This window comes from Ranitomeya variabilis, chromosome 5 (genome assembly GCF_051348905.1).
Source record: "Ranitomeya variabilis isolate aRanVar5 chromosome 5, aRanVar5.hap1, whole genome shotgun sequence".
In the NCBI taxonomy this organism is placed as follows: domain Eukaryota; kingdom Metazoa; phylum Chordata; class Amphibia; order Anura; family Dendrobatidae; genus Ranitomeya; species Ranitomeya variabilis.
The window spans coordinates 87,221,551-87,509,908 of record NC_135236.1 but is presented as its reverse complement, the minus strand read 5'-3'; the positions used below and the strand labels follow the sequence as shown (position 1 = coordinate 87,509,908).

Below are 288,358 nucleotides of genomic sequence, written 5' to 3'. Positions count from 1 at the left end.
AAACCACCCTCGGGGCTTAAGGGGTTAAAGATAGCATAAAGTGGTATAAGCGTCACGGAGATGACAGTTTTTATGACAACATGTGTGAATCAGGTAAGCATTAAAATAATAACGATAATATAGTTTTTTCCACCCCATACAGCAACAACATTTATGACATAAGGAAAATTGTTGTGAACTGTATACACATTTTATTGTAAGAGTTGTCCCCAAATGAAGATAAAATTTAAAAAACATGCTTTCCCCTAGTTTAGCACAATGTAAAAATTAAAATAAAATATGGTGGTTTCAGAGGGGTTTCTTTAAATGTGGTGGTACCAAGTGCAATATGTGCAATTGGAGGAAAAAAAACAAACATTTACGATTCACCCCTTTATTAGTTGTAACAGCCATAACATTGTCTATATGGTTCAGTACACACACTGTGGTTTACACTACATTGGTTGCTTTAATCGTAAGTTGAAAACTCGCATATGGGAGCATATTAATAATAGTAAAAGTACATAAAGCATCAGTGGTTTCTAAACAGTTTGTCACAATACACAATGGGGATTTCAATTTTTTTGGGCATTGAGAAGGTTAAGAGACCTCTTAGACCACATTCACACTTTCAGTATCTGGTCAGTATTTTCTATCAGTATTTGTAAGCCAAAACCAGAAGAGGGTGAGAAATAAAGAAGTGGTGCATATGTTTCTTTGACCCTTTCCACTGATTGTTCCACTCCTGGTTTTGGCTTACACATACTGATCAAGTACTGAACATGTGAAAGTGGCTGTCAAGGGGTTACTGCAACAGAGAGGAGTCAGAAGACCGCAGCGTCTGATTGCTCCTACTCCTGCGCTGAAAAGAAGTGCTTCACCTTCTTTTCAAATGGTGTTTGATTCTTTTGGCAGATTAATCAGCCATGTTGGAAACTCTGGGAGTATGAGCTCTCAGCTGAGCTCGATTAGCCACTCCTATCCCCTATATAATCTTTGAAACCCATGTCAGAGCTAGCTTTTGCTGCATGTCTTGGAGGAGAGGTGTTTTATATGACAAGGAGTTTTGGAGGCATTATCTGTGACTGTTGTGTGGTTTGTAAGTGTGATAATTCCCTTCCCTCCTCTTACTTTGGTTATTCCCCCTTCCTCCACTCCCCGTTGCATTCCTCTGTTATATGTGAGTAAATATTTGTATACCCGCTATTCTCAGTTTATCATTGTTTGTGTTGCCTTGTTCGTTGGGTTGGTGTACTGCAATGCACAGTAGCGCCCCTCTTCCCTGGGCGGAGGATGGGAACAGATGGAGGGTTAATTCAGGAGATAAGACAAGGGTGGCATCTTCATCTTAAGAAGTATCCAGGGGAATAGGGTGAGCAAGGGTGCCTCCTTAGTGGTATGGACAGGGAAGGAGCCCCTGGTCCCGGGTCATCCGACAGCTGGGTCGTGATAGTGGCCTTATAATTCTTAATAAGTGGAATCCCAGTCTTCAAAAGTAATATCCAATAGGTTTTCTTTGTGAGAACACAGCTAATCCAATTACCCACTCACTACTGAAAATGTGAACATGGCCTAAAAATGATTTACTTTTTACTTGTTAGTCAGAAAGAATTCTGGTACTCATGTAGATACTGAAGATGTGTTTTTTTATCTTTTTTCTTTGTCCATGCTGATTAATGAGCTATATTTCATGCAGCTCATATATGGTTACCAGCTAACATTGTTTTAAGGGTCTTATAAAAGTTGGTAGCATATACCTACAAACTTATGCTGCTAAGAACTAAATTGGTCGAAACACATAGGTTTCAACATTGCGGAATATGTCACTATAGTTCGTTATTTGATATGTTTGTGTGTTTTGGAAGTTTACCTTGGATCTTGGATGCTTCTTCTCTCCTTCTATCTGGGATTACATGAAGAGACAAAAGGATTTGTGCAAGCGACATCCACAGAAGATCTATGGTTCATTCTCCAAGATGATAGGAACAACCTCCCTGCCAAGGCAGCAGGTGATCACATAAATTATTGATTTGATTAATATTTCTCTTTTTTTAATTCACTTTACATTGACTTAATTGATAAAAATAAAGTATTCACACTTCTAGTTTTGTTTTAAAGCATTTTTTACTTTGCAGCATTTTTACCATACCTGCCTCAAGCTTTTGCACAGTGCTGTATTTATTCATACTCATTAATGTAAGGTGGTACTCTAGCAGAAAGTCTTCAAATATCCTGCAGTGCCCCCACAGGGGGAATCAAGCATTACACTATTCTCATTAAATGGAGTCTGTCAGCACAAATTAACTGTTCATACCTCGTACCGGAATTTGGTGCACCCTTGGCGTGTCCAAATAGTTCCGTGCACCACCCCACCTACTTGTTTTGAAGCTCTTGTGGCCACCCTCCATTCCTTCTTTCCTTGATTGACATCTCTGACTTTACAGGAGCAAAACAAGGGTGAGAACAGAACGGAAAACAAGTATGAGGGAAGGTGCACTAAATTGCTTGGCCACATCAATGATGCATTGTATGCCTGTGCTTGGTTTGAACAGTCATTCTGTGTTGATGGACTCAGGGGTTTTCCAGTTAATAAAATGAATTTAGAAAAGGGCTCAGAGTTGTTAAATATATTAAAAGAAAGATACTCATCATCGCCACCTCCTGTCGCCACCGGCTCAAAAATATTTCCTGAATCCGTCCTTTCCTCAACCCTCACACTACCAAAATGCTTGTACATGCCCTAATCATCTCCCACCTCGACTACTGCAACATCCTCCTCTGTGGCCTCCCTGCTATCACTCACGCACTCCTCCAGTCCGTCCTTAACTCTGCTGCCCGAGTAATTAATCTCTTCGCTACACTCCTGCTTCCCCTCTGCAAATCTCTTCACTGGCTCCCAATTTCCCAGCGTATACAGTTTAAACTACTAACACTGACCTACAAAGCCATCCATAACCTTTCTCCTCCATATATTTCCACACTAATCTCTCAATATCTTCCCTCTCGTAATCTCCGGTCCTCCCAAGACCTCCTTCTCTCCTCCACACTTATTCGCTCCTCATCCAATCACCTCCAATGCTTCTCCCCCATCCTCTGGAATTCTGTGCCCCAACACATCCGGTTATCCACCACATTTGGATCCTTCAAAAGAAACCTGAAAGCTCACCTCTTCAAAAGAAGCTTACAGCCTGTAATGACCACACGGCCACCTCGACACCATCGGAGCTACTGCAACCCTCGACCTACTGTCTCCTTCCCCACAATCCTGTAGAATGTAAGCCCGCAAGGGCAGGGTCCTCTTCCCTCTGTATCAGTCTGTCATTGTTAGTTTGCTTACTGTAAGTGATATCTGTAATTTGTATGTAACCCCTTCTCATGTACAGCACCATGGAATCAATGGTGCTATATAAATAAATAATAATAATAATCACTGATCCTCGCAGGTGGATTGGTGAGGACAGGTATCATTTTTTTTAACCCCTATGAATACATTTTAATGATTGCATAACCCCTTTAACGTGAATGGGTTGTACAAGTAATGCACAGTAATGTATAGATGAGCGGGGTCCATAGAGAGATGCTCTTTGTAGCCTATTTTCGTTCAGAGCAGGGTTCATCTATACATTTTGTACGAGGAGAGCATTGGTACCTTCACTACATATGTCCCTGTGTGAACAAGGCTTTATAGTAAAACAATCCTTCCATGCTGTGGCCATAATAGGGGACTATTACACAAATTAGGAAGGTCTGGTCCAACTGTATCCAGCTCTTATGACATCAGATGACTCCCTATAGCACAGAACAGAGCAGTCTGCAGGCAGGTGGCGAAGTCTCCGAGCCTCCAGCTCTGGTGTAGATCCAATGGTTAGTGACCATGACAGGTGGTGCTAAAAGTAGAAACATAACTGAGGGCTGCGGTGTGGACTATGACACCACCATGATAAGCAACTGTTATGTGAACCGAACCACACATATTAGAGAATTGCCTAGATAGCAATTCCCTAATATACTTCTATAGCGGACTGTATAAGAAGGTGTGATCTGGTTATGAGGCAGCTTTGGGAAAGGTTTAAAGTCTTAAAGAGATCTTCTCTATCATGAGTTTGTGACAAGGTCAGTGACACTACAGTATAGCGGTGCCGCCTTTACCTACTCTACACCATATTTCTAAGAGCTGGGGCAGACGGCCATATATTCTCTCATCCAAGAGAATCGGGACAATTATCTAAATGACACTCTGATTGGATCAAGAGATTGACCAGAGTGTGAGCATAATGGGATCAGATTCTCTGGGATGAGGAGGGCTGCAAGCAGGGCCGGCCTTTGCCCTGTGCGACCTGTGCGGCCGCACAGGGCGCCAAGGCTCGTTAGCATACAAGGGGCGCATTTATTGAGCTCAGCAGATTAATGTCACATTACATCAAAATCAGGGGTGGGATTCAGCCGGTACGACCCGGTACGGGGCAGCCGTTTTCTAAAATTTCCATCTGCCAGCGTTCCGGTTACCACGCCCCCGGTCATCGGGCCCCCCCTGGCAGTGGCGTAGGAAGGGGGCGGCACAATGCGGGGGGCGGGTCGCCGGCGGCGCAGAATTTACCTGGCTGTTCGCTTCTCGGCTTCAGAAAAATGGCCGCCGCGATCTCCATCTGCGCATGCGCGGCATCCCGTGGCCATTTTCCTGAAGCCCCGGGCAGCAGAGCACTCCACCTGCGCACGCGCGGCCTCAGGAAGATGGCCGCCCCCACCGATAAGCAGATAGAGCAGGATCGCGGTCAGGTAAGAAGAACTTGTTTTTTTTTTTTAATTATTATTGAGAGCGGCGATCGGGAGGGGGGGGGGCAGGGCAGAAAGCTGGACACAGGGAGGCAGAACGCTGGACACTGGGGCAGAAAGCTGGACACTGGGGCAGAAAGCTGGACACTGGGGCAGAAAGCTGGACACTGGGGCAGAAAGCTGGAGACTGGGCAGAAAGCTGGACACAGGGGGGGCAGAGCGCTGGACACTGGGGCAGAACGCTGGACACTGGGGCAGAACGCTGGACACTGGGGCAGAGCGCTGGACACTGGGGCAGAACGCTGGACACTGGGGCAGAACGCTGGACACTGGAGCAGAACGCTGGACACTGGGGCAGAACGCTGGACACTGGGGCAGAACGCTGGACACTGGGGCAGAACGCTGGACACGGGGGCAGAACGCTGGACACGGGGGCAGAACGCTGGACACTGGGGCAGAAAGCTGGGCACAGGGGCAGAAAGCTGGACACTGGGGCAGAAAGCTGGACACTGGGGCAGAAAGCTGGACACTGGGGCAGAACGCTGGACACGGGGGCAGAACGCTGGACACTGGGGCAGAACGCTGGACACTGGGGCAGAACGCTGGACACTGGGGCAGAACGCTGGACACTGGGGCAGAACGCTGGACACTGGGGCAGAACGCTGGACACGGGGGCAGAACGCTGGACACGGGGGCAGAACGCTGGACACTGGGGCAGAACGCTGGACACTGGGGCAGAACGCTGGACACGGGGGCAGAACGCTGGACACGGGGGCAGAACGCTGGACACTGGGGCAGAAAGCTGGACACTGGGGCAGAAAGCTGGACACTGGGGCAGAAAGCTGGACACTGGGGCAGAAAGCTGGACACTGGGGCAGAAAGCTGGACACTGGGGCAGAAAGCTGGACACTGGGGCAGAAAGCTGGACACTGGGGCAGAAAGCTGGACACTGGGGCAGAACGCTGGACACTGATGCAGAACGCTGGACACTGGGGCAGAACGCTGGACACGGGGGCAGAACGCTGGACACAGGGGCAGAACGCTGGACACTGGGGCAGAACGCTGGACACTGGGGCAGAACGCTGGACACTGGGGCAGAACGCTGGACACGGGGGCAGAACGCTGGACACGGGGGCAGAACGCTGGACACGGGGGCAGAACGCTGGACACTGGGGCAGAACGCTGGACACTGGGGCAGAACGCTGGACACGGGGGCAGAACGCTGGACACGGGGGCAGAACGCTGGACACTGGGGCAGAAAGCTGGACACTGGGGCAGAAAGCTGGACACTGGGGCAGAAAGCTGGACACTGGGGCAGAAAGCTGGACACGGGGGCAGAACGCTGGACATTGGGGCAGAACGCTGGACACTGATGCAGAACGCTGGACACTGGGGCAGAAAGCTGGACACGGGGGCAGAAAGCTGGACACGGGGGCAGAACGCTGGACACGGGGGCAGAAAGCTGGACACTGGGGCAGAAAGCTGGACACGGGGGCAGAAAGCTGGACACTGGGGCAGAAAGCTGGACACTGGGGCAGAAAGCTGGACACTGGGGCAGAAAGCTGGACACTGGGGCAGAAAGCTGGACACAGGGGCAGAACGCTGGACACAGGGGCAGAACGCTGGACATTGGGGCAGAACGCTGGACACTGATGCAGAACGCTGGACACTGGGGCAGAAAGCTGGACACTGGGGCAGAACGCTGGACACTGGGGCAGAACGCTGGACACTGGGGCAGAAAGCTGGACACTGGGGCAGAAAGCTGGACACAGGGGGCAGAAAGCTGGACACAGGGGCAGAAAGCTGGACACTGGTGCAGAATGCTGGACACTGGTGCAGAATGCTGGACACTGGTGCAGAATGCTGGACACGGGCAGAATGCTTGACACAGGGGCAGAATGGAGACACGGGGCAGGATGACAGACATGGCGTCATGACTGGAGACACTGGAGGCAGGATTGGAGACAGATGGGGCAGGATGGATACGATGGAGACAGATGGGGCAGGATGGGAAGATCATATGGGGCAGGATAGATACTCATTAGGGCAGGATGGGAGAATATATGGCTGACGCCAGGAATGAGACACACGGGGGCCAGGATGGCGAATATTATTACCATAGGGGCTAATTAAGGGATATTATTACTGCAGTGATGTATTTATTTTATTTTTTGAGTATACTGTTTTAAATAGAGGGGCGGTCCTATTACTGTGTAGAGTGACACTATGTCGCCTTCTTCATGTGGTGTAATGTAGAAGTTGGGAAAATTAAGTAATGTGTTCTGCAAGTGGAACTCGAGATAACTGTGTTATTTCCTGCAGAGACGAGTCCTGGCTGGATGAAGTGATGGCGGTCTGTGCGGGATGAAAGATGAAGGACTTCACCTAGAGATGTCACTGGTGAGTCAGTGTGTTACCTATACACTGACACTATACACTGTATACTATATACTGAGGTCCTGTGTATGTCACCGGTGATCACTGTATTACCTATACACAGACGCTGCATACTAAGTACAGATCTCCTGTGTATAATGGCACTTATGGTGATAGTATTGTGTTTTTTTTTATTATTGATCAGTATTGTAGTATTCAGTCACTATGTGGTGGTAATATGTGGTCTGGTCATGATGTTGTGGTATTCGTTCCTTGTATTTGATATTATTCGATCACTGTGGTGGTAATATGTCATCTGGTCATGGTGTGGCGGTGTTTGGCCTTGCAGGCCGCCGCTCTGCACTCTGATTGGCTGTCAGCCCATATGGCTTTGGACCAAGCGTCATTTTTTCCTTTTGGTCCGCTTTAAAGCACTTTATAATTCCCGTTATTGCAATATTAGTGTTTCTTCAAGTGTTTTGCAGGGAAACACAAGTTTTCTAAGTAAACGTGTTGTTGTGAATATTAAAGAGTTATTGTTTTCTTTCAAAGTTTGGAGGGGGGGGGCGCCGTCCTGCAGTCTCGCACAGGGCGCCTTTTGGGCTAAGTCCGGCCCTGGTTAACAGTAGCTCAGATTAGAGACCAGGTTAATGCCACACAGAGTTCTAGCAGCAGACACATCTCTACAACAACTGTTAAGAGGAGACTTTGTGCAGCAGGCCTTCATGGTAAAATAGCTGCTAGGAAACCAATGCTAAGGACAGGCAACAAGCAGAAGAGACTTGTTTGGGCTAAAGAACACAAGGAATGGACATTAGACCAGTGGAAATCTGTGCTTTGGTCTGATGAGTCCAAATTTGAGATCTTTGGTTCCAACCACCGTGTCTTTGTGCGACGCAGAAAAAGGTGAACGGATGGACTCTACATGCCTGGTTCCCACCGTGAAGCATGGAGGAGGAGGTGTGATGGTGTGGGGGTGCTTTGCTGGTGACACTGTTGGGGATTTATTCCTAATTGAAGGCATACTGAACCAGCATGGCTACCACAGCATCTTGCAGCGGCATGCTATTCCATCCGGTTTGCGTTTAATTGGACCATCATTTACTTTTCAACAGGACAATCACCCCAAACACACCTCCATGCTGTGTAAGGGCTATTTGACCAAGAAGGAGAGTGATGGGGTGCTACCCCAGATGACCTGGCCTCCACAGTCACCAGACCTGAACCCAATCGAGATGGTTTGGGGTGAGCTGGACCGCAGAGTGAAGGCAAAAGGGCCAACAAGTGCTAAGCATCTCTGGGAACTCCTTCAAGATTGTTGGAAGACCATCTCCGGTGACTACCTCTTGAAGCTCATCAAGAGAATGCCAAGAGTGTGCAAAGCAGTCATCAAAGCAAAAGGTGGCTACTTTGAAGAACCTAGAATATAAGACATATTTTCAGTTGTTTCTCACTTTTTTGTTAAGTATATAATTCCACATGTGTTAATTCATAGTTTTGATGCCTTAAATGTGAATTTACCATTTTCATAGTCATGAAAATACAGAAAAATCTTTAAATGAGAAGGTGTGTCCAAACTTTTGCTCTGTACTGTATATATCCCCCATCCTGGTATATATGAGCTTTATTCTGGGCCCCATCATGGTGTATATGTCCCCCATCCTGGTATATATGCCCCTTATCCTTGGCCCCATCCTGGTGTATATATACCTCTCCCGCTCTCGGACCACAACTTTCTTTCCTTCTCTGTCAAGAATTGTCTCCTCACCTGGGACACCCCCACTTACCACACTTATCGGAATACACGTACCATTAATACCCAGCAGCTTGTGGACAATCTCCACACATCTCTAGCCCTCATCTCCTCCCTCTCCTGTCCAGACTTAGCATTGTCACACTTCAATAATACACTGAAGAATGCCCTAGATGAAGCAGCAACTTCTACACGCAGAAAGACACGACACAGACAACGGCAGCCCTGGCACACTATACAAACACGCTTTCTTCAGCGTTGCTCAAGGTGTTCAGAGCGGCAGTGGAGAAAATCTCTCTTAGCAGAAGACTTCATCCACTATAAGTTCATGCTCAAAACCTATAACTCTGCCCTTTATCTGGCCAAACAATCCTACTTCACCCTCATCACCTCACTATCCAACAACCCAAAATGACTTTTTGAAACCTTAAACTCCCTCATGAAACCTAAAGTACAGGCCCCCATCACCAACCTCAGCGGTGAGGATCTGGCCACTTATTTCTTAGAAAAAATCAACCACATCCATCAGGATATCTCAGCCCAATCTCCTCAGTGCCTGGACCCCCTTCCCTGCCGCACCTCAAGCTCACTAGACATCTTTGAGCCTGTTTCAGAAGAAGAAGTCTCCAAGCTCCTCGCTTCTGCTCGGCCTACAACCTGCAACAGTGACCCCATTCCTTCACATATCCTGCAGTCTCTCTCACCAGTGGTCACCACTCACCTGACTAAAATATTTAACCTCTCTCTTTCTTCAGGTATCTTTCCCTCCTCATTTAAACATGCCATCATAACCCCTTTACTTAAAAAGCCATCCCTGGACCAGAACTGCACAGCTAACTACAGTCCTGTCTCTAACCTTTCCTTCATCTCTAAACTCCTGGAACGCTTGGTCCACTCCCGTCTAATCCGTTATCTCTCGGATAACTCTCTTCTTGACCCCTTACAATCTGGTTTCCGCTCTTTACACTCCACTGAAACTGCCCTCACTAAAGTCTCTATTGATCTAATAACAGCCAAATCCAAAGGTCATTGCTCTCTGCTGATTCTCCTGGATCTATCTGCCGCATTCGACACTGTGGATCACCAGTTCCTTCTCACTATGCTCCGCTCCATAGGCCTCAAGGACACAGCCCTCTCCTGGTTCTCCTCCTACCTCTCTGACCGCTCCTTCACTGTATCCTTTGCCGGCTGCTCTTCCTCTCCTCGTCCCCTTACTATCGGGGTTCCGCAAGGCTCAGTCCTAGGCCCCCTCCTCTTCTCTCTTTACACGGCCCCTATTGGACAAACAATCAGCAGATTTGGGTTCCAGTATCATCTCTATGCTGATGACACCCAATTATACACTTTTCCCCCGACATCACCCCTACCCTAATTCAAAATACGAAGGATTGTCTGTCTGCTGTCTCTAACATCATGTCCTCCCTCTACCTGAAACTAAATCTCTCCAAAACGGAACTTCTTGTGTTTCTCCCTTCTACTAATCTCACTCTACCCAACATCAAAATTACACTGGAGGGTTCAACCATAACTCCCAAGCAGAATGCCCGCTGTCTTGGGGTCATATTCGACTCCGAACTTTCCTTTACTCCCTATATCCGATCACTCACTCGCTCTTGTCACCTGCATCTTAAAAACATCTCCAGAATCCGACCTTTTCTCACCTTTGAAACTGCTAAGACTCTAACTGTCGCTCTTATTCATTCTCGTCTGGACTACTGCAACTCTCTTCTAATCGGTCTCCCTCTTACCAAACTTTCTCCTCTCCAGTCCATCTTGAATGCTGCAGCCAGAGTCATATTTCTGTCCAGCCGCTTCACCGATGCCTCCATCTTGTGCCAGTCATTACACTGGCTACCCATTCGCTACAGGGTCCAGTATAAACTCATCTCTCTCACCCACAAAGCTCTCCACAGTTCTGTACCGCCTTATATCTCCTCTCTCATCTCTGTATATCGCCCTACACGTGCCCTCCGTTCTACAAACGACCTAAGACTAACATCCCCTGTATTCCGAACCTCACACCTCCGTCTCCAAGACTTCTCTCGTGCTGCGCCAGCTCTCTGGAATGCACTTCCCCAGACGATCAGACTGATACCTAGCCCCGACCTATTCAAGCAAGCTTTAAAAACCCATCTCTTCAAACAAGCCTACCACACCAACTACTCAGTAAACTAACTTTGCCCTGTTCCCTCCCTCCAAATATTACTCTGAATCTGCACCCTACTATTCATCTGTCTCCACACCCTCCATGCACACGATTAACTGCACTTGATACTTGACTATTGCACTTAAACACACGGGCTGATGACCGGATCATGCAGCTTTGTATGAAAATCCCTATGTATTATAATTGCCAGACCTGAAATAACAAGCACTTTTCACCTATTGTGTCCCCCCATTTCCTTGTAGATTGTAAGCTTGCGAGCAGGGACCTCACTCCTAATGTCACTGTTTAAATTGTCTTAACTCGTACTGAATTTATTGTTTGTACAAGTCCCCTGTTGTGAATTCCGTTCTGGAGCTCCCTCCTGTGGTTGCTAATGGTATTTTTGTGAGTTCTGCCCTTGGGCTCCCTCTGGTGGTTTCGAGTGGAACTGCTGCTTCTTTGGGTAGCTGTGGCAGCTGCCTTCACTAATCGCCTTGCCTGGGTTTGTTATTTAAACCTGCTCTGGGCTTTAGTTCATGCCAGCTGTCAATGTCCTTGGCTTGGATTTGGTTCTCTCCTTGGATTTCTCATATGGCCTGTCCTTGTCAGCAAAAGATAAGTTTTTGCTAGTTCTTGTTTGTCCATTTGCTTGGATTTTATTGCTTTGCAAATATGTCTCTTTTTGTCCAGCTTGTCACTATGTCATATTCAGGCTAGCTGGAAGCTCTGGGAAAGCAGATTTGCCCCTCCACACCGTGAGTCGGTGTGGAGTTCATTTTTGTAAACTCTGCGTGGATTTTGTAGTTTTTAATACTGACCGCACAGTATCCTTTTCTCTCTGTCTATCAAGTTTAGTATTGGCCTCCTTTGCTGATATCATATTTCATTTCTGTGTACGTCATTTCCCTCTTCACTCACAGCCAATATTTGTGGGGGGCTATCTTTCCTTTTGGGGTTTTCTCTGAGGCAAGATAGCTTTCTATTTCCTTCTTTAGGGGTAGTTAGTTCTTAGGCTGTGAAGAGGTGTCTAGGGAGAGTTAGGAACATCCCACGGCTATTACTAGTGTTGTTGTTAGGATTAGGGACTGCGGTCAGTAGAGATATCACCTTCTCAGAGCTCGTCCCATGTTGCGTTTTAGCCACCAGGTCATATCACTGTGGCCTCTTAACCACCAGGTCATAACAGTACAGCTGGCCCACAATGTGTTAAATGCATCTCAAAAGAGGGAAAAGAAAGTTCTGAGCCATTTTTTTTTCCTGTGCAGCTTGTTTTCTCTTTTTTTCCCCTTAATCTCTGGGTGGTTCAGGATTTTGGTGCTGATATGGAGGTTCACGGTCTGTCCTTGCGCGTGGATCAACTCGCTGCAAGGGTACAGAGTATCCAAGATTATGTTGTCCAGACTCTGGTATTAGAGCCTAGAATTCCTATTCCTGATTTGTTTTCTGGGGATAGATCTAAATTTTTGAATTTTAAAAATAATTGCAGATTGTTTTTTGCTCTGAGACCCCGTTCCTCTGGTGACCCCATTCAGCAGGTGAAGATTGTTATTTCTTTGCTGCGTGGCGACCCGCAGGACTGGGCATTCTCCCTTGAGCCAGGAAATCCTGCATTGCTTAATATTGACGCATTTTTTCAAGCGCTCGGATTGCTGTATGACGAGCCTAATTCTGTGGATCAGGCAGAAAAAACTTTGTTGGCTCTGTGTCAGGGTCAGGAAGCAGCAGAAGTATACTGCCAGAAATTTAGAAAGTGGTCTGTGCTCACAAAATGGAATGAGTATGCCCTGGCAGCGATTATTAGAAAGGGTCTTTCTGAAGCCCTTAAAGATGTTATGGTGGGGTTTCCTACGCCTGCTGGTCTGAATGAGTCAATGTCTTTGGCCATTCAGATTGATCGGCGCTTGCGTGAGCGCAAGGTGGTGCACCATATGGCAGTGTCCTCTGTGCAGAGTCCTGAGCCTATGCAATGTGATAGGATTTTGACTAGAGCAGAAAGGCAGAAATTCAGACATCAGAATGGCCTGTGTTTTTACTGTGGTGATTCTGCTCATGCTATTTCTGATTGCCCTAAGCGTACTAAGAGGGTCCCTAGGTCTGTTATGATTAGTACTGTACAGCCTAAATTTCTCTTGTCTGTTACCCTGATTTGCTCATTGTCGTCCTTTTCTGTTATGGCATTTGTGGACTCTGGCGCTGCCCTGAACTTAATGGACTTAGAATTTGCCAAGCGCTGTGGTTTTTCCTTGGAGCCTTTGCAGAGTCCTATTCCCTTAAGGGGGATTGATGCTACGCCATTGGCCAAGAATAAACCTCAGTACTGGACACAGTTAACCATGTACATGGCTCCAGCACATCAGGAAAATATTCGCTTTTTGGTGTTTCATAATTTGCATGATGTTGTTGTGCTGGGTTTTCCATGGTTACAAGTACATAATCCAGTGCTGGATTGGAGATATATGTCTGTAACTGGTTGGGGTTGTCAGGGGATACATAGTGATATTCCTTTGATGTCCATTTCCTCGTCCCCTTCTTCTGAAGTTCCTGAGTTTTTGTCGGATTTCCAGGATATATTTGATGAGCCCAAGTCCAGTTCCCTGCCTCCTCATAGGGACTGCGATTGTGCCATTAATTTGATTCCTGGCTGTAAGTTCCCTAAGGGCCGACTTTTCAATCTGTCTGTGCCAGAGCATGCCGCTATGCGGAGTTATGTAAAGGAGTCCTTGGAGAAGGGGCTTATTCGCCCGTCTTCGTCACCATTGGGAGCGGGATTTTTTTTTGTTGCCAAGAAGGATGGCTCCTTGAGACCCTGTATAGATTATCGCCTTCTCAATAAGATCACTGTCAAGTTCCAGTACCCTTTACCTTTACTTTCTGATTTGTTTGCTCGGATTAAGGGTGCCAGTTGGTTTACTAAAATCGACCTTCGAGGGGCGTATAATCTCGTGCGTATTAAACAAGGTGATGAATGGAAAACAGCATTTAATACGCCCGAAGGCCATTTTGAATATGTTGTGATGCCATTCGGGCTCTCTAATGCTCCATCGGTATTTCAGTCCTTTATGCATGATATCTTCCGGAATTATCTGGATAAATTCATGATTGTGTATTTGGATGATATTTTGGTTTTCTCCGATGATTGGGAGTCTCATGTGAGGCAGGTTAGGATGGTATTTCAGGTCCTTCGTGCTAATGCGTTGTTTGTGAAGGGGTCTAAGTGCCTCTTTGGAGTTCAGAAGGTTTCTTTTTTGGGTTTCATTTTTTCTCCCTCGGCTATTGAAATGGACCCTGTTAAAGTCCAGGCCATTCATGATTGGACTCAACCTACATCTGTAAAGAGCCTTCAGAAATTTTTGGGCTTTGCCAATTTTTATCGCCGCTTTATTGCTAATTTTTCTAGTGTGGTGAAGCCTCTGACCGATTTGACGAGGAAGGGCGCTGATGTGATGAATTGGTCCTCTGCGGCTGTTGAGGCCTTTCAGGAGCTTAAACGTCGTTTTACTTCTGCCCCTGTGTTGCGTCAGCCAGATGTTTCTCTCCCTTTTCAGGTTGAGGTTGATGCTTCTGAGATTGGGGCAGGGGCCGTTTTGTCTCAGAGAAATTCTGATGGCTCTTTGATGAAACCGTGTGCTTTCTTCTCCAGAAAGTTTTCGCCTGCTGAGCGTAATTATGATGTCGGCAATCGGGAGTTGTTGGCTATGAAGTGGGCATTTGAGGAGTGGCGACATTGGCTTGAGGGAGCCAAGCATCGCGTGGTGGTCTTGACTGATCATAAGAATCTGATTTACCTCGAGTCTGCTAAGCGGTTGAATCCTAGACAGGCTCGGTGGTCTCTGTTTTTCTCATGTTTTGATTTTGTGGTCTCGTATATTCCGGGATCTAAGAATGTGAAGGCTGATGCCCTTTCTAGGAGTTTTTTGCCTGATTCTCCGGGAGTTCTTGAGCCGGCTGGGATCCTCAAGGAGGGGGTGATTCTTTCTGCCATCTCCCCTGATTTGCGGCGGGTACTTCAGGAGTTTCAGGCTGATAAACCTGACCGCTGTCCTGTGGGGAAACTGTTTGTTCCTGATAGATGGACTAGCAGGGTAATTTCTGAGGTTCATTGTTCGGTGTTGGCTGGTCACCCTGGGATTTTCAGTACCAGAGATTTGGTGGCTAGGTCCTTTTGGTGGCCTTCCTTGTCGCGGGATGTGCGTTCGTTTGTGCAGTCCTGTGGGACCTGTGCTCGGGCTAAGCCTTGCTGTTCCCGTGCCAGTGGGTTGCTTTTGCCTTTGCCTATTCCTGAGAGGCCCTGGACGCATATTTCCATGGATTTTATTTCTGATCTTCCTGTTTCTCAGAAGATGTCTGTCATCTGGGTGGTTTGTGACCGGTTTTCTAAGATGGTCCATTTGATACCGTTGCCTAAGTTGCCTTCCTCCTCTGATTTAGTTCTATTATTTTTTCAGCATGTGGTTCGTTTGCATGGTATTCCGGAGAATATTGTGTCTGACAGAGGTTCCCAGTTCGTTTCCAGGTTTTGGCGGTCCTTTTGTGCTAGAATGGGCATTGATTTGTCTTTTTCTTCAGCATTCCATCCTCAGACAAATGGCCAAACGGAGCGAACCAATCAGACCTTGGAAACCTATTTGAGATGCTTCGTGTCTGCTGATCAGGATGATTGGGTGACCTTTTTGCCGTTGGCCGAGTTTGCCCTTAATAATCGGGCTAGTTCGGCTACCTTGGTTTCGCCTTTCTTTTGTAATTTTGGTTTTCATCCTCGTTTTTCTTCAGGGCAGCTTGAGCCTTCTGACTGTCCTGGTGTGGATTCTGTGGTGGACAGGTTGCAGCAAATTTGGACTGATGTGGTGGACAATTTGACGTTATCTCAGGAAAAGGCTCAACGTTTTGCTAACCGTCGTCGGTGTGTTGCTCCCCGGCTTCGTGTTGGGGATTTGGTCTGGTTGTCTTCTCGTCATGTTCCTATGGAGGTTTCTTCCCCTAAGTTCAAGCCTCGCTTTATTGGGCCTTGTAAGATTTCTGAAATTATTAATCCGGTGTCTTTTCATTTGGCCCTTCCAGCTTCCTTTTCCATTCATAATGTGTTCCATAGATCCTTGTTGCGGAGATATGTGGTACCTATGGTTCCCTCCGTTGATCCTCCTGCTCCGGTGTTGGTTGAGGGGGAATTGGAATATGTGGTGGAGAAGATTTTGGATTCTCGTTTTTCGAGGCGGAAGCTTCAGTATCTGGTCAAGTGGAAGGGTTATGGCCAGGAGGATAATTCTTGGGTTGTGGCCTCTGATGTTCATGCTGCCGATTAGGTTTGTGCTTTTCATTTGGCTCATCCTGATCGGCCTGGGAGCTCTGGTGAGGGTTCGGTGACCCCTCCTCAAGGGGGGGGGTACTGTTCTGAATTCCGTTCTGGAGCTCCCTCCTGTGGTTGCTAATGGTATTTTTGTGAGTTCTGCCCTTGGGCTCCCTCTGGTGGTTTCGAGTGGAACTGCTGCTTCTTTGGGTAGCTGTGGCAGCTGCCTTCACTAATCGCCTTGCCTGGGTTTGTTATTTAAACCTGCTCTGGGCTTTAGTTCATGCCAGCTGTCAATGTCCTTGGCTTGGATTTGGTTCTCTCCTTGGATTTCTCATATGGCCTGTCCTTGTCAGCAAAAGATAAGTTTTTGCTTGTTCTTGTTTGTCCATTTGCTTGGATTCTATTGCTTTGCAAATATGTCTCTTTTTGTCCAGCTTGTCACTATGTCATATTCAGGCTAGCTGGAAGCTCTGGGAAAGCAGATTTGCCCCTCCACACCGTGAGTCGGTGTGGAGTTCATTTTTGTAAACTCTGCGTGGATTTTGTAGTTTTTAATACTGACCGCACAGTATCCTTTTCTCTCTGTCTATCAAGTTTAGTATTGGCCTCCTTTGCTGATACCTGATTTCATTTCTGTGTACGTCATTTCCCTCTTCACTCACAGCCAATATTTGTGGGGGGCTATCTTTCCTTTTGGGGTTTTCTCTGAGGCAAGATAGCTTTCTATTTCCTTCTTTAGGGGTAGTTAGTTCTTAGGCTGTGAAGAGGTGTCTAGGGAGAGTTAGGAACATCCCACGGCTATTACTAGTGTTGTTGTTAGGATTAGGGACTGTGGTCAGTAGAGATACCACCTTCTCAGAGCTCGTCCCATGTTGCGTTTTAGCCACCAGGTCATATCAGTGTGGCCTCTTAACCACCAGGTCATAACAGTCCCCGCTTAATTGTAAAGTGCTGCGGAATATGTTGGCGCTATATAAATAAAAATTATTATATATATATATATATATATATATATATATATATATATATATATATATGTATATATATACCCCACCCTGGCATATATAGCCATGGACGAAAGTGTTGAAATCCTTTAAATAGTTTCAGAAAATTAAGTATTTCTCCCAGAAAATTATTGAAATTACACATGCTTTGTTAAACACATGATTATTACCTTTGTGTGACATCAATTCACACAAAACCCAAAAATGAGCCCGACAAAATAGTTGAAACCTTTCCAAAATTGTGGGTAAACAACTTTGTTTCAAGTATGCGATACTCATTCAAACTCACCTGTGGCAAGTAACAGGTGTGGGCAATATGAACATCACACCTCAAACCAGATAAAAAGGGGAGAAGTTTACGTAATCTTTGCTGTTGTGAATTCTGTTCTTGGGTTCCCTCCGGTGGTTGTTGGTGGTATTGCAGCTGTCCCTGGCTTGCAGTTCTGGTCAGGTGTTTCTGCTGATTGCAGACCTGACTGGGGTATTTAGGGCTGCTGGATTCATTAGTCAGTGCCAGTTGTCCATTGTTCTTGGAGCGATTGCTTCTCTCTCTGGTTCCTCATGCCCTGCTGCCAATTCAGCTAAGATAAGTGTCTGTTTTTTGTCTCTGTGCACACATGCAGTGTGCTTGTAATTCAGTGCAATCCATTTGTGTTTTTGTCCAGCTTTGACTTTGTTTGGATTTTTCAGTCATGCTGGATTCTCAGGAGTTGCAGATATACTTGCTATGTTTTTAGTTAGATGTAGTATATTTGTATTTTCTGCTGTGGATATTTTTAGGATTTTAATGCTGACCGCTTAGAATTCTGTCCTATCTTTTTCTATTTAGCTAGAAGTGCCTCTTTTGCTAAATTCTGTTTTTCTGCTTGTGTGTGTCTTTCCTCTTAACTCACAGTCAATATTTGTGGGGGGCTGCCTATCCTTTGGGGCTCTGCTCTGAGGCAAGATAGAATTCCCATTTCCACCTATAGGAGTATTTAGTCCTCCGGCTGTGTCGAGGTGTCTAGGACGGGTTAGGCACACCCCACGGATACTTCTAGTTGTGGTGTTAGTTTAGGGTTTGCGGTCAGTACAGATACCACTTACTCCTGAGAAAGTCTCCTAGGTCACCGGATCATAACACTTTGCATAGTGTATGTGTGCCACACTATGCACGAAGAACAGAAAGAGGAGAAGAGAACTGTCTGAGGACTTGAGAACCAAAATTGTTGAAAAATATCAACAATTTCAAGGTTACAAGTTCATGTTTGATTATGCAACATAATCAAGAAATTTACAACCTATGGCACTGAAGCTAATCTGTTATGAGTGTGTCACCCCAACCTGGGAGATCTGGGGGTAGAAGATCACTGCGTATTGTGAATTGCAGATCTTCCACTTAGCCAGTGTGTTTGAATCCCATATTAAATAAATTTAATTTCCTTTGGTGCTGAAGAGGTTAATGACCCTTTCTATGCTGATCAGAAACATGCAGCTCCATTTCAGCTGCTCTTAACTCTTCCTAAAAACCCTGGCCAGACCCTCTCTGTCTTGCCAGTGAAAGCTCTGCTTCCTTGTTCTTAGGAGATGCTATGCTGAATAGAAGTTCATTGTTGCAATTGGAGATTTGTTTTCCTGTGCTGTGTGCTTAAAGGGAATCTGTCACCCCACAAATCGTATATGAGCTAAGGCCACTGGCATCAGGGACTTATCAACAGCATTCTGTAATGCTGACCTTTCCCGACACCTGCGCACTGCAGTACTTTGCTCTGTCCTCAACTGGGCAGACAAAGTACGCCAGCGCAGGAGTCGCGGCAAGAAGACAAGAAGAGGACGTGATCGTATGAAGATGGGAGGTTCCGGACCCAGGCCGCGACGCCCATCAGACCAGACCGCAGCGGGACCGCCCCTGGGTGAGTATAATATAATCTGTTTTTCTTACCTTTCGGGATACATCGGGGGCTTATCTACAGCATTACAGAATGCTGTAGATAAGCCCCTGATGCCAGTGGCCTTAGCTCATATACGATTTTTTGGGGGACAGATTCCCTTTAAGCTAAGTGTTTTGGAGAGAAGTTGTTGTAGAGATGTTCTGTTGTACGAGTGTGTTTATCTCCTGATCCCTGTTCCCATGTAGTTTATTCCTCCCTGTGCCTATCCTCCTTCCTATTGTTGGTTGATGCTTTTGTATGATAGAAGGTTTCTGTTATCCCTGTTTTGTCTTGTGTGTCAGATCAGGGATTAACAGGAGCATATTGAGGTCGAATACTAGGGCCTCTCTACCTTCAAGAGTACCACTGGAACAGGGATAGTTAGGGTCCCAGTTTCAGGTACAGTTTAAGGCCTACCTCCCCTACCTAAAACTGTCACAGGATGACATAATCGCCCTGGATGTAGACGGCAGAGAAAAATTGATGAAAGGTTGCAACGCAGGATAGTCCGAATGGTGGATAAGCAGCTCCAATCAAGTTCCAAAGAAATTCAATGTCAGCGTGAACTATCTATCGACATTTGAATGAAATGAAACGCTATGGCAGGACACATAAAAAAGCTACACTGCAGTTTGCCAAAATGTACGTGAGTAAGCCTGTATGTTCCCCATCCTGGTATATGTCCCTCATTCTGCAGCTGTTATTTAATAGAAAAAAAACAAACAATTATACTCACCTTCCCTCCGCGCGGCATCCTCTTCTGAAGCCGGCAGATGACTTCAGCGTGCAAGTGAAGGGAGCACATGACATCATTGCCTTGCGCCCCCAGCCACGTGCACGCTGATGTCAGCTGCTGGCCTCCGATTGTCCAGCAGCGTGTATTGCCGCGCACAGACATGATGGGTGTCTGCACTGCAATACACGTCAGCTAGGATGCACATCCAGTTGAAGATAATGTGGGCGTCAGCAGGCACCTCGCCTTCATGGACATGGTCGCTACCTTTGTGACCGTGGTTGCTACACCCCTGCTCTTTCCAATTCCCTATGCCTTATGACAATGCCACACATGGCCTGGACATATTTTGAAACCCAAATGTTGAGCAATCTTCTGGTCCTTTCAATGCCCGCTGGACTCCTGACGTCCCGCCAATTCGTCTTAGGCAATATCTCTGACCAAACTATGCTGACCTTTGTAAAAAAATTCATTAAACTTTGAAAGGTCTTGTTTCATTAAGGCCAACAAATTTCCCAGCATTATTTTATATAGGTCGTTACCTCCCGCGTTTATCATAAGTACCATGTTACCTGCAAATTGCCGCCCTGCGGTGCAGTGGTATGAGTAAAGCCCTGTTTAATCAGGTCGATGTAAATGATCATTACCAATTATTCAGTTCTCAGTTCCCACACAGTTTGCATATTTTCGCTGCATAAAAGATGCAACTTTCTTGTTAATAAGCAGATTGCTGCCATATTTACAGTGGGTACGGAAAGTATTCAGACCATTTTTCACTCTTTGTTTCATTGCAGACATTTGGTAAATTCAAAAAAGTTATTTTTTTTCTCATCAATGTACACTCTGCACCCCATCTTAAGCACACAACTAAAATAACAAAGGAGTGGCTTCAGAACAACTCTGTGACCATTCTTGACTGGCCCAGCCAGAGCCCTGACCTAAACCCAATTGAGCATCTCTGGAGAGACCTGAAAATGGCTGTCCACCAACATTCACCATCCAACCTGACGGAACTGGAGAGGATCTGCAAGGAAGAATGGCAGAGGATCCCCAAATCCAAGTGTGAAAAACTTGTTGCATCATTCCCAAGAAGACTCATGGCTGTACTAGCACAAAAGGTGCTTCTACTCAATACTGAGCAAAGGGTCTGAATACTTATGACCATGGGATACTTCAGTTTTTCTTTTTTAATAAATTTGCAAAAATTTCTACATTTCTGTTTTTTTTTTTCAGTCAAGATGGGGTGTACACTAACGAGAAAAAAATGAACTTCGTTGAATTTACCAAATGGCTGCAATGAAATAAAGAGTGAAACATTTAAAGGGGTCTGAATACTTTCAGTACCCACTGTACATGGACAAATGACCAGGTTTGGCCAATTACTGGGCCATGTAGAAGGATCTCTCATAGCACAGCATCACGGCTCATGCTCCCTTTAGAATAGCTTGTGGTACTATGGTATTAACCTGCAGAGTACCACTATTCTTGCAGTTTCATTTAATTTTTTTTTCTGACTGGTTCCTTTTAAAGAGGACCTGCCATTTGCTAAAAAAAAATCTAGACAAATACCTCGGAAACATCTCTGAGCTCCCCTGATTCTGAAGTTTCTTTCCATTTTGCTCTGCGTTGCTCCAGTGCAGAGAATTACATTTGTTGCTTTTGAAGAGCAATATGTGAAATCTTTACTTGCAGTGCAACTGAGCGTTTCTTCAGAGTTTTCTCTGGGGGCATGCACTTTCATGCCTCCCTCCCAGCCACTCTCAAACACAGGTCGAAACCCAATCTAGCAGTCTCAGACAATAACGAGGTATGATTTTCAGCTTCTGAGAGGGAGGGGTGAAATGTACACCCCAAGAGAAAACTCGTAAGAAATGCCCAGTTGCACTACAAGCAGAGATTTCACATACTTTACTCCAGAATAAACAAGCGTGAATATCTCTTCAATGGAGTGACACAGTGCAAAAAGGTAAAACATAATCATTTTTATTTCTATAGCGCCAACATATTCAGCAGCACTACAATTCAGAAGGAACATGTACAGACAATAAAAACGTTACAGAGTAACACAATTCAACAAATACCAAGAGAAGTGAGGGCCCTGCTCATAAGTTTACAATCTGAGGAAATAGGAGAGACCTGAAAGTTGAAAGGTAAAAAGTGCCTGTATTGTCCGGTCCAGCCATCAATATAATAAATAGGGTAGTCCAGGGCCGGACTGGCCATCGGGCTGTTCTGGCAAATGCCAGAAGGGCCGGTGGCAGTCGTGGGCTGCTCGCCAGCGCCGACTCCTCCCCCGCCGCCGCAGACTCACCCCCCACGCCGCCGACTCACCCCGCCAGCGCCACCGCATTCATCTATACCGGCGTCTATGACGCCGGTACAGTTGAATGCAATGATGGAGGAGAGAGCGTCTGCTGTCGCTCCCTCTCCCATCGTTCCCCGCTCTGCCTCTGACACTGCGGGTGTGCGATGACGTCATATCATCACGCACCTGCTGTGTGTCGGGCAGACTGCAGATGCTGAGACCGGAGCCAGGAGCAGCGCAGGGCACGAGGAGAGGTGAGGAGAGTGTTTTTTTGTTTGTTTTTTTAAATATATCAGAGTGATAACTGGATTGTGAGGCTATTGGGGGGGCTGTATTACATTCTATGGGGCTGTGCTGTATTACATTCTATGGGGGCTGTGCTGTATTACATTCTATGGGGGGATTTATTACACTCTATGGGGGCAGGCTGCATTACATTCTAAGGGGGCTGGCTGCATTACATTCTATGAGGGCTGTGCTGCATTACATTCTATGGGGGCTGGCTGCATTACATTCTATGGGTGGCTGGCTGCATTACATTCTATGGGGGGCTGGCTGCATTACATTCTATGGGGGCTGTGCTGCATTACATTCTATGGGGGCTGGCTGCATTACATTCTATGGGTGGCTGGCTGCATTACATTCTATGGGGGGCTGGCTGCATTACATTCTATGGGGGGCTGGCTGCATTACATTTTATGGGGGCTGGCTGCATTACATTCTATGGGGGGCTGTATTACATTCTATGGGGGAGGGCTGTATTACATTCTATGGGGTGCTGTATTATATTCTATGGAGGGGCTACATTATATTCTATTGGGGGCTGCATTATGCTCTATGAGGGGGCTACCATATATTATATATGCAGGGGCTGCATTATACTATGAGGGGGCTGCATTATATTCTCTGGGGGGTTACATTATACTCGGGGCTACAATATATTCTGTGGGGTGGCTGCATTATACTCTGGGGTGGCATCATTATACTATATGTGGGCTGCATTATACTGTATCGAGGACTATGGGGAATACATTATACTGTATCGAGGACTATGGGGAATACATTATACTATATGAAGAACTATGGGGTGCATTATACTATGGGAAGTGAATTGTACTACATGGATGACAATGGCTGGGCATTATACTATATGGAGCACTATGAGGAATGTATTATACTATTTGGAGGACTGAGGAATATATTATACTATTTGGAGGACTGAGGAGCGTATTATACTATATGGAGGACTGTGGCAGTACATTATACTATATGGAGGACTGAGGAGTGTATTATACTATATGGAGAAATTGCAGTGTATTTTAATATATGGAGGACTATGAGGAGTGTATTATAATATATGGAGGACTATGAGGAGTGTATTATACTATATGGAGGACTGAGGAGTGTATTCTACTATATGGAGGACTGAGGAGTGTATTATACTATATGGAGGACTGAGGAGTGTATTATACTATATGGAGGACTGAGGCTGAGGTGCTCATTATAATATATAATATATATAATATAATATATAATATATGCTGCCTATTCATCGAGTGATTGGATTGTTTATGTGGGAACAGAAATCCTTGTTCTCAGCAGCACATCGCCAGTGTAAACTGTAGATGTGCTGCTGATAACATGATACTGTATGGGGACAGATTGATCTAATTGTGATTCTTCTGTTCCCTTCATTCTTTCTCAGTTGGTATAAAGAGGCCAGGAAATAAGCGAACGACTTCAGTATTGTCGATCACACTCGTTTAGTGGCCTGAGATCAGCACATGTAACTACAGCAGAAATGCTTCGCAGGGAGATGAGGCAAGGATGATGACAGTTGCAGTTAGCACCCAGAGCCTGGGAATAGCGCTAACTCTACTGCTTTTCCCAGCCGCCAAAGCATTTAATTCTGGTATGTGTAATGATTTTTAGGGTTGATGTCAGCTGCGTAATGTCAGCTGCTATCAATCCCTAGTGTAAGTAATAGAGAGGTGTCTATCAGACACCCCCACTACTAGCCCAGACCTGGCGAGACCCAGCGACTCTGAAGAGTGGTGACGGTAGTAACAGTACCGCTCTTCACAGTTGCCGAGCTCAGCGCAAGACCCGGAATATCTGAAGAGCGGTGACGTTATTGATGTCACCGCTCTTCAGAGTCACCGGGTCTCATGCTGTGCAGCGGGACCAAAAGTGGCTGTAGGCAAAGTTTATGGAGCATCAGAATGAGGTTCCATAGCCTTTGGTCGTCTTAATCCATTCATTATCTACGAGATCCAGTTATGTAGGGAAAGTAGTGGCTTTTCTTGGTACTGCAACTAAAAGCAATAAATAGGACTGAGCTGTAATACTGGATACAGCTGTGATTATACACTCACTGGCCACTTTATTAGGTACACCATGCTAGTAACGGGTTGGACCCCTTTTGCCTTCAGAACTGCCTCAATTCTTCGTGGCATAGATTCAACAAGGTGCTGGAAGCATTCCTCAGAGATTTTGGTCCATATTGACATGATGGCATCACACAGTTGCCGCAGATTTGTTGACTGCACATCCCTGATGCGAATCTCCCGTTCCACCACATCCCAAAGATTTCATGTTGTTTACGCCAAATTCTGACCCTACCATCCGAATGTCGCAGCAGAAATCGAGACTCATCAGACCAAGCAACGTTTTTCCAATCTTCTACTGTCCAATTTCGATGAGCTTGTGCAAATTGTAGCCTCAGTTTCCTGTTCTTAGCTGAAAGGAGTGGTACCCGGTGTGGTCTTCTGCTGCTGTAGCCCATCTGCCTCAAAGTTCGACGCACTGTGCGTTCAGAGATGCTCTTAGGCCTACCTTGGTTGTAACGGGTGGCAATTTGAGTCACTGTTGCCTTTCTATCAGCTCGAACCAGTCTGCCCATTCTCCTCTGACCTCTGGCATCAACAAGGCATTTCCGCCCACAGAACTGCCACTCACTGGATTTTTTTTCTTTTTCGGACCATTCTCTGTAAACCCTAGAGATGGTTGTGCCTGAAAATCCCAGTAGATCAGCAGTTTCTGAAATACTCAGACCAGCCCTTCTGGCACCAACAACCATGCCACGTTCAAAGGCACTCAAATCACCTTTCTTCCCCATACTGATGCTCGGTTTGAACTGCAGGAGATTGTCTTGACCATGTCTACATGCCTAAATGCACTGAGTTGCCGCCATGTGATTGGCTGATTAGAAATTAAGTGTTAACAAGAAGTTGGACAGGTGTACCTAATAAAGTGGCCAGTGAGTGTATGTTATATAGTCATGTTACACTCCCTTCACTTCTTGTAACCTACAAGTGTACAAAGATATTATACAGTCACCATGCGACAAGTGGGCCTGTGTAACTTCAAATGCCAGGGCTGAATTTTAGTCCCAGTCCGGCCCTGGAGTAGTCACATAATGTTGCATGAACCGGTCGCCAGCCAGTATCTGTACAGATACAGAGGACTATTAAGTGCATGGCGGGTGGGTAAACATGCTACGAGGGACTGGATTAAGAGGAAAATTTTGGAAGGCCAAAACGGTGATAGTCAGATAAGTGAGGCAATAGCCAGTCTAAAGAAGTACATTTTTAGGGCACGCTAAAAACTGTGGGTGTTTGGAATTAATCAAATTGTCCAGGGTAGTGCATTCCAGAAATTTGGTGCAGCACTCGAGAAGTCTTGAAAACCAGAGTGGGAGGTTCGGATTGTTGAGGATGTTAGTCTTGGGTCATTAACGTAATGGAGAGCACAGGTATGGTGACAGACAGAGATGAGGGAGGAGATGTAGGGTGATGCAGAACTGGAGAGCTTTATAAGTCAGAGTGATAAGTTTATATTGGACTTTGCAGCGGATGGGTAACCAGTGCAATCGCTGGCACAGGGTAGGGACATCTGTGTAGCAGTTGGGAAGGAATATGAGCCTTGCTGCTGCATTCAGGACTGAGAGGGGAGAGTTTAATCAGTAGAGCTGCAATAGTCCAGATGAGAATGAATAAGAACAACAGTAAAAGCTTTTAAAGTGTCAAAAGTAAGACAAGGTCCAATTTTAGAGATGTTTTTAAGGTCCAGGTGACATGAGCGAGCTAGTAATCGGATGTTAGGAATGAAGGAACGATCTGAGTCTAACATAAGCCTAAGGCTACTTTCGCATATCTGTTTTTTTGTATCAGGCACAATCTGGCGAATGTTGGAAAAACTGGATCCGGCGCAGATTGTGAAAAACTGATGCGACGGATCCGTTTTTTTGACGGATCTGGCTAGCATATCTAGATTATTGGATAAAAAAAAAAATTTGGAGCATGCTCAAAATGGAATGCGGCTCCGGAATCTGTCATTTTCCGGATTCGGCACCTTCCGGCTCCCATAGGCTTAAGACAAAAAACGTTGCTATGGATGTTTTTTCAAGAAACCGGAAACGGCAGATTTGCGAAAACCGGACGAAACACAATGTCATCCGGCGCAATCTGGCACTAATACAAGTCTATGGGGAAAAAAACGGATCCGACGACAACATTCGCCGGTTCCGTTTTTTTTTTAAATTAAGCCAGATTGAGCCTGACAGCGAAAACCTGATGTGTGAAAGTAGCCTAAGACAGCGGGTGTGTTTCTCGGGAGAAATGGTAGAACCACACATGGAAATGACAATATTAGGTTTAGGAAGGTTAGTAGGGAGAGGAAACACAAGGAGTTCAGTTATTGAAAAAAGAGGCAGAATCAGGGGATCTAAGGGATTTTTAAGAGGTATTTCACTCAAATGTTTTGAACAAGTGACAGGTCCTCTTTAATCTTCATAGGCTTAGTTAGTTGTAAAACATCAAATTGAGATTTACTTGCCATCCCCGGGTCCAGCACTGTGTCTTCACTGCTGCCCTGGTCTGTGTTGATTGGTTGCAGCAGTGATGTCACATCAGCAGCGCTGCAGCCAGTCACTTAGCTCAGCTGCTCTATGCAGCAATTCCCTAATAAACTCTTAATAAAATGTATGAACAATAACTTTTTGATAACTATTAGGGAATTGTCATGCATGCGATTTCCCATTTTGGTTCATGCTTTATGATAACCTCATGTTGCGGGTTGTTGGGGTGATTGATAGTGGCAGTAATGACATTATGCTGTGTGGAGAAATATGGGTGCGGAGAGCTCAGATAATGAGGGGGTTTTTTCATGCCTGCTCTTTGGTGACACTATTTCCAGCAACTCCTCCTCTCCATGGGTGGATAGCTGGGAACTGAGGGGGAGGAAAAGAGGACAGGAAGGCAGGCAGTTACTCTGACAGCGCACAACACAGTGTCAGCTGCACTCACACTCAGGACTACCATGTAACACCCCTCCAGACACCACTCATACTGGCTACCGGCAGGATCACCACAAGTCATGGTAAGTGGCAGCTGCATGCCGGTCTTCCTGGCACTGTCACCCTGTTTCCCCTAATCTCCCCTTCAGTCTATTCTTGTCTTCTTGTTCCTGAGCTTTTTCCTTCAACTTTCACTTTCGAGCAGTAAATAACAATTATGGATAATTTCTGGAAGGAGGGAAGTATATTGGCACAAGAAGCCAAACTGGCATTCTGCTCGCCCTCCGTACCTTCAGTATCAGCAGATTGTTCTAGCATTTCATTGACCTAGACGTTTTATGCCGCCTGTGTAGCAGCTCTTGTTTTATGTGCGTTTCCTGTACATGGGAGTTTTTGCTTTTGAGTGCAAACATAAAGTGTTCAGGCTGAAACTAGAGGAGAACTCGTATCCTGCAGTCCCAGGTGTGAGTCGCATTGCGTGACATTTGATTTGCACAACTTTTTTGTTTTTTCTCTCCATATAAGTCAATAGAAAGGTCGTGCTCTAGTTGTACAGCAGTCGCTCTCACGAGGGTAAATTTCCACTGACTTTTATGGGATGTGACGGCCACCTTATCATTTTGGATTGCACTAAATTTGGGATTAGCTAAGTGGGTGCAGGCAGCAATTACGTGTCACGTTGTATGCACAAATGAGAAGGCTGTAATCTGTCTCCATACTAGCGGCCACATTGCATCTATACTTGGGTAATTTTGGTTACGGTAAGTCTGAGTTTTGGTTCTGCAGATACACCGGGGTCACCCATGACAAATCAGTCAGTTAACAACCACCGACAGGTACAGTAAATATAATTTGTGCCAACTGACAAGGGGATATGTTAGACTACAAGTGAGCAGTCAGTTCTTTAACTTAAGGAAAAATTAGAAAGCTGTAGGGATTCACGCTTTCTGGCAACAGACTGGACACACACAGGAACTTGTTTGTGGTGCAAAAACAGTGTTATGTTTATTTTCTGTCAAACATTAACAAAGTCCACATGAAACAAAAAGAAAGCCTCTCTCCGGCTTAAACAATAAAAAAACAGTCCTTTCTCTGGGTAGGCAAGCTTATTAGCATGGTCTCTTACCCGTATGGCAATTCAGGCAGTGCCCCTTACTCAGTTTGGGTCAGCAAACAAACTAATCATTTACACACATCATACACCCACCTGAGATAATTTGGCAGCCATTATTAGGATCTGCAACAGTTGGATGGGAGTATGGGAGCGGCTATTCCCACCCAAGCTCTTTGGCCGCTCCTAAATCCTGGACCCAATATCCGGTCCAACAAAAAAAAGCCTCTCAGCAGCCTGTCGTTACTGGATCCTTCATTCCGGGAACTACAACACCAAGTCAGCCACCTCGGTGACATACACCTCCCATCTAACACCTGCCTTTCTACAAAGTGTAAAAATCTGGGCGACATTGGCAAGGGCAAAATTTGGGTAGACAAGTGGGTCTGGTTTTATGAAGTGTTGTCCAAGGAAGAACAAGCAACTTCATTGATGCACATTTGAAGCACTGCAAATGATACAACTCAAGCCATCTGTTGCAAATGTCTTGATGCAAGATACCACAGGACACCTTCAGAGATCTTGGGGAGTCTAAGCTTCTCTGGTTCAGAGCTGCTTTGGTGGCACATAGATCTGTACAATACTATGCAGGTTATGGTGTAGCTGAATGGTGTATGTAATAAAAAGAAACAATGCTAGTGACATTGACCCTCCACGTTACCCTGCATACTTTGCTCAGACTGTGGCTGGTTAAACTAGTTTGTTAGAGGTTTGCAGAAATTAGTGGTGCAGTTCGATGGTATCTTTTGCCCACAAGGTCATATCAGTGGAGGTTCGGGTTCAGGTCCAGGTGCTCACTTTCTTTGTAGACATAATATATACTGTACTTGGCTACCTTTCTAATGGAAAAAGTTGAAGTTATGGAAAAAAGGCATCCTCATAGTTTCAAGGTCTTTGCCATTATCACCTTCTAACATCTTAGATGGCCCGAGTCATGAATGTCTTGGGATTCTGTAATTTTAAAGATAAAAATATCTATCAATTGAAGGAAACTGTCAATGGAGATTCAGAACAGGCCCTCTGATGGCATTTTGAGCAAAGCCTCGGGGCTCATGCACACATCAGTGATTTTCTTTTTCGAGAAAAAATTGGCTCGAGTTTCATCAGATTTTGATCAGAGTTTTATCACAGTTTGGTCAAAGTTTCGGATGAGAAAAAAATGTTTCTCCATCTTCTCCTGTCAGTCCATGAAAAACTGACAGCACCTGGATGGCACCCGAGTGCTGTCTGATATTTTTCTCTGACCCATCAAATTTTATTGTTGATTTTGATCCAACACACAGATCAACATCGAACATGTTTCCACGATTCTGCACGGGCCACTTCATAAACAAAAAAATCACGGATATGTGGACATACCCGTAGACTATCATAGATATGAGTGCTATCCGAGAAAAATCTGGTTGACACTCATATGTGATTAACTGACATGTGAATGAGCCCTTATCTGAAACTCATCAATTCAATGAGGATAAGGAAAAACCTTTAGATACCACCATCCAGAATTATATTGAATAGAATGGTTGATGTTGTAAAGAGCGTTAACTACCACTACATACTAGTAGCTAATGCTAATCTCTACTAATCAATCTCCCTCTAATAAACTCTTCCCTCTCCAATCCATGATGAATGCAGTAACCAGGATCATATTCCTCTCCAACCACTACACTGATGCCTCTACCCTGTGCCAGTAGTTGTACTGGTTGCCCATCCGCTACAGTGTCCAATATAATATATCACTCTCACCCACAAAGCTCTCCACAGTTCTGAACCACCCTACATCTCCTCCCTCTCTGTTTATTACCCTACCAGTGCCCTCCATTACGTTAAAGACATTTGTATCATCTTTATTGTCTGTACATATCCAATCTGAAATGTAAAGTGCTGCGGATTATGTTGATGCTATAGTAATAAAAATTATTATAATCCCCATTACAGTTGGTCTGCTAACTAGGTCTGTAGAGTCAGTAAGACAAACTTCCGTCTCCTCAATTTCCCTGATTTCCGACTCCTACTCCGACTCCTTGACTTCACAGCACTGGTCACTACTGAGCATGTACATAAAGTGCAGCACAGATTCATCTCAACTAAAAGCCTAGATCCTTAGATCAATAACAGAATATTATATATTTTAAGAGTCAGAGTCGGTCCATTTTATACCGACTCCAACTCCACAACTCTAACTCCACAGCCCCGCTGCTAACACAACATGATGCATATGCTAAAAAGAAAAGCAGTTTTGGCATCGCAAAACATATCTGCAAACTCCATGCAATTTTTAATGCCTGACCCAATAGCAGATATTTCGCTAAATGTAAGGGGTAAAGAAGAAAAGCGAAAACCACATAGCAAATCACAAAGTGAAAAAGGAAGTGTTAACATGAGCAAAAATAATATAGGTCCTTGAACTAATAAAGTGAACTAATGGTGACAGCTGGTGAGTGATGCAAGGTTTCAGGGTTTGAGGGTTGTGGTTGGAGCAGTAAACAAGAGATCATGTCACAGACTCTAAATGGTTATTTCCCAATGTCTCCAGCTTATGGACATTAAAGGGGTTTTCCAGGTGCTAAAATTTATTTTAAAATTGTTCAGACCCATTAAGTTAAAAATAATAAAAGAAATTATAATTACCATCAGGGATCCCGTGGTGATTCCCAGTCCTCACTGGTCTGTGCTTCCTGGTTCTGTCCTTGACACATTAGAAACAGATAGAAATGCCTTCTCAGCCAATCCCTGTCTGAGGCGGGTAACTGCTGTGGCCAGTTATTGATTAAAAAGAGCATTTGTGGCACATAGAGGACTCTTAGGTCAGCCCATTTAGATGGGATGATTTTGGCATGTTATTATTTTACGGCCTCCTGCTCAATCTTGAGCCATGGCGACTTGATGGATGAGCCATCTGTAGGAAGATCAATCTTGTGCAAGCCTAGATAGGTCCACCAGGGTCTTCTCCACCGTTATCTTCATAGTAGCCATCGGTTGCTAGTTTTCCTCTTCACTTTGTTCCATCTATTCTTCCGACCATGATGTCCTTTTCCAGTGATTGTTCTCTTCGTATGATGTGTCCAAGTCAAGGAGTGTCAATCGACTGTATACAGGTTGATTGGTATTCGATCATTTTGCCCATTCTCACCTGCCGACAAAATCTGCATGGGTAAGAAATGGTGCAGCGTCTGATGAGCGGTTTGCTAAGTGAAAAACACTTCTGTTATCAATGGCCAGGTGCTTAGGCAGCAAAACTGCAGTTCATGGCACGGCCATTAGCAATGAAAGCGCTTTCAGATGCTGTAATTTGAAAATAGTGGCGTTCAATGTGTCACAGTGGTTTTCCAATGCACCTCAACGTCAACCCTCTTAGATGAGCAGGGTCTGACACAGCAAGAAACAGTAATGTGACCGTTTCTCTGCTCTGGTTGATAGAAGGTCTCTATGATGTCCATACTCCATAATATGCTCTAAGCTGCAGTGTTTTTATACTTTATAAAGAACATTTCCATATGAAACAAAAACCTGTAAAAATAATTCCTGGAATCAATTTCTTCAGTTAAAAGTCCTCTTCACACAGTCCTAGTTCATGTGGCAGCTTGGTATGCAATCATTTATTAAACAGGAGGAACTAGACTGTGAATAACAACATTTGAGCACTTGGCTAACAGAGGGGGATCCAACTGGTGGACCTCCAGCTGTTAGCAATGTCTTAAAGCTCCACTCAAGCGCTGGAGTGGTGCTATTGGAGTGCCCCCACACCGCCGCAGGGCCAAGGGGTACCCGGAGCCGGGCCTCTAGGTCTCAGTCCTGGGGTTGTCACGGTGGCTAGACCCGGTCCGTGGCCCTGTCTGTCAGTGGGGGACGTCCGGTGCAATAAGTCGTGTTGTAACGGTGCAGTTGTGGGGTGCAGGTCGCGGTAAATAACGAGGACACCAGGTTGCAGTCTCTTTACCTCTTTACTGGAGATCTCTGAGTCCTCAGTCCAGAATACGGTTCACCAGGCTGCGCAAGTCCGGCCGGTCCAATGGCACCTCCAGAGTTCACTTCACAGGTGGAAATCGGTGCCTTCCTTCTTAGCGCTATGTGTTGTAGTCCTTCCCTGCTGTGCTTACGGAAAGTACCCCACAACCGTTGTGTCTGTTTCTTAAGTTCCCTCACAACTCGATTAAATGATGTTCTTCTAATCTTCCGTCCCTTCCTGATGTTACAGTTGGAACGGCACCCGTTTGTCGGATAGGCCTGGAGTTCTTCCGGGACCCTAGAGACGCCCCTCTCCCGCAATTGCCTCCCAAGACTTCATAGGTGATGTGTGTTAGACAGCCCGCCTTAAACTGACTGTCCTGCCGCTGTTTAGAGTATTGCTTGAAGCTGAATGTTATAATACTCCCTCGGCGTTCCGGCCACCGGTAATGCGCCTCAGTAGGGTGTTGCTCCGGTCTTACAGCACGACCCCTACTGGAATTCTCCTATTGCTTGATCTCGTTTCTCACTCAGCACAATCTATCTCGCTTCTAGTCCTTTCTTAGGGCACCGCCGCTATTCTGAGCAGGCACGGTCCCGTTACGTTCTTTCCAATGCCAAGCCTCTGCCAGGATCCCACCCCTGGCAGAGACCCTACTGTCTCTTCCTCCACAACACCCTCTGCCACCGAGTGTTGCTTCGTCCAATCCAGTCAGCTTTCTCTTCTAACTTCCTGCCTGACCCCCAGTTTACCCACTATGGTGGGGAGTGGCCTAATGAATAGAACCCTTAGCTCCCCCCCGGAGGCCCTGCTGTGAAATGTATTGGTGTCTGTGATACCTGATCAGATGAACTCCTTCAGTGCCATCGGACGCACCATGGCTCCCCTGTCATGTTCTCAATGGCAAGAGAACATAGCATCAGCATATATAGGAACTAGCTCTTGGAAGATGGGAACTGAGCTGACCATGAACTAAACCTAACACACAACTAGCAGTGGCCGGGTAGCATGCCTACGTTGATTCTAGATGCCCAGCACCAGCCGGAGGACTAAATAATGCTAGCAGAGGAAAATATTAGTCCTAGCTCACCTCTAGAGAAATACCCCGAAAGGAGACAGAGGCCCCCCACATGTATTGGCGGTGAATTAAGATGAAATAACAAACGTAGTATGAAAATAGGTTTAGCAAATTTGAGGTCCACTTACTACATAGCAGAAGACAGAAAGGACACTTTCATGGTCAGCTGAAAACCCTATCAAAATACCATCCAGAAATTACTTTAGAACTCTGGCATTAACTCATAACACCAGAGTGGCAATTCCTGTTCACAAGAGCTTTCCAGACACAGTAACGAAACTACAGCTGTGAACTGGAACAAAAATGCAAAAACAAACATGGACAAGAGTCCAACTTATCTAGTAGTTGTCTAGGAGCAGGAACAAGCACAGAGAGGCTTCTGATAACATTGTTGACCGGCAAGCAACTAACAGAGCAGCAAGGTTATATAGCGACTCCCACATCTTGATGGGAACAGGTGAACAGAGAAGATGAAGACACAGTTCAATTCCACCAGTAGCCACCGGGGGAGCCCAGAATCCAAATTCACAACAGTACCCCCCCCTCAAGGAGGGGGCACCGAACCCTCACCAGAACCACCAGGACGATCAGGATGGGCCCTATGAAAGGCACGAACCAAATCAGAGGCATGAACATCAGATGCATTCACCCAAGAATTATCCTCCTGGCCGTATCCCTTCCACTTGACCAGATACTGGAGTCTCCGTCTGGAAACACGAGAGTCTAAGATTTTCTCCACAACGTACTCCAACTCACCCTCAACCAACACCGGAGCAGGAGGCTCAACGGAAGGCACAACCGGTACCTCATACCTGCGCAATAATGACCGATGAAAAACGTTATGAATAGAAAAGGATGCAGGGAGGTCCAAACGGAAGGAAACAGGGTTAAGAATCTCCAATATCTTATACGGGCCGATGAACCGAGGCTTAAACTTAGGAGAAGAGACCCTCATAGGGACAAAACGAGAAGACAACCACACCAAGTCCCCAACACAAAGCCGAGGACCAACACGACGGTGGCGGTTGGCAAAAAGCTGAGTCTTCTCCTGGGACAACCTCAAATTGTCCACCACCTGCTCCCAGATCTGATGCAATCTCTCCACCACAGCATCCACTCCAGGACAATCCAAAGATTCCACCTGACCAGAGGAAAATCGAGGATGAAACCCCGAATTACAGAAAAACGGGGACACCAAAGTGGCAGAGCTGGCCCGATTATTGAGAGCGAACTCTGCCAATGGCAAAAAAGCAACCCAATCATCCTGGTCAGCAGACACAAAACACCTCAGATATGTCTCCAGGGTCTGATTAGTCCGCTCAGTCTGGCCATTCGTCTGAGGATGGAAAGCGGACGAAAAAGATAAATCTATGCCCATCCTAGCACAGAATGCCCGCCAAAATCTAGACACGAATTGGGTCCCTCTGTCAGAAATGATATTCTCAGGAATACCATGCAAACGAACAACATTTTGAAAAAACAGAGGAACCAACTCGGAAGAAGAAGGCAACTTGGGCAGAGGAACCAAATGGACCATCTTAGAGAAACGGTCACACACCACCCAGATGACCGACATCTTCTGAGAAACAGGCAGATCTGAAATAAAATCCATCGAGATGTGCGTCCAAGGCCTCTTAGGAATAGGCAAGGGCAGCAATAATCCACTAGCCCGAGAACAACAAGGCTTGGCCCGAGCACAAACGTCACAAGACTGCACAAAGCCTCGCACATCTCGTGACAGGGAAGGCCACCAGAAGGACCTTGCCACCAAATCCCTGGTACCAAAAATGCCAGGATGACCTGCCAACGCAGAAGAATGAACCTCAGAGATGACTCTACTGGTCCAATCATCAGGAACAAACAGTTTATCAGGTGGGCAACGATCCGGTCTATCCGCCTGAAACTCCTGCAAGGCCCGCCGCAGGTCTGGAGAAACGGCTGACAATACCACTCCATCCTTAAGGATACCTGTGGGCTCAGAGTTACCAGGCGAGTCAGGCTCAAAACTCCTAGAAAGGGCATCCGCCTTAACATTCTTAGAACCCGGTAGGTATGACACCACAAAATTAAACCGAGAGAAAAATAATGACCAGCGCGCCTGTCTAGGATTCAGGCGCCTGGCAGTCTCAAGATAAATCAAATTTTTGTGGTCAGTCAATACCACCACCTGATGTCTGGCCCCCTCAAGCCAATGGCGCCACTCCTCAAAAGCCCACTTCATGGCCAAAAGCTCCCGATTCCCAACATCATAATTCCGCTCAGCGGGCGAAAATTTACGGGAAAAGAAGGCACAAGGCCTCATCACGGAGCAGTCAGAACTTTTCTGCGACAACACTGCCCCAGCTCCGATCTCAGAAGCGTCGACCTCAACCTGAAAAGGTAGAGCAACATCAGGCTGACGCAACACAGGGGCAGAGGAAAAACGGCGCTTAAGCTCCCGAAAGGCCTCCACAGCATCAGGGGACCAATCAGCAACATCAGCACCCTTCTTAGTCAAATCGGTCAATGGCTTAGCAATATCCGAAAAACCAGCAATAAATCGACGATAAAAGTTAGCAAAGCCCAAAAATTTCTGAAGACTCTTAAGAGAAGAGGGCTGCGTCCAATCACAAATAGCTTGAACCTTGACAGGATCCATTTCAATGGAAGAGGGGGAAAAAATATATCCCAAAAAGGAAATCCTCTGTACCCCAAAAACACACTTAGAACCCTTCACACACAAAGAATTAGACCGCAAAACCTGGAAAACCCTCCTGACTTGCTGGACATGAGAGTCCCAGTCATCCGAAAAAATCAGAATATCATCCAGATACACAATCATAAATTTATCCAAATAATCGCGAAAAATATCATGCATAAAGGACTGGAAAACTGACGGAGCATTTGAAAGACCAAAAGGCATCACTAAATACTCAAAGCGGCCCTCGGGCGTATTAAATGCGGTCTTCCACTCATCCCCCTGCCTGATTCGCACCAAATTATACGCCCCACGAAGGTCAATCTTAGAGAACCACTTGGCCCCCTTTATGCGAGCAAACAAATCAGTCAGCAACGGCAATGGGTATTGATATTTAACAGTGATTTTGTTCAAAAGCCGATAATCGATACATGGTCTCAAAGAGCCGTCTTTTTTTGACACAAAGAAAAAACCGGCTCCTAAGGGAGATGACGATGGACGAATATGTCCCTTTTCCAAGGACTCCTTTATATATTCTCGCATAGCAGCATGTTCAGGCACAGACAGATTAAACAAACGACCCTTTGGGTATTTACTACCCGGGATTAAATCTATGGCACAATCGCACTCTCGGTGCGGAGGTAACGAACCAAGCTTGGATTCTTCAAAGACGTCACGATAGTCAGACAGGAACTCAGGAATTTCAGAGGGAATAGATGATGAAATGGAAACCACAGGTACATCCCCATGAGCCCCCTTACATCCCCAGCTCAACACAGACATAGCTCTCCAGTCGAGGACTGGGTTGTGAGATTGCAGCCAAGGCAATCCTAGCACCAAATCATCATGTAGATTATACAGCACCAGAAAGCGAATAATCTCCTGGTGATCCGGATTAATACGCATAGTTACTTGTGTCCAGTATTGTGGTTTATTATTAGCCAATGGGGTGGAGTCAATCCCCTTCAGAGGAATAGGAGTCTCCAAAGGCTCTAAATCATACCCACAGCGTTTGGCAAAGGACCAATCCATAAGACTCAAAGCGGCGCCAGAGTCGACATAGGCGTCCGTGGTAATAGATGACAAAGAGCAAATCAGGGTCACAGATAGAATAAACTTAGACGGTAAGGTGCAAATGGAAACAGATTTATCAAGCTTTTTAGTGCGCTTAGAGCATGCTGATATAACATGAGTAGAATCACCACAATAGAAACACAACCCATTTTTCCGTCTAAAATTCTGCCGCTCGCTTCGGGACAGAATTCTATCACACTGCATACTCTCTGGCGACTTCTCAGTGGACACCGCCAGATGGTGCACTGGTTTGCGCTCCCGCAAACGCCTATCGATCTGAATAGCCATTGTCATGGACTCATTCAGACCCGCAGGCACAGGGAACCCCACCATAACATCCTTAATGGCATCAGAGAGACCCTCTCTGAAAGTCGCCGCCAGGGCGCACTCATTCCACTGAGTAAGCACAGACCATTTGCGGAATCTTTGGCAGTAAATTTCCGCTTCATCTTGCCCCTGAGATAGGGACATCAAAGTTTTTTCTGCCTGAAGCTCCAAATGAGGTTCGTCATAAAGCAACCCCAAGGCCAGAAAAAACGCATCCACATTGAGCAACGCAGGATCCCCTGGTGTCAATGAGAAAGCCCAGTCTTGAGGGTCGCCCCGGAGCAAGGAAATCACAATCCTGACCTGCTGTGTAGGATCTCCGGCAGAGCGAAATTTCAGGGACAAAAATAATTTGCAATTATTTCGAAAATTCTGAAACCCAGATCTATTCCCCGAGAAAAATTCCGGCAAAGGAATTCTCGGCTCAGATACAGGTGCATGACAAACAAAGTCTTGCAAATTTTGTACCTTCGTGGCGAGATTATTCAAACCTTCAGTTACACTCTGAAGATCCATTACAAACAGGTGGACACAGAGCCATTCAAAGATTAGGAGAAAAAAAAAAAAAAAAAATCTCAGCAGACTTCTTATTTCTCTCCTTTCTCAGCCAAGGATTTTAACCCTTTAGTAGGCCGGTCAAACTGTCATGTTCTCAATGGCAAGAGAACATAGCATCAGCATATATAGGAACTAGCTCTTGGAAGATGGGAACTGAGCTGACCATGAACTAAACCTAACACACAACTAGCAGTGGCCGGGTAGCATGCCTACGTTGATTCTAGATGCCCAGCACCAGCCGGAGGACTAAATAATGCTAGCAGAGGAAAATATTAGTCCTAGCTCACCTCTAGAGAAATACCCCGAAAGGAGACAGAGGCCCCCCACATGTATTGGCGGTGAATTAAGATGAAATAACAAACGTAGTATGAAAATAGGTTTAGCAAATTTGAGGTCCACTTACTACATAGCAGAAGACAGAAAGGACACTTTCATGGTCAGCTGAAAACCCTATCAAAATACCATCCAGAAATTACTTTAGAACTCTGGCATTAACTCATAACACCAGAGTGGCAATTCCTGTTCACAAGAGCTTTCCAGACACAGTAACGAAACTACAGCTGTGAACTGGAACAAAAATGCAAAAACAAACATGGACAAGAGTCCAACTTATCTAGTAGTTGTCTAGGAGCAGGAACAAGCACAGAGAGGCTTCTGATAACATTGTTGACCGGCAAGCAACTAACAGAGCAGCAAGGTTATATAGCGACTCCCACATCTTGATGGGAACAGGTGAACAGAGAAGATGAAGACACAGTTCAATTCCACCAGTAGCCACCGGGGGAGCCCAGAATCCAAATTCACAACACTCCCCATAGTGGCGGAGCCACAGTACTGCAACAACCAGGACTCTGGGGCGCTGCACTCCCCCCTGGTTAAACACAGTACTCCGGGACTGGGAAGAAAACAACAATACAGGTTAGCAAAAAGACATACAATTTTGTTGAGTGCAAAACAATAAGTATACTTGAACAGGCTTCCCTTTATGGGAGGTGAGGACACTTTAACGTTACAAACATAATTAAATATCATAGCAACAGGCTACAATTAACTCTCATTACCCAACCGGGTATTCTACTAAGTGCAATTAAATGAACAATAATTTAACATTGCCTTCAAGGAACATACACTCCTAGCTCGCTAAAGGCCTTCCCATAATCACATTACAGGGCAAGTTAACTTTTCATTCTCCTACTTTGAACCTGCAGGACCGCCTGTCCCTATGGCACCAGACCTACTGCCTCTCCTTTCTTTTACAGGACCGCCCCGTTCAGCCAGGGCCTACTGCCTTTCTCTACTATACATGGTATAGACATAACATTCCTTTCAATTAGAGAACATGGAGCCGGCTCTACTTGGCTCCTATTAGGACTCACTCACTAACCCCTACGGGTTCACTTTCTGTCCTTAGTAACACATTATTAACTTTCTATGGGGACTCAGGGTTTACCTTCTATCCACACTTTCATTATTACTTTCTTACTTTCACTTAAGCAGAACTCTAAATCTGCCCCTACGGGCTTTCTGCATCTTTCTTTTTCAAAGAACATTATCTAGGTTTCACATTTTAAACAAATTGAACACACATAACTTTCCTATATGCAAAACAGTTACATTTCTTCCAGAGCATCATCATCAGTATTTCTTTACATTTAACTAGTTAAAACACATACAACTTTTCTCATTCCAACATTACCATGGCATTACTGTTTTTAAAACAGTATCTCTCGTAAGTACGCTGTTGGACATCCCCTTTAAAAGAGGATCAAGTCTTTCTGAGGTAGCTCGTCTTCTCAGCCTACCAGTCTTTGTTCAGCAAAGGTTCCAGAACGGTATCTTCGCAAAGAGTCTTTAAATAAAACCAGTAGGAAGCGCCTTTAATAAGGTGCAAACTATTTACAAGAAAGTTTGGATCATGCACTGTTCATGATTTCTCAGTTTGTAAAACTCGTGCAAAACTGTAGAAAAACAAACAATAAGGATCCCGGGTCAACTAAGGGATCCATAAATTGTTAACCCTGGACGGGTTTAGTAACAAACAATCAGGAACAGTAACTATTTACATCTTCAGAAGCATTAAAATCTCAGAATCCCCCACGAGGCGCCACCTGGCGGGGGAACCCTTGCAATACAGGCAGTTCAGGTTCCAGGTTCACTCCCGCGGCCAGGTACACCCCATGGGTGCAGGTCTGTTGCACAACCAGATCGTGTGCGGTGATGAGGGTCTGCGTTCCTACCTCTTTCTGCGCTGGTACATCAGGAGCATCAGTTACTTGAAAAGACACTTCTTTGGCCGCTGCGGTGGTTGCGGGGGTCATGTGGCAGATCGCAGGTTCCGTGATCAGGCAGGTGGGGGTGACCAGGGTGGTTGCAGATCGGTCACACGGGGGCACTTTGGCTACAGGGGCTGGTTTCTCTTTCTTGTAGACGTTCAGAGCGAACCACCCCTTTTCCCCAAAATGCCGGGTGTAAGTAACGCTGTCCCCCGGGTAGAGGTCTCGATCGGGGTGGCCCTCTCTGAGGTGCGACTCGACATCCCGTCGGTTAACAAAGACCTCCGCGTACAGCCCCGGTTCTTTAATAAAGCCCCAGCCTCCTCGGAGTTTAAAGGTGGTGACAATGCCCTGCCTGCGCGGGGCCTGGTGAGTGGTGGGGTCCTTACGGGCCCGGTCCTTAACCTCCAAATCCTTTTGATGGTGGGCCTCCCGCCCAGCCTGATGTATTTTCTCCTCCTCTCGCCACCGTTGTTCTAGCTGGATTCGGTACTCCTCCCAACTTAGAGCCTGTACCATCTCCCCCTTCTGGGTCTCCACCCCGGGGAACCCCATAAGATTGGATCCGGGGTTCACCCAGCGGCACACCGTGCGCTCCGCGTGGACCTCACACAGCAAGGGAGTAGGGGTGATTGGGGCTCGCATACGGTGTTCCATGCCCGTGGCTTCCTCCCATGGTAGCAGGCGCTGGAGTTTATGGGTTCCCGGGAGAGGTGGTGCCGCTACGGGACCCACTAACACACCCTCGGCTGGCGAGGCAGGATCGGCGGACTCACCAACTGGTACAAGTTCACTTTCTGCAGCAGGTCCTGCTGGTTCTTCCGGTGAGAACTCCGATGTCCGGGAACCCTCTGCCGGCACCACCGGGTGCGGAGCCTGGACTCTCACATTCAGTTGGAGGAGCTGGTTATATAAGTCCTCCATCTCGGCTCTCAGGAATCTGGTGTTATCCACGGAGGACGGGTTGCTGGGCTCATCCAGGTAGTCGGGGGAGACTTCCACTTCAACCCCACTGTCGGGTTCGGAGCTGCTGGCCATAGCGTCCTCCACGTGGGTCACTTCCTGGTTTTTTTCCCGCTCTCTCCTTCGGGAGCGGTTTCGTTTTCTCTGCCTCCGCCCCCCATTAAGGATTAGGAGGCGGATCTCTGCTGCTGACGGACACGTCCTCACCGTGCAGAAATATTTAGACTGGGCGGCCATTGCTGTTCGCGCTCTCCAGCTTGCCTACGCCCCCTTCACGCCCCTCTTCTCTTCCTGCGCTCTCCTCAGCGCTACAATGGCGGCGGATTTTGGCGGCAAATGGCACAACACACAGTCCTCTTAATAAAGTACAGTCCAAGCACAACAAATCACAGTCTCTAGGCACACATGACCTGATTCTTCAGGCTTAAGTAGATCCTGTTCGTGACGCCAAGATTGGAGCGCCCCCACACCGCCGCAGGGCCAAGGGGTACCCGGAGCAGGGCCTCTAGGTCTCAGTCCTGGGGTTGTCACGGTGGCTAGACCCGGTCCGTGGCCCTGTCTGTCAGTGGGGGACGTCCGGTGCAATAAGTCGTGTTGTAACGGTGCAGTTGTGGGGTGCAGGTCGCGGTAAATAACGAGGACACCAGGTTGCAGTCTCTTTACCTCTTTACTGGAGATCTCTGAGTCCTCAGTCCAGAATACGGTTCACCAGGCTGCGCAAGTCCGGCCGGTCCAATGGCACCTCCAGAGTTCACTTCACAGGTGGAAATCGGTGCCTTCCTTCTTAGCGCTATGTGTTGTAGTCCTTCCCTGCTGTGCTTACGGAAAGTACCCCACAACCGTTGTGTCTGTTTCTTAAGTTCCCTCACAACTCGATTAAATGATGTTCTTCTAATCTTCCGTCCCTTCCTGATGTTACAGTTGGAACAGCACCCGTTTGTCGGATAGGCCTGGAGTTCTTCCGGGACCCTAGAGACGCCCCTCTCCCGCAATTGCCTCCCAAGACTTCATAGGTGATGTGTGTTAGACAGCCCGCCTTAAACTGACTGTCCTGCCGCTGTTTAGAGTATTGCTTGAAGCTGAATGTTATAATACTCCCTCGGCGTTCCGGCCACCGGTAATGCGCCTCAGTAGGGTGTTGCTCCGGTCTTACAGCACGACCCCTACTGGAATTCTCCTATTGCTTGATCTCGTTTCTCACTCAGCACAATCTATCTCGCTTCTAGTCCTTTCTTAGGGCACCGCCGTTATTCTGAGCAGGCACGGTCCCGTTACGTTCTTTCCAATGCCAAGCCTCTGCCAGGATCCCACCCCTGGCAGAGACCCTACTGTCTCTTCCTCCACAACACCCTCTGCCACCGAGTGTTGCTTCGTCCAATCCAGTCAGCTTTCTCTTCTAACTTCCTGCCTGACCCCCAGTTTACCCACTATGGTGGGGAGTGGCCTAATGAATAGAACCCTTAGCTCCCCCCCGGAGGCCCTGCTGTGAAATGTATTGGTGTCTGTGATACCTGATCAGATGAACTCCTTCAGTGCCATCGGACGCACCATGGCTCCCCATAGTGGCGGAGCCACAGTACTGCAACGACCAGGACTCTGGGGCGCTGCACTTTTAATCGACGGTCCCTCACCCTAGTCTTATACTTACCCGCCAACGTCTTCATCTTCTATCGCTGCTGCTCCAGTTTGTCTTCAGCAATTTGTGACCTGCCGGATGGTTCCAGTGTTTGTTGGAGTGAGCCAGAGGTGACTTTTCAATGCAAGTCTATGAAAGTCTTGTTCTGACTGTCACAGACTTGCAGTGAGAACTTGTGACCCTTTCCTCTGACTTCCGTCCAGTCAGAAGCTGCTGTCACAATATGGTGCCGCGAGCCTGGAGTGATGCTGATAAAAAGTGAAGATGGTGGTGGGAAAGTATAAGACTATGGTCAGGGACTTCCCATTAGAAGCACCACCCCAGTGTTGAGCTCTCCCCCCCCCCCCCCCCACTGTAGTGGTGCTGTAAAGAGGTTTCCTTTCCAGGATTTGGAAAAAAAAAATACTTTTCTTTCCAGACACAGAACACCACTTTCGGTCTATGGGTTGTATCTGGTATTGCAGCTCTGTCCTGCTCACTTAAAGTGTAGCTAAACTTTAAAATATTTTTTCACATGTAAGGGTACTGTCACACATTGGCACTTTGATCGCTACGACGGTACGATCTGTGACGTTCCAGCGATATCCATATGATATCGCTGTGTCTGACACGCAGCAGCGATCAGGGATCCTGCTGAGAATCGTACGTCGTAGCAGATCGTTTGGAACTTTCTTTCGTCGCTGGATCTCCCGCTGTCATCGCTGGATCGGTGTGTGTGACATCGATCCAGCGATGCGTTCGCTTGTAACCAGGGTAAACACTTTCACTTTACGGCGGCACTCAGTCAGTGCGGGAAGCAGACGGCAAGGGACCTGACGGACACCGAAATGTGAGTATGTACTGTTTTTTTTTTTTTACTTTTACGATGGTAACCGGGGTAAACATCGTGTTACTAAGCGCGGCCCTGCGCTTAGTAACCCGATGTTTACCCTGGTTACCCGGGGCCTTCGGCATCGTTGGTCGCTGGAGAGCGGTCTGTGTGACAGCTCTCCAGCGACCACACAACGACTTTCCAACGATCACGGCCAGGTCGTATCGCTGGTCGTGATCGTTGGAAAGTTGCAGAGTGTGACAGTACCCTTATAGCCCCTGATTAGTAGTGTTAATCAGTGGGGGGGCTGTACCCTCAGACCCATACCGGTCACTCAAGCCAAGGATCAGAATCAGCTTATCCTCGATTGTGAGCAGAGCACTTCATTTACCAACAGGCTTTCTATTGATCCTGTACACTTCCCTATTTGTCTACTAAAGTAGATGCAGGTTTTTAAAGACATTTACACAAATATTGAGCAGTTAGTCCAATACTTCCCAAAAATGAACAGAAGAGCAGGATTTGATAATGATACAGTATATCCTTCTAAAACTGGAATATGGTAAGTAAACACTCATCTCTGCTCTTGTAATGGAATAAGCTAAATAATCAATCATTATGATAACCGGATTCAAAGGTGTTGGCAAACTCCCTGGATTCCATAGGGCAATGGGACATTTAGGGACGCGTCACTATAGATCCAGATGTCAACAACACCACTGATTGGGATCAATATGTCAATTCAGTTCGATCTTGACAGAAATCAGTCTGCACGTCCCGTGATCATCTGATCGGTGTCGGATGAACAGCATCTGGATAATTAGATGAAGTTGTTTATTACTAGAGTCTTTCAGTTTTGTAGGGCGTTTCCAGTATGGACAGAGTTCAAATGCTAATTTGGGACGACTGGTGGAATGAAGCTATTGTATTGTTTGTGTCCACACAGATATACTGTAATTACAGAACGAAGCAAAGAGGAAATGGAATTTAATGCCACCGATGTGGAGTGAAAAAATATCTGTTATCTGTATGTGGGTCACGGGCTGTAGATCATTTACAATAACATTATGGCTCTAATTCATCATTACATTTGTGCCTGTTTTTTGTTTAGTTTTATGAGTTTTGTACCTTTTTTGTTTGCACCCTCTTCATTATTCTATTTGCTCCTTTTTACCTTTTTATAAAGTCTATTTTATACAGTGGGGAAAAAAGTAGTCAGCCACCAATTGTGTAAGTTCTCCCACTTAAAAAGATGAGAGAGGCCTATAATTGACATAATAGGTAGACCACAACTATGAGAGTCAAAATTGGGAAAACAAATCCAGAAAATCACCTTGTCTGGTTTGGCAAGATTTATGTTGTAAATTATGGTGGAAAATAAGTATTTGGTCACCTAAAAACATGCAAGATTTCTGGCTCTAACAGACCTGTAACTTCTTCTTTAAGAGGCTCCTTTGTCCTCCACTCATTACCTGTAGTAATGGCACCTGTTTGAACTTGTTGTCAGTATATAAGACACCTGTCCACAACCTCAAATAGTCACTCCAAACTCCACTCTGGTGAAGACCAAAGAGCTGTCAAAGGACACCCAGAAACAAAACTGTAGCCCTGCACCAGGCTGGGAAGATTGAATCTGCAATAGGCAAGCAGCTTGGTGTGATGAAATCAACTGTGGGAGCAATAATAAGAAAATGGAAGACATACAAGACCACTGATAATCTCCCTCGATCTGGGGCTCCACGCAAGATCTCACCCCGTGGAGTAAAAATGATCACAAGAACGGTAAGCAAAAATCCCAGAACCACACGGGGGAACCTAGTGAATGACCTGCATAGAGCTGGGACCACTGTAACAAGGCCTACCATAAGTAACACACTACGCCGCCAGGGACTCAGATTCTGCAGAATCAGTCAGATGTGTCAGATGTGTCCCCCTGCTTAAGCCAGTACATGCCTGGGCCCATCTGAAGTTTGCTAGATAGCATTTGGATTATTCAGAAGAGTATTGGGAGAATGTCATATGGTCTGATGAAACCAAAGTAGAACTGTTTGGTAGAAACAAAACTCGTCGTGTTTGGAGGAGACAGAATGCTGAGTTGCATCCAAAGAACACCATACCTACTGTGAAGCATGGGGGTGGCAACATCATGCTTTGGGGCTGTTTCTCTGCAACGGGACCAGGACTACTGATCCGTGTACATGAAAGAATGATGGGGCCATGTATTTTGATGTTGAGTGCAAACCTTCCATCAGCAAGGGCATTGAAAATGAAATGTGGATGGGTCTTTCAGCATAATAATGATCCCAAGCACATCGCCAGGGCAACAAAGGAGTGGCTTTGTAAGAAGCATATGAAGGTCCTGGAGAGGCCTAGACAGTCTCCAGATCTCAACCCCATAGAAAACCTTTGGAGGCAGTTGAAAGTCTGTGTTGCCCAGCGACAGGCCCAAACCATCACTGCTCTAGAGGAGATCTACATGGAGCAATGGGCCAACATAACAGCAACAGTGTGTGCCAACCTTGTGAAGACTTACAGAAAAGGTTTGACCTCTGTCATTGCCAACAAAGGATATATAACTGTCAGCAGCCGTGTACCTGATACCCCCTGGGGAGTAAGACATCTGCAGAGTACAGGCAAGCAGTGCTCGTGGCATCCAGGATGGCACGTAATTGCCAATGTACAGGACCTGCGGCATGTGACCGCAGGGAGGAGGGACTGGAGTGGAGCCAACTGCCGGGTACCTGGAGATGATAGTGGGACACGGTGGAGACCGACAGGACTACAGAGAGACCAAGTGAGTTAAGGACCGCCGGGTATGAGCGCCAGAAGTGGGGAGAGTAGTCAGGGACAGGCCGATGTGTCAGAAACCGAGAGAGGCAAACAACAGTACCGAAGGGACAGACAGAATGCGTAGTCTCAAATCACGCAGAAGTCAGGAACCAGACAAATCAACAGACAAAACCACAACAGAGAAATGGACCGGGTCAACACTGAAAGATAATACAAGAATACAGGCACAAGGCACAGGCACACAGGGGTCAACTAACTCAGCCAAGGGCAAAAGTATAACTGACAAGGAGCAAGGCCCCACAGAGGTTATAAAAGGCCCTCCCCAAGCCAGAGAGAGGCTGCCAGCCTTAACCCCTGGAGGGCTGACCAAACAACTACAAAACATGCCATGACAATAACAAAATATTGAGATGAACTTTTGTTAATGACCAAATACTTATTTTCCACCATAATTTGCAAAATAAATCTTGCCAAATCAGACAAGGTGATTTTCTGATTTGTTTTCTCAATTTTGACTCTCATAGTTGTGATCTACCTATGATGTCAATTACAGGCCTCTCTAATCGTTTTAAGTGGGAGAAATTGCGCAATTGGTAGCTGACTATGTATTTTTTTTCCCCACTGTATGTGCTCGTCTTTTCTGCTTTGTGGACAAAGTCTAGAAATTCTAGATGTTTTAGCTTGATTAATTCCTTTGGTGCAGCTCCTCTTCAATCTCCCTGATGTATTCTTGAGAATGCCAACATTTTGGCACACTTTTTGTGAGTTTTTGTGCCAAAAGTCTAATGACAGATCAAGGCAGGAAAAAAAGCTAGTCTTTGACTTTGCCCCAAATTCATGAATTGTGTTCGCCATTTTGATGAATTTGGCGCCAAAAATGCAACTAATACCACAAGACAAAAAAGGAAAGTGACTCAACCCCCCCCCCCCCAACAAAAGATGCGCTGCGAGGGCACGCCGGTTTCTAAGCCAGGTGACGGCAGTGATGTATGCGTTGTGCATACTATCGGTTAGAGCCTGTCAAGTGGCTCAGTAAAATGGCACCACTGTCGTCGCATGCGCACATTGACCTCCCGGCGGTCTTCAGTAAAATGGCACCAGTGGCGACGCATGTGCAGGTTGAGATCTCAGCTTGTCATTGAACTGAGATTTAAATTTGCTCATGCATCGACACACAAGTACCATTTTCCTGAAGCAAACTGGCAAGAGCCACCCATGGTTAGGATGGCACTGGCACAAAATTTTAAACAATATGAAAATGCGAACATGAGAGACAGCTGAGGGACTGGCAAAGATGAAGATCCTACTCACAGTCCTGCCCCTCAGGTCCGCCCCGATGCACGAACAGTTATTCCACCCAAATTTCTAATGATGATTAAAGAACAACCAGGCAGCGGATTTCAACACAGAAGGTACCTATGAAATCAGCAGCACAGCACCTGTATGCCCATAACTTTAGTTTAACATGTCGGATTCTAATGACAGATTCTCTTTAAGTCCTTGAAAGTAGAATTTGTGTAAGGACTGGTACAACGTAAGAAAGGTCCTGCAAAGAGAAAACAAAAGCATAAGGGTTGGGGCAGAACAAGCGAAGTCCTGGATTTAGAAAGACATAAGGGCTTGTGCGGTACAAGAGAAGTTCTGGAAAGTAGAAAGGATTTAAGGAGTGGTGCAGCCTGAGATAATTCCTGAAAAATAAAAAGGATGTAAGGACTGGTTCCTTAGAAGTAAAGCCCTAGAGAGAAGAAAGGGGTGTAAAGGCTGGTGCAGTGCAAGAGAAGTAGTGAAAAATAGGAAAGGTGTAATGACGGTAAATATATGTTATCATCCGTACAAAGAATACAGATGGTTTAATCAACTGAGATGAAGGATGAAATACATGGTAGTAAACATGGCAAAGAAACATGGTACGGTATGTTTTTTAATACTAATGTTGTTTTTCCTCCTTAATTGCAGACTTCCCAGAAGCTTGAACAATGTCAGCGGAATGCTGAAGAGGTGAAGATATTAATGAAAGACAATGTGGAAAAAATATTTGAGAGAGAAGGAAAGCTTGATAATCTAGAAGGTCGAGCAGATGAGCTCAAGGATATGGTAAGCTGTCAGCTTTTAAAAAATTGCCTCATGCTGTCTAGACATTTTGATGTGTCAGCACATCCACACTATAGAGGAGAAGACAAGCAGCGTCAGTCAGCAGCCATGCTAAAGGTTCACACAGTTTACACATAAGGCATCACCTGATTTTGCCAATGAAGAGACCTTCCAATGCTTTCCATGTGGTCACCTGTTCTTCAAGAGGATAATGGCACTGAATGAAGAGGCTTAAGGTCCCATCACATTAAGCGATATCGACAACGATGCCGATCGCTGCAGCGTCGCTGTTTGGTCGCTGGTGAGCTGTCACACAGACAGCTCTCCAGCGGCCAACGATGCCGAAGTCCCCGGGTAACCAGGGTAAACATCGGGTTACTAAGCGCAGGGCCGCGCTTAGTAACCCGATGTTTACCCTGGTTACCAGTGTAAATGTAAAAAAAACCAAACACTACATACTTACATTGCCGTGTCTGTCGCGTCCCCCGGCGTCCGCTTCCCTGCACTGTGTAAGCGCCGGCCCTAAAGCACAGCGGTGACGTCACCGCTGTGCTTTGCTTTATGGCCGGCACTGACACATTCAGTGCAGGAAGCTCTGAGCAGCAGCGCGGACGCCGGGGGACGTGACAGACATCAGAGGGTGAGTATGTAGTGTTTTTTTTTTACTTTTACAATGGTAACCAGGGTAAATATTGGGTTACTAAGCGCGGCCCTGCGCTTAGTAACCCGATATTTACCCTGGTTACCATTGTAAAACATTGCTGGCATCGTTGCTTTTGCTGTCAAACACGACGATACACGCCGATCTGACGACCAAATAAAGTTCTGGACTTTCAGCAACGACCAGCGATATCACAGCGGGATCCAGATCGCTGCTGCGTGTCAAACACAACGATATCGCTATCCAGGGCGCTGCAACGTCACGGATCGTAGTCGTTCTCGTTGCAAAGTCGTTTAGTGTGAAGGTACCTTTAGATCATGCTCTCTTCGCCCAGGTGCAAAAAAAAACAGTGTACAATGACGCGGCCTATTGAAGCCTACTCCGGAAGGGCCCCCAAATGACTACTCCTTGTCCTTACGAGCAAGGAGGCCACAGAGAGGGACTGGGGCAAATGGTTCCCTTTTGCAAAGCTCAGGGAAAGTCCAAATCGTTCTTCCATCATCCACCTGGGCTGCCACCCAAGTTAAACCAGGACTAGACTCGCTCTTCTCCTGAAGGAGGGAAATCTGAGGTTATGAAGGGGGAAGTGGAACCTGATGGTCACACACTTAACCCACCCTAGACTGCTCAGGAGGGAACCCATAAGGGAACCACATCCCAACAAGTCCTTTACGCAGGACACACGTGCAAAAAAAAAAAACGGGACACAGTGAAAAAGTAAATTAAATAAATAGTGGAAGGTGTTTTCAGAGCAAAACTAACTGGACCTTCCTTTGAGAATTTAAGACTTCTCCTATACTTGCAAGAAGGCCCTGATTAAGGGTGTGTGTTAAAGAAGTGTGAAAATTTGAAGTACTTGAGTAATGTCTCAAAATTCAAGTGGGGATTCTAATTCCAGTGAATTAAGGTAACACAGGGTCATCACTCATAGGGGCACTTCGCACCTTCTGGGCTTTAAAACTTAACAAACCTAATGGCTTCGATCTTGGGGCAGGGTCACAGTTTTGACCAGATAACCAAACCCAGTGTGCATGTTGTATCTATCTACTGAGGCGGCCTTCAGACAAAAACCGCCTTTTCGAAAGATACTACACTTGATCTTAGCCAAAAGGCCGAGTACAGACAGCTGTTTTTGGGTTCTTCTGTGTCATCTGATGGGCTGGATAAGATGCCATAGGTGCAATTCGAGAATAGTACTGGCTCTTATTGAAGAGACTCGGTGATGTGTAGAGGCTCATGTACAGGCAGTGATCCATGGGATACAAGTATGCAACTTAGCTCTCCTCCAAAATATCGAATGCTTGTCAGAAAAACATCCAAATCAGCAGCACAGCATCCTTGGTTCATTAAACTCCTGCATTTTGTAGTTATTGGGTGGTGTTTGATATCATAGTGTCAGACCCCAGCCCAAAGATCCCAGAATAAGTCAGCCCAACAAGAGACCATAGGACACCCAAACAGCAAAATTAATGGTATATTTTTTTCAGCTCACAGTTGAATTCAGTGCATCTTTAGAATTAACGACACCATTAATTTTGCTATTTGGATAAGCTGCAGTCTCTTCTTGAGTAAAAGCTATGTCATAACCACCAAACAACAAACTCTTGGTGTAATAATTCTTACCATGGATATTCTAGGTGAAACCCAATGAGACACGTTGCAGTAACGCTGCAGCTATGAGTAGAGATTTGTTACCTTGCAATCTTTGAATGCGAGAAACGAAAATATTATTTTCACTGATTAACGTGTGTACTGTATCTTCTATATGTAGAGATTATTGTGAGAGAAACATTAACTCCATGTTTCCACTTACAGGCCATGAACTTCCAGAAGACAGCCAAAATTGTGGAACGTAAAACATACTGGGAGAAATGGCGCTGGTACCTTATTTTTGGAGGGATAGTTATTTTGGCTGTAATTATCATAATTATTATTATTGCTATTCAGTTCACTGGTGGTGAAAGTGAAGGGGCATCACCGGCAGAAGAGAGGGCAACTGACCCGGACGATACGAATGGTTGACTCCCCAGCTTCTCAAAAAATGGAATAACATAGAGACTAGGACAAAATAATATGGAAGCCATCTCTGATAACACCGAGAAAGATCTGCAGAATGTTCTTCTTCCATGACTTACAATCTATTCTCAATGCAATGCGTCACTCTCTAAAAAACAGTATGTTTAGACCTCATAACTGCCCAATGAATGTGAGTATGAAGGTCTCAGATGACCCTCCATCCTGCAATGGTGTGAAGCTTTTTCCTAGAACACTGAGGAACACGAGAAGAACATGTTTATGGTCCTGCAGATTATTTTTGTGTATTGGTTTTGTATGTATGACTATATTGTGCCAGAAGAGTTCTCAAAGTTCAAAGACAATGCACTGATGCCCTGAAGTTCAGATTGTCCCTTAAAGAGACAACCCTAAAGTCTATATTCTCTCCATGTGCTGACTGAATAGAGACTGTCAGTTCCTGTTATTGGCGACTTTAGGTTTGGCTTACTGCCAGGAAATTCAGTAAGATTTCGGCCTATGATATCATCTTTATCTCATGTTCCATTCTGATGATCTCCCAAAATGTTATTACATATTAAAAGTTGCTTTTATAAGATAAGGCTTTATAAACTACCTACTTTGGGTTTGGTGTTATTTTAATAGAGAAGACAAATTTCTTCTAACTATATGTAAAGGGGTTATCTGGGAATTTGCATATTTTTTTTCTATGGGGCTAAGATCTTATAAACAGGTAGCTGCTGACTACTTGCCTGTTGTGCCCTGCACCGATCTCTGCCGGCTCAAAGTGGTCACGACGATTCAGCCAACAAAACAGCTCTTCCGCTCTGTCGACACAATGTTGCCACCAACATCATACTGATTGACAACCGCCCCCCCCCCCCCACAGTTTAGTAGCGGAGAGCTGGCTGTTAATCAGCAAGACATCAGCAATCAAGCTGCTTTGTCCATGTGACATCAACAGAAGCTGCAAAATCGTGGAAGGGATCCATGACCGCCCTGAGCCTGCAAAGATCAGCGCTGGGCAGAACAACCAGTTAGTTAGCAAACTACAGGGGTTGGACAAAATAATGGAAACACCTGGAAACATCAACGAAAGTTAGTTTAATATGGTGTAAGTCCACCCTTTGTGGCTATTACAGCCTCAATTCTCCGAGGTATGGATTCATACAAGGTGTGAATTGTTTCCAAAGGAATTTTAGCCCATTCTGCAGTTAAAACACCCTACAGTTCATTGAGCGACGATGGCTGTGGAAATCGACGTCTAACTTGAATCTCTAAAATTGACCATAAATGCTCAATAATGTTGAGGTCTGGGGATTGTGGGGGCCAGGTGAGATGCTCAACTTCATTAGAATGTTCCTCGTGCCATGCTTTAACGATTCTAGCTGTATGAATTGGTGCATTATCATCCTGAAAGATGGCGTTCCCCTCCGGGAACAGTGCTTGAACCATTGAGTGCACTTGGTCGCCTAAAATGCCTAAATAATCTTGGCTGTTAATTCTTCCATGAAGGGATATCATTGGCCCGGCAGATCTCCACGAAATACCACCCCAGATCATCACAGAATCTCCGCCATGTTTTACGGTTGGGAGAAGGCAGTCTGGTTGAAATGCTTCTTTCGGCTGTCTCCAAACGTACACTCGGCCGAAGGTCGGAAATAGGGTAAACGATGATTCGTCTGAGAATATCACGTTTCCACTGCTTGAGGGACCAATTCTGGAGCACCTCTCTAAACGCTTGGAAACATTTGTCATTGAGAGCAGCGGTTTTCTAATTGCAGCTCTTCCGTGGAATCCAGATTTGTGCAGCTCCCGACAAACAGTTTTCGTGGAAACTGGGTTCTGTAGGTGTTCATTGAGCTCAGCAGTGATTTTCGGAGCTGTGGTCTTGCGATCGTCTCTCACAATTCGCTTTAGAGCCCGACGGTCTCTCTCAGTCAACTTTGACTTTCGGCCGGACCTGTGCTTTGCTGTGGACATTTTTCCTTCTCTTTCAAACGCAGTAATTACTTTGGAGACAGTACCTCTTGACACGCCAAGCATTCGGGCACTTTCTGTTACACTAGCGCCTGCCATACGAGCACCAACAATTTGGCCTCTTTGAAAATCCGAGAGGTCTGCCATTGGTATCAGGTTCTCATCAATGTTCTTACAATTCTGCAAAACGAACAGTTAATTTACATACACATATCACATAACACAAATAATCAACTACAAAACATTACCATATATCACGGTTTGCATGTTTATCACATGTTCGAAGATTATGATGCCAAAACGTTAGGTGTTTCCATTATTCTGTCCAACCCCTGTAACTACTGGTAGTAAGTTCTTCGCCAAGTAGGGAAAAATAAACAAAGTTCCAGATAACCCTTTAAAGTTCTAAACATCATTAATATACCCTTATTTTGAATTCTGCTGAATTACTGAATTCTTTTGTTGCTGTACCTCCTCAACCCACCCATAAACAATGTGCTCTATAACTCTTGAGTCAATTGCAATATCATAACCTTGGGGGGTTGACTCGAAAACGCATTTATGACTTTCTGTTCTTACATCCTTTAGTTTCTACTCATATTCCAAATATTTCATCCCTTTAGTCATGTTTCTATTGTGCATATATTGACCTTTTTGCCTGGCACATGCACAGTAGCAGCAATAAATTTTTAGTCAAGGCTGTGCTGTGCCGTAGATAAGCTGCTTCTAATGTGTATACATCTGGCAGGTGATTTATCATGAAGAATCAGTCACGCACAGAGTCATGAATTTGAGTGTTAGGTAAGCCCCAGTGCAGGATGTTGCATGGCATGGATCCAACAATAACCAGTAGAGAGAGCCCTGTTTTTGGAGTGTAGGGTGCAACAACAGACGATATAAGAAATGAGTCAGAACTCAATGTACGGTTACGTTAGAAATGTTTACATTATATTTATTAATGTATTCATTAAAAAGTGCCCACTTCCTTTAAGATAACTACTTCTGTGCCTTATGGAGTGCGTAGACTGCAATTACTAGGCTCGTGAACCACAATTTCAGTCTTTGTGAAAGTTTTAAAAGATAACAGGCATATGACTGTGAACCGATGTGTTGTTTTGCTTTTTGAGCAAAGTAGAACTGTTTTTTAACTTTCGGTTCTAATAAACTTGGTTTAGGGGGATTTTCAGTTTGTTCCTGTTTGTGTTGTGTTATACAGAGCGATGAATCTAAAAAAGCTGACATTACATGGGATAAAGTCAAGTAAAAAAGGCAGCACACTGCAGCGCTAAGACATGCAAACATGAAACATGAAAACTGAACTGCATCACTGCACTTGAAATATGAAAAATGAGAGCGTTTAGCGCATAAAAATGGCCAATTTTATGAGATAGAGAATATGAGTCTAGGAAGAGGTTTTCACAGGTACCCATTCACATGGAGACGTTTATTCTCAGCGAGGAAGGCAAGCGTAGGACCTGATATAAGAGAGATGCCGTAAAGTGGCTATCAGGTACACATAAAATTGGCCATTTTTATGCGCTAAACGCTCTCATTTTTCATATTTCAAGTGCAGTAATGCAGTTCAGTTTTCATGTTTCATGTTTGCATGTCTTAGCGCTGCAGTGTGCTGCCTTTTTTACTTGACTGTATATGAGTTGGTTACTCTAGGTTCAGCACCTGTTCACACTTAGTCTATGTATGGATGTGACGGTCAGTTTTTTCAAATATATTACATGGGATAAAGTTTGCATATTATAGAGTTTGTGCCATTAGTACAATAAATTGACAAACTGACATAATATAGGAGATCCTCAGACCATTTGGAGGCGTCGCAATCAAGGACCAGACCTCAACAACAGGACAATAAAACTTTCACACTCCTTATCTATGAACTGTTCCAATATTTATGGCCACAACTGTTTTCTTCCAGTCCCACATTCATAGTTTTGCCTCACATCATTTGTCTTATCTATTGCATTATTAGTGTGTCCTCTTGTGTATAAATATGTGACTCTTCAGATTTTGTGTTAGTCTTTGCCTGATGAAGGGACCTGAGTAGTCTCGAAAGCTTGCAATTTGTTACCATCTTTTCAGTTAGCCATTAAAAGGTATCAACCACTGAGGACTCTTAAATTTTAATATTTTGATATTGATGTTCATCTTGCCCATGAAAGTACTATGCTGTAGATTAAACAGAAACTGCAGAACACTTCTTGAGTCGTACCAAAAAATTGATGGGATCTGACATTTATGACTAGGATGAGACAATGATTTTTGCAGTAATGGCAGGATTATTTACAGCTGTAATATATTACTACTTATAAACTGTATTTCAAACAAAAGGCGTTACGCCAAATTTTGCCTTGAAATTTGGGCGATGTATGGGTAATGTCCTTTTCTTTCTTGTACATGAAAAATGTTCAAAATTGAAAGATCAGAGCAGCTTGACAGCAGGGGACAGATTAAATCATATGGAGAAACTCACATAAATAACTTTTACCAGTTTATTTCAAAATTGCAAAATAAGATAGGAATAATGCACAACATTTTATTTATAATTTTTTGCAGAAAACACCAAAAAACATTTTTTTTCCAAATTACAAACAAAGATATAAAAAACACACAAAAGTATATAAATCTAGAGTAAACTAGCTGCAGCTACATTTTTTGTACTGCCGAGTACATGATAAAAATAGCAGTGGCCTAAAAGGCCCCCATTCCGTACAGATGTGGTTTTCTCCAAAAAAAGCATTGTTACACCAAAATGCCTATCAAAAAAATTATATGATGAACTGGATATTACCAACAACGACATACTTGAGGAATACCTAGAGTTTCAAAATTCTAACTAAAGTAATTTTGCAAAAAAGTAAGCACCGGGGCCCCCGATCTGCATTCTAGGGACTTAAAGAACATCCATTTGCAAATACCTTATAACAGGGGTGGGCAATTAATTTTCATAAGGGGCCACATGGTAGACTGTGATTGTTGAGGAGGGCTGAACCAACAAGGAGAACTTAATTCCACTCAATATTATTTTTGTTAATTATTTTTTTTAATTGAATATTAAGCAGAATTATGTCTGAAGACTCGCTGCTACTGCTAATACATGCTAGAACAGGGCTTATTGTAATGTGTACTCTTATCACTAACTGCTAATAAAACCATATAATTTACTGATTTTACAAAGTTTCTGTAAATCATACTACCCCTGTTATTCAGTCCTTGTACTGTGATCAACAGTTCCCAACACAATATGATGTCTTCACAGTCCCCATAAAGGATGATGTCCTCACACAGCCCCTCTAACAGTATGATGTTCCCTTAAATAGTACAATGTGCCCACACCACCCCAACACAGTATGATGTCCCCACACAGCCCCTCAAACAGTATGATGTCACCTTAAACATGATAATGTTCCCACACAGTATGATATCCCAACAAATCCCCCCACACAGTATGATGTCCCCACAAAGCACCTCAAACAGTATGATGTCCCTTTACATGGTATAATGTCCTGAAAAGCCCTCTACACAGTAATATGTCCCCACAAAGCCCTTCAAAAAGTATGATGTCCCCACAAAGCCATCACGTGGTATGATGTCCCCTCACAGTCCCCATACAAAGTAGTATATCTCCACACAGCCCTCTACACAGTATTATGTCCCCACAGATACTGACAATTTTAAGCAAATAAAGCAACTCACCTAACCTCATTCCCCCCTGCTCCAGTCTGCGCTCTAAACTAAGTTGCAACTGGCGCGATGTTGTGACATCATTGCACCTGCTGCATTCTTACACATACAAGCTCAATTATAGGAGAAGGAGCTGACGGCTCCAAGTTTCATCATTGCATTCACCATATCTGCATCCTGAGAATGCAGATACCATCCTGAGAATGCAGATACCATCCTGAGGATGCAGATACCATCCTGAGGATGCAGATACCATCCTGAGAATGCAGATACCATCCAGAGAATGCAGATACCATCCTGAGGATGCAGATACAATCCTGAGGATGCAGATACCATCCTGAGGATGCAGATACAATCCTGAGGATGCAGATACCATCCTGAGGATGCAGATACCATCCAGAGAATGCAGATACCATCCTGAGAATGCAGATACCATCCTGAGAATGCAGATACCATCCTGAGGATGCAGATACCATCCTGAGGATGCAGATACTATCCTGAGAATGCAGATACCATCCAGAGAATGCAGATACCATCCTGAGAATGCAGATACCATCCTGAGGATGCAGATACCATCCTGAGAATGCAGATACCATCCTGAGGATGCAGATACCATCCAGAGAATGCAGATACCATCCTGAGGATGCAGATACCATCCTGAGGATGCAGATACCATCCTGAGAATGCAGATACCATCCTGAGGATGCAGATACCATCCAGAGAATGCAGATACCATCCTGAGGATGCAGATACAATCCTGAGGATGCAGATACCATCCTGAGGATGCAGATACCATCCAGAGAATGCAGATACCATCCTGAGGATGCAGATACTATCCAGAGAATGCAGATACCATCCTGAGGATGCAGATACCATCCTGAGAATGCAGATACCATCCTGAGAATGCAGATACCTTCCTGAGGATGCAGATACAATCCTGAGGATGCAGATACCATCCTGAGGATGCAGATACCATCCAGAGAATGCAGATACCATCCTGAGGATGCAGATACAATCCTGAGGATGCAGATACCATCCTGAGAATGCAGATACCATCCTGAGAATGCAGATACCATCCTGAGAATGCAGATACCATCCTGAGAATGCAGATACCATCCTGAGGATGCAGATACCATCCTGAGAATGCAGATACCATCCTGAGGATGCAGATACCATCCTGAGAATGCAGATACCATCCTGAGAATGCAGATACCATCCTGAGGATGCAGATACCATCCTGAGAATGCAGATACCATCCTGAGAATGCAGATACCTTCCTGAGGATGCAGATACAATCCTGAGGATGCAGATACAATCCTGAGAATGCAGATACCATCCTGAGGATGCAGATACAATCCTGAGGATGCAGATACCATCCTGAGAATGCAGATACCATCCTGAGAATGCAGATACCATCCTGAGGATGCAGATACAATCCTGAGGATGCAGATACCATCCTGAGAATGCAGATACCATCCTGAGGATGCAGATACAATCCTGAGGATGCAGATACCATCCTGAGAATGCAGATACCATCCTGAGAATGCAGATACCATCCTGAGAATGCAGATACCATCCTGAGGATGCAGATACCATCCTGAGGATGCAGATACCATCCTGAGAATGCAAATACCATCCTGAGAATGCAGATACCATCCTGAGGATGCAGATACCATCCTGAGAATGTAAATACCATCCTAAGGATGCAGATACCGGTAAAGTGGAGATGTCGGGCAGGGGACAGCCGCGTGGTGTGGACCTTACTGTATCCAGCCCTTTGGCTGATCTGGTCCACGGGCAGCAGCGGTACAGTCAAAAGGCTGCTGTATACTGGAATACTAAGTGTGTATAGAGGAGAAATTAATGATCTGGAATAGACCATGGCTCCATAGTGTGTTTTGGTGGACCCTGTACATCTCTGATTTACATTGACAGCTGACAAGTTTTACTAGTCAATATATAATACATCTTTTATCCTGGTGGTATTTCAGAGGTATTGAATGTTCGCTGCCAGTTCGCCAGATTACATGTGATTGTTGGGTAATCACTAACAGAATAACTTGTGATCAACTTACAGTATTGTGGAAGTATCCTTCTAATAAAAACAGATGGTCAAAAGTGGACAACCTTAACATTTTTATGTTTAAGAGTAATGATGTTCAATTGACTTGGATTTTTTCAGCTACTTCACAAGCACCCATATAAGTAAGACCACGGGACTATGTTCTACCACAATGATCGATTGTCGGCTCGATCATTGAAGTGAATAAATTGTTCTATTCGACTTACGACTAATGGACGAACATTCGTTATTGTTGAAAATTTAACTGTTGGCTTTTTTATGGTTGATGATAAATATTGGTTGCAACAAGGGCCAAAAAAAATTCCAAAATTGGCATAGCAGTCCGTGGAGGTTTATGCACCACACTCCCATTTCTTCCCAAGAATTTCTATGTCCTGTTTGCTTGCCATTATCCATCATTTGTCATCTCCATTGTTAAAGTAACAGCTCCGATGGCGTTTGTATTTCAAGAATGTTGGTTTCAGAAACTATATTCCAAGATAAAATTTCCAGGAAGGACATACAATTGTAATGGACTGATAAACTGAGAATAAAGATTGTAACAGAAGAGACCGTATGAAATGTTTCTAGTGCTAGAGGCTGCAATTCTCGCAGCAAAATGTAGTATTAGCCCTTGGGGAGTAATCAGGACTCTGTGTGACTACAAATGTAAATACTGTCTGAGAGCCACAATGTGCTGAAGTCATCATGTATCCTGTGACGCTCTAGCTTCAGGTCACAACAGTCAACACGCTAATCAAGCAATAGGACTGGATTTCCCAGGCATTCTTTGTCAGAAGAGTTTTACATCCTGTTTAGTAGGACACAATTAAAACTTTACTTTATTAGTTCTTTTATTGTCACACTTGCATGTGGTTCATGGACCCACTCTGCCAAAAGGTCAGGTCTGCCTAGGAAGGAGCATAGCTAAGCGGCTACCTGGTATTCACTGGAGCTCCTGATGGTTGAGACAGGCGGGGCTGCAGGTAACCGCCAGGTACCACTCCAAGGCAGAACCCGGTACTGCACCTGTTGACCTCAGGGGTCAGGTTCGCTGACACTATGGACTAGGGCTCCGTTCAGCCTAATAACTTCTTGCTCCTCTACAGAACGGTTTCTGACATGGATTCGGGCTACGTTCAGATTGGGCTGATTCGGATACTGGGTTTAGCAGACCGGACACACACATCTGGGGTCAAGGTTTCAGGCACTGGCCGTACACAGACCAGGAGAGCAGGTTCAGGCACTGACCGCATATGGACCAGGGGAACAGGTTCTGGCACTGGTCTCACACAGATCAGGTTCAGGCTCTAGCCGCACACGGACCAGGTTCAGGCTCTAACCACACATGGACCAGGTTCAGGCACTGACCGAACACAGACCAGGGTTTCGGGTTCAGGACTCTGACCACACTGGGACCAGGGGACCTCACTACACATCATTAAATATTGTTACTTCGGCAACTCCCTAAAGAGGAGGGAATCTTTTATACAAGATGCCATTCAGCTATTGGCAGGCAATAGCGTTACAGTTATATAGTACAAGAATAGGGTATGGGCGTCTTCACACCCGCAGGACGGTCATGAAATTGGTACAGATGTTTACGGCGACTAAATATTTATTTCCACACAAAAAATCTGGTTTAAAGAGGTCCTCTCACCAGGTTAAAAGCTTGTAGTGTTTGCTCTTACTTACTCAGCCATATGGTTCCAGAGATATGGCCTTTTTATTTACTACAAATTTGTATGGTCTTTGCAAGGGGCATGGCTCTCAGGATTATTCAGGGGTGTGTCTTTAGGTTGCTCTGCATAATTATTCCGAGCCACTCCCACTTGTAACGTATCATAAAAATTTGAACTAAATAAAAAAATATATATCTCTGTAACAGTATGGTGTATTTAAAAAAAAAAATGAAAATAGATTACTCAATGGAACAGTGGGAATAAAATAAGAGCAGAAAGTGATCACTTTTGACACTGTGACTGGTTCTCTTTCAGGTAAAATTAGTCATGAGTTGTTTTTAATCTTTGTTCTGAGTCTTCTGCTTCCTGTTGATGAGTTAGATGAGCCCATAGTAAGTGTATAGGTATAACTTGTAGAATTTCCTGTAAAAACATCAGTATCTCGTACAGAAGCTCATACCCAAACAGGAAGGTAGATGGTTTGAAGCCGACGTGAATTACCAAAGGGTGAAGATGGCACCAAAGGAAAAAACACAGTGAAAACACCTTGAAACAAAATCCAAAATGGCAATGAAAAGTGGTCTTTCCAAAGCAGGTGGAACTGAAAATCTATAACAGGAAATCTTGTCTGACTGGAGCATGCTATCTATCCTCATGCTAATTAGGGATAGTCCAGCCGCCAATCAGGGGCTGTAACGTGCTGAGCTGTCCCCATACAAATTTAAGATTGCTCAGCAGCCCAATCACAGGCTGGGCCTGCTGGGCTTCCTCAAGGTGTCATCCTTTTAGGGTGATCACCTAGCTATTTAGCTGGCTGGCAGTGGTCAGAAAATTGTCAGTTGTAGATTCGCTGGGTTGTGTGCATTCCTTTTGCTTTAGTGTTCTGCTGTTCTGATCTTTTGCTGCCTGACATTGGACCTTGCCTTTGACTATTCATTTGACTAGCCCTTTTGTCTTGTTCCACACTGTTTTGGATGGCTGACTTTGAACTGTGACCTGTGTACTCTTTTGTCTTGTCCCCCTGCCTTTGATGTACACTCTTGTTATTTGACCAAGGACTTCTTAACTCCCCATATTGACAATTTATCCGTTAAGCAGCTGTGCTCCATTTAATACATTTTCTGCACCTTCCTCTGGTGGCCTGTAGATTCAACAATGGTATATGAATTATCTGTAAAATGTATGAGAATGGTAGTTGCGACTGAACTACTGTCAGGTTGCGCTCTGGCACTTTACAGACAAGGGGTGCCCCAGTGCCAGTGTGCTGTATGGTGTAGGGTGAATCACACTCACTTGCAGGCTGCAAGTCTCCGCTGCCTCAAGGCTTCCATCCTCAAGAGCCACCGCACACAATGAATGGGACACCAGGTTCTTTGAAACAGTCACACTTTTACTGAACAGTCCAAGTTCATCTGGTGAATAGGGTACAGTAGTTTGCACTTCCTTCCTCCTTAGTACAACTCCTCTTCTCTTCTGCCACCTGATCGTTGTAGACTACTGTCAGGACTCTGAACATTTTTTATTACCCTTTTGTGCATTACTGCCCTTTTCTGAGATGGCATCTTTGGTCTCATGTGCACCGTGTCTTCCTGCTACAAAAAACTCCACCCCAGCCTTCAGTCTGTGCTAGAGTATTCTGCCTTGCATCCAGCTCCTGACCTCTGGTGATTTCCTGGCTATATACCTGCTCCTGTGAACCTGTGGGGTTATCCTGCTACTCTGCTCTGAGTTCCTGCTGCATACACCAGTTCCAGTAATCCTCCTTCATCTGCTGCTCGTGTTTACTTCCATCTGCATTTGCTGGACATGTAAGCTGTTGCTGCTTTGCAAGAACCTGAGACTATTACCCAGACCTCCCTGGTTGAGCTAAGATATTATTTGAACTGCCTTATAAGCTTATCTATCTGTGTTTGGACTAAGCAAGGACTTATTCGTGTCAAGTATCCTCAAGAATAATTGCGCTTCATAGACTTTCTGCGTGATTGCATTTTCCTCAGAAGTTTCCTATAGACTGCTGAGCTGCATTTGATATTTGCACCAAGTGTTGTGGACTTGAGTTTCTCTCTGCACCTGTTTGAATCACCGTGTGATAATATAGACTTTACCACTTATAAAACTGTGTCCTGTAGTTGTCTTGTTCCACGCAAAGAGTCTCCTGAGTTATCCCCTATAATTATTACAACTACACCCAAGCCTGCTGATTCTGTCAGTCTCAGGGATTTACCATTGTCCACTCTGGCAGTGCACCCTCGACCGGTCATGTGTCCCCCATGTAACTCTACATCCACCGACCTTGTGATGTCAAAAGATCAGGCCAGCAGCGTGTTACTTCACTCGAGCCCTTGGCTCCGGACGCTGTTGGAATGTCCATCAGAGAACTCCATTTGGCCGCCCAGTGCGCCAAACGGCTCGCCCATGCGGCCTCTAGCAACCCACCAAACCTGAGCTTGGCCTTCACCATCCACTTCACTAACTGACACTGAACTCCCTCTAACCTGGAAGTGACCCCTTTTATTGACACTAGTGCCCTCCCACTGAGCTAGTTCCATCCTTAACCATTTCTATCTTGCATGCTAACCTATTACCCTTATTCTATGCCATATGCTGTCCTAAGCTTATCCTCAACCTATATTCACATTTTACATTAACACTTTACATTCTGTACATCACAATAATACATTATTATTACATTAGACACAGATTACTTTCACATATAAAACTGCACAACAAAATTCTCAAGACACATCTGTAGTCTTCAGGGGTAGGAACAGGGTAAGACAGTCCACATCCTTATACATCAATCTTGATAAATTCTGCTGTTTATACCAGGAGAGACCCCTAGTAATATTATCAAATATCACCATACAGGTGAGTTCCAGTGGGGCCAAAATAAAGTGCCTCTATTACATAAAAACTGTATCCTTTTTGCTCACGCCATTTAGAGTAATAGTTTTGTTTTTTTATAAAATATTTTATTTAGTGTTAGGCCACTAGCTCCCCATGACTGCATGCGATATCAGCACTCCTCCCTACAGTCACTGGCTAGCCGCTTCCATCTGTGGACTACACTGCTCTGTACAATATTTTACTGGTGGATTTATAAAAGCTGAGACACCCAAGAACAGCAGCCATGGATCCCTGTTGGCTGCGAAAGCTTTCACCATATAAGTGCCATTCGCCTCCATTATACCGATCAGGCTGTATAACTTTTTGCTGTCCTTCCTCTGCTCCAGTTTGCTTCACTAGCAGAATTTTGACCGTGCATCACACTCTTGTGCTTCTGTACCTCAATTGTTCCCAATGTCCCTCCGGCTTTGTATGGGTCATGTGCCCATTCTCCTGCAAACAGAAAGCCACCTTTGTGTGAGTGCCAGCGAGTCATGAGAAAGAAGCTGATGACAAATGATGACATGTATCATAATGAAGTAGGAGAAAAAAGAAGGGGTGAAGTTACAGAACGAGACAGAAAAGACGAAATTATGACGGAAAATAGACATTGGGTGAGTTGTGTTCACAGAAGAGACGTGATGTCAACTAGAGAAGAATAGAATCCATATGAGTAATTGGAAAGAGGCTTTATCATCCCAGAAAGTGATGGCATATCGCCAGGATGTAACATCACGTTTTAAATATTGGGGGACTGTTTTTCTGAAAACCCTGAAGATCATGAGAATGTTCTGTGGACATTCTTTGTTGAGGAGGAACACATTAGATCGCAAACGAGATTCTATTAATGGCAGGCAAAGAAAATGATTAAATGTTGAACCCTTTTAGTTAATCTTTGATCCTGGACAGTTTGGTATAAGAAAAATTATCCAAGCTGTGATCACCATCCCATGATCCAGGACAGAGTCTCCGCAGCTGCTCCTGGTGTCTGGCATTGGCTGTAGTGCTAGCGTCACGTCAACAGTGCGGCACCACTCAGTGAGATCACCGACTCTGAGCAGGGTGCTCTATATATGCTGGCACAGTCGCTGAGCTCACTGAATGGCAGCTGTGCTGTGATGTTGAAACTGCAGCAAATCCCAGACCTTGGCAGTGTTACGATTCCTCCGCTCAGGGTGTCTTGGATGCAGTAAGTGACAGTTTTGCTGCCCTATGGAATCAGGGTCGTGCTGAGCTGTCAGTTTGGAGAGTGACAGCTCAGTCATCCAATATAGTGCAGGGTTTGTGCTGAACTGTCGGTATTTTGATAGACAGCTCAGTCATCAAATCTAATGCAGGGGAGTGCTGAGCTGTCAGTATTTTGATAGAATAGCTCAGCTGTCCATTCTGGGACTGGGAGATGCTGAGCTTGCTTCAGGTGTTCCCTGATCTGAGTGATTCCCAGCTACTTAGTTAAAATGTCAGTCCCAAGTCACTGCCAGTTGCATCTTTCACCTCAGTGGTGTGTTTGAACTCTAATATTTTGATCTTTGTTGCCGGACCTTGCACTTGCCTTTTGACTACCCATTTGTACTACCTGTAACAACTCTGCTGGCATCACTGCATGGCCTCCCATCCCCCACCTGCATTACACTCAAAGTCACTTACTTCTCTGGGCCTTGTTGTGACTTCTCTCTGCTGCCAGCTCCATGCTGTGTGCCTCATGTCTGCTATTTGCTCTGTGCATGCTCTGTGTGCGTAGGGGGGCGGCGCCGGCAACTCATGTTTCTTATAGAGACTGTGTGCACCTTGCTAAGGTGTCCCTGGCCAATCGCCATGAGGCTTCCTGTATTTAAGACATCCCCACCCATTGGTGGGGGCTTGTGCAGCTTACTCCCTCAGTCAGTTCCTAGATGCTGAGGTGCCAGGCCCTGTCTCGCTTACTCTATGTCCTTGTGTAGCCACCCAGTGGGGCTTTGTACCCTGGCCTATGTCTGCCACCCAGAGGGGCGTCGTACCCTGGTTTGTGTCCATGTCTTTATGTCTAGTCCGGTTCCTGACTTTGTCTTAGCCTAGTCTTGCTCCTGTGTCCGTTTATATCCCTGCCTTGGTTTCCTTTCCCTGCATGTGTCTTGCTTTGCCCTGCTCTGCCCTCTGTGTCTTGCTTTACTCTGCTTTCGGCTCCGCTCTCTGCAACCTTGCTTTGCTCCTTGCTCTGCACTCTGAGTCTTGCTCTGCACTCTGACTTTGCTCTGCTCTCAGCTCTGCACTCTGTGGCTTTGCTCTCAGCTCTGCTCTCTGTAGCTTTACTCTGCACTTTGTTCTGTACTCTGACTTTGCTCTGCACTCTGTGGCTCTGCCCTGCGGCTCTGCTCAGCTCTTGCTCTGCGGCTCCGCTTCTTGCGGTTCTACCTGGCTCCGCTCCTTGCGGTTCTATCTGGCTCCGCTCCTTGCGGTTCTACTTCTCCCGCTCTTGGCTCCGCCTCCTGCATCTCTGCACTTGGCTCCGCCTCCTGCGTCTCTGCACCTGGCTCCGCCTCCTGCATCTCTGCACTTGGCTCTGCCTCCAGCTCCTGGCTCCGCCTCCTTCGTGTCTGCACTTGGCTCCACCTCCTGCGTTTCTGTTCTTGGCTCTAGCTCCTGTGCTTTCGTTCTGCATCTGCTCTTGCGGTCTTTCTCTACTTATTATTTTGTCCTCCTGTCTGAACAGGTTCCTACCTGTTTCACATACCTACCTGCAGACCGGTCCCTACCAGTTCTTCCAGCGTACCAGTCTTGTCCGCCCGTCCTTCCAGAGAGCCAGCCGTGCCCGCCTGCCTGCCAGTGTCTCTGTTGTATCTGTCTGCCTGCCTGTGTCCCAGCCGTGCCCGCCTGTCTGCCAGAGTGCCAGCCGTGCCCGCTTGCTTGTCTATGTTCCGTTCCTCGGTGGGATCAGCTGCCACAGCCAGACACCACCCTGGAGTGCTACCTGGTAGCTTCCTATTGCACAAGTCTGAACTCACCATCAGAGGCTCCAGCGAACACCTAGGAAGCTTTCTTAGTTACGCCCCTTCCAGGGAAGTTTGGTCTGTGGTCCAGTGGGGCTACACCCCCGCACGCCCGCGCCTACCAGTCTGGGAGCGAGCGTGACAGTTTGCACAGGCCATGGTCCCCGCTGAGTCCCATGTGCCTTCGCTCTCGGAGCAAGATGAACTCTCTTCTTGCCAGTATTGGCCTCTGAGGAAAATGTTTACCTGGTCTGAAATCAAGTCCTTCACAGCTCCTCCCACAATTGTCATCTCTAATGAACTGTTTGCTCGACTTCAAGACTGCGCTCCTAATGACGAACCCTTCCCAGCAGATCCTCCATGTTATGATGGGGATCCAAAGCAATGTCGTGTGTTCTTGGAGCGGTGCTTGTGTTATTTCAAGTGGCATGGTGCCTATTTCGCCGCAGACAGGGTTAAAGTAGGTTTCTTAATGACCTACCTAAGAGGAGATGCCTTGATGTGGCTCAACCCCCTCTGGGAAGCAGGGGATCCCGTCACCTCGAATCTGCCGGCCTTCCTGGTGGCCTTCTGTAAAGCCTTCGATGAGCCAAGTACTGCATCTCCTGAAAAGTCTTCCCCTCCAAGCTCACAGAGACGGTCCAGACGAAAGAAACCTGTAGGTAAACTGTCGCTTCCATCCATGACCGTCCAAGACTCACTTGTTCCACAACCTGCCAAAGCAGCCACCCGAGTAAGATCCAAGAGGTCTAATAAGAGGGGGCTGGCAAATCTGCAACCTGAATCTGGTGCTGAGATTGAAATACGGCATCCCTGTGGTTGTAAGGAACATTCAGATTGTCTTTGCCCTGTGAAGCCTGTACTCCAAAACCCTGGGCCAGTAGGAGAGGCTGTCCCTGGCAAGAGTACTTCCTCTCCATCAAAGTTAATGACTGTTTCTCTGCCTTCGGGGAGCTTTGGTGTGTTTAAGCCGCCTGTCATACGGAGTCGGTGTATGGTCTCCATTCTACAGCTCCAGAACCCGGTGTGGGCGTTGCCTGATAATGGCCGAGCCCTGCTAAAGAGCAGTCTAGTCCTGCAAGGACAACTACAGCTCCAAGTTGGAGCCTTATACATGAAGAAGTTTGTTTTCCGTATGCTGTCTGTTATGCCCATGGGTCATTCTGAGCCAAGGACTCTACCACCCGCTCTGGTCAAGAGTTCCACTAAAGTGCTTCGTTTGAACTTACCCAGTCTTGAGAAGTGTCTGGTTCCCATGCGTCAAAGACACTCAGCAGTGACATCTTCTTCAGCTGGTCTGCTAGTCGACGAGTCAAGGTGTGCTGACGTCACCGAAGATGGGGATTTGGTGACGATCTCTCCACACATCTCCAGCGACTATACCAGTAAACAGTTGGTCGTCGAGTCAAGGTGTGCTAACGTCACCGAAGATGGGAAAGCGGTGACGATCTCTCCACACATCTCCTTCGACTCTACCTGTAATCCGTTCCTAGGAACATCCCCGCTGTTTGGACGATTTCTTCTGGATAACGGGCAGAAGATGGTTCCTATGTTTATACCTTCAGCGTCCTTGTGGCCGGCTGGTTAAGATTTCAAAACAGAAGTTTGTTCACCTCAATTTTTCTCTGACCCGGTGGAGCTGAGGCTCTCCACACTCATCTCTAATGACTTTTCCTATGTTCAGTATCCAGGAACTTCTCTGCTACCTGTTGGGCTAAAGTTGAACCCCGTGGGAGGGTTTCCAGTTTCCAAGTGTCTGGCTGGTGAAGATGTTAAGATGGCAGCATTCAAGTCCCTGTTACCTATGTAACTGGAGGAGGTGGCCCTGCTAATTGTGGAAGCTAATCCTGTTGAGCACCAAGAGACTTTGTTTTCTGAGATACCTGGTGACCCTTCTGCCGCCTTCTACTCTGAAGATGTCATGTTGGCCTGGACTGTGTGTAGTCCTATTCTTCTTCTGCAAATCATCCTGGCGAGCTTGAAGAATAGGGGCCGTAAAGGGGGGGGGGGGTACTGTAACAACTCTGCTGGCATCACTGCATGGCCTCCCATCCCCCACCTGCATTACACTCAAACTCACTTACTTCTCTGGGCCTTGTTGTGACTTCTCTCTGCTGCCAGCTCCATGCTGTGTGCCTCATGTCTGCTATTTGCTCTGTGCATGCTCTGTCTGTATGCATAGGGGGGCGGCGCCGGCAACTCCTGTTTCTTATAGAGACTGTGTGCACCTTGCTAAGGTGTCCCTGGCCAATCGACATGAGGCTTCCTGTATTTAAGACATCCCCACCCATTGGTGGGGGCCTGTGCAACTTACTCCCTCAGTCAGTTCCTAGCTGCTGAGGTGCCAGGCCCTGTCTCGCTTACTCTATGTCCTTGTGTAGCCACCCAGTGGGGCTTTGTACCCTGGCCTATGTCTGCCACCCAGAGGGGCGTTGTACCCTGGTTTGTGTCCATGTCTTTGTGTCTAGTCCGGTTCCTGACTTTGTCTTAGCCTAGTCTTGCTCCTGTGTCCGTTTATATCCCTGCCTTGGTTTCCTTTCCCTGCTGTGCGTACTCTGTATCTTGCTTTGCCCTGCTCTGCCCTCTGTGTCTTGCTTTACTCTGCTTTCGGCTCCGCTCTCTGCAACCTTGCTTTGCTCCTTGCTCTGCACTCTGAGTCTTGCTCTGCACTCTGACTTTGCTCTGCTCTCAGCTCTGCACTCTGTGGCTTTGCTCTCAGCTCTGCTCTCTGTAGCTTTACTCTGCACTTTGTTCTGTACTCTGACTTTGCTCTGCACTCTGTGGCTCTGCCCTGCGGCTCTGCTCAGCTCTTGCTCTGCGGCTCCGCTTCTTGCGGTTCTACCTGGCTCCGCTCCTTGCGGTTCTATCTGGCTCCGCTCCTTGCGGTTCTACTTCTCCCGCTCTTGGCTCCGCCTCCTGCATCTCTGCACTTGGCTCCGCCTCCTGCGTCTCTGCACCTGGCTCCGCCTCCTGCATCTCTGCACTTGGCTCTGCCTCCAGCTCCTGGCTCCGCCTCCTTCGTGTCTGCACTTGGCTCCACCTCCTGCGTTTCTGTTCTTGGCTCTAGTGCCCTGACTTTGCTCTGCACTCTGTGGCTCTGCCCTGCGGTTCCGCTCAGCTCTCGCTCTGCGGCTCCGCTTCTTGTGGTTCTACCTGGCTCCGCTTCTTGCGGTTCTACCTGGCTCCGCTCCTTGCTGTTCTACCTGGCTCCGCTCCTTGCGGTTCTACCTGGCTCCGCTCCTTGCGGTTCTACTTCTCCCGCTCTTGGCTCCTCCTCCTGCATCTCTGCACTTGGCTCCGCCTCCTGCATCTCTGCACTTGGCTCCGCCTCCTGTGTCTCTGCACTTGGCTCTGCCTCCAGCTCCTGGCTCCGCCTCCTGCGTGTCTGCACTTGGCTCCGCCTCCTGCGTTTCTGTTCTTGGCTCTAGCTCCTGTGCTTTCGTTCTGCATCTGCTCTTGCGGTCTTTCTCTACTTATTATTTTGTCCTCCTGTCTGAACAGGTTCCTACCTGTTTCACATACCTACCTGCAGACCGGTCCCTACCGGTTCTTCCAGCGTACCAGTCTTGTCCGCCCGTCCTTCCAGAGAGCCAGCCGTGCCCGCCTGCCTGCCAGTGTCTCTGTTGTACCCGTCTGCCTGCCTGTGTCCCAGCCATGCCCGCCTGTCTGCCAGAGTGCCAGCCATGCCCACTTGCTTGTCTATGTTCCGTTCCCCGGTGGGATCAGCTGCCACAGCCAGACACCACCCTGGAGTGGTACCTGGTAGCTTCCTATTGCACAAGTCTGACCTCACCATCAGAGGCTCCAGCGAACACCTAGGAAGCTTTCTTAGTTACGCCCCTTCCAGGGAAGTTTGGTCTGTTGTCCAGTGGGGCCACACCCCCGCACGCCCGCGCCTACGTCTGGGCGCGAGCGTGACATTACCCCTTTTGCCTTGACGCACTCTGACCTTAGTTACCTGACCCTGGAATTAGCCTCTGACGATCCGTTTGTCTTTGACGTACCCTCCTGGCTTTTCACTTCGGACTCCTTGAGTTCCTGCCTTGACACACTGTGACGCTGGAATTTTGAGCCCAGAATATGACATGACTACACTTTTGTCTCTTCACTCTGTTTATGATGTACACTCCTGGCTCTTTACCTCAGACACCTTGACTTCATCAACTCGGCTTGTTCGTGAAAAGTGACTCAGTGTCACAGGCTGCAGCTTTAGAGGCTCGTAGGCAAACTCAGGAACGGTGATTACAGCATCATTTGTTTTTTATATATACCAAATTGCGCCTGAGGGCGAAGATTTCCTGAAAGAGGACAATCGTTCTTAAGGATTCACAAACAAACTATATTGGAAATATTGTATGAAGTTTTATTTTTAATCAACTGGGAAAAAACTATCAACTTCCCAATATTAGCTGTATAAGTATGGCAGAAGTTGGAGAGAGTTGTATGACGTGCTACAGTGGCATGCGTAAGTATTCACCCACTTGACTTTTTACCTATTTTGTTACATTACAACCTGTGTTGACATATTTTTGTAATCCGATTTGGGTGTGATGCATCAGCACTAAATAGCCTAAGTTGGTGAACTGATGTGAGAAAAATATAGGTATTAATTAAATTTATGGGATCAAGTAACTAAAAATTTGCATTTCCATATGTATTCACTCCATTTCCAATGAAGCCCCTAAAAATTTCAGGTGGAGGCAATTACCTTCATAAGTCACATGTCTGTCAGTATATACACACATTTTCTGAAAGGCCACAGAGGTTGTAACACCATTAAGCAAAAAGCACCACTAACCAAACATCACCATGAAGACCAAGGAGATATCCGAAGAAGTCAGAGACAAAGTTGTTGAGAAGTACAAGTCAGGGATGGTTCTAAAAAAAATATCCCAATCTCTGATGATTTCCCAGAGCACCATCAAATCCATTATCATCAAAAGGAAAGAACATGGTACCTCAACAAACCTGCCAAGAGAGAGCCGCCCACCAAAACTCTCAGCCCAGGCAAGGAGGATATATATCAGAGAGGCTGCACAGAGACCAAAGGTAACCCTGAAGGAGCTGCAGAGTTCCCAAACAGAGACTGGAAGATGACCAAGTATGGGATTGACAAGACTACGGGTGGGTGGATTCATAACTGGCTCAGTGATCACACTGAAAGAGTGGTAATAAATGGTTGCACATCCAATTGGGGGAGTGTTTCAAATGGGAGACCACAAGGCTGTGTCCTTTTTATGTAAATTATCTAGATAAGGGAACTGAAGGTAAACTAATCAAAATTTGCAGATGATGCAAAACTAGGAGGAATAGGAAACACTAGAGAAAACAAAAATTACATCTACAGACTAAAAGGAATCGAACTAAGCAACATCACGTGTGAAAAAGACTTGGGTATACTAATAGATCACAGACTGCACATGAGTCAACAGTGTGATGCAGCAGCAAAAAAGTCAAACACAGTTCTAGGATCTATTAAGAGAAGCATAGAGTCTAAATCACGTGAAGTAATTATCCCCTTCTACTCCTCTTAGGTCAGGCCTCATCTGGAATACCGTGTCCAGTTCTGAGCATCACATGTAAAAAAAGACATTGAAAAACTAGAGCAAGTTCAGAGAAGCAAAAAAGATGGCTAAGAGGAGACTTAATAGCTGTCTACAAATAACTGAAGGGATGTTACATTTTAAAGGGATCATCTTTATTCTCATCTGCACATGTAAATACGAGTAGTAATGGGATGAAATTGAAAGGGAGAAGATACAGATTAGATATTCGAAAAAACTTTTTGACAGTGAGGGCGATCAATGAGTGAAACAGGTTGCCACGAGAGGTGGTGAGTTCACCTTCAATGGAAGTCTTCAAACAGAGGCTGGACAGACATCTGTCTGAGATGGTTTAGTGAATCCTGTATTGAGCAGAGGGTTGGACACGATGACAAGTGAGGTTCCTTGCAACTCTAACATTCTATCATTCTATGATATCTGTTGTGAGGCAGTGACCAGTGTGACAGGTAGGGGTCACTGTGTGTTCTCCCCAGGATGGGCACGGAGGTATAATGAGGCCATGGGGGTGCATTGCAGTCACAGGCGTAGCTGTAATTGCAGTTGTGAGGCAGTGACTGGTGTCACAGGTAGGGGTCACTGTGTGTTCCCCCAGGATGCGCATGGAGGAGCATGGAGGCCATGAGAGTGAATTGCAGTCACAGGCATAGCTGTGATTGCAATGCAGACTAAAATTAAGTGTTAGTCTTGGGCATGTTAGTGTCCAAGGCAGAGTTGGGAAAATCTGCTCTGGGGTTTTTGTATTTTGAGGCGGACTGCAGGATGGTAGTGGTGCAGTCTATTTCAGTCCAGGCCAGGGTTTTCCATGTGGCTGAAGGCCACAGATCCCAGTTAAAATCCCTGCAGTAAAGGGTTTGGGTGTGTCAGGGTCAGAGTCAGTATCAGTCTCGTGTATGCTAGAGGGCAGAGCAGTTGGCTCTGCAGAGCTCCTGTGAGGCAACACAAGCAAGCAGAGCCAAGCAGCCAGGGGAGCTGAGATGCCTGGCATCCACAGGGTGCACAGCGGTGCAGTAACCCATGGTAATGGGTCAGAGGAGGACTGGTGTGTTTAGTGACTGTAAACTGAGGTATATTGTGTACTGTGTAAAGCTGTGAGTAAAGAGACATTAACACGGTGGTGCAGTCGACCACGGCAACCGGTAGAGGTGGACGGGTATGTTTAGTGACTGTAATCCGGAGGATATGGTTCCCGGCAGCGACCCAGATGATACCAGGTACTATGTAGTGCTGTGAATTGGACATTAATGTTGTGAATTCCGTTCTCGGACTCCCTCCGGTGGTCATGAATGGTACTTCGGTGAGTTCTGTCTTTGGACTCCCTCTAGTGGCTTTGAGTGGAACTGCTGGTCCTTGAGGTTGGCTTTCTCAGCTGCCCTCATTTATTGCTAGGCTGGCTTCTCTATTTAACTCCACTCAGATCGTTACTTCATGCCAGCTGTCAATGTCTCAGTATTGGTTCAGATCTCTCTTGGACTTCTCAGATGACCTGTTGTCTCCAGCAGAAGCTAAGTTCCTGCTAGTTCATTGTTGTTACTGCTAATTCTAGTCCAGCTTGCTATCATGATATTTCCTTGCTAGCTGGAAGCTCTGGGGGTGCAGAGTGGCACCTCCACACCGTGAGTCGGTGTGGAGGTCCTTTTGCATACTTGCATTGTGTGGTTTTTGTAGTTTTTTGTGCTGACCGCATAGTTCCCTTTTCTATCCTCTGACTATTTAGTGAAGACTGGCCTCCTTTGCTAAAACCTGTTTCATTCCTGTTTTTGTGACTTTCCTCTAAACTCACCGTCAATATATGTGGGGGCTGCCTTTTCCTTTGGGGAATTTCTCTGAGGCAAGGTAAGGCTTCCATTTCTATCTTTAGGGGTAGTTAGCTCTTAGGCTGTGAAGAGGCGTCTAGGGAGAGTTAGGTACGCTCCACGGCTATTTCTAGTGTGTGTGATAGGAGTAGGGTTTGCAGTCAGCAGAGTTCCCACTTCCCCAGAGCTTGTCCCGATTCCTAGTTTAACCATCAGGTCATTCCGGGTGCACCTAACCACCAGGTCCATAACACATTAATGCTGTGAAGTAACAGCATTAAAGAGACTTTGTAAAAAAAAAAGAGACTTTGTGTTTGAACTTGGCTGGATCACTGCCTCATCACTGCATAAGTGTGCTACCGCTACAGTACACTGTCCACATGACCATAATAAGCCGTACACTTCATAGAGGTGGCATTTATGGAAGAGTGGGGAGAAAAAAGCCTGTACATACACACATAAATTGTAAGGATTATTTTGACACCCCTTAGTCAAAATTACTGTTATGGTGAACAGTTTGGCAAGTTGAATATGAAATGATATTTTTAAAGCGATACAGTTAAAAATGATACATTTCCTTTGTATTTTAGGCAAAAAAAAAATATTTTCGTCTTTTACATTTAAAAAAATTCAAAATGGAAAATGGGCAGATGCAAAAGTTTTGGCATCCTGCATGGTTAGTACCTAGTAGCACCCACTTTTGCAAGTAGCACAGTTTGTAAATGCTTTTTGTAGCCAACCAAGAGTCTTTCAATTCTTGTTTGTGGGATTTTCATATATTCTCCTTGCAAAATTCTTCCAGTTATGTGAGATTCCTGGGTCATCTTGCATGCACGGCTATTTTGAGGTCTAGCCACAGATTGTCAATGATGTTCAGATCAGGGGACTGTGAGGGTCATTGTAAAAGTTTCAGCTTGCGCATTTTGAGGCGTCTATTGTGGATTTTGAAGTGTGTTTAGGATAATTATCCATTTGTAGAATCCATCCTCTTTTCAACGTCAGCTTTTTTACAGAATGTGTTATGTTTGCATCAAGAATTTGTTGAAATTTCACTATTCTTCCCTCTACTTGTGAAATGTTCCCCGTTCCATTGGCTGCAACAAAACCTCAAAGCATGATTGATCTACCCACATACTTAATGGTTGACGAGATGTTCTTTTCCTGAAATTCTGTGCCCTTTTTTCTCCACACATACCTTTTGATCACAGTGGCCATAGAGTTCTATTTTAACCTCATCGGTTCACAGGACTTGGTTTCCAAAATGCATCAGGCTTATTTTCGTTTGCACACTTCTAATACTGAATTTTATGGTGAGGACAAAGGAGAGGTTTTCATCTGATGACTATTCCATGAAGGCCATATTTTTGCAGGTGTCAGTAGAACAGTAGAACAATGTACTACAACTCCAGAGTCTGTGACAGTTTTCTAAAGGTCTTGTACAGTCAAGCGGGGGTTCTGATTTGCCTCTCTAGCAATCGTACGAACAGCTCTCACTGAATTTTGCTTGGTCTTCCAAACCTTATCTTAACCTCCACTGTTCCTGTTAACTGTTATAATTACATTTTTTGGAGCAAGGTTAAAGGAGGCTGGGTTTTTATAAAGCTGGGAAATTTGCATGATCAGGCCTTTCCTAACAATGATAGTGAACAAGCCATAATCCTACCAGTCTAATTAAGTCTGAAACCTTGGTCAAAGTTGTCTGAGCACACAAATCTCCAAGGATGCCTAAACTTTTGCATTGACCCATTTTCCTTTTTTAAAATGTAAAATAAAATGTAAAAAAAGAACAATATATATATATTTTTGCCTAAAATACAAAGGAAATGTAGCATCTTTAACTTTAGCCATTTTAGAATTTATTGATTGTGTGTTTAAGTCCCCGCAGCTGCATATCTCGCGGCTGTTAGACAGCTGCAACACATGCAGGGATTGCCTGTTTGTTAGGCAATCCCTGCATGTTTTGCGGCTGTCGAACAGCTGCGAGACATGCAGGTGCGGGGACTCGAATATATTTTTCGAGCACGCCACAGACACTCGGTTAGCACACGAGCATGCTCATATAACACCTTATCCGAGCATGTTCGCTCAGCACTAATCATTTAATCTTCAAATTGCTTAAGTTTTCACAATAACAGTAATTTTGCCCAAACTTTTACATGCCACTGTATCACATGACCCAAAGTAAATACTTTGAAGGGCCACCTTTTGCTGCAGTTACAGCTGCAAGTCTTTTGGGGTATGTCTCTATGAGCTTTGCACATCTGGAGGCTGATATTTTTGCCCATTCTTCTTTGCACACTAGCTCTAGCTCAGTGAGGTTGCATCAAGAGTGTCTGTGAACAGCAATTTTCAAGTCTTGCCACAGATTCTCAATGGGATTTAGGTCTAAAATTTAGATGGGCCATTGACACACATGAATATGCTTTGATCTAAACCAGTGCATTGTAGCTCTGGCAGTACATTTAGGGTGGCTGTCCTGCTGAAAGGTGAACCTATGCCCCCATCTTAAGTCTTCTGCAGCCTCTAATAGGTTTTCCCATAGGATTGCCCTGCATTTAGCTCAATCCCATCAACTCTGAACAGCTTCCCTGTCGCTGCTGAAGAAAAGAATCCCCACAGCATGATGCTGCTACCATGTTTGATGGAGGGGATTGTGTTTTAGCGTGATGTGCAGTGTTTGTTTTCTGCCACACATAATGTTTTATATGCAGGCTATATGCAGCATGTATCAGTTAACCTGCCAGTATTGTTATTTGACCAGAGCACCTTCTTCCAAATGCTTTGTTCCCTACTTGTTTTTTTTAGCAAACTGCAAATGGGGTTTCTTATGGTTGGCTGCCAAAAATTGCTTTCTCCTTGCCACTCTTCCAGACTTGTGAAGTTTATTGTTAATACACTGAACTAAAATATAAATGCAAGACTTTTGTTTTTGCTCCCATTTATCCTGAGCTGAACTCATAGAGCTAAGACTTTTTATATGTATACCAAAAGCCTTTTTAATATTGTTCACAAATTTGTCTAACTCTATGTTAGTGAGCACTTCTTCTTTGCTGAGATCATCCATCAACCTCACAGGTGTGGCATATCCAGATGCTGATTAGACTGCATGATTATATTGCACAGGTGTCTTAGGGTGGCCACAATAAAAGGCCATTCTAAAATGTGCAGTTTTATCACAGCACAATGCCACAGATGCTGCAAGTTTTGAGGGTTCGTGCAATTGGCATGCTGACTCTGTCCTCCAGAACTGTGGCCCGTGAATTGAATGTTCATTTCTCTACCATAAACCATCTCCAAAGGCATTCAGAGAATTTGGCAGTACATCCAACCGGCCCAGTCTAAAGTTTACTCTGGGGCCAATAGTCATTTAGTCTGACTAGGAGGTATCTAATAGTATGAATACTGTATATGTCCTAAAAAACCAAGGGGTCATACAACCACCAACTACAGGGTGGGCCATTTATATGGATACACCTAAAAAAAAAGGAATGGTTGGTGATATCAACTTCCTGTTTGTGGCACATTAGTATATGGGATGGGGAAAACTTTTCAAGATGGGTGGTGACCATAGCGGCCATTTTGAAGTCGGCCATTTTGGATTCAACTTTATAAATGGCCCACCCAGGTGTATCCATATAAATGGCCCACCCTGTATATGGAATTACACATTTTATTACAAAAAAAAGACAATAATAAAGTGAGTAGTAAAATACAATAATATACAAATAAAAGGTGAAGACTCAAGCAAAAACAACATGGTACAGTGCACAATGTGTGGAGGGACAGAAAGAACAGAAATTAGACCCATGGTGATGTCCACAATAAGAGAAAAAGGACAAGAAGTGACGAATGCTCAATAGATAATATGGTGAGAAATTAGCATGAGGATTCAAAGAGATAATATATGGTCAAGGACTTGCTTAATCATTGCTCCTTGTGAAAAGACTGGAGGAAAAGGAGTTTTACAAATGCATATAAAAAAAGGGTTTTATTAGTTGTACAAAAACAACAATTATAGTCGTACAAAATTGTAATGAGCAAAGTGCAAAAGATAGACAAGTGAATTTGCCAGCAATGGGTCGTTCAAACATATCCCAGACTAACCCATGTATAGCGTAAGGTGCAGGTGTTCACCACCTTAGTCACAAGGTTTGGCAATACTCTGCAGAAGCAAAGTGAACCTCAAAGTATATGTATGGAGGGGAACACACCACTTACCAAAAGGGCAAGGAAGGACCAAGGCTGGAATAAAGGCAAGAGCTAAAACCCCAATGCGTGTTTCACATGCGATGTGTACAACTTTCTCAAGGGAATATATACAATAGTGCAGGAAGGGCCAGAAGAACCCTATGACCCAGGTCACGTGCGAGTCACGTGTTTACCGGCGGCCAATAGTAATGCTTATTACCTGTTGCCCCCGCAGAGGTACCACAACGGGCCAATAGCAGATGGTAAAGCGATTCCATTGCGGCGTAAAGGAGACTTGTAAAAGTGTCCAAATCCGCCCAATGCAGGGGAATGTAGAAACCAACAGGGTTAGCCAAGGTACATCCTTTCATCAGTAAATATAGTGGTTTCTATAGATAAAAATTGCATAAAAAGAATTATAGAAAACAAACAATGAATCTGCAGAATAGAGATGGAAGCAGAAATTGGATTGCAGAAGTACCATTAATTATAGGAAGGAAGAGAAACTCAAAGACTCGTTCAGGCCCTTTGGGGTCAAGGTCAGTGCCAAGAGTAACAATCCACTTTTAACACTGCCACCACGGAGGCCTGTGTGGATGACATCAATTCCCCTAACCTGAAAACCTAGTACTTCCCTAGTATTAGGGACAGGGAAGGAGCCTCCAGCCACCCGAAAACAGAGTCGTGACAGGCTCCTTGTTTTTGTAGGACATATATTTGGTATCTGGAGTCCCTGCCCTTTAGATTAGGGTTTAATTGTGTATCCTATGGCCTTCTTTTTATAGACGATATTGTTGTACATGTATGAATACTAATAGACCGTGGTATATCTAATAACACTTCTCATCAGGTGAGAATTATATGGTGACCATGTAGACGATATTGTTGTACATGTATGAATACTAATAGACCGTGGTATATCTAATAACACTTCTCATCAGGTGAGAATTATATGGTGACCATGTAAGAAGAAGAACTGAACCGGGGATACCTCTCTTGCGCAGGGTCAGGAACTGTCGGGGCTGTCTCCTCTGTTGTCCGGGGAAAGCTTAGGGAAGCAGACCAACCTTTGCACTGGTCTGCAGGGGGCGTGGCTAAGTGGGAAAAGAGAGAGCGCAAGCGGAAGCGGTTAGACTTGGCAGGGAACAGACAGTGCACAGCAAGAAAGCACCTCAGCAGCGCAGGCCTGCGTCGCAGCGTTCCCACCTGTACTCACAGGGACTGTGACCAGAGACGTGTTGAGTGCCCGTTGGCTCCCGCAAAGCCAACCGCACGCAGACCACTTAAGAGACTGGGGGTGCTACCGTGAACTGTACCCTGACCTCCCGGTTCATGTCTGTCGAGCCACGTTAGGCTCTGGCATCGCTGTGAACTGTGCTACGCTCTCTTTGCTGGATCCCGGACCAAAAAGCCAGCAAAAGACACCAAAGACTAATCGTTGACGCCAGGACTCTGCTCATCGACGTCCCCAGGACTACACCGGACGCATTACACGGTAACCATTGTTGGCGCCATTCCCTATTCTGTGGACATTGCATGCTGGTCATCGTCAGGATAGGATGTCACACCATGAGCACTGTTGTTATTGTAGTATCTTGCATTTTCCCCCAGACTGCATATCCTTTACATCCTAATACCCCTGTTCCCTTACCTTCCTCCCTGTGTAGAGTATATACCTGTTAGTAGTAAATACGTTAACCCTTGCTCAGCCTCCTGTCCGTTACTGCATCCTGCAACCAGCTCACAACCATTATCAAGGACAGATAGATCTATGAATTGCATACAAATATTTTATTTTTCATCCACGTGCTAAATGCCCCTTTTGGTTTTGCCTTGCTTTCATATTAAGAATATCGGGAATGTGTTGTTATACTTGTGATTCATGTTTCGCTTATGTCAGACTTTTCTCACGCCTTCACTTGCAAATTTACCTTTAATAACATTTTTTATTTCATGACTTTAATTTTGTATTTATTCAATATACCGTAAATTTTAGATTTTATTTTACTAGGGCAAGAGGAAGTAATGTCACTATATATCAGACATCAGGGTTGCTTCGATCTGTTCCTCTTTGCCAGCCAGTGCCAAGAACTAACAGGTGGCACTGATGGCACCCAGCCTAATAAAAGGAAGATAAAACATAAGAGTGAGGAGTCAGGTGGATGAAGTAGGGCACGTCAGTAGTAGTAGTAAGATCCATTGCCTGCAGGAAGAATGACAAATGTGAGAACATTCACCCCTGGGTATATGGTAATGGATGATGGTTGATCCTGGCACAGAATACAATGCACAAGAAATGTTTATTGTATTCTGTGTTTCCGGATATTGTAGATACAAAATCAATACTAATAGCCTGTCTAACAGTTAGAAGTTTTAGCAAATTTGCCCCATTGTGTTTTTGTTTGAGATATTTTAGGGTCAGTGTTGTTTTTTAGGTATTTAGGTGATGTAAGTACGGCAATTTAGAGGAAATGTTCTTCCATAGGTTTCAATGACTATTTCTTGATTTTTGGATATATAATGGGTTAAATTATGATCCATCATATGAACCATCGAATTCTATTATACTGGTATCCAATCTATAAAGAGCAATATAGGGACCTGTCCTGGAACGGAGGGTGTGGTTACAGGAAAAAAATGGATACCAATAATAGTCGGCTTGACCTCAAGCATGAGATATGCATGCTTCCGGCCACATTCTGACTAGACGTGTGAGGCCTCAATCAATACAAGTGAACCGAGTGAGGCCAAGCATGTCTAGTATGAATGTGGATGGAAGTGAACCTGCACCACCCTATTTAAAGGTGATGGATTTAGTCTACGTTGGGATAACCTGGTGACAATCTCCCTGTCAATGGTTAAAAAGCAGAAATTGGAGAGATAGAACAGTGTTTCCCAATTCCAGTCCTCAGGGCCCCTCAACAGGTCACGATTTGTGGATATCGTATAATTTCATCACCTGGAAACCCTGAAAACATGACCTGTTAAAGGGTCTTGATGACCGAAGTTGCGAATCACTGCTCTAGGACATAGCTAGCACCCGCTCCACATACCCCCTTGCAACTATATGATATATATTTACATTATATTGTTATAATAGGGTTAAAATAATGACGGCGAATGCTTTAAACTTGATCCACAAGGAAACCTGTACCTCATTATTATATATATTTTCTGAACCATACCGCTCAATCAGAAGCCATGGACTACAATTTCCATTATTCTGACCATTTTTACATCCACCTTCACACTTGTGATGGGCACCACTGGCACCAACAGACCCCACTGACTTATAGTGGGTCCATGGTACACGCAGCGATTTCCCCATACCACTGCTTCTTCGCAGTGTAATGCAAGTGAATGGGGTTGCACCGCAACAAGCAAAACGCCAGAATCATTTGGATTTTTGTAATTAGCATGTTGTAGCCCCTTGTCATCTCATTCACTTGCATTAGGCTGCAATCCAGCAACAACGTACAGCAAGCTCTGGCATCGTGGCCTAGATCACTTTTAAAAGGCTAGAATTTGCAGTCTCATCCCTAGGTTAATCATCACCACTATTCTGATGATTTCCTACTATAAACTTCTATCACCTGTACAGATGATAATGGCGCAGACCCTCTATCCACGAGGCCAGCAAACCTTTGCCAAGCAACACCACCACCCAGTAACGTAGCTACCGGGGGGGGGGGGGGCAGAGGGGGCCATCGCCCCGGGCCTGGAGCTCAGAGGAGGCCCACCCGGAGCTATGCTACTGTAACTGTATCGGCACGCGCAGAGGCAGAATCGATCTCCCTGCTCTGCCGCCCGGTCGCTATGGGGCCCCTGGCAGGTGGGAGGAGCCCGGTGCCAGAAGTGGGCCCCCTGCCCATCACCGCAAGTTCAGCTGTTTTGGCATTTAGCTGCTACAGCTGACCGCATTGATGAGGGAAGGAGCGTTACGCCGACACTGACAGTGGGTGCGATGACGTCACCACCCGGCCCGCTGCCAGGAGACGAGCGGGAGCTCGGATCACCGCTGGAACAAGGAGGAAGAGCGGTATTTTTTTTTATGGGGGCTGCCTTATACTACAGGGTCTGCCTATGGGGGTGCTGCCTTATACTACAGGATCTGTCTATGGGGTGCTGCCTTATATGACAGGATCTGCCTATGGGGGTACTGCCTTATATTACAGGATCTGCCTATGGGGTGCTGCCTTATACTACAGGATCTGCTTATGGGGGTACTGCCTTATACTACAGGATCTGCCTATGGGAGTACTGCCTTATACTACAAGATCTGCCTATGGGGGTGCTGCCTTATACTACAGAATTTGCCAATGGGGGTGCTACCTTATACTACAGGGTCTGCCTATGGAGTGCTGCCTTATGCTATAGAGTCTGCCTATGGGTGCTGCCTTGTGCATTATACAATATAGAGTAGGCCTATGGGAAGTGCATTATACTATATTTAGGACGATCTGGTGCATTATACTATATGGAGGCTATCTATGGGGCCATCATACAGAGTGGAGATTACAGTGAGGGGGTCACCATACAGTGTTAGAGCCATCAAACAGTTTGGGGGCTACTAAGGGGTCAGTATACTCTGAGGGGGCATTATACTGTGTATAAGAGAGCATCATGCTGTGTATAGGGGAGCTATACAGGGGGAGACTCGGGACTTTATTAAATTTAAAGTGGGCACTTATTGTTATAGGGGAACTCAGGTTACTGTGACTATCAAAGGAGCACACACATGGCATTATTTGTTTCTAGGGGACAAAATGTGGGCACTGTTTTCTAGGGCACTTGCACCCGGCATTACTATATTATAGAGGGGTGCTTTAGAATTTAGAAGGCTCATAGTAACACACAGCAGGTGCAGTAATAGGGACACGTAAGGCAGTAGCGGCTCAGTATTGGGGTATCAGGTGCAGTAATAGGGACACATACGGCAGCAGCGGCTGAGTATTGGGGTATCAGGTGCAGTAATAGGGACACATACGGCAGCAGCGGCTCAGTATTGGGGTATCAGGTGCAGTAACAGGGTCACATACGGCAGCAGCGGCTCAGTATTGGGGTATCAGGGGCAGTAATAGGGACACATACGGCAGCAGCGGCTCAGTATTGGGGTATCAGTGGCAGTAATAGGGACACATACGGCAGCAGCGGCTCAGTATTGGGGTATCAGGTGCAGTAATAGGGACACATACGGCAGCAGCGGCTTAGTATTGGGGTATCAAGTGCAGTAATAGGGACACATACGGCAGCAGCGGCTCAGTATTGGGGTATCAGGTGCAGTAATAGGGTCACATACGGAAGCAGCGGCTCAGTATTGGAGTATCAGGTGCAGTAATACGGACACATACGGCAGCAGCGGCTCAGTATTGGGGTATCAGGGGCAGTAATAGTGTCACACACGGCAGCAGCGGCTCAGTATTGGGGTATCAGGTGCAGTAATAGGGGCACATACGGCAGCAGTGGCTCAGTATTGGTGTATCAGGTGCAGTAATAGGGACACATACGGCAGCAGCGGCTCAGTATTGGGGTATCAGGGGCAGTAATAGGGACACATACGGCAGCAGCAGCTCAGTATTGGGGTATCAGCAGGATGAGGAGTTTGTGCAGGATGGGAATAGATGGTGATGGGGCTGGAATATGAGAAGTGAAAAGTGTTTTTGTTGTATTCTCTGCAGACGAGTCCTGGCTGGAAGAAGTTGTCATGTCAGTCTGGGCCAGATGGAACAGACGGGAAAAGTGACAACTCCATCAGAAAGAACGTCAGCGGTAAGACAATATCTGTAACTGTGCTGTGATCTCTTATATGCTCTGTAGGGCTGGTATCTACCACTGACCATATGGCGGTAATATCAATGTTGGTCTTTATATAGATATTCTCTTCAGTAACAGCGCGGTCATCTGCTGAGGTTCTCCTCCACTATTAGGGTGCGTCACCCAGTTGTAATCAAGGTTACCTGGTTAGGGGCCAGGGACGTAACTACCGCGGTCGCAGGGGTCGCAATTGCGACAGGGCCCGCAGTGCTTAGGGGCCCGCCCAGTCCAGCAGACTGGGCGGGCCCCTAAGAACTCTGAGCTACAAAATGAGCCGCCGGCCCTTTAAATAAATCTTCTTTAAGGGCCCTGGTGCGCGTGCACTCTCTCAGTGCATGCGCGATCACGGGTGGGACTGCACTTGTCCCGCAGCAGAGCCCCTCCACCGCAGAGAGCCGCACACCACAACTATGGCTGCAGCTGCTCTGTGCGCACAGGACGTGTGATGAGGTCACAGGAGGGGAGGAGTCGGAGTCGCATGATCAAGGGCTTCCGTGTAGTGCAGGACAGTAGTGCAGTGCTGGTTGTCATCGTGCTGGAGGAGGGTAAGCTTTTGTGTGAGGTCAGGAGGGGTTTGTGTGGATGTAGCAGAGCAGTGTGTGTATGAGGTGTACGGAGCGGAGCCGGGTGTGTACGAGGTGTACGGAGCGGAGCCGGGTGTGTACGAGGTGTACGGAGCGGAGCCGGGTGTGTACGAGGTGTACGGAGCGGAGCCGCGTGTGTACGAGGTGTACGGAGCGGAGCCGCGTGTGTACGAGGTGTACGGAGCGGAGCCGCGTGTGTACGAGGTGTACGGAGCGGAGCCGTGTGTGTAAGAGGTGTACGGAGCGGAGATGTGTGTGTATGAGGTGTACGGAGCGGAGCCGGGTGTGTATGAGGTATATGGAGCAGAGCCGTGTGTGTACGATGTGTACGGAGCGTAGCCGTGTGTGTACGAGGTGTACGGAGCGGAGTCATGTGTGTACGAGGTATACGTGCTGTGTCCCGGGCAGACTGTAGCCAAGCCTGAGACCGGAGCAGGAAGCAACGCTGGCAAGAGGAAAGGTAAGGAGAGTTTTTTTTTTTTTTTACTGGACTGTGGGGGCATTCTCGGGGGGGCGAGAGATGCGGGCTGTGCTGGATAGACCACTGTGCGGGCTGTGCTGGATAGACCACTGTGCGGGCTGTGCTGGATAGACCACTGTGCGGGCTGTGCTGGATAGACCACTGTGCGGGCTGTGCTGGATAGACCACTGTGCGGGCTGTGCTGGATAGACCACTGTGCGGGCACCCAACACCATGTTGCAGTGCAGGAGATTCCTCCTGCACGGCAACAGTCCGAGGCGTATCTAGGGGAAGGGGGCAGCCGGGGCACGTGAGAGACAGGAAGCAGCTCCAGTCATCACAATGAGACAGCTTCTCAGTCTGTATTTTTCCCCCCTCATACATCTCATGTACGTCTGAATGAGATCGTATTTAAGAGAAAGCCAAAATAACCCCGGGACAGAAGGCGAGAGCAGGGGGGAGGTGCGGGACAGAGCCGCTTTAGTCAGGAGAAGCTGAGGAGCTGCAGCCGGTTTACATCAGCCACCCCTGTACCAGAGAGGAGATTGTGAGTTGTGTATATGAGCTGGTATCTCTGGTGTGTGTGTGTGTGTGATATCTGTAGTATGATGTGTGTGTGTGTGTGTGATACCTGTAGTGTGTGTGTGATATCTGTAGTATGTGTGTGTGTGAGGCAGCGGCGTAACTACCATGGTCGCAGCTGCAAGCGGCTCTGGCAGGTCAGGGGGCCATGTGTCCCCTTGAGCCTGTCTCCCTTATGCTTGTGTCCCCATGTGCCAGTCTCCCTTGCCCATTAGTCCCTGTGTGTCCCCATGTGCCTGTCTCCTATGTCCCCTTGTGCTTGTGTCAGTCTCTTTTGCCCACTAGTCCCTGTGTCAGTCTCCCTTTCCCACTAGTCCCTGTGTGTCCCCTTGTGTCAGTCTCCATTGCCCACTATTCCCCGTGTGTCAGTCTCCCTTGCCCACTAGTCCCTGTGTCCCCGTGTGCCAGTCTCCCTTGTCCACTAGTCCCCGTGTGCCCTTTGTGTCAGTCTCCCTTGCCCACTTGTCCCCGTGTGCCCCTTGTGTCAGTCTCCATTGTCCCCTTGTGTCAGTCTCCCTTGCCCACTAGTCCCCTTGTAACCTTCTCCCCTGCCTCCTAGCCCCCATGTGTCCCCTTGTGCATGTCTTCCTTGCCCCCTTGTGCCCTCTCCTCTGCCCCCTCGTCACCATTTGCTTGTGTCTTTCTCACTGCCCCTGTATGGAGGGGCTGCATTGTATTCTATGGGGGTTACATTGAATTTTATGGGGGGGGGGGGGGCATTTGGAAGTTCGCACCGGGGCCCATAACTTTGTAGTTACGCCACTGTTAGGGGCCCACTCAGAAGTTTCACCCCCCTGGAACCAAAACCCTAGCTATGCCTCTGCCACCGCCATACATATAATCTCCATGTTAGAGCCCCATTGTTCCCTTTCAGAGCTTCTAACATTCCAGAACAGTGAATAACGTATGTGCAGTTCTCATTTCCCAACCTCAGTGATTCAGGAGCAATTAGCGCACAATTACTAACGCGCATGCGCGGCACAAGTCTCCCGCGCTGCGGCCTGTTTTCATTCTACAGAGTGGAGTCTTTGCTTAGTCACGTGATACAAACCGCGCCCACACAGGTCACATGACCGGCATAAGCAAGTGTGTCTTTAGCGTCTGTCATAGAATCCCGCCCCCTAATAAGCTCATTGGTGGAGAGGTATATTCTGCCCTGTCATTGGTTGAGACTCGCTGCGCTGCTGTAGCGCTGTGTCCCCTGGACTGCAGGACTTCCTGGATGTGAGCAGTACTGTCCGTGGGGGTCTGTGCGCAGGTAAGAGCTGCTGCCCCCCGTGTCAGTGACGTCACCGCCGGTGCCTGTAATATTACAGGTACATGTAAGAATGCTATAGTCAGTGGAGTGTTACATGCAGGACTCTGGGAACGCTGAACCCCCATAGTAGGTCCTGTAATAGCATTGGTGGTGGTTCCCAGCTATCCCAGTATCAGATACCATGGAAAAACGTACAAAATGAAAAAACTCACCAGAAAAAAAAACTTGACTTAAAGAAATATGCATGGGTTTAACTCTTTCGTGACTGTCATTTTGCGGCTTTAATTTTATTTTTTTCCCTTCCCTCCTTTAACGTTTTCTGGCCGCACCAGGACTCGTCTCCTGTTTTTGTGCAGGACGAGTTGTAGTTTTGGATGACGCCGTTCATGTTACCGTATAATGCACCGACGACACAGAAAACGCTTCCAAGTGCGAAAACGGCAACTCCGGCATTGTTTTCCTTTTTTTTCTGGCCGTGTGATTCCCCCAGGTCAGCACCACTGCGGCCATGCCGGTTCTTCACATACATAGTTTCAAAAATTCAGAACTCTGTAAATAAACAGATAAATTTTGTGTCACCTTTTTCTCCATCGATGAAGCTGTGGGAGGAATTATTTGAAAATAATCCGTCACTGAGCCCCAGATCCCGAAAAATGAAAACGGCTACTGGTGTCGGAAAATGGCAGCAAAAGCAAAAAATGTGTTTTTTCAGCACTTAAATAAAAAATAAACTAGACATGTTTGGTATCTGTGAACTCGTACTGACCTGGAGAATCTTAGTGACTCGTCAGTATTAGCATTTAGGTAAAAAACAAACAAAAAACAATTGTGGACTTGCACTTGATTGTGATTTCACAGCACTTGAATTTTTTTCCCTTATCCCAGTACACTATATGCTAAAATCAGTGGCATCATTCAAAAGTACAACTCGTCCTGCAAAACACAAGCCCTCATATGGCCGTATTGATGGAAAAAAATAAAAAAGGAATGGCTCTTAGAAGAAGGGGGTAAAAAATGCCCCCCTCCCCCCCAAAAAACACAACAAAACTACAAAGGAAAATGGCTCGGGGTGTGAAAGGTTTAATGAAAAAGAGAATAGTTAGCAGGGTAGAAGGGCAAAAAGAGGAATTGTGAGTGCACAGTGCTGTGTAATATGATCTCTACAATATAGGAGGAGGAAGATGATGAGCGGTGACTCTTGAAATGCCGCTGTCATGTAATGGTATTTGAATAGTTAAAAATCAGGGCTGTATAATCACAGCTGGCAACCCGCTCCGTATACCCACTGCGCTCGCCGCAAGTATCCCAGCGCCCCTATAACCCCATATTGCACTCATGGGGTCGCAAAGAGGTGAAAATCAGGACCTCCAATGTATTAACCTTTCTCCAAAAAAGTTCCTGCATCTCCTACTTCTGGTATTTCATACATTTTCAGCCCCATATCACCCGGTAGGGGTCTACCGTATACCCTTTTATTTTTTAGATTTTTTTTTTTTTTCATGTCCGCCCTCTACGTTTTTTTTTCTCCCTCCTGTGATATATATGAAATGTATGCCTTTGATGGAAGCCACTGCTGTAGGACACCGTATAGACACACTGGCGTAAATTGGCCATTGACTCGTATTGTAAAATAAAACAAATGTGAACAGCGCCCGTAACGTTCCGTGACACCAAATCCGTATCAGGGGCCTAATCTATAATGGCGCCATAATTTATATATGTCCCTCAGTCTGGTGCCCGTCAGTAGTAGTTATAGCAGCGCCACCTTTGGGCTCTGAAGTCTTCCTGGTAATCGGGGTGTATGCCTAAAGGCCATATTGTGGTATGTAGTCTTGTATAACCTTCGGTTCTTCTCTCTTTCAGCCTTTCCTCGATGGCGTCCTACTTTGATGAACATAACTGTGAGCCCACCGTCCCCGAGGAGCAGTACCGGCAGAATGCCTTGTTAGAGCTGGCCAGGTCAGGAATAAACCACGGGGTAAAGAATAAAAAGAAATGAGACAAGTAGGGCGTCTACGACCCACCAGGGAGCAGAACCTTCTGAATAAGCCCGACATTTGCTAGTTCGTGCCTCACGGCTCTAGATAAGGTGTGATCGGTGCCCCTGCGCCCACTAAGGGCTTCACGGCACATAAGGGGAGAGGTGAGGTGACTACTGTCAATTTCTGACCCTTTAATGAGCCTTGCACTGTGACCAGGGATATAGGCCATGCCAGAGACTCTTGTGAACGCTGTTTCGGGGTGTTTGCTCCTCATCAGTGTAGAGCAGAGTCTGGCTGAGTGCGATGTCCTTGAGGTAGTACTGATTCTCTGTAAGGAGACCACCTGACTATGGACTCTACAGGGTATCTACCTCTCCTCCGTGGTACTTGTGAGATCATTTATTTCCTTCTCTGACATAAATAATTTGCAAACTTTTTTTCAGATGGAGCATTGCTTGTAAGACCTCATACTTGGCTGGTCCCTTTATGGAGAAGCAGAACTTCCCCACATTGAGTTAAAGGAAATCTGTCAACAGGTTATTGCTATCTAATCTGAGAGCAGCATAATGCAGAGCAAAAGATGTCACTTACTAGGCTGCATGTTGTAGTTTCAATACAATCAGTGTTTTATCAGCAGGAGATTATCACTGCCTGACTAGGTCTCACTTGCAGAGAAGTCCAGCTAATCTGTGTAACCCCACTGCTGATTGGCAGCTTGCTGGGAGTGTACCGAGGAATCTCGCCATCAGTGGTATGTGTGGGGATATACAGGGCTTAACATTGTGACCCCTGCTACATGTACAACAGAGAAAGCAGAGATTCTATCAAATCCACACATGCAGCCCGGTATGTGACACCACTGGATCAGGGTCTCTGCCTCTACATCATGGTGCTCTCAGATTACATAGCAAAAACCTGCTGTCAGATTCCCTTTAAGGGCATTAAACTCAGCCAGACTTTACTGTACACTTATATGTGACAAAATTGCCGAAACAGCTGTCTGTAGTTGATCTTCCGGCTTGGCATTTATCCTTGCCGTTGTTATAAGGCTTGTAAAAGGGTCAGACATTAACTTATTTTACAGCTACCTTTCCTAAATTGTACTTGCAAGATATTCGCTTTAATTGAGTGAAAATGCTAATTTGCATACTTTTCTCCCATGGAGCATTGCCAAGAAGACTTAGTGATGTGATGTGATGTGACCTACAATATCACAATAAAAAAAAAATAGCAGCAGTATCCATAATTGTAGGGCTACACCGTGACTTTGGCCGCAACCTAACAGGATCCGTTTTTTGTCACATGTCGTGGTATCCCATTTGCTTGTATTGTACTGCAATACCCAGTCCACCATACTGTGTGGTGATTTGGGGTCCACCATACTGTGTGGGGGTCCACCATACTGTATGGGGGCTGTGGGGGTCCACCATGCTATGTGGGGGGTCCACCATACTGTCTAGGGGTCCACCATACTGTGTGGGGGCTGTGGGGATCCACCATACTGTATGGGGGCGGTGGGGGTCCACCATACTGTGTGAGGGCTGTGTGCGGGTCCATCATACTGTGTGGAGGGCTGTGTGGTGGTCCACCATACTGTATGGGGGGGCTGTGTGGGGGTCCACCATACTGTGGGGTCCATCACACTGTGTGGGGGCTGTGTGGGGGTCCATCACACTGTGTGGGGGTCCATCACACTGTGTGGGGGTCCATCACACTGTGTGGGGGCTGTGGTGGTCCACTATACTGTATGGGGGCGGTGGGGGTCCACCATACTGTGTGGGGACTGTGGGGTCCACCATACTGTATGGGGGCTGTGTGGGGGTCCACCATACTGTATGGGGGCTGTGTGGGGGTCCACTATACTGTATGGGGGCTGTGTGGGGGTCCACTATACTGTATGGGGGCTCTGGGGGTCCACCATACTGTGTGGGGGTCCACCGGACTGTGTTGGCATAATATAAGCATACTAATACAATGAAGACATTCTACATATGGCCTAGTGATATTTGTAAGCCCTAATGAAGATGGTGAGACAGCACATAGTATATATTTTAGCATTAACAAAATGCAAAGTGAATGATCAAAAGAGAAATCTAAATCAAACCAATATTTTCTGTGACAGCCCTTTGCCTTCAAAACAAAAAAATTATTCTCGGTGCTTGTACTTGCATACAATTGTTAAAGGAACTTGGTCTAAATATTTTTGAGAACTAACCACAGATCTTCTGCAGATGTTGGTTGTGCCAATCCTTCTGTCTCTTCATGTAATCCCACATAGACTGGATAATGTTGAGATCTGGGCTCTGTGGGGGCCGGACCATCACTCCCAGGACTCCTTGTTCTCCTTTATGCTGAAAATTGTTCTTAATGACTCTGGCTGTATATTTGGAATTGTTGTCCTGTTGCAAAATTAATTTGGAGCCAATCAGACGCCTCCTTGATGGTATTTTTCAGCATTGAGAAAGCCATTAATTCTAACCAAATTCCCAACTCCATTTGCTGTGATGCAGCCCCAAACTTGGAAGGAGCCTCCACCATGCTTCACTGCTTCAGCATACACTCATTGTACTGCTCTTCAGCCCTTCAGCAACCAGCCTTCTGTCGCAGTTAATTAATGCACATTTTGACTCCTCAGTCCAGAGCACCTGATGCCATTTTTTTTAATCCAGGTTCCAAGGTTTCTGTGCATATTTGAAACACGTGGCCTTGTTTTTATGTGAAAAGTATACTATTTCTCCACAATTCTTCCACGCCTGCAGACAGTCATTATTATATCGCTCTCAAGCTCTTTGGGGAACAAACTGTTACAGCCAAATATTTCACATCTTAACTTTGTATGCTTTCATCATAGTTGAGTTACTTGGCTTGTGTCCATGTTGAATTGGCTTTTTGGCTGTAATCGTTCCATGAAGACCACTTCAGGACAGTCTTCTCCAAACAGTAGATGGTTGTAGTTTGGTCTCACTGATTGCTGCCAGTTCTGTGCTGATGGCACTGCTGAACATTTTCCAGTTTCAGAGAGCAGTACATACAGTATGATGTGTCTTTCATCTGCTGCATGGTGACCTTGGCTGACCAATGTGTCTACAGTCCTCAACGTTTCCCATTTCTTTGTGCTTCTTCAAAAGAGCTTGAACAGCACCTCTTGAAACCCAGTGTGCTTTGAAATCTTTGCTTGGGAGAGACCTTGCTGATGCAGTATAACTACCTTGCGTCTTGTTGTTCTGCTCAGTCTTGCTATGGTGTATGACCTGGGACATGAAAAAAATAATAAAGTCCTGGAAATGTTGATACAGAGCCTTGATCTTGATATCATCGAATCTGTCTAGACTTACGTGATACAGAAGGATTTGCACAAGCGACATCCACAGATCTGTGGCTTATTCTCCATGATGTTTGAAACAACCTCCCTGCAGACTTAATTAAAAAAAAAAAAAAAATTGTGTGCAAATGTACTTGGCAGAATTGATGAGTTGGTGCTGTTTTGAAGGCAAAGGGCGGTCCTACCAGATTAGATTTTTTTTTTTTGCATTTTATTATTAAAAATAAACTGAGCCCTTCTATTTTTTAAAGCATTCCTGCTGTGCATTATTATTTCCACACCTGCCTAAAACTTTTGCACAGTATTGTACATAGATAAAATGAAAATCTTACATTTGTTCTTATCTCAAGATTAGAATTTTGGAAAGAATACAGTTGGCAGCCTGCAGTCACCAAGAGGGGGAGCTCTGCAATCCGTTTTCTTTATGATGCCCTAGTCATGACTGCCTCTGATCCGCTTGCTTTCACAGTGCTGTACAAGGAATGTGTGTGAGACCCCAGTATATATCTATATACCATATGTGTAGCCATAGCCCCCGACAGCAGCACTCGGGGATACTGCCACTGTGTGTTAGGGCCATTCCTCGTATTAGACTTTCTGCTTTTCTAAGTAATAGACCTGTCTGTTCCTCTTTATAAACTTTGTCTTCCTTTTTGCTAATTAGAAATGGATTGTTATTCTTAGAGATTTTCCTATTTCTTAAATTCCAAGCAACTTCCTCGTTCTTGACCCGTTACTGTAAATCTCGCTGATCGGTAGCATTGTTTATGTGTCTCAGACCTGGAGCTCCTTCCTTCCTCTTCACAATGTGCGGCGTGTGAGCCATAACACACATTACCTGTTTGTAGACGGCTTGGTTAACCATCTGTGGCCATTATGTGAGGTTTGAGGGACTCTGAGTGTGTCCTAGTCTCATCCGTTTTGTGGATCAGACTCCGCTTATTTAAAGTCTATGGGAATCTGTTAAAGGGAACCTGTCATGTGAAAAAAACACTATTAACCTGCAGATATGGGGTTAATCTGCAGGTTAATGGCATTCTGAACCTGCCTGGTGCCTGCACTTTTTTTTTTAAATTCGTTTATTGATTACAGCATGAATCATACATACATTTGCTTATATTCGTTATTATCCATAAGGTACATAAAATTACCACACACAACCATGTCTGGGATATTGCAAAGGTTACAAGCAATGCATGTCAATCATTTGTTCATATCTTATTCAAACTTTAACTACCTTAACTTCTAATGAAACCTCTAAAACTAACATGCTGCCGCTTAAAAGAGAGTTCTAGATAGATTCTGCCCTGTAAGTAGATAATGCCCATGCAATCTTACACCCTTTCCTTGTATAATTGTTAAGTTATGTTGACCTAAACAGTATGGCAAGAGGAATTCCATCTTCCCCATATCTTCTCAAATTTGGCTGGATTACCTCTATTCTGATACAATGCCCGCTCATACGGAATAATGGAATTTACCAAGTCGACCCACGCTCTAAGAGTTGGGCAAGAACCCCCCATCCATCGCAGAGCCAACACCTTCCGTGCCAAAAACAGAGTCTCCCTCAGAAAAATTCCCGTATGACGATCCCAAGTCTCTGCCTCCCATACTCCAAACAAGCATACCAGGGGTTCAAGTGGGACAGGGATCGACACCAGTGATGTCAATAATGTCGTTACCTCATTCCAGAATTGGAAGACAATAGGACATTTCCATATCATGTGGATAAAATCTGCATTGCTAGAATGGCATCTCAGGCAGTCTGATGAGTGTAGACGACCCATTTTAAAGAGACGAATCGGGGTCAGATAGGATTGATATATGATGTATAGTTGTGTCATCCTATTATTAACTGATGGGGAGACTTTAGTTGGGGATTCCAAAATTTTGTCCCATTCCTCTCCCAGTGTGTCTGGGAGAAGCCGTCCCCACTTCCCCTTAATTGAATCTATGGTGGATCCCTCACCCATGGATAACAGATAGGTATACAGAGAGGAAATAAGTCCCTGGGGACCCTGCGAATTAAGGATACCTATTAACGGTAAATCTGAGATAGCTCGGCCTGTACCCACATTCCGCATGTGTGACTGGAAGGCTGACCTTAGTTGTAGGTAACGGAAAAATTGAGATTTTGGTATGTTGTAGGTATTTTGTAGCTGTTCAAAGGAGACAAAGATCCGTTGTTTATATAGATTACTCACTGTAAGGACACTGTACGATATCCAGAATTCAGTGGACGGATGACCCAGTAATACCGGAAAATAACTATTATTCCACAATGGCATTTCAGCTGCTATATCAGCAAATCCTGTTACCTTTTTAATTTGCCTCCATATTGATCGTGCTAGTCGGAGCAAAGGAAGTAAATGAGGAACCGCAGTTCTCTCCATCTCCAAAAATCCCAGTGGACAATCAATTTTGGCCGAATACAGAATATGGTGTTCAGAGTTAGGAAGAGTTTTCCCGGGCATCCACATATTCAACATTTTGGCCTGACCCGCTCAGGGGTCAGGAACCTTGGCCCTCCAGATGTGGGAGAACTACAATTCCCAGCATGCCTCAACTGCTGCAAGTTGCTAGGGCATGCTGGGAGTTGTAGTTTTATAACAGCTGGAGAGCCGAGGTTCCCCACCCCTGCGCTAGGTAATATAAATAGAAGTCTGGCAGGGCCGCCCCACCCCCTTGTTTGGGTCTTTGTAGGGTGGATAATTTAAGTTTAGGCCTAGCCTTTCCCCATATGAAGGATGTAGTAAGGGAATTTAGGGTTGCGAAGAAAGATTTAGGTATTATAACCGCGTTATGTTGAAAACAATAGCTCAATTTTGGGAGTAATATCATCTTTATGAGATTAATACGTCCAGCCACAGATAATGGTAATTTGTCCCAGGTAGCGAATTTGGACTTAACCACATCCAGTAACGGGAATATATTAAGATGTAAGTCTAGGTGACTACTCTGGGACATATGTATTCCTAGATATTTAAACTGGGAGACAATGGGTAGCAGTGAGAGGGTTTCAAGGCAGGACATTGGGGTATGGGAGAGAGGCATCAGAGCAGATTTTTCCCAATTTATATAAAGGCCAGAAAATTTACTAAATCTATCTATCATCGTTATTACTTTTGGTAATGTGTCTTCCGTTTGATCCATAAACACCACCATATCATCAGCATACAGACCGATGACGTCCACCCTATCAGCGATATGTATCCCTTTAATATCTACAGAAGACCTCATTCGTATTGCCAAGGCCTCTATCACCAAGGCAAATAGAGCTGGGGAGAGAGGGCACCCCTGTCGAGTTCCCCTATGCAAAGAAAACGATGCAGACATTGAGCCATTCACCACCATTCGTGCCCTAGGTTTCGCATATAATGTATCTATCCCTCTCAAAAATTTATTCCCAAACCCATATTTCCGTAAACATGCAATTAAGAAGGGCCATTCGAGGGAGTCAAAAGCCTTGGCTGCGTCTAGCGAAGCCAATGCCAACTTGTTGTCTGGTTCCAAAGAACTATATTGTATGACCGACTGTACCCGCCTGATATTGATAGAAGTGTTTTTCCCAGGCATAAAACCGGTTTGATCTGGGTGTATGAGATCTAATATGATCTTGTTCAGTCTAGTAGCTAGAATTTTAGTAAAAATTTTGTAATCCACGTTCACCAAAGAAATTGATCTATATGATCCACAATCTAAAGGATCCTTCCCCTCCTTCCTGAGTACTACAACATTAGCATCATAAAACGTTTCGGGTACAGATTCCCCCTCCCATATTCCTTTGAGTACCTTCAGCAGTATAGGGGCTAGCTTGTCACGGTATTTCCTATAGAACTCTATGGGAAACCCATCAGGTCCCGGGGCCTTTCCAGTTGCCATGTCAGCTATAGCATGCTCCACCTCTTCCAGAGTAAATTCAGCCTCCATAAGGGCCTGTTGCGATGGACTTAGCGAGGGGAATGCTATATCTGATAAATAATCTAAGCACTCATCAACACCAGAGTCACTGCTAGATTTATATAACGAGGTATAATAGTCATAGAAGCCCTGAAGTATTCCACCAGTAGAGGACACTAAAGAGCCATCAGACACCCGGATCTGCAATATTGTATTGGAGGCGTTGTGTTGGCGTACCAAGAAGGCCAAAAGTGTACTGGCCTGATTCCCTAACTCAAAATAGGATTGGCGAGTGAAAAATAATTTACGCTTTGATTTAACATCTGCGTGTTGGGTATAAAGTCTCTGGGAGGTGAGCCATTCAATTCTATTACTGCTGGACTGATTGGCTATATAAGTGGCATCTGAATCTTTTAATCTTTGTTCTATCTCCTCATCCTCCTTCGCCGTTGCCCTCTTAATATAGGAGATAGTAGAGGACAGACATCCCCTCAAGTATGCCTTCAGGGTGTCCCAAAATAAACCGAGGTTTTGGAGTTCCGAGTGTACTAGAATGAAATTATTTAACTGATCAACCGTCCTGTCACTAGAGTCTATTAATTTTAACCAGAAGGGGTTCAATTTCCAGGACCTACTATTATTATCGGATCGTCCAAATTTAAGTTTAAGAATAATTGGGCTGTGATCTGAGATTCCCCCGGCTACCATGTTCAATACTATCCACCCACAATGCCAATCCACTCGACCCAAATATATAGTCTATTCGAGATAATGACTGTCTAGTGGATGAGTGACAAGTATACCCTCTGATCTCCGGGTGACTCATTCTCCACAAATCCAGCCATCCACTACCATCCATAAATAGTGCCAATTGAGAGGGAGGCTGAGGTAAAGTGTCTCCCGATGTTGCGTCATCTAATCTCAATCTGTCCATGGATTGATTCATAACTAAATTAAAGTCTCCCATGCAGATAACATTGGCTTCCGGGTATTTTAAGGAGAAGCCTAGGGCCATACGGAGAATTGACATATTGGCAGGGGGGGGGGTTATAGATACATAACAACACGTATTCTCGTGAGTTGATGAATGCATGCACAAAAACAAAGCGACCCTCTGGATCACGTCTCGCCTCTTTGGCCTCCCATCTGACCTCCTTGTGTATTAGTAGAGAGACCCCTCTTGAATAACTGGTGTGGAAGGCGTGTAGGGACCACTGTACCCACGGTTTTTGCATACATCGAGCCGTGTCCCTTGTTAAATGTGTTTCTATTAGTGCTACAATATGGGGGTGGCATCTTTTTATCTGTGAAAATACTTTAATTTTCTTTCTAGGGGTTTTAATGCCTCGGATATTCCAGGTCATACATATAAGTTCAGCTCCCATGTTTACTCTTGAGGGAAGAATTACTACATATCATTATTATTCGGGTGCATTTCAATAGCGTCATACTGGGCAAGAAGTTAGTGTCAGCGGCAGCCTTACTTAATAAACAACCAAAACTGAAACATAAAACCATGTTAAACAAGAAAACTTGAACAGTAGGGGGGAGTATTTCCATCCTCCCACAGTCACATTGAAAAGGGGATACCCTCACTGAATTCAGCGTCCGGTATTGTTGACTTTTCCGCACCTATACGGAAAGCTCAATTTTTATTGCCATCAGACAAGGAACCCAGGTTAGGGGTCTTCCACATTCGGTACTCCATTAGACCGCAACCACTCAATCGCCTCTGCCGGGTCTGTGAAGAACAAGGAGGAGCTATTATGGACGATGCGGAGCCGAGCTGGGTAGAGCATAGAATAGACAATGTTCTTGTCTCTAAGTTGCTTCTTAACATCCACAAATCGTGCACGCTGCTTTTGAAGATCCACGGAAAAATCTGGAAAAATCGATATGGTGGCATTATCGAATTTGATGAGGCCCTTCTGACGCGCCAGACGAAGGGTGGTATCTCTGTCTCTGCAATTAAGAAGACGCGCCAGGAAAGGTCGCGGCGGAGCTCCAGGAGGGAGGGGCCTCGTTGGTACCCTATGGGCTCTTTCCACCGCAAATGTCGAGGAGAATCCATCTCCTAGTGTAGACTTGAGCCATTCCTCTAAAAATTGCTCAGGCCGCTGACCCTCTGACCGCTCCGGGAGACCTATGATTCGGATGTTGTTACGGCGCAGTCTATTTTCCAAATCATCTGCTTTTTGCTTCCAAGCATTTACGGATCCAGCGGCTTTGGTCAATTTGGCCTCCATAGGATTGATAGTGTCTTCTATATGAGACACCCTTGTTTCGACCTCAGAAATACGCCCCCTCATAGTTTGCATGTCATGTCGCAGGCGGCCCACTTCAGTATGCACATCCTCTAATTTCTCCGTAAGAGATGATCTAGTGAGGGATATAGCCTGCATTAACTGCTCCGATGCCTGTTTGAGAGTCAGTTCTTCTTCCTCTCCTTCCCCAGTACCATCAGAGGGGCGACCCCTGCGTTGAGATGATGTGGAGTTACCTCTGAGGTTGCGTACATTTTCATGAGGGTCGTCCTTAGCAAATTTTTTAAGTTTTTCAGCAGCCGCCGCTCCTCTAGGATGTTGCATGGCGGGTATACACAAGAGGACCTCACAAATTAGTTCCAGAAGTAATTGTAGGCAAGCTGTGCTCCAACTTTATGGTTATAGATGAATCAAGCTCTAACCCCAGGTCTTGTATAGTATTAGATTGTGCTCCAAGGCTCCATAAATTTAACAGGTAATGATAGTGAGGATCGCAGGGTGGTTGTCCAAGTATTTATTTAGGCCTTATATGCTGGGTGGGTGCTCAGTTCGTGCATAGAGGGAGAGCAGTAGGGAGGGGGTTAATTCCCACTATTATGGCGCCACCAGTGAAGCGATTGATTAACAGAGGAGGTGCAGGGCCCAATATCTCAGGGCACAAACCGCACCACCTCACTAGTTCCCCAGGCACAGAATTGTCTCATAGGCAGCACCGCAGGTGCACAAAGCGCCGCTCCCTGTGCTGTTAGGGAGCGCGCTATAGTAATGGCCGCCGCTCCCCTCGAGCGCCTCTATCCCTTTCAGGCCTCTTAACTATCGTGCGTCAGCACAGTCCTCACCACTGCGATCCTGCCGCCTTCAGCTCTGTTGTGAGGGAAGTCCGGTTCCAGCTGGAGGTGGTGGCGCCGCGTCCTGTGTCCCGGAGCGCGCGCACCGAAGATGGCTGCCACTCCACGTGTGTCTTCCCAGTGCCTCTGTCCCCGCAGCTTCCTACCGCCTCGGATCGCTGCAGCGGCCGTTCAGAGGGTCCGCAAGGTTCCCTAGGGTAAGGGGTTCCAGCTTTTGCCGGTAACGCTTGCCGGAGTATGATAAATGTGGCAGGATAAGATAAGGATATTTGGAGCTCTCACTCAGTGTGTCCTTCTTCTCCTGCTACATAGCCACGCCCCCCCTGGTGCCTGCACTTTGAACCCCGATAACAGGAAGAAATGAACTTTATTCCTCCCAGCAACATTCGGGTTTCAGCCCCAACAGCAGCTCATCAATAGACCCGACTGTCAGTCAGAGCCATGGGCTGGGTGACAGCCACTTCTTTTTATAAGTAGACCGGTGACTGAACACCGAATGCTGCTGGGAGGACTAAACTTAATTTTCTCCAGGCAGCGGGGCTCTCGGTGTTGGTGCTGGGCAGATATAGAACGCTATTAATCTGCAGATTAATCCCAAATCATTTTTTCCACGTGACAGGTTCTCTGTAAACACACATGAAACAAATGTAAGACATCTGTAGTGTTTCACCCGCTACGGGTCTTGGGGATACTCGCTTGGCAGCAGGATAAACACTTCAGGCACGATATCTCACACACATCAGTCCATATGGTTTATTTTAACTCCGCATAAACGAGATAGGGTACAGTCCGTTTCATTACAGCCATGAAACATTACAGGACATCAGACAGTTCATGTAGCAGATAGGCTTCTCTGCTGTATATTATGATTCCCTTGTTCGGGGTTACCTCTGTTTCCACTCCTCACACTGACTTCAGGTCAGTCCCAGGTCCTCAATACAGACCGTCCAGGTCTACGGTCTCCAGGTGCTTCCAGGACGACTCCAACACCAACCGTCCGTGTTATGTCCAGCATTCAGGCTCTCCAGCCTGGAATGGTCTCTGTGTGCTTCCAGGACGTCCCCACTTGGAACCGTCCAACACACAGGCCATTCTGCAGTGTCCTGCCAGGACACACGGAAGTGTGTCCACCCTGACAGACACTCACTCAATCTCTCTTTTACCATGTGCTACACACACCTCCTTTACATAGGTGAAACCACACCCAGGTACCTGTCACGTGGCTAGTCAGGTGAGCGTGACATCACCACAGGTCCTTACACACAAAACCATCTTACTGTTCAGACACGCCTCTTTGGCTGGGTTTGTAGGTGACTGAACCCACCCATCTCTCCAATCACCTGGAAGCCTTCCCAATGTAAACAAACCCCTCAGCAGTAGATCTGCTTGAGCAAAACATACCCAGGCTTCCATCACAGGGCCACCCACCTCTGCGATACATACCATCCATCATTCACATGACCAGTCGCTATGCTACACATCCTTTGTATTTCATTTTTTTGTTTGTTTTTTTTTTAGATATTTAATCTGTTTTTAACTGAGTCCTCGTTAAGAATCAGTGTATGAAACAAGGTCAGTTTACCTGATTCAGTTTTTAAAACAAACAGATAGGAAAAAAACCCAATGCAAAATGGAAGACACATGGAAGAAAAACAAAGTGAAAGAGTGAATGTAGCCAAAAGATGCATAATACAGTGTCTAAGTTTGGCATTTGACTACACCTAGTTCTTTTATACCCCCAGCTATATTCAGAGCTGTATTAACCCCTTCATGACCCAGCCTATTTTGGCCTTAATGACCTGGCCGTTTTTTGCAATTCTGACCAGTGTCCCTTTATGAGGTAATAACTCAGGAACGCTTCAACGGATCCTAGCGATTCTGAGTCTGTTTTTTCGTGACATATTGGGCTTCATGTTAGAGGTAAATTTAGGTCGATAATTTCTGAGTTTATTTGTGAAAAAAACGGAAATTTGGCGAACATTTTGAAAATTTCGCAATTTTCACATTTTGAATTTTTATTCTGTTAAACCAGAGAGTTATGTGACACAAAATAGTTAATAAATAACTTTTCCCACATGTCTACTTTACATCAGCACAATTTTGGAAACAAATTTTTTTTTTTGCTAGGAAGTTATAAGGGTTAAAATTTGACCAGTGATTTCTCATTTTTACAACAAAATTTACAAAACCATTTTTTTTAGGGACCACCTCACATTTGAAGTCATTTTGAGGGTTCTATATGGCTGAAAATACCCAAAAGTGACACCATTCTAAAAACTGCACCCCTCAAGGTGCTCAAAACCACATTCAAGAAGTTGTATTAACCCTTCAGGTGTTTCACAGCAGCAGAAGCAACATGGAAGTAAAAAATGAACATTTAACTTTTTAGTCACAAAAATGATCTTTTAGCAACAATTTTTTTATTTTCCCAAGGGTAAAAGGAGAAACTGGACCACGAACGTTGTTGTCCAATTTGTCCTGAGTACGCTGATACCTCATATGTGGAGGTAAACCACTGTTTGGGCGCACGGCAGGGCTCGGAAGGGAAGGAGCGCCATTTGACTTTTTGAATGAAAAATTGGCTCCAATCTTTAGCGGACACCATGTCGCGTTTGGAGAGCCCCCGTGTGCCTAAACATTGGAGCTTCCCCACAAGTGACCCCATTTTGGAAACTAGACCCCCCAAGGAACTTATCTAGAAGCATAGTGAGCACTTTAAACCCTCAGGTGCTTCACAAATTGATCCGTAAAAATGAAAAAGTACTTTTTTTTCACACAAAATTTCCTTTAGCCTCAATTTTTTCATTTTCACATGGGCAACATGATAAAATGGATCCTAAAATTTGTTGGGCAATTTCTCCTGAGTACGCCGATACCTCATATGTGGGGGTAAACCACTGTTTGGGTGCACGGCAAGGCTCGGAAGGGGAGGCGCGCCATTTGACTTTTTGAATGGAAAATTAGCTCCAATCGTTAGCGGACACCATGTCGCGTTTGGAGAGCCCCTGTGTGCCTAAACATTGGAGCTCCCCTACAAGTGACCCCATTTTGGAAACTAGACCCCCCAAGAAACTTATCTAGATGCATAGTGAGCACTTAAAACCCCCAGGTGCTTCACAGAAGTTTACAACGCAGAGCCGTGAAAATAAAAAATAATTTTTCTTTTCTCAAAAATGATTTTTTAGACCACAATTTTTTATTTTCCCAAGGGTAACAGGAGAAATTGGACCCCAAAAGTTGTTGTCCAGTTTCTCCTGAGTACGCTGATACCCCATATGTGGGGGTAAACCACTGTTTTGGCACACGTCGGGGTTCGGAAGGGAAGTAGTGACGTTTTGAAATGCAGACTTTGATGGAATGCTCTGCGGGTGTCAGGTTGCATTTGCAGAGCCCCTGATGTGCCTAAACAGTAGGAACTCCCAACAAGTGACCCCATTTTGGAAACTAGACCCCCAAGGGAACTTATCTAGATGTGTGGTGAGCACTCTGAACCCCCAAGTGCTTCACAGAAGTTTATAACGCAGAGCCGTGAAAATAATAATAATGTGTTTCCTTTCCTCAAAAATATTTTTTTAGCCCAGAATTTTTTAATTTTCCCAAGGGTAACAGGAGAAATTTGACCCCAAAAGTTGTTGACCAGTTTCTCCTGAGTATGCTGATACCCCATTTGTGGGGGTAAACCACTGTTTGGGCAGATGCCGGGGCTCGGAAGGGAAGTAGTGACGTTTTGGAATGCAGACTTTGATGGATTGGTCTGCAGGCATCATGTTACGTTTGCAGAGCCCCTGATGTGCCTAAACAGTAGAAACCCCCCACAAGTGACCCCATTTTGGAAACTAGACGCCCCAAGGAACTTATCTAGATGTGTGGTGAGCACGTTCAACCCCCAAGTGCTTCACAGAAGTTTATAACGCAGAGCCGTGAAAATAAAAAATAATTGTTCTTTCCTCAAAAATTATGTTTTAGCAAGTAATTTTTTATTTTTGCAAGGGTAACAGGGGAAATTGGACCCCAACAGTTGTTGCCCAGTTTGTCCTGAGTACGCTGGTACCCCATATGTGGGGGTAAACCACTGTTTGGGCGCACGTCGGGGCTTGGAAGGGAGGGAGCACCATTTGACTTTTTGAGCGCAAGATTGGCTGGAATCAATGGTGGTGCCATGTTGCGTTTGGAGACCCCTGATGTGCCCAAACAGTGGAAACCCCTCAATTCTAACTTCAACACTAACCCCAACACACCCCTAACCCTAATCCCAACTGTAGCTCTAACCCTAATCACAACCCTAACCCCAACACACCCCTAACCACAACCCTAACCCCAACACACCCGTAACCCTAATCCCTAACCCTAATCCCAACCCTAACCACAACTGTAACCCCAACACACTCCTAACCCTATCCGTTACCCAAACTACAAGCCTAATCTTAACCCTATTTCCAACCCTAGCCCTAATTCCAACCCTAACTCTAATTCCAACCCTAACCCTAAGGCTATGTGCCCACGTTGCGGATTCGTGTGAGATTTTTCCGCACGATTTTTGAAAAATCTGCAGGTAAAAGGCACTGCGTTTTACCTGCAGATTTACAGCGGATTTCCAGTGTTTTTTTGTGCGGATTTCACCTGCGGATTCCTATTGAGGAACAGGTGTAAAACGCTGCAGAATCCGCACAAAGAATTGACATGCTGCGGAAAATACAACGCAGCATTTCCGCACGGAATTTTCCGCACCATGGGCACAGCGGATTTGGTTTTCCATAGGTGTACATGGTACTGTAAACCTGATGGAAAACTGCTACTGATCCGCGGCCAATCCGCTGCGAATCTGCGGCCAATCTGCTGCGGATCCGTGGCCAATCCGCTGCGGATCCGCAGCCAAATCCGCACTGTGTGCACATGCCCTAACCCTACCCCTAACCCTAACCCTACCCCTAGTTCTAACCCTAGTTCTAACCCTAACCCTAGTGGAAAAAGAAAAAAAAAAATTTCTTTTTTTTATTATTGTCCCTACCTATGGGGGTGATAAAGGGGGGGGTCATTTACTATTTTTTTTATTTTGATCACTGTGATAGGTTTTATCACAGTGATCAAATTATATCTGGAACGAATCTGCCGGCCGTCAGATTCGGCGGGCGCACTGCGCATGCGCCCGCCATTTTGGAAGATGGCGGCGCACATGGAGAAGACGGATGGACACCGGGAGCCTCGGTAAGTATAAGGGGGTGGAGATCGGGGCACGGGGGGGGGCGTCTGAGCACGGGGGGGTGGCATAGGAGCACGGGGGAGCGGACAGGAGGACGGGGGAGCGGAGCACAAGACGGAGGGGAGCGGACCACAGATCGGTGGCTTGGGTGTTATGGTTCTCAATGGCAAGAGAACATAGCCCAGCAAACATAAGAACTAGCTCTTGGAAGGATGGAAACTAAACTGACCATGAACTAAACCTGCCGCACAACTAACAGTAGCCGGGTAGCGATGCCTGCGTTTTATCCCTAGACGCCCAGCGCCGGCCGGAGGACTAACTAATCCTGGCAGATTAAAATATAGTCCTGGCTCACCTCTAGAGAAATTTCCCCGAAAGGCAGACAGAGGCCCCCACAAATATTGGCGGTGATTTTAGATGAAATGACAAACGTAGTATGAAAATAGGTTTAGCAAAATTGAGGTCCGCTTACTAGATAGCAGGAAGACAGAAAGGGCACTTTCATGGTCAGCTGAAAACCCTATCAAAATACCATCCTGAAATTACTTTAAGACTCTAGTATTAACTCATAACATCAGAGTGGCAATTTCAGATCACAAGAGCTTTCCAGACACAGAAACGAAACTACAGCTGTGAACTGGAACAAAATGCAAAAACAAACAAGGACTAAGTCCAACTTAGCTGGGAGTTGTCTAGCAGCAGGAACATGCACAGAAAGGCTTCTGATTACAATGTTGACCGGCATGGAAGTGACAGAGGAGCAAGGTTAAATAGCGACTCCCACATCCTGATGGAAACAGGTGAACAGAGAGGATGATGCACACCAGTTCAATTCCACCAGTGGCCACCGGGGGAGCCCAAAATCCAACTTCACAACAGTACCCGACCCTCAAGGAGGGGGCACCGAACCCTCACCAGAACCACCAGGGCGATCAGGATGAGCCCTATGAAAGGCACGGACCAAATCGGAGGCATGAACATCAGAGGCAGTCACCCAAGAATTATCCTCCTGACCGTATCCCTTCCATTTGACCAGATACTGGAGTTTCCGTCTGGAAACACGGGAGTCCAAGATTTTTTTCCACAACGTACTCCAACTCGCCCTCAACCAACACCGGAGCAGGAGGCTCAACGGAAGGCACAACCGGTACCTCATACCTGCGCAATAATGACCGATGAAAAACATTATGAATAGAAAAAGATGCAGGGAGGTCCAAACGGAAGGACACAGGGTTAAGAATCTCCAATATCTTGTACGGGCCCATGAACCGAGGCTTAAACTTGGGAGAAGAAACCCTCATAGGGACAAAACGAGAAGACAACCACACCAAGTCCCCAACACAAAGCCGAGGACCAACCCGACGCCGGCGGTTGGCAAAAAGCTGAGTCTTCTCCTGGGACAACTTCAAATTGTCCACTACCTGCCCCCAAATCTGATGCAACCTCTCCACCACAGCATCCACTCCAGGACAATCCGAAGATTCCACCTGACCAGAAGAAAATCGAGGATGAAACCCCGAATTACAGAAAAAGGGAGACACCAAGGTGGCAGAGCTGGCCCGATTATTGAGGGCAAACTCCGCTAAAGGCAAAAAAGCAACCCAATCATCCTGATCTGCAGACACAAAACACCTCAAATATGTCTCCAAGGTCTGATTCGTCCGCTCGGTCTGGCCATTAGTCTGAGGATGGAAAGCAGACGAGAAAGACAAATCTATGCCCATCCTAGCACAGAATGCTCGCCAAAATCTAGACACGAATTGGGTACCTCTGTCAGAAACGATATTCTCCGGAATACCATGCAAACGGACCACATTTTGAAAAAACAGAGGAACCAACTCGGAAGAAGAAGGCAACTTAGGCAGGGGAACCAAATGGACCATCTTAGAGAAACGATCACACACCACCCAGATGACAGACATCTTCTGAGAAACAGGAAGATCCGAAATAAAATCCATCGAGATGTGCGTCCAGGGCCTCTTCGGGATAGGCAAGGGCAACAACAATCCACTAGCCCGAGAACAACAAGGCTTGGCCCGAGCACAAACGTCACAAGACTGCACGAAGCCTCGCACATCTCGAGACAGGGAAGGCCACCAGAAGGACCTTGCCACCAAATCCCTGGTACCAAAGATTCCAGGATGACCTGCCAACGCAGAAGAATGAACCTCAGAAATGACTTTACTGGTCCAATCATCAGGAACAAACAGTCTACCAGGTGGGCAACGATCAGGTCTATCCGCCTGAAACTCCTGCAAGGCCCGCCGCAGGTCTGGAGAAACGGCAGACAATATCACTCCATCCTTAAGGATACCTGTAGGTTCAGAATTACCAGGGAAGTCAGGCTCAAAACTCCTAGAAAGGGCATCCGCCTTAACATTCTTAGAACACGGCAGGTAGGACACCACAAAATTAAACCGAGAGAAAAACAACGACCAGCGCGCCTGTCTAGGATTCAGGCGTCTGGCGGACTCAAGATAAATTAGATTTTTGTGGTCAGTCAATACCACCACCTGATGTCTAGCCCCCTCAAGCCAATGACGCCACTCCTCAAAAGCCCACTTCATGGCCAAAAGCTCCCGATTCCCAACATCATAATTCCGCTCGGCGGGCGAAAATTTACGCGAGAAAAAAGCACAAGGTCTCATCACGGAGCAATCGGAACTTCTCTGCGACAAAACCGCCCCAGCTCCGATTTCAGAAGCGTCGACCTCAACCTGAAAAGGAAGAGCAACATCAGGCTGACGCAACACAGGGGCGGAAGAAAAGCGGCGCTTAAGCTCCCGAAAGGCCTCCACAGCAGCAGGGGACCAATCAGCAACATCAGCACCCTTCTTAGTCAAATCAGTCAATGGTTTAACAACATCAGAAAAACCAGCAATAAATCGACGATAAAAGTTAGCAAAGCCCAAAAATTTCTGAAGACTCTTAAGAGAAGAGGGTTGCGTCCAATCACAAATAGCCTGAACCTTGACAGGATCCATCTCGATGGAAGAGGGGGAAAAAATATATCCCAAAAAGGAAATCTTTTGAACCCCAAAAACGCACTTAGAACCCTTCACACACAAGGAATTAGACCGCAAAACCTGAAAAACCCTCCTGACCTGCTGGACATGAGAGTCCCAGTCATCCGAAAAAATCAAAATATCATCCAGATACACAATCATAAATTTATCCAAATAATCACGGAAAATGTCATGCATAAAGGACTGAAAGACTGAAGGGGCATTTGAAAGACCAAAAGGCATCACCAAATACTCAAAGTGGCCCTCGGGCGTATTAAATGCGGTTTTCCACTCATCCCCCTGCTTAATTCGCACCAAATTATACGCCCCACGAAGATCTATCTTAGAGAACCACTTGGCCCCCTTTATGCGAGCAAACAAATCAGTCAGCAGTGGCAACGGATATTGATATTTAACCGTGATTTTATTCAAAAGCCGATAATCAATGCACGGCCTCAAAGAGCCATCTTTCTTAGCCACAAAGAAAAAACCGGCTCCTAAGGGAGATGACGAAGGACGAATATGTCCCTTTTCCAAGGACTCCTTTATATATTCTTGCATAGCAGCATGTTCAGGCACAGACAGATTAAATAAACGACCCTTAGGGTATTTACTACCCGGAATCAAATCTATGGCACAATCGCACTCCCGGTGCGGAGGTAATGAACCAAGCTTAGGTTCTTCAAAAACGTCACGATATTCAGTCAAGAATTCAGGAATCTCAGAGGGAATAGATGATGAAATGGAAACCACAGGTACGTCCCCATGCGTCCCCTTACATCCCCAGCTTAACACAGACATAGCTTTCCAGTCAAGGACTGGGTTATGAGATTGCAGCCATGGCAATCCAAGCACCAACACATCATGTAGGTTATACAGCACAAGAAAGCGAATAATCTCCTGGTGATCCGGATTAATCCGCATAGTTACTTGTGTCCAGTATTGTGGTTTATTGCTAGCCAATGGGGTGGAGTCAATCCCCTTCAGGGGTATAGGAGTTTCAAGAGGCTCCAAATCATACCCACAGCGTTTGGCAAAGGACCAATCCATAAGACTCAAAGCGGCGCCAGAGTCGACATAGGCATCCGCGGTAATAGATGATAAAGAACAAATCAGGGTCACAGATAGAATAAACTTAGACTGTAAAGTGCCAATTGAAACAGACTTATCAAGCTTCTTAGTACGCTTAGAGCATGCTGATATAACATGAGTTGAATCACCGCAATAGAAGCACAACCCATTTTTTCGTCTAAAATTCTGCCGTTCACTTCTGGACAGAATTCTATCACATTGCATATTCTCTGGCGTCTTCTCAGTAGACACCGCCAAATGGTGCACAGGTTTGCGCTCCCGCAGACGCCTATCGATCTGGATAGCCATTGTCATGGACTCATTCAGACCCGCAGGCACAGGGAACCCCACCATAACATCCTTAATGGCATCAGAGAGACCCTCTCTGAAATTCGCCGCCAGGGCGCACTCATTCCACTGAGTAAGCACAGCCCATTTACGGAATTTCTGGCAGTATATTTCAGCTTCGTCTTGCCCCTGAGATAGGGACATCAAGGCCTTTTCCGCCTGAAGTTCTAACTGAGGTTCCTCATAAAGCAACCCCAAGGCCAGAAAAAACGCATCCACATTGAGCAACGCAGGATCCCCTGGAGCCAATGCAAAAGCCCAATCCTGAGGGTCGCCCCGGAGCAAGGAAATCACAATCCTGACCTGCTGAGCAGGATCTCCAGCAGAGCGAGATTTCAGGGACAAAAACAACTTGCAATTATTTTTGAAATTTTGAAAGCAAGACCTATTCCCCGAGAAAAATTCAGGCAAAGGAATTCTAGGTTCAGATATAGGAACATGAACAACAAAATCTTGTAAGTTTTGAACTTTCGTGGTGAGATTATTCAAACCTGCAGCTAAACTCTGAATATCCATTTTAAACAGGTGAACACAGAGCCATTCCAGGATTAGAAGGAGAGAGAGAGAGAAAGGCTGCAATATAGGCAGACTTGCAAGAGATTCAATTACAAGCACACTCAGAACTGAGAAAAAAAAAAAAAAAAAAAAATCTTCAGCAGACTTCTCTTTTCTCTCCTTTCTCTGTCAATTAATTTAACCCTTTATGGCCGGTCAAACTGTTATGGTTCTCAATGGCAAGAGAACATAGCCCAGCAAACATAAGAACTAGCTCTTGGAAGGATGGAAACTAAACTGACCATGAACTAAACCTGCCGCACAACTAACAGTAGCCGGGTAGCGATGCCTGCGTTTTATCCCTAGACGCCCAGCGCCGGCCGGAGGACTAACTAATCCTGGCAGAGGAAAATATAGTCCTGGCTCACCTCTAGAGAAATTTCCCCGAAAGGCAGACAGAGGCCCCACAAATATTGGCGGTGATTTTAGATGAAATGACAAACGTAGTATGAAAATAGGTTTAGCAAAATTGAGGTCCGCTTACTAGATAGCAGGAAGACAGAAAGGGTACTTTCATGGTCAGCTGAAAACCCTATCAAAATACCATCCTGAAATTACTTTAAGACTCTAGTATTAACTCATAACATCAGAGTGGCAATTTCAGATCACAAGAGCTTTCCAGACACAGAAACGAAACTACAGCTGTGAACTGGAACAAAATGCAAAAACAAACAAGGACTAAGTCCAACTTAGCTGGGAGTTGTCTAGCAGCAGGAACATGCACAGAAAGGCTTCTGATTACAATGTTGACCGGCATGGAAGTGACAGAGGAGCAAGGTTAAATAGCGACTCCCACATCCTGATGGAAACAGGTGAACAGAGAGGATGATGCACACCAGTTCAATTCCACCAGTGGCCACCGGGGGAGCCCAAAATCCAACTTCACAACACTTGGGGGGGCGATCGGTGGGGTGGGGGGGGTCACATCCGTGTTTCCAGCCATTGCCGATGATATTGCAGCATCGGCCATGGCTGGATTGTAATATTTCACCAGTTTTTTAGGTGAAATATTACAAATCGCTCTGATTGGCAGTTTCACTTTCAACAGCCAATCAGAGCGATCGTAGCCACGGGGGGGGGGGGGGGGGTACTGAAGTACCACTTCCCCTGTCCCTGCAGATCGGGTGAAATTGGAGTTAACCCTTTCACCCGATCTGCAGGGACGCGATCATTCCATGACGCCACATAGGCGTCATGGGTCGGATTGGCACGGGTTTTCATGACGCCTACGTGGCGTCAAAGGTCGGGAAGGGGTTAACTAATCCGCTGGATGGCGCTGTGCTGACAAATGCAGTACTGTGCGTAATTTTTAGACCGCTGTAGAAAAAAATGCTACAAAGTAAAAATGCTTTCAAAAATAGAAGGGTTAATAGTTTATTTTTTTTATCAATTAACCAAATTCAAAGTGAATGACCAAAAGAGAAATATAAAGCAAATAGCTTTTTTGACCGCCCTTTTGATTTTAGCACAGCATCAATTCTACTAGGTACAGTTGCACACGGTTTTTGAAGGATCTCTGCAGAGAAGTTGTTCCAAACATCTTGGAGAACTAACCACAGATCTGAATATGAGACCAATCCTTCTGTCTCTTCATGGAATCCCAGACAGACTGGATGATGTTGACAATCCGGCCCCCACAGAGCCTTGATCTCACTTCTAGGACTTCTTGTTCTTCTATACGTTGAAGATGGTTCTTAATGTCATTGGCTGTATGTTAGGGGTAATTGTTCTGCTGAAGAATACATTTTGAGTGATTCAGATGCCTCCTTGATGGTATTACATCATGGATAAGTATCTGCCTGTATTTCACAGCATTGAGGACACCATTAATCATGCTCAAATTATAATTTCTATTTGTTAAAATGCAGCCCCAAACTTGTAAGGAGCCTCCACCATGCTTCACTGTTCCTGCAAACACTTATTGTACTGCTCTCCAGCGTTTCACCAAACAAGCTGCCTTCTGTTACAGCAAAATATTGCACATTTGATTCATCAGTCCAGAGCACCTGCTGCCATTTTTATGAATCCCATTTCCTTTACTTTTGTACATAGTTGAGTGACTTGACCTTGTTTCCATGTCAGAGGTGTGTGTTTTGTTTGGTTGCAATTCTACCATAAAGACCACTTCTGGGCAGAATTCTCCAAACAGTAGATTGGTGTAGCTGGATCTTACTGGTTGCTGCCCATTCTGAGTTGTTGACACTCCTGGACATCCTCCAATTTTCAAGGAAAATATGAATGATGTGTCTCTCATCTGCTGCACTAAGTTTCCTTGGCTGACACGGTGTCTACAGACCTCAAAGCTGCCCATTCCTTGGTGTCCTCAATGTTGAGAACTACAGGCAGATACTTATCCATCATGCAATACGATCAGTGCGGCATCTGATCTTTTCCAAATTTATTCTGCATCAGGAAAACAATCCCAAACATACAGCCAATGTCATTAAGAATAGAGATGAGCGAACATCGTCGGCTCCCTCCTTATTCGGCAAGCTATGGCGCTTACCGAAAAAGCTGCACCAGGAACCCGGATACCTGGAGCGCTCCCAATGTGTTGTGACTGTCACACACCCGCGACACATGCAGCTGCGGCACCGAACAGCTGATTATCGGGAGCGCTGCAGGTATCCGGGCTCCAGATGCAGCTTCTTCGGTAAGCGTGATAGCTTGCCAAATAAGTAGGGAGCTGACGATGTTCCCTCATCTCTAATTTAGAAGTCCTAGGAGTGATGATATGGCCCCCACAGAGCCCTGATCTCAACATCATCCAGTCTGTCTGGGATTACCTGAAGAGACAGAAGGATTTACACAGACAACATCCATGGAAGATCTGTGGTTAGTTCTCCAAGATGTTTGGAACAACCCCCCTGCAGAGTTGAAACCTGTACCTAGAAGTAATGGTGTTTTGAAGGCAATGGGCAGAGACACCAAATATTGATTTGATTTTGATTTCTCTTTTGTTCATTCACTTTGCATTTTGTTAATTGATTAGAATAAACTATTAAAGAATCCTTACTTTGCTGCATTTTTTCCACACCTGCCTAAAACTTTTGCAGTGTGCTGAACATCATTAAAAGCATACACCTTTCCTATTCTTCTACATTGCTAAAGTCGTCCAGGCATCTAGTATTGTTGAATAGGAGCTGAGCTGCCATATTTGACTTTACTTGGAATTGCTGTCTTGTACTTTTTGTTGATTCAGGATGTTTGTTTTTTTCTCAGTCTTTTGGTCGTATGTTTATAGAAAAGCATTAAAGTTTCTTTTTATTGCCAATCTCTACTGTGCTTCCAACATGAATCAAAGGTCTCTCCTGGGAGCTCTTACCCGGCAGGGAGAATAAAGCCACTGGGCCTGATCATAGACAGCTGAACGTCGCAGGGGGGTATTACGCTGGAATGTAGGCAGGGGGGGTTATGGGGCGTACAAGGCTTTTGATGTCCGTACCCCGTTGTCAAGTTTTGAAACATTATTAATCTATCACTGATTTCCAGCTATATCCTTATTTCCCCTCTTACAGCATCTATAGACATGGTCATCCAGCTTCCCCAAAGCCTATTGTTGACCGTGAGGGCCGGAGATGAAGGCCCCGTCTGGCTTCTGTTGTCATGTTTTTGCTGAACCTTTATTATCTTAATTCCTCCCAGGAGTCTCCTCAGTGGGATGGATATTGATCTTGGAGGTCTGGCTGAAACAGACTGGGACCATAGACTTCCACCGCCAGCTGCCAAAAAAGTGGTAGAAAACTTGCCAAAAGTTACAGTGACGGCCAAGCAAGCAGGTAAGAAGCAAAAGGCAGAAGCTATGTTACAGATAACCACGGGGACTAAAATCTTGGTGGTCCCTATTTATGACCATAATTTATATTATTGACATGTTGCAGATCTCGATGAGTGGCACAGAGCTGGCAATTTACATTTAGGACCTTTTTAATGGATTCTTTTAAATTTGATCTCCGTTTCTCCTCCAGTTGTCGCTGTATCACCGATTCCGGAACAGTTTTTTTTTTTTTTTCTGTGCCCCTTCGTTGCAAAATTATTCCCCCTGGTAACTATAGTGCAAATTTTCCATTCTTCCAACTGGGCGTATACCACAGACCTTCTCTCTGGGCGTGGCCGTGGTTTGATTGGCCAGCATCAGAGGCGAAAAGGCAAATGCCCACAGAGACGTTCTGTGGCATACGCCCAGTTCGTTGAAGAAGAAAATTAGCACCGTTATTACCCGGGGGGGGGGGGGCACAGAAGAAAGAAAAACTGTTCCAGAATCAGCAGCACAAGAACTAGAGGAGGAAGTGTCTGAATGAGGCCTTAACCCATTAAAGACCAGCAGAGGATGAATGGGAAGAGCTCAGGAGCTGATGATCGCAGGTTCAAGTCCCCTATGGGGACTAACAAATACAGCAAAAAGTGAAAGGAAAAAAAGTTGAAGGAAATATATATAAAACATTTTTTTAATCACCCTCTTTTTTTCCCATTTAAAATAAAGATCTTTTTTTAAAAAAAATTAAAACATATCATGTATGGTATCGCCGCTGACATACCAGTCCGAGCTATCAAAATCTAAAATTAATTTACCTGATGGGTAAACTCTGTAAAAAGAATTGAAAAATCAAAACGACAGAATTTCGTTCTTTCGGCTCGCCACAACTCCTCAAAGTGCAATAAAAAGTGATCAAATCATCATATCCACCCCAAAATGGTATCAATAAAAACACACATGAGGATGCCCCAGAAAAATACAAGCTCTCATACAGCTTCATCGGACACAACATGAAATGTTATGGGTCTCGGAAAATGGGCACACAAGCGATTGTTCTTTTTTTTTTTTTTAACGACTTAAATAATAATTAAAACCCCCTGAGCATGATGTTGGGGCACGGACCCTGATTTCAGCGATGTCACTTAATGGACAGTTGGTTGTAATTTTGATAATCTGCTGATTAACTGTGATCTTGTCTCTAGAGGACTAATAACCCTGCTACCATGTAGTCATCCATCTCCATCCATATATATATTAAACAGAAATTTGCAACATGTCTGTCAATTGCCGGTACGCTGAGAGTTATAGACTTGCATTGTTTGTATACACAGGTAAAATAATTATATAAAATTTTTGTAATAGTCAAATACCAGGAAGTATCAAAAACAAAGCAGTTTTATGTAAAATGACAAGAGAGACAAAAAACACGATATAAACGCATTTAAAGGAAGACAAAACAAAAAAACCAAGTGATCTAATATATTGAAAAGGTGCCGAAGTTCTACAGAAAATCTGTAATATCAAAAACTCAGCAACATGAAATCTGGTAATGTGGTAAGCAACTGAAATAATGTGTCACAATGTCAAAAATAAGGTAATTAAGCAACGACACGTGCCGCGTACCGAATGGGCATCACACATTGCTCTTTCATTTCTACTCATGGTTGTTACGCACACTTGTGACGGAACACTCTAATCATGGCCGTCTTTTGTGGCCTTATTGTCACATCACATGTGAAACCTATTTGGTTGGAAACTTGTATATTTATCCTACTTTGTACGTTTTATTGGTTGAAACAATATGTTCATATGTTTTATATAGAAATCCCTATTTTTCTTGGTATAAAAAAAAATATACCTATGTATAATCTACAATTGAGGCCCAGGAGACCATCTCCCCAGTATTAGGCTGGACCGGCCGCAGGTCTCCTGATCTGAATTCTCCAGCTTTATATACACTTATGGAGGAGTGGAGTTTGGGTCAGAAGTCTCGCAGCAAGGTCCGTGCATCGCGGTCTGAAGTCGGATGTGTGACTCCAGCCTTAAAGTGGATCCCTGAGAACATTGCACCCATACAAGTAACCAAAGTCCTTGGTTTCTATATTGTACAGATGCCGGCCTGAAGTGTCCCGTGTGTCTGCTGGAGTTTGAGGAGGATGAAACCGTGCGGCAGCTCCCCTGCGAACACCTCTTCCATTCCGCCTGCATACTGCCCTGGCTTGGAAAGGTAATAACATTTCTGTATTTTTTTTGTAAAGAACAGGGAAATTCCAAACATCATTGAATTATAATACATTCACGGTATCTTAACCAAACAACTTGACGCAGAAAGCAAAAGGAAGAATCCAACGTGATGGCGGAGAGGTGGTGGCTCTCCTAAAGGCTTCCATACTCATTAGACTAAAATCGTCTGAGCCCCATATCGGAGGGATCGGCTGACAATCCAGTGCGTCTGTGGGACTCCCCATTCCAAGATGATGTTGTAGTAGAGAAGGATCCTTTTTGTTTTCCCAGAGATAAGTCGCTGCCAGGAGAGTCTGACAGCAGCTTTCTCCTAGAGAGCACAGGAGCCCTCAGCCGGAAGTCAGACAAAAGCTAGGGTCACGCCACTATATTTCTCATAAAAAAAATCAGTCCTATTATGCTAATCACACTCTAATTCGAGTGTGACATGATTTTCTCTGATGTGGGAGAATCAAAGGTTTAGGGGATGTTACAAAAAGATAATCTGTCTTCTCACAACTTAAAGGGATTGTTCACTTTTTTTCTTTGTTCATGCCCAGCTGTTAGGTGATTCAGTAATTGGATGACATCTAGAGAGGAACCAGAAGCAAAGGATTTACTCTCCTGCAGCGATATCACATAAAGCGTGAAGCGATGGGCTGTCCATGTGAAAGTGCATGCTGCCTGATTGAGAACTGTGTGTTCCCATTACTGTGTAATGCAAGGATTGTAAGAATTTCTGGCAACTTGAAACTGACGAGATGACCAAACTCACTTTTATGCTGTTGTGATGCATTATAGCGAGAATGCGATCTTTTACATGCATGACACGTGTCCTGACCAGAGCCTCCATCTAGCCAAACGTGCCATACTCTGAGCGGTGATCGGTGTCTGCCAAGCCCACCATGACTGCACTCAGCAATTGGGAAGGACTAGGTATCATGAAAGTTACTTATAGCAACTGCTAGACTAAGGGCATTTTTGCCCAGAAAGTTGTCCTGCCATTTTGCGCATGCAAAGTCCTTCACCTAGCTGGTCAGTAAAATCTGGCAAAAATGTTCAAACACCGCACCTGGCACTGATAGCTCTTTGTGCTCTTGTGGTTTGTTCCTTAGGCCCTCTCACATGTCAGTGTGTCCAGTACGTGTGGTGACACTTACACACGTAGATCCATTAAAGTGAATGGGTTTGTGCACGTGTCAGTGTGTTTACATGGTCCGTGTGTAAAACACGCTGACATGTCCGTTTTTTAGCAGCACGGGTCACAAAACGTCCCGCACACGTGAACACAGCTGACATCAATCAATGTTGAGTTGAATTCAGCCCCCGCTGTCTACATCGAGTGTAAAATTAAGAATAAAATAATCACATTATACTCATCATAACACCTAATCCCCTGAAGCCACTGTCTCCTGTAAAAAAAAATAAAAATAAAAAATATCCCTCATCTGTCCGAAGTTAAAAGAACCCAGAGTGTCTCATGCCGTTAGTCCATCTGTGCGACATTTGCTTGTCAGCGGTGGCCTGAGGCGACCGTTCACACTGAAAAGTAGAGGAGAATGATTCACCACAGCGAGACTGGGATTTCACGGAGGTCAGTGCAGTTCACTGATTTTTCTCACGGTGATCACATTATTATGCACAGCCAGTTACAGAGAAAACCTGTAACTTGTAGCAGCCTGTAAACTGCTTATTGAAGTCTGAGAATGAGTGAAGATTGCAGACTGATAATCAATAACATATGTAAATCCAATTTTTCCATATCGACACTGCCTATATTCTTTAACCCCTTAGTGTTCAGGCCCGAATTGCCATCTGATTTATGCTGCCCTTACAATGGGCAGCATGAATCTGAGCTTGGTTGCATGATTGCAGCCATGTATATTTTTCTCCAAAATGCTCCAGTGTTCCAAAAAATATATACTTTAAAAGATCTAGCCGGGGACTATAGGGAGAGACTAAACTAGTCCCGCTCTTCCCAGGGCTAGTGCAGGTAATTGACAGTTTTCTCCCTTGTGTGTACATGGATCTGCTCATCACCTCCAGCAGCTCTGGGAATAGCCTGATGGGGGCAGTGCCAGACTAGTCTTGTCTATTTCTTTGATCTCCAGACAGATCTACAAATTATACACTGCTCAAAAAAATAAAGGGAACACTAAAATCCCACATCCTAGATATCACTGAATGAAATACTCCAGTTGTAAATCTTTATTAATTACATAGTGGAATGTGTTGCGAACAATAAAACCTAAAAATGATCAACGTAAATCATAACTAATATCTCACGGAGGTCTGGAGTTGGAATGATGCTCAAAATCAAAGTGGAAAATGAAGTTACAGGCTGATCCAACTTCAGTGGAAATGCTTCAAGACATGGAAGTGATGCTCAGTGTGTGTGGCCTCCACGTGCCTATATGATCTCCCTACAACACCTGTGCATGCTCCTGATGAGGCTGCGGATGGTCTCCTGAGGGATCTCCTCCCAGACCTGGACTAAAGCATCCTGGATAGCAGGGCTGTGGAGTCTGAGTTGTGGAGTCGGAGTTAGTTTTGGTTGGAGTTAGTAGAAATGTACCGACTCCAGCTTTAAAAAAAATGTATTAATATTTCATAATTGAACTTTCATATGAATTTTATAAATGTTACTCAAATATATATGTTCTATCAAACTATGAACAACAGTGATAAGCAGTTCTGCTGGAGATAGACATTTCTTACTTCTTGTGTGTCACTGTTCTCCACTGCCCTTATCTAATCTTATACTTGGTTAACCTCATGGTGCCCCAACCCCCCTACTTACAATGTATGAAACTGAAAGTGAAAATGTGTTGCAAATTCTTAGTAGTGAAGCTCCTCCTCTAGACTAGATGTTTACTAGGTGTGTGTCTTCCAAGCATCTCAAAGCTGCTACTCAGAAGAGGAAGACTGTAAGAAGTATTATCCTTTCAACAAACTTTGAATCAGTTATCTGTGAGTACATGAGGAATAACAGTATTACTGACCACTATATCAGTTGTACGACCTGGCAATAATTTTGTACAATTGTTTTTAGGAAAAACAATTGTCATTTGGATTGTGGATGCAGAATTAAAAACCTGAGTGTCAAAGAAGCATCACATTAAATCAGCTGTATTTGAACATTTCACCATCACTCAAGATAGAAAACATGTCTGTCAGTGTATGACAAATGATCCAGACGAAAACAAATGCTGTGAAGCCAAGATCAGTGCATATTCAGGCAAAGATAAAAATGCTCCTACCAGAGCTTCTAATCTAAAGAGACATTTACAGCGCTTTCATCCAGAAGTACTGAAAGCAGTGGATGAGAAAGACTGCATCCAAACCAGTGAACCAGTGCCCAGCTCTTCCAGCCAAACAAAGGAGCAGAGAACTTTGCAGCCATCAGTTGCAAGATATTTTGTCAGTGACAAAGTTACTGTGACAATGACAGTAGATACCGTACATCTGAAAAACAGATCATAGAGCTTGTTGTAAAGGATAGTGTGCCTATTTCATTATTTTCACGACCAGCTTTTATGTGTCTGAATGGGGAAATGGCCCGCAAGCTTGGTGTTTCTCTGGAGAGAGACAGTATTAGAAAATTAGTAATTGAAGAAGCTTTTAAACAAAAGGAAGAACTTAAAAAAACTCTCAAGGGACGCTTTCTGTTTCTTAAAATGGATGCCTGCACACGTCACAGAGTGAACTACTTTGCCATCAATGTCCGATTTGTTTGTGACAAAAATGAAATAGTTACCAAGACATTGGCAGTAAAAGACACCAAAGCTCATCACACCAGTGAGTTTCTCCAGGTCTTGGTGGAAAAGGTTCTGCAAGACTATGAACTTAAAAAAGAGCAAGTTCTTTCTGTCGTAACTGACAATGCTTCAAATATGATAAGTACTATTAAGCTAATGAATGAGAGTAATGATGGTGACCAGCAGCTAGAAGAACTTTCTGGGTCCACAGGCACAGAAATGTTTGAAATAGAGGAACACAGTATTGTAACTGAGGAGCAAACTGAAGTTGCTTCAGATGAACAGCAACATGATAGTTTAGATGTTCTTGTTGAAACTGCGTCAATACGTTCTTTCATTCATCACATGCGCTGTGTTGTGCATACGCTACAGCTGGCTATAAGAGACAGTCTGCAAGAAGGACATGCTGCTGCACTGATTGGCAAGGTGAGAAAATTGGCTACTGTTGCCAGAACCCCTAAAGTTGACTCAATTTTGAAGAGACGTGCTGGAAAAGGGGCAATTATTGATCAAGCCACACGATGGGGCAGTACTTACTTAATGATTCAGCACTTGGTTGAACTGAAAACCTTTCTTGTAGACATGGCTAACCCTCAACTGACGCTAAATGAAAGTCGGTGGAATCAGGTGACTGAGCTGGAAAAATTGCTAGAGCACCCATTTACAGTGACTAAAAAATTACAAGCAGAGGACTTAACTCCGGGTATTTTCTTAAAGGAGTGGAAGAACCTGATGTTTCGCCTGTCCCAAAGAGGAGGGTTAATTGCAAGTGGCATTGCTACATCAATGAAACGGAGAGAGGAGCTACTATTACAAAATAACATTCTTTTGGCAGCTGTGTATGTAGACCCAATGCATCGGATTCTTCTAGATGATCAACAGCTAACTAAAGTTAAAGAAGCTCTGTTTGAAATAGCAGTAAGGATGAAAGGGTTGCAGAACAGTCAGGAGGAACAAGAAGAATTTGGTCGTCCTGCCACATCTTCACCCTCATCAACTGATGAAGAATTTAATTTCGAAAAATATTTGGATCACAAGGACCGTGCAAAGCGTTCCCGCATAGAAGAAGAGTCATCCCCATCAAAGAACACAGCCAGTACATTTCAGCAGAATTTTTCATGTGCACTAAAAGAAATTGAGAAATTTGTCCGTTCATCAAAAATAACAGTGCAACAAGCGATTCCTCTGTATCCTGACATTGTCAGAGATGTTGCCCGAGTGGTTACTGCTTTGCCACCAACCCAAGTTAGTGTAGAGAGGTTGTTCTCTGCTCTCAAAATAATTAGATCAGATTTGAGGGCATCCATGAAGGAGGATCTGACAGAGGCAATACTTTTTCGGAGGACAAATATATAGATTTCTTCTTATTAACTGCATAATAGTGTTTATTGCATATTTACTTACAAGAGTTTAGAAAAGTTATTTGCTATATTCTAATTGTATTCTAATAAATATAGTTTTTGCTCTAAGTGGTCTGATTACTTACATGATGGTGAGAAACTGAATAAGCACGATGTTAATATTTTACAACAGTAAATTTATTGTTACGAATTGGCTATTTATGCAGGAGTCGGAACCTGATAAAATCCAGGAGTCGGAGTGGCAACTGTGGCTTACCGACTCCACAGCCCTGCTGGATAGTCTGTGGTGCAACATGACGGTGGATAGTGCGAGACATGATGTCCGAGATGTGTTCAATCGGATTCAGGTCTGGGGAACGGGCGGGCCAGTCCATAGCATCAATGCCTTCATCTTGCAGGAACTGCTGACACACTCCAGCCACATGAGGTCTGGCATTGTTCTGCATTAGGAGGAACCCAGGGCCAACAGCACCAGCATATGGTCTCACAAGGGGCCTGAGGATCTCATCTTGGTACCTCATGCCAGTCAGGCTACCTCTGGCGAGCACATAGAAGGGCTGTGCGGCCCTCCAAAGAAATGCCACCCCACACCATTGCTGACCCACTGCCAAACCGGTCATGCTGAAGGATGTTGCAGGCAGCAGATCGCTCTCCACGGCGTCTCCAGACTCTGTCACGTCTGTCACATGTGCTCAGTGTGAACCTGCTTTCATCTGTGAAGAGCACAGGGCGTCAGTGGCGAATTTGCCAATCCTGGTGTTCTTTTGTAAATGCCAAGTGTCCTGCACAGTGTTGGGCTGTGAGCACAACCCCCATCTGACGTCGGGCACTCAGACCATCCATATGGAGTCGGTTTCTAACCGTTTGTGCAGGCACATGCACATGCACATCTGTGGCCTGCTGGAGGTCATTTTGCGGGGCTCTGGCAGTGCTACTCCTGTTCCTCCTTGCACAAAGGCTGAGGTAGCGGTCCTACGGCCCCCTCCACGTCTCCTGGTGTACTGGCCTGTCTCCTGGTAGCGCCAGCAGCCTCTGGACACTACGCTGACACAGCAAACCTTCTTGCCACAGCTCACATTGATGTGCCATCCTGGATGAGCTGCACTACCTGAGCCACTTGTGTGGGTTGTAGAGTCCGTCTCATGCTACCACGAGTGTGAAAGCACAACCAACATTCAAAAGTGACCCAAACATCAGCCTGAAAGCATTGGTACTGAGATGTGGTCTGTGGTCCCCACCTGCAGAACCACTCCTTTATTGAGGGTGTCTTGATAATTGCCAATTTCCATCTGTTGTCTATTCCATTTGCACAACAGCATGTGAAATTGATTGTCAAACAGTGTTGCTTCCTAAGTGGACAGTTTGATTTCATAGAAGTTTGATTTACTTAGAGTTATATTCTGTTGTTTAAGTGTTCCCTTTATTGTTTTTGAGCAGTGTATTATACCTGCCTGCAGTCATATGGATGACAGGTGCCCTTTAACCCCAAAGGTGGTTTGAACGTTAATGACCAGGCTAACTTTTATAATTCTGACAAATGTTACTTTGAGGCAATAACTCCTGGAACGTTTCAACGGATCCCGGTGATTCTGAGATTTTTTAGTGACATATTGTACATTGTTAGTGGTAAAATTTCATCAATATTAAACTTTGAATTATTATTTCCTTAAATCAGAGAGATATGTTATACAAATAAGTAATAAATAACATTTCCCACATGTCTACTTTACATCAGCACAATTTTTGAAACAATTTTTTTTGTTTGTTAGGAGGAAGTTAAGGGTTAAAAGTTGACTAGCGATTTCTCATTTTTTCCAACAAAATTTTTGGGGCCTATGTGACAGAAAATACCCCAAAATGACACCATTCTAAAAACTGCACCACCCCTTCCCTCGAAGGTGCTGAAAACCACATTCAAGAAGTTTTAGTCCTTCAGGGGCTTCACAGGAATTTTTGGAATGTGGGGAAAAAATGGGTATTATACCTACCGATAATTCGGTTTCCAGGAGTCCATCCTGACAGCACTCTGGAGGACATCCTCCTCCTCCTTGCAGGGACAGGAAACAACACGAGAGGTTAAAAGGTCCCACTCCGCCCCCTTTCCTTTAGTGTTTTGACAAGTACCACACCATGGATAGATACCATTTGAATTTTATTAACCAAATCATATTAACAGCATATGACATAGTATACATAGGGGGGAAGTAACGGTGCTGTCAGGATGGACTCCTGGAAACCGAATTATCGGTAGGTATAATACCCATTTTCCAGGACGTCCCCCTGACAGCACTCTGGAGAATACCAAAGAAAACTCCTTTAGGGTGGGACAACTGCCTGGAGAACCTTTCTCCCAAATGACATTTGTTGGGTTGCTAACACCTCTAGTTTGTAGTGTTTACAGAATGTGTTCACGCTGGCCCAGGTTGCGGCTTTGCAGATTTGTTCTAGTGATGCCCCTGCCCGTTCCGCCCATGATGCTGAAATGGCCCGAGTGGAATGGGCTTTTATTCCCACAGGACAATCTACCCCTTCTGACGCATAGGCTTTTGAGATTACTGTAGTGATCCATCTAGCTATAGAGGTTTTGGATGCTTTTTTACCCCTATTTTTACCTCCAAAAAGGATAAATAGATTGGGATCTTTCCTCCAAGTACTAGTGGCCTCTAAATAGTCTAGTACTGCCTGTCTGACATCAAGAGAATGTAAAGATTGTTCTTTTGTATTAGAGGGTTTGTTGCAAAAGGAGGGTAGAATTATTTCCTGATTTCTGTTTTGTACTGAAGCTACTTTGGGAATAAATGATGGATCTAGTCTTAAGATTATATGATCCTCACGAACCTGGAGGTACGGATCCCTAATTGAGAGGGCTTGTATCTCCCCTACTCTTTTGGCCGTTGTAATTGCTACCAAAAAAGCTGTTTTCCAAGTTCGTATTGCAATGGGCATGTCACCTTTAAGGGTAAAAGGATCTTTACATAGGGCTCTGAGCACTAAATTTAAATCCCAAGTGGGAGTTAATTGTCTAAACGTGGGACTTAATCTCTGGATGGCTTTTACGAATCTAATTATCCAAGGATGAGAGGCCAACGGATAATCCAGGAATGTGCTAAGAGCCGAAATTTGCACCTTAAGGGTACTAGGTCTCAGCCCCATATTGAATCCAGATTGGAGAAAATCCAGAACTCTGGGAACATCCGGGTTTTCCGACATCACGGCCGACCTGCCACCTTCCATACAGAATTTCTTCCAAATTTTGTAATAGCTGAAGTTACTGGCTTACGACTAGCCTGGATTGTTGAGATGACTTCATCAGATAGCCCCCGCGATTTCAAGATGTCCCTCTCAGGATCCACGCTGAAAGGTGTAATCGTTCCGGGTTTTGGTGTAACACGGGCCCTTGATGAATGATGTCCTTCCATAGAGGAAGTCTGATTGGACTGTCTGTTGTCATGGCTCCTAACAACGGAAACCAGCTCCTCCTCGGCCAGAATGGCACAACCATCAGAACTTTTGCTCGGTCTTCCTGAATCTTCCTGAGTACTCTCGGAATGAGTGCTATTGGAGGAAATGCATAAGAGAGTGGTTCGACCCACGTTTGACTCAAGGCGTCGACTGCTTCCGGCATGTCCGTAGGGTTGAGGGAATAGAATCTGGCCACCTTCGAATTTTTTCTTGTAGCGAATAGGTCTATCCTGGGAGTCCCCCAATGATGACATAATTGGTGAAAGATTTCTTGATTTAATTCCCATTCTGTCGGACAGATTTCTTTTCTGCTCAAATAATCGGCCAGGACGTTTTGAGATCCCTCTAAGTGGACTGCTGTGATTGACAGGACTGTGTTCTCTGCCCAAAAAAATATTCTTCGTGCCAACTCTTGAAGTGGTTTGTGTCTGGGGCCTCCTTGATGTCTTATGAAGGATACCGCTGTCATGTTGTCTGTTAGGATTTTCACATGTTTGTTCTTCAAGCGAGAGCGATTCCTTCTTAGAGCTTCCCAAATAGCGTAAAGCTCTCTGTAATTTGAAGATCTTTGACTGATATCTTCTGGCCACCTGCCCTGGATGAACGATCCTTCTAGATGGGCTCCCCATCCCCACTGACTGGTGTCTGTAGTGATCACCACACAAGGGGTCAAGGTCCATGGAACACCCACTCTTAGGTTGCTGTAATGTGTCCACCAGTGCAATGACTTTTTTACTGCCCTTGATAGATGGATTATTCTGTCCAGCGATGACTGACGTCGATCCCATGTCGAGAGAACCTGATCCTGTAATAATCTTGAGTGAGCCTGTGCCCACCTTACGCAAGTGATACAGGCCGTCATTTTCCCTAAGATCTTCATGGCCGATCTTATAGTAATCCGATGCTTTAGGGATTCCATGATTAACGTTCTCATTGACACCTGTTTTTCTCTTGGCAGAAAGGATTGTCTTGAGGTGGCATCTAGAAGAACTCCCAGAAATACCTTCCGAGATTCGGGTTTTATGTGTGATTTCTCTTGATTTACGACCCAACCTAGATATTCTAGGACTGAAATGGCTCGATCCCTGTGTAGGATTAAGATGTTTTTTGTTCTGGCTACCAGCAGAAAATCGTCCAAATAAGGAATTATTGTAATTCCCTCGTTTCTTAAGTATGCCACCACCTCTGCTACCAGTTTTGTAAATATCCTTGGAGCTGAGGCCAGGCCGAACGGGAGACACTGAAATTGGAGGTGGCAGGTTTGGTCCGGAATCTTCACAGAAAACCTCAGAAGCTCCTGAGATGTTGCATGGATTGGAACCTGATGATACGCGCTTTTTAGGTCGAGCGTACACATTACAGCATCTTTGTCTATGAGGTGGACAATTGTTTTTATTGATTCCATTCTGAATCTTTTGTATCTTACATAGACGTTCAAGGGTTTTAGGTTTATTATTGTGCGTGTTTCTCCTGATGACTTTGGAATTGAAAATAGTGAAGAGTAGTGACCTCTGGTTATTTCTGTTGTGGGAACCCGCACTATAACTTGAGAACTGAACAACTTCAGAAGGTCTGTGAACATTGGCGAATTTTCCGCCACACTGGTAGGTGGGATACACCTCTGTGGAGCTGGGGATACGAGCTCTATCTTGTAACCTTCTGAAATTATTTTGAGGACATATGCATTTTTTGTGATTTTTTTTTTTTTTTTCCAGCTGTTCAGAAAAAGACTGAGTCTGCCCCCTATACCTATGGCGTCATTGCCTCCTAGATCTAGGACTTGACCCAAACAGGGAATTTCTTCCCCTTCGGTTCTGCGAATAGGCTCCTCTATAGGTACCTCTGCTGGATCTCCACTGTTCTCTATAGTCAGGCTGTTTGCCTCTATAGGAACTTGGAGGTGGGGGTCTTTTCCGAAATGGCTGAAATTTTTTCAGTTTTTCCTCGGGAAAACCTTTTTTATTGTCTGATGCGGATTCTAGAATGTCGTCTAATGCCTGTCCGAATACCTTGGATCCTGAAAAGGGAATAGCACATAATTTATTTTTAGATGAATTATCTCCTGACCAAGATTTAAGCCATATAGCTCTACGAGTCACATTGGATAATGAACTATTCCTGGCTGCAAATCTCACGGATTCTGCTGACGTGTCAGCCATAAAGGCTGTGGCAGACTTTATGATGGGTAAGGAGGAAATTATATCAGCCCGCGGGGTTTTATTCACCAAATGATCCTCTAACTGCCCCATCCACAAATACATTGATCTAGCTACTGACGTGGCTGCAATGTTAGCCTTTATCAGTGCTGCCGATGTTTCCCAAGAACGGCGCAACAGAATATCTGCTTTGCGGTCCATAGCGTCTCTGAGACTAGATGAGTCCTCAAATGGAATAGCTGTTTTTTTAGTAACCTTGGCTATAGGTACGTCGACTTTCGGAATTTCTTCCCATGCCTTGATATCCTCCGGATCAAATGGTAAACGACTTTTAAACTCCCGAGACACTATCAGTCTACGTTCTGCATCCTTCCATTCTTGCAATATCATATCATCTGTTTGAGGTGATCGCTTACAGGGAATACCGTCTGTCTTTGTGATGTAAGCCCTCCAAACATCAAATCTTCTCTGGACTTCGGCCGCGGCTCTTCTTTCATCTGCATTGTATTTCTCACAGCTTGCACTAAATCTTCTGTCTCTTCCACAGGAAATAGAAATTTTCTTCCTTGATCCTGTTCCTCTAACGGTAGTTCTCCTTCTTCTTGATCCGAACTTCTACCGTCTGATTCTTCCTTAGATGAGACTTCAACATCATCCTGGTCCAGGTCCATCCGTGGTCTTTTGCAACCCCGACCTGGGCTGGAGGGGTGCCGTTGTGACATGGTAGCCAATGAATTCTGTACTTCTTCCCGAATTAAGGACCTCATTTCGGATAATAATGATGGTTGTTCTTCTCTTACAACTCTAGAGATGCAGGATCCGCACAACTCTTTTTTATGTGCTTCTGGTAACTTTGCATTACATATGGAACATCGTCTGGACTTTGTCAGTGCCTTGCCTGACTTTTTTGCCACTGGCAGGGATGTCTGTTGAGCCTCCTTATCCTAAGTATAAGAGTGAATACATCTTAGTGACTTAGGAATAAGTGGGAAAAAAGGTAATATGCGCCATGCGCACTTACCCCAGTCTCCTCACTCCTGGGATCCATATCCTCTGTTTAAATATAAATATACCGTATGAATAGCACATCTCCTGCTAGATATAAATATAGGGATTTAGCAGCACTGCTGCACTTACCCCTTGTCTCTGGCATTGCAGACCTTCTCTCCGGCCCTTGCACTCCTGGGACCTGTGAATGTGCGTCCTGGTTCAATGTAGCGCTCGCCGTGTAGAACGCTGGACGCCCATTCCCGTATCCGGCGCTTTCTTATAGATGTCTCAGCATTCCACACTGTGGAACACATATTCTGCCGCCGAATCCGCCGGAAATGACGCCGCTGACGTCACCGGAAGTGACGATATATCACTTCCGCGTTCCACGCAGTGGAACGCACGCTGAAGCCGGGAGGTTCTGCCGTCCCTGCATGCTCGTATGAGAGCATGCGGACCTCTGCGCCTCTTGTCCTTCCTGGCGCCTGAGCCGAGAGCCTCCCCCTGGGAGGAAGCGGCTCACCCAGGAGCGCGTCCGCTCGACTGGTCTCTGGGCACAGGGACTCCCACCCGGGAAGCATGTGCCCTGGGCTATCGACGAGGGGGAAGGATATTGGACCAGCCGCACGATCCCCCTGAGCCCTCCGATCCGGTAAGCTTGATCTCTCGTGTGTCCCTCCATGCAGGGACAGGAAAAACACTAAAGGAAAGGGGGCGGAGTGGGACCTTTTAACCTCTCGTGTTGTTTCCTGTCCCTGAAAGGAGGAGGAGGACGTCCTCCAGAGTGCTGTCAGGGGGACGTCCTGGAAAAAATGAACATTAACTTTTTTTTTCACAAAAATTTAACTTTAGACCTCAATTTTTTTACATTTTCACAAGGGTAACAGGAAAAAAATTGACTCCAAAATTTGTTGTGCAAGTTCTCCTGAACACGCCAATACATCATATCTGGGGAAAAAACACTGTTTGGGCGCACAGCAGATCTTGGTCACAGGTGTAGTGACTATTTTGACTCCATGGGTGTTTTCCAGAAACAAGCAGCAATGAATGTTGCCAAGTGAAAATTGCAAACTGCCGTTGTAGTGACCAGTACGTTATGCCCAGTCCATGCTTCTGGAGAAACACACCTGTAAATTAGACGGGCTCTCATCGCTTCAGAAATGCCAAACATGTAGGCGCTATCCGTGGTTTAGACACACCGGAGGAAATTGGGATTTGGGAACTTCTTTTGGAGGGTGAGGAGTCATTTTGCTTTTCCAGCGCCTTTGTGCCACCAGTATCGTGGAAACCCCTATATTTCCGTTAACAGATGACAGACCTGAGTGACTTGCTTTTTTGTGGTTTGAGTTAAAGCTTTTGTTAGGAACATTCTTTTCAGAAGTGCACAAAACTGGTCAACCGCACTTTTATACTCCCCTAAAAGGACCAACACTGCCGGATCACAGGTCCTATGGTGTCCACAGTTCCTTCATCTTCTTTATTTTAGGGAATTTTCCTCCAGGGGTTCTGTCTGAATCTCCTATTTCAGAGATCTACCCCAGTGTAAGCGCTCAGCGCAGAGCGCAGGATAAATGCAAGCCAAGCCTTACTGCGATCTTTGGGAGGCAGGATTAACAGCAGGTGAAGAATTGGTTTTATTTATGCCATTCCTCGTGCTGTATTAGTCGACTTTATTCTCCGGGTCGGTGCGATTACAGCGATACCAGATTTATATCGGGTTTTTATGTTTGACTTCTGTCACACACTAAAAGGAGCTTTTTATTGCAAAAAATAGTTTTCGCATCACCATATTTTGAGAGCTATAATGTTACCATATTTCGTCCGACAGTCATGTTAGGGCTTGTTTTTTGCGGGACGAGTTGACATTTTTATTGGTACCATTTTTAGACACATGACATTTTCTGATCGCTTTCTATTCCGATTTTTGGGAGACAGAATGAACAAAAACCAGCAATTCAGGAATTGTTTTTTTATGTCGTTCCACGTGTGGTAAAATTGATAAGGCAGCTTTAGTCTTCAGGTCAGTATGGTTACAGTGATACCCCATTTATATTGTTTTTTTTTTATTGTTTTGGAAAAAAATTTCAAATAGTTTTTTACCCTTTTAAGAATAAAAGCAAATATCCGATGGCGATATCACTGGTTATATGCAGCTCTGCACCGACATTAATGTAAGGCTAACGGTGGTCCTTCATTATCTGCAGACAAATTCCTGCCCCCTGTGCAGAGATGAGCTACCGACAGACAGCTCCGAATACGAAGAATACAAGCAAGAAAAGGTAAAATGAATGGTAACTGGGGGAGCAGATCAGCAGCCGGGGAGGGACATGCCACAACTGGGTCTTTTTTTTATTTTTTATTTTGGAAGTTACCAAAAAGTGTGGGAAAGGTGGAAGGAGGTATGACTAGAGAAGTTGGATTATCACCTCTAGGATTTGTTCATACGGAGAGGATACAACGCAGATTTTCTGTACAGATTTGTGGGCACAAAATCTGCAGCATATTGGGGAATATGCACATGTTGCGTTTTTGTCTCCTTTTTCTTTTCTGTGCAGTTCAGTCACAAAATCTGAAGGTTTTCCTAGTACCAGCATGATTGTGATTGTGAATCAGAGGCTCATGCACACAGTGTTTGTTTTTTTTGCATATTAAAATCTGCAGCATGTCGATTCTTTTAACGTTTTTGCCTCAGATTTCACTCATAATCAGTGGGGAAAAATCTGCATTAAAAAAACGCAAGTATTTTATGCAGTGTTTTTCCTGTTAACACATCAGAATTTTCTGCTACAAATCCTGCACATGTGGACATACCCTTGCAATAAGTCACCAGTTCTCACCCATAAGGTGCAGAAAAAAAAAATAACAGAGGAAATTGACTGGCAATGGAGCATGGTAATTGATTCAGTGGACTTTCACTGTGGATTTTACTCTTTGCAATGCTTTCAGATCATGAGGTGAGTTTGAGGCAAAATTTGCAGCAGAAAACTTGTGTATGTGAACACATCCTTAGAAGATGCTTTTACGTATTAACCCTTTTCTCCCGTTCTGAGATATGACTATCGCTGTTACAGGCAAGAAGACAGCAGAGAGAACACAGACTGGAGTATCTCCATGAAGCCATGTACACCTGATCGCTCTTCATCCTAGTTTTCTAACGCGTCTTACACATGATCGGAGTCTCTGGAGCAGCTGGACCGGATCCCTAGGCTGCGGCACCCATCGGGAGATCACAGAGGTGGATGTGTCAGAGACCAGATACGAACAAGTCATACCTTATTATTGTCAGTCTTGTGAAATTACTTTTTTATTATTATTTCCAAAATCACAAAATCATGTTGCACAGAATTATAATTTTCAAAATAGATTTTTATTAAAAATGACATCAGGATGGGCAATAAAGTTATTATACTGTCAATGTACTGCTCCTAGTGACGGGTATATAATCATACAGGGCTGGCTAATGAAGACCCCCTCACTGATGTAACAACTGCTGCCAACATGGTGGAGGATATTGGAGGCTTTGAAGAAAATTGAGAATTAGGTTCGCAGTACCTCACACTGTAAACGGTGTAGTTGACAGAATGGAAAGACGCTTCATTTTATCAGATCCAGCCAATCTGTCCATTATATGGACATACATTCATTCATTCATGTTATGCTATAAATAAGGCCACGTTCACATGTCCAGTATCTAGTCAGTATTTTACCTCAGTATTTATAAGTCAAAACCAGGAGTCGAACAATCTGAGGAAAAGTATACTAGAAACACGTCACCACTCCTGGTTTCAGATTGTAAATGCTGAGGTAAAAAGTCACCAATACTGAACGTGGCCTGAATGGGTTCCCCGGCTATAACAACTGATCGCAGTAGTTGCACATTTTAGGAGTGTTTCAGTCGAAACTGACAATATACACGAAGCACATAACCTTGTAGGCCATATAGTCCCTATAAAAATGTCATCTCCAGTGATCTAATTGCTGCCTCCATTCTGCAGAAACTAACGTTTGGGATCATTCAGACGTCCAGACTTCATGTATGAATGCCATCAGTGATTTTCAGACTATCCCAGGTACATGCGCATAGGGTATGTGCACATGTTGCAGATTTCCTGCGGATCTGCAGCTTTTTTTTCAGCACAGAAACGCTGCAGATCCGCAAGTGATTTACAGTACAATGTAAATCAATGGCAAAAAAAATGCTGTGCTAATGGTGTGGAAAAATCTGCACGGAAAATGCAGCAGATTCAAAAAAGGACCATGTTAATTCTTTTTGCGGATCTGCTGCGTTTCTGCACCCATTCCATAATAGAAATCCGCACAAAAATCTGCAACTTGTGCACAAACCAAAAAAAGTGCAGATTCTGATCTGTGTTTTCATCGTTTTCCGATGAAAAAAGGACCGCCATTTTCTGGGTTTCCCTAACCTCAAATTCTGTGGATGTAATGAGAACAGAAATGTGTATAACAGTAGGGATCGTAAGCAGGTTAGTCACCTCCACAAGCTATAACGAAGCAATAACCGAAGAACGGCACAATTCAGAGTGATAATGAAAGATGCTTCAAAACTTGTTTCGTAAGGACTGTAAGTACGTTCTAAACTAAAGCCTCATGGATCGAACAGGTCATCATTAGCCTGTGTGCACACGTTGCTGATTTTTCGCGATAAAAACGCTATAAAACCGCAAAAAAACAGCATACAATATGCATCCCATCATTTAGAATGAATTCCGCATGTTTTGTGCACATGATGAGTTTTTTTTCCGCGAAAAAAACCCATCGCGGTAAAAAATGCAGCATGTTCATTAATTTTGCGGATTTCCCACTATAAAATGCATTGGGAAATGTCCAGAAAAAAACGCGGCAAAACCGCATGCAGATTTCTTGCAGAAAATTTCAGGTTTTTCCTCAGGAATGTTCTGCAAGAAATCCTGACGTGTGCACATAGCCTTAGAGGTAGGGTCTAGTTTAGAAAGAAGACAGTCAGACATGTTTCCCATATGGTGGCACTGAAGAATAGAAGACTTCCTTATCAGATCACATCTGATATTTTATTTTTTAAAGGGACTATCATCAGACAATGAACTATTGATTTTGTTTAATGTATTTTTTTTTTTCACATCGGTATTAAAATTTAAAAAAATGGAGATCTCACTACTCACTGAGGCTTTTTGTTTTAGATTAACTTCCTGTTTCAGGAAACAACACATGTACATTAGCTAGACAGATGCTGACCCTATATTTTATATTGAAGCATCTAATGAGCGTGTACAACGTCATTGTGAAGTGAAGTGTAGCGGCAGATGGCAGATCCAGTGTTATCAGCCATTGTAACCCTGCCTCTGATGATAAGGAGTCTGCTGAAAGTACAGGAACTTTGAGTATTTAAATTAAAAAAAAAAAAAGCCCAAGTGGTCAGTGTAAAAATGGTAAGATTTCCATTTCTTTTAATACAAATTGATATGTTAAAAAATTATATATTTTAAATAATATATACATGTAACTCAAAAAAAAGGGGAATTAGACCACCTGGTAATTTGGCTTCCAAGAAGTCCCTCGGGACGGCACACCAGGAGGTTGTCTTCCTTGACTTTTGCAGGAACAGGATCAAATAAAGGCCCCTGCTATCAGCACCTCCTGGTGTTTATAGAGATTAATAGGAACTCCTAATCATAATGTCACATAATAGAACCTAAGGGAATGGAGATGGATGCCCTGTACTGAGGGCATTCCTGGAAAATTAATTACTGGCAGGTCCAATTCCCATTTTCCAATTGGTCCCTCATGACAGCACACCAGGGAATAACCCCGGGGAAGGTACAGAAGCCCTCGGCTGTGTGCCCCCCGGAGTTTTTGATGCTGCGTCAGCAAAGCATCTTACAATTCTAGCACCATGGATAGGATTTATAGAAACAAACAGCAGATTTGCCCCATAGCATTTCATTAGATGTGGAAAGTTTCAGAGTTGCACAACTAGCCCAAGAAATAAATAAAAATAGGAATTAAATCTTAACACACAGAAAGATCCTGGTTACTATCAATGCGATGAAAGCCATATTTACAGGCAATAGCCGATGATAGCAGCCTGCTGGGATAAATAATAGTGATGAGCGAATATACTCGTTACTCGAGATTTCTCGAGCACGCTCGGGGGTCCTCCGAGTATTTTGTAGTGCTCGGAGATTTAGTTTTTAGCGCCGCAGCAGAATGATTTACATCTGTTAGCCAGCATAAGTACATGTGGGGGTTGCCTCGCTGCTAGGGAATCCCCACATGTTCTTATCCTGGCTAACAGATGTAAATCATTCAGCTGTGGCGCTAAAAACTAAATCTCTGAGCACTAAAAAATACTCAGAGGACCCCCGAGCGTGCTGGAGAAATCTCGAGCAACGAGTATATTCGCTCATCACTAATAAATAACCTGGGCCTTTAGGCAAATATGAACAGTATCACAATATCAATAGATAAAAAGGGGCCTTTTTTAAAAGAAAAAAAAAAAAGGGATTATTTCCACGGCAGCAGCTCTCATCTTCCCCTGTAGAGACAGGAAAAACACTGGGAGCTGCTGGTGGCAGGGGCTTTTTAACCTCTCTGTTATCCTGTGCCAACAAAGGTCAAAGAAGACTACCTCCTTGTGTGCCGTCCTGAAGGATGAACTAGAAACAGAATTTAAACGAGAAGCCATTTTCTGATGACACATGCCCTTTAAGGCACTTTAGACAGCCATCAGCTATCCCTCCTGAGTCGCCCTGCATACACATACATGCTCAGTCTGGCCAGTGTTCTCAAGAAAAAGCTGTTGCCAGACCCCCATTAGAGTGAGTTTTCTCCCCCAAGGTACGTGGACCTTCAGATTTTGCTGAGGAAAAGCAGTTTTTCTGTGCATTTTACCCTTTGTTATCCGCACGCCCCCAGCTGCTCCAAAGTCTATGGCACTGACGAAGATGGTCATTGACCCTCCTATAGACAAGGAGCAGCCGAGGGCTTGTGGGACTCACTGCTTCGATCACCGGCTCCTGACTTTGGAGAACAACCGGTGGGACCCTCACAATTTTAGGGGGTAGGTGACTTTCTATTTTTATAGACTTGGATCACCCTTTTTAGTACAAAAAGGTCAAAGATGGTGAAGTCCAACATACCCGAAAAGTGAGGTCAGGAGATCACCATACATATTAGATGGGCAGGAATAATGGACCGGAGAAGAGTTGATAAAATTCCACCTTTATTAACAATAGAAAAAGCTCTCCTGTAACACACAAGGCTCCCAGCCTCCATTAGAGCAGCATGTAGACCCCCTGGGATAGCAAAGACAGGAATCCTGGCTCTGCCAGACTCAGGACCACATTTCCTGTAAGTGTAAAGTGGCAGTGAGGAAGTTTTGTAAGAGTTTCGGACAGGAAGGATCGCTTCCCACCCGGCTGAAGCAGCAACAGTCACTTTCCAGGAAAAGATCTTTCTGGACAAAGCCGTATACAAAGAAGACTTAAGGCTTGTGGATACGCGACCTTGAAGTGGAGGCTGGAACTGAACATTGACTTTGTCCTCGTCAAGTTTTGCACTGCGACACCCAGTGGCAGATCTGGTGTACTGTTTTTTTTTTCCGTTTTTTATTTTATTTATTGCCAAATACTCTACTTGTGAAAAATGTGGTGACACCCTGCATACACAATTTCTAACATATAACAAACAAAAAAAAAAAGTCAGCATGGCCTACGTCTAAAAAAAAGAAAGTGTCAAGGAAATGTGGAAATTGTGAGGTATCAAGATTTGCATCCGTTCTACCAGGGGCCTGCAAAGCAACATAATACTCAGTAATATTGGCCTGCATACAAACATGTGGGAACCACCACCAGCAGTAATATCTATTATCCCAATCCCAGCTGTTTTACGGACTTTCTCCTTTATCGTTACTATGTGTTACTGTACCCTTGATCGCGATTCCTCCTAATCCTACACATGCACACTCTAATGTGGTCTCCGTAGGGAGAGATGCCAGACAATTCTGGTGGTGGCTAACATCCTACGAGAACAAAAGGATTGGGCATGTTAATTTTCACATGCCCAATCCTTCTTTCCCCCTTTCGGCACATCTGCCTTTTGGGAGACGACTGTAACACGGATGATGATCGCATCACAGTGCACAGACTGGCCGGTGGCTCTCCTGCCCTGAGCGTGACAACCGCATAGAAATACATTCTGTCATGCGCAGGTCAGGAGAGCTGCAGGCCAGTCCGAGCACTGCGATGCAATTGTTGTCCGTGTTATACAGACGTCTGACAGCGCCCTTTCGGAGAGAATTGAGACTCCCAAAACACATTAAGGCCGGTTTCACACGTCCTGATATTTCCAGTACCGGAAATATCAGTGTCTGCGTGTGTAATACTTGCGGCATAAGTTTTGCAACTGTGTGCCGCATCAGTACCACACGTACCAGCACCTGGGAAGCAGCGGCAACCAGCACGAGCAGGGGAGAATGTAGAGAGATATATTCAACTGATAACAGTGAGAGCAGGTGGCGTCTGATGAGAGTATTCATCAGCCGGCGCTATAAATAAATAAAAAACGGCGCATTTTTTATAACCAGCCAGGCAAAACTGACAGCTGCGGGCTGCAACCCTCAGCTGTCAGCTTCAGCATGCGACCATCCAGGCTGAGTACCACTGATGAATGAGCTGCTGTGAGCGCAGCATTAGTGAGCAGCGGTGACCTCATCGAGGCCATCGCCGTTCACTGAGGCTGCGGTTCCCAGCTGGGCTGAGCTGCAGTGACCTCAGCACTGTGAAAACGTCAGTGATGAGGTCACCACAGTTCAGCTCAGAGAGTTCCACAGATCTTTGATCTGCGGTGAACTCTGACTTTCTCACGGTGCTAGGATCACCGCAGTTCAGCCTGGCTGGGAACACAGCCTCAGTGACCGGCGGTAACCATGATGAGATCAGTCATTAATCAGTGGTTCTCAGCCTGGACCTTCACACCTTGGCACCGTCCAGGTTGAAAACTATTTATCCCCAGACATGGATTATGGCGTGGCACAGAACGGCAGACAGGTGAGGGATATTGTTTTTTTTATTTTTGTTTTATTACAGGAGATGCTGGCTTCAATGGAATTGGCGTTATATTCACCTAACGGTGTTTGTTATTTTTAACTAAAAATGGAGAGGTGTGCTTTGTTTTGTTTCAAATAAAAGACTTTATACTTGAGGTGTCTTGATTTACAATACAACTATAGGATTAGTAATGAATAGGTATCTTACAGACGCCTCTCCATTACTAATCCATGGTCTTGATGTCACCAGACAATACAAAGGTGGCATCAACCCTACAAATATGAACCCAATGTGCCTCTGCTACAGGGCAAGTGGGAAGAGGTGGGTAGAGCGCCAGAATTGGCATATCTAATACATGTGCCTTTTCTGGGCGGCTGCGGGCTGCTATTTTTAGTCCGCGGGGGGGGGGGGGTCGGCAATATGCATGGTCACTTACTAGCCTTGAGAATACCAGCTCCCAGCTAGGAGCTTCAGCAATGCTGGTTGTCAAAAAGGAGGAAGGCCATCTTTTAAAATTATTCATTTAAATAATGAAGAAAAAAAAAAAACCAGCGTGGGGGCCCCTCTATTCTTGATAACCAGCCTTGCTGAAGCTGACAGTTGAAGGTTGCAGCCCACAGCTGTCAGTTCAGTTTTGCCTGGCTGATTATCATAAATACAGGGGAACCCATGCAGTTTTGTTTTTTTTAATTCATTTATGGCGCAGGCGGCAGCTGATGAATACTTATATCAGCCACCACTTGCTCTTACTGTTATTGGCAGCAGCAGGTGTGGGCTGATGGTAATAATAGTAGTCCCATCAGCCGCCACCTGCTCTCGCTGTTATCAGTTGAAAATAACTCTCGACCTTCTCTGCTCACGATGATCACTGGCAGAGCATGGGAGAATGATGCGAGCAGTCTTCAGCACCGGGAAACAGCGCTAACTGTACCGCTGCTTCCTAGGCGCAGGTACATGTCATACTGATGTCATCCATGTGTCATCAGTGTGCACATGTTCGGGATGTTTTGCAGCCCATGCTGCTGTTAAAAAACGGACACGTCACTGTATTTTGCCCACGGACACATGGTCTGTGGAAACACACTGACGTGCACAGACCCATTCAAGTGAGTAAAGTACTGCAGTGCGGGAAAGGTCTGAGAGGCCCAGCGTCTGCGCACTGCAGTACTTTTCTCTGCCCTCAACAGGGCAGACAAAGTACGCCTGCGCAGAAGCAAGAAGAGGACGTCATCGTATGAAGATAGGAGGCCCCGGACCAGACCGTGACGCCCATCGGACCGGACAGCAGGGAGACCGCCCCTGGGTGAGTATAATCTAACCTGTTTTTCTCATCTTTCAGGATACATCGGGGACTTATCAACAGCATTACAGAATGCTGTAGATAAGCCCCTGATGCCGGTGGCCACAGCTCATGTACGATTTTGGGGGTGACAGGTTCCCTTTAAAATTGGATTGCATTCAAAAAGACATTCGCGTATGACATCATGAATCCAATACTAATGTTCTACAAGCCTAAAGGAGGAGCGTTGGCTCTCCCAACATGCCCGTTTCAGTAATTAATATAATATGTATGGAACATCTGGTCTGAAAATTGTGCATTGGGTTATTCCTTGTTTTAACGGGGTACTACCATTTACCTTGTCAAAGGAGGCAGTCCATACACATTGACATTGCTGAGTGTCTCAGACTTATGAGGGGACACATACATGCACCATGTGTCAACACCTTGCGACTAATAAATACTTGAACTCCACTATTGCTGTAAACGTTAAAAATGTAAAAGGCACCTAGCGTTTTTTGATCAAAGAATAAAAAAACATCCAACCACGTCAAGGAGACCTTTTAATATGGATGGTCCCCAACTACGGTATGTCCTACCTCTCCATGTGCCAAACCAGCTTCCAGGGTTCCACACCCACGTCCACCTATCTTTTTTCCACATACAAGGTTTTAACTGCGAGCTATGCCTTGTTTCCCTTTCACTCCCTATTCAGATGAGACGGTTTTGGCACATAGGAAGTAAGACATTTAGGGACCATGCATACTAAAAGGTCACCATGACGTGGTTGGATGGCTTTTGCACTCTTTGATCAAAAAACGCTAACTAAGTACATTTTATGTTTTTAACGTTTACAGCAATATTGGAGTTATGTATTAGTCAGAGTGTGCGGATGTATCGGGTACGTATGTTGGCGAATTTATGTACCTATACATTAATTTAACACTTTAATTTTTAATTATTTTTTCTTTTTTTATGTGGGGACACGTCATATTGACAAGGCGACTGGTAATACCAGGTTTCCAGGATGAAAATGTATGATGAATACAAATATTCAGTAAACCAGACATGCTGGGGGAGCTGACTGGTCCCTTTATAAAGGAGGTATTCTGACCATAATCAGTAGTGACTATACACAGGATATTTGCCTGTAGTCTAAGGGAATTGTGGAAACAGACAAGCGAGCATTAGTTTCTACTGCTGTTCCTTACCACAGACACCTTTGGCTGGCCAACAGAGCAAACGGGAACAATGAACGCCCGTCATAAGGGAACCCCACCTATCAAGACAATATTGTCGCCCGAAAATCCATTTAAAGTAATACGGCACTTAAAGGGACATCTACGAAATGCCCATTAAGAGGTACTATAGTAGGCACTAAATGGGTTAACTACACCTCCTACCCCAAAACTTCAGTTCAGAGGACTGTTCCCGCTATACTGCGCATATGGCCATTTCACTGAACCCATTATGAGCACCTTGTAAGCGCCCCAGCTTTCACTGCGCTCCCGTCCTATAGGACGCACTTTTATGACTGCTACTTCCCGAACTAAGTCAATGTAAATGACAAAGTAAAGCGTATCACTAATTCCTTTTGAATCCGCATAATACTAGAGCGATATAGCTACAGGTTTTGCAGGTTCCACATGTTTTAAGCAATGGCAGTACTTTAAAATACTTTCACATGTTAAAAAAAAAAAAAAAAGTACAAGTGAATACAAAAAGAGTCCCCAAAAAATGTTAGACGTGACAATGTACATGAAAAAAGTGAGACTTTGTGAATACTTTTGTTTTACATAACCCATTCGCTGCCCAGACAAGGCGGCCGTAGGCCTATCCGGCTGTAAAGAGAGTTAAAATTGGCTTACATTTCTTTTAGATATTTGGTAAAAACAAAAATAAAAAGTCTTAAAAATAATCCTGAGTGTTGGGACTGTAAGGTCAGTGGCCCATTACCACATTGTTCTTAAATCATGGCAATCCGCTCAGGATTACAGTTGAGGTGGGTGGATGTGCTGCTGCTTCCCGGTGACTTACAACTACGCGCAGCCGCGCTCTGCAGAGCCGCCATAATTGTATCTGTGGAAACTGAACCAAACTCGTAAGCAAAGGTTCCATAAAAGACCAATATGTCCAGGACGAAGACCCACTCGCAGATTGCAGCCAGATGTTGAAGGAGGAAGCTTTCATGGATGAAAAAAACGCCACCTGGGTATAAAGTTAAGGGTAATGTACTCGGACACACAAATTGTCCTCTCTAATCCTGGCTGAGCACAGCCGAAAATTCACAATTTAAAAAAAGAGTAACTAAACTTGTTTTATATTTAATGATCTGCCTTTGAAACTATAAATCATCACCTTATTTTGCTTCCTTCCCTATCAAACACCATGATGAAAGTTCTGTTTTACCTGCTTCGTTCATGTTCTTTTACAAGCTGCTTTGATCTGCTGATCAAACACTATTTACAATCACTCCACCTTGGTGAGCTTCTCTGCTCCAATCTGTGCTCAGGCAGGAAACATGTTTGTAAATATCACGAGCACAGATTCTTTCTGGAGCAACAGTTCAAAGCAGCTTCTAAAAGATCATGAACTATGAAGTTAAAACAGCAATTCAGCATGGTGTTTGAAAGAAGGAAGCAAAATAAGGTACCGGAGTGTATTACAAAGATTCATAATTTTGCAAAGACTGATAAATAATAAAAAAAAAAAAAAAAGTTTACTTACGCTTTAACTCTATATCTAGGCAGGAAATTTGACAATGTTATATCACAAAAAGCTCTGACTGATATTTTGCATCATACAACAAGACATAACAGAGTGCATTCATGTTATTAAGTCTAGTCTTCTCAAAAGTGTGAGCCATGAGTACCTCCAAGTACTGGGAATTGGCACAAAGCAGGAACTTAAGCTGTCTGAAAATATGCCAACTCTGCATTTTCAGTGCAGCTTTTGTGGCTTGTAGCGAGTGATGGACTTGTGGGGTACCCAGGAAATAGCTCAGCGGGAATCTGGGAACTATAGATGTAAACAACAGTGGTGGAGGTCTGGAAAGGGCAAGAATGCTGCTGCCAGAAAGGAGAGGGCATGAATGCTGCTGTCTGTGATAGAGGTGTGAAAAAAAACTAGACTATGTTGCTGCCAGAGGTGAAGGGTTGGAAAGTGTAAAAACATTGCTGCCAGTGGCGGAGGGGTGGAAAGTGGAAATAATGTTGTTGCCACTGGTGGAGGGGTAGAAAGTGAAAAAAAGTTGCTGCCAGTGATGGAGGGGTAGAAAGTGGAAAAAACTTTGCTAACAGTGATGAAGGGGTAGAAAGTGGAAAAAGGTTGCTGTGAGTGGTGGAGGGGTGGAAAGTGGAAAAAGGTTGCTGTGAGTGGTGGAGGGGTGGAAAGTGGAAAAACGTTGCTGCCAGTGAAGGAGGGGTAGAAAGTGGAAAAACGTTGCTGCCAGTGGTGGACAGATGGAAAACGTTGCTGCCAGTGGTAGAGGGATGGAAAGTGGAAAAACGTTTCTGCCAGTGGTGGATGGGTGGAAAGTGGAAAAATGGTGCTGGCAGAGGTGGAGGGAAAGGGTAAAACTGCTGCTGCCAGTGGGAGCTGGGTGGAAAAAGCGAAAATGCGGATGTCAGTGGTGAAGGGTAGAAAGGAGAACAAAGGTTTTGCATTAGAAGGAAGGAGGTGGTAGAAAGCTGGTGACAAAGGTGGAAAGAGTGAGAATGGTTTAGGAGGGTGGTACTGTACAGAGGTATTTACCTGGGGCCTCACCAGTGATCAGCACAGAAAATCCAAGGATTGGATAGTTAGGCCTGCAGAGAAAACATTTGACACACAACAGTGCACCCATTACCCATATACGCATTTTGTTGATTTTTTTTTTCTCCGTATGTAAAGGATACTCAGGACAAGTGATATTAAGGCCACAGTGGTCAGGCTGACACGCAGATGTCCTACCCAGTAGTCTAGAGCACTGGCAGCCAGATGGTAAGTGAGGATGCAGTTAAGACATACAAACAACAGCCCGGCTGGGAATGCCACTCCTGCGCCAATGTAATGTAAAGACTTGGCATAATCCACCTGCCAGGAACAATGACAAACTACATTAACCAAAGTACCCACACATTAACCTCCCTGTATAAGATAAAGAATGAAGACGGTCACAAGTTATACAAGTTTTCCACCTTAATTTATATTTTTGGGTAGCGCCAAGTGTCCTTGTCATCACCATAATCCTATTTTTGAAATTTAGGTGAAGAACTTTAAAAAGTTGGCAAAGAATAGCATCAACAGAAAAGGTTACAGGAAAGTGGAACACAATACGGTATGTGATAGCACAGACATACAAACTTCTGGGAACTTACCTGGAAGTTTCCCACTACGACTAGTCCCGCCGCGTTGGTGCAGCCGGAGATCAGAGCAACCGTGTTCAGCCAGGAGTTGTGGCTGAGCTCGATGACCTGACTGTATCTCAGCAAACAGATGATCACCACTGAGAGAAAGGAGAGTCAGGGAGGAGGGAGGGACAGAGGACACGGGAGCAGGGGAGAGTGGGAAGAGACATGCTTGGGTAGAAAGATGGCAATGGGATGGGTGCGGGGATGATAAGTGTGGTGGGAGAAGGGACAGGGGAATTGATGTCAGTGTGGATAGAAGGGGAGGACACTGGTGGAAAATGTGGACAGTGAAGATACATGACGCTTCCTGGGAAGCACTCACCCATAAAAGCTCCGACATTTCCGATCAGACTGAAGAGACAGCTCTCAGGCGGGTACGTCCCACACTTACTGGTTGCACCCGAAAAAAGACAAAAACGGTCAATACAACTGAATGCAAACGAGAAAGGAAATATGCTGGCAAAGCCCATAAGTCACCTGATAAGGGGGACATCATCCAGGGTGCAGCAAGTCTTAGGTGTCCCCTGCTTAGCATTGTCATCGGAACACGTCTCGTTGTACGTCCTGCCGAGAGGGCCCATCCATGTCATTACATAAGGAAACATGGCTTTACCTAGATCATCATACTAAAACAAGCTTGGCCAGTACCTAGGCCTATATCATGGAAACTAAAAATATTCTCAATATATTTTTCAGACTTGTATGTAGTGGGAGATGGATATTTTTTCTTATGCAGAACTACCCATGCCCTCTGACTTCACCCTCCTCCCAAGACGTGGTCCCACTGATTCCAGGTCTCGTTGCACATTAGCAGGGCCACGTGTGGAGTTATGGCCTAGCGTACACTCCTCCTTATAGAGACCCGTACACCACATTACCACAGAGTACACCGATTGTATACATGTCTCTGTACCCTTGGTTATTGAGGTCAATAAGTATACAGTGGAAGAAAAGTGTTGTTAGCGTGTGTTATACCAGTTCTCCACAGGACACACGTGATGGTTCATCACAGCCATTGCGTACCTGGAAGAAAGAAGACCATAAGCCGTCATTACCAGAAGTCTACCAATATCCATGGTGACATATAAGATGCACCCTCCACTCAGCGCTTACAGGGGTAAAACATGAAAGGGCCCGTGACAACATGTCTACAAATATCTCCTGGCAAGCATTACGCACCCATCCTATTCGGTACAAGTGATGTGGATGATACCTCCTGCAGCACATGGCGGCCGGCTGATGTCTGTAGATGTGACATCACTAGGCCAATGGTCCTCCTAAAATAAGAAACACCTACTGGAGCCCAGTACTGCTGCCAACATCCCCGACTGTCTGTTGGAATCTACATCCGGCCGTGGGAGGTTTCTGGTGACCGCTGAAGCCAATCAGCCCCCAATTGATTGGCTGCAGCATTGGTCACTTAGCACTGCCCACCATAGGAGCCACCGGCAGCACTAAAGATGAATGTCGGTGGTCCGGTAAGTAAGTATATATGTTGGCCCACCATGGGTTCATTTTTCAACTATTTTAAAAAACTAGAATTTGGACAACCCAAAGTGAGGCGCTTACACAGTACCAACCAAAATATGGGGAACATCCATGCAATGCAATAACACGATAGATCCTCCAAATTCAGAGCAGCCCTCTGTTCTGGTTACAAAGTTTGATGGAGGGGTTTCCTGAGTGGGGGCCTCCTTCTAGTACATCTATGTGCCATGACAGAGAATACAAAGGCACAAGCCAGTAGTCGGTAGAGGCACTTTACAATCATAGGATGTAGGGTTGGAAGGGACCTCCAGGGTCATCATGGTGCTCTTTACGTCTGGTGCGCCCGTTTCTAGAAGAATGGTTACTAGCACTTCTGTCAGCTCTATATCAGTATAGCATTTCCTCCATTAATCTTAAGAAACCACGGTTATCTTGTCTGACCATACTGTATACCGCTCACATACTACGGGAAATAATTCCATCTTCACACCCACATCCTCTCTACTATATCTGCTTGCGCAGTCCGTCTTCTATCTCTCCAGCAGCACACTGCTCCCTATGTGTCTGCATTGACCACAGCCTCCCATTACCACCAGTAATATAGATTTCATGTTTTCAGCCATTCTGTATCAGTTTTTCCATTATAGACACTTCTTGTATATCCACGGGTGCTGCCACAAGTATGTTTGCAGAGTCCTGCACATCCGCAGCCAATTCTACAATCATATTCCACTTGAATGTGTGATGCTAGCCTCCTTGTCTTACTAAATGGGGGTCATTGTGCTGCTTGGTTGGGGTCTCCAGGGTGGTACTACTACTTATGGCACATTTATAGCATGTTCTGTGGAAATAGAAGCATTCCCATATTGGTAATTTGTTGTATCTCAGCTTCCCATCCAAGACAGACAATCCCTGTGTAAATGCCACATTACAGTATATTGACATCACAGAGGGGGCTCCTTGTTCCATGTGACAGAATAGAGAGCGGCCCCCATTCTGGCACTCTTTCTTGAGTAGTTTCATTCATTTTGGCTTCTCATGGCTTTTGTCTTTGTCCCGTAGTGAACAGCTGATCAATGCTGTGGCTACATTTTAAAGAGGTTTTATATAAGACTTTAAACATGTATATAGCCCCTTTAAACATGGATATAGTTGAGACAGTCACAAGTATGTCTGTAAAGGAGTATAACTATAAGTGATGCACAGAGTCCAGGTGCCAGTGGGCAAGAAAAAGCCCCTCTGTCACATAAGGCTGGTTTCACACTTGCGTTTTGATCTGCAGCGTTTGTACAGAAAAAAACGCATGCGTTTTTTTCCCCTATGTTTAACATTAAAAACGCATGCGGTTTTTTGTACGCGTTTGGCCGCGTTTAACGATGCATGCGTTTTTTTGCTGCATGCGTTCGGTCGCAGAAATGCAACATGTAGTAATTTCTAGAGGCCTTTTTTTGCCGCAAAAAAAGTATTGTTGTCCATGTAAACGCATGCGTTTTTAAGCACATGCGTTTGCTTGCGTTAAAAACGCATGCGTTTTTATAGAAAAAAACAAGAATACACCCTGATAAGCCACCCCCCACCATCAAGGTGATAAAGGGATCCTAACCCTACCCCTAATCCTAACCCTAACCCTAACAATATGACAGTGAATACTCTACGAGTTAATATTTTTAGTACTCTATAGCAATACCGTATATCTTGGGGTGTCCACATTGAACAAAGCTTTTTATTAGAAGAATGTCCTGGTCACCAGGTCAACATCCCTATGGATCCCTAGGGTTAGGGTTAGGGGTAGGGGTAGGGTTAGGTTTTGGATCCCTTTATCACCTTGATGGTGGGGGGTGGCTTATCAGTGACCTGGTGACCAGGACATTCTTCTAATAAAAAGCTACCCCTAACCCAAACCCTAGGGATCCAAACCCTAACCCTAGGGATCCTAACCCTACCCCTAACACTAACCCTAACACTAACCCTAACACTAACGCTAACCCTAACGCTACCCCTACCGCTACCCCTACCCTTAGGGATCCAAACCCTAACCCAAACCCTAGGGATCCAAACCCTAACCCTAACCCTAACCCTAGCTATTTCTATTTATAGTGGGTTTTCTAGTTGATTTTGATGATTGGCAGCTGTCACACACTTCTCAGCATGCGTTTCAAAAATGCAAAAGCATGAAAAAACGCATGTAAACGCGTCAAAACGCCGCGTTTTTTTTACCGCATGCAAAAACGCATGCGTCTAAAAAACGCAGCGTTTGCACGCGTTTTTTCACCACCTGCGGTTTTTTTAAAAAAACGCTGCGTTTTTAAACGCAAGTGTGAAACCAGCCTTAGACGACATCAATAAGTCAATGGTGGGGACCCGTTATATACGGGTAAACTGGATTATTTCAGTACCCGCAATTGAAATAAATAAGTAAACATTTATTTGATCACTCTAAAATTGCAAAGACAAAATAAAATAAAATAAAAAAAAGCAAACTTTTTCTCCGCATTTCACGCCCATGCAGGTCCCTTCGTTATAGCACTATCAGTGTGAATGAGTTTCATAAACAGTCAGGTCCATGATGACAGGAGCCAGCAAATCCTCCCATATCAGAAATGTAAGAAGCTTGTTCACACTGTTATAGTGCCATGACTAAGGGTTCTGCATGGGCTCGAAACGTGTAGGAAAAGGGTTTCTGTAAAAAAAAAATAAAAAAAAAATGTATCTTTTAAATTTTAGAGCAATTAAAAAAAATATATATATATAGTAATATATAAATAAATAATTATATATATATATATATATATATATATATATATATATATATATATATATATATATATATATATATATATATATATATATATACATATATACACACACACACACCGTATATACTCGAGTATAAGCCGAGATTTTTGGGCTGAAAGTGCCCCTCTCGGCTTATACTCGAGTCACGGTCGGCGGTGGGGTCGGCGGGTGAGAGCGCGTGTCGCATACTCACCTAGTCCCGGCGCTCCTGGCGCTCCCCCTGCCCATCCCACGGTCTTCGGTGCCGCAGCTCGTCCCCTGTTCAGCGGTCACATGGTACCGCTCACTAGAGAAATGAATATGGACTCCACTCCCATAGGGGTGGAGCCGCAAATTCATTCCTCTAATCAGCGGTAACGGTGACCGCTGACAGAGGAAGAGGCTGCGGCACCCGGAGACCATCTGTCCGGGAGAAGGAGCCAGGGACGCCGGGAGCAGGTAAGTATCTCATAGTTACCTGTCCGCGTTCCACACGCCGGGCGCCGCTCTGTCTTAGCATCCTCTTGTTCTGACTGTTCAGGTCAGAGGGCGCGATGACGCATATAGTGTGCGCGCCGCCCTCTGCCTGATCAGTCAGTGCGGAGAGACGCCGGGACGGGACGCTGAGGAGCTGCAAGCAAGAGAGGTGAGTATGTGTTTTTTTTTTTTTTTATTGCAGCAGCAGCAGCATTGTATATTGCACAGATTTATGTGGAGTATCTATGGGGCAACGGTGCGGAGAATTATATATATGGCACAGCTTTATGTGGAGCATCTATGGGGCCATAATCAAAGGTGCAGAGCACTATATATGGCACAGCTATCTATGGGGCCATAATCAAAGGTGCAGGGCATTATATATGGCACAGCTATCTATGGGGCCATAATCAAAGGTGCAGAGCACTATATATGGCACAGCTATCTATGGGGCCATAATCAAAGGTGCAGGGCATTATATATGGCACAGCTATCTATGGGGCCATAATCAAAGGTGCAGAGCATTGTATATGGCACAGCTATCTATGGGGCCATAATCAAAGGTGCAGGGCATTATATATGGCACAGCTATCTATGGGGCCATAATCAAAGGTGCAGAGCATTGTATATGGCACAGCTTTCTATGGAGCCATAATCAAAGGTGCAGAGCACTATATATATTTCACAGCTTTCTGTGGAGCATCTATGGGGCCATAATGAACGGTGCAGAGCATTTTATATGGCACAGCTTTCTATGGAGCATCTATGGGGCCATAATCAAAGGTGCAGAGCATTGTATATGGCACAGCTTTCTATGGGGCCATAATCATAGGTGCAGAGCACTATATATATTTCACAGCTTTCTGTGGAGCATCTATGGGGCCATAATGAACGGTGCAGAGCATTTTATATGGCACAGCTTTCTATGGAGCATCTATGGGGCCATAATCAAAGGTTCAGAGCATTGTATATGGCACAGCTTTCTATGGAGCATCTATGGGGCCATAATGAACGGTGCAGAGCATTATATGTGGCACAGCTTTATGTGGAGCGTCTATGGGGCTATACTGAACGGTGCAGAGCATTATATATGGCACAGCTTTATGTGGAGCGTCTATGGGGCCATAATGAACAGTGCAGAGCATTATATATGTGGCACAGCTTTATGTGGAGCATCTATGGGGCCATAATGAACAGTATGGAGCATCTATTTTTAATTTTGAAATTCACCGGTAGCTGCTGCATTTCCCACCCTAGGCTTATACTCGAGTCAATAAGTTTTCCCAGTTTTTTGTGGCAAAATTAGGGGGGTCAGCTTATACTCGGGTCGGGTTATACGATAGAGATATAGATATATATATATATATATATAGATATATATATATATATATATATATATATATATATATATATATATATATATATATATATATATATATATATATATATATATATATATATATATATATATATATATATATATACATATATACATATACACACACACACACACACTATATAATTGTCTACGGGTCACTTCCGTCTTTCTGTCTGTCCGTCACGGATATTCATTGGTCGCGGCCTCTGTCTGTCATGGAATCCAAGTCGCTGATTGGTCGTGGCAATGGTTGTGGACGTTTTGCCATGACCAATCAGCGACAGCCATAGCCTGGCAGCGAAATGGTCGCTGCTTTACTGCCCTGCAGTCAGCGCTGAGCGCTCACACAGGGTTAATGCCAGCGTTAACGGACCGCGGTGTAACGCACTCCGTTAACGCAGCTATTAACCCTGTGTGACCAACTTTTTACTATTGATGCGTATGCAGCATCAATAGTAAAAAGATCTAATGTTACACATTATAATAATTAAAAAAAAAGGTTATTCTCACCTTCCGACGTCGCGGCTGTCCTCGGCAGTGCAAGCGGCAGGTTCCGGTGCCAAGGATGCTATGCGAGAAAGACCTGCCATGACGTCACGGTCATGTGACCGCGACGTCATCACAGGTCCTGCGCTCAACCAACCCTGGTACCAGAAGCCGCCGCGTGCACTGCACACCGGCGCCAGGACTTCAAGGGGCCTTTGGAAGGTGAGTATATGTTTATTTTTTATTTTAAATCTTTTTTAACCACGCATATTGTGCCCACATTGCTATATACTACGTGGGCCTACGTAGCTGTGCAATACACTACGTGGCTCTGTGCAATATACTCCGTGGGCTGTGCAATATACTCCGTGGGCTGTGCAATATACTCCGTGGGCTGTGCAATATACTCCGTGGGCTGTGCTATATACTCCGTGGGCTGGGCAATATACTGCATGGGTTGTGCTATATACTACGTGGGCTGGGCAATATACTACGTGGACATGCATATTCTAGAATACCCGATGCGTTAGAATCGGGCCACCATCTAGTACAGTGTTCCCCAACTCCGGTCCTCGAGAGCACCAACAGGTCATGGTTTCTGGATCTCCTTTATATTGCACAGGTGATAATTGCATCACCTGGCCAGGCAAGCATTCAAAGGAAATCCTGAAAACATGACCTGTTGGTGGCTCTCGAGGACCGGAGTTGGGGAACACTGATCTAGTGTATATATATAAATATTATTTTTTTTTCTAGTTTTTTTAAAGGCAGACGTTTGCTGGAAGTACCAGCAAGCTGAAAACCGGCTCACACCTTTATCATTGCATCACACCCAACCATCAAGCCACTATTGTTACCTTGAAGAGGTGAGCTCATGACTTTTGTCTTTCTATATTGACCCGTGCATTGGGGCTCAGTTGCTTAAAGTTACACCTCTATCTGTACAGAAAACGAACCTCATCACAAGCTTTAAATGGAGCCTACACCTACGCTAGACACCCACCATTGAGAGCATCATACACTGGGTACTTACACAATCCATATCCCAGGAATGGAAAATGCAGTCAAGCTGATGGGCAGGACAATCCAGCCAGTCATTAGTGAGGAAGGTCCAGGGGTCAAGGGAGGGGGACGAGCTGGCGGTGCAGGAAGCTCCACCGCAAACCATCAGCAGGCACTCACCAGCAGAACAAGGGGCATTGCACTGACCACCTGTATAGGGGAAGAGAGCAGAGACCATCGTCATGTACTGTGACCCACAGAGGTGTAAGAACAAAGATATACACATCATAACACAAGGGCATTGCACATGGAACTTTATAGTTATGGACTAGTGATGAGCGAGCGTGCTGGGATAAGGTGTTATCTGAGCATGCTTGTGTCCTAATCTAATATTTTTGGCATGCTCAAAAAATATGTTCCGAGTCGCGGCGGCTGCATGTCTTGCGGCTATTCGACAGCCTTAACACATGCAGGGATTACCTAACAGTCAATCCCTGCATGTGTAGCAGCTGTCAAACAGCCGTGAGACATGCAGCCGCGGGAACTCGAGCATAGTTTTTGAGCATGCAAAAAATACTAGATTAGGACACGAGCATGCTGAGATAACACCTTATCCCAGCACGCTCGCTCATCACTATGGACCCTAACCCAGTTTCCTAGAAATGCCCCAAAAGCACATTATGCATCGTGTGGTCCATTAGTTCAAACCTGAATTCATTATCGGGATCCACAAGTTTCCAGAAAAGTAAAACAGGATGTGCCAAAAAAAGCAGCTTAGAACCTACCCACAGGATAGATAAATGTACAAATGCTGGGGGTCCGACTGCTAGAACCCCCACTAATCACAAGAGCAAAGCCCCCTTGTGTGAGTGTAGTGGTAGTGACTAGTGAGCATGTGCGACCACTGCACTAAATGTTGTCTATAGGAGTAATGGTCGCACATGCTCACTGCTGCTCCATTCAGACGAGGGAGCCATGAGCCTTGAAGCTAATTCACACTTCTAAAATAGTTGCCCATCATCAAGTTGTGGGCAAATTGCCCGTATTAAAGGGGTTTTCCATGCCTACTGTATATAATATTCACATATTAAAAGGGGTTTTCTAGGTTTATGATAATATTATAATCCTGGAAAGCCTTTTTAATTATAATTTCAGGACATTCCCAGACTCCCTACACTAATAGTGGAAACCAACTCATTCGTTATTCCAGATACTGATACCACATCCCCATGCTGGAGCCACGTCGGACCTGTCACTCACAGCACCAATATAAAACATCTCTTAGATTTGTGCCCACCGCAGGGGCCGGCGCCAGTGCTAATTTCTACACGGTTTTGTAGGCCTCATTTATCAAAACGGTCTGTTGCCGATAGCAACCAATGAGAGATCAGCTTTCATTTCTTAAACTGCTCTAGTAAAATGAAAGCTGCGCTGTGATTGGCTGATAAGGACAGCATGCTCTGCCTTATGTTTACTGCCAATTTCCGCCTCGTTTCTTCATCTTTTCATGGGCGCCATTTATAAGATACCAATTAAGACGTTCATTCTGGTTATACTTGGAACCATTTTTTTTTTTTTTATAAGCTGTATGGTTGTATTACCAATATTATCTGTACCTGATACGTCAGATTTGTGGGGGGGCAAATGTGCAGCAATACGATATATGTACCCCAAATAAGTAATCTTGCACTTTTTACACTGGCTACTGGGGTCATTTCATACTTCCTGTCCTTTCTGGAAGAGTTTCCAGCAGGTTCCTTAAAGGGTCTGGCCCCGGTTTGGCATGAAAGTCTGCAGACACTTGTAATATTTTCTGGAACAACTTCAAGGCTGAAAGCACACTAAATATGGTCTGAGATTTCATATATGTAGATTGTGAGCCTTCGCGGGCAGGGTCCTCTCTCCTACTGTACCAGTTATGACTTGTATTGTTCAAGATTATTGTACTTGTTTTTATTATGTATACCCCTCCTCACTTGTAAAGCGCCATGGAATAAATGGCGCTATAACAATAAATAATAATAATAATAATAATAAAAATAATAATATGTACACACATCTCATATACATAGGATTATTATATACATATCTAACACTTTATATTATACCTCTGCATGACGTATGTGCAGGTGTACAATACTCTCAGACATAACTATTGTATAGCTGCACACGGGAGCCTACAGTATATATCAGACCATATTTAGTGTATAAACCAACATATGCCGCAGGTGTGTTCTATATATCACACACACACACACACACATCTCATATATGTGTATCTATAAAGAAATCATATGATTATTGTACACGTTTGACATATTTACACACACAAATTTATATATATACCCACACCTCATACATACATGTGTAGCTGCACATTAATCCTATGAATATTATATAGCTACACACATGTATACAAGGTGTATTGTAATATATATCACATTTAATGTATGTATGTATATATATCACACACATCATATGTACACATGTATATGTATTAATTCTATATATGACTATTATATAGCTGCACACATCTATAAAAGGTGTAATGTCATAAATCAGGGGTGGGTGGGTGTATGTATATAGACACACACGTCATATGTATGCATTTATAATAAGGTGTGATGCAATATATCATATATATATATATATATATATATATATATATATATATATATATATATATATATACACACACACATACATACACACATCTTGTATGCATGCATCAATATCATATATAGGATAATGTGCACATGTACATGATATACACACACCTCATACATACATGTAGGTGCACGATAATTCCATATATGACCATTATATAGCTACACACGTGTATATAATGTAATATATACACACACATCTCCTATATATGCATGCAGCTATAGCTTATGTACACCTGTATACCATATACACACATAGCCTTGTATGTACAGGACAGTGTATACACTGGGCAATGTGCGCTATACAGGCATCTATTACAGCTGCACACGATGTATAGACATTACATGCGATGTGTGGACACACAGACAGCTGTATACAGACAGGCGGACAGCGGCAGCGACACTCCACACATCACGTACAATACACTCATCTGCAGCCCATCCCCCAATACGTACACAGCGTTTACACCGGCGTCCCCCGTGCATACCCACCCGCTCCCCCTGGGTCCCCCGGAGCCTTCGCTGAACAGACCTTCAACTCATTAAAGTGCCTTACATCGCGGTGGCTCACGGGAATTGTAGTACACGGATGTCCTCTCAACATAGCTTACATAGCTTCTAAAGACAAAGCGGACTACGTTATCCAGCAGCCCTTGCGGCGATGGCGTCACGTAACAGGTAATAAGATTGTCAGGAACGTCCTGACGTGCGGAGGTATGTGGAGTGCACGGCGCGGTGACGTCACAGGGTGTGCTCGGCTGCGTGTAAACATAAACACCGCCTCACAGTGAGAGGGACGGAGTAATGCCGCAGCGTGTCTCTACCTGCGCTGTGCGGCTTCTCTGCGGCTTATTGTAACCTGCAGTTAGCAGCTGGAGGTCCCGTTCACTTTCCATAGTAAATAGCAACAGCTTGTACCTCATACATGTTCACATCAAAAAAATATTTACAAATTAAAACTGCATCAAAAACTACATTCTTGGCACCGCTGCGTCCATAATGAAAGCAATTGTTTGTATTTATCACAATCCCTTCAGAAAGTGTCACCAATCTTTTAATTATCTGTTCCAAAACGGAAAATAAAAATTATACCACGTCCCAACCCCCCCCCCCCCCAAAAAAAAATAAATAAATAAATAAAATAAAATAAACGCAGCCATGAAAAAAAGTGAATAGTTACGACTCTTGGAATGCAAAGATAAAAATAACAATGCCTGGTCTGTAAAGGGGTTTCCATTATCAGGAGAGTGGACCCCAAACAATGTGACAAACCTAAAATAACAGCGGGTACTCACCCTCCCCCGGTCCGGCACAGGTTTCCTGCCAGCGCTCGTGCCGGCTCCTGTGTTTTTGGCTGCAGCGATTGACGTGAACTGTCAGGCTGCCATCACACTAGCAGTATTTGGTCAGTATTTTACCTCAGTATTTGTAAGCCAAAACCAGGAGTGAAACAATTAGAGGAAAAGTATAATAGAAACACGTCACCACTTCTGTATTTATCACCCACTCCTGGTCTTGGCTTACAAATACTGAGGGAAAATACTGACCAAATACTGATAGTGTGACGGCAGCCTCAATCTGATGTCACCTCTGCAGCCAAAACACAGAGACTCCAGGAATGGCGGAGAGCCGATGCTGGACCCGGGGAGGGTGAGGACACACTGTGTTTGTTAATGTAGGTATTTTAGAGCGTTTGTGGTCCATTATACGGCTAATGGAAAAGAACTCTAAGGCTGGGGTCGCACTTGTGAGTGCTTCAATACCCGGCACTGCCGCCGGCATTCGGACCGGAGCGTTCAGCTGCATAGAAATACATGGAGCCGCACACTCTGGTCCCGAGGTCCGGGTATTGAGGCCAGAGACTCGCACAAGTTTCTCGCATTGCGCACACAAGTGTGATCCCGGCCTTGGGGCTAAGTTCACACTGGGCATATTTGCAGTGTTTTTTTTTTTAATGCGTTTTTTAATGCAATTTTTCAGCTGTGTTTTACAGTACCAGCAAAGTCTATGAGATTTCAGAGATCTCCTGCACACAGCTAGGTTTTCTTGTCATCAGGATTTTGTGCTTTTCTTGGTTTGTTGCACAATGGAGGATGTCGCTTCTTTCAGCGTTCTTTCAATTTTCACCCATTGACATGAATGGGTGGTGAAAAAACGCACCAAAAACACAGGTTTTGCTGCGTTTTTTGTGCCAACACCTGATTCTATAGAAAAGGACACTAAACTTTATCATCATGCACAAGAAACAAATCTAGCATGCCAAAACCAAGGCAAAAAAAACAAGGAAAACGTTTTTTTTCTGCAGCCTCTTTCCTCTCAAGAGATCAGGTTTTGCTGCAGAAAAAAACCTGCTGAAAAAAGCCTAGTGTGAACTTAGCCTTAAAGGGATTTTCCAGAACTATTTTTATTTTTTTTTATTATGGGTCTAACCAACAAGCGGGTAGTTGCTAACAGGCAGCTATCTGCCTGCTGAACCCGGCGCTGGCCCAGAATGGTCACTGACAGCTCCTGCCGGAGATTCAGCTGCTCCATGTTAGCAGAGCAGCTCTTCTTCTTCCGAGCTGCTCTGTCAATGGGGCGTCACTGCCGATGCCATGGTAACGTGACATTGGCGGAAGCCGCTAAATCGCTGGCAGGAGCCGTCTGTGACCACTCTGCGCCAGCAGAGATCTGCTTTGAGCAGAACAGGCAGACAGGTAGCAACTACCTGCCTGTTAGTTCTGAGGCCTGTATTAAAAAAGAAATAAACAACTCCCGGGTAATAATTTTAACCCCTTAAGGAACAGGTCTATTTCCGTTTTTGCGTTTCCATTTTTTGCTCCCCTTCTTCCCAGAGACATAACTTTTTTACTTTTTGGTCAAAATGGCCATATGAGGGCTTGTTTTTTGCGGGGCGAGCTGTACTGTTGAACGACACCATTGGTTTTACCATGTTGTGTAGTCAAAAACGGGAAAAAAAAATTAAAGTAAAAAAGTGCGATCCCACACTTGTTTTTTGTGTAGCTCTTTTACTAGGTTCACTAAATGCTAAAACTGACCTGCCCATTATGATTCTCCAGGTCATTATGAGTTCATAGACACCAAACATGTCTAGGTTCTTTTTTATCTAAGTGATGAAAAAAAATTCTAAACTTTGTGGAAAAAATAAATAAATTTTGCCAGTTTCCGATACCTGTAGCGTCTCCATTTTTCGTGATCTCGGGTTGGGTGAAGGCTTATGTTTTGCGTGCCGAGCTGACATTTCTAATGATACCACATTGATGCAGATACGTTCTTTTGATCGGCCGTTATTGCATTTTAATGCAATGTCGCGGCGACCAAAAAAAGTAATTCTGGCGTTTTGACTTTTTTTCTCGCTACGCCGTTTAGCGATCAGGTTAATCCTTTTTTTTTATTGATAGATCGGGCGATTCTGAATGTGGCAATACCAAATATGTGTAGGTTTAATTTTTTTTTCATTGTTTTAGTTTGAATGGGGCGAAACGGGGGTGATTTGAACTTTTTTTTATTTTTATTTTTTAATATTTTTAAAAACTTTTTTTTAAACTTTTGGCATTCTTCAATAGTTTCCATGAGAGACTAGAAGCTGCCATAACCCGATCGGTTCTGCTACATACAGGTGATGATCAGATCACCTGTATGTAGCAGAATTACTTGCTATGAGTGCGTTCCCCATGTATACACACCACCCCTACTTTCCGTCCATTGGGGTTGTCCCCGGCAACAAGGGACCCATGGACCAGAGTCACTAAGCTTGCCGAGTCCAAGAAAGCCTCAGTTTTGTATCCGTTTACGAGTACCTGGCACAGTTGGGGTTTGCTGCCAGCAGTGCCTGTTGATGCAGTGCAGACGGCCTAGACGTATGAGTCGCCTGTCTGTTCCGTGGGGTACTCGGTACCGGTTTCTGTCTTAAAGGGGATGTCACAGCGGCTGTGACCCAGTCCGTAGCCCAGGGCGCCTAATAAAAGGGAATGTCTTTAAAGGGGTATTGTGAATAAAGTCTATTGTTGATGACACCACCTGTGGTGTTCAGTCAGTGGGGACCAACGCTGCTTAAAGGGGTCCTCTGGGGTGATGGTATGCAGCCATGATGGTAACACTTACCACAGGTGAAGCGGGGTCCCCAGGGCTTCCCAGGTGTAATGCACCGTTGGTGTGGTGGATGGTGCAGTAAAGAACGAGGACAAAGGTTTGCAGTCTTTACCTGGTTTACTGAAGCTTCAGACAACCACAGTCCAGGGCACCAGATCACAGGTACAGGCAGGGTCTGGCTGGCTTGGAAGCGAATCCAGAGTCTCCCTCACCAGGTGGAGATGAAAGCCTTCCTCAAAGCGCGGTGGTGTTGTAGTCCCTTACTGCCTATGGCTTCTGATAAGGTCCTAACAGTTCTTCTCTGTCCCTCATATAGGTTAGGACACAAACCCATATGACAGGTGAACTGGGCCTTTTTACAGGGTCTCTAGGATGACCCGGGCCCTATAATTATCACTGTGTCTCCTGGGTGTAATGCAGACAGGTAACTTGCAGTTCAGCTGTCCTGCCGGTTTCAGCTATGTCCCTTAGAGTCCGACACGGCCTCGGTCGTCCGGCTACCGGAATCTGCGCTAGCCAGGGAGGTAGCCAAATCACTGCTCTGCACCCCTGGTGTCACTTTCCTGTGCCTTCTCTCTCCTGCTCTCTTTCCACAAGTTGTTCTTTCCTTCTCAGTTTCCTCTTTCCGCCAGGAGCTGCAGACATCCACGTCTGCTCAGCTATTCTCCTATTGTACCAGCTCCGCCTCAGCTGATGTTCCACGACAAGCTCCCTTCTGGCAATCTCTCTATCTGGGGGCTGTAGTACCTCAGACTACAGGGCCCCTTCAGACCTTCTGACACTCTATGTCTGTCTGCTCTCTCCTCTGTCTCTCTAACAGGAACTGCCTGAATTCAACTCCTTCCCTCCAAACCAGAAAGTATTTATAGGGGAGTTCACCCTAAACCAGGTTTAGAGCTCCCCGTTTTAGCCTGGATTGTGAAGGTGTTGTATGTAAGATTTACCTGGTGAAAGATATCCTTCATCGCTCCCAAGTGAGACATACCTCTCCCCAAGGAGAAAGCAATGCCACTGTGACGACCAGGACCCTGGGGTGTCACACGTACATAGACATTTGGCGAGTATACCCACAGTCCATGGGTTCAGCTGTTAGGAAGTAGTTAGCAGCCACATGTCTGGGCCCTTGGCACCGCCAACACTTAATAGCTGTGACATGACTAGACCTTGGGGCCGATTTAGGGGAACTGGGTCTCTTGTCACTCTCACTCTGGGTTACCCTCTCAGTACGGGCTCGGTCCTGGATGGCCCCAGGAGAAGGTCGTGGACCTTTCCTAGGCTCAGGGGCTGGTGGGGCCCAACGTGATAACCGTAGTGGAGCAGAGTCCCGTATAAAGTCCTGAGTGGCCGTATGCTGCTCAATCAGGCTGACCACCTGGTCTAGGGTGCCGGGATCCCCTTGGCCCACCCAACGCTGAATAGCGACTGGCAGAGTTCTCACTAGCCGATCGATCACCACTCTCTCCACCATCTTGTAAGGGGTTAAGGTCTCAGGCTGAAGCCATTTTTTACCAGCTGTAACAAGTCATATGCCTGAGACCTGGCGGGACGAGTCTCCGCAAAGGACCATTGGAACACCCGTTGGGCCCGCAAATATGTATTAACCCCCAATCAGGTAAAGAGCTCACCTCTAAGTTCCTCATAGTCCAGGGCATCATTCAGACTGAGGTCCAAGTAGGCCTTCTGGGCATCTCCCATCAGGAAGGGGGCCACCACTTCAGCCCACTAGGTCATAGTCAAGCTCTCCCGCTCTGCTGTATGCTCTAACACAGTGAGGAAAGCCTCCAAATTGTCCTCAGGACACATCTTCCTCAGCGCTGACCAAACTTTGTACCCGGCCTCAGAACAGATCGGGGTCACTGGTGAGGGTGCCTCTCGCATAGCCGCAACCTGCTGCAGAATCATCTCATTAGTCTTTTGCTGCTGCTGATACAACAGCTGCTGCCCCTGAAACTGCAGCTGCTGCTGCTCCTGCTGCCGTTGCTGCTGCTCCTGCTTGCCATTGCTGAGTGAGAACCAGCTGCTTTAAAAGCTCCTTCATCTTGTCGGCAGGCTTGGGCTGTAGCGTTGCAGACCTGATTACTGATATGCAGTACGCTTTGGGGTATGCCTCAGTTCACACTGCCTGCATTCTCCAGCACACGGTATCCTCTAGATCACAGCAAGGGCGTCACAGCAGTCCGCATACGAAACCGTTTGCCGAGGGCAACTGCACCACCCTACCACGCTGCGGGTTGCCAGGCGTTCGCTGCACTTAGCTCTGTGTTACCGCACACAGGCTGGACGCTGCAGAGCCACCTGCTCTGACACTTGCAAACAAAACACAGACACAATAAAAACCCTCTACTGCTGGGTTTTTACAAGGAATCTGTGGCCATAGGCCACTTTTAAGACCTGGTCAGGAGGAAGCAGACCGCCCCACTACCATGCTGTAGTCCGCTCCAAAAATAAAAGCCCATTGCGGGTATTTTTAAATCTGCCTTGGGCAAGATAGCTTGCCCAAGACCAAAACTTACTTTTATTTTGTATTGCAATCACAGCTATACCTGTGACTTCAATGCACTCCCGCAGCCTCAACACGCTTCGGTGCGCATCCTGGGGGACACATAGAGACCCTCGCATATAATACTTGTCAATGCCTCACACTGTGTAAGTGTCTCCGGTACCTGTGAAAACTGTCACCACACGTACCAAACTTACTGACAGCGTTACAGATGACTATAGCTAGCTTTACATAAGGGCACGTCCCATCATTTTCTATTCTTCATTTATGTTCATGGTGCTGGACATCACTTTTTCCAATCTTCTCAATACTGGTGTCAACCTCCTAGTTACTGGTTTCTGGAGAATTTGATATTATTTAGCGCTACAAAATGAATTAATGAATCTGAAAACGCCATTCTCCACCCACAATGGCCAACATGTGAAAAAACAGGTGGATGCATATAAAATTGACTTTAATAAAGGAGCAAAAAAGAGATTTATAATAATAATAATAATTTTTATTTATATAGTGCCAACATATTCCGCAGCACTTTACAATTAAGCGGGGACAAATGAAAAATAGTTGAAAAACACCAAAAAAACTAAAGAAAAAACAGACCCAGAAGTAATAATTAATTGTCCCCAAAGTGTTTGATTTGAAATGGTGCATGCTTGAGGAGATAGAGGCGAGCAGTAATGGACCCCTTACCGACATGACGTACCGGTACATAATATGCCGGCTCCCTTGCTTTCATGCAGTCTCGCATGCCGAGCCCGCATCTTTCCCAGCAGATGATGGCTGATTTAATCAGACATCATGTGCCTCTAATAGTCGCAGGTTGAGCCCATCAGCACCTGTTATGAGATTGTGGGGCACTGATGGGTTGTTATGACAGATGGGCATCTGCTGAAGACCCCCATGCCAGTCATTGCGATTGCCCTGTGAAAGCCAGTGTTTAGATGGCGTTCATAGAAGACGGTAAATTTAGCTATACACAGCAGCACCAAAGGTGTGAATGGGACCTGATGCAATATTAGGGTTATTAATATCATTAATATAATAACTGCATCTGTGGCATAATTCATGCAAACTCTAGCATTGATTATTATGGAGTCCATCTGGATTGTCAGTTTTTAGAAGGGAAGGAAAGGCGCAGTCTGCAGAACGTTTTCTTCTGTTCTGAAAACCAGCGCATAACAGAGCGCAAATGTACCCCATAATATTCAATGAGGCCCCAATGCTTCCATTTGTATCTCCGACAGATCCAATTTTAAAATTATGTCATATGACCGTTCCTCAAATAGAACTGGCAGACGGAGTGTGAAAATGGCGTATGATGCCACTATCACCGTGTAATCTGCTCTAGCCTAGAATCAATGGCCCAATTCCTGGTAGTCAGCAAGCAATCGGTCACACCATATCCCCCCATCTTGGATTTAATTATTCCTGAATTTAGAGATCGTTTCTTGTTGTCCCACTAGATCCCAGTGGTGCAGGAGGAACAGATCCAGAAATGTCCAGTATGTGATGAGATGATATGACCTGTACAGCCAGCAGGTGGCAGCACCTCCCACAGGGAGACCCGGTCTCTGCCACTGATGCTGCTTCTTGTCAGTCAGGAGTCGCCTGTGAGAGGAGAGGACCCTATAGGAGGTGACTGATACCGGACCCTGTTATGGGGGTCCTGACACTACTATGGGGGGTCCTGGCAATGCTATGGGGACCCTGCCACTACTATGGGGGTCCTGTCACTGTCTGTCTGGGGTCACTGTTATAGGGGGAGATTGTATGAGGGAAGATTTATGGCCATGACTGGTATATGACTCTCGCTGATATTGGGGTCTATGACTGTTAGTTATAGGGGTCTATGGCCGTCACCGTTAGGAAGTTTTGTGGAACAGTCTCCATAGCAACCAATCAGATGTTGACATTTTTTGGAGGTTCAAGAAAATAAAACCAAGAAACTAACAGGTTGCTATGGTAACTGCTCCGCTTTCCTGGCTCCGGGGTTGATAAATGTGCACTAGTGCGGGGTAATTGTGTAGTCTGGATAATGAGGAGGGGGTGACAGACGTGTGTCCTGCCCCCGCTGTATACTGGGGGGGATTATTACTAGTACAGGGTCTCCTGCCCCCGCTGTATACTGGGGGGATTATTACTAGTACAGGGTCTCCTGCCCCCGCTGTATACTGGGGGGATTATTACTAGTACAGGGTCTCACCACCCCGCTGTATACTGGGGGGATTATTACTAGGTCTCACCACCCCGCTGTATACTGGGGGGATTATTACTAGTACAGGGTCTCACCACCCCCGCTGTATACTGGGGGGATTATTACTAGTACAGGGTCTCCTGCCCCCGCTGTATACTGGGGGGATTATTACTAGTACAGGGTCTCACCACCCCCGCTGTATACTGGGGGGATTATTACTAGTACAGGGTCTCACCACCCCCGCTGTATACTGGGGGGATTATTACTAGTACAGGGTCTCACCACCCCCGCTGTATACTGGGGGGATTATTACTAGTACAGGGTCTCACCACCCCCGCTGTATACTGGGGGGATTATTACTAGTACAGGGTCTCCTGCCCCCGCTGTATACTGGGGGGATTATTACTAGTACAGGGTCTCACCACCCCCGCTGTATACTGGGGGGATTATTACTAGTACAGGGTCTCACCACCCCCGCTGTATACTGGGGGGATTATTACTAGTACAGGGTCTCCTGCCCCCGCTGTATACTGGGGGGATTATTACTAGTACAGGGTCTCCTGCCCCCGCTGTATACTGGGGGGATTATTACTAGTACAGGGTCTCACCACCCTTGCTGTATACTGGGGGGATTATTACTAGTACAGGGTCTCCAGCCCCCGCTGTATACTGGGGGGATTATTACTAGTACAGGGTCTCCTGCCCCCGCTGTATACAGGGGGGATTATTACTAGTACAGGGTCTCCTGCCCCCACTGTATACTGGGGGATTATTACTAGTACAGGGTCTCCAGCCCCCGCTGTATACTGGGGGGATTATTACTAGTACAGGGTCTCCTGCCCCCGCTGTATACTGGGGGGATTATTACTAGTACAGGGTCTCCTGCCCCCGCTGTATACTGGGGGGATTATTACTAGTACAGGGTCTCCAGCCCCCGCTGTATACTGGGGGGATTATTACTAGTACAGGGTCTCCTGCCCCCGCTGTATACTGGGGGGGATTATTACTAGTACAGGGTCTCCTGCCCCCGCTGTATACTGGGGGGATTATTACTAGTACAGGGTCTCCTGCCCCCGCTGTATACTGGGGGGATTATTACTAGTACAGGGTCTCCTGCCCCCGCTGTATACTGGGGGGATTATTACTAGTACAGGGTCTCCTGCCCCCGCTGTATACTGGGGGATTATTACTAGTACAGGGTCTCCTGCCCCCGCTGTATACTGGGGGGATTATTACTAGTACAGGGTCTCCAGCCCCCGCTGTATACTGGTGGGATTATTACTAGTACAGGGTCTCCTGCCCCCGCTGTATACTGGGGGGATTATTACTAGTACAGGGTCTCCAGCCCCCGCTGTATACTGGGGGGATTATTACTAGTACAGGGTCTCCTGCCCCCGCTGTATACTGGGGGATTATTACTAGTACAGGGTCTCCTGCCCCCGCTGTATACTGGGGGATTATTACTAGTACAGGGTCTCCTGCCCCCGCTGTATACTGGGGGGATTATTACTATTACAGGGTCTCCAGCCCCCGCTGTATACTGGTGGGATTATTACTAGTACAGGGTCTCCTGCCCCCGCTGTATACTGGGGGATTATTACTAGTACAGGGTCTCCTGCCCCCACTGTATACTGGGGGGATTATTACTAGTACAGGGTCTCCAGCCCCCGCTGTATACTGGTGGGATTATTACTAGTACAGGGTCTCCTGCCCCCGCTGTATACTGGGGGATTATTACTAGTACAGGGTCTCCAGCCCCCGCTGTATACTGGGGGATTATTACTAGTACAGGGTCTCCTGCCCCCGCTGTATACTGGGGGGGATTATTACTAGTACAGGGTCTCACCACCCCCGCTGTATACTGGGGGGATTATTACTAGTACAGGGTCTCACCACCCCCGCTGTATACTGGGGGGGATTATTACTAGTACAGGGTCTCACCACCCCCGCTGTATACTGGGGGGATTATTACTAGTACAGGGTCTCACCACCCCTGCTGTATACTGGGGGGATTATTACTAGTACAGGGTCTCCTGCCCCCGCTGTATACTGGGGGATTATTACTAGTACAGGGTCTCCTGTCCCCGCTGTATACTGGTGGGATTATTACTAGTACAGGGTCTCCTGCCCCCGCTGTATACTGGGGGGATTATTACTAGTACGGGGTCTCCTGTCCCCGCTGTATACTGGTGGGATTATTACTAGTACAGGGTCTCCTGCCCCCGCTGTATACTGGGGGGATTATTACTAGTACAGGGTCTCCTGCCCCCGCTGTATACTGGGGGGGGGATTATTACTAGTACAGGGTCTCCTGCCCCCGCTGTATACTGGGGGGGGGGATTATTACTAGTACAGGGTCTCCTGCCCCCGCTGTATACTGGGGGGATTATTACTAGTACAGGGTCTCACCACCCCGCTGTATACTGGGGGGATTATTACTAGTACAGGGTCTCCAGCCCCCGCTGTATACTGGGGGGATTATTACTAGTACAGGGTCTCCTGCCCCCACTGTATACTGGGGGGATTATTACTAGTACAGGGTCTCCAGCCCCCGCTGTATACTGGGGGGATTATTACTAGTACAGGGTCTCCTGCCCCCGCTGTATACTGGGGGGATTATTACTAGTACAGGGTCTCACCACCCCGCTGTATACTGGGGGGATTATTACTAGTACAGGGTCTCCTGCCCCCGCTGTATACTGGGGGGATTATTACTAGTACAGGGTCTCCTGCCCCCACTGTATACTGGGGGATTATTACTAGTACAGGGTCTCCTGCCCCCGCTGTATACTGGGGGATTATTACTAGTACAGGGTCTCCTGCCCCCGCTGTATACTGGGGGGATTATTACTAGTACAGGGTCTCCTGCCCCCGCTGTATACTGGGGGGATTATTACTAGTACAGGGTCTCCTGCCCCCGCTGTATACTGAGGGGATTATTACTAGTACAGGGTCTCCTGCCCCCGCTGTATACTGGGGGGATTATTACTAGTACAGGGTCTCCTGCCCCCGCTGTATACTGGGGGGATTATTACTAGTACAGGGTCTCCTGCCCCCGCTGTATACTGGGGGGGATTATTACTAGTACAGGGTCTCCTGCCCCCACTGTATACTGGGGGATTATTACTAGTACAGGGTCTCCTGCCCCCGCTGTATACTGGGGGGATTATTACTAGTACAGGGTCTCCTGCCCCCGCTGTATACTGGGGGGATTATTACTAGTACAGGGTCTCCTGCCCCCGCTGTATACTGGGGGGATTATTACTAGTACGGGGTCTCCAGCCCCCGCTGTATACTGGGGGGATTATTACTAGTACAGGGTCTCCTGCCCCCGCTGTATACTGGGGGGATTATTACTAGTACAGGGTCTCACCACCCCCGCTGTATACTGGGGGGATTATTACTAGTACAGGGTCTCACCACCCCCGCTGTATACTGGGGGGATTATTACTAGTACAGGGTCTCACCACCCCCGCTGTATACTGGGGGGATTATTACTAGTACAGGGTCTCACCCCCCCGCTGTATACTGGGGGGATTATTACTAGGTCTCACCACCCCGCTGTATACTGGGGGGATTATTACTAGGTCTCACCACCCCTGCTGTATACTGGGGGGATTATTGCTAGTACAGGGTCCCACCCCCCCGCTGTATACTGGGGGGATTATTACTAGGTCTCACCACCCCACTGTATACTGGGGGGATTATTACTAGGTCTCACCACCCCGCTGTATACTGGGGGGATTATTACTAGGTCTCACCACCCCGCTGTATACTGGGGGGATTATTACTAGGTCTCACCACCCCCGCTGTATACTGGGGGGGATTATTACTAGGTCTCACCACCCCGCTGTATACTGGGGGGATTATTACTAGGTCTCACCACCCCGCTGTATACTGGGGGGATTATTACTAGGTCTCACCACCCCCGCTGTATACTGGGGGGGATTATTACTAGGTCTCACCACCCCCGCTGTATACTGGGGGGGATTATTACTAGGTCTCACCACCCCGCTGTATACTGGGGGGATTATTACTAGGTCTCTCCGCCCATTATTACCTGCTATCAGGCATTATACGTCACTTCTTCTTATCTTCTGCTTCTCTCCTCCAGGATAACGGTGATAAGACGTGTCCGGACCATGCTGAGATGTCTTCTCCTGGTGCTGGTGCTCCTGGGTGAGGACAGTCACCATTTCTGGAGGTTTTCTATGAATGTGGCGTCGTTCTCCCCACGTGTTACTTCTGCAGGATGTGGAACGTGTCTATTACTGCCGTTCTGTAATATATGTGTGGTGGTCCTCACGTCTTGTCTGTATACGTATAGACCCCGGTGTGCTGTATATAGCGCTCATACAGCCGCTGTACGGGAAGTGTAATCCCAGGTGCCGGCCGCTCCCGTCACCCACATCACCTGGTGCTGCAGCCTATGATTTATAGGGTTTATCCGGGATAATAAATCATGGCCGCATCCTCCCTATTACACTTCATTCACTTCCATGGGTCTGAGCCGCAGTACCAGGCACAGCCTATTACCGGTCTGTGGTGCTGGTGTAGGAAGAACGTAGCCATGGTTTTTAGTCAGAGAGTAACCAGACGGCCCCGGCACCAATTGTCTCCCAATAACATAGGATCTGTGATTCTGACAGTAGATATCAGGGTACGGTCAGGCCGCCCCCATACACACCCGGTTATTGAAATCTGCCACTATATGATATGTTTTAGGTCCCCTATATCTTTAACCCCTTAGTGACCGGGCTAAATTTTTGCAATCTGGTCAGTGTCACTTTATGTGGTAATAACTCTGGAACGCTTCAGCAAAACACAGTGATTTTGAGATTGTTTTTTTTCGTGGCCCATTGTAATTTATGATAATGGTAACTTTAGGTCGATGTATTTTGTGTTTATTTACCAAAAAATATCAGAAATTTGACAAAAATGTTAAAAAAGCAGAGCACAGCTGCCGGAATACTCACCGGGACTGTTCATCGCAGAGAGCGGTGAGTATTCATTCCTTTTCAGTAGCACGCACTGTCAGCCGCCTGCTTCCTGCTGCGGCAGGCGGTCATTTCTCTTAAGTATCGGCACATGTGACCGCCGGCCGCAGCAGGAAGCTGAGGACTCTCAATTCTAAATACTTTTCTATCTACTGGCTAACACGGTACCAAGATATATTTCTTTCCTGTATCAAAATAGTAGCTGTAAATCATTCAGCTGAGGCGATGAAAACCAAATCTCCGAACACTAACAAATACTCGGAGACCACCCGAGCATGCTCGAGAAAACCCGAGCAATGAGTATACTCGCTCATCACTAATCAGGACCACACAATCATGATCTCAGGGTGCCGATGGGGATAAAGAGGAAGCCCCCACACTCTGTTAACCATTTACATGATGTAGTCACTATTGACAGCAGCATTTAAGGGGTTAAACAGATATGGACGGTGCAAACACTGATCGTGGCTAATGCAGCAAGTTGACAGCTATAGTGTACAGCTAACAGCTGCTGGATTGTCAGCCGTCGGGGGAAGCTATTCTCTTATATCGCAGGTCAGTTAAAAGACGTATTGGCGGTCATTAAGGGGATAATCTGTGCTCATGGTATATGTTGGCCCTCTGATGACAAAGACCTTTTTCTAATCCAACATCAATGTGACAACTCCATATATGTCCAGATCACAGTTTTCCCCTTAAGCCCAATAGTCCTTGGCACCATCCCAGCTTTGCCCAATGCAGATGTCGGCCCCATTACTTCTACTTGTTAATGTCTTTGTATTTTTCCCTTTTAGTATTTGCTCAGTTACCAGGAGGACAGACATATGAGGTCGTCTTTCCTCGGAGGTTGCACACTGTCTACAAGAGAGACACCCAGGTATCTCCCACTCCATGTGCCCAATAATTATGGTAGAAGCTTCTAATCAAGGGTATCACTGTCATAATGTGACGGCAGTGGAAGTCTAAGGCTCCGTTCACATCTTCATCAGAGCCTCCATCGCAGATACCATCATATTATGCCGTAAAAATGGGGCTGTATGTATTGACATGTTAACAGTCAAAACAATGGTAAAACCGAACTTACCCCATTGTAAGCTAATGTGGTCTGTCAGGCCGGGTGAGGTCCATCATGCAATGGATTCAATAGAGTGTTGTTGCTTCCTTTATAAATGACAGTCATAAAACAGATGTGATCTGAGCCTTATACATACAGACATAAAAACTTACCTTAAGTAACTTGCAAATCCAGTCTGAGTTATAAGAGTAGAGAATTCCTTCCAATAGTTGGAGTGAAGAGTGTATTTGGAGGACTCATCTCTTGTTGATTGAATATAGACCATGTAATACCTGATTTCTCCTGCTGGAGTGCTGCTGCTGAATTGACCTTTTTCTGATTGGTCCTCCAGTAGATTACAATTAATTGCTGTGTCTCCTATTACTGTAGCACCCAGTATTCAGTTCTTAGGGATCTAACCTAATGAACATGAATGCAAAAAGAAATCCTGACTAAAATATTATTTTTTAATTCTTTAGAGCATTTATCCAGACGTTCTCCAATATGAGATCCTCCTGGGTGGGAAACCCACAGTCATTCACATTGAGAAGACAGAGTGAGTGATCACAGTGTGGGTTATGTATATCTCGGATAGTGAGATGACCTATATACTTGTATATACCCCTTATAAAGGACCATTATACTGCAGATTTCCACTGACATCATGATATATACAATGGCATGTAAAAGTTTTGACACCCCTGGTCAAAATTACTGTTATTGTGAACATTTAAGGAAATGGAAGAAGTAATTATCTCTAAAAGGTCTAAAGTTAAAGATGACATTTCCTTAGAATTCTGACACACGTAGACCCATTCAAATGAATGGGTCTATGCACATGTCAGCATGTTTTCATGGACCGTGTGTCTGTGTGCAAAACACGCAGACATGTCCGTTTTCACCCGGACACACAGGCCGCAAAACGTGCCACACGTGCACACGGAGAACAGTGTACATTGTCCTCCGTGTGCACGGACGGCCGCCGGGGAAGTAGCACTACTGTAAGCCACTGTTCCCCTGCGTCTGGTGCTAAACACTGCTTTCATCCATTGTCCCCTGTTCCGCCTGCGAGCAGGGGAGAATGAATGAATGAAAAACCCGATTTGGGGTCCCCCTATGTCCCCCTATGTTTTTAAACCAACCCGGCAAAACTCACAGGTGCGGGATGCTATTCTCTGGCTGGTAAGGGGCCATGAATATGGCCCCCCAGTCTAAAAGCAGCAGCCCGCAGCTGCCCAGAAAAGGTGCATCTGTTGTTTCTGTAATCCAAGCAACGCCCTCGATCTCCTGTAAAAATGTAAAAAAATAAAAATAACAAACCCCAACAATATACCATACCTGTCCGGCGTTCAGTCAGTCCCACACCGTAATCCATATCTGGGGTATATACAGTTTACAATCGGGAGCACTGCTAATGCGACCGGCCCGGCTGTAAACTACTGGGGAATGAATGATACGCAGCGGGTGCAGGCTCAGTAACTAGCGCTGACATCACTGAGTCTGTGCTCGCTAACGGCATGAACTCCTGTGACCTCAGGACTGTGGGAGAATGCAAGTGATGAGGTCACTGTGATAGAGCTTGAACTGCTGTGACCTCATCACTTGCTTTCTCCCATGGTCCTGAGGTCACAGGATTGCATGCCGGCAGCATGCACAGACTCAGTGACGTCAGCGCTAGTTACTGAGCCTGTGCCCGCTGCTTCTCATTCATTCATTCTCCCCTGCTCGCGGCAGAGCAGGGGAGAATGGATGACAGCCGACTTCAGCACCAGCCGCCGGGGAACAGCGCTTACAGTAGCTCTACTTCCCCGGCGGCCGTCCGTGTGGTACTGATGCGGCACACAGACGGCCCACGTGTTCCGCTCGTAGTACATGCACGGACAAATGGACACTGATATCTCCGGTACCGGAAATATCAGGACGTGTGAAACTGGCCTTAGAGGAGGCAGGGTTTTTATAAAGCTATGAAAGTTTCATCACCTGGTCTTTCCTAATGATGATAGTGAACAAGCCATAATCCTTAAAGGCTTTTTCAGGTCTGATACCTTGGTCAAAATTATCTGAGCACACAACTCTCCAAGGGTGCCCAAACTTTTGCATTTCCCTTTTTGTAATTTAAAATGTAAACAATGACAATATATATATTGGGGGCAGTACGGTGGCTCAGTGGATAGCATTGCAGCACTGGAGTCCTGGGTTGAAACCCAACCAAGGTCAACATCTGCAAGGAGTTTGTATGTTCTCCTCATGTTTGTGTGGGTTTCCTCCGGGTACTCTGGTTTCCTCCCACATACCAAAGACACTGATAGGGAATTTAGATTGTGAGCCCCATCGGGGACAGTGATAATAATAAACTTTAATGCGCTGTGGAATATGTTAGCACTATATAAAAATAAAGATTATTATTATTATTATTATTATATAGTTGCCTAAAGACAGAGGAAATGTGTCATCTTTAACTTTAGGCCTTTTAGAGATCATTTCATCTTCAACTTGCTTAACTGTTCACAGTAACAGTAATATTGACCAGGGGTGCCCAAACTTTTACATGCCACTGGATACTGACTAACTTTTCTCTGTTTCTTCAGGGGTCTGTTTGCGGAGAATTACACAGAAAGCCATTATCTGCAGGACGGCACTCTGGTCACCAGCCACCCTGAGCACAAGGTACAGTAAGGCTATGTTCATAGGTTGCGTTTTTGCTGCATTTTTTTTTCTGCAGTAGTAACCTGCTTTCTTGGCAGAAAATAAGCAATGTGAATAAAGCAGGTTTTGCTGAGTGTTTGCCGCGTATTTGTTGCATTTCTTTTCCTGATTTTTTGTCAGGGCACATTTGTCTCTTGTGCATGCTGATATAGTTTAGTGCATAATAAAAATCTGATTAAGCTTCATCAGAAGGGGTTTACTTGGGTTCAAGAGGAATGGGAGTCAGGGTTAGAGAATAGCCGTATATAAGCTTCCATGCGGATACTGGTAGGCTGTAAATAAATGGTAACCTTTGGAGGATATGAAATGTGCCAGGTAATGATAACAGGTCACCTTAAGCTTTGAATGGAGGCCCGATAGAGTCCTGTGCAATAAAAGGCGTTGCTTTTTGTATGTGATATATTGGTAAGATATAAGTGTTGCTTCTTACTTATAGTCAGAATAGTGCCAATCATTGGTGGCCAATGGTGGTACCTGGGTCCTGAGGCTGTAGAACCGTCCGGGATATGCTTGCGCCCTGCTCCCCAGGACCCGGGAGGGTCGAAACGTCGGGTGTCTCTACTTTACTGGGTTTTGGACCAATTTTTGATGGTTGCAAATCATTCCATTAGAGTGTGCGGTGAATTTTTGCTATTTGAGTCAGAGTTGGAGTCAGAAGTCAGGGAAATTGAGGAGTCGGAGTTGGTGTTTGGCTTACCAATTCCACAGCCCTGGTTCCTAGGATGATATTTTGTTACTGTTCAGTAGAAAAGAGGCGCTTGGATTTATTTATTTTTTTTGCATAGGAGAAAAATGAATGCCACATTGTTGGGCCGATCAGTCACACAGACCAAAATTGGATTAAAATTTTACCTTTTACACCGATGAAAAATGGTCCAATGTTTCTTCTTTGCCTAAATAAAAAAAAAAACCTGGACTGAGGCATAACTATTAAAATATATTTTTCTAGGATCACTGCAACTACCAGGGGCATGTAAAGCATGAGAACAACTCAATGGTTACCCTGAGTACATGTAATGGGTTAAGGTATGTATCTTATCTATCTATCTATCTATCTATCTATCTATCTATCTATCCATTTATCTATCATTTATATATCTATCATCTATCTATCTATTATCTATCTATCTATCTATTATATATCTATCTATCTATCATCTATCTATCTATCTATCTATCTATCTATCTATCTATCTATCTATCTATCTATTATCTATCTATCTATTTATCTATCTATCATCTATCTATTATCTATCTATCTATCTATCTATCTATCTATCTATCTATCTATCTATCTATCTATCTATCTATCATTGATCTATTATCTATCTAGTTATCTATCTATTATCTATCTATCTATCATCTATCTATCTATCTATCTATCTATCTATCTATCTATCTATCTTTGATCTATTATCTATCTATCATCTATCTATTATCTATCTATCTATCTATCTATCTATCTATCTATCTATCTACTGTATATCTATCTATTTATTTTTAACAGTCATCTTGGTAACTGGTCAGATCATGACATTACATCCCTCCTAAATATTCCACAATCACTTTTGCGTAATATTATTGAGAAGAGCAAGGAATCAAAGCAACTTATCCACGAAGTGGATACCATGTAAAGTTGTCACCAACACTCTTCTGACTCTATAACGCCCAACCTCCTCTGGTATTATCATCAGCACAAAAACTGTGCACCAGGACTTCCATGGCATGAGTTTCCATGGCCAAGCAGTTGCATGCAAGTTTTACATCACCAAGCACAATACCAAGCGTCAGATGGAGTGGTGTAAAGCTGCCGCCACTGTACTCTGGAGCAGTAGACATGTATCCTGTGAAGTGATGGATCACGCTTCTCTGTGTGATGTCCGGTGGACGAGTCTGGATTTGGTGAAAGCCAGGGGAACATTACCTGCCTAACTACATTTTGCAAGCTGTAAGGTTTGATGAAGCAGGGATAATACTGTGGGTTTGTTTTCAATGGTTGGCTTTAGTCCTTAGTTCCAATGAAGGGAAATCTTAATGCTTCGGCATAGAAGACATTCAATGCAATTGTATACTTCCAACTTTGTGGGAACAGTTTGGGGAAGACCCCTTTCTGTTCCATGTGACTGTGTCCCATTGCACCAAGGTCAGTAAAGACAACATTGGAGGAGTTTGGTGTGGATGAACATGACCCGGCGACACGTTTACATGATCTTACATGTTGTTCATAATTTCACAGTGGTCTTATCCAGACACGAGAGCAGAGGTTTTTCATTGAACCCCTAAAGTTCACAGATAGTGGGGAACACGCAGTGTATGAGCAAGTGGAGGAGTCCAAGACAGGCTGCGGTGTCAGCGAGAACGCTACAAAGCAGAAACAACCGTCCTTCATATCATTTCGGGCTTCAGCTGATGAGGTGGGATTATTTGCTTAGTCTCCTATTTATTTTATTCTAGACTTTTTAACATGCTTTCACTATGAGTGGCCGCAGTTACATGAGAATACAATCAGATCATAGAAAGTATTATGTGTCATCTCCTCCTATGTATTATGCTGTCCACAAATAGGATAGTATTGCAGACTCGACAGATCAGCTACATACAGTGGGTACAGAAAGTATTCAGACCCCTTTACATTTTTCACTCTTTGTTTCATTGCAGCCATTTGGTTAATACAAAAAAGTTCATTTTTTCTCATTAATGTACACTCTGCACCCCATCTTGTCTGAAAAAACACAGAAATGAGTAATTTTTGCAAATTTATTAAAAAAGAAAAACTGAAATATCAGATGGTCATAAGTATTCAGACCCTTTGCTCGGTATTGAGTAGAAGCACCTTTTGAGCTAGTACAGCCATGAGTCTTCTTGGGAATGATGCAACAAGTTTTTCACACCTGGATTTGGGGATCCTCTGCCATTCTTCCTTGCAGATCCTCTCCAGTTCCATCAGGTTGGATGGTGAACGTTGGTGGACAGCCAATTTCAGTCTCTCCAGAAATGCTCAGTTGTGTTTAGGTCAGTGCTCTGGCTGGTCCAGTCAAGGATGGTCACAGATTTGTTCTGAAGCCACTTCTTTATTATTTTAGCTGTGTGCTTAGGGTCATTGTATTGTTGAAAGGTGAACCTTCGGCCAATTCTGAGGTCCAGAGCACTCTGGAAGAGGTTTTCACCCAGGATATCTCTGTACTTGGCCGCATTTACGTTTCCTTCAATGACAACCAGTCATCCTGTCCCTGCAGCTGAAAAACACCCCCATAGCATGATGCTGCCACCACCATGTTTCACTGTTGGGATTGTATTGGGCAGGTAATGAGCAGTGCCTGGTTTTCTACACACATACCGCTTAGAATTATCACCAAAAAGGTCTATCTTCGTTTCATCAGACCAGAGAATCTTATTTCTCATAGTCTGGGAGTCCTTCATGTGTTTTTTAGCAAACTCTATGTGGGCTTTCATATGTCTTGCACAGAGGAGAGGCTTCCGTCAGGCCACTCTGCTATAAAGGCGCGACTGGTGGAGGGCTGCAGTGATAGTTGACTGTTGTGAATCTGCTTTTGGGCTCCCCTGGTGGTTGCTGGTGGTACTGGTGACTTGTTTGCACTTTGCTGCTTCTGTTCACCTGCTTCCATCAGCGTTTGGGAGTTTCCTATTTAGCCTTGCTCTCCAGTCATTTCCTTGCCGGTCATCATTGTAACCAGAGCCTCGGTTGCATGTTCCTGCTTCTAGTCTGCTGATCAGCTAAGTGGACTTTGTCCTTTTGTTTTGTATCTTTTGTCCAGTTTGCAGTTTTTGTTATTCTCTGTAGCTGGAAGCTCTTGCGGGCTGAAATTGCCACTCCTGTGTCATGAGTTGACACAGGAGTCTTAAAGTAATTTCAGGATGGTTTTTGAAAGGGTTTTCAGTTGACCGTGAAGTCCTCTTTGGTATCTTTCTGCTATCTAGTAAGTGGACCTCTCTTTGCTAAATCTACTTTCATACTGTGTATGTCTTTTTCCTCTTAACTCTCCGTTATTTTTGTGTTCTGATGTTTCCCTGCCATTGGGAACCATGACAGTATGACCGGCCAGTGTTAAACTTATTGGCAGAAGAAAGGAGAGAAAAAAGAAGTCTGTAAATTTTTTTTTTTTTTTTTTCTCCCCTATGCTTGCTCCATAGTTGGATCAGTTGTATTTCAGCTTTAATTACAGCCTTTGCCTTTCTCTCCTTATAATCCTTGAATGGCTCTGAGCTCACCTGTTTAAAGATGGATCCTCAGAGTTTGGCTGCAGGTTTAAATAATCTTGCTACGAAGGTTCAAAATTTACAAGATTTTGTTATACATGCTCCTATTTCTGAACCTAAAATCCCTACACCAGAGGTGTTTTCCGGAGATAGATCTCGGTTTTTGAATTTCAAATATAATTGTAAATTATTCCTTTCTCTCAGACCTCACTCCTCAGGAGATCCTGTCCAGCAGGTTAAGATTTTAATCTCTTTGCTGCGAGGTGACCCTCAAAATTGGGCATTTTCATTGGCACCAGGGGATCCTGCGTTGCTCAATGTGGATGCGTTTTTCCTGGCTTTAGGGTTGCTTTATGAGGAACCTAATTTGGAGATTCAAGCTGAAAAAGCTTTGATAGCCATATCTCAAGGGTAAGATGAAGCGGAGATATACTGCCAAAAATTTCGTAGGTGGTCTGTGCTTACTCAGTGGAATGAGTGCGCCTTGGCGGCAAATTTCAGAGAGGGCCTTTCTGATGCCGTTAAAGATGTTATGGTCGGGTTCCCTGCGCCTACAGGTCTGAATGAGTCCATGACAATGGCAATTCAGATTGATCGGCGTTTGCGGGAGCGCAAATCCGTGCACCATTTGGCGGTATCTTCTGAAGAGACGCCAGAGAAAATGCAATATGACAGAGTTATGTCCAGAAGCGAGCGGCAGAATTATAGGCGTAAAAATGGGTTATGCTTCTATTGTGGTGATTCTGCTCATGTTATATCGGCATGCTCTAAGCGTACTAGGAAGGTTGACAAGTCCATTTCAATTGGCACTTTACAGTCCAAATTTATTTTGTCTGTAACCTTGATTTGTTCATTATCAGTTATTACCGTGGATGCCTATGTGGACTCTGGTGCCGCTCTGAGTCTTATGGACTGGTCCTTTGCCAGGCGCTGTGGGTTTGATTTAGAGCCTCTGGAAGTCCCTATACCTCTGAAGGGTATTGATTCTACACCTTTGGCTTGTAATAAACCACAGTTCTGGACGCAAGTGACTATGCGTATGACTCCAGACCATCAGGAGGTGATTCGCTTCCTTGTGTTGTACAATTTACATGATGTTTTGGTGCTTGGATTACCATGGTTACAGTCTCATAACCCAGTCCTTGACTGGAAAGCTATGTCTGTGTTAAGCTGGGGATGTCGGGGGGCTCATGGGGACACTCCTATGGTGTCCATTTCGTCCTCTATTCCATCTGAGATTCCGGCATTTTTGTCTGATTATCGTGATATTTTTGAAGAGCCTAAGATTGGTTCACTCCCTCCCCACAGAGATTGTGATTGCGCCATAGATCTGATTCCTGGCAGTAAATTTCCAAAGGGTCGTTTGTTTAACCTATCTGTACCTGAACATGCTGCTATGCGCGAGTATATTAAGGAGTCCCTGGAAAAGGGACATATTCGTCCTTCTTCATCACCTTTAGGAGCCGGTTTTTTCTTTGTCTCTAAAAAGGATGGCTCTCTGAGGCCTTGTATTGATTATCGACTCCTGAATAAAATTACAGTCAAATATCAGTATCCGTTGCCTTTGCTGACTGATTTGTTTGCTCGCATAAGGGGGGCTAAGTGGTTCTCTAAGATAGATCTTCGCGGTGCGTATAATCTTGTGCGGATAAAGCAGGGTGATGAGTGGAAAACCGCATTTAATACGCCTGAGGGCCATTTTGAGTATTTGGTAATGCCTTTCGGCCTTTCTAATGCACCTTCTGTCTTTCAGTCCTTAATGCATGATATTTTCCGTGAATATTTGGATAAATTTATGATTGTGTACTTGGATGATATTTTGATTTTTTCTGATGACTGGGAGTCTCATGTTCAGCAGGTCAGGAGGGTTTTTCAGGTTTTGCGGGAGAATTCTTTGTGTGTAAAGGGTTCAAAGTGTGTTTTTGGGGTTCAAAAAATTTCATTTTTGGGGTATATTTTTTCTCCTTCTTCTATTGAGATGGACCCTGTCAAGGTTCGGGCTATTTACGACTGGACGCAGCCTACTTCTCTGAAGAGTCTCCAGAAATTCTTGGGCTTTGCTAATTTTTATCGTCGATTTATAGCTGGTTTTTCTGGCGTTGCTAAACCTCTGACGGATTTGACTAAAAAGGGTGCTGATGTTGCCAATTGGTCCCCTGCTGCCGTGGAGGCCTTTCGGGAGCTTAAGCGCCGCTTTTTGTCTGCCCCTGTGTTGCGCCAGCCTGATGTTTCTCTTCCCTTTCAGGTTGAGGTCGATGCTTCCGAGATCGGAGCGGGGGCGGTTTTGTCGCAGAAAAGTTCCGACTGCTCAGTGATGAGACCTTGTGCGTTCTTTTCACGAAAATTTTCGGCCGCCGAGCGAAACTATGATGTTGGTAATCGGGAGCTTTTGGCCATGAAGTGGGCATTTGAGGAGTGGCGTCATTGGCTTGAGGGTGCCAGACATCAGGTGGTAGTTTTGACTGATCACAAGAATTTAATTTATTTGGAGTCTGCCAGGCGCCTGAATCCTAGACAGGCACGTTGGTCGTTGTTCTTTTCCCGGTTTAATTTTGTGGTCTCGTACTTACCGGGTTCTAGGAATGTGAAAGCAGATGCTCTTTCTAGGAGTTTTGAGCCTGACTCTCCTGGGAATTCTGAACCTGCTGGTGTCCTTAAGGATGGAGTGGTTTTGTCTGTTGTCTCTCCAGATTTGCGACGGGCTTTGCAAGAATTTCAGGCGGATAGACCTGATCGTTGTCCGTCTGGTAGACTGTTTGTTCCTGACGAGTGGACCACTAGAGTCATCTCGGAAGTTCATTCTTCTACTCTGGCAGGTCATCCGGGAATTTTTGGCACCAGAGATTTGGTGGCTGGATCCTTCTGGTGGCTTTCCCTGTCTCGAGATGTGCGTGTTTTTGTGCAGTCTTGCGATGTGTGTGCTCGGGCCAAGCCTTGTTGTTCTAGGGATAGTGGGTTGTTGTTGCCCTTGCCTATTCCGAAGAGGCCTTGGACGCACATCTCTATGGACTTTATCTCGGACCTCCCTGTTTCTCAGAAGATGTCTGTCATCTGGGTGGTGTGTGACCGTTTTTCTAAAATGGTTCATTTGGTGCCATTGCCTAAGTTGCCTTCCTCATCTGAGTTGGTCCCTCTGTTTTTTCAAAATGTGGTTCGCTTGCATGGTATTCCGGAAAACATCGTTTCTGACAGGGGTACCCAGTTCGTGTCTAGATTTTGGCGGGCAGTCTGTGCCAGGTTGGGCATTGATTTGTCTTTTTCGTCTGCATTCCATCCTCAGACCAATGGCCAGACGGAACGAACTAATCAAACTTTGGAGACTTATTTGAGGTGTTTTGTGTCTGCGGATCAGGATGATTGGGTTGCCTTTCTGCCGTTGGCGGAGTTTGCTCTTAATAATCGGGCTAGTTCTGCCACTTTGGTTTCTCCTTTCTTTTGCAATTCAGGGTTTCATCCGCGTTTTTCATCTGGTCAGGTTGAATCTTCGGATTGTCCTGGAGTGGATGCGGTAGTGGATCGGTTGCATCAGATTTGGGGACAAGTGGTGGATAATTTGGAATTGTCCCAGGAGAGGACTCAGCAGTTTGCTAACCGCCGTCGTCGTCTTGGTCCCCACCTTCGTGTTGGGGACTTGGTGTGGTTGTCTTCCCGTTTTGTCCCTATGAGGGTTTCTTCTCCTAAATTTAAGCCTCGGTTCATCGGTCCTTATAGGATTTTGGAGATTCTTAACCCTGTTTCCTTTCGTTTGGACCTCCCGGCATCTTTCGCTATCCATAATGTGTTCCATCGGTCGTTGTTGCGGAGATATGAGGCACCGGTGGTTCCTTCTACTGAACCTCCTGCTCCTGTGCTGGTGGAGGGTGAATTGGAGTACGTGGTAGAAAAGATCTTGGACTCCCGTATTTCCAGATGGAAACTTCAATATCTGGTTAAATGGAAGGGCTATGGTCAGGAAGATAATTCTTGGGTAACTGCCTCTGATGTTCATGCCTCGGATTTGGTTCGTGCCTTTCATAGGGCTCATCCAGATCGCCCTGGCAGTTCTCGTGAGGGTTCGGTGCCCCCTCCTTAAGGGGGGCTACTGTTGTGAATCCGCTTTTGGGCTCCCCTGGTGGTTGCTGGTGGTACTGGTGACTTGTTTGCACTTTGCTGCTTCTGTTCACCTGCTTCCATCAGCGTTTGGGAGTTTCCTATTTAGCCTTGCTCTCCAGTCATTTCCTTGCCGGTCATCATTGTAACCAGAGCCTCGGTTGCATGTTCCTGCTTCTAGTCTGCTGATCAGCTAAGTGGACTTTGTCCTTTTGTTTTGTATCTTTTGTCCAGTTTGCATTTTTTGTTATTCTCTGTAGCTGGAAGCTCTTGCGGGCTGAAATTGCCACTCCTGTGTCATGAGTTGACACAGGAGTCTTAAAGTAATTTCAGGATGGTTTTTGAAAGGGTTTTCAGTTGACCGTGAAGTCCTCTTTGGTATCTTTCTGCTATCTAGTAAGTGGACCTCTCTTTGCTAAATCTACTTTCATACTGTGTATGTCTTTTTCCTCTTAACTCTCCGTTATTTTTGTGTTCTGATGTTTCCCTGCCATTGGGAACCATGACAGTTGACTTTGTGGAACTTTCTCCCATCTCCCTACTGCATCTCTGGAGCTCAGACACAGTGATCTTGGGGTTCTTCTTTACCTCTCTCACCAAGGCTCTTCTCCCTCGATTAATCAGCTGGAAGGCCAGGTCTAGGAAGACTTCTGTGGTCCCAAACTTCTTCCATTTAAGGATTATGGAGGCCACTGAGCTCTTAGGAACCTTGAGTACTGCAGAAATTCTGTTGTAACCTTGGCCAGATCTGTGCCTTGCCACAATTCTGTCTCTGAGCTCCTTGGCCAGTTCCTTTGACCTCATGATTCTGATTGGTCTGACATGCACTGTAAGCTTTGAGGTCTTATATAGACAGGTGTGTGCCTTTCCAAATCAAGTCCTATCAGTTTAATTAAACACAGCTGGACTCCAATGAAGGAGTAAAACCATCTCAAGGAGGATCACAAGGAAATGGACAGTGTGACTTAAATATGAGTGTCTGAACAAAGGGTCTGAATACCTATGACCATGTGATATTTCAGTTTTTCTTTTTTATAAAATTCTTAAAAATGTCTACATTTCTGTTTTTTTTTCAGTCAAGATGGGGTGCAGAGTGTACATTAATTACATTAATGTGAAAAAAAATAAAATAACTTTTTTGAATTTACCAAATTGCTGCGATGAAACAAAGAATGAAAAATGGAAAGGGGTCTGAATACTTTCCGTACCCACTGTATATATATATATATATACAGTGGGGCAAAAAAGTATTTAGTCATTCAGCAATAGTGCAAGTTCCACCACTTAAAAAGATGAGAGGCGTCTGTAATTTACATCATAGGTAGACCTCAACTATGGGAGACAAACTGAGAAATAAAAATCCAGAAAATCACATTGTCTGTTTTTTTATCATTTTATTTGCATATTATGGTGGAAAATAAGTATTTGGTCAGAAACAAACAATCAAGATTTCTGGCTCTCACAGACCTGTAACTTCTTCTTTAAGAGTCTCCTCTTTCCTCCACTCATTACCTGTAGTAATGGCACCTGTTTAAACTTGTTATCAGTATAAAAAGACACCTGTGCACACCCTCAAACAGTCTGACTCCAAACTCCACTATGGTGAAGACCAAAGAGCTGTCAAAGGACACCAGAAACAAAATTGTAGCCCTGCACCAGGCTGGGAAGACTGAATCTGCAATAGCCAACCAGCTTGGAGTGAAGAAATCAACAGTGGGAGCAATAATTAGAAAATGGAAGACATTCAAGACCACTGATAATCTCCCTAGATCTGGGGCTCCACGCAAAATCCCACCCCGTGGGGTCAGAATGATCACAAGAACGGTGAGCAAAAATCCCAGAACCACGCGGGGGGACCTAGTGAATGAACTGCAGAGAGCTGGGACCAATGTAACAAGGCCTACCATAAGTAACACACTACGCCACCATGGACTCAGATCCTGCAGTGCCAGACGTGTCCCACTGCTTAAGCCAGTACATGTCCGGGCCCGTCTGAAGTTTGCTAGAGAGCATTTGGATGATCCAGAGGAGTTTTGGGAGAATGTCCTATGGTCTGATGAAACCAAACTGGAACTGTTTGGTAGAAACACAACTTGTCGTGTTTGGAGGAAAAAGAATACTGAGTTGCATCCATCAAACACCATACCTACTGTAAAGCATGGTGGTGGAAACATCATGCTTTGGGGCTGTTTCTCTGCAAAGGGGCCAGGACGACTGATCCGGGTACATGAAAGAATGAATGGGGCCATGTATCGTGAGATTTTGAGTGCAAACCTCCTTCCATCAGCAAGGGCATTGAAGATGAAACGTGGCTGGGTCTTTCAACATGACAATGATCCAAAGCACACTGCCAGGGCAACGAAGGAGTGGCTTCGTAAGAAGCATTTCAAGGTCCTGGAGTGGCCTAGCCAGTCTCCAGATCTCAACCCTATAAAAAACCTTTGGAGGGAGTTGAAAGTCCGTGTTGCCAAGCGAAAAGCCAAAAACATCACTGCTCTAGAGATCTGCATGGAGGAATGGGCCAACATACCAACAACAGTGTGTGGCAACCTTGTGAAGACTTACAGAAAACGTTTGACCTCTGTCATTGCCAACAAAGGATATATTACAAAGTATTGAGATGAAATTTTGTTTCTGACCAAATACTTATTTTCAACCATAATATGCAAATAAAATGATAAAAAAACAGACAATGTGATTTTCTGGATTTTTGTGTCTCAGTTTGTCTCCCATAGTTGAGGTCTACCTATGATGTAAATTACAGACGCCTCTCATCTTTTTAAGTGGTGGAACTTGCACTATTGCTGAATGACTAAATATTTTTTTGCCCCACTATATATATATATATATATATATATATATATATATATATATATATATATATATATATATATATATAGTATATACTGCGGGGAAGAAATATTAGCCCTAGATCAAATATTCAGTTTAGCTGTACTAGTAAATGACACTCACTTGAATTGTCTACAAGGCCATTTTTACAACTCACCACCCTTAACCCATTTCTGACATAATGGTAAAAATAAAGCTGTTTTCCACCCACTTCTGAAACCTGACCACAGAGCAGTCTCAGTGTATCCTATGTGATGTATACATCAGCCTCAGCGTATCCTATGTGATGTATATACAGCAGTCTCAATTTATCCCATGTAATGTATACACAGCAGTCTCAGTGTATCGCATGTGATGTATACAGCAGACTCATTGTATTCTATATGATGTATATACAGCCGTCTCAGTGTTATCCGGGCGTGGTCTGGTGTTATCCGAGTATCTTAGGTATGTTTGAATAATATGTGGTACATACTTTTGTTGCACATTGAAATAACTGTCACTATTGGTCAATATACTTATGGCCTCGGCGAGTGAGCAGGTCTTCTGAGCCATATTAATGGCGGAGGTCCTTTTTTTTGTTCCTGGTAGATCTTAAGAAGAAGATCTCCTGAATTTACCTGCTGTGTATGTGGCTTAGATATGCAGCCGTCCCAGAGACGATTCCTCCTTCTGCTCAGCCAGTCCCACATCAGATAGAGATGCAAATGTGTTATCCTATTGGATTTGCTTAGTGGACATGCACACTATTCTGCAGATATAGTGCTGACCGGTTCTGTGATTTACGGACAGATATTTAGAAAGTCAGTTTTGCCATTACACCTTTACAGAAATTTGATATGATTCTTTTTTACTATTTCAGAAGGAAAATCTGTGGAATGCCAGAAAGTACATTGAGTTGTTCATGGTGGCAGATCTGAGTATGGTAAGTGGGATATTATATGTAATGTGTATCTAAATATAGATGGTCCTGAATAAAAGGAATCCCTGATAAAGTCAGTGTGTTACTCGTACTAGCAAAACACTGTGCTGTAATATAGCAGATATTGGGCACTCACTCATTATAGGGGATAATATGGGTACAGGATGCCCCCAGTGCCCTATAGCAATTATCTTGTGTAGAGGATAACTGGACACCCGGTTACTTATTAGCGACCGAACAGGCAGAAGATATGTGGGACTGACACATAATCACATAACATAGGACAACGTGTCTGTATTTTCTTCTGTAGACTAATAGACAGGTTCAGATTGTACATTACATGTCCATCCTGTCCATATTGTATAGAAAGCCTTTACCAGTAATGCTGGGGACCTCCTCAACAAACCAATTCTGTAGAGATAGACGATAGCAAGACGATAGATCTAGAAGCCCTGGATAGATTTCAACTCATAGCTTCAACAATATAAGACCACATAGTCGTTAATCCCTCTTCTTTCTCAGGATTAGTGGGGGTCCCAAAAGTCAAACTCTCACCATGCCAACACGTTAAAAGATGGACTTCTTTGCCATTTGCATATGTTTAAGGCAGTTAATCATAACATTAAAACCACCATCTTAATAATGAGTAGGTTTCTAAAACAGCTCTGATCCTTTGAGGCATGGACTCCACAGGACCCCTGAAGTGTCCTGTGATATCTGTCATCAAGACAAGGTGTGACCTCCATGGATCAGACTTGTTTTTGGTGAATATTTCATAGAGGCTCAGATTGAGATATGGAAAATTTGGAGACAAGTCATCACCTTCAACATTTTGTCATATTCCTCAAATTAATTCAGAACAATTTTTGCAGTGAGGCAGGGGCATAATCCTGCTGAAAGAGCAGCTGATACTGCTTTCATAAAAGGGGGGTTCCTCGTCTGTATAATGTGTCGGTAGGTGGTACATGTCACCTAGACTATGCCTTGAGCAACGGCTTCCCAGCAGAACACTACCCAGAGAAGCCTATTGCATTGCTGGATTGTAGAGGGGAGCAAGAAGACTCAAACTACCCTGGTCCAGAGTCTAGTTCGGTCCCCTTGGCCACCAAACCAGGGCAGTGTTCACTTCTGCATGACCATTTCTCTGCCCTTCATCTGGGGTGCCTCATCCGCTTACTTGGCCCCCTTCTGCACTGACAATGTTCTTCCCGGCATCCTGGGTGCCCTCCAGAGTGACCAAGTAAGCGACTGAGGTGCCTAGGATACTGAGCAGAGCACTGACTGCTCTTTTGATGGTGCCACCCATTCTGGCTACTTCATTGACTCACATAGATGTTACTGATCTATACGACAGATAATTATTTGTTCAACTGTTATCACCTCTCAATAATTCTTTATCTTCCAGTACAAAAAATATGAAAGGAATACAGAAGATGTTAAACAGCATCTGATTAAAATGGTGAACTTCATAAATACCGTAAGGCCACCTGTATTATAGGCACTTGGACTGGATATTCTAGAATAACTTCATGATTATTGCTGTTTTAATACAGACACCTCTCTCCTTCCTTACACAGATTTATAAAAAAATCAATATTTTTGTCGCCCTCATTGGGATTGAAGTCTGGGACTCGAAAGATCAGATAGAGGTGGTCTCTGATTTCAATGTGCTGCTACAAAGATTCCAGAACTGGAGGCTTCAGAACTTGCTGCCCAGGAAACCTCATGACAATGCCCAGTTTCTCACGTAAGCCTCCATGATAGATACTCATGATGCCTGGATATTCATGATGTCTGGATTCCTGCCAACTACATCTTTTCTCTTGGTGTCTGAAGTAAAGCTACTGTACTGTTTTATGTTGTTAGATTGCAGATTCCTCAGATATTTAGGCCCAGTCTTCTTCTTTTAGGAATGTTGACTTTGATGGAAGTACAGTCGGACTTGCGGCTCTGTATGCAATGTGTGAAGCAAATTCTGCTGGAATTAATCAGGTGAGTTCAGCCTATGCAGCTGTGTATATTTATACAGTGCATGCATATATATCAAGCAGAGGCGTAGCTAGAGGTTCAGCTCGTGAGAGGGGGGCGAAACACATGAATGGGCCCCTAACTAGGTATCCTTGATCACAGCTACAGCGGCACACCCTAATTGTGGCTTCAGGGGAACCTCAGCTGATGAACAAGGTTTTACCGAAAATAAATCTATATGCAAAGACCAACACCGATATTACCGCTATATGGTGACCATACAGTGGTAGAAACCAATGCTGCAGAACATATAAGAGGTTACAGTACAGTCATAGGTGGTTACTTACCGATGACGTTCTTTCTGATGGAGTAATTAACTTTTCCTGCTTTTCCATCTGCCCAAGGCTGACATGGCAACATCCCCAACCAGGAATTGTCTGTAGAGATCACAACAAAGGCACATTTGATTTCAGCATTTCCAGCCCCATCACCATCTATTCCCAACCTGCACAAACTCCTCATCCTGCTGAGTGCTGTCCCTATTAGGCTGTGTGCACATGTTGAGGATTTTTCACATTTTTATTGCGTTATTTTAGCTATAAAACATGATAAAAACGCTTAAAAAACGCATACATATGCATCCCATCATTTATTATGCATTCCACAATTTTTGTGCATATGTTGCATTTTTTTCCCGCAAAAAAAGCATTGCGGTATAAAACGCAGCATGTTCATTAATTTTGTGGATTTTTTGCGGATTTCCCACTATATTATTGCATTGGGAACCTCCGGAAAAAAACGAAAAAAATCCGCAAAAAAAAATGCGAAAAAAACGCATGCGGATTTCTTGCAGAAAATGTCCGGTTTTGTTCGGAAATTTCTGCAAGGAATCCTGACGTGTGCACATAGCCTTACTGCCCCAACTGTATGACAAAAACTGCTCCTTTTACTGCCCCACATAGGAATGCCCACCACTGTGCCCTTTACAAAGTAAATGCCTCCTTTGTGCCCTCTAGATGGTAAGATTCCCCCCTAGAAAATATTAATGCCCTGTGCAAGTGACCTAGAAAAAGAGTCCACATTTTGCCCCTAGAAAGTAACCATGCCCAATGTGCACCTTTGACAGTCACATTACTCTGAGTTCCCCTATAACAATACTTGGGGCCCTACAGTAGGGCCCTTATTAGTTCTGACAATTTAAAAGTGACCCCACACTGTAAGATGGTCCCCCACAGTAGCTCTCATACTGTATAATGGCCTCCACTTTTTATGATGAACCCCTCAATAGTCCTTACACTGTTTGATGACCCCAACCTTAGCACCCACGCTGTATAATGGCACTCACATTAGTTCCCACACTGTATAATGGCACCAAAACTATATGATGGCCACCACATTTTAACCCATGCTATATAATGGTCTCCAAATTTGTACCCATGCAGTATAATGACTCCCACGATGTATAATGGGTCCCACATTTGCGCCCACACTGTATAATGTCCCCCACACTTTGAGAGCCCCCACAGTAGTCCCAAAACTGTTTGAGGGCCCCCCACACTAGCCCTTACAATGTACGAGGGGCCCCCATACTTTATGATGCCCCCACAGTCACACCACACATTTTAACAAAAGAAAACACACTTTTTACCTGCTTCAATGGTCTCCTTAGGAGTCTTGAAGCTGTGATCTTCTGATCGCTTGTGCTACACACGGCAGTGCCTCAACCCTGCTATGTGTAGCAGAATTGATCATCTGCTATGAACGGCGTCCCAATGGCGCCCTGCGATCACATGACGGGTACCGATGGGAGGAGGTAATGACGCGCTTCCAGCACAATCATGTTAAATGCTGCTGTCAGAGACTGACATTAACATTTAACATGTTAAGAGTTTGGATCGTGATTACACCTGCGGCTGTTAGGGGCACATGTCAGTCGATCAAATCAGCTGTCATGTGCCGGAAAATATCCAGAGGGGTCACGATTTTATCAGTTGTACTCACCTGAAAGACAATTGACTGCAGGGAGCATGTTGCATCTTCACCTCACCGGTGGCTTAAAGAACAGCCGAATCCCACTCCAAAGGGGAGGGAATGCCACTGCTTGGGAGACACCTCGGACCACAGCATTAGGCGGTCGGTCCGATGCCACCCCCCTGCCGGCTGTTCCTCAGACAAACGCCTCGCCTGTCCCGCTCTAAATACGCCCCTGCCTTGGGTATCAAGTGGCTTAAAAATTGGTGGATGGGTTAAAGCTTGTCTGGTCTTAAGTCAGGGAGAACTTGAAGAAAACAGAGACACACTAGTTTGCCAAGCTTTGGAGTTGGGGACAAGGTGTGGTTGTCCACTAAAAACATCAAACTTAAGATTTTCTGCTGCCAAGGTGGGTCCCAAATTTATTGGTCCTTGTCAGACAATTGAGGTAATTTACTCTTTAGCTTGCCACCTGAAAGTTACTCAGTAAAATTCCTAATGTGTTTAATAAATACCTGCTCCATGTATTTAGTTTGCCTGCTCACCCCGTAAGTGATCCTCCTCTTGCTGTGATGGTCAGAGGAACCTTAGGATACGAAGTGCAGAGAATTCCGTATTCTCATGTAGTGACAGGATCATTGCAGTATTTGGGGCACTGAAGAGGTTGTGGCTCAGAGGAAAGACCCTGCTGTGACAGCGGAAGGACACATTAGCTGTCCAAATAGTACACCTAGGTGTCTTGTACCCCAGTCAGGCATGGCGTATATTAAAGAAAGTGCAGCGAGCAGCAGTTTGGTGAGCAACAAAAAACACCCGAAAAGGCTTCCTAAGCTTTTAAAAAGGCCCCTTAGTCTGTTTCAGTAGGCTCCACAATCATGGGAAAGACTGCTGACTTGACAGATGTCCAGAAGGCATTCATTATTATTATTATACATTTTTATAGCACCATTTATTCCATGGCGCTTTACATGAGAAAAGGGGGCAAATATAGACAAATACATTAAACATGAGCAAAAAACAAGGCACTAACAGGTACAGAAGTAGGGAGGACCCTGCTGGGCTCGGTCTCACAATTTGCAGGGGATGGGTGAGGATACACTAGGAGAGGGTAGAGCTGATTGTGTGGTGGTTCAGTAGGTTGAGGATCACTGCAGGCTGTAGGCTTGTCGGAAGAGGTGAGTCTTCAGGTTCTTTTTGAAGATTTCTATGGTAGGCCAGAGTCTGATGTGTTGTAGTAGAGGGTTCCAGAGTATAGATGAAGCACGGTAGAAGTCTTGGATGCGATTGTGGGAAGAGGAGATAAGAGGGGAGTAGAGAAGGAGATCTTGTGAGGATCGGAGGTTGCATGTAGGTAAGTACCGGGAGACCATGTCGCAGATGTATGGAGGAGACAGGTTGTGAATGACTTTGTATGTCATAGTAAGGGTTTTGAACTGGAGTCTCTGGGCAATAGGAAGCCAGTGAAGGGCTTGGCATAGGGGAGAGGCCGGGGAATAGCGGGGGGACAGGTGGATTAGTCAGGCAGCAGAGTGTATAATGGATTGGAGTGGTGCCAGAGTGTTAGAGGGGAGGCCAGAGAGTAGGAGGTTGCTATAGTCAAGGCGGGAGATGATAAGGGCTTGCACTAGTGTTTTTGTGGTGTCGTGGTCAAGGAATGTGCAGATCCGGGAAATATTTTGAGTTTGAGACGGCAGGAGGAGGCAAGGGCTTGGATATGTGGCTTGAAAGAGAGGGCAGAGTCGAGGATCACCCCGAGGCACCGGGCGTGTGGGACTGGGGAAAGTGAGCAGCCATTGACATTGATGGATAGGTCTGGTGGAGGGGTAGAGCGAGATGGGGAAAGATGATGAATTCTGTTTTGTCCATGTTCAGTTTTAGAAAGCGAGCAGAAAAGAAGGCCAAGATAGCAGACAGACAGTGTGGGATTTTGGTAAGTAAGGAGGTGAGGTCAGGTCTGGATAGGTAGATCTGCGTGTCATCGGCGTAGAGATGATATTGTAAACCGTGGGATTCTATGAGCTGTCCCAGGCCGAAGGTGTAGATGGAGAAGAGTAGGGGTCCTAGAACAGAGAAAGAAGGAATATAAACCAGCTCACCCGTGATGCATAAACCAATCCTCGGGAGCACGGACCAGCTGTATCCAGGCGTATAGAGTCTAAAAAAGAAAAGAATGTCCAGCTTCACCGAATCCGTAAAAAAGAGTTTTCTTTATTCACAAACTTTTAAGCATAGAGGATACAGACTTCAGCACAAGCCATATGGGTAAGAATCTCAACGCGTTTCTGGAGACTAAGCTCCCTTAATCATGACAATCTTTTTTACGGATTCGGTGAAGCTGGACATTCTTTTCTTTTTTGGTCCTAGAACAGAGCCTTGAGGAACACCGACAGACAAGGTGCGAAGTGAGGAGGTGGTGTGGGAGAGGGAGACACTGAATGTTCGGTCTGTTAGATATGACAAGATCCAGGATAGGGCTAAGTCTGTGATGCCAAGAGATGAGAGGATCTGTAGCAGAAGGGAGTGGTCCACAGTGTCAAAGGCAGAAGACAGGTCCAGGAGAAGGAGGAAAGAGTAGTGTTGCTTGCTCTTGGCAGTTAGTAGGTCATTGGTGACTTTAGTTAGGGCAGTTTCAGTTGAGTGATGGGGTCGGAAGCCAGATTGTAACCGGTCAAAGAGGGAGCAGGAGGAGAGGTGGGAGGACAGTTCAAGATGGACATGTTGTTCCAGTAGTTTTGAGGCATAAGGGAGAAGAGATATCAAGCGATAGCTAGACACAGAGGATGGGTCGAGAGAGGGCTTTTTGAGGATGGGTGTGATCTTGGCATGTTTGAAGGATGAGGGGAACACACCTGATGTGAGTGAGAGGTTGAAGAGGTGTGTTAGAGTTGGGATGAAGACCGTGGCAAGGTTAGGGGTGAGGTGGGATGGGAGCGGGTCAAGCATGCACGTGGTTAGGTGTGATCTTGACAGGAGGGTGGAGAGCTGATCTTCTGTCATGGTGGAGAAGCTGCTTTTGGAGGAACAGGGTTGAGCAGCTAAGAGGGACATTGGGCGCTGTGGGCCAAAGCCTTCTCTGATCGTATCGATCTTCTGATTAAAGAAAGAGGCAAAGTCTTCAGCAGAGATGAGAGGGGAAGGAGGAGGTGCAGTGGGATGGAGTAGAGAATTGAAAGTGTTAAAAAGCTGTTTAGGGTTGTGAGACAGTGAGCATATGGGAGATGAGAAGTAAGTTTGTTTTGCTGCAGTGAGCGTGGACTTGAAGCTGGCGAGGGACTGCATGTATGCAGTGAAGTGGTCGGCAGAGGGGGATCGCTTCCATCTCCGCTCAGCAACCCTGGAAGCCAGTCTCAGTTCTTTGGTCAGGCTGGTCAGCCAGGGCTGCCTGTTGATAGTACAAGTTTTGCTATGCATGAGCAGGGCAGCCGAATCGAGTGTTGCTGTTATTGTGGTGTTATAAAAAATGGCAGCAGAATCTGTCATGAAGGGAGGCTATGTCTGTAAGATTGAGAAGGGACTCAGACAGTGATTGTAAATTGAGGTGTTTGAGATTTCTGTGAGGGGGAGTGAGTTTATGGAGTGGGGGTTGCACACTAGGAGAGGAGAGGGAAGAGAATGTCAGTAGGTTGTGGTCAGACAGGGGAGGGGTGAGTTAGTGAGATTAGTAAGGGAGCAGAGGCGGGAGAAGATGAGGTCCAGCGTGTGGCCATGTTTGTGAGTGGCCTCAGAGGACCATTGAGTGAGGCCGAAGGAGGCAGTGAGCGATAAAGGTTTAGAGGCAGCTGAGGTGGAAGTATCAATGGGGATGTTGAAGTCACCCATGATGATATTGGGGATGTCAGCAGAGAGTAAATGAAGGAGCCAGGTGGTGAGGTGGTCGAGAAAGGTGGAGATGGCTAGTTCTGGGGGGGCGGTAGATGACAGCCAGCTGGAGGTTGGAGGGGGAATAGATGCGGATGGAGCGCACCTTAAATGAGGGAAGAGTAGCTGAGGGTGGTAGCGGGATTGGAGTAAAGGAGCAGGTGTCGGACAGGAGCAATCCAACCCCTCCACCACGTTTGTTGCTGGGGCGAGGGGTGTGAGAGAGGTGGAATCCGCCATAGGAAAGTGCAGCTGGAGAGGCTGAGTCAGAGGGGGTGAGCCAGGTTTCAGTGATGCCGAGGAAGGAGAGATTGTTGATGATGAAGAGGTCATGGATAAATAGCAGTTTGTTGCAGACAGAGTGTGTGTTCCATAGTGAAGGGGACCGGGGGAGTGGGGGCTGGATGAATGGGTATGAGGTTATCATTGTTTGGAAAACATGTAGAGGATCGTGGCAGAGGGTTAGAAATAAGTGTGGGGATGTGTTGAGGGGGATCGGGATTTGGGATACATCACCATAGATGAGTAGTAGCAGACAGAGCATTAGAAGGTGGGAGCAGGATAGGACATGATGCAGCCGTGTGTGTCTGGAGAAAAAGGATTGTATGTGAAGGAACAGTTTTGAGGAGAAGGTGAGATGGCTGGGGAGTATTGAGGGAGAAATGAGTAGTCCTTTACTAGGTGGAGGGGTTGCAGGAGATTGTAAGAAGGAAAGTATTATGGGGGTGAAATAGAAAAGAAACCAAAACATTGTAGTGGTTAGGTATTCTGTTACCTACCAGTCAATTCCAGTCCAATTCAGTCTAATTCAAAGTAGTTAGAAATATGTAATTTGAAAGATGGAATTTGAAAGATGCATGGAACAGACTAGAGTCTGGATCAGACTCCTTGATCTGAATATATCTGCTACTAAGAGGACTCAGCTGTGAGTGGATGTGGGTGTGTGTGACCAGAACACATGTTCAGAGTTAAACGAAAGGTCATAAAAGGGGGGAGGGGTTAGACTGACCGCTCAGAGGTATGCATGGAAGACACCAGAGAAGTGAAATACATTATGGATGCAAAGTGAAGGGTGAGCAGTGCATACCAGAGAAATCTAAATGCAGTTCACATAGACATTCAGGAGCTAAGGAAAGCTGGAGACATTCAGTGCATACTAGAGAAAGCTAAATGCAGTTCACAGTCACAGTACCCTCCTTGTGGAGTCATTGACACACTCCACAAGGACGGTACTCCGCAAAAGGTCATTGCTAAAGAAGCTCGGTGTTCACAGAGTGCTGTATCCAAGCACATCAATGGAAAGTTGAATGGAAGGAAAAAGTGTGGTAGAAAAAGGTGTACAAGCAACCAGGATAACCACAGCCTTGAAAGGATGTTAAGACAAGGCTATTCAAAAATTTGGGGGAGATTCACAAGGAGTGGACTGCTGCTGGAGTCATTGCTTCACCACACACAGACGTATCCAGGACATGGGCTACAAGTGTCGCATTCCTTGTGTCAAGCCACTCATGACCAATAGACAACGCCAGAAGCGTCTTACCTGGGCCAAGGAGAAAAAGAACTGGACTGTTGCTCCATGGTCCAAAGTGTTGTTTTCAGATGAAAGTAAATTTTGCATTTGATTTGGAAATCATGGTCCCAGAGTCTGGAGGAAGAGTAGAGAGGCCACAATCCAAGCTGCTTGAGGTCTAGTGTGAAGTTTCCACAATCAGTGATAGTTTGGGGATCTATGTCATCTGCTTGTGTAGGTCCACTGTGTTTAATCAAGACCAAAGTCAGTGCAGCCGTCTACCAGGACATTTTAAGAGCACTTCATGCTTCCCTCTGCCGACAAGCTGTTTGGAGATGGAAATTTCATTCTCCAGCAGGACTTGGCACCTGTCCACACTGCCAAAAGTACCAATACCTGGTTTACAAACAACAGTTTCACTGTGCTTGAGTGGCAGCAAACTCGCCTGACCTTATCCCCAGAGACAGTCTGTCGGGTAATGTCAAGAGGAAGATGAGAGACACCAGACCCAACAATGCAGACGAGCTGAAGGCTGCTATGAAAGCAACCTGGGCTTCCATAACACCTCAGCAGTGCCACAGGCTTATCACCTCCATGCTGCGCTACATTGATGCAGTAATTGATGCAAAAAGAGCCCCGACCAAGTATTGAGCGCATTTACTGAACACATTTCAGTAGGCCAACATTTTGGATTTTAAAATCATTTTTCAAGCTGGTGTTATAAAGTATTCTAATTTACTGAGATAATCACTTTTGGGTTTTCATTGGCTGGCTTTTGAACACAGATGATTCCACATGTGTTTATTGAACCGTGCAGATTCATCGTGTCCAATACATTGTATGGGTGACATTATTCTGCAAGATAAATTGACATGCTGCGGTCTGTAAAAACATGCCACTTGTCCGTCTCGGCAGGTAAGCCGCAGGCGTTTCTGGACGCATAGTGGACATGAGATTTCTTGAAATCCCATCCACTATGATGTAACATAGGTGTGCAGCATCCAACCCGCAGCGTTTACTGACTGTGTGCTCTTACCCTAAAAGAGTCAGGTGAGTGACCGCAGCTCTAGTTCCCTGATGACGTTCTGTTAGTATTCCAGCATGTACTGGGAATTCTCCAACAAAGTGACCTCAAAACTGAAGTAAAAAAAATTTACAGTAGAGATTTGGGATTAAAATCTGCTTTACTTTTGGATCATCCCTTTAACTATTAGGTTGGCTGTTAGGTTTCAGACAACCCCATTAATTTTAATAAAGTTGGGACACTGTGTAAGCTGTAAAGACAACAGAAATGCAATGATTGGGAAATCTTTTAGCCATATTATATTAACTACAGAACATAGAACACAGATCAGAATATGACATAATAATAATAATAATATTATAATAATAATAATAATATGACAGAATCTTTGACAGATTTTTTTTGGGAATTGCTGATATATATGTGTGTGTGTATATCTACTATATAATTGTCTAAGGGTAACTTCCGTCTGTCCTTCTGTCTGTCACCGTTATTCGTTCGCTGATTGGTCTCGGCAGCTGCCTGTCATGGCTGCCGCGACCAATCAGCGACGCGCACAGTCCAGAAAAAAATGGCCGCTTACTCCCCGCACTCACTGCCGGCGCCCGCATACACCGCTCACACAGGGTTAATGCCGGCGGTAACGGACCGCGTTATGCCGCGGGTAACGCACTCCGTTACCGCTGCTATTAACCCTGTGTGTCCCCAACTTTGTACTATTGACGCTGCCTATGCGGCATCAATAGTACAAAATGTAATGTTAAAAATAATAAATAAAAAAAAAAACCCTGCTATACTCACCCTCCGCCGCCTTTCTCGCTCCTCGCCACGCTCCCCGGAACGCTCCATTACAACCGTAAGCTTGCGGTGCGGTCCCGTCCCAGGGCTGGTGTGCGGCAAGGACCTGCCGTGACGTCACAGTCATGTGACCGCGACGTCTTCATAGGTCCTGCTCCCACCAGCCCTGGCACTTGCAATGGAACTCGGCTTCAGGAAAATGGCCGCCGCGATCTCGATCTGCGCACGCGCAGCATCCAGCGGCCATTTTCCTGAAGCCGACCACTACCATCTGCACAGGATCCCAGGAAGAGAAGAGGCAGGACGCAGAGGAGCAGCGACAAGAATGGTGAGTATGATACACTACAAGGGGCCCTCGGATCGTTAGGTGAGTATGTTTATTTTTTATTTTTTGGCCCTATGCGTGCCTCGGTAATATACTACGTCACTGGGCAATATCCTACGTGGCTCTGCTGTATACTACAAGGCTGGGCAATATAATACGTGGCTGGGCAATATAATACGCGGCTGGGCAATATACTACAAGGCTGGGCAATATACTACAAAGCTGTGCAATATACTATGTGGCTCTGTGCAATATACTACGTAGCTGCGCAATATCCTACGTCGCTGTGCTGTATACTATGTAGCTGGGCAATATACTACGTGACTGGGCAATATACTACGTAAATGGGCAATATACTACGTGGACATGCATACTCTAGAATACCCGATGGGTTAGAATCGGGCCACCATCTAGTATATATATATATATATATATATATACGGTGTATATATATAATATATATATATTAAAAGGGGGGTTACACACTGTAGAAAATAAATGCAGTAATCAGCCATAACTGTCACATACCCTTGATGACTGACACAGATACTATAGCAGAAAAGCAAATTCAATGTAGTTTGCAGAGTAATTTGTACATATACTGTATATAATCAGGAAATAATAATGATGGTTAATTCCCAGTAATAAACATCATGAGATGGTCTAAACTAAGCGGAAATAAATGAATTTGTAATAATGAGAAATGACATAGAAAAAGTATTGAACACTTGAAGAAAGAGAGGTTCAAAAGGCCATGGAAAGTCATGACATCAGATGAAATGTATCAGTAATTAGAACGCAATCCTGCCAATTAGTGATATCAGCTGCTACACCTGATGCCCTATAAAAGGTGCCTCATTACCATGGTGCCACACAAGAAACATCTCATGATGGGTAAAGCCAGTGAGCTGTCTCAAGACCTTCGCAATCTTATCGTTGCAAAACATACTGATGGCATTGGTTACAGAATAATTTCTAAACTACTGAAGGCTCCAGTGAGAACTGTTGGGGACATAATCCAGAAGTGAAGAGAACATCATTTCACCATAAACCAGCCATAACCAGGTGCTCCCCACAACATTTCAGACAGAGGAGTGAAAAGAATTATTAGAAGAGTTGTTAAAGAGCCAAGGACCACATGTGGAGAGCTACAAAAAGACCTGGAATCAGCAGGTACAATTGTTTCAAAGAAAACTATAAGTAATGTACTCAACCTCCATGGCCTGTATGCACGCTCACCACGCAAGACTCCATTGCTGAACAAAAAGCATGTTCAAGAGTGTTTATAGCTTGCTCATCATCATTTAGGCTGTGTGCACACGTTCAAGATTTTTTGCGTTTTTTTTTTGCGATAAAACTGCAAAAAAAACTCATACATTAAGCATCCTATTATTTAACCTCTTTCTGACGTCGGACGGGATAGTACGTCCAAGGTCAGATACCGCGCTTTGATGCAGGGCTCCGGCGGTGAGCCCGCATCAAAGCCGGGACATGTCAGCTGTTTTGAACAGCTGACATGTGCCCGCAATAGCGGCGGGTGAAATCGCGATTCACCCGCCGCTATTAACTAGTTAAATGCCGCTGTCAAACTCAGCGGCATTTAACCGGCGCTTCCGGCCGGGCGGCTGGAAATGAGCGCATCGCTGACCCCCGTCACAAGATCGGGGGTCAGCGATGCTTCTGCAGTGTAACCATAGAGGTCCTTGAGACCTCTATGGTTACTGATCCCCGGTAGCTGTGAGCGCCACCCTGTGGTCGGCGCTCACAGCACACCTGCATTTCTGCTGCGATCTAATGATCGCTGCTATGTAGCAGGGCCGATCGCGTTGTGCCAGCTTCTAGCCTCCCATGGAGGCTATTGAAGCATGGCAAAAGTAAAAAAAAAAATGTGAAAAAAATAAAAAAAATATAAAAGTTTAAATCACCCCCCTTTCGCCCCATTCAAAATAAATCAAGAAAAAAAAAATCAACCCTACACATATTTGGTAGAATATACAAACTCTTTGCAGATGTTGTCCAAGGTGGGATTAGAACCCTGGACTCCAGCGCTGCAATGCTATCCACTGAGCCACTGTGCTGCCTGTAGATGAGACCAGATTTGAACTCTTCATATACCATAATACACACAATGTTTGGAGGCCAAAAGGCACTCCATATGACCCTAAAAACACCATACCAATAGTGAAGTTTGGACTTTGGAACATAATGGTGTGGGACTGTTTTTCAGCATACGGCATTGCAAAACTTCATATAATTGAAAGAAGGACGAACGGACAAATGTACCGAGACATTCTTGATAAAAATTTGCGGCCATCTACCAGGATGTTGAAGATGAAACAAGGGTGAACATTTTAACCAGACAATGATCCCAAAAATACAGGCAAGGAAACTCTCAATTGGTTTCAGAGAAAGAAAAAGCTGCTAGAACAGCTGAGCCAATAGCCTGAACTGAATCCAAGAGAAAATTTATGGAAGGAACTAAAGTTCAGAGCTCATAGAAGGAGCCCATGGAACCTTCAGAGTGTTTTTGTGGAAGAATGAGCCAAAACCATACCTGAGCAATACATGCGACTAGCTTCTCCATACAGGATGTGTCTGTAGGCTTTTGTGTGACGTATTAATTACGTTTCAGTAAGCATGTTCAATACTTTTTCCCTGTGCCATTTCTCATTATTACACATAACTTAATTTATGGACATCTATGGTTTGATTTCTTTGCCTGTGTAGATTGGATGGATTGTTACTGACATCTGGTGAGAATTCCATGACAATAGCACCTTTAGAGATATATTTACTTAGAAAATTGGTGGCACAGTTCACTTTAATCACCCTGTCTTTTTGTTCCTCCAGGATCACAGCATTTTTGCTTCTTCTGTTGGTGCCACAGTCGCACATGAGATGGGCCATAACCTGGGGATGAAGCATGATGCCGATGACTGCACATGCGGAGGTACAAACTGTGTCATGAGTTCAGGCTTCAGGTAAAAGCAGAAACGTAAATTCATCCCACGCTTTATAGAGACTTCTGCGTCAAACAGAAATTATTATATTCTAATTATTTTGATTTAGAGCACAGAAGATCTTTTCCTTTTCTACATTTCTAGAGGGAAATTATCATCCTCTCTATGATAGCTTTCTGTCATCACAAAGTAAAAAAAATTGTTGTAAGTAGTATTTGTGCAAAATGCTGCATCTACCGATATCCAACAAATTTACTATTATGTAGAGCAGAAACTGGTGTAAATTATTAGTCAAATTGACACCACCTCATGGTTGACATACACTACTCACAAAAAGTTGTAGATATTTGGCTTTCAGGAAAAATTTCTGGAAAACGTAAAAAGTTCACGCTACAGTGATATTTTATCATGAAAGTAGGGCATTTAAGTGGAAGCAGCAATGGTGGTTTCCTCATCTCAAACAATTTATTCAAACAAAAGTTAACAACAGCTGTGGGTATCCCCACCCAACAAAAAAAATGTGTCTCAATAACTTGTCATGTGGCCTTGAGCATCAATTATCTAGTGCCGGTGTCCCTGCACATTTCTCCTCTTCCGCGGCTCCTGGCGTGTGCTTATCTGTATACCAGCAGGACTGCCTGCACCTGCCAGTGCTTATCTGTATACCAGCCTGCACCTGCCAGTGCCTATCTGTATACCATGGAAAGAAGAAACTGGGAAAGAAAAAGCACAATAGGGTCAGTCTTATCCGATGACAAAGGGGTGTCAGGTAAAGGAGAGAATACGCTCACCTTGCTAGGTTGCTGAATGGCAACACATAAAGGGCATATAACAGCTGCTGGACAGATACCGGTCAAGGAAACAACCATGGATATAGAGAGAAGACGGAGGTATCACTCATGCGCTGCTGATATAAAAATATTGGGGAAGTTGAAACATTTATTTAATCAGGTTTAAAAGTCAACACATTTCGAGGTCACGCAAGACCTCTTCATCAGGACAAACCAGAAAAAAGTCAGATTTCCCATTTAATTTCTCTTTCCTTTGATGTGATCGCACATCAGAGGAGAGAGAAATGGTGTCCCCCCCGATACCTCCAATGTTCCTGCATACTCCCGTGAAGTCCCCCAGGCCGCCGGCGTCTTCTTCTGGGAAGAAAATGACATATATATTATATATATATATATATATCCATTTTTCCATTAGGGTTAGAGTTGGGCCAAAGTGAGTTGGGCTAAAGTGAGCTGGACTAAAGTTAGGGTTAAGGTTGGGCTAAAGCTAGGGTTAGGGTTTGGCTAAAGCTAGGGTTAGGGTTTGGCTAAAGCTAGGGTTAGGGTTGGGCTAGGTTTAGGGTTGGGGTTAGGGTTAGGATTGGGGCTAGGGTTAGGGTTGTGTTTATGGTTGGGATTATGGTTAGGGTTGGGATTAGGGTTAGGGGTGTGTTGGGGTTAGGGTTGGAGTTAGAATTGGGGGGTTCCACTGTTTAGGTACATCAAGGGGTCTCCAAACGCTATATGGCGCCACCATTGATTCCAGCCAATTTTGCGTTCAAAAAGTAAAACGGTGCTCCCTCCCTTCTGAGCCCTGCCATATGCCCAAACAGTGGCTTTCCGCCACATATGGGGTATCGGCGTACTCAGGAGAAACCGTACAACAAATTTTGTGGTCCATTTGTGTTAAATTTTTTGTGAAAAAAGTAAAACGTTCATTTTTTCCTTCCACGTTGCTTTAGTTCTCATGAAGCATCTGAAGAGTTCAAAAACTTCTTGAATGTGGTTTTGCGCACCTTGAGGGGTGCAGTTTTTAGAATGGTGTCACTTTGGGTATTTTCTGTTATATTGACCCCCCCAGAGTCACTTCAAATGTGAGGTGGTCCCTAAAAAAAATGGTTTTGTAAATTTTGTTGGAAAAAATGAGAAATCGCTGGTCAACTTTTAACCCTTATAATGTCCTAGCAAAAATTATGTTTCCAAAATTGTGCTGATGTAAAGTAGACATGTGGGAAATGTTATTTATTAACTATTTTGTGTGACACTCTCTGATTTAAGGGTACAAAAATTAAAAGTTTGAAAATTGCAAAATTTTCACATTTTTTACCAAATTTCCATTTTTTTCATAAATAAACGCAAATTGTATCGAAGAAATTTTACCAGTGTAAATTTTAGCAGTGTTATTATAATGCTTCTGAATGAAAATATATGCCCTACATTGAGCCCCTGAATAAATAATTAGCCCGTTACACCAAATAGCTCCATCATAGTAAATCTCCCCCAGGCCTGTTACACTAAATACCCCCCATCACAGTAAATCTCCCCCAGGCCCGTTACAATAAATATCCCTCATCACAGTAAATCTCCACCAGGCCTGTTACACTAAATACCCCCATCACAGTAAATCTCCCCCAGGCCTGTTACGTTAAGTCTTCCCCACACACAGTAAATCTCCCCCACAGAGTAAATACCCCCCACGGCAGTAAATCCCTCCTCCCACAGTAAATACCTCCCTCCATGGCAGTAAATACCCTCATACACAGTAAATGTACCCTAACAGTAAATACCCCCCACACCATACCTCCCAACCGTCCCGATTTCAGCGGGACAGTCCCGCTTTGGCACCGGGGTCCCGCTGTCCCGCTTCGGGCATTTAAAATCCCGAATTTGCGGCCGCCAGTGAAGCCCCGCCCACTTCCGGGACGTAGAGAGAGCCCGATTACTGTACCCGCAGCTGTTCGTTCCGTTCCCTGCCTGGGACTGTCTGCGTTGTAGCCACGCCCCCTTGAGTTGCCTCACCGCCCGCCTCCGGCTTCCTCCTCAACGTGGGCGGACTCTGAGGACACTAGAGCGGCAGCGCCAGCACCCGGACTGGTTTCTCGTGACCGCGGGAGCAGCGAGCGGGGATCTGCAGACTGACTGTAAGTGAATGTGTCTCTCCCCCTCTCCATGCAGCGCTGCCCGTTACAGCAGAGACTCTGATCTGACAGCATTAGGAGGACTGACACAAACTTTGTCTCCCCATGCAGCGCACCCCGCTCCCACTCTCCCCCTGGTACCCATCCATCGGATTCTCCACCAACCTGGTGCAGCACCCCTCTCCCCATGGTTATCGTTAAAGGGGTATTGTCACCCAAAATGCTAAATACGGCAGCAGCATGCCGACCCCTCACCCCGTTACTCACCTCTGACTCCACCGCCTCAGGAATCTTCGGTCGCACTTCACGTATGCGCACTCCGGGGGTCAGGAGGACCTGGTGCCGGGCAGATGTGCTCCGTGGGTGTTACTATGTTTTTAGCCCTGTCGAACCCATAACACAAATTACATGAACACAAAATGGTGCTCGGTGTATATCAGGGAGATATATACAAAAGGGACTTGGCCCCTATAATAATTATACCAGTAAGGCCGGCGTCACACTCGGCGTAAGACAATACGCCACGTATTATACGGCCGTACTACGGGCGTAATACGGAGAAATGTCCCCAAAATATTGATCCGTAGTCAGGGTGTGTCAGCGTATTTTATGCTATGGGGCATTTTATACGTGCCCCATCACGTGGGGCAAGTATACTGTACGCAGCATCATGTGGGGCCATTATACAGTATGGAGCATAATGTGGCCAATGGCCATTGTACAGTATGGAGCGTCGTGTGTGGCCATATTTTTTTGTTCATAATTATTGTTAACGAAACATTGTGATCAGAAGTGCTAAATGGGTGTGGCTGGGGCGTGGCTAGTTGTGAAATGGGTGTGGCCTAAAATTTGCCGCGGCGCGCTACTCGCGCGCCGCTGACTTTGTCCCTCTTTCCCTTCCCCTAAAGTTGGGAGGTATGCCCCACACAGTAATACCCCCTACAGTAAATACTCCCCACATACACAGTAATACCCCTCACACACAGTAATCACACCTACCCCCCCAATCTTCAGTGTCTTCAGCTTCACTAACGTGGAGCACTTAGCACTAATATATGCCTCTGTGCACCGGCGAGTGACATTAGCAGCGTGATCACATGACCTGATCACGCTGCTGGAGTCGCACTCACTAGTGATGAGCGAGTGTGCTCGTTACTCGAGTTTCTCTGAGCATGCTCGGGTGGTCTCCAAGTATTTCGGGGTGCTCGGAGATTTAATTTGAGTCGATACAGCTGCATTATTTACGACTGCTAGACAGCTTGAATACATGTGGGGGTTGCCCGTTTGTTAGGGAATCCCCACATGTATTCAAGCTGTGTAGCAGCCACAAATCATGCAGCTGCGTCGACACAAACTAAATCTCCAAGCACGCCGAAATACTTGGAGACCAACCGGGCATGCTCGGAGAAACTCGAGTAACGAGCACACTCGCTCATCACTAGCTCTGACCCGGCGGACAGAGATTCAAAGACGTGAGTACAATTGAATACTGGGAGCCGGCGCGCTACAGCTTCTCTGTGCCGGTTGTCAGCTTCACAGCTGGCACAGAGAACTGCCGACTCCCAGTTCGGGTGCTGCAGTTCAGCTGAAATAGAAAGCTGCTGTCGGCAGCGCTCCGGAATAGGCAGGGATCGCCAAGGGGTCTTCATTGCCTACTGGCCGCATGAAGCAACTTCAGGGGCCCCGTGGGCCATGTGTTTGAGACCCCTGGTCTAGGGTCTGTTAGAGAGGCTACCCTGGGCAAGGATCACACCTCTCCTTCGCTGACTGACAGTATCCATTTCCTATGGCAACATCTCTTTTGTTGAGTCTTGAGACTTCAACTACCCTGAAATAGATTGGGGAACAGAAACCTGCAGTTCCAGCAAAGGTAATCGGTTTTTGACAACTATGAGAGACAATTACCTTTCACAACTGGTTCAGGACCCAACAAGAAGGGGGGCACTGCTAGACCTAATATTAACCAACAGGCCAGACCGCATATCAAATATAAGGGTTAGGGGTCACTTGGGGAATAATGATCACAAAATAATAAGTTTTCATGTAACCTTTAATAAGATGGGTAGTAGGGGGGTGACAAGGACACTAAACTTCAGGAGGGCAAATTTCCAATGGATGAGAGAGGATCTTGGTGCAATTAACTGGGACGATAAATACAGAAAATTAAATAAATTCTGTCAAAAGCAAATAAAGGCAGCAAAGACTGAGGCAGAGAGACTCATTGCCAGAGAGAGTAAAAATAATCCCAAAATATTCTTTAACTACATAAATAGTAAGAAACTAAAAAACGAAAGTGTTGGCCCCCTTAAGAATAGTCTGGGGGAAATGGTGGATGAGGATGAGGAAAAAGCCAATATGCTAAATGACTTTTTTTCATCAGTATTTACACAAGAAAATCCCATGGCAGACAATATGATCAGTGATAACAAAAATTCTCCATTAAATGTCACCTGCTTAACCCAGCAGGAAGTACGGCGTTGTCTAAAAATCACTAAAATTGACAAATCTTCGGGCCCGGATGGGATACACCCCCGAGTACTGCAGGAATTAAGTACAGTCATTGATAGACCATTATTTTTAATCTTTAAAGACTCCATAATAACAGGGTCTGTACCACAGGACTGGCGTATAGCAAATGTGGTGCCAATATTCAAAAAGGGGACAAAAACTGAACTCGGAAATTATAGGCCAGTAAGCTTAACCTCTACTGTGGGTAAAATCCTGGAGGGCATTCTAAGAGATGCTATACTGGAGTATCTGAAGAGGAATAACCTCATGACCCAGTATCAGCACGGGTTTACTAGGGACCGTTCATGTCAGACTAATCTGATCAGCTTCTGTGAAGAGGTAAGTTCCTGACTGGACCAAGGGAGCCCAGTGGACATAGTGTATATGGACTTTTGATACAGTGCCACACAAAAGGTTGATACATAAAATGAGAATAATGGGGATAGGGGAAAATGTGTAAGTGGGTTAAGGGATAGTAAACAAAGGGTGGTTATTAATGTAGCACACTCGCACTGGGTCACAGCAGTGAGGTACCACAGGGGTCAGTATTGGGCCCTCTTCTTTTTATCATATTTATTAATGACCTTGTAGGGGGCATACAGAGCAGAATTTCAATATTTGCAGATGACGCTAAACTCTGCAGGGTAATCAATACAGTGGAGGACAATTTTATATTACAGGATGATTTATGTAAACTAGAAGCTTGGGTTGATAAATAGCAAATGAGCTTTAATGGGGATAAATGTAAGGTCATGCACTTGGGTAGAAGTACTAAGATGTATAACTATGTGCTTAATTCTAAAACTCTGGGCAAAACCGTCAATGAAAAAGACCTGGGTGTATGGGTGGATGACAAACTAACATTTAGTGGCCAGTGTCAGGCAGCTTCTACAAAGGCAAATAAAATAATGGGATGCATTAAAAGAGGCATAGATGCTCATGAAGAGAACATAATTATACCTTTATACAAGTTACTAGTGCGACCACACTTAGAATACTGTGTACAGTTCTGGTCTCTGGTGTATAAGAAAGACATAGCTGAACTAGAGCGAGTGCAGAGAAGAGCGACCAAGGTTATTAGAGGTCTGCAATACCAAGATAGGTTATGACACTTGGGGCTGTTTAGTTTGGAAAAACGAAGGCTAAGGGGTGATCTTATTTTAATGTATAAATATATGAGGGGACAGTACAAAGACCTTTCTGATGATCTTTTTAATCATAGACCTGAGACAGGGACAAGGGGGCATCCTCTACGTCTGGAGGAAAGAAGGTTTAAGCATAATAACAGACGCGGATTCTTTACTGTAAGAGCAGTGAGACTATGGAACTCTCTGCTGTATGATGTTGTAATGAGTGATTCATTACTAAAATTTAAGAGGGGACTGGATACCTTGCTTGAAAAGTATAATGTTACAGGTTATATATACTAGATTCCTTGAAAGGGCGTTGATTCAGGGAACTAGTCTGATTGCCGTATGTGGAGTCGGGAAGGAATTTTTTTCTCCAATGTGGAGCTTACTCTTTGCCACATGTTTTTTTTTGCCTTCCTCTGGATCAACATGTTAGGACATGTTAGGTTAGGCTATGGGTTGAACTAGATGGACTTAAAGTCTTCCTTCAACCTTAATAACTATGTTACTATGAGTCGGCCTATCTGGACTCAGGTTCTGCAGGAAATCTCATTCAACGGGCCGCTGTTGAGCGGTATCAAATCACGTTCCAAAGTCTACAGGATCTGTTGGTAGTTTCATCAGTGGATGGAAAGCCTCTTTCCAAGACCATCCTATTTGTTACCGAGCCTGTGGAACTTCAGGTAGGAATGCTACACTTGGAGAAGATTCCTCTCTATATCCTGTTGAATCTTTCTCACCCTCTGCTTCTAGATTTGCCATTGCTGCAAACCACGAGCCTGTCTTGTATGGGAACTCTGGAGAAGTACTTTGATGGGGACAGGAGTGCCACGAGAGTTTTCTAGTTTGCATTCGTCCTGCTCGTCCTCTGATCTGCACATACGCTAACGTATTTGACCAGAAGAAGACTGAGATACTACCACCTCATAAGCAGTATGACTGCACTATCGACCTCCTTCCAGGCGCTTCCCCTCCATGAGGCCAAATCTACCCTCTGTCACAGACTGAGATCCGAGCCATGACCAAGTTTATTGAAGAGAATCTTGCCAGGGGATTTATCCTCATGTCTTCCCCCTGGCTGGAATGGAATTCTTTGTAAAGAAAAAGGACGGTTCACTTCAACCCTGTATCAATTATAGGGGGTTCAACCAAATAACAATCAAGAATAAATATCCTCTGCCTCTCATTTCCGATTTGTTTGATGGTCTTAAAGCTTCCTGAGTCTTCATGAAACTCGACCTTGGTGGATGGAGCGTATAATCTAATCCAAATACGCCAGTGTGGCAAATGGAAGATGGGTTTTAACACCCGCGATGGCCATTATGAGTATCTGGTTCATTACTTAAATGAAATCTTGGTGTTCTCTCCAGATCTGCCTTCACACCGGAGGGGTGTTCACCAGATTCTGCAGAGATTAAAGAAGAACCGTCAGTATGACAAGCATGAAAAGTGCGTCTTCAGTAAGACCTTTCTTCTGTTTCTTGAGTACATCATCTCTGAGAACGGCCTGAAAATAGATCCCAAGAAGGTGTCCGCCGTCTTGAAGTGGTCCCGTCCTGACGGTCTGAAGGCTATACAGCAATTTCTCAGATTCAGAAACTAATACCGCCAGTTCATTCCGCATTTCTTCTCTGAAACTGCTCCTATTTCTGCCCTTGACCCACAAGGGGGCCAACCCTAAGATATAGACTCCAAAGGCAGAAAACACCTTTCTGTCTTTGAAACAGGCCTTCTCCTCAGCTCCTGTGCTGCATCGACTGGACAATAATAAGCAGTTCTTTTTCAAAGTGGATGCTTCTTTCTCAGAGATGGGAGCTGTTCTTACCCAGAAGTTTTCTTCTGCGGCTTCTTTTCCAAAATCTTCTCAGCTCCAGAACACAACTACTCGATAGGCGATTGAGAACTGTTAGCGATAAAACTGTGTCTGAATTAGTGGTGATTCTTGTTTGAAGGAGGTATGCACCGGGTGGTTATTTATACTGACCACAAGAATCTAGCATATCCGCCCAACTTCTAAATCCATGACAAACCAGGTGGTCTCTGTTCTTCTCTCGCATCAACTTTATTTTCCATTTCCGGCCAGCTGATAAGAATGTTAAGGCGGATGCCCTCTCTAGGTCATTTCTGCCTTCCAATCAGGAGGAAGAGCTTCAACACATGATTGAGCCCGCCAAAATAATTACACTCGTTCCGTTGGATTTGCCTCTGCTCCCATCCGGAAAAACTGCTGAACCAGATAGGAAGCAGGTCCTTCTCTGGGGACACTCGCCTAAGTTGGCTGGCCATGCCGGACAGAAGAAAACGGCTCTTCTCATTTCCCGACATGATTAGTGGCCAACCCTGGGAAAGGATATTGCAGATTTCATCTCTGCCTGGTCCTCTTGTGCCCGGAACAAAACTCGAAACAGCTTCTGACCGATTGACTACTTCCTTTGCTCATACCATCTGCTTCCTGGCAGCATATTGCAATGGATTTAATCATTGATCTTCCAGTATGGTCCGGGTGTACCGTCATCTCTGTGGTTGTGGATCACTTTTCCAAGATGCCCATTACACTCCACTGTCCGGTCTTCCGTCTGCTCTGGTGCTTGCAGAGAAGTTTATTCTACATATTTTCTGCCTCCATAGTTTACTGCTCTGTATAGTCTCAGATAGAGCGTCCTGTTTACTTCTGGCTTCTGGAGGGCTACCTGCAAACTACTGAATGTCACTTTGGATTTCTCTTCAGCCTACCATCTTCAATCCAATGGCTATGTAGAACGGGTGAATCAGATCCTAACGAACTTCCTGCAGCTCTTCGTCAATGCCCACCACAGTGATTTGGCCAAACTCCTGCCTTGAGTCGAATTTTCTTACAACAACCATGTGAGTGAATCATCTGCTAAATCTCAGTTTTTAGTGGCCTACTGTCAACATCCTAATATTCCTTTTCTTGTTTCTACTACCTCCGACATTCCTGCTACTGAATCCCTTTCCAAACGATTTTCTAAAATCTGGGAGGATGCTAAGACCACCTTATTAAAATCTTCTGAATGGATGAAGAGACACACAGATAAGAGACGTCTGGATTCACCTGTTTCTTCCTGGGGACAAGGTCTGGCTGTTGTTTAAGTATGTCCGTCTCAAGTTACCCTCATATAAATTGGGACCTTGCTTCATCAGTCCGCTCCAGGTTCGAAAACATTTCATTTAATTTTATGTGTCTCTCCTCAAGTCTGTCATTCTCAGTCCTTTCTTCAAAGATCCTGTATTGAAAGGGTTCAGTCCTGGGGAGAGGTTTTGGGAGCCCAGTGAGAACATCCATGTCCTCTTCCTCCTAGATAGATTTATTTCCGGCTTGTAGAGGGGGTGTAAAGAGGAAAGTACTGTAGCGCCAATGTTGCTGCACGATTCTCCTCTCCCCTAGCAGGGACGCCATCTCACTCACCGCCGTGACCCTGTACTGCACTTCCTCGCTGAAAGCCGTCATGGGTCTACGCACGGTGCACAAATCCCTGGGAACTGGTTAGGGTGTGTTCATGCTCCCTCCTTCTTAAAGGGTCAACATACACCATCCTAAACTTTCCCTAGCCAAAGTCTGGGAAACATTTATTATTTAAGGCAACCCCACCTGTATGGAGGTGCCTGTGCAACGTTGTTAGTCTGTTCACAGCACGATTGCTAGTTCTCAGGTCCCTGTTATTTAGTACTTGCTAGTTTTGCTAGTACCTGCCTGTCTGTATTTCAACAAGAACCACCAACACCTGCCTTGTCAATCTGTATTCCAGCCGAATGATTAAAATTATACCTGGATTGATGAAATCCATCTTGTGGTTGTTTGTTTAATCTTTATTTGCAGCTTTCAGTTAATGAGATTTTCATGCTCCAAGGGGCCTGTGGGCGGGGTTTTATGTGGTGCTCTGCTTAGATATTCATCCTTATGGCTTATCACAGGTCACTGATCCCTCAGTCACTGATCCCTCAGTAGCCTGCCCCCTATTTTTACATGCTGAATATAATATGGCTTGAAGAAGAAAAATTCACATTCTTCAGACAGGTTCCGGCGCTGTAGCATAATACGGTAGATGTTATGCATATTTTTGTTTTATTTAGATATAATTTTTTTTCTAACAAAACTATCTTAATAAAAATGGGTCCAGCTGCCGCGCCTGCACAGTAGCATCTATCTCCTTACAATGCTACTGCGCAGGCAGCGCTGGCGCCATCTTGATGGAGCCCAATTTTTTTTTTCTCTAGCAAAAAACGGCCCTGGCGGCGCCACCTGCGCAGTAGCATTTATCGGAATGCAATATATATTTTTTTTCAAGCAAAACTATGTCTAAATAACATGAAAATATGCATATTATTCACTGCATCATGCTAAAGCATTGTAGAGAACAAGGCGTGCACTCTGGGATTTATGAAATTGGTGCTGGTTGAACCCGGAGAAATCCAGATGATTCAGACATAGAAGAAAACAACCGCACTCAAAATATGCTTTTGCGTAATAAATGTGAAGATTTTAATAGGAACACCACAGTGACAAAATCAAAGGTTGAGGTAACGTTTCGACCCTTACATGGGCCTTTATCAAACCTCACTTATAGGGTGGAGGACAGGGGAGGTGAGGAGTGTCAAGAGAGAACACCACCGCCGACCATCCTGCCTCTGGACCCACAGTTCCTACAGGGACCCCATCTTCTGTCCGTGCTATACCGGATGTACTCTTGTTCCTCCTGTCTCAGTGGAGCCGCTGTGTTCTCTCTTGACACTGCTCACCTTCCCTGTCCTCCACCCTATAAGTGAGGTTTGATAAAGGCCCATGTAAGGGTCGAAACGTTACCTCAACCTTTGATTTTGTCACTGTGGTGTTCCTATTAAAATCTTCACATTTATTACGCAAAAGCATATTTTGAGTGCGGTTGTTTTCTTCTATGTGTGAATCATGCTACAGCATTGACGGCACCTGCCTGATGGATGTGTTTTTTTTCTTCCCCAAACCATAGTATATGGTATATAGTATGTAAAACAGGGGGCAGGTTACTGAGGGATCAGTGACCTGTCATAAGCCATAAGGATGAATAAGCAGAGCACCACATAATGCTCCGCCCACATCCCTGCCCACAGGCCACCCCGAAGCATGAGAATCCCATTAACTGAAAATAAAGATTAAACAACAACCACAAGACAGATTTAATCAACCCCGGCAATAGACATGGTGTTGGAGTGGGTCTTCTCCTTTCTTCTAACTGCGCCTTTAACCCAGTCCCACCTCTACCCTCCCTTATCCTCCCCTCTTTTGAAGTCCACTCTGTCCGCATCTACTCTCCCTCCAACCTCCAAGTGGCCGTCATATACCGACCTCCGGGCCCGGCCAATGCTCCTATTGACCAATTCTCTACTTGCCTTCTTCACTTTCTTTCCACTGACATTCCCACTATCATCATGGGTGACATCAACATCCCCACTGATACATTCCGTCAACAGCCTCCAAACTTATGTCCCTTACTTCATCTTTTGGACTTACTCAGTGGTCCTCTGCAGCCATCCACACAGAAGGACATATGCTAGACCTGGTCTTCACCCATCTCTGCTCTCTATCTAACTTCACCACCTCCCCTCTCCCTCTATCAGACCACCATCTGCTCACTTTCTCATGCCTGTCCTCCCCACCGGTTACCCATGTCCAGCAACATGCGCACCCCCCGCAGAAATCTCGCACACCCAGACACCCACACACTCTCTGACTCTATCCTACCACTGGCATCCATATCTGCACTCCACGAAACAGACAATGCCACTGCTTTCTACAATGCCACTCTCACATCAGCTATTGACACGGTTGCCCCTCTCGTTCATGGCAGAGTGCAACGTATCTATAGACAACCCTGGCACAATAACACTGCTAAAAAGCTCCGGCAAGTGTCCCGGGTTGCAGAGCGGCATTGGAAGAAAACACATTCGCAAGACGACTTCTCTGCATTCAAACAGGCAGCACTCGCTTTTAAATCTGCTCTCACCTCTGCTAAATAGGCTTACTTCACAACCCTCGTATCTTCCCTATCCTACAACCCCAATCAGTTATTCAAAACTTTTAACTTCCTCCTCCACCCCCCACTGGCCCCTCTATCATCTCTGCTGAGGACTTTGCCACACACTTTAAAAATAAGATCGACCAAACAAGGCAAATCTTCATTGTTCAACCACCACAACCCCTTTGTATACCAGACCAATGCCCAAACCCCATAACCTCCCTATCCAACATCACTGAAGGGAAGCTTAATTGTCTCCTCTCCAAATCGCACCTCACCACCTGTGCGCTCGACCCCATCCCACCTCCTCCCCAACCTCACCGCCATTCTTATCCCATCCCTAACCCACCTCTTCAACCTATCACTAACTTCTGCTACCTTCCCTTCTCCTTTCAAACATGCCACAATCACGCCTATCCTTAAAAAGCCAACCCTCGATCCAACTGCTATGTCCAGCCATCGACCAATATCGCTGCTCCCTTTCGCTTCCAAACTCCTGGAGCAGCATGTCCACGCTGAACTTTCCTCCCACCTCTCATCTAACTTGCTCTTTGACAATCTACAATCTGGTTTCCGCCCCCCATCACTCAACTGAGACAGCCCTAACCAAAATTACTAACGACCTACACACAGCCAAAGCTAACGGACAATACTCTACTCTATACTCCTCCTTCTTGACCTGTCATCTGCTTTTGACACAGTTGACTACTGCCTCAAACCGCACATTCAGCGTCTCCCACTCCCACACTACCTCCTCATCTCACCCTCTCTCTGTTGGAGTCCCCCAAGGCTCTGTTCTAGAACCCTTACGCTTCTCAATCTATACACTTGGCCTGGGACAACACATAAAGTACCATGGATTCCAGTACCACCTTTATGCTGATGACACTCAGATCTACCTCTCTGGCCCAGGCGTCACCTCTCTGCTGTCCAGAATCCCGGAGTGTCTACCAGCCAAATCCTCCTTCTTCTCCTCTCGCTTCCTCAAACTCAATGTGGACAAATCTGAACTCATCATCTTTCCTCCATCTCATAGATCTTCCTTACCTGACCGATCTACAGTCATGGCCAAAAGTTTTGAGAATGACACCAAAATTATATTTTCACATGATCTGCTGCCCTCTGGTTTTTATTAGTGTTTGTCTGATGTTTATATCACATACAGAAATATAATTGCAATCATATTATGAGTACCAATAGGTTATATTGACAGTTAGAATGAGTTACTGCAGCAAGTCAATATTTGCAGTGTTGACCCTTCTTCTTCAAGACCTCTGCAATTCTCCCTGGCATGCTCTCAATCAACTTCTGGACCAAATCCTGACTGATAGCAGTCCATTCTTGCATAATCAATGCTTGCATTTTGCCAGAATTTGTTGGTTTTTGTTTGTCCACCCGTCTCTTGATGATTGACCACAAGTTCTCAATGGGATTAAGATCTGGGGAGTTTCCAGGCCATGGACCCAAAATCTCTATGTTTTGTTCCATGAGCCATTTAGTTATCACCTTTGCTTTATGGCAAGGTGCTCCATCATGCTGGAAAAGGCATTGTTGGGCGCCAAACTGCTCTTGGACGGTTGGGAGAAGTTGCTCTTGGAGGACATTCTGCTACCATTCTTTATTCATGGCTGTGTTTTTAGGCAAGACTGTGAGTGAGCCAATTCCCTTGGCTGAGAAGCAACCCCACACATGAATGGTTTCAGGATGCTTTACAGGTGGTATGAGACAAGACTGGTGGTAGCGCTCACCTCTTCTTCTCCGAATAAGCTGTTTTCCAGATGTCCCAAACAATCGAAAAGGGGATTCATCAGAGAAAATGACTTTGCCCCAGTCCTCAGCAGTCCACTCCCTGTACCTTTTGCAGAATATCACTCGGTCCCTGATGTTTTTTCTGGAGAGAAGTGGCTTCTTTGCTGCCCTCCTTGAAACCAGGCCTTGCTCAAAGTGTCTCCGCCTCACATTGTGTGCAGAAGCACTCACACCAGCCTGCTGCCATTCCTGAGCAAGCTTGGCACTGCTGGTAGTCCGATCCCACAGCTGAAACAGTTTTAAGATACGGTCCTGGCGCTTGCTGGTCTTTCTTGGGCGCCCTGGAGCCTTTTTGACAACAATGGAAGCTCTCTCCTTGAAGTTCTTGATGATGCGATAGATTGTTGACTGAGGTGCAATCTTTGTAGCTGCGATACTCTTCCCTGTTAGGCCATTTTTGTGCAGTGCAATGATGGCTGCACATGTTTCTTTAGAGATAACCATGGTTAACTGAAGAGAAACAATGATACCAAGCACCAGCCTCCTTTTAAAGTGTCCAGTGATGTCATTCTTACTTAATCATGACTGATCGCCAGCCCTGTCCTCATCAACACCCACACCTGTGTTAATGGATCAAGCACTAAAACGATGTTAGCTGCTCCTTTTAAGGCAGGACTGCAATGATGTTGAAATGTGTTTTGGGGGTAAAAGTTCATTTTCTGGGCAAATATTGACTTTGCAAGTACAGTAATTGCTGTTAAGCTGATCACTCTGACATTCAGGAGTATATGCAAATTGCCATTAGAAAAAATGAAGCAGTAGACTTTGGAAAAATTAATATTTGTCTCATTCTCAAAATTTTTTTCCATGACTGTATCTATCGCAATTAACGACATCACGCTTTCCCCGGAAGTCCGCTGCCTCGGAGTAACCCTTTACTCTGCCCTATCCTTCAAACCGCACATCCAAGCTCTTTCCACCTCCTGTCGCCTCCAGCTCAAAAATATCTCCAGTATCCGTCGTTCCTCAACCGTCAATCTACTAAAATGCTTGTACATGCTCTCATCTCCCGCCTCGTCTACTGCAACATCCTTTCTGTGGCCACACTGGTAACAACCTTGCACCTCTCCAGTCCATCCTTAACTCTGCTGCCCGACTAATTCATCTCTCTCCTCGCTACTCCTCCACTTCCCCCCTCTGCAAATCTCTTCACTGGCTCCCATTCCCTCAGCGTATCCAGTTCAAATTACTAATACTGACCTACAAAGCCATCCATAACCTGTCTCCTCCATATATCTCTAAACTAATCTCCCGATATCTTCCCTCACGTAATCTCCGGTCCTCCCAAGACCTCCTTCTCTCCTCCACACTTATTAACTCCTCATCCAATCGCCTCCAAGACTTCTCCCGAATATCCCCCATCCTCTGGAATTCTTTGCCCCAACACGTCCGACTATTAACCACATTCGGATCCTTCAGATGGAATCTGAAAACCCACCTTTTCAGGAAAGCCTACAGCCTGCACTGACCCCGCTGCCTCCTCACCACTACCGGAGCTACCGCCTCACCAACACCGGAGCTCTTGCAACCCTCAACCTATTGTCTCCTTCCCCACCATCCTGTAGAATGTAAGCCCGCAGGGGCAGGGTCCTCGCCCCTCTGTACCAGTCTGTCATTGTTAGTTTGCTGTAAGTGATATCTGTAATTTGTATGTAACCCCTTCTCATGTACAGCACCATAGACTCAATGGTGCTATATAAATAAATAATAATAATAATTTTAATCGGTATATCAGCGCCAACCTGATAGTGTCTGTAGGTTACGCAGCACAATCCTGCCGACAGGTTCACTTTAAGTACTTTGTTCTAATGGTTTTGGCAAAAGGTTCCATGATTAGTTCGAATAAGATTGGGGGTAATGGGAAATATTCACATGTCTCTTTGTAGATGGAAAATGAGTTAGCTAATATATTGTTCACTTGGACTTGTAGAGGGACAAGGGTATAAGGCCATAATAGATTTCAAAATGTTTCCCTGAATTCCAAATTTATTTAGAGTGTCTACCATATGATCCCAATTAATTCAGTAAAAACGCCTTTTTGGCATCGAGAGAGAGTAATATAGAACGAATTTTTTTGGTTTTCTACATGTGAAATTAAATTTAGTACTTACCAATTTATCCGTTTTCCATAGATTTCATTGTTAAAAAAAAACAGATCCAGTTGAAATCATTTTTTTTTATACATACAAAAAAGTTGTGTCCGCACATCTTTTTGTCAACTGATTGCTGCTGGATCTGGTCTAACAGATGATTCCTGGACATGTGAACATAGCCTCACTCATATAATCCCATGTGTTTTAATCATCTCAGTTCTTCAGAATCGTACGACTTCTCCAGCTGTAGCATCGCTGATCTGAGGAGCTTTATTTATACTTACTTACCTGGCTGCATGTCAAATATGCCGCAGACCTCGCAACTCCTGACTCCCCCCGTATGTGGTAATAAATTCACAGAAAGTGGGGAGCAGTGTGACTGTGGTGACCCCAAGGTAAGGACCACTTTGGTATCACTTACGTTGCATAAAGTGAAAGGCTGTTCTCACCAAGTTTTATTTTTTTATCCTTGTAAGTTCTATATTTTTTGTGCAAGAAAACGGTATTGGATTATCAAGAATGAGCATTGATAATCAGGCAATGTAAACATGCTGAGGATAACCCACCCATTCAGCAAAACACTAGTTATTCGGGTGAAATAATCTTTTGGGGTGACAGGATCATTTAACACCCCCCCCCCCCCCAGGGTCAATGTCACATAAAAATAAAAGTGAACAACTCCCGATTTTTATATCGTCAATCAATGTTCATTACTGGCTTTTTATTGGCCTGTGTAAAGTCCTTTAAAGGGAACCTGCCATCTAAATCATGCTGCCCAAATCACGATATTCTGTAAGTCAACAATGAAGGATCCCAAACAATGACAGCAAGCAGAGGTCTCATGAAACACAAAATGCACAGATAATATTGCCATATTTGCACAGATGTTCATTGGGCTGTGATTAAGCTCAGAGCCTTTTGAATATGATCACAGAAAACCTAAGAAATATCCCAAAAAACAGTTTACAAAGAAATGTTATGTTGTGTCTTGGCTAGGAATGTACAAGTGACTGCTGTGCTGCAAAGACCTGTACGCTGAAGCCAGGATGCCAGTGTGACGACGTTGACCTGTGCTGTGAGCATGGTAAGGTGAGTGTATAAAGTCAAGCAAAAGAATGGCATAGTAATGCCTCATTTGTGTAAGGGTATACTTTACGTAAAAGCCTTGCAGCTCTTCATTGGGCTTCCAAGGACAGGTTATGAACAAGCCACTCTGCTTAGCAGTACCCAGGGAAACCCTGGCCTTCAACCTTTATTCCCCTCTACAGTGATCTGGTCTTACTAAAGGGTCCTCTGGGTTACATTCACAGAGTAACTGCTGACCAGTGTAGTTTGCAGTGGTAAGTCGACAAGTCGAGTCAAAACTAGAGAGGGCAGGTGCAGGACAAAGTCACAAGTCAGGAGATAGTTGAGCTCAGAACCAGAGTAAGAGGCAGAATCGTCAGACAAATGTAGGGTTAAATCATTCTAGGGTCGTCAGCAGGTATCAAATAAGCTTTGGAAGGTAGCAGGGTATGCCCAAAAAATAGACCAGGTTCCAGCATACAATATATGGTTTCATAGCTTCATCGTTTTTAATGTTGAAATTAGATGTAAAATACCTTATTAAAAGGGACCTTCGTATAATTTCCTGCCTTTTCCATTTGGTGCAGGCTTATAGCAAACTGAGATTAGTAGTTTACCATTATTGCCCACCTCATGTATATTTATTCATACTGACCACGCTTTCACAGCTCCCCCCAATGCCGTCACTCAACACAGATTTTAAGTTCTTAAGTTGGATTTCATTAAAATACACACCTATCTTTTTTTTCCTTACCTATCCTCTGAACATGGCGTAACTCTCCACATTTATCACTAAGTCATGGTTCTCAGCCATAAGTCATGACCATCATGATAGGTGGCTGACATAACAACCTTCAATTCATACATTTTATTTGCAATAAATCTTGCATATTGCAGCAGCCATTTGATCTAATTGGCACATTTATTTTTCCTAGTTTCACGTTTATTCCTAGTTACTTCCCTACAATTATTGACGGTCCCTTTTTCACTTACTGCCTAAGCCAGTATGCAGCTTCCTGACCAGGCCAAATTTTTCAATTCTGACCAGTGTCACTATATGTGGTCATAATCCTGAAACACCTCATCATATCCCACTGATTCTGAGTTTGTTTTTTCTTCATGACACAATGTACTGTTTTTTGCGGACTATAACACGTAGTGGACCATACAGTGCACATCAAATTTTGAAGAGGAAAATATTTTGTTTTTAATATGTCAAATGGGGGGTCATCTTATAGTCCAAATTTATCTTACTGCGGAGATGCATGCGGAGATTGAGATCTCAGCTCGTCCATCTTCACCCCCGGTAAGCTACATAAAACTATAAGATGCACCCCCATTTTCCTCCAAAATTTTGAGGGGAAAAAAGTAGGTCTTATCGTCTGCAAATCATTTACAGGTGTAGTGATGATTTTGACTGCATAGGTAATTTCCAGAAACAAACACGTAGCGGATGTTGAAAAGAGAAAATTCCAAATATGCCATTGTAGTGCCCGTACATTGTGCCCAGAACGTGCTTCTGGAGACCTGTACCCCGTGAACATTTTGGATCACTTTTAAAGCTCAGTTCACATTTAGCCTGCACTCTACGCTGAGTACTTACATCAGGGTTTCCATCTACATCTCTGAAATACGTGATTCAGATGAAACCCCTGAGGGATCCATTCAGTATAATGAGGCAGCAGGGTTATTCTGGGCACGATTTGGCCTCTGTTCAGTGGTGTGCATCTTTTCAGAGGCTTTTATGCACCACTGAAAAGACAGACACTACTGGATCACAGGTCAGACAGCGTCCACAGTGCCTCCATCTGCCTCATTATAGTGAATCCTTTGTCTGGGTCTCGCCTGAATAACGTATTTAAGAGATTTACATGGAAACCCTGATGTAAGCGATCAGTGTAGAGCGCAGGATAAATGTGAGCCAAGCCTTACTGCTATCTTTGGGAGGCAGAATGAACAGTTCAACTGCAGGTCAAGAATTTATTATTTTATTTTTGTTTTACTCCATTCATTGCGCAGTATAAGCAATGAGACTACCATACTTTATTCCTCAGGTCAGTAAGGTAGAGCAATGGTAGATTTATAGCACTTTTTTAAAACCTTTTTTTATTCTGACTTTTGGGAGGCAGAGTAAACAAAAAGCAGCAGTCACCGTGTGGTAAAAGTGATACCATATTTATGTAGAGAGCTATAGAATTTTTTCTTTCCATTGATAGAGCCAGATGGGAGCTTGTTTTATGCTGGACAAGATGACTTTTTAAGGGATATAATTTTTATTTACATATGACTTTTTGATCTAATTGTATTCCTCTTTTTGTGGATGAAAAGACAGTTTTTTTCATTTTTTATTTTACTGCAGGGGTTAAATAAATTAACAGTTTTATAGATCAGATTTTTCGGGACACAGCTATACCAAATATATGTACTATTTTTGTTTATTTTTGTTTTTAAATAAAACATGCTTATTTATTGGCGTAATATTTTTTTTACATGATCGAGAGTTTTTCACTTTTGTAACAGCGAGAAAACTGTCAATAGATGACAATAAAAGTGCCAACTTTTGAGGAGGTAAACTACCTTAATTAACATTCTTTGAGAATCAATTGGGACGCCCATAAATAATAAGTAAGTGGAAGGGACTCCTATTTTATCATGTGCTATGGAAATGCCAAATTTATCCATAAAATACAGGAAAGTATCCATTACAAATTGTTTGAATTTGGGGAATCTACAAAAAGAAAATCATCAAAATAATGTAAAACTGATGCCCACCTTATCTAATATATAATTGCCTAGAATACTACTTCCTGCAATTTGTGCCAACTTCCGTGGCTTTGTCCGGAGCTAATGTCCGGAGCTAATGTCCGGAGATCAGTGACGTCACCAGTGTCCTACACCCAGGCAGAGCACAGGGGCCCCAGGCAGCATATGGGGCCCCAGGCAGAGCACAGTGGCCCCAGGCAGAGCACAGGGGCCCCAGGCAGCATATGGGGCCCCAGGCAGAGCACAGTGGCCCCAGGCAGAGCACAGGGGCCCCAGGCAGCCTATGGGGCCCCAGGCAGAGCACAGGGGCCCCAGGCAGAGCACAGGGGCCCCAGGCAGCATATGGGGCCCCAGGCAGAGCACAGGGGCCCCAGGCAGCATATGGGGCCCCAGGCAGAGCACAGTGGCCCCAGGCAGAGCACAGGGGCCCCAGGCAGAACATGGGGCCCCAGGCAGAGCACAGGGGCCCCAGGCAGCATATGGGGCCCCAGGCAGAGCACAGTGGTCCCAGGCAGAGCACAGGGGCCCCAGGCAGAGCACAGTGGCCCCAGGCAGAACATGGGGCCCCAGGCAGAGCACAGTGGCCCCAGGCAGAGCACAGGGGCCCCAGGCAGAGCACAGGGGCCCCAGGCAGAGTACAGGGGCCCCAGGCAGAGCACAGTGGCCCCAGGCAGCATATGGGGCCCCAGGCAGAGCACAGTGGTCCCAGGCAGAGCACAGGGGCCCCAGGCAGCTTATGGGGCCCCAGGCAGAGCACAGTGGCCCCAGGCAGAACATGGGGCCCCAGGCAGCATATGGGGCCCCAGGCAGAGCACAGTGGTCCCAGGTAGAGCACAGGGGCCCCACGCAGCCTATGGGGCCCCAGGCAGAGCACAGGGCCCCAGGCAGTATATGGGGCCCCAGGCAGAGCACAGTGGCCCCAGGCAGAGCACAGGGGCCCCAGGCAGAACAATGGGCCCCAGGCAGAGCACAGTGGCCCCAGGCAGAGCACAGGGGCCCCAGGCAGCATATGGGGCCCCAGGCAGAGCACAGGGGCCCCAGGCAGCATATGGGGCCCCAGGTAGAGCACAGCGATATTTTGGACCACTGTGCGGTGTTTCAGACCCCCTGTGTGATGTCTGGGGCCCCGTTCTTAAGTATATTAAAGATTAAAGTAACGTATATTAAAGTATATTATAGATCAAATTTGACACGTTTATGAGCACCATTGAGTGATATACTCAAGAATGACATAATTTTTCAACATTTTATGGTTTCAAACTGTAAACACTCAGAGTTTTTTTTACTTCAACCAGAAAACCTTAACGGTTCATAAAAAACTTGACTGTTCAGGATATGATAAAAGTCATAGTATTCTGAATCTTTAACTTATAAAGATACCTTTACATGGGGTGATTATTGGTTCCAGAGAAGCTTTCGGCCGATAATCGTACACATGGCTGGTGACAGGACAATACAATATAAACGTTCAAAGGTAAACACTGATAACATTAAAATCTAATATATAATTGCCTAGAATACTACTTCCGGCAATTTGTGCCAACTTCCGTGGCTTTGTCCGGAGATAATGTCCGGAGATAAGTGACGTCACCAGCGTCCTACACCCGCTCAGGGTGGACAAAGATATATGCCTTCGTGGTGCGCGGCACTTTTCTGATTGGTTGCCGCCTGCCGTGAGCGACCAATCAGAAATGTGCCGTACTGTGACACACTCCGCCCACCATTTTGGTGTGATTTTTGAATTTTTACCTCACAGCAAGTTTCTACTGCGTGGAGGCAGTCCCAGTGACGTCGCTCTTCAAGCTCCTGCCGAATTTCGTCAAAAAAATGATAATACCATTTACCAAAACTATATATATTTAGTTGTGAAGTGGTTCAGTGACATTTTCACACCAATTTTGAATTTTTGTTTGGTGTTTTCTCCATATACTGCCTATTATTCACTGACTGTTATACTGAGAGACTGCCGTTTATTAACCTCTTCTTTGCCACACTGGGTATATTGCTCTATTATTTGCCACATAAGGACATTGTCCATTATTGCCCAGCAATTTCTCTGCAATATAAACTGCCTATTTATTAATATCTGTATTCCTGCAAAGAACTATTGCCTATTATTAACTGGCTATTTTCCTATTACCTGACACTGCCTCTTATTAACCTGTTGTTTGCCACCACCACGCTTAAAGCTGTTTAGCTTAGCCAACATGAGCTCTAATAGTAAGGATACTAATGACACAGAGCCCAAAGCTGCTGATGGCGCACGTAAGATTAGGTCTGATATAAAGTATACTAATAATGCAGAGCAAAAAGACGCCGATGCCGCACGTAAGCGTAAACAGCGTGCTAACAAGAGTACAGAGGATAGATGCAAGCGCCTGGACACTTAAGTATAGTAATGACACAGAGTCCAAAGCTGCTGATGGCGCACGTAAGATCAGGTCTGATATAAAGTATGGTAATGATGCAGAGCGAAAAGCCGCCGATGCCGCACGTAAGCTTAAACAGCGTATTAACAAGAGTACAGAGGATAGATGCAAGCGCCTGGATACTGTTAAGTATACTAATGACACAGAGTGTAAAGCTGCTGATGGCGCACGTAAGATCAGGTCTGATATAAAGTATGGTAATGATGCCGAGCGAAAAGCCGCCGATGCCACACGTAAGCGCAAACAGCGTGTTAACAAGAGTACAGAGGATAGATGCAAGCGCCTGGACACTGTTAAGTATACTAATGACACAGAGCCCAAAGCTGCTGATGGCGCACGTAACATCAGGTCTCATAATAAGTATACCAATGACGCACAGCGAAAAGACACCGATGCTGCACGTAAGCGCAAACAGCGTGCTAACAAGAGTACAGAGGATAGATGCAAGCGCCTGGACACTGTTAAGTATACTAATGACACAGAGCCCAAAGCTGCTGATGGCGCACGTAACATCAGGTCTGATAATAAGTATAACAATGACGCAGAGCGAAAAGCCGCCGATGCCGCACGTAAGCGCAAACAGCGTGCTAACGAGACTACAGAGGACAGACAGAAGCGCCTGGACACTGTTAATGCTGCTTGCAATAAACGCATTACTAATGAGTCTTTTGAGGACAAAACTAATCGATTAAGTAATAAAGCTGCTGCTGCACGCTCTCAACGTTGCAAACATAATATTTCCACGTCCTCAGTCATAGATTCTGCCCACAATACAGCTTCTTTGTCTCCATTCATAGAATGTGTGCAGCCTGAAGCTCCTTTAACCGTTGGTAAATCTGCACGTAAGCGTAAACACTGTCCTACTTACACTCCAAATGATAAACGCCGTCGCCTGCACACCGTTAAGTCTGCTTATAAGACATGCTTCACACCTGACTCTTCTAAGGCAACAAACAAACCATTACCAAATGCAGCTGGTGCACGCCGTGAACGGCGCAAAAAAAACGCTTGCACCTCCATATTAATAAACCCTGACCACGATACACCTTCCAACTCCTCAGTGATTGAATCTGTGGACAGTGAAGATCCTCTACCAGGTCCACGCTTTATATATGTTGGCTTAAAGAAACATTCCAATGCTCCGTTACCACAACCTGTACCTCAACATCCTACAGGTTTTACTAATGATGACAGTACCATAGTAGAACACTCCTGTGGTCCTATGAACTATTTATGTGAACATTGTCAAGCATTACATTTTAATGCTGAGATACCAGCAGATAAAAATTTTACTCTGTGTTGTCACAAGAGTAAAGTGCATATACCTATACCCCAATATCCCGAGGTCTTTAAACGATTGCTGACAGGGGAGAGTGAGTTCAGTAAGAATCTTATGGAAAATATTCGTAGTATTAACAGCTCATTTGCTTTCGCCTCCATGGGTGCCAATATATCCCCTCCACCTGGACATGGCCCTTACTGTTTCCGTATACATGGACAAATATATCATCGTACTGGAACCCTACATCCCAGTGATGATCAAGTTCCAGCTTATGCCCAACTGTATATTTTGGATACCGCTACCGCGAATGAACAACGTTTAAACTGTGAACAAAATCAAAAATGTCATCCCACTTTGATGAGTATAATTGCTCTTCAGTTAGACAATGTGAATCCCTTTGTTGCTGCCTACAAAATGTTACGAGATGTGGAACATGAAGAACATCTTAAAGCTGAAGCTAATGGCACTCTTATGCCAAATATCATCATGGCCCTTAAACAAGATCGGAATCAAGACCCTCGCCGATATAATAATCCAACTGTCAATGAAGTTGCTGTCGTATTTGAAAATGACAATGGAGAGCCACCATTTAATCGTGATATTTTAATACATTTACAACCGGACCCCAAAAATCCTTTGGCGCCAAGAACACAACAGGTCAGCATTCTACACAGTAATTTAGATGCTTTACTCTATCCTTTATTTTTCCCTTACGGAGACCAGGGCTGGCATGATGGCCTCAAGCAACAAGGGCAAAGTCCACGCAGAGTTACACAACTGCAATATTACTGCTATGTGCTGTCTGTCCGTAATCAGTTTAATCCACTCCTGAATGGTGGCAAACTCACTCAGCAGTACTTAGTGGATACTTATGTGAAAATCGAGGCAAATCGCCTAAATTATATCCGTCAACACCAAAAGGATTTGAAAGTAGAGGATTATTGTGTACTCCAGGAACATCTCCAGAAAAAATCCATTGAGAAGGGCATCCCCATTGGAAAAACGGTCATTTTACCATCTTCGTTTGAAGGCAGTCCCAGGAATATGCAGCAGCGGTACCAGGATGCCATGGCTATTGTGACTAAATATGGTCGTCCTGATCTATTCATCACCATGACCTGTAATCCGAAATGGAATGAGATTACTGAGAATTTGGAACCTTGGCAGCGTGTGGAACATAGACCTGATTTGGTGGCACGTGTTTTCAAAATAAAACTGGAAGCACTCTTAAAAGACATTAACAACGGATTATTTGGGAAAGTTTGCGCTATGGTTCATGTAATTGAATTTCAAAATCGTGGCCTTCCACACGCTCACATTTTGATTATTATGGACAGCAACTCCAAATTAAGGACTGAGGAGGACATAGACAATACAGTGTGGGCTGAAATTCCCAATCCTACCCACTACCCTCACCTCCATAAAATTGTTCTCCAACATATGATTCATGGTCCGTGTGGAGAACACAACCCAAATTCTCCCTGTATGGATCTGGGGAAGTGTACAAAAGGTTTCCCTAAAGATTTGCAACCAAGAACCATCGTAGCTAAGGACGCCTATCCTACTTATCGCAGACACTTTGGCCCATCTTTTCAACACCATTCTAACATGATTGACAATTCGTGGGTGGTTCCATATAATCCGTTCCTGCTATTAAAATACAAGTGTCATATAAATGTTGAAGTTTGTGGTTCCATTCAGGCTGTGAAATATTTATTTAAATACGTCTACAAAGGACATGATAAAGCCAATCTTGAAATCTGCCAGACTAACATCCAACATGATGAAACACACCAATTCATGGATTCAAGATATGTCAGTGCACCAGAGGCAGCTTGGCGAATATTCTCATATCCAATGCATAAACAATCTCATAGCATCATTCGCCTTGCTGTACATCTACCGCATTCTCAGCCACTCTATTTTCATGAGGATGACTCTATTGGAAACATCAAACAAAAGCTCAATCAAAATTCTACACTTATGGCCTACTTCAAGCTTAATCAGAACGACCATCATGCTCATATTTATTTATACCGTGAAATTCCCGAAAACTATGTTTGGAAAGAAGGTTCTTGGGAAGTTAGAAAGCGAGCAGGTGGTTCTGTGATTGGACGAATGTATACTGTCAGTGTGAAAGACCAAGAACGCTACTATTTAAGATTGTTATTGTTACATGTGAAAGGTGCAACCAGTTTTGACAGCATAAAAACTGTACACGGAGTCACACATGAAACCTTTAAAGATGCGGCATTAGCTCTTGGCTTACTATTTGATGATAGGCTGTGGAGAAATACATTACTTGATGCCAGTATTCTCAACATGCCAGCACAGCTACGTGACATGTTTGCCTACATTTGTATTTTTGGTCCTCCAGCTAAACCTCGGGACTTATGGGATGAATTTAAGGAACACTTTGTAGAAGACTACTGCCATGCATACCACTCCGACACTCTGGAGTGTGTCAATTGTGAAGGCTATGCTATGACAGATGTCCAACATGTTCTTAAAGCTCATGGCAAAACTTATACTGATTTTAATTTGCCACGTCCAGTCAAGAAACAACACCTCCTCCCACAGTATGATAAAGATTATGAGTTATCAGCAGCTGCTGAAATGAAAGCTACTCTAAATGAGGACCAACTTTTTGCTTTTGATGCTATCACTCAAGCTTTAGAAGACACTAATTCTACAGCAAAGTGTTTTTTCCTTGATTGTCCTGGTGGCAGCGGAAAAACGTACCTATATCATCTACTCCTACATCAGCTAAGAGGACAAGGAGACATTGTGTCACCTGCTGCCACTACTGGAATTGCCGCCAACTTGCTACAAGGTGGACGAACCATTCATTCTCTTTATGGGATTCCAATTCCTGTGAATGAAACATCTGTTTCCAGGATTAAGAATGATACCGATGCAGCAAAAGATTTGCACAGCACTAAACTTTTTATTATTGATGAGTGCACAATGCTATCCAAATATGCATTGCATGTCATTGATAGAGTTTTACGTGATGTCATGACAACAAATGTAGCTCACAAAGAAAAAACACCGTTTGGAGGTAAAGTGATTGTTTTTGGAGGCGACTTTAGACAATGTCTTCCTGTCATCCCTCATGGGACAAGAACTGATGTTGTAGAGAGCTGTATAAAATATTCACAACACTGGCAACATTTTACTCGCCTGCCACTTATTAACAACATGCGCTCCATTGATCCTCACTACAGCAGTTGGTTGCTTCAACTGGGAAATGGTGAACTATCTAATGAACATAATCTTGGAGATGATGTAATTGAAATTCCTCCAGACATGGTATGCACTGGCTGTTTAATAATTGAAATTTTTGGAGATAATCTTTGTATTGATGTGAATGACACCGAAAGCATAAATACAGCTGCATCTCATGCAATTTTATGTCCAAAAAATGAGGACATTGAGAAAGTAAATTCCCAAGTCATGGATTTATTGATAGGTGACTATACTGAATATATCAGTGATGATTCCATCGATCCTGATGAAGCTGATGACCTCGATCAATACCCACTTGAGTTTTTGAATTCACTAACACCAACTGGAATGCCTTCACATCGGCTGAAACTTAAAATTGGCACCATTGTCATGTTATTACGTAACCTGAACACGAACAAAGGTCTCTGCAATTGTACGCGGCTCATTGTCACTGCCTTACATGCCAATATCATACTGGCTAAAGTAATTAGTGGGTCAGCAGCAGGAAATGTGGTATTCATTCGACGAATTGATTTGTGTCCATCAGAGACTGGATTACCTTTTAAATTAAGACGGAGACAATTTCCCATCAAGCCCGCATTTGCAATGACCATAAATAAATCTCAAGGCCAGACCCTCCATCGAGTTGGCATTTATCTACCAGAACCTGCTTTTGCCCATGGTCAATTGTATGTTGCTTTTTCCAGGGTGAAGCAATGTAGCAATGTGAGGGTTAAAGTGGTTAATACACCACTTCAAGGACAATTATTGGCTGATAGTACTAAAGTCTTCACACGTAATATTGTGTACAAAAATATTTTAGTTTAAAGTTACTTTTCTTTTTTTTCATTATTCAGTTTTTCTAATAACATAGACAGCAATAGGTAAATTCTATGTATAGAGATAAGGAAAAAAAACAAAAACAAAAAAAAATTAGTGTAGCCATAGACATATAGATTTTAAGTACTTATGTAGGAAATACGTATATAACATACGTACTCATTAGCATATAAGGTTAATAACTCTATATCATATCTACATAAATTTAGAAATATGATATATCAATACATATTTTTATAGGTAGGTAGAACACATATTAAGTACAAGATGTAAGATGTGTATCATCCAAATGCCTGTATTTGGTGATAGGAACCTGTATTTGAAGCTCCAGCAGTATAGCTGCTGAGAGATTTCATTTTGTTTTTAAAAAGGGTGAGGTTTTTGTGAACAGGTAAGAGACGGGTGGGATGGCTGTTCACACACATCTCTATCTCCAGGTGTGTTCTGTACATAGAAATAGATATATAGATAGGTACATATTTAGATAGATAGGGAAAGAATAGAGATTTTGCTTTCACATCAACATTTTTCTGCTATTTGGAGAATTTATGGTGGAAAAAAGGCTATTTCTGCACTTCCTGCCTAAGGGCTGACCCACGCCACTCTTGCTGTAAGTTGCATGCAATGTATACGGAATTTGTACTTCACTTGCGGCAGGTGCGGCACATGTGGTTTCTGCAGTTTTCGCCACAAAATCTCCACTTACCAGTGTTTTTGTTGTGGCTGCATTTAATGCAATTGCCGAAGCCGCGTTTGCCGCATTTACTGCAAGTTAACTCCAAGCTTCATCTACATTGCATGGCACTTGCTGAAAGTGTGTTGTAGGTCAGTTCTTTGGTGCCAAGTGTGGAAGTTGTATTGTTTTTAACATTACTTCTGCAAATATCAGAAACATGCAGATGTGAAAGAGGTCTGAGTATTAAGAAATAGGAATCAGTTAGTTAGGACTCATCAGTTCAAAGGCTACCGTGACGTGGTTGATGGGCATGCTTATATTAGCCCATCGGTGTACTATGAACGTTGATTTCTTAAATTTTACACTTCTGTAAAAATAAACACAAAAAATTTGGGTACACAAAAAGGCTTTTATTTCTGTTGTACTTATTAGAATTATTTAAAATGAAGGCTTAGCTAAGCCCAAGAGATGATTAAAAACGTTTCATACCAACCCATCAGATGTAAAATTACTGTGAAAATACCTCATGGGCACACAAGTATGCGCCAGTATGGGTACTAAGAGCCCTTCCACATAATAATGAAATATTTTAAAATGTCATAGAACATACCAATATACATAGTTATTGATACATATTATTTATTATTTACATTATTGTTCTTAAGCAAAGAACCGTTGTTGTGGCATTTGCCACAACACGCAAAGTTGTCGTCTGATGTCTTTCATCCCTCTCCTCATAAGCATGTTCATGGATCCTGTGTAACTGTACCTTAAATAACAAGAATTGTCAAGAGCTGGTGAGTGCAGCCATTTTTTGTTCTTTCTTACTATTATTTATTAATTGTATTATTCTTACATTTGAATAAATAAAGTATATATGGATTCTAGACTCCCGATTCTTTAGAATCGGGCTGCCATCTAGTGCCAAATAATCTCCTCTAAAAAGGAAGATAACATCTTAAAATAACAGCACAAAATAGAGCACACCATCGACAAACACATGTTGAAATATATATTTTCCTGCAACTAACAATCGGGAAGAATTGGGAGGAGGCGAAAAGCATCCTCAATGTCTTCTTTTCTTACCACCACTCGCAACCATTGCCGGACTGGAGCACCTTGGGCCCACCAGAGAAAATTATTCTTGGGGCCCACTATGTAGCTACATAGAAATAAATGCAAGACCATCACTTGTGTGGTAAAACACGCTAATATCGGTATAATATAAGGTAGTACACGTCTTAGTTATGTAGCAGGGGTTGGGGTAGCCCACCTCATAAAATATAATGCAGCACCCCTCATATGGTATAATACAGCACCCCACAAAATATAATGCAACCTGTTGTGAATTCTGCTCTTGGGTTCCCTCCGGTGGTTGTTGGTGGTAATACAGTTGTCCCTGGGTTGCAGTCCTGGGCAGGTGTCTCTGCTGATTGCAGCTCTGACTGGGGTATTTAGGTGTGCAGGATTCATTAGCCCTTGCCAGTTGTCCATTGTTCTTGGAGGTTTTGCATCTCTGTCTGGTTCCTCCTGCCCTGTTGCCAAATCAGCAAAGATAAGTGTCTGGTTTTTGTTTCTGCAGCACACATGCTGTGTGCTTTACAATTCAGTGCTATTCATTGTTTTTTCTTGTCCAGCTTAGACTGTGTTTGGATTTTTTCAGTCTAGTTGGATTCTCAGGAGATGCAGATATACATTCCATGTCTTTAGTTAGATGGTGGAATTTTTGTATTATCTGCTGTGGATATTTTTAGGGTTTTAATACTGACCGCTTAGTATTCTGTCCTATCCTTTCCTATTTAGCTAGCGTGGCTTCTTTTGCTAAATCCTGTTTTCTGCCTGCGTGTGTCTTTCCTCTAATACTCACAGTCAATATTTGTGGGGGGCTGCCTATCCTTTGGGGTTCTGCTCTGAGGCAAGATAGAATTCCCATTTCCATCTATAGGGGTATTTAGTCCTCCGGCTGTGTCGAGGTGTCTAGGATATGTTAGGTACACCCCACGGCTACTTCTAGTTGCGGTGTCAGTTTAGGGTTTGCGGTCAGTATAGGTTCCACCTACTCCAGAGAAAGTCCCATGCGGCTCCAAGGTCACCGGATCATAACAGTACAACTGGCCAATAATGAGTTAAATGCATCTCAGAAGAAGGGAAGAAAGGTGTTGAGCCATTTTTTTCTGTAGCCTGCTTTGTCTTTCCTTCCCTCTTTTTCTCTGGGTGGCTGAGGAGTCTTGTGCTAGCATGGATGTTCAGGGATTAGCTTCTCATGTAGACCAGCTTGCTGCTAGGGTACAGGGTATTTCTGATTATATTGTTCAGACTCCAGTTTTAGAGCCTAAGATTCCTACTCCTGATTTGTTTTTTGGGGACAGGTCCAAATTTTTGAGTTTTAAAAACAACTGTAAACTGTTTTTTGCTCTGAAATCTCGATCCTCTGGTGATTCCATTCAGCAGGTTAAAATTGTCATCTCCCTGCTGCGTGGCGATCCTCAGGATTGGGCATTTTCCCTGGAATCTGGGAATCCGGCCTTGCTTAATGTAGACGCCTTTTTTCAGGCTTTAGGATTATTATATGATGAACCAAATTCTGTGGATCAAGCGGAGAAGACCTTGTTGGCCCTGTCTCAGGGTCAAGAAGCGGCAGAATTGTATTGTCAGAAATTTAGAAAATGGTCTGTGTTGATTAAATGGAATGATGATGCTTTGGCGGCAATTTTCAGAAAGGGTCTTTCTGAATCCGTTAAAGATGTTATGGTGGGATTTCCCACGCCTTTCGGTCTGAGTGATTCTATGTCTCTGGCCATTCAGATTGATCGGCGCTTGCGGGAACGCAGAACTGTGCGCGCTGTGGCGTTGTCCTCAGAGCAGATGCCTGAGCCAATGCAGTGTGAAAGGATTCTGGCTAGAACGGAACAACTAGGATTCAGACGTCAGAATAGGTTGTGTTTTTATTGTGGCGATGCTTCTCATGTCATTTCAGTCTGCCCTAAGCGTACAAAGTGGATCGCTAGTTCATTTGCCATCAGTACTGTACAACCTAAATTTCTGCTATCTGTGTCCTTGATTTGCTCATTGTCATCATTTTCTGTCATGGCGTTTGTGGATTCAGGCGCCGCCTTGAACTTAATGGACTTTGAGTTTGCCAGGCATTGTGGTTTCCCCTTGCAGTCTTTGCAGAACCCTATTCCTTTAAGGGGCAATGATGCTACACCTTTGGCTAAAAATAAGCCCCAGTTTTGGACACAGGTGACCATGTGCATGGCGCCAGACCATCAGGAAGATTGTCGTTTTCTGGTGTTGCATAATTTGCATGATGCTATCGTGCTGGGTTTTCCGTGGTTGCAGGTACATAATCCTGTGTTGGATTGGAAGTCTATGTCTGTGACTAGCTGGGGTTATCAGGGGGTTCATAATGACGTTCCTTTGATGTCAATCTCCTCTTCTTCCTCTTCTGAAATTCCAGAGTTTTTGTCTGATTTTCAGGATGTATTTGATGAGCCCAAGTCCAGTTCCCTTCCACCGCATAGGGACTGTGATTGTGCGATTGACTTGATTCCAGGCTGTAAGTTTCCTAAGGGCCGACTTTTCAACCTGTCTGTGCCTGAACATACCGCCATGCGGAGTTATGTTAAGGAGTCTTTGGAGAAAGGGCATATTCGGCCATCTTCTTCACCGTTGGGAGTGGGATTTTTTTTGCTGCTAAGAAGGATGGCTCCTTGAGACCCTGTATTGATTATCGCCTCTTGAATAAGATCACGGTCAAGTTTCAATACCCTTTACCTCTGCTTTCTGATTTGTTTGCTAGGATTAAGGGGGCTAGTTGATTTACGAAGATTGACCTTCGGGGGGCATATAATCTTGCTCATATTAAGCAGGGTGATGAATGGAAAACTGCGTTTAATACGCCCGAAGGCCATTTTGAATACCTTGTGATGCCATTCGGGCTCTCTAATGCTCCATCTGTTTTTCAGTCCTTCATGCACGATATCTTCTGGACTTATCTTGATAAATTCATGATTGTATATTTGGATGACATTTTAATTTTTTCCGATGATTGGGAGTCTCATGTGGAACAGGTCAGGATGGTATTTCAGATCCTTCGTGATAATGCTTTGTTTGTGAAGGGGTCTAAGTGTCTCTTTGGAGTGCAGAAGGTTTCTTTTTTGGGCTTCATTTTTTCTCCCTCATCTATAGAGATGGATCCGGTTAAGGTTCAGGCCATTCATGATTGGATTCAACCCACATCCGTGAAGAGCCTTCAGAAACTTTTGGGCTTTGCTAATTTTTATCGCCGTTTCATTGCTAACTTCTCCAGTGTGGTTAAACCCTTGACCGATTTGACGAAGAAAGGCGCTGATGTGACGAATTGGTCCTCTGCGGCTGTCTCTGCCTTTCAGGAACTTAAACGCCGATTTACTTCTGCTCCGGTGTTGCGTCAACCGGATGTTTCTCTTCCGTTTCAGGTTGAGGATGACGCTTCTGAGATTGGGGCAGGGGCCGTTTTGTCTCAGAGGGATCCTGTTGGTTCCTTGATGAAACCGTGTGCCTTCTTTTCCCGTAAGTTTTCACCTGCTGAACGCAATTATGATGTCGGCAATCGGGAGTTGTTGGCTATGAAGTGGGCGTTTGAGGAGTGGCGACATTGGCTTGAGGGAGCTAAGCACCGTATTGTGGTCTTGACCGATCATAAAAATCTGATTTACCTCGAGTCTGCCAGATGGCTGAATCCTAGACAGGCTCGATGGTCCTTGTTTTTTTCCCGTTTTGATTTCGTGGTCTCGTATCTTCCGGGTTCTAAGAATATTAAGGCTGATGTCCTCTCTAGGAGTTTTTTGCCTGATTCTCCTGAGGTCCTTGAACCGGTCGGCATTCTGAAAGAAGGGGTAGTCCTTTCTGCCATTTCCCCTGATTTACGACGGGTTCTTCAGGAATTTCAGGCTGACAAACCTGACCGCTGTCCAGTGGGGAAACTGTTTGTTCCTGATAGATGGACTAGTAGAGTGATTTCTGAGGTTCATTGTTCTGTGTTGGCTGGCCATCCTGGTATTTTTGGTACCAGAGATTTGGTTGGTAGGTCCTTTTGGTGGCTTTCTTTGTCACGTGATGTGCGTTTTTTTGTGCAGTCCTGTGGGACTTGTGCGCGGGCCAAGCCTTGTTGTTCCCATGCTAGTGGGTTGCTTTTGCCTTTGCCTGTCTCTGAGAGGCCCTGGACGCATATTTCTATGGATTTTATTTCTGATCTTCCGGTGTCCCAGAGGATGTCGGTTATCTGGGTTGTTTGTGACCGGTTCTCTATGATGGTTCATTTGGTGCCTTTGCCTAAATTGCCTTCTTCTTCTGATTTGGTTCCGTTGTTTTTTCAGCATGTGGTTCGTTTGCATGGTATTCCGGAGAATATTGTGTCCGACAGAGGTTCCCAGTTTGTTTCTAGGTTTTGGCGGGCCTTTTGTGCTAGGCTGGGCATTGATTTGTCTTTTTCTTCCGCATTTCATCCTCAGACAAATGGCCAGACCGAGCGAACTAATCAGACTTTGGAAACTTATTTGAGATGCTTTGTGTCTGCTGATCAGGATGATTGGGTGGCTTTCTTTCCTTTGGCCGAGTTTGCCCTTAATAATCGGGCTAGTTCGGCTACCTTGGTTTTGCCCTTCTTTTGTAATTTTGGTTTTCATCCTCGTTTTTCTTCGGGGCAGGTTGAGCCTTCTGACTGTCCTGGTTTGGATTCTGTGGTTCACAGCTTGCAGCAGATTTGGGCTTATGTGGTGGACAATTTGGTGTTGTCTCAGGAGGAGGCTCAACGTTTTGCTAACCGTCGTCGGTGTGTTGGTTCCCGGCTTCGGGTTGGGGATCTGGTCTGGTTGTCTTCCCGTCATGTTCCTACGAAGGTTTCTTCCCCTAAGTTTATGCCTCGGTTTATTGGTCCTTATAGGATTTCTGAGATTATTAATCCGGTGTCTTTTCGATTGGCCCTTCCGGCCTCTTTTGCTATCCATAATGTCTTCCATAGATCTTTATTGCGGAAATATGTGGTGCCCGTTGTTCCCTCTGTTGATCCTCCGGCCCCTGTGTTGGTTGATGGGGAGTTGGAGTATGTGGTTGAGAAGATTTTGGATTCTCGCTTTTCGAGGCGGAGGCTTCAGTACCTTGTTAAATGGAAGGGTTATGGCCAGGAGGATAATTCTTGGGTTTTTGCCTCTGATGTCCATGCTGCTGATTTGGTCCGTGCCTTTCATCTGGCTCGTCCTGATCGGCCTGGGGGCTCTGGTGAGGGTTCGGTGACCCCTCCTCAAGGGGGGGGTACTGTTGTGAATTCTGCTCTTGGGTTCCCTCCGGTGGTTGTTGGTGGTAATACAGTTGTCCCTGGGTTGCAGTCCTGGGCAGGTGTCTCTGCTGATTGCAGCTCTGACTGGGGTATTTAGGTGTGCAGGATTCATTAGCCCTTGCCAGTTGTCCATTGTTCTTGGAGGTTTTGCATCTCTGTCTGGTTCCTCCTGCCCTGTTGCCAAATCAGCAAAGATAAGTGTCTGGTTTTTGTTTCTGCAGCACACATGCTGTGTGCTTTACAATTCAGTGCTATTCATTGTTTTTTCTTGTCCAGCTTAGACTGTGTTTGGATTTTTTCAGTCTAGTTGGATTCTCAGGAGATGCAGATATACATTCCATGTCTAGGGTTTGCGGTCAGTATAGGTTCCACCTACTCCAGAGAAAGTCCCATGCGGCTCCAAGGTCACCGGATCATAACAGCAACCCCCTCAACGTATAATGCAGCCCCCCCATAGAATATAATGTAGCACCCTCATATGGCATAATGCAGCCCCCCTCATATAGTATAATGTAGCCCCTCCACAGAATATAATGTAGCCCCCTCAGTATAATGCAACCCCCTCATAAGGCAGCCCCCCATATAATATACTGTAGCCCCCTTATAGGGCATAATGCAGCTCGCCTCATGAAGTATGATGTAGCCCCCTGAGAGAATAATGCAGCCTCCCACATATAATATAATGCAGCCCCTCCACAGAATATAATGTAGGCCCCAGAGTATAATGCAACCCCCTCATAAGGCAGTCCCCCATAAAATATACTGTAGCCCCCTTATAGGGCATAATGCAGCTCCCCTCATATAGTATGATGTAGCCCCATGAGAGAATAATGCAGCCCCCCACATATAATATAATTCAGTCCCTCCACAGAATATAATATAGCCCCCTCAGAGTATAATGCAACCCCCTCATAAGGCAGTCCCCCATAGAATATACTGTAGCCGCCTCATAGGGCATAATGCTGGTCCCCTCATATAGTATGATGTAGCCCCCTTTGAGAATAATGCAGCCCCCCACAAAATTATAATGTAGCCCACTCATAGGGTATAATGCAGCCCCCCGAAAGGGAATAATGCAGCCCTCCTCCACCACCATCATTGTTCTCCTCCACCCCCATCATTGTACTCATCATCACCTCCATCATTGCCTTCTCACCCACCATCTCCATCATTGCCTCCTCCCCACCACATTGTCCTTTCCACCACTATCATCTTTGTCCTTTACACTACAACCATCATTGCTTTCTCCCCCACCACCCCCATCATTGCCCATTCCACCACCTCCATCATTGCCTCCCCCACCACCATCATGATTGTTCTTTCCACCACAACTATCATTGCCTTCTCCCCCACCACACCATCATCGCCCATTCCACCACCTCCATAATTGCCTCCCCCACCACCATCATCATTGCCTCCCCCACCATCATCATCATCATTGCCTCCCCCACCACCATCATCATTGCCTCCCCCACCACCATCATCATTGCCTCCCCCACCAACATCATCATTGCCTCCCCCACCACCATCATTGCCTTCTCCCCCACCACCCCCATCATCCACATCATTGCCAATCTCCAATACACACGCACACATCACCACTATCACACATACAGCACCACACACAGACAGCACCGCACCATTCTCACACACACACTCACAAAAAGCACCGCACCACATACACAGCTGCACACACGCAGGCAGAGACACACACAGCACCGCACCACATACACAAAAACACACAGCACCCATGCACTTCTTAGCACGTTCCCAGCAGCTGCAGCACATCCTGATAGCTTCCTCTCTGAAACAGGAAGTGCCGGCAGGCGGGCAGGAAGGAGGACGACATCGTATCCATACAGCTCCGGTCCCAAGCTGCAGGTATCGCAATCAGAGTTCGCCGCCCTTTAGGGGCCCTCCTCCGGGGCCCCGATTCAGCAGCACCGCCGGGCAGTGTTAGCCTCAGCCTGCGTCTAATGCTGCCCGCTATTAAAGTGAAATGGTAATCACTCCTCTCCACGCCCATGGGCGTGAATATTCATTTCTCTTTAGCAGTGGGGAAAGGCTCCTGTCTCCAGCTGCTGCTCTCTGGCATCGGGAGGGCCCCCCTTGACTCAGGGGCCCATAGGAGCTGGGTGTGCCACTATTAGCAACACACCACTGGCTGGGGTGCCTGGAGCAGTGGGGGCCCTAGGCAGCTGCTGGCCAATATGCCAGCAGGTGTCAGTACCTGGGCCCACCGGAGAATCCTCCGGTTTTCAGGTGGGCCAGTACGACCCTGCTCGCAACCAAAACTTTCAATCAGACGCAGCACCCGATCAAATGACAAATAAGACACAGCCTCCTGGCTAATGCCATCATTAACTGATTCACCTGGTGGAAAAGATAAATGATGGATTAGGCAATATTTTAAGCTTCCTTTTTAGGTGCATGGTCCAAAGGAGATATTCTTAAGTTATGCATAGGGGTTTACATGAACGGACCCGCCATGCAACCTAATTCAACATCTTTATCCAATTTTTCTTGGGCTATAAAGGGATTTTTATTAATCAACTAAAGGTTGCCAGAAAAAAGACAGGCAGCCGAAGGCACACATGGGATAATAAATCTTTCAGCAAAACAACTAGCAAGAAGCTCTGCTTCCTGCCTCTTAGGTAATAACTCTAGCTATGGGAGCATCCTTTGCACACTCACAGGTATTCTCGGATTTTCCCATGGCAGATACCCTCCCTATTTGTTTTGCCTTCTTAAAGCATCTGAGGGCACAATGAGCTACTTCACAAGTTTAGCATTCATGCTTGAATCTGCACGAAGCAAAAAATCTACAGTGGCCTTCATTGAATAACCAACAGGAACCAGGTCTCTTGATACTTCAGGTTGTACTGCCGTGGAAAGCGGCATCAGACAGAAAGGCCAGCTTTTGGTGTGAAAGCATTAATTGTATCCATATGTCCGTGGCCTTTGAGCCCAACCAACTTCAGGTTGTATAACTAGCACGGCCAGAGTTAGGGGCAGACAGACCAGGCAGCTGCCTAGGGCCACCGCTCCTCCAGGGGCCCCCAGCCATTGGAGTGCCACGCGGCCGCTATGGAGCCCGTGAGTAAGAGGGGCCCGGCGCAGGCCCCCGCATCGCACATTCAACTTATCGGCATCACAGATGCCGATACACTTGAAAGCAGTGATGGAGGAGAGAGCATCAGATGACACTGCCTCTCCCATCACTCTGCCTCTGACTCAGCGTGTATCAGCAGTGGAGCTGATGAGACATTCGGCAGAAGCCAGAGCAGTGTTGGAATGAGGAGGAGAGGTAAGGTGTGTGTGTGCATTATAGTGTATGGTATGGGGGGACTGCATTATACTGTGTGTGGGGGCTGCATTATACTGTGTATGTAGGATGACTGCACTGTACTGTGTGGGGGGTTGCATTATACTGTGTGTGGGGGCTGCACTAAACTATGTGGGGAGGCTGCACTATACTGTATGGAGGGGCTGCACTATACTGTGTATGTGGGGAGGTTTCAATATACTGTGTGTGTGGAGGCTGCATTATACTGCATGTGTGTGGGGGGCTCAATTATACTGTGTGTGGGGGCTGCATAATACTGTGTATGTGGGGAGGCTGCACTATACTGTGTGTGGGGGCTGCACTAGACTGTATGTGGGGAGGCTGCATTATACTGTGTGGAAGGGCTGCAATATACTGTGGATGTGGGGAGGCTGCAATATACTGTGTGTGGGTTGCATTATACTGTGTGGGGGGCTGCATTATACCGTGTGAGAGGGCTGTATTATACTGTGTGTGGGGGGGCTGCACTAAACTGTATGTGGGGAGGCTGCATTATACTGTGTGTGTGGGGCTGCACAATACTGTGTATGTGGGGAGGCTTCATTATACTGTTTGGGGATGGCTGCATTATACTGTGAGTGGGGGCCTGTCCTATACTGTGTGTGGGGAGACTACAGTATATGGTGCATGGGGGGCTGCAGTATACTGTGTGTGTGAGGGCTGCATTATACTGTGTGTGTGGGGCGTCATACTGTGTGTGTCGGGCTGCATTATACTCTGAGTGGGTGCATTATACTCTGAGGGGTCTGAATTATATTGTGTGGGGCTGCATTATACTCTATGACGGGGCTACATTATACTGTGTGTGGGGCTGCATTATACTCTGAGGACGCTGCATTATACTCTGAAGGGGCTACATTATATTGTGTGTGGGACTGTATTATACTCTGAGAGATCTGCATTATACTCTGTGAGGGGGCTGCATTATACTGTGTGTGAGGCTACATTATACTCTATGAGGGCGCTGCATTATACTCTGAGGGGGTCTGCAGTATACTCTAGGAAGGGGTCTGCAGTATACTCTATGAGGGGGCTGCAGCGTACTCAAAGGAGGCTACATGATACTATGAGGGAGGCTGTAGTATACTCTTTGAAGGGGGCTGCAGCATACCCTGAGGGGGGGCTGCTATATACTCTTATCAAGGACCATAGTCAAGTGCATTATACTGTATGTACTATATGGGGCCTACATTATACTGTATCAATGACTTTCTGTACCCATCATTCTTCCTCAGCTGGAGTAAAGAGGCCAAGAAACAATCGTCGAATAACTTTAATATTGTTGATTACACTCATTTAACGGCCTGAACTCAGGGCATGTAAATCTAACAGAAATGTTTCTATATTATGATGCAATATGTGAGCATTTGGGGCCCCACTTTAAATTTTTGACCAAATATACCCATAATTCTTCCACCTTCCCCGGATGTTTTTGACATAGCACATATGCGAGAATTGAGAGGACCTGAATCAAATTTCCCAAGGTTTTGGAGCCGAAGTTGGTATCTCAATGGGATTATTGTTCTTCTGCGATGACAAACTCTGCAGTCCTCCACTGTGGCTCTGCCTTCGGCGACCTCAACTCTTATCATCTTTGTGTGATCTCTTCTGTAATCTACAGCCATCAGTTGATGATGCTGACAGAGAAGGAAATGATGAATGTGTATGGGATCTAGATCTGGGCTGTGCGCGTTTACGACTATCACGGCCATAGCGGGGAATGCAATTGTATCCTCCTGTATATCTTATAACCGGTGGAAGAAACAGAACTACAGACAGATCTGGATGAAGGCCTCCTGGATCTACAGTATGTGGAGCTATATCCTTTGAGCTCATATTGAAGTCTGTATTCAAATTTTGTTGTACATCATATGTGTTCTGTCTTTGAGTGTCAGCGTTGATGTCAGAATCAAATAAATCATCCCACTTCCATTGAGTGTCTCCTGTGTAGAATTACAATTTCTCATAGCATGTGCTAGCGCAGTTTGGCCTGTGGGCAGTTCTATCCTTGGTTTCTCTGGCTTAGAGCAGGAAGATAATCTCTGCCTACAGTTCGGACCCAGAGCACAAGCTCTGAAAACTTCTAAGGCTATGTGCACACGTCCGGAATTGCCGCTGAAATTTCCGCGGCAATTCCGCAACTCCCTGCTGCGGGTAAAATGCATGCGGAATTGGCATGCGTTTTCATGCTAATCACTAGCGTTTTACAAGCGTAATTAGCTTGCAGAATGCTAGCGTTTTCCAAGCGATCTGTAGCATTGCTTGGAAAACTGATTGACAGGTTGGTCACACTTGTCAAACATAGTGTTTGACAAGTGTGACCAACTTTTTACTATTGATGCTGCCTATGCAGCATCAATAGTAAAAAGATATAATGTTAAAAATAATTTAAAAAATAAAAAATCGTGATTCTCACCTTCCGGCGGCCACCGCAGCCTTCCCGATCCTCGCGATGCTCCCGGCAACTTCCGTTCCCAGTGATGCCTCGCGACAATAACTCCAGATGACGTAGCATCACGCGAGACTGCAATGTCATGCAGGTGATTCACGCAATGCTTTCCTGGGAACGGGAGCTGGCGGGAGCATCGCTAAGGCCTGGGCTGGATCCGGGGGCCTCCAGAAGGTGAGTATATAACTATTTTTTATTTTAATTCTTTTTTTTTACACAGTATATTTTGCCCAGTCCCTGGAGGAAAGTCTCCTCCAGATACTGGGTACCATCCGCACATTATCTGCCTACTTTGCGCACAGTGGGCAAGCGGATCAATGCATTCCTATGTGTGCAGAATCGCCACGATTACGCACAAAGAATGAACATGCTGCGTTTTTTTCCGGAATGCGTTTCCAATGTGGAAAAAATGCAGCATGTGCACAAAAAAATGTGGAATGCATTAACTATCACGGGATGCTTATGTAAGAGTTTTTTTAGCGTTTTTTTTCCGTGGAAAACAGCCGAAAAAAACGCTAAAAATCCTGAACGTGTGCACATAGCCTAACACTGATTTTACAAGAACCACAAGACGGATTTCTTCACCCCAAGTATCATTTTAATCAGTATAACAGCGCCAACCTGACAGTGTCTGTTGTTTACTTAGCAAAATCCTGCTGAAAGGTTCGCTTTAAGACAGCATCCGTGGTTACAGTCTGTCTTTACTGAAAAGCCTGTAGCTGACAGAGAAGTCAGCACAAGTCTCTATATCACTGCAAAATCCCTGGCAGCGGGAGGCACAGAGCAGCTTGATCAGGAGTTGAAGTGGGAGTGGAGCTGAGGTGTAGAATTGTAGTTCTAATGATGACTCATACAGGGAAAAGAGGGAAAAGAGACTTTCTCTTTCTACATAGAACTAAGGAGGACCCAGTTACGTCATTACGTGATGTCATAGACCTAATGGAAAAGAGAAGAATTACCTTGGTAGAAGGAAAATATGTGCAACCGTAAGTACACAGTGCTATATAATATGATGATAGCTTACTGTTTGCCACATCGGGGTTTTTTTTGCCTTTCTCTGGATCAACATGTTAGGGCATGTTAGCTTAGGCTATGAGTTGAACTAGATGGACTTAAAGTCTTCCTTCATCCTTAAAAACTATGTTACTATGTTAACTGGAGTTTGGGGCCAGTATTTAGAAATGACTGAAGAGCCTGACCAAAAAGCCTCAAATGGAGACTGAAAGAATTGAGCAGTGTGCTCAGTGTCTACTGGTCTGAGAGAGGAAAATCAGTTTGGGAGTGAGGTTAAGTTCCCACAATGAGATTTTGACAAACTCATCACTTATTGTTCCAGTAAAGTGAATGGAATTTAAAGAAATCTCATGACCATTGTACTTTTTTTTTACACAGCATAAACTGACCTGTAATGTGTAATGTTGTGGGTTTAAAATATGCAACACGTCTGTCACGACTCAACAGTTGGGTGACCCGGGACAAGAGGCTTCTTCCCTGTCCCTAACACTAGGGGGCACCCTAGCTTGCCCTATTCCCTGGGATACTTTTAAAGGTGAAGATACCGGGGCCGCCACCCTTGTCTTATCTCCTGAATCAGCCCTCCGTCTGTTCTATTCCCCACCCGAGGAAGAGGGGTGCTACCGTGCACCACAGTACACCAAACCGACAAACAAGGCAACACGAACAAGGGTAACTAAAAATACCAGGCATACAAATATTCACTCACATATAACAGAGGAATGCATAGGGGAGAGGAGGAAGCGGAAATACCAAAGTAAGAAGAGGGAAGGGAATTATCACACATATAAACCCATGAAACAGTCACAGATAACTCCTCCAAGCCACGCAGCATAAGCTAGCTCTGACATCGGTTTCAGTCAGGACCCAAATTATAAAAGGGATGGGAGTGGCTCAGCTCAGCTGAGAGTTCAGCCTCCGAGAGCTCCCAATATGGCCAATTAACCCCTGTTCTGCCAAAAGAAATTAATACCATTTATAAAGGTGTAGTGCTTCTTTTCAGCAATTTTTAGGAGCAATCAGATGCTGCAGTCTTCTGGCTCCTCTCTGTTGCGGTAACCCGGTGATAATGTCACTCTGTCTTGCAGGTGAGCTGAGTTTTATGTGCAGATTTTCCCCATAGAATTTCATTAACTACATAAAATCCGCAGGTAAAATACACTTATGGACTTTTAGTGCATTTGCACTGCGGAAACGCACGACAGATGCATGTAATCCGCACATTATTATTTCAATAAAGCTTTGTCAAAACTAAAGACCGGGCAGTATCCAAAACAAATCAACTACATTTAAAACATAACACACCAACAAGAGAAAAAAATTGTGGCATCTAAAATCTCGATAAAAATGCATGGAAAACAACACACTAAAAAATTCAATTCAAAAATGCAAGTAACCTAATTTACCTAATAGGTGCAGAATTGGTGCAGAAAATCTACAACATCAAAAACTCATTAAAAGCTCATTGTGGGAAGGTAGCCTTAAACTAGCCAGCACTAGCTGAGGATTCCTGCAGAGCGGTCACACTGCCAGATCTCCTCCTGTGCTGGGCCAGAAAGAAGAGAGACTACAACCGTAAGTGTTGATCCCCGATCCCTGCCTGATCTCTCTTCATCCACCCCAATTCCTCATTCCGCCTCTTTTTACCTCCTTTTTGCGCCACCTCTGCGCACATTTCCAGCCATCGAGCATTGATTGGTGACGCAGTTCACCGATCAACACTCGTGCTCGCTTTTCTTTTTCAACCCCATTTGCACTGCCAAGCGTTGATTGGTGACACAGTTCACCGATCAACACTCGTGCTTGCTTTTCTTTTTCACCCCCCTCCGTGCGCACATCCAGCATACACCGAACTCTGCTAAGTGGCGCAGTTCACTTATCAGAGCTCGTGCTTGCCATTTTCCTTTTTTTTTCACCCCCCTTGTGCCACCCCCGTGCGCATATCCAGCAGCCGCGCCGAACTTTGCTAAGTACATGAAGGACAGCTGCGGAGACGCCATCACGTGTTTCTCAACGCAAGCAGAGAATAGCCAGACCTTTCCCCGGGAAGGAACAACCACGGGAAGGGCAGCATCCCATAAAGGAAAACATCCAATACAAGAAAACCACCTATGCCAAGCATGGTATCCATCCACAGACAGCTGTTTCGGGGTGTTTGCCCCTCATCCGTGTGGAGTAGGAATCTGGCTATTAGGAGCAGTGCCTAGTAAAAGGCTGTGAAGGAACAGATGATTGACCTCGGGGAGACCAAAACATCCAACACCGCGGAGACACCATCACGTGTTTCTCAACGCAGTGATCCAGAACACTGCCCCCATCCCTTATGGGAAATATGCAAATGCATGAAGGATAGCTGCGGAGACACCATCACGTGTTTCTCAACGCAAGCAGTGAATAGCCAGACCTTTCCCCGGGAAGGAACAACCACGGGAAGGGCAGCATCCCATAAAGGAAAACATCCAATACAGGAAAACCACCTATGCCAAGCATGGTATCCATCCACAGACAGCTGTTTCGGGGTGTTTGCTGTTGTGAATTTACTTTTTGGCTCCCTCTAGTGGCTACTAGTGATTTGACTCTGGATATGTCAGTCATTCCTTTTATCCTCACCTGGGTCGTTAGGTCAGGGGTGTTGCTATATAAGCTCCCTGGACCTTCAGTTCAATGCCTGGCAACGTTGATATCAGAGCTAATCTGTAGTGCTCTTGTCTACTGATCCTGGTTCCTGCTTGATTAAGCTAAGTCTGCTTTTTGCTTCTTGCAATTCGTTTTTGTTTGCATATTCTGTCCAGCTTGTATATAATCTGTATCCTGACCTTGCTGGAAGCTCTAGGGCAGCTGGTGTTCTCCCCCCGGGCCGTTAGACGGTTCGGGGGTTCTTGAATCTCCAGCGTGGATTTTTTGATAGGGTTTTTGTTGACCATATAAGTTATCTTACTATATTCTGCTATTAGTAAGTGGGCCTCTCTTTGCTAAACCTAGTTCATCTCTGTGTTTGTCATTTCCTCTTACCTCACCGTTATTATTTGTGGGGGGCTTGTATCCTACTTTTGGGGTCTTTTCTCTGGAGGCAAGAGAGGTCTTTGTTTTCCTCTTCTAGGGGTAGTTAGCTCTCCGGCTGGCGCGAGACATCTAGCGACCAACGTAGGCATGTTCCCCGGCTACTTCTAGGGTTGGCGTTAGGAGTAGATATATGGTCAACCCAGTTACCACTGCCCTATGAGCTGGATTTTTGTACTTTGCAGACTTGCTGATATCTCTGAGACCCTCGCCATTGGGGTCATAACAGTTTGCCAGGCCAGTATTAAATGTTAAATGCATTGCAGAAGTGGGATTATAAGAAAGAAAGCTCTGAGTTTTTTTTTTCTCTCTCTCATTTTTTTTTTCTTTTCCCCTTTACCTTTGAGTGGCTTGTGATTGCTGCAGACATGAATGTCCAGACCTTGATTACAAGTGTGGACCAGCTTGCTGCTCGTGTGCAGGGCATACAAGATTATGTTACCAGAAATCCTATGTTAGAACCTAAGATACCGATTCCTGAACTGTTTTCCGGAGATCGATTTAAGTTTAGAAATTTCAGGAATAATTGTAAATTGTTTTTGTCCCTGAGACCCTGTTCCTCTGGAGACTCCGCTCAGCAAGTGAAAATTGTTATTTCTTTTTTACGGGGCGACCCTCAGGATTGGGCTTTCTCGCTGGCGCCAGGAGATCCGGCATTGGCTGATATTGATGCGTTTTTGTCTGGTGCTCGGTTTGCTTTATGAGGAACCCAATCTTGAGATTCAGGCAGAAAAAGCCTTGCTGGCTATGTCTCAGGGCCAGGACGAGGCTGAGGTGTATTGCCAAAAATTTCGGAAATGGTCCGTGCTGACCCAGTGGAACGAGTGTGCATTGGCTGCAAATTTTAGAAATGGCCTTTCTGAAGCCATTAAGAATGTGATGGTGGGTTTTCCCATTCCTACAGGTCTGAATGATTCCATGGCCCTGGCAATTCAAATTGACCGGCGGTTGCGGGAGCGCAAAACCGCAAATTCCCTCATGGTGTTATCTGAACAGGCACCTGATTTAATGCAATGTGATAGAATCCTGACTAGAAATGAGCGGAAAATTCATAGACGCCAGAATGGCTTGTGTTACTACTGTGGTGATTCTGCACATGTTATCTCAGCATGCTCTAAACGTCTTACTAAGGTTGTTAGTCCTGTCGCTATTGGTAATTTGCAACCTAAGTTCATTCTATCTGTAACTTTGATTTGCTCACTGTCATCGTATCCTGTCATGGCGTTTGTAGATTCAGGTGCTGCCCTGAGTCTTATGGATCTGTCATTTGCCAAGCGCTGCGGTTTTGTTCTTGAGCCATTGGAAAATCCTATCCCTCTTAGGGGTATTGACGCTACGCCATTGGCAGAGAATAAACCGCAGTTTTGGACACAGGTTACCATGTGCATGACTCCTGAACATCGGGAGGTGATACGTTTTCTTGTTCTGCATAAAATGCATGATTTGGTTGTTTTGGGGTTGCCATGGTTACAGACCCATAATCCAGTCTTGGACTGGAAGGCAATGTCAGTGTCAAGTTGGGGCTGTCATGGAATTCATGGAGATTCCCTGCCCGTGTCTATTGCTACTTCTACGCCTTCGGAAGTTCCGGCGTATTTGTCTGATTATCAGGATGTCTTCAGCGAATCTAGGTCAAGTGCATTGCCTCCTCATAGGGAATGTGACTGTGCAATAGATTTGATTCCAGGCAGTAAGTTTCCTAAGGGAAGACTGTTTAATCTGTCGGTACCTGAACATACCGCGATGCGTTCATATATCAAGGAGTCTCTGGAGAAGGGGCATATCCGTCCTTCTTCTTCCCCTCTTGGTGCGGGATTCTTTTTTGTGGCTAAAAAAGACGGATCTTTGAGGCCTTGTATTGACTATCGGCTTTTAAATAAGATCACTGTCAAATTTCAGTATCCTTTGCCGTTGTTGTCAGACTTGTTTGCCCGGATTAAAGGTGCCAAGTGGTTCACCAAGATAGACCTTCGCGGTGCGTACAACCTTGTGCGCATTAAGCAAGGAGATGAATGGAAAACCGCATTCAATACGCCCGAAGGTCATTTTGAGTACTTGGTGATGCCATTTGGGCTCTCTAATGCACCTTCAGTTTTTCAGTCCTTTATGCATGACATTTTCCGGAAGTATCTGGATAAATTTTTGATCGTTTATCTGGATGATATTCTGTTTTTTTCTGATGATTGGGACTCGCATGTGGAGCAGGTCAGGATGGTTTTCAAGATTTTGCGTGAAAATTCTTTGTTTGTTAAAGGCTCAAAGTGTCTCTTTGGTGTACAGAAGGTTCCCTTTTTAGGGTTCATCTTTTCCCCTTCTGCTGTGGAGATGGACCCAGTCAAGGTTCGAGCTATTCATGATTGGACTCAACCCTCGTCAGTTAAGAGTCTTCAGAAGTTCTTGGGTTTTGCTAACTTCTACCGTCGTTTTATCGCTAATTTTTCTAGCGTTGTTAAACCATTGACGGATATGACCAAGAAAGGCTCTGATGTGGCTAACTGGGCTCCTGCTGCTGTGGAGACTTTCCAGGAGTTGAAGCGGCGGTTTACTTCAGCGCCTGTTTTGTGCCAGCCTGATGTCTCGCTTCCCTTTCAGGTTGAAGTAGATGCTTCGGAGATTGGGGCAGGGGCCGTTTTGTCGCAGAGAAGCCCTGGTTGTGCTACTATGAGACCTTGTGCCTTTTTCTCTAGGAAGTTTTCGCCGGCAGAGCGAAATTATGATGTGGGCAATTGGGAGTTGTTGGCCATGAAGTGGGCATTTGAGGAGTGGCGTCATTGGCTCGAGGGTGCTAAGCATCGTGTGGTGGTCTTGACTGATCACAAAAATCTGATGTACCTCGAGTCTGCTAAACGCCTGAATCCTAGACAGGCCCGCTGGTCATTGTTTTTCTCCCGTTTTGACTTCGTGGTTTCATATTTACCAGGTTCTAAGAATGTGAAGGCCGATGCTCTGTCTAGGAGCTTTGTGCCTGATGCTCCTGGAGTCGCTGAACCTGTGGGTATTCTTAAGGAAGGAGTTATCCTGTCAGCTATTTCTCCAGATCTGCGACGTGTGTTGCAGAGATTTCAGGCTGGTAGGCCTGACTCTTGTCCACCTGACAGATTGTTTGTGCCTGCTAAATGGACCAGCAGAGTCATTTCCGAGGTTCATTCCTCTGTGTTGGCAGGGCACCCGGGTATTTTTGGCACTAGAGATCTGGTGGCCAGGTCCTTTTGGTGGCCTTCCTTGTCAAGAGATGTGCGGTCATTTGTGCAGTCCTGTGGTACTTGTGCTCGAGCTAAGCCTTGCTGTTCTCGTGCCAGCGGGTTGCTCTTGCCCTTGCCTGTCCCGAAGAGACCTTGGACACACATCTCTATGGATTTCATTTCGGATCTTCCGGTGTCTCAGGGCATGTCTGTCATCTGGGTGATATGTGATCGTTTCTCCAAGATGGTCCATCTGGTTCCTTTGCCCAAACTGCCTTCCTCTTCTGATCTGGTTCCTGTGTTCTTCCAGAACGTGGTTCGTTTGCACGGCATTCCTGAGAATATTGTGTCGGACAGAGGATCCCAGTTTGTTTCCAGGTTCTGGCGATCCTTTTGTCGTAGGATGGGCATAGATTTGTCGTTTTCGTCCGCTTTTCATCCACAGACTAACGGTCAAACGGAACGAACTAATCAGACTCTGGAGGCGTATTTGAGGTGTTTTGTCTCTTCTGATCAGGATGATTGGGTGACCTTCTTGCCGTTGGCTGAATTTGCCCTTAATAATCGGGCTAGTTCTGCCACCTTGGTTTCGCCATTTTTCTGCAACTCTGGTTTCCACCCTCGTTTTTCCTCGGGACATGTGGAGCCTTCTGACTGTCCTGGGGTGGATTCTGTGGTGGATAGGTTGCAGCGGATCTGGAATCATGTGGTTGACAACTTGAAGTTGTCACAGGAGAAGGCTCAGCGTTTTGCCAACCGCCGCCGCGGTGTGGGTCCCCGACTTCGCGTTGGGGATTTGGTATGGCTGTCTTCTCGATTTGTTCCTATGAAGGTCTCCTCTCCCAAATTTAAGCCTCGATTTATTGGTCCTTACAAGATATTGGAGATCCTTAATCCTGTATCTTTTCGCCTGGATCTTCCGGTGTCGTTTGCCATTCACAACGTATTTCATAGGTCCTTGTTGCGGCGGTACGTTGTGCCTGTGGTTCCTTCTGCTGAGCCTCCTGCTCCGGTGTTGGTTGAGGGTGAGTTGGAGTACGTGGTGGAGAAGATCTTAGACTCTCGTCTCTCCAGGCGGAGGCTTCAGTACCTGGTCAAGTGGAAGGGCTATGGTCAGGAGGATAATTCCTGGGTGGTCGCCTCTGATGTGCATGCGGACGATTTGGTTCGTGCCTTTCACGCCGCTCATCCTGATCGCCCTGGTGGTCTTGGTGAGGGTTCGGTGACCCCTCACTAAGGGGGGGGTACTGTTGTGAATTTACTTTTTGGCTCCCTCTAGTGGCTACTAGTGATTTGACTCTGGATATGTCAGTCATTCCTTTTATCCTCACCTGGGTCGTTAGGTCAGGGGTGTTGCTATATAAGCTCCCTGGACCTTCAGTTCAATGCCTGGCAACGTTGATATCAGAGCTAATCTGTAGTGCTCTTGTCTACTGATCCTGGTTCCTGCTTGATTAAGCTAAGTCTGCTTTTTGCTTCTTGCAATTCGTTTTTGTTTGCATATTCTGTCCAGCTTGTATATAATCTGTATCCTGACCTTGCTGGAAGCTCTAGGGCAGCTGGTGTTCTCCCCCCGGGCCGTTAGACGGTTCGGGGGTTCTTGAATCTCCAGCGTGGATTTTTTGATAGGGTTTTTGTTGACCATATAAGTTATCTTACTATATTCTGCTATTAGTAAGTGGGCCTCTCTTTGCTAAACCTAGTTCATCTCTGTGTTTGTCATTTCCTCTTACCTCACCGTTATTATTTGTGGGGGGCTTGTATCCTACTTTTGGGGTCTTTTCTCTGGAGGCAAGAGAGGTCTTTGTTTTCCTCTTCTAGGGGTAGTTAGCTCTCCGGCTGGCGCGAGACATCTAGCGACCAACGTAGGCATGTTCCCCGGCTACTTCTAGGGTTGGCGTTAGGAGTAGATATATGGTCAACCCAGTTACCACTGCCCTATGAGCTGGATTTTTGTACTTTGTAGACTTGCTGATATCTCTGAGACCCTCGCCATTGGGGTCATAACAGTTTGCCCCTCATCAGTGTGGAGTAGGAATCTTGCTATTAGGAGCACTGCCTAGTAAAAGGCTGTGAAGGAACAGGTGATTGGCCTCAGGGAGACCAAAACATCCAACACCGCGGAGACACCATCACGTGTTTCTCAACGCAGTGATCCAGAACACTGCCCCCATCCCTTATGGGAAATATGCAAATGCATGAAGGATAGCTGCGGAAACACCATCACGTGTTTCTCATCTCAAGCAGTGAATAGCCAGACCTTTCCCGGATCACTGCGTTGAGAAACACGTGATGGTGTCTCCGCGGTGTTGGATGTTTTGGTCTCCCCGAGGCCAATCATCTGTTCCTTCACAGCCTTTTACTAGGCACTGCTCCTAATAGCCAGATTCCTACTCCACACTGATGAGGGGCAAACACCCCGAAACAGCTGTCTGTGGATGGATACCATGCTTGGCATAGGTGGTTTTCCTGTATTGGATGTTTTCCTTTATGGGATGCTGCCCTTCCCGTGGTTGTTCCTTCCCGGGGAAAGGTCTGGCTATTCACTGCTTGCGTTGAGAAACACGTGATGGTGTCTCCGCAGCTATCCTTCATGCATTTGCATATTTCCCATAAGGGATGGGGGCAGTGTTCTGGATCACTGCGTTGAGAAACACGTGATGGTGTTGGATGTTTTGGTCTCCCCGAGGCCAATCATCTGTTCCTTTACAGCCTTTTTACTAGGCACTGCTCCTAATAGCCAGATTCCTACTCCACACTGATGAGGGGCAAACACCCCGAAACAGCTGTCTGTGGATGGATACCATGCTTGGCATAGGTGGTTTTCCTGTATTGGATGTTTTCCTTTATGGGATGCTGCCCTTCCCGTGGTTGTTCCTTCCCGGGGAAAGGTCTGGCTATTCACTGCTTGCGTTGAGAAATACGTGATGGTGTCTCCGCAGCTATCCTTCATGCATTTGCATATTTCCCATAAGGGATGGGGGCAGTGTTCTGGATCACTGCGTTGAGAAACACGTGATGGTGTATCTGCGGTGTTGGATGTTTTGGTCTCCCCGAGGCCAATCATCTGTTCCTTCACAGCCTTTTACTAGGCACTGCTCCTAATAGCCAGATTCCTACTCCACACTGATGAGTGGCAAACACCCCGAAACAGCTGTCTGTGGATGGATACCATGCTTGGCATAGGTGGTTTTCCTGTATTGGATGTTTTCCTTTATGGGATGCTGCCCTTCCCGTGGTTGTTCCTTCCCGGGAAAAGGTCTGGCTATTCACTGCTTGCGTTGAGAAACACGTTATGGTGTCTCCGCAGCTATCCTTCATGCATTTGCATATTTCCCATAAGGGATGGGGGCAGTGTTCAGGATCACTGCGTTGAGAAACACGTGATGATGTCTCCGCGGTGAACTTTGCTAAGTGACACAGTTCACTTATCAGAGCTTGTGCCTGCCGTTTTCTTTTTTTTTCTTACCTCCCCTTGCGCCACCCCCGTGCACACATCCAACTGCCGCCGAACTTTGATAAGTGAGGCAGTTCACTTCTCAGAGCACATGCCTGCTGTTTTACACTTTTCTTTTCACAGGCATTTTTTTCTCCCTATTTGCTTTTTTCTTTTAGCTTTTTCTTTTCAGACAAGTTTGCACCAATCACTATCCCCCCCACACACATACACATACAGTTATAAATAAAGTACACAAAAAGCACCATATTCACAAAAAAGTCCCTCCCGTTACGTTCGTCCCAACAGCGCTATTCAGTGGAGGAGGCATATGCTTTACTTGCCTCCGACACTGATAGCACTGATAGCAACCAGCATTAGTCAGCGGCAAGCAGACGCTCCAGGGACTAAGTCCTGCTTTTGGCCTTCTGAGCATGCCCGTGAGACGACCACTCATTGGTGGTCGGAGGTCACATGCCCAGGTCCTCAAGCAGCTCAGATTGGTCCTTTGGCAAGGTCCCGGAAGACTGCGGCTATAAAAGGATTGCACGGCCGCACGGCTGGTCGCTAGTCTATCCTAAATCGTGGTGTGAGTGCAAGCATGTTTGTATCTGGTGCAAGCTCCTAATTATTCCTTTGTGTTGTGTTTGAGTCTGGGTGATTGGAGCAAAATACAGCGCCAAGTTGTGCATAGCCAGCACTGAACACGATAGCCTGCGTATGTTAGTGGAGTACGCCAGTGCGACACCGTGCTCACTCTGTGCTAAATCTACTAGTTAGCCTTTGGTTAGTAGCATTCACCAGTGCAACGCTGTGCGCACCCTGTGCGCTAAATCTGCTTAATTTGTTTAGGCATCGCTAGTGCGACGCCGCACGCATAGTGGGTCTAGATAGACTCTTACCCCGCGGCCTAGGGCCAGAGTCTTGTGACCTCACTTGTGCTAATCCTGCTGTGCCCTGTGACAGCCAACAGGGTGCAGTATCTGTATACTGTGTTTCAGGTGTTCTATGAAGTAGCTCGTTGCAGTACACACCAGGTGACTGTTAACCCTCGTGTGTTTGGCGTTCACCCGCCAACCAGGTTGCGAACACACATTATTATCTTTATATTTATTTGGTGTGTTCCGCCAACCCTAACAGCAGGCCAGTTTTAGCATTTAGTTAACATAGTAAAAAAGCAAAACAAAAAACAACTGTGGGATTGCACTTTTCTTTGCAATTTCACTGCACTTGGAATTTTTTTCCTGTTTTCCAGTACACTATATGTTAAAACCAACGGTGTTGTTCAAATCAACTCGTCCCTCAAAAAACAAGCCCTCACATGGCCATATTAACTGGAAAATAAAAAGTTATGGCTCTGGGAAGAAGAGGAGCAAAAAACGAAGACGTAAAAACAATAATACCACCGGTAATGAAGGGGTTCAAAAAACCCGAATCATTTATTTCACCCTGCAGCCACTATTGCATCCTTTCTTTAGTTGAACATGAAAAATTTGGTGAAAGGTTCTCGTTCATCGTCATCACAAATGGTTATTCTTTACTGTACTAGCAGTGATATAATGAACCTTTCTGTCACGTGATGTTGTGATGGTTTATCATTAAACGAGTTCACGGAGGGCCTGGAAAAAATATATTACCGGTTATGGGTACTAGATTCTGGAGATGGGACTTAAAAAGGTTGTCCACTACTTTTACATTGATACCCTATCAATGTCTGATCAGCAGGGGTCTGGCACTCGGCACTCCAACTGAATCAGCTGTCATTGGTGCAAGCGGCGGCCGCTGGCCAAAACTGGTTACTTGTGGAGCTTGGCCGTCTACTTGTAGTGATCGCCGCGGGGAGCTATATATCCACCTCCTATTCAATTCAATTGGAGGCGGATGTGCAGAAGCAAGCCCCGGCCACTACAAGTAGACGGCTAGGGCTCTGCAAGAAAGTACTTCCTGTCAGCGGCTGCCAGCACTGATAACAGCTGATTGACAAGGGTGCCAAGTGCCGGACCCCAGCCGATCAGACATTGATGCCCTATCCTAAGAATAGGGCATCAATGTAAAAGTAGTGGCCAACTTCTTTAACCTAGAGGACTAATCTTATTGACGTATGTGAAGCCGGGAAGGAGGTTTCCTGATAATGGGGCAATTTGCATCTGCCTCGTGGGATTTTTGCCTTGCTCAGGATTTTAAGTTATAGGTTGAATTTGATGGAGTTGTATTTTCTTTCAACATTAGAATGATATAACTATAAACCCCCATTGCACAATACAGGTTCCTGATTATGAGCTGATCAGGTTTCTGGATAAACCAGACAGGTTCTATAAATTACAAATTGAACTCCAACTTTCCCACAACTTTGAATGATAATTTTGTCTAATTATCCAACAGTGCTGGGGGGCATACGCTTAGTATCCCCCCGTTTATGAGCTATAAAGATAGCCACTAAGGGAGGAATAATTTTGCCTTGTGCCCATTCAGTAAGGGCCATAGGGTAAGAGGAAAGGTAAAATAAAATGTTTTAATAACAGTATTCCAAAATATACAAGGCTTATTTATTTTTTAGTTTAAATTTTTGGTCCCAACTTGATATGTAATAGCATCATAGGAGAAATGGATTAGTGCAACGTTTTTCTTATTTTTGCTTCATTTTATTTAGTAGCTCAATCATTTCTATATTTTACATTTGATTTCTCCACAGATTAAACCTGCGGGATCTATTTGTAGACCGGCCAAGGATGAGTGTGACCTTACCGATATGTGTGATGGGAAGTCTCCGGTGTGTCCAAAGGATAGTTTTAGAGTAAATGGCTTCCCATGTATGAACGGAAATGGGGCCTGTTACATGGGAAAATGTCCGCTAATGAGAAGCCAATGTATTGACACCTGGGGTCCGGGTGAGTAAAGTAGGAGGAATCCTTGAGATCAGTTATAGTCTGTCAATATCTTAGATGAGGACACAACTACTAGGACATCCCTGGTGTGAGCCAGTTAACGAGCAGTAACAAAAACCTAATTAATGAGCTGGATAAGAAGTCATAACAGCAGGATGTAGAATAACATCATTTATTTAGTATAATATTATTGATGTTGGCAGATTTAGTTACGTTTTTTAGTTTTTTTTTTTTTTATTCAGGAGCCATCACTGGATCTGATGACTGTTTTTCATGGAATTCAGCTGGCAGCAAAATGGGATTCTGCAGCAAAGAAGGGGAAAAGTACATCGCATGTGGGAAGGAGTGAGTATGGTATCACATTGGTGGCAGGAAAAGTAGGCCTATTCAGTTTGGTTTGGAAATAAAGTAAAATTGAGATAACAGAATGAAAAAAATGATGAAAAACTAAACACCAGCAAGCAATGCAGTATACCACATTGTCATAATTCAGTAATGAACTCCTAGCACTTTGTTTGATTCTCTGGAGATAAACTCCTATGGCTGGGATAGGTTAAAAAATGATCTGTCAGCTATTTTTCTGCTATGAAATGAAAGTTAATTTTTCCCTAAGCCAGCAACAGAGAGAGGAAGCCTAGAGCAAAATAAGAAGGCAATGCTTGCTTCCTCCCTCAGCGATGTCCTGTCCTTTGGACAGAGGAGCTTGGAGCTTATGGCTTACGAAGCTTTGAGGATGGAACACCTTGATGGACTGAGCATCCTCCAGAAAATACTGCAGTCAATATGTTAACCATGTTGGACCCTAGGACTTAACCCTCTACTAGGAGCAGTACAGTAGTCTGGATATATCTCATAGCCTGCTGCCAAATGACTTGGCCTGCTGCCCCTTGTTGTCACGGGGAGACTAGGTGGGCAAGAGCTAATAACCCGGGCCCCTGCAATTTCCCTCAAACTAGGGAAATCCTGACTGACCCTCTACCTAGAGTTTACACTGATGGTGTGCATGTCTAGGCCTCGACCCTCGCCCTGTCTCCTGTTTCAACCCTAGGCTGAAACCACCGCACACCACCCAGTGAAAAGATCATACACCAATACCCACAGTTAGCACAGACAAGGATAACGGAAAATATACACCACGCCGCAGTCACTCAGGAATACACTATAAATGCGCAGGGCAAAATAAATACAAATATAGGAAGGAGTAAATAAGACAAAGGGAAATACACCACCAGCAACGATACTCCAGCTACTAGCTCACCACTCCAGACTGAGATAACAACGCACAAGACAGAAGCTATAATCGGCGACGCCCAATGTTCAGGAGAACTATTTAAAGGCCATGGGCATGGCCCAGCTTCCAATCCGAGCATCAGGTAAATTAACCCCGGACCAGCTAGATAAAATCTAGCCGACGCCAATGAGCACATAGTGGTCAAAAGCGGAATTACCGCTGTCTGTCGAACTACCTGGTCTGAACAGCGTCCGACATGACAGTACCCCGCCTTCTACGAGGGACCCCAGGGCCCTCACGGCTTATAGGACCCGGCTTGTCTGGATGGCGGCGGTGAAAACACCTGACCAGCCGATCCGCATGAATGTCCGAGGCTGGTACCCAGGACCTCTCCTCAGGCCCATAACCACGCCAGTGTACCAAGTACTGTAAAGTGCGGTGCACTACATGAGAGTCAACCACCTTGGAGACTTCAAATTCCAAATTACCATCCACCAAGACTGGAGGTGGCATAGGCGCCACGTCCACAGAACCCACCACCTTCTTTAAAAGAGACCTGTGGAACACGTTGTGTATCTTATACACCGTCGGAAGCTCCAATCGGTACGCTACTGGGTTAAGGACGGTGGTGACCCTATATGGACCAATAAACCGTGGACCCAATTTAAGGGATGGTATTTTGAGTCTTATGTTTTTTGTGGATAACCACACCCAGTCATCCACACTCAGGTCCGGACCTAGCACACGCCTTCTGTCAGCCACACGTTTGTACCTAGCACCCACACTCAACAGGTGCTGTTTAACTCTCCTCCAGACTGATGACAATTGTGCTCCTAACTGGTCCTCCTCCGGAACGCCGGAAGAGCCCCTCTGACTCAAAGTACAAAATTGAGGATGTAGCCCGTAAACACAAAAAAACGGAGACTCCCCAGACGACTCCTGGTGGTGATTATTGATGGCAAACTCAGCCAAAGGAAGAAAGGTAGACCACTCCTCCTGGTTATCAGAGACAAAGCAGCGTAAGTACTGTTCCAAATTTTGGTTCATACGCTCAGTCTGACCATTTGACTGAGGATGAAACGCCGAAGAATGAGACAACTTGATCCCCAGCCGTGAGCAAAATGCTTTCCAAAATTTTGCCACAAACTGAGTACCCCTATCAGACACGATGTCAGACGGAACCCCATGAAGCCTAACCACCTCCTGCACAAATACCTGAGCCAGAGTCTTAGCGTTAGGCAACGAAGGCAAAGACACAAAGTGCGACATCAACAATCACCAAGATGACCGTGTTCCCAGCTGAGGAAGGCAAATCAGTGATGAAATCCATGTAGATTCCCGTCCATGGCTTACTAGGTACCTCAAGAGGAAGGAGTGTGCCAACAGGACGGGAGCGGGGCGTCTTAGCCCTAGCGCACGTGGAACAAGCTGACACGTATGAGACCACGTCCTGTCGGATCTTGGGCCACCAAAACCGACGTGACACCAACTCCAAGGTACCTCTAACCCCTGGGTGGCCAGCCAGGACAGCATCATGATGCTCTGCCGAAACCTTTAAGCGGAGATGAAGCGGTACAAAAGATTTGTTGATGGGAAGCTCAGATTGTACCTCCTCCTGAGCCTCGGCAATCTCAGCCTCAACCTCGGTAGTGAGAGCCGAAACCACAACACCCTTTTGGAGGATGGGTACTGGATCCTCCCGAGGTTCTCCCCTCGGAAAACACCTGGACAAAGCATCTGCCTTAGTGTTTTTAGACCCCGGTCTGTAAGTGACAACAAAATTGAACAGCGTGAAAAACAATGCCCAGCGAGCCTGCCTGGGGGACAGACGCTTGGCTGACTCCAAATACAGCAGATTCTTATGATCGGTAATAACAGTAACCTGATGTACCGACCCCTCCAAGAAGTGTCGCCATTCCTCAAAGGCCAACTTGATTGCTAACAACTCCCTGTTGCCGATATCGTAGTTAAGTTCGGCGGACGACAGTTTCTTGGAGAAATAGGCGCATGGACGCAAATCACTCAAAGATGAGCCTTGTGATAGTACCGCCCCCACACTAACCTCAGACGCATCGACTTCCACAACAAAAGGTTTTGATACGTCTGGCTGCACAAGAATGGGGGCTGAAACAAAACTGTTCTTAAGAAATTCAAATGCGCGCACAGCAGCCTCAGGCCAAACGGAGAAATTGGTACCCTTTTTAGCCATGTCAGTTAGCGGTTTAGCAATGATGGAAAAATCCTTGATAAATTTCCTATAGTAGTTAGAAAACCCAAGGAACCGCTGAAGTGCTTTCAGGTTATCAGGCCGTTCCCAATGCAGCACCGCTTGCACCTTCGCGGCGTCCATTTTAAAACCAGAAGCAGACACAATATAACCCAAGAAAGGCAACTCTTGAACAGAAAATACACATTTCTCAAGTTTAGCATAGAGCTTATTCTCTCTGAAAAGCTGTAACACCTGCCTGACATGATCTAAATGAGTATCACGGTCGCAAGAATATATGAGAATGTCATCCAGGTATACAATAACGAATTTCCCCAAAACATGCGAGAACACATCATTGATGAAATGTTGGAACACTGCAGGTGCGTTAGTCAACCCAAACGGCATCACCAAATTTTCAAAATGACCCTCAGGGGTATTAAAAGCCGTCTTCCACTCATCACCTTGACGGACTCTTATGAGGTTGTACGCCCCCCTGAGGTCAAGCTTGGTAAACCACTTAGCACCTGCCACCTGGTTGAACAAATCTGGTATTAGTGGCATAGGGTATGGATCACGAACCGTAATCTGGTTCAATTCCCTGAAATCCAAACACGGGCGTAATCCGCCATCTTTCTTCTTCACGAAGAAGAACCCTGCTGCCACAGGCGAGGATGAAGGCCTGATGTGCCCTTTGCTCAAACTTTCAGCAATGTAATCCTTTAATGCTTGTCTCTCCAGACCAGAGATGTTAAACATCCTTACTTTAGGCAATTTGGCCCCTGGTTTAAACCTGATAGTACATTTATAGGGGCGATGTGGCGGCAACTCTGAACAACCCTTCTCAGAGAACACATCCACAAAATCCAGAAGTGACTCCGGAACGCTTGAAGTCACAGCAGACACACATGTGGCCAGGCAGTTCTCCTGGCAGAATTCACTATATTGAATTATGTCCTGAGTTTTCCAGTCAATTACCGGGTTGTGCATAGACAACCAAGGAAAACCCAAAACCACCTGAGCAGGAAGATTCCTGAGCACCTTACATGTAACCTGCTCGGAATGTAGAACCCCAATGTGGAGTTTCACCTCAGCCACAAATTCAGTAATCTCCCCCTGTGAGAGAGGAGCAGCATTGATGGTGACCACGCGGATAGGATGAGGCAGTTTTTCAATCCTAAAACCTGCTGTGCGCACAAACTCCTCATCAATGAGATTTGTCGCTGAACCACTATCCACAAAAACAGTATTTGGCAGCTCACTGCCAGCGATTATAACCTTAGCAGGGAGCATGCATTGAGAAACCACCATGGAGGATATACATAAGCTCAGATTGGTCTACTCCACACCCTCTAAGCTTAGAAGTTTTCCGCCGTTGCGTTTTTCTTAGACAGTAGAGGACAGATGTTAATAAAATGACCAGTTTTACCACAGTAAAAACAGGCTCTCTGCTTCCTGAGCTCAGGGGCTCGACGCTTCACATGTGACACCCCTGCGATTTGCATAGGCTCCGTGGGCTCACCTGCAGCAACTTCACGTGAACCTAAACCCTCTCCGATAGGCGGTGTCTCATGCTCCCCCTGACGCAAACGGCGATCAATGCGGACAACCAGACTCATAGCGGAATCTAGAGAAGTAGGAGTCTCGTACATCAGAAGGGCTTTTTTAACCTTTCCAGAAACCCCATGAATAAGCTGACTCCGCAGCGCTGGATCATTCCACTGTGTATCGATCGCCCAGCGACGAAATTCAGAACAGTAATCCTCTGCAACTCGCTTCCCCTGGCGAATAGTGCGTATCTTAGATTCTGCTAGAGCCATTCTGTCTGGCTCATCGTAAATATTTCCAAGAAAGGAAAAAAACTCTCCACAGAGTCAAATGCAGCAGAATCAGATGGCAAAGAAAACGCCCATGCTTGGGAATCCCCGCTTAACAATGACAACACCAGGCCCACACGCTGAGCCTCATTACCTGAGGAGGCGCATACGGAAATATAGTTTGCAAGCTTCACGAAAAGAAACAAATTTACTGCGTTCCCCAGCAAATTTTTCAGGCAAAGGAAACTTAGGCTCAGCAACTCTACCTGTCGCTCCAGCTTGCACATTAGATACTGCTAGTCCCTGTTGCTGCACTGCCCCCTCAACTCAGTGACCTGTAAGGACAGCGCCTCCAACTGGCGGGTTATGGAAGTCATGGGATCCATGACAAAACAAAAAAAGGAAACTCTTTTTTTTTGTTTTTTTTTTGTTTTAAAGGCCGATTATAATGTCACGGGGAGACTAGGTGGGCAAGAGCTAATAACCCGGGCCCCTGCAATTTCCCTCAGACTAGGGAAATCCTGACTGACCCTCTACCTAGAGTTTACACTGATGGTGTGCATGTCTAGGCCTCGCCCTGTCTCCTGTTTGAACCCTAGGCTGAAACCACCGCACACCACCCAGTGAAAAGATTATACACCAATACCCACAGTTAGCACAGACAAGGATAACGGAAAATATACACCATGCCGCAGACACTCAGGAATACACTATAAATGCGCAGGGCAAAATAAATACAAATATAGGAAGGAGTAAATAAGACAAAGGGAAATACACCACCAGCAACGATACTCCAACTACTAGCTCACCACTCCAGACTGAGATAACAACGCACAAGACAGAAGCTATAATCGGCGACGCCCAATGTTCAGGAGAACTATTTAAAGGCAATGGGCATGGCCCAGCTTCCAATCCGAGCATCAGGTAAATTAACCCCGGACCAGCTAGATAAAATCTAGCCAACGCCAATGAGCACATAGTGGTCAAAAGCGGAATTACCGCTGTCTGTTGAACGACCTGGTCTGAACAGCATCCGACATGACACTTGTCATGGCTATGGCCTGCTGCTTCATGCCTAATGTCTTTGGCCTACTGCCTCATTCCTTCGGCCTGCTACCTCATGTCTTTGACATGCTGCCTCATGGCTTGGCCTGCTGCCTCATGGCTTGGCCTGCTGCCTCATGTATCATGGCTATGACCTGCTGCTTCATAGCTTGGCCTGCTGCCTCATGTAGCATGGCTATGGCCTGCTGCTTCATAGCTTGGCCTGCTGCCTCATAGCTTGGCCTGCTGCCTCATGTAGCATGGCTATGGCCTGCTGCTTCATAGCTTGGCCTTCTGCCTCATAGCTTGGCCTCCTGCATCATGTGTCATGGCTATGGCCTGCTGCTTCATAGCTTGACCTGCTGCCTCATGGCTTTTCCTGCTGCCTCATGTATCATGGCTATGGCCTGCTGCTTCATAGCTTGGCCTGCTGCCTCATAGCTTGGCCTGATGCCTCATGTATCATGGCTATGGCCTGCTGCTTCATAGCTTGGCCTGCTGCCTCATAGCTTGGCCTGCTGCCTCATGTATCATGGCTATGGCCTGCTGCTTCATAGCTTGGCCTGCTGCTTCATAGCTTGGCCTGCTGCCTCATAGCTTGGCCTGCTGCCTCATGTGTCCTGGCTATGGCCTGCTTCGTCAAAGCTTGGCCTGCTGCCTCATGTGTCATGTCAATGGCCTGCTGCCTCATGGCTTCTCTTCTATCCAATGGTGTGCTAATATCTACTTCCTTTCCATATAAAGTATTCTTGCCACTGTAGTCTTTCCCAGATCGTCAGTCTTGAGGTCCTCCACATATCCCAGAGTACAATCCAATGGCATAAGGAAAATATTTACAGAATAGACATTATTAATGATGTCTGTTAATCCCATATTAACGCTTGAATCTAGGACATAGGGAGTCACTCCTCTGCCCGATATCATAAAGGAATTGAGGCATTCTATACCCGATGAAGTAAGTACACATGTGACAATCTATGTGCCTCACTCAGTGAAAGGAAGGGAACCTCTGTACATCTCTCACCATTGTCCCTCTACAATGGACTATCTCCTCTTTTCATTTTCCTTTACTTCAAACTGAATATTTTGATAACACTAAAACTAAGGGTACCGTCACACAGTGGCATTTTCATCGCTACGACGGCACGATTCGTGACGTTCTAGCGATATCGTTACGATCTCGCAGTGTCTGACACGCAGCAGCGATCAGGGACCCTGCTGAGAATCGTACGTCGTAGCAGATCGTTTGAAACTTTCTTTCGTCGCTGGATCTCCCGCTGTCATCGCTGGATCGTTGTGTGTGACAGCGATCCAGCGATGCGTTCGCTGGTAACCAGGGTAAACATCGGGTTACTAAGCGCAGGGCCGCGCTTAGTAACCCGATGTTTACCGTGGTTACCAGCGTAAAAGTAAAAAAAAAACGTACATACTCACCATCTGATGTCCGTCAGGTCCCTTGCCGTCCGCTTCCCGCTCTGACTGTCTGCCGGCCGGAAAGTGAGAGCAGATCACAGCGGTGACGTCACTGCTGTGCTCTGCTCTCACTGTACGGCGGCACTCAGTCAGAGCGGGAAGCGGACGGCAAGGGACCTGGCGGACATCAGATGGTGAGTATGTACGTTTTTTTTTTTTACTTTTACGTTGGTAACCACGGTAAACATCGGGTTACTAAGCGCGGCCCTGCGCTTAGTAACCCGATGTTTACCCTGGTTACCAGCGAACCTCGGCATCGTTGGTCGCTGGAGAGCGGTCTGTGTGACAGCTCCCCAGCGACCACACAACGACTTACCAACGATCACGGCCAGGTCGTATCGCTGGTCGTGATCGTTGGTAAATCGTCATGTGAGACGGTACCCTAACAGTGACCGGTATTGTATAGATTCAGCTCCCAATTAATTGACCAATCGCAAGTGTGTTCTCACAAACTAAATAACCAACAAGGGAAAGATACCGGTTTACAGAAAAAGAAACCCCGTAAAAATACATGTAACCTTTATTGAATATCATTTAAGAAAAACTAGGTAGAAGTACCCTGAAGTAGAATAGCCTATATGGTTTGGGCTATAGAAAATTGTAGGGGGATATCCTCCCCTGGTATGACTAGGATGATATCTACGCAGCCACTAATAACCTCTATTTGAAAAGATAGAGAGGTAAGCCACCTTAAGATATAAAGTAGTAGTACCTTGAACCAGTGACAAAACAGTGCTGCCGCTTACTCATTCAATAGATGTGCAGATATGGGTGATATTTCCCTAGACACTACAAAAAACACCTATATGCCTGCCTACCTAGATGCGGAGGTTGGCACCCTAAGAAACACGAGAATAGCGCCCCCGCTCGAACGATGGCTGTCCCTAATCTGGTTATACCCTATAAGATGATAGTTAGAAATAGAAGGCCAGACGGCTTGTCACAATCGTGTAATGGTATATTGTGTCGTATAACATGAATGGGAACAACCAAAAATGTGAGGTAAGTAAGGAGACAGGATATGTCATTCATCCCCCATGCACATGATAACAGGTGTATAAACCCGTAGAGAATAGGTGTCTAGGTACTCAGCTACATCTTAATAACACCATATCATTGGCCCCATATAAGTATTGGGAATTTACTGGTACTACTATAGAACAACATACTCAAAAAATGATAGACACAATTCAGGTGTCATAGCACGCCAGCATACCACCCAGATATCAGAAAAAAAACAATAGGTGCATAATGTGCCCCTATGATATAGCTACCTTTATAATACAATTTATACTCATCTGTTAGTCTGTGGTGTATAGGTGGTTGAGGGTCCGACGAAGAGACTCCTCACATGAAACAAAAAGACTCTCGACGCGTTTCCCCCAAACACAGGTTCATCAGGAGAGAATCAATAATCACATGGCAGTAGAGAGTTGTCCAAAAAAAGGCAGCCTACAATTTTCTATAGCCCAAACCATATAGGCTATTCTACTTTAGGGTATTTCTACCTATTTTTTCTTACATGATATTCAATAAAGGTTATATATATTTTTACGGGTTTTTTTTTTCTGTAAACCAATCGCAAGTGAGATTTATTATACTATTCAGGGGACGTCTGCCCTTCACTTCTAGCTACTCTGCCTGATGAGCAGGTCATATGAAGTAATTCTAATTCCTCCTGCAGCTTAGAGAAGGACTTAATTAAGTACGACACCGATCAGGATCACAGCCCTCCAAGTTGTATAGGTTAGGATGCCAAGGAGAATCCCAAAGAGAAGTATATCCTATAACTTCTTTTAGCTCCTGAAGTTCCCTCACCTTCTGTTAAACTAGTAAGACTGAGCGTTCAATATGGTGTTATGTTAAATGTATGGGTCTCCAAATATTCATAGAGACTTGGCATGCTTAGATGTTGTTGCAGCAGAAGATTCCTCCACAGTATAATGGCTCTCACAGTCCCCAAAAATATGATAGACCTCCACAGTCCCACAAAGACACTATGGCCCCCAGTAACCCTCCACACAGGTTAATCGCCCAATTGCAGCCTTGCACACAGGGCGGTGCCAGCATTGGGCCACCCTGATTTACAGGCCCCATAGCGGCCATGTGGAATGCTGCTTTTAGAATTACACCACTGTTTGCAACACGGCCATCATTGTCCTTATTCATATTTAATGAGCCCTTTGGTGTGGTAAGAACAAAATTAAAAAATAGTCCTGATGACAAGTGGAAGGTACAAATTGGACAACAACCTTTGTGGTCCAATTTCTCCTGTTACCCTTGTGAAATAAAAATTTGGGGCTAAAAAATCATTTTTGTGGGGAAAAAAATTATTTTTCAATTTCACGGCTCTGCATTATAACCTTTAGTGAAATACTTGGGGGTTCAAAATTCTCACAACACATCTAGATAAGTTCCTTGGGGGGTCTAGTTTCCAAAATGGCATCACTTGTGGGGGGTTTCTACTGTTTAGGCACATCAGGGGCTCTGGAAACGTAACATGACGCCCGCAGACCATTCCATCAAAGTCTGCACTCCAAAACATCACTACTTCCCTTCCGAGCCCCGACGTGGGCCCAAACAGTAGTTTTTTCCCATATATGGGGTATCAGCATACTCAGGACAAATTTAACAACTTTTGGGATCCAATTTCTCCTGTTACCCTTGGTAAAATAAAAAATTTGGGGCTAAAAAATAATTTTTGTGGAAAAAAAAATTATTTTAACGGCTCTGCATTATAAACTTCTGTGAAGCACTTTGGCGTTCAAAGTGCTCACCACACATCTAGATAAGTTCCTTGGGGGGCCTAGTTTCCAAAATGGGGTCACTTGTGGTGGGTTTCTACGGCTTACGTACATCAGGGGCTCTGCAAATGCAACATGACGCCTGCAGACCATCCCATCAAAGTCTGCATTCCAAAACAGCGCTCCTTCCCTTCCGAGCTCTGCCATGCGCCCAAACAGTGGTTCCCCCCCCCACATATGGGGTATCAGTGTTCTCAAGATAAATTGCACAATACATTTTGTGGTCCAATTTCTCCTGTTACCCTTGTGAAAGTAAAAATTTGGGGGTGAAAATATCATTTTTGTGGAAAAAACATGATTTTTTATTTTCACGGCTCTACGTTATAAACTTCTGTGAAGCACTTGGGGGTTCATAGTGCTCACCACACATCTAGAAAAGCTCCTTGGGGGGTCTAATTTCCAAAATGTGGTCACTTGTGGGGGGTTTCCACTGTTTAGGTACATCAGGAGGTATGCAAATGAAACATGATGCCCACAGACCGTTCCATCAAAGTCTGCATTTTAAAACGTCACTACTTCCCTTCTGAGCCCCGATGTGCACCCAAACAGTGGTTCCCCCCACATATGGGGTATCAGCGTACTCAGGACAAACTGGACAACAACTTTTGGGGTCCAACTTCACCTGTTACCCTTGTGAAATATAAAATTGCGGGCTAAAAAATCATTTTTGAGGAAAAAAAAGATTTTTTATTGTCACGGCTCTGCGTTATAAACTTCTGTGAAGCACTTGGAGATTCATACACATCTAGAAACGTTCCTTAAGGGGTCTAGTTTCCAAAATGGTGTCAGTTGTGGGGGGTTTCCACTGTTTAGGCACATCAGGGGCTCTCCAAACGCGACATGGCGTCCGATCTCAATTCCAGCCAATTCTGCATTGAAAAAGTCAAACGGCGCTGCTTCCCTTCCGAGCTCTGCCATGCGCCCAAACAGTGGTTTACCCCCACATATGGGGTGTCCGCGTACTCAGGACAAATTGCACAACAAAAACAATATCTGAATCACTGGGATCTGTTGAAGCTTTCCAGAGTTATTACCTCATAAAGTGAGAGTGGTCAGAATTGTAAAAATTGGCCCGGTCAATAACGTGCATAACACCTTTGGGGGTAAAGGGGTTAATAGAGAAAATTGTAAAAAAAAAATGTTGAAAGGCGCACATCTCAGTAACTTTAGTAAAAAAAAAATTAGCGCAAAGCAATTTCTTTCTTTTTTTTTTTACAGGGATGTAATGTGTGGACTGCTGTATTGTAGTGGCGGTATGGACACCCTGAACATCCAAGGCCTCCTTGTTACCTTTGGGCAATGCAAAGCTTTTATATTTGATAGAGGAATGGTGGCTGCAGGGACGAAGTGCAGCGCTACAAATGTAAGTACACCTCTCCTTATCTGCTAGCACAGGAAGAAGCAGTCATACAGAACAGTTATACTGTTAGTTATTAGGGGTTTATAGCTGTGCACACCTCAGTAGTCACCTAAATATATGGAAAACAGGGAAGCATCTGTCAGTGCCATGCCGCGCTCTGCATCTACATATATGCGGCCAGTACAAGTGGACGCATGTCACCGTTACTCGTACATGCATGGTCTCCCGCTCTGATCCCACGTGTTGGTGTTGATCTGGGTGTCGAGCCTGTGATCATACATGTGCTATCACTAGGAAGGCGATCAATTGGATTGTAGGTGACTTGCGTCCACCTGTACTGGCCGCATATATGTAGCTTCACTTAAGCATGCTGGTTATACCTACCTAATGTGCCTACTTAATGCATGCACTCACCTCTACTAGTATATATATATATATATATATATATATATATATATATATATATATATATATATATATATATATATATATATATATATATATATATATATATATATATCTTTAATATCTAGAGAGATTGGAAGCAAAATATCTCTAGGCTCATTAATTATTTTCAACTAAAACCTGACCTACAATTTAATTAGGTATATGAGTCAGGAATTATTACTCATTTCTTAATTATTAAATATCTTGCACTTCAATTCATTTGAAAACAGTGGATCACAATATTACAATGCAAGAATTGTGATCCAATATACTGTACATGCTTGGGTGGTCTCTGAGTATTTGTGACTGCTCGGAGATTTTGTTTTTGTTGACGCAGCTGCATGATTTGCAGCTGCTCGACAGCTTGAATACATGTGTGGATTCCCTAGCAACCAGGCAGCCCCCACATGTACTCAGACTGGCCAGCAGCCATAAATCATGCAGCTGCCTTGACAAAAACTAAATCTCTGAGCAGTTACAAATACTCGGAGACCACCCGAGCGTGCTCGGGAAAACCCAAGCAGCGAGTATACTTGCTCATCACTACTACACGTCCTTTCTCCATTCTTCACCCCTTTTCCCATGCTCCTAGTTATCTGTGAGTGCTGGAAGAGAGGCCTACAAATGTCCGTATCCTCCTTATAGAACTTATTTTGATTAGCCAGGGCACACAAAATGTTGTGGTAAGCCGTTTAATCTATAGGAGAACCAGGAATGCCAGGAGGTGAGGAAATTTGGAAGCCTCCTGTCCAGCTATCACAGCTTACTGACATGGTTGATGGAGTCTTGCAAATCGATTCTCCCATCACTATTCATTAATATCAGATCAATCAGATCAGGACAGAGATAGCTTGATCCTAAGGAACAGAGAGAGAGAGAGAGAGTTACAGACACCCAGAGAGGACCGTGCCAGCTCAGAGGACTGACCAGAGAGCAGAGTGACAAAGTAAGAAGGGTCCAGAGAAGGTACACCTAGCTGCAAGGCCCCCGAGTAGGTTACAGCCATAAGTGGGTTATAATGAGGGCAATTTAGGCTACTGCCCGGGACCCGAGTCTTCATGGGACCCATGGCCAGATTGTCCTCATTATAAAGCTTTGTGCACCGCTGATGGCACATATCCCAGCAGGGGGCTTTCCTGGCGCTTCGCTGTCAACGATACAGGATTTTGGCGCAGCTTTAAGGGAGCTCCCATCACCTCTGCTGTGACGTGCCAGTGCAATAACGTCATCAGCTTACACCAGCGTGAGCCAGCATGTACGCGCTAGCCACAAGTAGAAGTGGAGCTTAGAGGACAGGAGCAGAGCGTCGGGTGAATGCGAGCAAGGTGAGTATGTGTTTATGTGTTGTGCTTTTTCTAAAAAATATGTATATGTGATGTGTAGGACTGTCCCGATCAGAGTTACCTTGACGAGGTGGGATGGCTTTTGTGCTATTTTTTGATCAAAAAACAGTATTACTAAAAACTCTGTGTTATTTAAATGCACTTTTGCTTTTTTATTTAGTTACATCAGGGTTTTTGCTTACTTTTTTCTCTTGTAGGTTTTAATTATATGTGATGTGTGCCTATATATATATATATATATATATATATATATATATATATATATATCATGTGAAGACTCGTACTGTATATAGGTTGCTATGTGGAGGCTCATCTTCCATATAGGAAGTTATGTGGGGGTTCATACTGTATATAGGGGCCTATGTAAGGGCTCATACGCTATAAATGAGGCTAATACTGTATTTAGAGCACTATGTGGAGTCTTATACTTTATATTGTGAACTATGTGCGGGCTCAATCTATATATTGGGAGCTATGTGAGGGTTCATACTGTATCTAGGGAGCTATGTGAGGGCTCATACTATATATTGGGAGCTATGTGTGGGCTCATACTATATATTGGGAGCTATGTGCGGGCTCATATTGTATATTAGGAGCTATGTGTGGGCTCATACTGTATCTAGGGAGCTATGTGAGGGCTCATACTGTATATGTGAGGCTATGTGAAGGCTCATACTGTATCTAGGGAGCTATGTGCAGGCTCTTACTGTAAATAGAACCTATGTGAGGGCTCACACTGTAAATAGAACCTATGTGAGGGCTCACAGTTTACAGGGAGCTACGTGGAGATCATACTGTATAAAGGTGGATATGTGGTGGCTCATACTCTATATAGTAATCTATGTGAGGGCTCATACTGTATCTAGGTATCTATGTGGGGGTTTATACTGTATATTGGGGGCTATGTGAGGGCTCATACTGTATGGATGGGCTTTGTGTGCACTCATACTTTGTGTAGGGGCTCATACTATATATAGGGGTTGTGTTGGGGCTCATTGTATGTAGAGGGCTGTCAGCATACTTATTTCTGCTCAATATTAAATATGCAAATTGCTTCTTCTGAGAAAAAGAGGACTTAAACTCTATAGCGCCACCTGTTGGAAGTAGCGATCCTACAAGTCACAATCAACCCTTTAACGAGTCTTGTAATATGACTTAGAATAAAAGCCAAATCAGTATCTCAATTCGCAGACGGTGTTTCGGGCTGTTGGCCCTCGTCAGTGCGAAGCATGAGAATTGATTTGGCTAGGTAAGAGGCAATTTGCATATTTAATTTCCCAGAGGAGCATTGCACGGCGAATAAGCCTCCTTACCTTGACAAGCCAGCTGGTATGTCACTCTCCATAAAGAGAAATGTTACCCCTTAGACCCCTGCTCAATATTAAGTGATTCAATTAATCTAAAAAATAATTGTAATTACTATGTTAATATTACTACTGAGCAGAACTAATTTCAGTCTATTGGTTCATCCTCCACAACAGTCACGGTCTCTCATGTGGCCCTTTGGGAAATTTAATCTCCCACCCTGCTCTATTTTGTTCAGTGCTTTATGTATAGCACTGTAAATAAGGGAAAAATTTGCGTGGCACTTGTGCCGCTATTGCTATCGTTTTACACCTACATATGAACACCGGAGCACCTGTGTATTACTCACATGACCTATTACATGATCTATCAAAGGGGATCATGTGACATGTCACGTGATACATCTTGTACCTGGGGATGGGGCCCACACCTTCTAAATTGCCCAGGGCCTTGGCTGCTCTTAAGACTTCCATGCTTACAGCTCTTAAAGGTAAAGGGCCAGGACAGAATAGAACGTGATACCAAGTGAGTGTCCCGGACGTGAGTTTCCAAGCGATTAGTAAAGCTTCATTTGTTCAGAGCTGGTGGTCTCCTTTCATGAACTGGTTAACATCTGGGTCTGGCATTTTACGTTACACGACATCAAAGTTCAATACACACAGTTGCATCTCGCCTCAGAGCCCTTTTCATAGCACTACACATCATATGGCTTTTAGATTGCAGTCCCTAAACACGCCGGACCTCTCCTTGTCCAGTATCCGTGGGGCGACCGCACACCATATTACAGTCTCCACAGTCCACACCGCTTCACATGTTGCAGATACTACACACGTCAGTCCTCCTCTGACTAGTTCCTGTGGGTGTCCTGCACCGCTGTATCACAGACTCTTTACTCACACAGCCGTACAGTATAATGCAGCCTCCCCAAACAGTATAATTCAGCCCCTTCAGAGTATAATGCTGCCCCTTCAGAGTATAATGCAGCACCCCCAGAGTATAATGCAGCACCCCCCCACACAGTATAATGCAACACCCCCACACACAGTATAATGCAGCCTCCCACACACAGTATAATGCAGCCCCTTCAGAGTATAATGCTGCCCCTTCAGAGTATAATGCAGCACCCCCAGAGTATAATGCAGCACCCCCACACACAGTATAATGCAGCACCCCCACACACAGTATAATGCAACACCCCCACACACAGTATAATGCAGCCTCCCACACACAGTATAGTGCAGCCCCCGTACCCACAGTAGAGTGCAGTCCCCACGCACACAGTTTAGTGCAGCCCCCACACACAGTATAATGCAGCCCCCCCACTTAGACAGTATAGTGCAGCCCCCTCACAGTATCGTGCAGCAGACACACCCACTCACACTATAATACATACACAAACACACACACACTATAGTGCATACACACACACACTATAATGCATACACACACCACTTACCTCTCCTTGTTCCCCCGCTGCTCTGGGTTCTGCAGAGCATCTCACGCTGCTGAGTCAGAGGCAGTGTGGGGTTAGGGGAGAGGGAGCATCACATGACACTCTCTCCTCCATCACTGCTTTCAACTGTATCGGCATCTATGATGCTGATAAGTTGAATGCGCAATGCGGGGCAGAGGGGCGGCATCAGGCCGCTCTTACTCTAGGGCCATGTTTCCTATCTATGAAAAGGTAAAATCACAATAAACAATATGACGTTGATATCAAATGCCTGCAACCCTCCGAAGCGAAGATATCATGAATATTGTGAATATCATAATTTTCTGAAACTGAATCCACATCCCATGACCAGTCCTATAATGAGTCATCAAGGAGAAGTGTGTGGATGCACCTTAGATGCTGATAAAAAGACAAGGCAAATTATGATCTGTGTTCAATACCGGAAGATACATCATTGTGAAGGCTTGATCCACGTGTATGGAAGTTTTCTATCCGATTGTTTCCATCCGTTAAGCTCAGAAGCCATTTCAGTGACATCAGGTTTAGTTATTTTCGTTTGTTTATCCTTTTATTTCATGTAATTGTATATGTTGTATTGTTTTGTTCCCGTTCCAAAATCTTTTTTACATTTTTTATACTCACTGCCTTTCTTTATGGATTAAATATAAACAGTAATGATTCTGTTCCTGTTGTTCTGAAAACCGCACTTCTGAAAGCCATACGCTATCTGTCAGGTGTCTAATTAATCATTGATGGTGGTAGCAACTAACTGGCAGTTTCCCTACTGGGGGTATATACACATATTCCGTGCGTTGGAATCGGAGGTTTATGTGCCATACTCTCACTGTTAGTTCTTCAATAACCAGCTTATTAGTGGAAACAGCATTCGGCCTCCTCGTTGGTCAATTGCGTAATTGTCCTGATGACAGGGTCAGCAGAGGGCTGTTTGTTCAGCATGACCCCCCACCCGACTGTGATCTTTGACAGTAAGCATATAAAAGAGTTTGGTGTCCATGTTTATTCAAGTGGAAAACCATTTAAATTGTAAGGGTGTTTGGTTGGGTCTGATTTTCTGCTTGCGCAATGCATGTAGTGAATAATATAAATTTGTACGCATTTTTTTTTAAATTTCACTTTGACACAAAATTGCATGAAGGTGTCTCTAAGTAGAAAGTGCTGAGTAACAGTTTGTCTATGTGCCCAATGTATGTTTTCAAAGAAATACACAAGTATGGGGGTTTATTATGAATTTTTTTCAATTTTATAATTTAGGTTTTATTTGTGCACGTTAAAAAGGGGTGAAAAATGCCCTAACTACCATACATGCAAAATAAAAACAATGAAAAAGAAGAAAGGCTGGAAGCGAAATTGCTAACATCTGCAAGACTTATTTGCTCTTGTTTATTATATATAGGTATTTTATAGGGAATAACTGTCTTTCAGGTTTGTATCAATACGAAATGTACCAACATTGAAGAAGCCTACAAGACAGGAGGTTGTGAAGCAAAATGCAAAGGACATGCTGTAAGACCAAATGTGGTGCCCTGATCTTATGTTTTCTAATTTTATAATACTGAGAAATGATATATTCCAGACTTAAAGGCACTCTATCTGTTGGTTTTTATTATGTAATCTGACAGCAGCATGGTGTAGAGACAGAGACTCTGATTCCAGTTTTCTGTAGATTTAGCAGAGCTCTGAATACTAAGCTGTGTACAACCCCACCCAACAGGGGCGTACACTGACAGGTTGGGGCCCCTTATTACACAGTGCCCTCTCTTGTTTTGTACAACACCGTCCCTTACATATCAGAATTTATAGTGCCCTGTTTTATATTATATAACATCCACTCCTGTTAGACACATAATGCAATGACTGTCAATGGAGCTGCTTTTCTAATGGAGGAGGCTGATGGACTGGACTTCTGGTCACCGGCTGCTCCATCAACTCCATCAACAGTCATTTTGTATCTAACAAGAGGACTATATAATATAAGAGGGCACTGTAAATAACAAAAATAACAAGAATATGCTATGTAAGGGACAGCACTGTACAACAGTGACAGCAGAGGAAGCTATATAACAAGGGACTACCCCATACATGACTAGAGAGGATGGTACATAAAAAGGGACAGTGTTATACATAAGAAAAGAGGTAACTATGTAACTAAGGACAGTGCTATACATAAGTGAATACACTGTATGCTAATTGACTGCTATACGTGAGTACACTATATACTAAGGGACTGTGCTATACATAATAAGTGAGTACACTATATACTAAGGGAGTGTGCTATACGTGAGTACACTATATACTAAGGGACTGTGCTATACATAATAAAGGTTACATTCCTGTATCCATGTGCAGTGTCAGTGGGTGGCCCTGTTTTACAGATTGAGCATGTCCTATCCTGATTTTCAAAATCGGATCAAAACAGGACATTCTCTGACCCTCACAGATCTCATTCTCAGATCTGTGATTTTCACGGATGTTAATGGACCTATAAAACTCAGAGTCTGTGTGTCATCTGGCAGCACACAAACATTTCACACAAATGATTGTCCTCTCCCCACTTCCATCATTGTCCTCTCTCCACTCCTATCACTGTCCTCTCCCTACTCCCGTCATTGTCCTTCCCCCAGTGTATTGGAAAAAAACAACACTCACCTCTGTCTGTTCCCCTTCAGCATCGCTTTTTTCTTCTTTGCCAGCAACATTCTAAATGACACAGGTGGTTGCTGCATGCAGACATCATCAAGCCACGCGTGCCTGTGTCACTGGGAAAGCGCTAGGCAAGAAGCAGAGGACAGGATCCTGCAGCTCCACTGCCATCTTCTACCGTAGACAGCAGAGCTGTAGGATCGCTCCCTGCCCGGCATGCCACACATGATAAGGGCAAATTGGCCATGGGCCCCCTGGAGCCTCGGGCTCAGAGAAACAGGTCAGATTGCCCTCATTATTAGCCGCCCTGCAAGGGCCCCCCACCGGGCCCTGATGCAACTGCACCAGCTATATGTCTGTCCCTGCACCACCCAACTGACTGGCTACTTTCTGTGTACACTGCATATTGACAGAAAAGCTGTTAATCAGTGGTGGGGGTGTGGTTGGACCAAGAGGCACAAGACAACTTGCCAGATAGTAATAATCTCCTGTTGATAAAACACTAATTTTATGGAGACAGAAACACACAGCATAGTTAGTATCACATCTCTGTACTTAGGGTCTCAGCTCCTACACCACGTTGCTCTCAGATTACATATCAATTATTTTGTAGTGTAAATTATGAGTAACTTGTTGGATGTGCAGGCCCACCCGAGCTCTATCCATTTTTCCAAAAAGTTGGCAAAACTGGCATAAAAATGCCAAAAGTTGTGACAATTTTCCACAACTACATATTGCACCAAAATTTTGCGACATGTTAAGCAGTTTTACACCCCCAAAAAGTCGAACAACTGGTTGATAAATCCATCAACCTGGCTTGTATGATGAATTCTTTAGCATTATTTTGTGGCTAATCCGACGTCTATTTTCCACAGGTTTGTGATCATGATCTGGAGTGCCATTGTGAGGAAGGGTGGGCGCCCCCCGACTGTACATCTGATGGAGGAACGGGTAGTAAGTTTACATGATGAGTCTTTAATGAGGTCTGTACAACCACATAGAAGAAAGTGCAACATTTACAAGAATGGAAGAGTCAAGAGAGCTGGGCGACCTTCTTAATACCTTTAATTTTTATTATGGGAATTGACTGTAGACAAATCCAGCAGAACAAAACTGTGGCTCCGAATGACAATTGAGGGTCTGAGACTTAATATTTCCTGGATTGTACCATATGAGTTACAGTGGCCACCCCAGCTTTCATGTTGTAATACGGGGGACACAGGCAAAAAAAGGATTCTCCACTAAGGCTTTTGAAAGATGAATCCCAGAAATCATTGTAGTGGAGGATGGTTTTTTTTTTAGGGATTCAAAGTTGTAGTTGTGATCTTTTAATATATATAGGTGATGATGTTGGGAAAACCCCTATAAAGGGGAGCTGGTGTTATTACCACCAAGGTTCCACTGTGCCGCGGTGATGTCATTTGTTTCTTTATTTCGTTTACAGATGGCTTTGGCTTTACAGATGGACCCGTCCCATCATTTTCTGTACTATATTTGTGTTCATGGTGCTGGACATCACTGTTACCGATCTTCTCAATATTGGTTTCAAATTCCTAGTTACTGGATTCTGGAGAATTTGTTATTATTCACTGCCAGAACGTGAGTTTCTAATATGAGAGTGAAAATGTTAGGACACGGACATGTCACACAGATGAGTGAATGTAGCCTAATCGGAAACTCCTGGACTCCCTTCTAAAATATATTACCAGGCCCCCGCAGCCGCCATGTGTCATTTATAATAGTGTTGCTTCTTGTTGCAGGAGGATTTAGGACCCTGGTGTGACTGCAGTCAGGATAGTTACTCTGCAGATGACTCCACACGTGGTCATTGTTCGTTACCGCTGTGGTTTTGTTTATCTTGTGGATTAAACACTTTTAATAAATGTATTTATTATAAGTTATATATAAGTTGTGTTTAATAGTTATTATTTTAAAGTAATTCTCCGATGTGGCTGATTACTATAAGCTGCATTATGATGGGGAACCTGACAGCATAGCGCAGAGTTAACGGGTTACTTCCTCCTAAGATATTAATGGCATACTCAAAAGTGATAACATCGGTGTCAGATGCTTGTGGTTCTGATTCTCACCTCTTCAATATGCACACATTAGGCTTCCAATCGCTTGTTATATACAGATATGAGGCATTATGCAGACAGAAGGCTTCTCACCTCTTCCTTATATACAGACAGCAGGCTTCTGACCCCTCCTTATATACATAGTAATAGTAACATAGTTAGCAAAGCCGAAAAAACACATTTGTCCATCTAGTTCAACCTATATTACGTCAGAATAAATTCCCAGATCTACGTCCATCTAAAGATTCTAATCACTGTAAGTTACAATATTATTACACTCCAGGAAGACATCCAGGCCTCTCTTGAATCCCTTGACTGAGTTCGCCGTCACCATCTCCTCATGCAAGGAATTCCAGATTCTCACTGCCCTAACAGTAAAGAATCCTCTTCTATGTTGGTGGAAAAATCTACTCTCCTCCAGACGCAGAGAATGCCCCCTTGTGCCTGTCACCTTCCTTGGTATAAACAGATCGTCAGAGAGATATTTGAATTGTCCCCTTATATACTTATACATGGTTATTAGATCGACCCTCAGACTAAATAATCCTAATTTTGCTATTCTCTCTGGGTATTGTAGTTCCCCCATCCTCATTATTTATTTTGTTGCCCTCCTTCGTACTCGCTCTAGTTCCATTATATCCTTCCTGAGCCCAAAACTGTACACAGTACTCCATGTGTGGCCAAAGCAGAGATTTGCACAGAGGCAGTATAATTCTCTCATCATGTGTATCCAGACCTCTTTTAATGCACCCCATGATTCTGTTTGCCTTGGCAGCCGCTGCCTGGCACTGGCTGATTCAGGTAACTTTATTATTAACTAGGGTTCCCAAGTCCTTCTCCATGTCAGATTTACCCAGTGGTTTCCCGTTCAGTGTGTAATGGTGATATTGATTTCTTCTTCCCATGTGTATAACCTTACATTTTTCATTGATAAACCGCATCTGCCACCTTTTGGCCCAAGTTTCCAACTTATCCAGATCCATCTGTAGCAGAATACTATCTTCTCTTGTATTGACTGCTTTACATAGCTTTGTATCATCTACAAATATCGATATTTTACTGTGTAAACCTTCTACCAGATCAGGCTCGGACTGGAGAACCGGAGGATTCTCCGGTGGGCCCTGGCACTGACACCTACTGGCATACTGGCCAGCAGCTGCCTAGGGCCCCCACTGCTCCAGGGCCCCCCCCCGGCCGCCCGCCTCCCACCGCTCCCTCTTTGAAGATGATACTTACCCTGCTCCAGCGATGCCTGGTCTCGGCATCTGCAGCTCTTCCTGAATGAACGGTCACGTGGTACCGCTCATTAAGGTCATGAATATGGGCATATTCATGACCTTAATGAGCAGTATCACCTGACCGCTCACGCAGGAAGAAGGTGCTGCGCCGGGAGTCGGGACAGAGCTAGAGGGATGTCGGCACGGCCGTGCAGTGTGGGACAGGTGAGTATGAAGGACGGGGGGGGGGGGGGATGAAGGAATGAAAGTGGACATAAGCCCATGCAAGATGGGAGCAGGAGCGGGGGGTGGAGTCGAGAAATAAGCCATGCATACAGGGGGGAATATGAGCCATGCATACAGGGGGGAATATGAGCCATGCATACAGGGGGGGAATATGAGCCATGCATACAGGAGGGGGAATATGAGCCATGCATACAGGGGGGGGGGAATTATGAGCCATGCATACAGGAGGGGGAATATGAGCCATGCATACAGGAGGGGGAATATGAGCCATGCATTTGGGGAGGGGGGAATATGAGCCATGCATACAAGAGGGGAATATGAGCCATGCATACAGGAGGGGGGAATATGAGCCATGCATACAGGAGGGGGAATATGAGCCATGCATACAGGGGAGGGATATGAGCCATGCATACAGGGGGGGAAATATGAGCCATGCATACAGGGGGGGGATATGAGCTATGCATACAGGAGGGGGGATATGAGCCATCCATACAGGGGGGAATATGAGCCATGCATACAGGAGGGGGAATATGAGCCATGCATACAGGAGGGGGGAATATGAGCCATGCATACAGGAGGGGGGAATATGAGCCATGCATACAGGGGAGGGATATGAGCCATGCATGCAGGAGGGGGGAATATGAGCCATGCATACAGGGGAGGGATATGAGCCATGCATACAGGGGGGGAATATGAGCCATGCATACAGGGAGGGGAATATGAGCTATGCATACAGGAGGGGGAATATGAGCCATGCATACAGGGGAGGGATATGAGCCATGCAGATGGGATGGGAGGGAGATGAGCCATGCATACAGGAGGGGGGGGTCATTATACAGTATTGAGCATCATGTGGGATCATTATACAGTATGGAGAACTGTGTGTGGCCATTATACAGTATTGAGCATCATGTGTGGCCGTTATACAGTATGGAGCATCATGTGTGGCCAATGGACATTATACAGTATGGAGCATCATGTGTGGCCATTATACAGCATGGAGCATCATTTGTGGCCATTATACAGTATTGAGCATCATGTGGGATCATTATACAGTATGGAGAACTGTGTGTGGCCGTTTTACAGTATGGAGCACTATGTGTGGCCATTATACAGTATGGAGCACTGTGTGGCCATTATACATTATGGAGCATCATGTGTGGCCATTATACTGTATGGAGAACTGTGTGTGGCCATTATACAGTATGGAGCATCATGTGTGGTGGCCGTTATACAGTATTGAGTATCATGTGTGGCCATTATACAGTATGGAGCACTGTGTGGCCATATTTTTTTTTTGTTTAGAATTATTGTATATAAAACAGTGTGATCAGCAGTGCTAAATGGCTGTGGTTGGGACGCGGATATGGGTGTGACTAGTTGTGAAATGGGTGTGGTCAGAGGCGTGGCCTAAAATTTGCCGCGGCGCACTACGCGCGCCGCAAACTTTATACCTCCTTCCCTTCTTCAAAGGTTGAGAGGTATGGTACCACATTTGCCAGATCACGGCAAGTGCCGCAAATCCCATAGGGAATGAATGAGACCGAACGCAGTGTTGCCGTAAGTGATCCGTTACGCGGCACATGCAGAAAAACTGCCGGATATGCTGCAAAAGGCTACTTTCACATCAGCGATTCTTGCCAAAGTCACTGCCGATAGTGTCATACTCACCAATGGGGAGGCAGCACTAAAAGTGCCTAGGGCAGCAGAAATTCTAAATACGGCCCTGGGGGGGCTACATTATATTCTGTGGGGGGACTGCATTATACTCAGGGTACTACATTATATTATGGGGGGCTACATCATACTATATGAGGGGGCTACAGTATACTCTATGGGGGGCTGCATTATATTCTGTGGTGGAAGTGCATTCTCTCAGGGGACTACATTATATTCTGTGGTGGGTTGCATTATACTATATGAGGGGGGCTGCATTATACCCTATGGGGGTGCTACATTATATTCTATGGTGGGGACTGCGTCATACCCGAGGGGGTTGCATTATATTTTGTGGGGTGCTGCATTATATTCTATGAGAGGGGACCGCATTATATTTTATGAGGGGGCTACATTATATTCTGTGAGGGGGCTACCCCAACCCTTGCTACATAATTAAGACGTGAACTACCTTATATTATACCCTGCTATTAGCGCTTTTTAACGCACAATTGGTGGTCTTGTATCTATTTCTATGTAGCTACATAGTGGGCCCCAAGAATGATTTTCTCTGGTGGGCCCAAGGTGCTCCAGTCCGACGCTGTACCAGATTGTTAATAAATATGTTGAAGAGACTAGGTCCCAACACCGACCCCTGCGGTACCCCACTGGTCACAGCAACCCAGTTAGGAATATACCATTTATAACCACCTTCTGCTTTCTATCACTAAGCCAGTTACTTACCCATTTACACACATTTTCCCCCAGACCCAGCATTCTCATTTTGTGTACCAACCTCTTATGTGGCACGGTAACAAACTCTTTGGAAAATTCAAGATATACCACGTCCAATGACTCACCTTGGTCCAGTCTATAGCTTACCTCTTCATAAAAACTGATCAGATTGGTTTGACAGGAGGGATTCCTCATAATCCCATGCTGATATGGAGTTAAACAGGCTTTTCACGCCTCCTTATATACAGACAGCAGCTTTCTTACCCCTCCTTATATACAGACCAGGGGTGGATTAAGGGTAGCCAGGGCCCCGGGCTGTTCAAACACTGTGGGCTCCCCGGTCATGTGACGGGTCATGTGACGGGGGTCATCATATACCTGAACCAGATTATTCCAGAAAAATAGTTGCTGTGTGAAACCATAACCTGTCAAACATCCATTGATCTAGTCAATTTACCCTTCAGTTCAGTATATAGTATACAGTGTATAGTGTCAGTGTATAGGTCACACTTACTCACCAGTGACGTGTCTAGGTGAAGTCCTTCATCTTTCATCCAGCACAGACCGCCATCACTTCATTCAGCCAGGACTCATCTCTGCAGGAAATAACACAGTTATCTCAAGCTCCGCTTGCAGAACACATTGCTTAATTTTTCCCAACTTCTACATTACACCACATGAAGAAAAAAAGGCGACATAGTGTCACTCTACACAGTAACAGGACCGCCCCCCCCATTTAAAACAGTGTCCTCAAAAATTAAATAAATACATCACTGCAGTAATAATATCCCTTAATTAGCCCCTATGGTAATATTAATATCCCCCATCCTGGCCCTGTGTATCTCATTCCTGGCTCCAGCCATATGTTCTCCCATCCTGCCCTCATGAGTATCCATCCTGCCCCATATGATCTCCACATCCTGCCCCATCAGTCTCCATCGTATCCATCCTGCCCCATGATCCTGCACGATCTGTCTCCAATCCAGCCCCATGTCTTTCATTCTGCCCCGTGTCTCCAATCATGCCCCGTATGTTGTGAATTCCGTTCTTGGGCTCCATCCTGTGGTTGCGAATGGTATTTTTGGGAGTTCTGCTCTTGGGCTCCCTCTGGTGGTTTCAAGTGGAACTTAGCAGCTGCTTTCACTAATCGGTTCCCTGGCCTTGTTATTTAACTGGGCTTTTGGCTGTAGTTGATGCCAGCTGTCAATTTTTCTTCCTGTGGATTCAGTCCTTTCCTGGAAGTTCTCTGTTGGCCAGTCCATTTCAGCTTAAGATAAGTTCTGCTAGTTTTTGGGTGTTTCCCTGCTTTTGACCTTCTGTTCAGTTTAAGTTATGTCTCTTTTGTCCAGCTTGTCATTATGAAATATTCCGGCTAGTTGGAAGCTCTGGGGTTGCAGATTTGCCCCCTCCACACTGTGAGTCGGTGTGGAGGTTATTTTTGTAAACTCTGCGTGGACATTTAGTTTTTATATTGACCGCACAGTAGCCTTTTCTATCTCTGTCTATTTAGATAGTATTGGCCTCCTTTGCTAAAATCTAGTTTCATTTCTGAGTTTGTCATTTCCCTCTTCACTCACCGTTAATATTTGTGGGGGGCTATCCTTCCTTTGGGGGTTTCTCTGAGGCGAGATAGTTTTCCGTTTCCATCTTCAGGGGTAGCTAGTTCTTAGGCTGTGAAGAGGCGTCTAGGCAGAGATAGGAACGCTCCACGGCTATTTCTAGTGTTGGTGTTAGGAGTAGGGATTGCGGTCAGTAAAGCTACCACCTCCTCAGAGCTTGTACATTATTTGTTTTACCCACCAGGTCATTTCAGTGCTGCTCCGTAATCACTAGGTCATATCAGTGATTTCTGTCTGTGGAGCTGCCACCTCCTCTGAGCTTGTCCATGATTGGTTTTACCCACCAGGTCATCTCAGTACCGCTCCGTAACCACCAGGTCATAACAGTACAGCTGGCCTACAATGTGTTAAATGCATCTCAAAAGAGGGAAGAGAAAGTTCTGAGTCATTTTTTTCTTGTTGCTTGTTTCGTCTTTTTTTTTTCCCCTTGATTTTTGGATGGTGCAGGAGCTTGGTGCTGATATGGAGGTTCAGGGTCTGTCTGCGCGTGTTGATCATCTCGCTGCAAGGGTACAGAGTATCCAAGATTATGTTGATCAAACTCCTGTTTCTGAGCCTAGAATTCCTATCCCTGATTTGTTTTCTGGGGATAGATCTAGGTTTCTGAACTTTGAAAATAATTGCAGATTGTTTTTTGCTCTGAGACCCCGTTCCTCTGGTGACCCCATTCAGCAGGTGAAGATTGTTATTTCTCTGTTGCGTGGCGACCCGCAGGATTGGGCATTCTCCCTTGAGCCAGGAGATCCTGCATTGCTCAATGTAGATTCATTTTTTCAAGCACTTGGATTGCTTTATGACGAACCCAATTCTGTGGATCAGGCAGAAAAAATTTTGCTGGCTCTGTGTCAGGGTCAGGAAGCGGCAGAGATATATTGTCAGAAATGTAGAAAGTGGTCTGTGCTTACAAAATGGAATGAGGATGCCCTGGCGGCTATTTTCAGAAAGGGTCTTTCTGAAGCTCTTAAAGATGTTATGGTGGGGTTTCCCACGCCTGCTGGTTTGAATGAATCAATGTCTCTGGCCATTCAGATTGATCGGCGCCTACATGAACGCAAGGTTGTGCACCATATGGCCGTGTCCTCTGGGCAGAGTTCTGAGCCTATGCAATGTGATAGAGTTTTGACGAGAGCAGAACGGCAGGAGTTCAGACGTCAGAATGGGCTGTGTTTTTACTGTGGTGACGCTACTCATGCTATCTCTGATTGCCCGAAGCGAACTAAGAAGGTTGCTAGGTCGGTTACCATCAGTACTGTACAGCCTAAATTTCTCTTGTCTATTACCCTGATTTGCTCATTGTCGTCCTTTTCTGTAATGGCATTTGTGGACTCTGGCGCTGCCCTGAACTTAATGGACCTAGAATTTGCCAAGCGCTGTGGTTTTTCCTTGGAGCCTTTGCAGAATTCTATTCCCTTGAGGGGGATTGATGCTACGCCATTGGCCAAGAATAAACCTCAGTACTGGACACAGTTAGCCATGAACATGGCTCCAGCACATCAGCAAAATATTCGCTTTTTGGTGTTGCATAATTTGCAAGATGTGGTTGTGCTGGGGTTTCCATGGTTACAGGTACATAAACCAGTGCTGGATTGGAAATCTATGTCTGTGACTAGTTGGGGTTGTCAGGGGATACATAGTGACATTCCTCTGATGTCAATTTCCTCGTCCCTTTCTTCTGAAGTTCCTGAGTTTTTGTCGGATTTCCAGGATATATTTGAGGAGCCTAAATCCAGTCCTCTGCCTCCTCATAGGGACTGTGATTGCGCTATTAATTTGATTCCTGGCTGTACGTTCCCTAAGGGTCGACTTTTCAATCTGTCTGTGCCAGAGCATGCCGCTATGCGGACTTATGTAAAGGAGTCCTTGGAGAAGGGGCATATTCGCCCGTCTTCGTCACCGTTGGGAGCGGGGTTCTTTTTTGTTGCCAAGAAGGATGGCTCCTTGAGGCCCTGTATAGATTATCGCCTTCTCAATAAGATCACGGTCAAATTCCAGTACCCTTTGCCTTTGCTCTCTGATTTGTTTGCTCGGATTAAAGGGGCTAGCTGGTTTACCAAGATTGACCTTCGAGGGGTGTATAATCTGGTTCGCATCAAACAGGGTGATAAATGGAAAACAGCATTTAATACGCCCGAAGGCCATTTTGAATATCTTGTGATGCCTTTCGGGCTCTCTAATGCTACATCTGTGTTTCAGTCCTTTATGCATGATATTTTCCGGGAGTATCTGGATAAATTTATGATTGTATATTTGGATGATATTTTGGTTTTTTCCGATGATTGGGAGTCTCATGTGAAGCAGGTCAGGATGGTATTTCAGATTCTTCGTGCTAATACACTGTTTGTGAAGGGATCTAAGTGCCTTTTCGGAGTTCAGAAGGTTTCTTTTCTGGGGTTCATTTTTTCTCCCTCACCTATTGAAATGGACCCTGTTAAGGTCCAGGCTATTTATGATTGGACTCAACCTACATCTGTGAAGAGCCTTCAGAAATTTTTGGGCTTTGCTAATTTTTAATCGCCGCTTCATTGCTAATTTTTCTACTGTGGTTAAACCTCTGACCGATTTGACCAAGAAAGGTGCAGATGTGGTGAATTGGTCCTCTGCGGCTGTGGAGGCCTTTCAGGAGCTTAAGCGTCGTTTTACTTCTGCCCCTGTGTTGCGTCAGCCAGATGTTTCTCTCCCTTTTCAGGTTGAGGTTGATGCTTCTGAGATTGGGGCAGGAGCTGTTCTGTCTCAGAGAAGCTCTGATGGCCCTGTGTTGAAGCCGTGTGCTTTCTTCTCCAGAAAGTTTTCGCCTGCTGAGCGTAATTATGATGTCGGCAATCGGGATTTGTGGGCTATGAAGTGGGCATTCGAGGAGTGGCGACATTGGCTTGAGGGAGCCAAGCATCGTGTTGTGGTCTTGACCGATCATAAGAATCTGATCTACCTTGAGTCGGCCAAGCGGTTGAATCCTAGACAGGCTCGGTGGTCTTTGTTTTTCTGCCGTTTTGATTTTGTGGTCTCGTATCTTCCGGGATCTAAGAATGTGAAGGCTGATGCCCTGTCTAGGAGTTTTTTGCCTGATTCTCCTGGAGTCCGTGAGCCGACTGGTATTCTCAAGGAGGGGGTGATTCTTTCTGCTATCTCCCCTGATTTGCGGCGGGTGCTTCAGAAGTTTCAGGCTGATAGACCCGACCGCTGTCCTGTGGGGAAATTGTTTGTTCCTGATGGTTGGACTAGTAAGGTGATTTCTGAGATTCATTGTTCGGTGTTGGCTGGTCATCCTGGGATCTTTGGTACCAAAGATTTGGTTGCCAGGTCCTTTTGGTGGCCTTCTTTGTCACGGGATGTGCGTTCCTTCATGCAGTCCTGTGGGATCTGTGCCCGGGCTAAGCCCTGCTGTTCTCGTGCTAGTGGGTTGCTTTTGCCTTTGCCTATCCCTGAGAGGCCTTGGACGCATATTTCCATGGATTTTATTTCTGATCTTCCTGTTTCTCAGAAGATGTCTGTCATCTGGGTGGTTTGTGACCGGTTTTCTAAAATGGTCCATTTGGTACCTTTGCCTAAGTTGCCTTCCTCCTCTGATTTGGTTCCTTTGTTTTTCCAGCATGTGGTTCGTTAACATGGTATTCCGGAGAATATTGTGTCTGACAGAGGCACCCAGTTTGTTTTTAGATTTTGGCGGTCCTTTTGTGGTAGAATGGGCATTAATTTGTCTTTTTCTTCGGCGTTTCACCCTCAGACAAATGGACAGACGGAGCGAACCAATCAGACCTTGGAAACCTATTTGAGATGCTTTGTGTCGGCTGATCAGGATGATTGGGTTACCTTTTTGCCGTTGGCCGAGTTTGCCCTTAATAATCGGGCTAGTTCGGCTACCTTGGTTTCGCCTTTTTTTTGTAATTTCGGTTTTCATCCTCGCTTTTCTTCAGGGCAGGTTGAGCCTTCGGACTGTCCTGGGGTAGATTCTGTGGTGGACAGGTTGCAGCGGATTTGGACTCATGTGGTGGACAATTTAACATTGTCTCAGGAAAAGGCTCAACGTTTTGCTAACCGCCGTCGGTGCGTTGGTCCCCGGCTTCGGGTTGGGGATTTGGTCTGGTTGTCTTCTCGTCATGTTCCTATGAAGGTCTCTTCCCCTAAGTTCAAACCTCGTTTTATTGGTCCTTATAGGATTTCGGAAATTATCAATCCGGTGTCTTTTCGTTTGGCCCTTCCAGCTTCGTTTTCCATTCATAATGTGTTCCATAGATCTTTGTTGCGGAGATATGTGGTGCCCATGGTTCCCTCCGTTGACCCTCCTGCTCCGGTGTTGGTTGAGGGAGAGCTGGAATATGTGGTGGAGAAGATTTTGGATTCTCGTCTTTCAAGGCGGAAACTTCAGTATCTGGTCAAGTGGAAGGGTTATGGCCAGGAGGATAACTCTTGGGTTTTTGCCTCCGATGTCCATGCTGCCGATTTGGTACGTGCTTTTCATTTGGCTCGTCCCGATCGGCCTGGGGGCTCTGGTGAGGGTTCGGTGACCCCTCCTCAAGGGGGGGTACTGTTGTGAATTCCGTTCTTGGGCTCCATGCTGTGGTTGCGAATGGTATTTTTGGGAGTTCTGCTCTTGGGCTCCCTCTGGTGGTTTCAAGTGGAACTTAGCAGCTGCTTTCACTAATCGCTTCCCTGGCGTTGTTATTTAACTGGGCTTTTGGCTGTAGTTGATGCCAGCTGTCAATTTTTCTTCCTGTGGATTCAGTCCTTTCCTGGAAGTTCTCTGTTGGCCAGTTCATTTCAGCTTAAGATAAGTTCTGCTAGTTTTTGGGTGTTTCCCTGCTTCTGACCTTCTGTTCAGTTTAAGTTATGTCTCTTTTGTCCAGCTTGTCATTATGAAATATTCCGGCTAGTTGGAAGCTCTGGGGTTGCAGAGGGGTGAGTCGGTGTGGAGGTTATTTTTGTAAACTCTGCGTGGACATTTAGTTTTTATACTGACCGCACAGTAGCCTTTTCTATCTCTGTCTATTTAGATAGTATTGGCCTCCTTTGCTAAAATCTAGTTTAATTTCTGAGTTTGTCATTTCCCTCTTCACTCACCGTTAATTTTTGTGGGGGGCTATCCTTCCTTTGGGGGTTTCTCTGAGGCGAGATAGTTTTCCGTTTCCATCTTCAGGGGTAGCTAGTTCTTAGGCTGTGAAGAGGCGTCTAGGCAGAGATAGGAACGCTCCACGGCTATTTCTAGTGTTGGTGTTAGGAGTAGGGATTGCGGTCAGTAAAGCTACCACCTCCTCAGAGCTTGTACATTATTTGTTTTACCCACCAGGTCATTTCAGTGCTGCTCCGTAATCACTAGGTCATATCAGTGATTTCTGTCTGTGGAGCTGCCACCTCCTCTGAGCTTGTCCATGATTGGTTTTACCCACCAGGTCATCTCAGTACCGCTCCGTAACCACCAGGTCATAACACCCGTATCTACATTCTGCCCATGTCCAGCATCTCTGCCCCCAATGTGTCCAGCATCTCTGCCCCCAATGTGTCCACTATATTGTCCCCAGTGTCCAGCATATTGCCCCCAGTGTGTCCAGCAATCTGCCCCAGTGTCTACAGCATCCTGCCCCAGTGTGTCCAGCAATCTGCCCCAGTGTGTCCAGCAATCTGCCCCAGTATCTCCAGCATCCTGCCCCCAGTGCGTTTAGCATTCTGCCCCAGTGTGTCCAGCATGCTGCCCCCAGTGTCTCCAGCATTCTGCCCCAGTGTGTCCAGCAATCTGCCCCAGTGTCTCCAGCATCCTGCTCCCAGTGTCTCCAGCATATTGCCCCCAGTGTGTCCAGCAATCTGCCCCAGTGTCTCCAGCATTCTGCCCCAGTGCGTCCAGCATATTGCCCCCAGTGCGTCCAGCATTCTGCCCCAGTGTGTCCAGCAATCTGCCCCAGTGTCTCCAGCATTCTGCCCCAGTGCGTCCAGCATTCTGCCCCAGTGTGTCCAGCAATCTGCCCCAGTGTCTCCAGCATCCTGCCCCAGTGTCTCCAGCATATTGCCCCCAGTGTGTCCAGCATTCTGCCCCAGTGTGTCCAGCAATCTGCCCCAGTGTCTCCAGCATTCTGCCAAAGTGCGTCCAGCATTCTGCCCCAGTGTGTCCAGCATATTGCCCCCAGTGTCTCCAGACTATTGTCCCCAGTGTGTCCAGCATTCTGCCCCAGTGCGTCCAGCATTCTGCCCCAGTGCGTCCAGCATTCTGCCCCAGTGCGTCCAGCATTCTGCCCCAGTGTGTCCAGCATTCTGCCCCAGTGTGTCCAGCAATCTGCCCCAGTGTCTCCAGCATCCTGCCCCCAGTGTCTCCAGCATATTGCCCCCAGTGTGTCGAGCATATTGCCCCCAGCTTGTCCAGCATTTCTGCCCCTAGCTTGTCCAGTGTCCAGCATTTCTGCCCCGGGATCGCCGCTCTAAAAGAAAAAAAAAAAACACGAGTTCTCACTTACCTAGCCGCTCCAGCGGCGGCCGGCGGGCGAAGTTTCCTCCCTCCACGTGCACTCGCCGGCGGCTGACAATGACGTCAGACGCCGGTGACGTGCGCCCTGCGGCACACGTCAGCTGCCAGCCTCCGATTGGCTGGCGGCTGTTAACTATTGACATGCGGGCCCGCACCCGCACTTCAATAGCCTTACTGCCGCAGCGACTGTAGGGGGGGGCCCAGTGAGAAGTTGAGACGGGGCCCGATGCGGGCCCCCTCTGCCCACCGGGCCCATACGCCAGTCAGGCCAGTAATGCCCTGATGGCGGCGGGCAATCTGAGCGGTAGCCCAGGGCCCCCCCACACCACTGGGCCCTGGGCTACCGCCCTAATTGACCCTATTATAATCCGCCCCTGATACAGACAGCAGGCTTATCACCTCCTTAAATACAGACAGCAGGTTTCTCTCCTCTTCCTTATACACAGACAGCAGGATTCTCACCTCCTCCGTATCTAAAGACAGCATGCTTCTCACCCTTATATACAGACAGCAGGCATCTCACCTCCCCCCTCCTTATTTACAGGCTGTCTTACATAGTCACCTTTATAAAAGACTCCTGTCCACAGACTCAGTTAATCAGTCAGACGCTAACCTCTACAAAGACAAAGAGCTTTCTAAGGATGTCAGGGACAAGATCATAGACCTGCACAAAACTGGAATGGGCTACAAAACCATACGTAAGATGCTGGGTGAGAAGGAGACAACTGTTTGGTGCAATAATAAGAAAATGGAAGAAATACAAAATGACTGTCAATCGACATCGATCTGGGGCACCATGCAAAATCTCACCTCGTCGGGTATCCTTGATCATGAGGAAGGTGAGAGATCAGCCTAAAACTACACGTTGGAACTTGTTAATGATCTCAAGGCAGCTGGGACCACAGTCACCAAAAAAAACATTGCTAACACATTACGCTGTAAAGATTTACAATCTGTGAGTGGTTGGGAGAAGGTGCTGTGGTCATATGAGACAAAAATTTAACTCATTGACATTAACTCAACTCTCTGTCTTTGGAGGAACAGAAATGCTGCGTATGGCCCAAAAAACACTGTCCCCACTGTCAAGCATGGAGGTGGAAACATGTTTTGGGGGTGTTTCTCTGATAAGGGCACAGGACTACTTCACAGCATCAATGGGAGAATGGATGGAGCCATGTACCGTAAAATCCTGAGTGACAACCTCCTTCCAGCAAGACAATGACCCAAAACATACAGCCGCAAAGGAGTCGCTCAAAAAGACGCACATTAACCCCTTCATGACCCGGGGAATTTTCATTTTTGTTTTTCGCTCCCCTCCTTCCAAGAGCCATAACTTTTTTATTTTTTTGTCAGTATGGCCATGTGAGGGCTTATTTTTTGCAGAACGAGTTGCACTTTTGAAAAACATTGTTTTTAGCATGTCGTGTACTAGAAAACGGGAAAAAAAATCCAAGTGCGGTGAAATTGCAAAAAAGTGCAGTCCCACATTTGTTTTTGTTTGGCTTTTTTGCTAGATTCACTAAATGCTAAAACTGCCATTTTGATTCTCCAGGTCATTACGAGTTCATAGACACCAAACATGTCTAGGTTCTTTTTTACCTAAGTGGTGAAAAAAAATTCCAAACTTTGCTAAAAAAAAAAAAAATGCGCCATTTTCTGATACCCGTAGCGTCTCCATTGTTCGTGATCTGGGGTCGGGTGAGGGCTTATTTTTTGCGTGCCGAGCTGACGTTTTTAATTATACCATTTTGGTGCAGATACGTTCTTTTGATCACCTATTATTGCATTTTAATGCAATGTTGCAGTGACCAAAAAAACGTAATTCTGGCATTTTGAATTTTTTTCTCACTATGCTGTTTAGCGATCAGGTTAATCCTTTTTTTATTGATAGATTGGGTGATTCTGAATGCGGCGATACCAAATATGTGTAGGTTTGAATTTTTTCATTGTTTTATTTTGAATGGGGTGAAAGGTGGGTGATACTTTTATATATTTTATTATTATATATTAAACTTTTTTTTTACTTTTGCCATGCTTCAATAGCCATGGGAGGCTAGAAGCTGGCACAACTCGATTGGCTCAGCTTCATAGGAGCGAAGCTCAGATCGCTCCTATGTAGTTGAATTCCTGCATTACTATGAGTGCCGGCCACAGGGTGGCGCTCACAGCAATCCAGCATCAACAACCATAGAGGTCTCAAGGAGACCTCTGGTTGTTATGCTAACGCATCACTGACCCCCGATCATGTGATCATTTCCAGGCCCCGATGACCGGAAGCGGTAGTTAAATGCCGTTGTCAGTGTTTGACAGCGGCATTTAACTAGTTAATAGTGGCGGGTGAATCGCAATTCCATCCGCCGCTATTGCGGGCACATGTCAGCTGTTCAAAACAAGACAAGTAGAACATGAAGCAGCAACTGCACGCCTGCAAGCCGAAACCGCACGTTTGCAGGCAGAGAAAGAAGAGAGTGCGCGCCTGGCAGCGTCTCTAGAAAGACTTGTGGCAGACAAAGAGACAGCAGTTGCAATAGCTAAGGCAGAGTAAAACTTGGAAGCTATGGAGGATCCTGATGATAAGAGCAATGTTCTCGGAACACATCTAGAGCAGCAAGATCCAGCACAGCGCATCGCAGAGTACGTCCATCAACATTCTGGCATGGATGACAGTCCAGACGCACATCGACCAGCCTATGCTGATTACCAGCGATCCAATCCCGAACTTCACTACTGTTAATAAGAGGACGCCCAGCATAGAGATGTCGACCACAGCTACCATTCCACTGAGCAGAAGGTACAGCTCCCGTCTCGCCTTAAAGAGACACCTTCACCGGAAAGGTACTACGCAGACTATCCGAAGCCAGGAGCATCTCACGGTATGGTGGTACTCCACACATTAGACATGACTATAACACACCGGCTCGTACCAGCACTGTCCAAGCCACCATGGACTTTGCAAAGTTCTTTGCCTGCCGAGAACTGGTTACTAAAAGACTTGTAAAGTTCACTGATAAAGCAGAAAACTATAGATCATGGCGTGCTTCATTCCAGAACGCCATTCAGGGACTGGACCTTTCTAGTAGTGAGGAGTTAGATCTCCTGGTAAAGTGGCTCGGAAGTGAGTCGGTCGAGCATGCCAAAAGACTAAGAGATCTACATAGGTCTACGTAAAGTGTGGGAAAGAATTGGCGAGTGCTATGGGTCCATAGAAGTCATAGAGAATGCTTTATGCAAAAGAATTGATGATTTCCCTAGGATAGGGCTTAAATGTTATCAGAAGCTTAAAGAATTTAGTGATATATTGATAGAGTAACAGGTTCCCCAGAAGGAAGGTCACTTGCCCGGATTGGCATTCTTAGACACTGCTAGGGGTGTCAATCCGATAGTACAGAAACTCCCTTACAACTTACAAGAAAAGTGCGTTTCACATGGTTCACGGTATAAGCAAACTCACAACGTACCATTTCCTCCTTTCACTGTATTTGTGGAATTTGTCACCCAACAAGCTAGGATCAGAAATGACCTTAGTTTGACTTCACTCTGTCATGTTCCACTGCCCCCAGGGTTAAACCCATTAAGTCATCTGTGGCAGTCCACAAAACTAATATTGTTTCCACAGGTCCTCCTCACAACACAAGTAAGCCCCCTCCAGAAGAGAACAAACCTCAAGATGTCAGTAAGCAGTGTCCTCTACACAGGAAACCACATCCTCTACTGAAATGCAGAGCCTTCAGAGAGAAGTCTTTGGAGGATGGCAAAGGTTTCCTCAAGGAAAACAACATCTGCTTCAAGTGCTGTGCCACAACCTCTCATCACGCCAGGAACTGTGAAGCTAGCGTGAAATGTGCAGAATGCTGCAGCACGGATCACAACACAGCCTTGCACCCTGGACCACCTCCCCGAGCGTTGTCGCAAGCAGAGGAGCATGATGGGAAGCAAAAAACACTGATGAAGACACCCCTGTGGTCACCTCTCAATGTACGGAGATCTGTAAGGGACTCACAGGAGGAAGATTCTGTTCAAAAATCTGCCTTGTCCGAGTCTACCCAGCAGGCCGCAGGGACAAAGCGTTCAAGATATATGCAATCCTGGATGACCAAAGTAACAGGTCTCTAGCCAAGTCCATCTTCTTTGACAACTTCCGCATTGTAGGCCCCGGTTCTCCCTACTCCTTCAGGATGTGTTCAGGTACCATTGAGACGGCGGGGAGGAAAGCAACCGGATACAAGGTGGAGTCCATAGATGGCCAGACCTGCCTATCACTACTGTCCATCCTGGAGTGCAACCAGATTCCCGATAACAGGTCTGATACCTTCAACAGAGGTGGCAACATATCACCCCCACCTGATGCATATAGCCCACCTGATACCTGAGTTGGACCCAGAAGCCCCAATAGCTTTACTCCTGGGAAGAGATATACTATGAGCCCACCAGACTAGAGATTATATAAACGGCTCACAGAATGCTCCATA

The 288,358-nt window shown here is 45.2% G+C and overlaps 3 protein-coding genes across 10 annotated transcripts; 2 read left to right on the top strand and 1 right to left on the bottom strand.

The window, feature by feature from the left end:
* The first annotated feature begins 86,974 nt into the window (after window positions 1-86,974).
* On the top strand, window positions 86,975-130,706 carry RNF181 (ring finger protein 181). Its single transcript, XM_077262854.1, has 6 exons — window positions 86,975-87,089; window positions 88,953-89,048; window positions 113,230-113,363; window positions 115,453-115,568; window positions 129,496-129,570; window positions 130,363-130,706. Exons 2-6 carry the CDS (start codon window positions 88,963-88,965, stop codon window positions 130,420-130,422), a joined length of 471 nt encoding a protein of 156 aa, XP_077118969.1. The 5' UTR covers window positions 86,975-87,089; window positions 88,953-88,962; the 3' UTR covers window positions 130,423-130,706.
* Window positions 130,707-138,589: 7,883 nt separating this feature from the next.
* Window positions 138,590-152,969, bottom strand: TMEM150A (transmembrane protein 150A). 5 transcript variants are annotated; one of them, XM_077262848.1, is made up of 8 exons: window positions 152,810-152,969; window positions 149,643-149,821; window positions 142,981-143,028; window positions 142,483-142,569; window positions 142,328-142,395; window positions 141,973-142,100; window positions 141,511-141,688; window positions 138,590-139,822 (listed from the first exon to the last, which is right to left on the bottom strand). In XM_077262848.1, the coding sequence occupies exons 2-8, from the start codon at window positions 149,705-149,707 to the stop codon at window positions 139,581-139,583; spliced, it is 816 nt and encodes a 271-aa protein (XP_077118963.1). In that variant the 5' UTR covers window positions 149,708-149,821; window positions 152,810-152,969; the 3' UTR covers window positions 138,590-139,580. The 5 variants fall into 5 exon arrangements, with proteins under 5 accessions (XP_077118963.1, XP_077118967.1, XP_077118962.1 ...); XM_077262852.1 differs by having other exon boundaries at window positions 152,834-152,934; XM_077262847.1 differs by having other exon boundaries at window positions 152,770-152,858.
* An 88-nt stretch (window positions 152,970-153,057) lies between these two features.
* LOC143775027 (zinc metalloproteinase-disintegrin-like 4a) lies at window positions 153,058-271,783 on the top strand. Of its 4 annotated transcripts, XM_077262844.1 has the most exons (21): window positions 160,419-160,504; window positions 165,178-165,242; window positions 166,855-166,937; window positions 167,594-167,670; window positions 169,703-169,781; window positions 170,770-170,846; window positions 172,057-172,234; window positions 181,840-181,902; window positions 183,305-183,376; window positions 183,477-183,646; window positions 183,810-183,891; window positions 196,204-196,334; window positions 212,990-213,167; window positions 213,769-213,861; window positions 250,554-250,749; window positions 250,989-251,091; window positions 262,540-262,684; window positions 268,673-268,753; window positions 270,766-270,844; window positions 271,335-271,489; window positions 271,651-271,783. In XM_077262844.1, exons 2-20 carry the CDS (start codon window positions 165,206-165,208, stop codon window positions 271,445-271,447), a joined length of 2,037 nt encoding a protein of 678 aa, XP_077118959.1. In that variant the 5' UTR covers window positions 160,419-160,504; window positions 165,178-165,205; the 3' UTR covers window positions 271,448-271,489; window positions 271,651-271,783. The 4 variants fall into 4 exon arrangements, with proteins under 4 accessions (XP_077118960.1, XP_077118959.1, XP_077118958.1 ...); XM_077262845.1 differs by lacking the exon at window positions 160,419-160,504 and adding an exon at window positions 153,058-153,174 and having other exon boundaries at window positions 271,335-271,779; XM_077262843.1 differs by having other exon boundaries at window positions 271,335-271,779.
* The last annotated feature ends 16,575 nt before the right edge of the window (window positions 271,784-288,358 follow it).

Bases quoted from the DNA above. Each gene is read 5' to 3' on its own strand.
- RNF181 (XM_077262854.1), top strand. From the start codon at position 88,963: ATGGCGTCCTACTTTGATGAACATAACTGTGAGCCCACCGTCCCCGAG. The intron at 89,049-113,229 runs GTCAGGAATAAA...AATTCCTCCCAG, and splicing joins GCCTTGTTAGAGCTGGCCAG to GAGTCTCCTCAGTGGGATGG. The intron at 113,364-115,452 runs GTAAGAAGCAAA...TATATTGTACAG, and splicing joins AGTGACGGCCAAGCAAGCAG to ATGCCGGCCTGAAGTGTCCC.
- TMEM150A (XM_077262848.1), bottom strand. From the start codon at position 149,707: ATGACTGGCTGGATTGTCCTGCCCATCAGCTTGACTGCATTTTCCATT. The intron at 143,029-149,642 runs GTAAGTACCCAG...TCTTTCTTCCAG, and splicing joins ATTCCTGGGATATGGATTGT to GTACGCAATGGCTGTGATGA. The intron at 139,823-141,510 runs GTATCCTTTACA...CTTTATACCCAG, and splicing joins CTTAATATCACTTGTCCTGA to GTGGCGTTTTTTTCATCCAT.
- LOC143775027 (XM_077262844.1), top strand. From the start codon at position 165,206: ATGCTGAGATGTCTTCTCCTGGTGCTGGTGCTCCTGG. The intron at 165,243-166,854 runs GTGAGGACAGTC...TTTCCCTTTTAG, and splicing joins CCTGGTGCTGGTGCTCCTGG to TATTTGCTCAGTTACCAGGA. The intron at 167,671-169,702 runs GTGAGTGATCAC...CTGTTTCTTCAG, and splicing joins ATTCACATTGAGAAGACAGA to GGGTCTGTTTGCGGAGAATT.